The sequence below is a fragment of the Zingiber officinale genome, chromosome 8B, assembly GCF_018446385.1.
Source record: "Zingiber officinale cultivar Zhangliang chromosome 8B, Zo_v1.1, whole genome shotgun sequence".
NCBI classification, from domain to species: domain Eukaryota; kingdom Viridiplantae; phylum Streptophyta; class Magnoliopsida; order Zingiberales; family Zingiberaceae; genus Zingiber; species Zingiber officinale.
Window position 1 is genome coordinate 112,835,641 of NC_056001.1, and position 269,843 is coordinate 113,105,483.

General features: G+C 37.5%; 7 protein-coding genes, 1 long non-coding RNA gene and 1 pseudogene across 20 annotated transcripts; 3 read left to right on the forward strand and 6 right to left on the reverse strand.

Annotated features, from left to right (window-relative positions):
- The first annotated feature begins 4,369 nt into the window (after positions 1 to 4,369).
- On the forward strand, positions 4,370 to 16,891 carry LOC122016975 (histone deacetylase 14-like). The gene is made up of 6 exons (XM_042574418.1): positions 4,370 to 4,507; positions 6,835 to 6,906; positions 10,004 to 10,060; positions 10,313 to 10,564; positions 14,191 to 14,372; positions 16,408 to 16,891. Exons 1-6 carry the CDS (start codon positions 4,385 to 4,387, stop codon positions 16,706 to 16,708), a joined length of 987 nt encoding a protein of 328 aa, XP_042430352.1. The 5' UTR covers positions 4,370 to 4,384; the 3' UTR covers positions 16,709 to 16,891.
- Positions 16,892 to 46,596: 29,705 nt separating this feature from the next.
- On the reverse strand, positions 46,597 to 55,010 carry LOC122016976 (NADPH-dependent pterin aldehyde reductase-like). Of its 2 annotated transcripts, XM_042574420.1 has the most exons (6): positions 54,635 to 55,010; positions 54,454 to 54,523; positions 51,085 to 51,278; positions 50,821 to 50,993; positions 47,123 to 47,220; positions 46,597 to 46,806 (listed from the first exon to the last, which is right to left on the reverse strand). In XM_042574420.1, the coding sequence occupies exons 1-5, from the start codon at positions 54,896 to 54,898 to the stop codon at positions 47,151 to 47,153; spliced, it is 771 nt and encodes a 256-aa protein (XP_042430354.1). In that variant the 5' UTR covers positions 54,899 to 55,010; the 3' UTR covers positions 46,597 to 46,806; positions 47,123 to 47,150. The 2 variants fall into 2 exon arrangements, with proteins under 2 accessions (XP_042430354.1, XP_042430353.1); XM_042574419.1 differs by lacking the exon at positions 46,597 to 46,806 and having other exon boundaries at positions 47,023 to 47,220.
- A 12,660-nt stretch (positions 55,011 to 67,670) lies between these two features.
- LOC122017931 lies at positions 67,671 to 70,711 on the forward strand. Of its 3 annotated transcripts, XR_006121495.1 has the most exons (6): positions 67,671 to 67,968; positions 68,045 to 68,389; positions 69,120 to 69,209; positions 69,294 to 69,336; positions 70,188 to 70,233; positions 70,397 to 70,711. It is a non-coding gene; the product is annotated as an uncharacterized LOC122017931 (long non-coding RNA). The 3 variants fall into 3 exon arrangements; XR_006121494.1 differs by having other exon boundaries at positions 67,671 to 68,389; positions 70,188 to 70,237; XR_006121493.1 differs by having other exon boundaries at positions 67,671 to 68,389.
- An 8,551-nt stretch (positions 70,712 to 79,262) lies between these two features.
- On the reverse strand, positions 79,263 to 82,963 carry LOC122016977 (nitrate reductase [NADH]-like). Its single transcript, XM_042574421.1, has 5 exons — positions 82,809 to 82,963; positions 81,338 to 82,673; positions 81,116 to 81,256; positions 80,787 to 81,019; positions 79,263 to 80,692 (listed from the first exon to the last, which is right to left on the reverse strand). The coding sequence occupies exons 2-5, from the start codon at positions 82,344 to 82,346 to the stop codon at positions 79,367 to 79,369; spliced, it is 2,709 nt and encodes a 902-aa protein (XP_042430355.1). The 5' UTR covers positions 82,347 to 82,673; positions 82,809 to 82,963; the 3' UTR covers positions 79,263 to 79,366.
- Positions 82,964 to 85,873: 2,910 nt separating this feature from the next.
- Positions 85,874 to 98,571, reverse strand: LOC122016978 (organelle RRM domain-containing protein 6, chloroplastic-like). Its single transcript, XM_042574422.1, has 4 exons — positions 98,248 to 98,571; positions 92,077 to 92,145; positions 91,880 to 91,986; positions 85,874 to 86,276 (listed from the first exon to the last, which is right to left on the reverse strand). Exons 1-4 carry the CDS (start codon positions 98,516 to 98,518, stop codon positions 86,187 to 86,189), a joined length of 537 nt encoding a protein of 178 aa, XP_042430356.1. The 5' UTR covers positions 98,519 to 98,571; the 3' UTR covers positions 85,874 to 86,186.
- A 19,587-nt stretch (positions 98,572 to 118,158) lies between these two features.
- On the reverse strand, positions 118,159 to 184,619 carry LOC122016979 (D-lactate dehydrogenase [cytochrome], mitochondrial-like). Of its 4 annotated transcripts, none has more exons than XM_042574423.1 (18): positions 184,279 to 184,617; positions 184,109 to 184,199; positions 183,927 to 184,027; positions 168,921 to 168,969; positions 168,722 to 168,814; positions 150,419 to 150,533; positions 144,396 to 144,456; positions 144,244 to 144,280; positions 144,122 to 144,183; positions 142,422 to 142,518; positions 141,614 to 141,688; positions 131,438 to 131,546; positions 131,034 to 131,143; positions 124,932 to 124,997; positions 123,594 to 123,673; positions 123,333 to 123,463; positions 118,621 to 118,664; positions 118,159 to 118,439 (listed from the first exon to the last, which is right to left on the reverse strand). In XM_042574423.1, the coding sequence occupies exons 1-18, from the start codon at positions 184,521 to 184,523 to the stop codon at positions 118,320 to 118,322; spliced, it is 1,686 nt and encodes a 561-aa protein (XP_042430357.1). In that variant the 5' UTR covers positions 184,524 to 184,617; the 3' UTR covers positions 118,159 to 118,319. The 4 variants fall into 4 exon arrangements, 3 of the variants coding, with proteins under 3 accessions (XP_042430357.1, XP_042430358.1, XP_042430359.1); XR_006121240.1 differs by having other exon boundaries at positions 118,366 to 118,439; positions 123,333 to 123,422; positions 184,279 to 184,619; XM_042574424.1 differs by lacking the exon at positions 124,932 to 124,997 and having other exon boundaries at positions 184,279 to 184,618.
- Positions 184,620 to 186,082: 1,463 nt separating this feature from the next.
- Positions 186,083 to 223,939, reverse strand: LOC122016980 (histone deacetylase 15-like). 7 transcript variants are annotated; one of them, XM_042574427.1, is made up of 19 exons: positions 223,796 to 223,924; positions 221,826 to 222,202; positions 212,708 to 213,026; positions 212,453 to 212,620; positions 212,184 to 212,295; positions 210,030 to 210,091; positions 208,960 to 209,035; positions 208,741 to 208,805; positions 208,343 to 208,398; positions 207,801 to 207,924; positions 200,067 to 200,192; positions 199,875 to 199,925; positions 195,264 to 195,332; positions 194,506 to 194,614; positions 190,623 to 190,702; positions 189,865 to 189,947; positions 189,749 to 189,794; positions 187,924 to 188,092; positions 186,085 to 186,561 (listed from the first exon to the last, which is right to left on the reverse strand). In XM_042574427.1, the coding sequence occupies exons 3-19, from the start codon at positions 212,966 to 212,968 to the stop codon at positions 186,431 to 186,433; spliced, it is 1,788 nt and encodes a 595-aa protein (XP_042430361.1). In that variant the 5' UTR covers positions 212,969 to 213,026; positions 221,826 to 222,202; positions 223,796 to 223,924; the 3' UTR covers positions 186,085 to 186,430. The 7 variants fall into 7 exon arrangements, with proteins under 7 accessions (XP_042430366.1, XP_042430361.1, XP_042430363.1 ...); XM_042574429.1 differs by lacking the exon at positions 221,826 to 222,202 and having other exon boundaries at positions 212,453 to 212,617; positions 223,796 to 223,939; XM_042574428.1 differs by lacking the exon at positions 221,826 to 222,202 and having other exon boundaries at positions 223,801 to 223,917.
- Positions 223,940 to 250,859: 26,920 nt separating this feature from the next.
- LOC122016982 (probable glutathione S-transferase GSTU6) lies at positions 250,860 to 251,838 on the reverse strand. The gene is made up of 2 exons (XM_042574434.1): positions 251,444 to 251,838; positions 250,860 to 251,369 (listed from the first exon to the last, which is right to left on the reverse strand). The coding sequence occupies exons 1-2, from the start codon at positions 251,780 to 251,782 to the stop codon at positions 250,995 to 250,997; spliced, it is 714 nt and encodes a 237-aa protein (XP_042430368.1). The 5' UTR covers positions 251,783 to 251,838; the 3' UTR covers positions 250,860 to 250,994.
- A 900-nt stretch (positions 251,839 to 252,738) lies between these two features.
- LOC122014205 lies at positions 252,739 to 255,274 on the forward strand (annotated as a pseudogene).
- The last annotated feature ends 14,569 nt before the right edge of the window (positions 255,275 to 269,843 follow it).

Genomic DNA, 269,843 nt, shown 5'->3' on the forward strand with positions numbered 1-269,843 from the left:
TGTGCTCACATTCAATATACTTGTGGGTCTCCAAGTGTTATTGAGATGAATTTAAATAAGCATTTCCTTTAATACGCTTTCAAGAATTTAGATAGGATTTATTCCTTCTATACTTTTCCCCTTAATTTACTTTAAAGACTATAACAATTATATATTCAATTCAATTATATTTCATTATATTATGTTACACTAATAACACATTTTGACATTCTCGAAGATTGTGAAATAAACTTAGATAGACTTTTCTTTCACTTAGATTTTCTACCTTTAATATGGTACTAATACTCAATATGTGTTAAAGTATCTCAAGATGAACTTAGAAGTATTTTATTCATTTAATTATATTTCACTCAAATTTTTGACTTTTAATTAGATAAATCATATCAATTAATAATTGAATGATATATATATATATATATTTTTTTTCAATTTTTCACTTCAATGCTTGTTGAGATGAATTCATTAATGTTTACTCCTTATTTCATTTAATTTATTTATGTATAAAAATAAAACTATAAAAATTAATTAATTGATTAAGACAAATTTAGAGAAATAAATTTTAAAAATTATAAACATTACTTGAATTCATTTTGATGATTTTGTAGTGTGCCATGGTGGGTTAAGCGTTTGCATGACACAATACTAATTAACACAATCAAGACATGGCATAATAGAGATCACCTATGCCATCTAGTATCAACCTTAGTAATTTAAGGGAATGATACTTTTTGTGCTGCTTGGCAAGATACAAGATTTTATATCATCCGGTTCATGGTGAACTTGACCTAGATATATAATGGTTGTTTATATTGTTAATGATTGTCTACTTGCTTTTTATTTTAATTTCAAAATGAAAAAAATATAAAGGGTATGATCACTATGGTAAAAAGCTCTGATTGACTAATTCAATATGAATTTAATAATTAAGTTTGTAACCTTTGATATTGCACTTTATTATTCATGATAATACAAAACTGCCGATGTCGGTCCTAAGCCTAGATGAAAAAGTTGAGAGTTGCTAGCCAACGTTAAATATAGGTGAATGTTTATAAATGAATCCATCAAATTGTTGTGCTAAGGCTAGGTCTTTCCTCGGAAGGAATATATTGCATGGTCCGACTGCAACATCTCGGCAAGGATCGCTATATTTTCTGTGAAAACTTGGATGTAGTGGTAAATATACAAGAGGTCTAAGTTGGATAAGAACAAACATTATAGGAATATCGATTATCTTAGATTTGGAACATAGAGCATAGGAATTGAATTCTCATTGGTAAAATAATGGAGGTAGTAGATATGATGATTAGGAGAAGAATTAATATTTTGTGTTTATAAGAGACAAAATGTGTAGGAGAGAAGACAAAGATGATAGAGAATTCGAGTTTTAAGTTACGGTACACATGCATGAGTAGAATAAGAAATAAAGTAGGTATTGCTGTAAATAATTCATTAAAGGATAAAATAGTAGGAGTAGTTAGAAAGAGATATAATTATAACTCTCATGATAATGGTAGTGAAAGAAACTATTAATGTAATTAGGATATATGCATCTCAAGTAGGATTTGATAAAGACACCAAATATAGATTTTTGGATGACCTAGATGAAGTAGTATAAAAAATTCTAGCAAACGAAATAATTTTAATAGAAGGTCTAAATGAGCATATAGAAGTAAGAAATGAGGAATATGATAGGGTGCATGAGACTTATGGTTTTGGAATAAGAAATAAAAAAGGAGGAACTATAGTAGATTTTGCGATAACTTATGAAGTTATAATAGCTAATATATTTTTCAAGAAAAGAAAAGAACACTTGATTATGTTCCAAAATGGGAAAATAAGTCGCAAAAAATTGATTTTTTTTTATAGTTAGAAAGAAGGATAGAAAGATTTGTAAAGCTTGAAAGGTTTTCTTTGGAGAAAACTTAACTACCTAATATAGATTAGTAGTGTTGGATATATGCCTCAAGTATAGTATCAATAGAAGAAAAATGAGCACGACTCATAAAATCAAGTGGTGGAAGTTAAACGATGGAAAATAAAGTATATTTAAGGAGAGAGTAGGAGTGTAAGTATTAAGAGAATTACATGGCGACTTGAATACAATATGAGATAAGAAATGAGAATATTAGAGAGAAAGTCGAGGCATTTAAGATGGTGCAAACATGTAGATGACTAATAAATGCTTGAGTTAGTTGATGTGAAATTATAATAAATATATATTAAACGAGGAAGAAGAAGACAAAAAAGGATTTGATTAACAACTATAAAAGATTATAAAATTTATTTAGATATAAAGTATGATATAATAGGGAATTCCAGTGGCATAGAAGGATCCATATAACTAATCCACCTAATCGAATAAGTCTTGGTTGTTATTGTTATTGTATTAATGATAATATGTTTCAATTATGATAGTTCTCCTTGTGGATATTATGATAGTATATTTGTTATACATGTTTTGGTCCTGTGTACTTCTATCAATAAATTATTTTTTTTATAAATACATTAACTTTTTAGTACTTTCTTACTATGGCTCCATATGAAAACACATGCTCCTTCTACCTTCTGAATGTAGATGTTGTAGGATCGAAGAAGTCAGGGGGGAGGGCGTGAATCTTGATCGTTTAAAATCTTTTTGTCTTCATAAAACCAAATAAGAGTATAGTATAGTAGCAGCGGAATGAAAGTAACGACAAAGACACAATTTGATTTTACTTGGTTCATAGTCGTGACTACTACTCTAAGGTCCGTGATCTTCGATCGCTTCTGATGGGCAATCCACTATAGTTATCTCCGAAAACTTTCGGAGAAGAAGCAAACTCATACAAGTATGAGGAAGATAGTAACAACACTTCTATCTCCCTATAAGAATGCAAGTAAAAATGAAATATACTGACAACTAGAATGGAAGATTGGTGTAGTTGTCGGAGAGCCTTTTGGCATCATAGAATCAACACTCACATGAATAGCAGCAGTAGTAGTGAGATGAAGTAATGAAAGAATTGATTCTGAGCCTCGGATCTCGAGACTTCTTTTATAGGCTTCATTCAGTCGACTTAAAACTTGTTTTACGATCCTTTAACTGACCTTTTATCCGTCGACTGATCTTCGTGCCCTTCCTTATTTGCTTCAATTCGATCAGCTTAATCTCGTAAATCATGTTGTTCAGTCGACTGATCAGTTTTATCCGTTGATAAAACCTTAGACTTCCCTTTCCTGCGTGATCCAATCTAATCATTTGTCATTACTATATTGGATGGGTCGACTGATACATTTTATCTATTGACGGATCCCTTTTTCCATATTTGCTCGACCTTGATCTTATCCCTGCCACGCTATCCGAATCGATCGACTGAACCTCCATGTTCAGTCAATTGAACCCTCGGTCAACTCGAATTTTTGTTTTTCTGCAAACTTTAAGTTAGCATAAGCAGAATAATCATAGTAGTTCTGCAAAACAAAGTTCGAGAATAGTATGCATGAGTGATAAAGACAGTTAGGATTATCTTGATCTTGACTTAGAAACTTATGTCGGATCATCGCTTAAGGTGTGTCCCAGTTAGAACACGACCTCACCACTCCACTCCACTCCAGGAGCTTACCTCAACTTATTTACCAAACATATGGTCCTCTAGACCTTTTTGTATTTTCTTTGTTCAGTGTCTGCTGATCCATTAAGATTTTTCCTGCAATACTAAATTAACAAAATAGCAATAATAGTAATGCAACATAGTGGTGGTAAAACTATACTTAGGTTTACTAAAATCCGTTGGTCCAATCGACCGTGCATGATCAACTGGAAACCTTTCGGTCACACCTGCTTGGAGTTTTCTCCTGCAAGACTCCTCATTTTGCTTAGGGTTTACTCCCCTAGGGTTTTCCTTTTGCTTTGAGTTCACTCCTCCAGACCTTTCATCTGCCTAATCTCTAGGGACTTCTCTTACCTAATCTCTAGTTAGGACTAGTTACTCAGTAGACTTCTCACCCTTGCCTAACCTCTAGTTAAGACTTCCTTGTCTAACCTCCAGTTAGGATTAGTCATTCGGTAGACATCTCACCCTTTCCTAACCTTGAGTTAGAACTTCCCTTGCTTAACCTCCCAATATGACTAGTTATCCCCCTTGCCAAGCCTCCAGTCACCTTGATCACTTAGACTTTTTTCCTTTGCTAGTCATCCGGTCAACTTTGACCTGACTAGACTCTATTAAACATATTGTCAAACAAACATCAAAATCTGAAGGTTGATTTCACCAATAGATGTAACCACTTTCTACCTCATATGAAACCACTTTCTTTCTATGCTGTATGATCTAGATGTAACTTCATACTTTCTGTGTATGCTTTTTAAATTTTCCATACAACTATGTTATCCTTTCTGTTATGCATGATGCATTTTGAATCACAGTATCGGAGCAGAGAGGTGTATGAACTACAAAATATCAAACCAGCATTGTTAGATGATATTGCCGTTGTTCATTCTAGATCTTATATCCATGGCCTTGAGAAGGTATTTTCCTCTCTAAAGCTATGCATTTTTCAACTATTACATGGTTGGGTTCATCAACTTTATTCCATCAGGGGGCTCCGTACAGGTGACTGTGGGTGGACTTATTGTCATAATCAATTCATATATTTTTATCTGTTGAAGTGTCATTTTACTACAAAGAACTGATGCAGGAAAAGTGTCACCTACTTCAACCTCTTTCTCTCTGATTATGATAGAATGGACAACAATGAGCTAAACATGCTAGCATAAGAGGCTAGTTAAGAACTCATAAACACCCATTTCTTGAAGAAGATCTGTCCTTTTGTATGTTGTAATTGCTTTCCTTTCTTTGGTTGGCTTTGTGGAACGTGAATGAAAAATTTCGTTCATCCTTTTTGTTTCAGATAAGATCTTCCTTTCCATATAATTTCTGAGTATATACATGGCTTTTAGACTAATTCTTGGCTGTTTGGAATGTGAATGTAAATTCAGCTTCTTCTCTATGATTTATTTGGTTGCTGATTAGTGAATCATAAGCACCTAATCCTGCAATCATTGTTCAAAATTTATAGTTTGGTACTTTTGCATTCTATTATTGACAATTGGCAGTGCTAACTAGATATATTCTGATTTGCAGTTATGAATAATCCTCAGTAACTAACATGTGTTTTCAGCTTGAACTCCAAAATTGAAGTTCAAGAAACTCTACTTTTCTCTAGCAGTTAGTAACCGGTTGTATTATGTAAAAATGGTTGTATACTGCTTTTTGAAAGAACAAAATATAAAGATGATTCATATAAACATTTTTCTCATTTTATTCACAAGATTATACAAACGCTATACATCTTCTCAACAACTTATTGAAAAATATCAAGAAAAGAAGCGAACATAATATTCATTAATCTTGAAAAAACTTATGAAAGAGTCCTGAGGAAAATTATGAGAAAAGAAAAATAAAAGTGTTAATGTAGTATCTAATGATCAAGGTGAAGACTTTAGTTTAAGTTGATTAACTAAAGTTTTTCTATAAAGATAGGGATACGCCAAGTATCAACTTTAAATTCATATCTTTTTACACTGGTCATGAATGAACTTACTGAACACACATTACCATGATGCATGTTGCTTGCAAATAATATTATTATTGTCGATAAGACACGTGAAGGTATAAATACTAAGCTCGAATTCTAACATAAAACACTAGAAGTAAAATGTTTTAGACTTAGTAGAGTAAAGACTTAATATATGAAATTTAATTTAGTAGTATTATTAGACGTAGTAGGGAAATTGTTGTGATAGGAGATGATGAGTTATATGTAATCAAAATATTTAAGTATCTAGGATCATTTTTTTTCAAAAGGATAGAGGGTTGATAGAAATGTTTTACATAAAATACAAATATGATGGTATAAATAGAGAATGTGTTAGGTGTTCTTTATGATCGTAAGGTACCTTTAAATTATGAAGGGAAGTTTTACAAAATCGTGGTTAGACTTGCTATGTTATATGGAATTGAATGTGGGCTATGATTTGATGGTAAAATGAGAGAACATAGGATAAGATGAGTTAAACTGTTTTAAAGACTAGTAATATAAATTTTATAGTTAGACAATTTGAATTGAGTTGAAGGTTGAATATAGGAAGACCAAAGAAAACTTATGTTGATATAGTTTAAACTGATTTTGGAGATATGAATATTACTGGGAATCTAGCTTTCCATGGAGATCAATTGTGGGGATAATATTCAGTGATGAACCCTAAATGGTTTGGACTAATAAGGCTTGATGGTGATGATGACTATAAAATAGTCTTGCTTTGATATTGGGACATCAACTGGAAAATCCAAGGAATGTGGGTATATTAACTATAATCTATTGAATTGATTTCAGAATAAATCATATAGAGGGATTGAACCATCATCATATATTATTTTTTTTAAAATTATTTTTATTATTTATCATTTATCAGACCATATGCTGGCTTGTCCAGGATTTTCAAGATGCATTAGTGTTAACGGTCTGAGTGCGGAATAAGTGCAGTATAAGCTGGGACTATTCTAGTTTCTCCAAAAATAGTCTTTCCTGCCAGGGAATACAGTAGTATATTTGCTAAACCTGTAGGTCCTTGACCACAGGTCAGCCAGGTCTTGCATTTTATTTATTATGTTGCCATGACGTGACTCAACTTGGTACATATCTTTTTTTTTTTTCAATTTAAGCACTCGTTTCCTTTTTTGTTGTTATTTCATCATCACTGACATAGATTCACATTTATAGTGTCAAACAGATTTCATGTGCACACTAATGTTTTCCTTAGCTCTGAGATTTCCTTTGTGACATCTCTTGTAGGCCATGTCTAAGGCAATGGATGAAGGCATCATCTTCATTGATGGATCTGGTCCTACCTATGCTACTGAAACTGTAAAGCCTTGCTACTGTGCCTCTATTTAAAAAAAAAAAACATATATTTTTAAATTTATTTTTATATATTTTGTAGTAAATTGTGTTCAAACTTGTATAGCATGTGGCTTCAGGTTGAAGGCAGCATGCACACTTAGCCTGAAGCTCAATTTCCTAGAATGCCTGATTACCAATTTACTAAATTTCCTCGCTGAATATAATGGAACATAGAACATTTACTTCTCATGTTTTTTTATATGTCTACATCTGTATATTTTGATCAAGTATGTTTATTCCTTTTCTTTCAATTATTTATCACCGTTTAAAGTTACCATTGCTACTCTAAATTATTATATTTTGTATCACCAATTAATATAATTTAATTAACATAATTTAGTCACCAATAATATATTATCATCAATATTAAATCTTGAGTAAATTCATACAAATAAATTCACTAAGAAGCGAATGATTGAAGACAATATCCTCAAAGTGTAATAATGTCTCATGTATAGGCTAAGCCCCTCACCAATGATATATAACAATAGTGTCATCTCACAAATAAATACTCAGGTGATCGTTGTTACCACATTACCATATCCTCCTGTGGATGATCAAGTACTCTGCTATAAGGTTAAGCTCGTAATTTTCACTTTTAGTTTTTTCTCGATTTAATTTATTATAATTTCACTTTAAAATTTTAAACTTCACACCTTATGGGTTAGTCTAAACAATTAACCTAAATAAACTTTTATTATGCATATTGACATGTGGCCTTTAGATATAAGTATACAACATAAAGGTACGAGTATTGACATCTAAATTATAAGAATCATGAAAGGTTAAACAATCTAATGACATATATCAACTAAAGAAGAATCTAATGATAGATATCAACTGAAGAAGAAGTTAGAGCATTCATTTTAATTTTTTAAAAAACATTCCTTCCTATTTTAGTCACCATATAAATTCATGAAAAAAATATTAATTTATTTAATCTCTAATTAGCTTATTTTGTCTTAAAACCCATTTTGCTATTTTAATCTCCTTTTTTAAAAAGAATTGTAAAAGCATATATCTAATTCATTTTATTTATTTATTCATACACAAGAAATATATCTGAAGGGGAGCCCTGGTGCAACGATAAAGTTGCTGCCGTGTGACTTGAAGGTCACGAGTTTGAGTCTAGGAAATAACCTCTTACAAAGAAGGGTAAGATTGCATACGATAGACCCTTCCCTGAGACCCACACTGGTAGAAGTTTCATGCATTGGGTTGTCCTTTATACACAAGAAATATACATTGAGAAGTTAGGATATATTTTACTCACCACTACATACAACCAACTACTTTGAGTGGCTGCAATCAGTGTGCTCCCCTTGAACTCATATCTACAAATATAATATAAAAATAATTCATAAAAATCAAAATAAATGTCTAATAGTAATAATGACATAAAATCTAAAAATTTACTAAATTCCAAAATTGATGAATCAAATATTGATCTTACTATCTCGGTAAAATCTTTGATTCTTAAATGAGACGTCTATTATTGCTATATAATAATTTTTTTCATTCTAAACTAGACACACCATGACACCAACATAAAATTACCTTTTTCCTCAATTGACGAAATAAGGTAGATGGCTCATGCCAATCCAACCTATACAACAAATCATAATTAGTGTAAATTAACCAATTATTTATCAATATCAACCATAAAATCATTCACCAATTTTTACCCTTAATTGGCTTCGTACCCAGAGGCCTGGGGAACAAGGAAGATGAAGGGTTCTCCTTGATTCGGGTAAAAGTAGTCAGAGTAATTGAATGAGAGTTGTGAGCGCCAAGAAAAGAGGAGAATAATTGATGGTTGTGGACACAAGAAAAAATGGGAGAGAATGATAGAGGAATGAAGAGAGGTTCCTCTCGACTTGTCACCAATGGTGCCCAATGCCGCGATGAACAACAACACTTGCTATTGGGCACACATCAGAGAGGGGAAAAAAAGGTGGGAGAAAAGAAATGAAAAGGGGAAAGAGAAAGTTTGTCGGGTGACAGTTAATGCTAGTGTGCGAGTGTGGTGGAGGCGTGAGGTTGAGTCATTGCTAGTGCGATGGTGTCTCATGGGAAGGAGCAATAAGTGAGGGAGGAAGAAGAGGAGGCTCGAAGAGCAATGCTCGTGGCAAAGATGTTGGGATGCTAGGCTATTGCTGGAAGAACAAGAAGAATGAAGGAGGAGGAATGAAGAAGAAGAGGGAGGAGCAAGCGACTACAAGACAGCGCTGGTGCTGGAAGAAGAAGAACAAAAGGTGAAGATGAGGCATGTGGAAGAGGAGAGGAGCATGGCGTGAGGAGGAGTAACCACGTGGTGAGGAGAGCAAAATTGTAAGAGAGAGAGAGAGAGAGGAGAGAGAGAAAACTTAACTCTTTAAGAATTCTCTATTTTTTGTTTTAAATTGATTGAATTAGTTTAGCGCTACTTAATATTTGGTTTGGCCATAAATTGGTCAAAACAAATCAAATCAATCTTTGTTTAAACCTATGTAACTCTCATTACCACTGTTATCCGATGGATTCAATCCAAACCCAATTCAACTTCAACTTTATTCTTGAATTCTCTTATAACGGTTTGGTTTGATTTATTTTCAGTTAAAATTTTTAGAAAAAAAAAATTTAATACCTGAAAATGTCAGAATTTAACAAGCAAGGCCACATGGTACTAAACCTATTTGATCCTTATGTTATCAATCCATCATTTTTATCCTGATTTAATCATGATACTAATTTTTTGATAATTGTATAAACGAATAAATCATGACTTGTTGAACAAACATGTTTGGAATGTACAGAACTAACCTTTGTTGATGGATAATATTTTACTTTAAGGCCTTTTGTGCCACTCGTTTCTAAAATGAAATCTTAGCTGCAAGCACTACTGCTCATTGCTGAATTTGTCAGCAGAAATTCTTTTTTTTAGTGTTTATTTTAGAATCATCACTAAGTTTATTTTGACAATAAATAAGATGGCCTATTTAACAACTAAAAGCTGGTGGTTATATCAATTTCATTGCTTAATTGTCCATATTTGTATTAATATTCTAGTAATATTTTGCAGACTTTTGAAGAATCACTCATTGCAGCTGGTGCAGGGATTTCCTTGGTTGATGCTGTGGTATGTAATAGTTAAGGCATAGTTTTTTCTGCATTTTCTTTTTCATGCCCCATTATTCACTATATCTTGCATGAAATGTTTTGCATCACCACATTTCTGTTGATTCTAACTATGAAGCAGTCTTGCAATTGCATCCTTGTTTACTTACTACATTCTGCTATCTGACTTTGAGGTTTAAATGTTTGTTGTTGTGATTTACTAAACCTTTTCTTGCAGTGATTTTTTCCAAGAAATATGTATGTTTGTCTATAGGTTGAAGCTTCAATGGTCAACTACAATCCACCTATAGGATTTGCCTTAATAAGGCCTCCTGGTCATCATGCAGTTCCAAAAGGACCCATGGGATTTTGTGTCTTTGGAAATATTGCAGTGGCTGCACGTCATGCTCAACGGGTGCATGGATTACAGCGGGTTCTTATAATTGATTTTGATGTTCACCATGGTAATGGTACTTGTGATGCATTTTATGACGATCCAGATATATTCTTCATTTCCACTCATCAGGTTAGTTTATTGTTGATCTTCATGTCTACCCATGTCTAAAGTGAATACCGATTGTCTTAAATTTGGAAAATGGAATGCTCAATTGTCTTAAATTTGGAAAATGGAATGTAGGAATGCTCATTGACAAAGTTATGTAGGTAAGAGATACGATAATTAAGAGAAGAATTAATATTTTGTATGTACAAGAGACAAAATAGGCAATCTTGGCTAAAAAAAGAGAAAAATACCTAATCACGATCAAAAGTGGAAGAATTAAGTTGCAAATTGACTTTCTTATGGTCAAGAAGAGGGATACAAAAATTTATAAAGATTGCAAGGTTATCTTGGCTAAAACTTAACCACTTGACATATACTGGTGGTGTTATATATGCACTTCAATCATAATATTAGTAGAAGAAAAATGCGCATGACTCCTTGGATTAAGCGGTGAAAGTTAATGGATGGGAAGCATAGTAACTTTAAGGAGAGGATAGGAGCACAAATATTAGAAGAACTATATGACGACTTAAATAAGACATGAATATATTAAATTTAAAAACAATGGTCAAGAATGGACTTGGTGAGCGAAGATGATGGACACTACCAAATAAAAAATCTTGGTGGTGGAATGAGGAAGTACACGCGAAAGTGATAAAAAATGAACAACCTATAAGTTAGTGTGCACTTAAAAGAATGAAAAAAAATTTAAAAAGTATGTCGTAACCAAGAAAGAGGCCAAGAAAGCGAGGAGTGAAGTCAAGAATAAATCGTTAAAATGCATGTATCAACAACTTGATACAAAAGAAGTGGAAAATGACATCTCTAGAATAGATAAAGCGAGAGAAAAGAAAATAAGAGATTTTATCCAAATAAGATACACTAAAGATGAATTCAACACAATACTTGAAGGATGAAGAAATAAATGAGCGATAGTAGAAATATTTCCATCAACTTTTTTTGCGGCGACCAACTTAGCTTAAGTAATTTAAGTAGCTCAGAGGAGTATAAACAATTTAAATGAGCGATAGAAGATGTATTTTCATCAACTTTTTTTTCGACCAACTTAGCTTAAATAATTTTAGCTCAGAGGAATATAAAATTTTAAATTTTTATCGGAGAATTTAAACTTCAAAAGTAGAACAAACGTTAAATAGGATGTAAAATGGAAATGTGGGGGTTGAATGATATTTCGATAGAGGTATATAAGTGCTTAAGGAAGTAGGGTATCGAATGACTTACAAAGTTATTCAACTTGATATTGAAAACGAAGAAAATGCTTATCAATGGAGGGTAAGTACTTAGTCTCTTGTATAAAACAAGGAGACATACAAAAATGTGTGAATTATAGAGATATTAAGTTAGTGAGTCATATCATGAAACTTTTCGAAAGTGTGATAGACAAAAGATTAAGGAGACCAATGTGATTGAAAATCAATTTAGATCATGCTTGAAACATCGACAATAGAAATTATATATTTTCTTAGACAATTGAATGAAAGTATTGGGAAAAGAAATAAGACTTGCGTATGATATTCATTGACCTATAAAATGCATATGAAAGAGTCTCAAGGTTAATTCTATGAAAAATTCTAGAAAATAAAGGTGTTAGCGTTGCACTTATTGAAACAATTAATGATATATAGATTAACCAAAGGATGTGACAAAAGTGAAGACTCTAAGCATATTTATCAAAGCATTTCCTATAAAAATATGGTTATACCAAGTATCAAATCTAAGTCCATATCTCTTTACATTAGTCATGGATGAACTCATTGGACTTATCTAAGACATACTACCATAACACATCTTACTTGTGGATGACATTATTTTGGTTGATGAGCCACGTGAATGAGTAAATGCTAAACTTCAACTTTGCAGGAAACACTGGAAATATATATAGAATTTAAATTTAGTAATATTAAACGTATCAAGGAAATTGTTAGAATAAGAGATGACGAATTACCTGAATTGAAAGCTTTAAGTATCTAGGATTCTTTTTGCAAAAGGATGGAGGAGTGGATAGAGATATTTTACATAGAACAGATAGTTGAAATGGAGGAGGACGTCAGATGTTCTTTTTGATCGTAAGGTATCTCTAAATCTTAAAAGGGAATTTTACAAAAAGGTACTTAGACCTACTATATCATATGAAATTGAATGTTGGACTATAAATAAAGCACACAAGTAGAAGATAAGAGTCGTAGAGACGATAATGTTAAGGTGTATTTGCGGATATAAGAGGATGGATAAATATAAAAAATGAGAATATTAGAGAAAAAGTCGGGATTGCGCCTATTAAAGGAAAACTCAAAGAGACGTGTTTAAGATAGTATAGACACTTAGGCAATCAATAGATGCCCTAGTTAGACGATATGAGACTATCGCAAATATGCACATTAATCGAAGAAGGGGGAAACTAAATACGACTTGGTTAGCCATGATAAAACAGATAAAATTTATTTAAATATAGATGAGAATATAGTAGGGGATAAAGTCCAATGACGTATGAGGATCCATATAGTCTACCCCACTTAGCGGGGTAAAGGCTTGATTGCTATTTTTGTATCAATCTAGAAAATATATGTTTATGTGGTGATGACTCTACAATGATAATGAGTTTGAAAGCCTACCTTCATAATCACTTTCAGATAAAAATCTAGTTGACCTGAGATAGTTTCTTAGTATAGAGTCACTCCGCTGTTGAGAAAGTATGTGCTTGATATTAGTAGAGAATACTGGTATCCTAGAACTAACCCAGATAGTATCCCATGGATCTGAATATCAAATTGATGGAGAGTCATTGTCTGATCAAGAAGGTGTAGAAGGTTAGTTGGGAAACTGAACTGCCTCACCATTACAAAGCTAGACATATATTTTCAGAGAGAGTGACACGATCAATTTGTTGTGGTTCCATGTTATGATCATTTAGAGGAAGTTTTGAGGATTCTACAGTACTGGAGAATGATCCAAGGAAGGTCTTCAAATTTGTAGTGTATTATTATTTACTGGGCACTCTTACAGATAGTAAACATGTTTGTTTATTGCTTCTTGTGGGAGGTAATTTGATTTCTAGAAGAGAAAAATAAGATATCGTCTCAATCAGATCAGGTGCAAGGCTTAGTATTGGGCAATAACTTAACTACAGAACTTAGCTAGTTTTAAAACTAATGACTAAATTTGGATATGCTCCTACAGAATTGAAGTTGTAATGTGACAATCATGCTGTCCTGGACAATCTCTAATCCAGTGTTTCACAAAAGAACGAACATAGAGATTGTTTGCTACATCGTAAGAGAAGGTGAAATTCAATGTGATCATAACATAATTTGTCAGCTCCAATGATTAGTTAATGGATTTACTAATTAAGTTCTTGGTGTTCAAAGAATTGAGTACATCTATACCATGCTGAATTTTTATAATATCTCTGAGTCAATTGAAAGTGAGTGGTAGGGATCTAATTGTAAATACTAGGACCTAATTATAAATAACAATGTAAACAAGGTTCAACTTAAAATTTATATTAATAAATAATAACTTTGTTAGAAAGAACTACCATGGGTAAGAAGAAACGCGCATCAACTGCTTCTTAAATAAAATGTATAGCTGCTACATTCTTGATGGGATTTTTTTCCCCCATTTTTATGTAGGATGGTAGCTATCCTGGTACTGGAAAGATGGAACAGGTTGGTCAAGGAAGTGGTGAAGGAGCAACTCTCAACTTGCCTCTACCTGGAGGGTCAGGAGATAGTTCTATGAGATCAGTATTTGATGAAGTCATTGTTCCTTGTGCCCAAAGATTTAAGCCTGATATAATTCTTGTTTCAGCTGGGTTAGTTTCTTATATCATTTACTTCAAGGTTTTTAAATGACACTCATGTTTTCTTATTTCAATTTTAAAAAACTAGCACCTATTTTCCTTTGAACACAGAAAATATTGAACCTCCTATCAATAACTTCCTTCATAACATAAGGTTCTCCACTAGTTGAATTTCCTATCAATATCTTCCTTCATAAAATGATGTTCTCCACTAGTTGATTTTGAGTAAATACTGTTGTCCCTTCACTCCTATAAGAGCATGTTGGATAAAACAATCTGCTGCCAGAGATTTAAGGGATATTAGCTGAATTTAAATACACCGAATTAAATTGACTTATCTGTTGAAATAACCTGAGTTGATAATCTCAGGCTGCCAGCAGGGGCTGGTTTCTGCTAATTGTTGAGTGCAGACCGACCTTCGAGTCCGAGCAGCAAAGTCCGAGCGGACTTAATGGCCGGGCAGGCAAGCAGTAGATTGACCGACCGGGCAGTAAGGCCGAGCAAGTTTGGCCAGACAGAGAGCTGACCAGGTGAGAGGCTGGCAGGGCGAGCAGATAGGCCGAGCGAGAGGCCAGTCGGGCTAACAAACAGGCTGAGTGAGAGACCGATCGGGCTAATAGACTGACCGAGTAAGAGGCCGGTCGGGAGAACAGGCAAGCCGAGTGGAGAGGTTGACCAGACAGACCGAGCGGACGAAGAGGCTGACCGGGCGAGCTGATTGAGGCTTGTGATTGACGCAGTTTCTTGAAACAAATTCGCCCCACCTTCGGCAATGCTTTGAGGTTAACTCAGTTCGTCTGTTTTCCAAGATATAACAGTTAACCGTGATTCCACCAAGCACCAGTGGTCACGGCGAACTGAGTGGTACCCGACTGCTATCACAGGTACTCCGCCGAGCAGGTGTTGCACGCACGACAGAAGAAGAGGGAACACAGGTGGAGAGCTTCTGCTACTTTTCTGTGTGTATAAACCTATGATCACAGCCTCCTTATATAGGAGTTTAGATCAACGACAGTGTTAATGGTCAATTAATGACCATTACTCGCGTTTCGCTTCTGCATTAATCTTACTTTAATGTATCCGTTACATAAGCAGCAAAAGGTTGGTTGTTTCACTTGGGCAAATTTGGCCCCGACCAATCCGACATTCGGCGCGCGCAAGTCGTGCCCGTACACGAGTTAACATGGTTCAGTACAATCCGAGCCCTGGATTTGCACCCCCCTATGCACTCACACGTGAGAGAGAGCCTCTCCCCATGCATTTGTTCACATCCTTAATGCATGTGAATCAATATAAACCAACCAACATGCCATGAAACTCCCAATGTGGGACTAAAGTCCCATTCACAATGGAGCCTCTTTCCTCTTCCATCTCTTCTCCATTCACATCACTTATATCCAACAGAGCATCCCTCTCACCTTTTTAACATTGACTTGGTGCAAATGTATGGTGGCTGAGCTGTGGCTTTGGAGTATTCAAGATGATATAAGATGCCAATGTGACAAAATATGAATAAAGTATGCTCAACTTTGAAAAACTAGGATTAATGTGATAAGTTTTTAGGGTTTTCTGTAGATAAGTTGTGAACAAGTATAACATTCTAACCTTTACTATCATAAGCGATTTAAGCAATAATACAACTTTCATTAATTTTTTTTTTCTGTTCTCTTCCATGAGATTACCAACCGAAGCATGCAACTTCTCGTGAGATTGTGAATCAAGTGCAATGATATACATACCATGCGCTGCATCATCACTAGTTGCTCCATCTAATTATTTATTAGTAATAATGAAGTCTATCAATGGGTTAGTACTAGAAAGGGGCGTAACTAAGTGGGTGATCATTTTGAGTCTGTGAATTGAAATGAGTTGGCTAACTACAAAATATACTTTTTGTGGGCTAACATAATTGTTACTTTCTTCAGCGACTGGTTTCTTGTTTGGTGCTTTAAAAACTTGAGTTTATTGAAGCTGCAAAGCTCTTAGCAAATGGGACATGTCACTAGCAAAAAAGAGAAAGAAATACTATGTTTTTTCTTCTGTACAGCTATGATGCACATGCTTTGGACCCATTGGCTGGATTGCAATTTACAACCGGAACCTACTACATGCTAGCATCAAATATAAAGCAACTTGCAAAGGAGCTGTGTCATGGACGCTGTGTATTCTTCCTAGAAGGTGGATACAATCTCGGATCTCTGTCTAATTCCGTCGCGGACACTTTCCGAGCGTTCCTGGGCGAACCAAGTTTGGCTTCCCAATTTGATGATCCAACAATGCTTTACGAAGAACCATTGTTGAGAGTGCAAAAGGCAATTCAGAAGGTCAAACACATACATTGTCTTTAAACATATTGGAATTGCTCGTGTAGCTATTCAAACTTTGTAAGTTCATTGCAAAGTAGCTTTCAGTTGTAAAATTGAGAAATGCATCATTTAAAACAACAAAAGCATTTCTGAAGTTGAACAAGATACAATTTCACACATGATGATACCAAGTCAATTCCTTAACAAAAATCTAACTTATGTTCAGTCTGTTCATGTTCAGCCACTTACAAGGACAAAATTTTAGAAAAAAAGTGACGACAATATGAGAGTTTTTTCTTCAGAAACAGAGCTTCAAGGAAGGCTTCAACTTTATGATTATATTCTTCCTCTATCTGCCATTATTATAAGCTCAGTGTTGAGATTATCCACGTTGGAATCTATCTATATTGCAGTAGATCTCTCCTTAGTAAGTAAGCTTCGTTGAGTCAAATTTCCTGTTAACAATTTATTCTACAGCTACTAGATATTTATTTTTTTGTCATTCATCTTGTGTAAAGATAGATTTAATTGCTGTCTATTTTCGAATGTCTGCATTTATTAACATCTCTTTCTGCTGGAATACAATGATTGACATATAGTCTCCTCAATATCTCTGCTCACGTTGAAAATACTCAATTTCTCAATTATAATCTTGAAAAATTAGTCTTTTCACTCATTGAAAGTAGCTGTTAAAACTTTTAAACAGATCTCTTCCTTTTTGCAAGACATATTGTCATTTTATCTTAATAATTTTTAGAATCGACTAATGTTTTTAATTTGAAGAAGGGTCAAGAAAGCTGAGTATATCAAATCTTTTGAATTGATTGTCATCTTTTGTAGTAGCTTTTGATGAAGCTCTTCACTTGATAAGCGATCCCCCCAATCGAAAAGGCTAAGCCCCAGCTCCAGGTGCAGGTGGAACTAGAAATTCCTTATTCAAAACTACTATTTACTCTTCAGGTGACCTTTCCTCAGGTGCAATTTACTCTTACGGTGACCTTTCCTATGGTTCCCTTGCTGCCATTCATTCCTCATCTGCCCCAGACTTATATGCCCTTTTTCTTCCTGCTCCAGGGGGAACCCTAAAAGCATACCTCCTAGTAGCTGTCCAAACTCTTCTTTCGTTGCATCTCTTTATTCACCTCCTCAACATAGCTCGAAAAGAATGCTGGCCTCATCTCTTCCATCCTCAGGATTAGACCTACAAACACAAAATGAATAAAGAAGCACAGAGGGAGAGAGAGATTCATGAAAAGAGGGAAGCCGTGCCGTAAGGGACTGACTTTCTTGACTTTATATGAATAGATCTGACTGACGGGTAGTATAGGATGGTAAACATAGAAAGGAAGATCTCAGAGTCCCGACTACCGAGCGGCACATTGACCACTATGAGACATTAACTACTCGGTACCCACACGGGCAAGACGAACGAGAAGACCACGTCAGGAAGGGCCGAGTGAGAACGACGGGGCTACATCGAGCTCGCCCGCTTTAAAGGCATTCCAGATCTCTTGCAATTTAATCATGCTCTAGTTCCACCTTCCTTACTTTAATGGTTTGTTAATGTAATTACACTCAAGTATATCATGAGGGGGAAAAAAATTACACCTCCCTTATAACATATCATTGGTTGCATTCGAAAGACTTTAATTTCTACATTATGAGCTATATTTATATACTGCTAATGCACCTAAACTTTTGTGTTGTTTCACAAAATATGTATAAATTGATTTTCAATTGAATATTCAAGAGTATGTGTTCAATTAGTAATTACATTTGTCTTGCATATCTCCGTGCATGTTTAAATAGCTTATATTTTCACCAAACCATTGAGCAACAATTTAACATGTTAACTATCAAACTTAATATCCTTCGCCTCTCATTTGATTTATAGGGATAGCGATATTTATTTTGTAGCGGATGCTATTGCCTATAGCTGTAGTACATGTTATTATTCTATGTTGTTTGGATACTATGCACAGGCTAACTGAGTTGATGCTAAAATTGATGTTGTATGAAACAAATACAATGGCTAAGAAGAGGAGGATTTACTTATGCTTGAAGGGAGGAGTTGAATTTAAGGTGTCGGAGGCTGCAATTCGAGCGCAATGGCCACTGCTAATCCAAAGGATGAGAGGCAGTTTATAGCATATGTGATAAAATAGGTGATAGTGATACCAATGATAAATTAAAAATATTATATATGATTATCAAAGTGATTATATATATACTATTTTAAGTTATTAAAATAAATATATATGTACTATTTCAAATTGTTAAATGCCACATATTTTTAGATTTCAAAAACGATACATTTGCAATTTTTGATAATTTCATTATAAAAATGATTTAATTTTTAATTTTACAAAATTTTAAAATAAAATATAATTATATATATTTTATTCGAGATCAATGAGGGCATATACACTCATAGTGGTAAAAAATCATACGTTGATCTTGGACACTTCATATTATCGGTTTCACTGTCATTTATAGATAGATAAATCATATATATATATATTTTTAAACTTTTTAAACAGTATCATTGTATGAGAAAGGACAACAACCTGAACTGACCAGCACATAGAGACACATTGAGATATAATAGGACAAGTAACATTGCACATGGTATGCTTTATGACTTGGTTGTAGTGGCTAGATAGTACATGTGGTCACACCAATAATTTAGTCCCGATAGACAAACAATGTGCATATGCCGAGTCACAAGATAATCGTGCACAATGGACATGTTTACCGTTTGTGTGTTTCTAAGCATGATTTAGTTATTACAATACCAATCCAATATAGATTAGTCGGGAGAAATTTGAACACCTAAATTATAAAAAAAACTAATAATAATATGTGCATGCATTTCACGTTTTCTACCTGATTTGATTGTTCCATCACTAAACTATATTGTGTGTATTTACCTTGAGGGTGTCAAGGATTGATGATGATTGAAAATCTAAGATGCGAGTGAATAACGTTTGAACTAAGAAAAAAAAAATTAATGAGTTCTTTGCGAGGCCAAATAAAAGACATAAGTTCAATGAAAATATGAATATGAAAATAAATGTTAACATGATAGAATTTATTGAATTTATGTGGTTTGAAATCTTATTTCTTATTTCACAATCTATGGACTCGTAGGTGCAATTGTGTTCTAAATAGTCAGGTTTGATTTTAAAATTTAATATTTGTACAAAAGATTTAAATTTAGATCTTACATGTTATATTTTGATAAGTTGGTGCAATTATACCTAATTTGGTCTTGATAGACTAAACTTTGTGCTTTGATATTTGAGTAATATATTTATTGTTAAAATATATTAAGTAGTTTAAGGTTGACAAGATATTTAACTGAATGAAATTCAAATGAATCGAGGTTGACCAAATATTTGATAATAAAAAAGTCCAACTAAGTATTGACAATGAAAAACCCAGTATGTGTTGGCATTGGTAAAGTCCAACAAGGAATTAATAGATAGAAAGTTTAATAGGTGTTAGAATTTGGAAAGACCAATAAGGAGTTAACAAGTGATGGAAAGTTCAGCATATATGTGTCGACAACGAAGAAGTCTAATAGGGAGTTGACAATAAAAATTTAGATAAGTCATGGAGGACTGAATGTTTATGGAAGTTCAAGCATATCAAGGAGGACTAAATGCATGATAATGATGGAAGTTTAGGTAGATCATGAAAGATTAAATGTTCGACAAGTGATGGAGTTCTAAGTTCAATGGATGCTAAATAATAATGAAGTCATAGAAGAGTGAACTCATAAATCTAAAATTGGATATTCCTAATAGGTAAGAATTGGGAGAAACAATTGTGAGATTGTTGGTGAAAAAAAAGAGGCAACCTTCATTTAACTAAGAGGGAGAACCTTAGTTTTGAAGGAGAAGTATCTTTTGAAGGGAGAGATTCACCTAAAAGGTGCATGGATAATCTAAAGTTGGGGGAAGATGTCTTATGAAGGGGGAGAAGATTGGTACATATCTTAATGTAATAAAAGACTCATGGGATGAGTATTGAGATGAGTGCTCAAAAGGAAGAAATGGAGTCTTTCTATGTCAAAAGGGGGAGAAATTAAATCTGGAATGATGGCGATCTGTACCAAAGGGAATGCAAATCAAAGAGAGGAGAAGTGAGGGATTCAGGTGATTGATTTATATTTAGTCTTTAACAATGGTATAGGTTTTTTGATGACCTTTTTGATATTTGACAATATATTTAAATTAGGATTATCCATCAACTCAACTTCAACTTTTATAACTTAAACTTTCACTTTCACTTTCACTTTCACTTAGTTTAGGCATAAGAGATGAAATTGGATTGATGATAATTCGAAGTTAAACATATTGGTAAAGATAAAAAAAAAAGGATCATTGGTGCAATTAGACCTAGCTTGGTCTTGATATACTAATGTTTGAGTTTTGGTATTTGAATAATATATTTGTTGTTTGAATACGTCAAGTAGATTAAGATTAATTGAATATTTGACAGTGGAAAAAGTCAAAATGGGTCAAAATTGATCACATATTTGGCATTGGAAAAGTTGTCAACATTGAACAAGTCTAACAGAGAGTCGTCAAATGAAAAATTCAACAGTGTTGAAATTGAGAAAAATCTAATAGAGTTGACAAGTGATGGAAAGTCTAACTTGTGCTGGCAATGACGAAGTTCAATAGGAGTTGACAATGAAAGTTCAAACATACCATGGAGGATTGGACGTCTGACAGTGATAGAAGTCTAGGTAAGTTATAGAGGATTGAATGATTTGTAGAGATGGAAGTCCACCGATCATGGAGGATTAGATATTTGGCAAATGATGAAGTTCGAGCAAGTCAAGATTGACTAGACGTCATATAATAATGATGTCCTAGAGGATGATTCTATGCAAATGATGAATTCATAACATATCAAAATTGATTGAATGTTAGACAATGGTTGAAGTGAACTTAGGCATTGCAAGTCCTAGCAGGTCAAGGATGACTTAAAGCTGGGCAAGTGGAAGTGGTCGAGGTTGACTAGATACTAGGTGATCCTGTCCGAATCACTGAACCAGCGGACGCTGGGCACGCGGTGCTCTCCTAGTTGATGACGTGGCTCCCCTGCTGACCGTGTGGAGCTCCGGCGAACCTGCAAAGAAGTCGGGCCGGGAAGGGGTTCCCGGCAACGACCCTCCGACGCTCAAGTCAGGCAAGCAAGCAGCAAAAAAGTGGTTTCGAATCTGAGAGTCACCTTCCCTCCGGCGAAGTCTGTGAGCTCTTATATAGAGCTGGAGGAAACTCATGCACACCAATCGAGGAGTACACGTGTACTGTGGCCATACCCGGGTATGGTTTGTCAGGTGACCTTGCTTGACGTCATACTGCTACAGTTCGACCACCTTTCTGATGGGACATGAGGACATTCTGTCCTAGGCCTTCGTACATAACATGTCTTTCGACCATACTTCCTGTCAGAGGATGTTCCCTTGCTTCACGTTTATGGTGAACGTTCCGCCGATCGGCAATCCCATTTTGCCCAGCCAGACTTAAATGCTAGTCTGCTCGGGAGAATCTGGGTCGTGCGCTCGGCTACGCCTATTCAGTCTGATTGATTTATGCATTGGCCGAGCGGACCTCCATGTCGGCTCGGCGTCCTTGTTTATCATGAGCGTCGAAAACCCGACCCCTCGTCATGTCTATGCTTCTGCTTATGCCCTTGGGCCGTTCCGCCCCTACTGCCCGGTCGGTCGCCATTCCCCAATCGGCCTCTGGCCTTGGTCTTCACATGGTGTTGACTTCTCTATGAAAAGAAAAAAGGGGGGGCCCACCTTATCACCGGATCACTTGCCTCCCCGTCAAGTCTAGTCGAAGGAGGCGCTTAAGTCCGACTGACTGGACTGTCGGTCTAACCGAATAATGATCGCTGAGCCGGCCCATGGAATGCTCTTCTGCTCGGCAATTCCTTTTTGTGCCGGTCGTTCGGCAATACCCCATGGGCAGGCGGTTAATGCTGCCTCTTTCGATATCCTGCAAATTTTTTTTTTTTTGCTAAGCACGCTTTCCTTAAATGCGCCCTGTGTCCGCCTGACACGTGGCGGATTAGCAGTCGTCAGTGTACGGCGGTGGCGTTATCGTCGATGGGACAGCCGCCGCTTGAAATGGACGGCCCGATGGCCACCTTGTTCTTTGCGACCTAGATCCAACGGTGGAGGCCGTTCGGCCCCAACCCTATAAAGCCGGACCTTCTCCTCTTTGCCACCTTCTTCTTCCTTCGTTCTTCGGCTTTCCACTATTCTCTTTGCTCCGGCGATCCTTATTCTCCGCCTGTTTGGTGCGCTCGCCATCTTCTTCCTTTCCTCAATCTTTCTTGTACCCGTAAGCCTTCCTTTTCAACTCCCCGCCTCCTGTATTGCTTTCTTTTTCATTCTGTCGGCATTTTCTTTTAGTTTTTCTGTCAATATCTCTTCTGTCTCGACCATGGCGAGTACTTCTACGCCTACAGTCGGCGCTCCTAGTCTCTAGTATACGACTATTGAGAGCCGATTAAATGAAGAAGACACATTGCGTCTAATTCGGGCGTATGAAATTCCGGCCGACCATGAGATAGTTGTAGCTACTCCTTCCGATCGGCCTAATGATCCGCCGCCCGGCACCATTTGCTTCTTCCGTGATCAATTTTTGGCCGGGCTGCGCTTTCCTCCACATTCGTTCATCCTCAAAATATGCAACCACTTTCGCCTCCCGCTCGGCCAATTAGTCCCGAACTCAATTAGGTTGCTGAGCGGGGTGATAGTCCTTTTCAAACTGAACAATATCCCCTTGGACCCCCAAATCTTCCACTATTTCTTCTACCCAAAACAATCCGAGTGGGGGACCTTCATATTTCAATCTAGGTCGGGTTTCGTCCTATTTACCAACATGTCGAGTTCCAATAAGCATTGGAGGGAGCATTTCTTTTTTATGCGTCTCCCCGAGCGGCCGGCCTTCCGAACGAAGTGGCAGACGGCGGTGCCGAATCAACCGGGTCTTGGCAAATTCAAGAGGCATCCGACGTATCTTCATGCGGCCAACCAGCTGGTCGGCCAACGTTACGATATCGACAAGTTGCTCCTTCCTGGAGTAATGTATATATTCGGCTTGTCTCCCATCCAAGCCGATCTGCCTTGCAGCATGAGTAAGCGATTCTTATCCCCCTTTTTCTTTTGTTCTAACTGATTTATTCTTTGTTTCTGCAGCTGAAGTTATGTGGTGTGCTAAGGCAACCGAAAAGCTCAAGCTGAAAGCCGCCAATATTGAGGCGGTGAAGGACAAGGAAGCGGCCGAACGAGGGCTGGTCCTGACCGGCCCTACAATTGAAGGGAGCGAGGGAACTCCAGTTGCTCCCAAGGCTTCGGCCGCCCGCGTCTTCACTGACGAGGCCGCGGCCAATATCACAACATCTGCCCAGGCTGAGGAGGAAGGCCGATCGGCTGACGAGGCACCTTTGGTGACTCGAAAGCGCCGGCGTCTGGAGCAAACTCCTCAACCGATCTCATCAGATGGACAGCCTTCCGAGCGGAGTGATGCAGCTCACGCGGTCTCTGAGGCAGTCTCTTCAGAGCACACTCCAACGCAGGTTGGATTACCCTCGACCGTTTCCGAGACGCAGCCTTCCACCTCCCGGCCTCTGCGTCGCCTCAAGCGACTAGGCGAGCGTCCTGCCCTGACCGGCGAGCCTTCTGGCCAGGCCGCCGCGTCTCAGGAGGATCCGAGCGGCCCGAGGGTGATCAAAACAGTTCTCCGATTTCCTTCGGAGGAGTATCTATCGGCCGCTGATCGACCCGCAGTCCCTGAACAACAAATAACCCTCACCGGCCCGCTCGCCAAAGTTTGGGAGGACGCGCGCATACGCGTCGCGCTCATGTCCCCCAGTCAGCTAGGGGACAGTAACCTGCAGCAGGCGACCGGGTATGCCTTTTTGCTTTACTTATACTTTTTATTTTAGCTTTTAACTTAACTGCCTTTGTTCACAGAGTTGGGTAGAGCAGATCGCAGTCAGCAATCGACTGGCTGAGCTGGAGGACGAAATGAAAAAACTCAAACTTTCGGAGGCAAACCAAGGGCAATCCACGGCTGCTCTGGAGAAAAGCAAAAAGCTTTTGGAAGCCGAACGGAAACGAGCTTCCGATCTGGCGAGCGAGGTCGCTCGGCTTGAAGCTGTGGTCAAACAACGGGATAAAGAGATCAAGACGGCGACCTCTAGGAAGCGCAAGGCCATCGACGACATGGACCTAATGAAGGTGGAGATCAGAGGGCTAGAACAACACGTCAAGGATCTGGATGCCCTTCTGGCCACCGAGAGGGAGAGCCGCTCGGCCGATCTGCTCAAATTTGAAGGAGACTTGAAGGATCTCCATGCCGCCAACGATGCTTCCCGAGCCGCGCTCAAAGGGTATCAGGATGGGGAGTCGGCCCGCTCTGACGAAGTGAGGAAGGCATTTGTCCGCTCGGACGACTTCGGAGAGAAATTCACCGACAAGATTTCCCTCACTTTCGAAGAGGCGATCAAGGCGGCGGTGGATTACTTAAAGGCTAAAGGCCACCTTCCCGCCGAGCTGACCATCCCCCCAGAGGATCTGGCTACCGTGATGGGTGCCACTCCTGATGCTCTTTTTGATTTTGACGCGTGAGGAGTGTTTTTTATCAGCTTTTTCGTATCCTCGCCGTTCGGCAAAAATATTTTTTGTCCTCAACTTTTGTCTGTTCGTCGCTGGGTATAAATGAAATTTATTTTTGCCAAGTATTCCCTGCGAGTTATCCGTTCGGTTCGATATGCTAACTCGGATTAGAGCCGACTATTTGCAAGTATTTTTCGCCAAGAGCCTGTGCGCTTACCGTTCGGCGTGCGAACCTCGTTCATTCCCTCGCTCTCTATTCATTAATCATATTTTACTTTACCTCCTTACTTGGAAGGCCTTGCTGATGAGCGTGCCGCTCAGCCGTATATTGACCTCACAAAGCAAGCTGTTGTCGATCTGCTCTTACCATTGGCCAATGCCACGCTGCATGCTATCCGACCGGGAGGTTTATAGACGCCGGCTCGTCTCTCGATATTTAACGTCGGAGCTCGACGGTCTTCCGCTCGGAGGGTTTATAGACGCCAGCTCGTCTCTCGATATTTAACGTCGGAGCTCGACGGCCTTCCGCTCGGAGGGTTTATAGACGCCGGCTCGTCTCTCGATATTTAACGTCGGAGCTCGACGGTCTTCCGCTCGGAGGGTTTATAGACGCCAGCTCGTCTCTCGATATTTAACGTCGGAGCTCGACGGTCTTCCGCTCGGAGGGTTTATAGACGCCGGCTCGTCTCTCGATATTTAACGTCGGAGCTCGACGGTCTTCCGCTCGGAGGATTTATAGACGCCGGCTCGTCTCTCGATATTTAACGTCGGAGCTCGACGACATTCCGCTCGGAGGGTTTATAGACGCCGGCTCGTCTCTCGATATTTAACGTCCGAGCTCGGCGGTCTTCCGTCCGGAGGGTTTATAGCCGCTCGTCTCTCGATATTTAACGTCGGAGCTCGGCGGTCTTCCGCTCGGAGGGTTTATAGGCGTCGGCTCGTCTCGATATTTAACGTCGGAGCTTGGCGGTCTTCCGCTCGGAGGGTTTATATCGGCCGTCTCTCGATATTTAACGTCGAGCTCGGCGGCCTTCCGCTCGGAGGTTCTATAGGCAGCTCGTCTCTCGATATTTAACGTCGGAGCTCGGCGACATTCCGCTCGGAGGGTTTATAGACGCCGGCTCGTCTCGATATTTAACGTGGGAGCTCGGCGGTCTTCCGCTCGGAGGGTTTATAGACGGCTCGTCTCTCGATATTTAACGTCGGAGCTCGAAGGCATTCCGCTCGGAGGGTTTATAGGCGGCTCGTCTCTCGATATTTAACGTCGGAGCTCGGCGGTCTTCCGCTCGGAGGGTTTATAGGCCGGCTCGTCTCTCGATATTTAACGTCGAGCTCGGCTCTTCTCTCTTAAGGTCAGAGCGGCTCGTCTCTCGATATTTAACGTCGGAGCTCGACGTTCTTCCGCTCGGAGGGTTTATAGACGCCGGCTCGTCTCTCGATATTTAACGTCGGAGCTCGATGGTCTTCCGCTCGGAGGGTTTATAGACGTTGGCTCGTCTCTCGATATTTAACGTCGGAGCTCGACGGTCTTCCGCTCGGAGGGTTTATAGACGCCGGCTCGTCTCTTGATATTTAACGTCGGAGCTCGACGGTCTTCCGCTCGGAGGGTTTATAGACGCCGGCTCGTCTCTCGATATTTAACGTCGGAGCTCGACGGTCTTTTAAGCCTAATTTTGACACTGTCGTTCGGCGAAGCTATTTGCCATCCTTTAATTATTTCTGCTTCCTGCATTACAAGGACATAGGCGACCAAAACATATATAAAATTACATCAGCGCACCTCTCACCCAGCTCGGTACGGCTGGAGATGATTTGCGCTTCATGGTTGATCCAAGTCCCAATCCATCTTCATCCGCTTGGCGGTGCTCCCCCTTGAATGCCGGTTGGATCATTGTCTTGAGGGAGGCGTCCGCTCGGGGATCATTGGCTCCGCTCGGGGATAATTGCCTCCGCTCGGCCACCTGATGCTGACGTTGTTTGTTGCTTCAGCCGCTCGGCTTGCGCATTCTCTCTCTGTTGCTCCACGAGCTTAGCTGCTCTTGCCTTGATTAGAGCGTTGAGTTCCTTCGTGGAGAGCATCACCGTGGGCGGTCGTCCAGCCTCGTCCATTGCTTCCGATCGGATGCAGGAGCGTTCCCACAGACGACGCCAATTTGATCCTGTCCGAATCGCTGAACCAGCGGACGCTGGGCACGCGGTGCTCTCCTAGTTGATGACATGGCTCCCCTGCTGACCGTGTGGAGCTCCGGCGAACCTGCAAAGAAGTCGGGCCGGGAAGGGGTTCCCGGCGACGACCCTCCGACGCTCAAGTCAGGCAAGCAAGCAGCAAAAAAGTGGTTTCGAATCTTAGAGTCACCTTCCCTCCGGCGAAGTCTGTGAGCTCTTATATAGAGCTGGAGGAAACTCATGCACACCAATCGAGGAGTACACGTGTACTGTGGCCATACCCGGGTATGGTTTGTCAGGTGACCTTGTTTGACGCCATACTGCTACAGTTCAACCACCTTTCTGATGGGACATGAGGACATTCTGTCCTAGGCCTTCGTACATAACATGTCTTTCGACCATACTTCCTGTCAGAGGATGTTCCATTGCTTCACGTTTATGGTGAATGTCCCGCCGATCGGTAATCCCATTCTGCCCAGCCAGACTTAAATGCTAGTCTGCTTGGGAGAATCTGGGTCGTGCGCTCGGCTACGCCTATTCAGTCTGATTGATTTATGCATTGGCCGAGCGGACCTCCATGTCGGCTCGGCGTCCTTGTTTATCATGAGCGTCGAAAACCCGACCCCTCGTCGGGTCTATGCTTCTGTTTATGCCCTTGGGTCGTTCCGCCCCTACTGCCAGGTCGATCGCCATTCCCCAATCGGCCTCTGGCCTTGGTCTTCACATGGTGTTGACTTCTCTATGAAAAGGAAAAAGGGGGGGGCACCTTATCACCGGATCACTAGGCAATGAATAAAGTTCGAGAGAAATTGTCTCTAGGCATTAGAAGTCCCAAAAGTGAGGGCTTTCTAAGCATGAGAAGTCCTGATAGATTAAGGTCAACTAGATACTAAGTAATAATGAAGTTAAGGTAAGTTAAGATCAACTTGTACTAGGTAGAGGATCTCTTGACACAATATAGATTTCAACTTAGAGTTGTTGGAATTAGAGTGTAAGTCGATTGATGAAAATGGTTCAATCAACTAATAATCTAAAATCATAAAGTCATGGTTTAGTTGAATTTGGGATTTGAGCGATCGACTGATATGGAGAGTAGTCAATTGAACCATTGAGTCAGGTCAAGAAGACAAGGAACAAAAAAGTTTATTTGGGAGAACAATTGACTAATGGTAGAGTAATTGTTGAATTTTGAATTAAATTCAAATCATTTTTTGGTAGTGTTTTTAGTCCCACATTGCTAAGTGGAGAAGCTTGGAAGGGCTTATATAGGAAGTTCTTCCATGCTTGCTTAGCAATGATAAGGGGACCTACACGCATGCGCGGGCCAAGCCCAAATCGAGTGGATTTGGGGGGTTCGAGTCGGAAATCCATAAACCGGGTGTCACGTACGCGATTAATGCGCGCAGGGGAGGTGCAAATCCCCAGCCCGTGGGCCTTGCGCTCACGGGCGGCCCGGTCTGTTTTTGCTAGTTTGGTTCAGTCTGAACCAAACCAGTTTGGTTCAGTCTGAACCAAACCAGTTTGGTTTCCGGTTCGGTTGGTTCGAACCAAACTAGTGTTTGGTTTTTGTTCCGCGTCGCAACACCGCGCGAGAGGAGACGCGGACGCGACACCGCGCGTGAGGAGACGCGGACGCGTTTCCTCGCTAGCGAAGCAGTGCTTCGTACCTCCTCAGAGTGAATAAAAGGGGATAAGCAGTGCCTCTATTCTTCACTCAATCTTCCTTCTTCTCCCTTCTCTGTGCGATACATTCTGCACAGCACCTCCTCTGTTTTTCTTTTCGAGTTCGAGTCTTTCTGCGCCTTTGTTGTGTCCTGAGGCTTGGTCTTTCGGCGATATGAGGTTGGGTCCGAGTGTCGCGTCCATTTTGGAGTGCACCTACGGACAAGACGAGCGGTTGTCGGATCTTGGGGGAATTTTGCCGGGGAGCCTTTGCACCATGAGGCGGCAATAAATTCTCTAAGGACAGTCGGCGTGCCGACGCTTCAACCGGATAACTATATTCTAAACCCGACTACTTTATTTATCTGTCTATTGCATGCTATTTTTGTGTCAATATAATACTGTTGTTTATATTGCTTTAAATATATTACCAACATTCTTAGAGAATTTATTGCTTCTATCAATAGACATGATGAATGATAGGGTAATAGGATCTGATGAGGCTAGTGCTAGACCCGAGAAATTTTACGGGCAAAACTTCAGACGTTGGCAACAACGGATGAAATTTTAGCTTACTACTCTAGGGCTATTCTCCGTTATAGAAACAGACCCTCCTTCACCTACTGAAGAGGAACCTGCCCGTAGTGCTGCCTTAGAGAGGTTTAAGCAAAGGGATTATCTCTGCCATGGGAGAATCCTGTCTGCCCTCTCAGACGCACTATTTGATGTATACTGCTCAACCTCTTCAGCTAAAGAGCTGTGGAAATCTTTGGATAAAAAATATAACTCCGAAGATTCTGGTTTAGAAAAGTATACTGTGGCAAAATTCCTGAACTTCAAAATGGTTGAAGGCAAATCTGTGGTTGAGCAGACACATGAATTCCAAGTTCAAATTCATGGTCTTGCTGAAGGAGATATGTCATTACCTGAAAAATTTCAGGTCTTGTCTATCATCGAAAAATTGCCTCCGAGTTGGGAAGATTTTGGCATGACTCTTAAACATCGGAGAGGTAAAATCTCTCTAGAAGATTTGATGATTGCCTTAAATATCGAAGAAGAACATCGGAAGCAACATAAAAATGATGATACAAGAATGCCTATGGATTTTATTCCAAAGGCAAATGTAGTAGTCTCATCTGACAAGAAGAAATTCAAAAATCAGAAAATGAAGAACAAGATGAAACCCAACCCAAAGGTTTAAAAGAAAACTGGAACTAAACCTAAGCCTTGCTGGGCATGTGGACAGGTTGGACATTATGCCAAATTCTGCCCTAAGCGAAAGGACAAGAACCAAAGCAATACGTCCAACACCAAGGCACAAGTAAATGTCGTGACTGCTAGTGACGACACCAGCGATAGGTTTGTTACCTTCAAACCCGAACTAAACTTGATCTATCAACCCAATGAATGGTTAGTTGATACAGGTGCTAATGTACACTGTTGTGCTGATCGATCTGCCTTCCTTACTTATCAGGTAATTGAAGGCACTTCCGTGACCATGGGGAATCATTCTGCAGCCAGGGTGTTTGGGATATGACAAGTTGACCTGAGGTTCACCTCTGGAAAAGTCCTGTCACTGCATGAGGTGCATCATGTTCCAGCGGTCCGTCGGAATTTGATTAGCGGATCAAAGTTAGTCCGTGCTGGTTATGAGTTGAACTTTAAATGTAATAAAGTTGTAATATTACATTTAGGAACCTTTATTGGAAAAGGTTACCTTAATGAAGGTTTATTTAAACTCAATGTAGAAAATGCTACTTTAAATAAAACTTCTGATATTGGTTGTTCATATAACATTGAGTCTTATGATCTGTGGCATGACAGATTAGGACATGTCAATTTTAATACCGTAAAAAGGATGATGAATCTTGACATGATCCCTAAGCATGCCATAAATGATAAGAAAAAATGTGAAATTTGTGTGCAATATAAACAACCCCGTAAACCCTTCAAATCAGTTGATAGAAATTCTGATATTTTAGAATTGATTCATACTGACTGTTGTGAGTTTAACGGTGTAATAACGAGAGACCATAAAAGGTATTTCATTACCTTCATTGATGATCACTCTCGTTATTGTTATGTTTATTTGCTAAAAACCAAGGATGAAGCTTTAGATAAATTTATGATTTTTAAATCTGAAGCTGAGAATCAAACCGATAAAACTATTAAGAGGTTAAGGTCTGATAGGGGTGGAGAATTTACCTCGAACCTGTTTCAAAAATTTTGTCAAGATACAGGTATAATCCATGAGGTAACTGCTCCATATAGTCCTCAATCTAACAGTATAGCAGAATGAAAAAATCGAACCCTTGAAGATATGATTAATTCCATGTTAGGCAGTTCTGGGTTACCCAACTTTATGTGGGGGGAGGCTCTATACACTGCATGCCATGTGCTAAATAGAGTCCCAATGAAGTCAAGGGATAAAACCCCATATGAGCTTTGGAAAGGCCGAAGGACAAGTTTGAAATACCTTAAAGTGTGGGGGTGCCTTGCAAAGGTACTAGTACCTGAACACAGAAGGAAAAAACTTGGTCCAAAGACCGTAGATGGTATCTTCTTGGGTTATGCTCAAAATAGTATTGCATATAGGTTCCTGATTATTAAATCAGAAATTCCTGGAATTGATGCAAATACTATTGTAGAACTTCGCGATGCTACATTTTTTGAGGATATATTTCCTATGAAGACGAGAACACCTCAATCTAGTATTCCTACTAGAAAAGAGCCTTCTTCTGTAGAGGTCCCATTATCCGTAGTGGGTATACCTTCCTCAAGTCACTCTAGACTAGATGAATCTAGTGAGTGTACAGAACCGAGAAGGAGAAAGAGGCAACGTGTGTCTACGGATTTAGGCCAGGACTTTATCACCTATAATATAGAAGGTGACCCTGTGACATATAGAGATGCTATGGCTTCTCCTGAAGCTAAGTACTGGAAAGAGGCCATTAAAAGTGAAATGGACTCTATTATCTCTAATGCTACTTGGGAGTTAGTAGATTTACCTCCTGGGTGTAACACTATAGGATGTAAATGGGTGTTTAAAAGAAAACTAAAACCTGATGGGTCAGTAGATAAATTCAAAGCCCGCCTAGTTGCTAAGGGATTCAAACAGAAAGAAGGGATTGACTATTTTGACACTTATTCTCCTGTTACAAGAATTACTACAATCTGAGTATTAATAGCATTGACGTCCATATATCATCTTGAGATCCATCAAATGGATGTTAATGTTAGTTAGAGCCCTAGAGCCAATCATTTGATGATTGTATGGACTCATGTATATCATATTCTTGTATATTAATAAAGGCTTTTGTTTGGTTATTATACTTATTTATATTAGTGCCAAATAGACTAAGTATAATAGTGTCCTTGAGTAGAAGGTTCATACCTATATCAATCGATTAGTTGAATCGATAGTGAGATGATATAGGGAACACTACTCTAAATCATTCCTGGTCGAGTATTAGCATTCAGGGACAATGTTAATACAATAAGACTAGCATGTAGGTCAGCTCGATGACTTAATCTCACAAGTCATGGATATAGAGATATCAAGCTGACACATGGGTATGCATTAGAGAATGTATACTGAATGACCCGCCATGAGAAAGTATCATGGATCGTTATATGAGTGTCATATACTTTCTCATGTGACTATTAGTATGACTATTAGTCCTTAGACCTGAAGTCACCATGGATCCCTACATAAGGAGTTATGTACTTTAGTTTCGTCAAACGTCACCCGTAACTGGGTGGACTATAAAGGCGATTACTGGGTATATAACGAATTATGTAGAGGATAGTGATGTAGATGGGATCTATCCCTCCCATATGACGGGAGCGACATCGGTATTCTTGATAGAGTGAGACCACTAAGTGCACGGCCATGCCCAAATGAGTCAACATTAGATGTTGAGCTCATTTGATCGAGTGAGTCTAACTTGGAGTTCAAGATTTAGATTGATTAGAGGATGACACGGTCTATGCCTCATATTAATCAATCTAGATGTCTAGGATAGAAGGACACTTGTCATTATTTTGTGAGTAGTCACAATTGGTAGTCACAAGGTGATGTTGGATCTCGACATTCTTGTAACTTGGGTAGTAATGATGTGTTGCTAGATACCGCTCATTACTTATGCTCCTAAATGGGTTTAGGGCATTGCCGACGTTACAAGAACCTATAGGGTCACACACTTAGGGCAATTAGGTGGAGATTAGGTTCATATGATGAACCAAGAGGATTAGATTCATTTGATGAATCAAATTGGATTAAGAGTAATCCTAATTGGGCTAACTTGAGTTCGACTCAATTTGATTCATGTGTTAAATGAGTCTAATTTAGATTTTGACTCATTGAATCAATTTAATTTAATGAATTAGATTCATTATATTAAGTTGGCTCGAATCAAATGGTTGGATTAGATCCACCATGGTAGAGATTGAGTCAAGTTTGACTTGACTTGAGAAGGAAGACCAAAGGTCAATTTTGACTTGACCTTTTGCCACCTCATTGGTGAGTTGGCATTAGGTGGACCAATAATGATGTTCCACATCATCATGGGTGCCACCTCATGGAAGTGACAAAGCCACTCTCTTAATGGTTTCATATTAATTGCAATTAATGCAATTAATGTGATTTTATGATTTCACATTAATTGCAATTAATGTGAATTTTGAAAAGTGGTCGGCCACTTGGTTTTTGGGTGGAGAAATTCATTTTTCATTCACTTGTGTGCATCTTCCTCCTTCTCCCTCTCAAGCTCTCCCTCTCCCTCTTCTCCCTTGGCCGAACCACATAGGTGCTAGCACACCTTGGTTTTTTGGTCATCTCCATCTAGTGTGTCCGTGTGGATACTTCTAGAGGACCGGCGCTTGACGGTCTTGAGATCCGGCATCATTTGGACGAGCGGGAACGCGAAGGGCATCGCATCAAAGGTATAAATGGTTTATCCTTTAGTAGATCTACTGTAGATTAAAGTTTTCAAACTCGTACTCGTATTTTCGTTCGGTTTTACCTTGCACGAGATCCGTGGCTTGGGCGATTCGGGGTTTCCGCGATGCGAAAAGCGGTTTTCGCGGCCCGAAGAACCCAACAGTGGTATCAGAGCCACGTGCAAGGCTTGTACGAGTTTGTTTTTATTTTTATGAAAAATAAAACCTTCTGTGATTTTCTGTAAAAATTAGTTTTTTATGATTTTATGGGTAATTTTTCCGTAGAAGCGAAGCACAAGTGTCTCGGCACTTGTAGGCTTCGGCTACCGGAAAGATCTTTCAAAACCGGCTTCGTTTTGCCCCAAATCCGTTTGGGACAGCGGGCTTGGGTGCCATTAGATCGCAAAGGAGCAACTCACGATGGTTAGATCGTGGGTAGGGGTACTGCCCCTAACCCCGCAAGGGGATTTGCTCCGCGATTGCACCCGAAATCGCTAAAAACGAACCCGCCGGGAAGATTTTTCCGAAACGGCAATATCTCGGCCCAAATCATTTTGGGACAGCGGGTTTAGGCGCTGTTGGATCGCAAAGGAACCCTCGCGATGGTTAGATCGCGGGTAGGGGCGCTGCCCTTGGGCCCCGCAAGGGGATCCGTTCCGCGATTGCGCCCGAAACCGCTAACCGGGACCGCCGGGAAATTTTACTTGTAAAATTGTAAAAAAATTATTTTTTAAAATTACAGAAAATAAGAAAATATATAATTTTGAATTATATATTAATTTTGTGATAGTCATGGCCCAAAACCCAATATGATTGGTTGTGTTGTAATTCATAATACGGCCTGCGTGCCGTGATGTGTTTTCGCGTGTTGTATTTATTTTATTATTCGCGACCTGCGCGTCGTGCCTCGTCTTTTATTCTTGTTGTAAATTAGATTTAGACTCGAATGTAACTCGAGTTTCAAATTGTAATGTACAAATTGGAGCGGTGGAGGGTCCACACGAGACGGAGTTCCGAGGCGGGCACGAGCAACACAAGGTGGTCAAAGGGAGGAGCTTGGAGAAGCTGTTGACCCTAGGTTGACCATTCGATCTTCTCATTGGCTTGAGAAGATCGTAGTAGGGCCATGACTAAATCACAAATAGATTAATTAATTAATTATTATGTATCTGATGCATGTTTAATAGTTAATTAATTAATTAGTGCCTTAACGATTAGATTAGATCTAAGTCGTGCACATGATGCACCCTTGCGATTAGATTAGATCTAAGTCGTGCACAAGATGCATCCTTCTCGATTAGATTAGATCTAGATCGAACCAACTCTAAATGCCTAACCGTGTCGTGATACCTATCACTACCTCGATCACATGTATTGTTGAATCTGCCAAAGCAGAGCAATACATATTATCTTGGTAGGGTACGGAGGGACAATCTTGGTCCCGCCTATCAACGCATAGGTGAATACAAACTCAATTAGATTGAGTATTCCTAGTTACTCGGTTGGATCGAGTCAACTATAGGCATTATTCCAACGGTTGGAAAAGATAGGTCAAAATCACATCTATATTAACTCTCGGGCGTATTAGCCAAAGCTAACTCGAGTTTTAATATAAATGCGGATATTGATTCTATAAACAAGAGTTGCATAGAGATGTAATTGGTAATCGTTACCTACCGATCATACTAAGCCTTGGGCGTATTAGCCAAAGCTAACTCAAGGGTTAGTATGATGTGGATCTTGTCCCACAAGAATTATAGAATTCAGTGGGAGCATCGTTTAATTAAAGGCCTAATTAAATGATTTTTAAAAGAATATGATATTTATTTCTGTAAATTTTTCTGTTGTAGATAACCATGACGTCAAATACGAACATTTTCTCTCTGCGATCTGTCCTTAAGAAGGACAAGCTCAACGGAGCAAATTTCCTGGACTGGTACAGGAATCTGAGAATAGTTCTCACCCAAGAACGTAAACTGTACGTTCTGGAGCAGCCCATTCCGGAGGCCCCTCCTTCCACTGCCACGCGAGCAGACCGAGATGCTTACAAGAAGCATCGAGATGACGCATTAGATGTGTCTTGTCTTATGCTCGCAACCATGAACTTTGAGCTTCAGAAGCAACATGAGTTTATGAGCGCTTACGATATGGTTGAACATCTTTGTCACCTATATCAAGGACAAGCAAGGCACTGGAAGAGGAACTCCAAAGAATACCTGGAAGATCTTAAGAAGTGAAATAAGATTTCTACTTCAGGTATAAATGTTATAGAAGTCAACCTCTCTATTTCTTCATCGTGGGTATTAGATACCGGATGTGCTTCGCACATTTGTACTAATGTACAAGCGCTGAGGAATAGCAGAGCATTGACGAAGGGTGAGATAGACCTACGAGTAGGCAATGGAGCACGAGTTGCTGCTATTGCTGTAGGAACTTATCATCTATCTCTGCCCTCTGGGCTAGTACTAGAATTAGACGATTGTTGTTATGTGCCTGCCTTGACAAAGAACATAATATCAGTTTCTTGTTTGGACAAGAGAGGATACTCGTTTATTATAAAGAACAAATGTTGTTCCGTCTTTTTAAACGATATGTTCTATTGTAGTGCACCTCTGATAAACAGACTCTACATTCTAGACCTAGAGAGCCATGTCTATAACATAAATACCAAGAGGATCAAGTCGAATGACTTGAACCAAACTTACCTCTGGCACTGTCGCTTAGGTCATATAAATGACAAGCGCTTATCCCAGCTCCATAAGGATGGTTTGCTGGACTCATTTGATTTTGAATCATATGAGATATGCGAGTCATGCCTACGAGGCAAGATGACCAAGACTCCCTTTAGTGGGCACGGCGAGAGAGCGACTGATTTGTTAGGACTCATACATAGTGATGTATGTGGCCCTTTCAATGTTGCTGCTAGAGGTGGTTATAGATACTTCATCACATTTACTGATGACTTCAGTAGATATGGTTATGTGTATTTGATGACACATAAATCTGAATCCTTTGAAAAGTTCAAAGAATTCAAGAATGAAGTACAGAACCAGCTTGGCAAGAGTATTAAGGTACTTCGATCAGATCGAGGTGGTGAATACTTAAGCCATGAGTTTCGTGACTACTTAGCTGAGTGTGGGATTTTATCTCAACTCACTCCTCCTGGAACACCACAGTGGAATGGTGTATCCGAAAGGAGGAATCGTACCTTATTAGATATGGTACGATCTATGATGAGTCACACAGATCTTCCGACATATCTATGGGGATATGCTCTAGACACGGCAGCTTTCATACTCAACCGAGTTCCATCAAAGGCCGTGATAAAGACACCATATAGGATATGGACTGGGAGAGATGCCCAGGTGTCTTTTATGAGGATTTGGGGTTGTGAGGCTTACGTACGACATCAAGTCTCAGACAAATTAGGACCTAAATCCAACAAGTGCTATTTCATCGGATATCCCAAGGAAACTAAGGGATATTACTTCTACATTCCACAAGGTAGTTGTGGCAAGATCGGGGTCTTTCTAGAAAGGGACTTTGTTTCTAGAAAGACTAGTGGGAGCGCGTTCGATCTTGAAAAAATTCAAGATGCGAACAATAGCACTGATGCCTCGATGGAAGTTGAACTGGAACCACAAAGTGTTGTGGATGATGTTGTTCCACAAAGAGTTGAGGAACAACAACCAGTTCAAGTAGACATACCTCTTCGCAGGTCTGATAGGGTACGTCGTCAGCCTGAGAGATACTCATTTCTCTTGTCTGACCATGATGACAATGTGCTCATAGAGGATGAGCCTACCACCTATCAAGAAGCTGTGATGAGACCAGATTCTGAGAAATGGCTAGAAGCCATGAGATCCGAGATAGAATCCATGTACACCAACCAAGTATGGACTTTGGTTGATCCACCTGAAGGGGTAAAACCCATTGGGTGCAAATGGGTCTTTAAGAGAAAGACTGACATGGATGGACTTATCTATAAGGGTCGCTTGGTAGCTAAAGGTTTCAAGCAGATTCATGGTATTGACTATGATGAAACCTTTTCTCCGATGGCGATGTTTAAGTCCATTCGGATCATGCTTGTTATTGCGACCTACCATGACTATGAGATATGGCGGATGGATGTCAAAACCGCTTTCTGAATGAAACCTACTCGAGGATGTGTACATGACACAACCTGAGGGTTTTGTAGATCCACATACTACTGTATGCAAGTGCATAGGTCCATTTATGGACTAAAGCAAGCTTCTCGAGCTGGAATCTTCGATTCGATGATGCGATCAAACAGTTTGGTTTCATCAAAGCGAAGATGAGCCTTGTGTCTACAAGAAGGTTGTAGGGACATAGTTGTCTTCCTCATTATATGTGGATGACATACTACTCATTGGGAAGGACATCCCTATGCTTGATCAGTCAAGACTGACTAGGAGTTGCTTCTCAATGAAGGACTTAGTGAGGCATCCGCATTCTAGGGATACAGATCTATAGAGATAGATCTAAGAGATTGCTTGGCCTAAGTCGGAGTACATACATTGACAAGGTACTCCTTCGGTTGCCATGCAGAACTCCAAGAAGGGATTTACCGATGTCACATGGCGTGAGTCTTTCGAAGACTCAAGGTCCCTCTTCTAGAGAGGAGAGACCGCATGGATCGGATCCCTTATGCCTCAGCCATAGGATCGATCATGTACGCCATGCTATGTACCTGATGTCTCGTATGTTTTGAGCATGACGAGCAGATACCAGTCGGATCCGGTGAAAGTCACTGGATAGCGGTCAAGAATATTCTTAAGTACTTAAGAAGGACTAAAGAATATTTCTTGATATATGGAGGCAATGATGAGCTAGCGTAAAGGGTTACGGTGATGCTAGCTTCCAGACCGACCGGGATGACTATAGATCAAGATCGGGGTTCGTATTTTGCATTAATGGTGGCGTCATCGGAAGAGTTCAAAGCGGATACGATGGCGATTCTACAATGAGTACATTCTTTGCATCGAGGCGTGAAAGGAGGCGATTGATCCGAGTTCATCATGAACTTGGGGTGGTTCCTAGCATCACGACCAGTTGAGCTCTATTGTGACAACAATGGAGCTATAGCATAAGCGAAGGAACCTCGCTCACCGGACCAAGCACATACTACGGCGCTTCCATCTCATTCGAGATTATCGATAGAGGAGATGTGAAGATTTGATGATACCGAGGCTAACATCGCAGATCCCTTGACCAAGGCTTTGGCACAGAGGAAGCATGATGGTCACACTAGGTCTTTAGGCCTTAGAGCCTATACTGATTGGCACTAGTGCTAGTGGAAGATTGTTAGTTAGAGCCCTAGAGCCAATCATTTGATGATTGTATGGACTCATGTATATCATATTCTTGTATATTAATAAATGCTTTTGTTTGGTTATTATACTTATTTATATTAGTGCCAAATAGACTAAGTATAATAGCGTCTTTGAGTAGAAGGTTCATACCTATATCAATCGATTAGTTGAATCGATAGTGAGATGATATAGGGAACACTACTCTAAATCATTCCTGGTCGAGTATTAGCATTCAGGGACAATGTTAAGACAATAAGACTAGCATGTAGGTCAGCTCGATGACTTGATCTCACAAGTCATGGATATAGAGATATCAAGCTGACACATGGGTATGCATTAGAGAATGTATACTGAATGACCCGCCATGAGAAAGTATCATGGATCGTTATATGAGTGTCATATACTTTCTCATGTGGCTATTAGTATGACTATTAGTCCTTAGACATGAAGTCACATGAATCCCTTCATAAGGAGTTATGTACTTTAGTTTAGTCAAACGTCACCCGTAACCGGGTGGACTATAAAGGCGATTATTGGGTATATAACGAATTATGTAGAGGATGTGATGTAGATGGGATCTATCCCTCCCATATGACGGGAGCGACATCGGTATTCTTGATAGAGTGAGACCACTAAGTGCATGGCCATACCCAAATGAGTCAACATTAGATGTTGAGCTCATTTGATCGAGTGAGTCTAACTTGGAGTTCAAGATTTAGATTGATTAGAGGATGACACGATCTATGCCTCATATTGATCAATCTAGATGTCTAGGATAGAAGGACACTTGTCATTATTTTGTGAGTAGTCACAATTGGTAGTCACAAGGTGATGTCGGATCTCGACATTCTTGTAACTTGGGTAGTAATGATGTGTTGCTAGATACCGCTCATTACTTATGCTCCTAAATGGGTTTAGGGCATTGCCGACGTTACAAGAACCTATAGGGTCACACACTTAGGGCAATTAGGTGGAGATTAGGTTCATATGATGAACCAAGAGGATTAGATTCATTTGATGAATCAAATTGGATTAAGAGTAATCCTAATTGGGCTAACTTGAGTTCGACTCAAGTTGATTCATGTGTTAAATGAGTCTAATTTAGATTTTGACTCATTGAATCAATTTAATTTAATGAATTAGATTCATTATATTAAGTTGGCTCGAATCAAATGGTTGGATTAGATCCACCATGGTAGAGATTGAGTCAAGTTTGACTTGACTTGAGAAGGAAGACCAAAGGTCAATTTTGACTTGACCTTTTGCCACCTCATTGGTGAGTTGGCATTAGGTGGACCAATAATGATGTTCCACATCATCATGGGTGCCACCTCATGGAAGTGACAAAGCCACTCTCTTAATGGTTACATATTAATTGCAATTAATGCAATTAATGTGATTTTATGGTTTCATATTAATTGTAATTAATGTGAATTTTGAAAAGTGGCCGGCCACTTGGTTTTTGGGTGGAGAAATTCATTTTTCATTCACTTGTGTGCATCTTCCTCCTTCTCCCTCTCAAGCTCTCCCTCTCCCTCTCCTCCCTTGGCCGAACCACATAGGTGCTAGCACACCTTGGTTTTTTGGTCATCTCCATCTAGTGTGTCCGTGTGGATACTTCTAGAGGACCGGCGCTTGACGGTCTTGAGATCCGGCATCATTTGGACGAGCGGGAAGACGAAGGGCATCGCATCAAAGGTATAAATGGTTTATCCTTATGTAGATCTACTGTAGATTAAAGTTTTCAAACTAGTACTCGTATTTTCGTTCGGTTTTACCTTGCACGAGATCCGTGGCTTGGGCGATTCGGGGTTTCCGCGACGCGAAAAGCGGTTTTCGCGGCCCGAAGAACCCAACAGTTAAAACGGCATTCCTTAATGGAGATCTTGAAGAAGAGATATATATGGATCAACCTGAGGGATATGTAGTTTCTGGAAATGAGAACAAAGTTTGTAGGTTAGTCAAATCTCTTTATGGTTTGAAGCAAGCTCCAAAGCAGTGACACGAAAAATTTGATAGAGCTATGCTATCATTTGGCTTTGAAGTGAATGACTCTGATAAATGTGTATATGCTAAAATGAAAGGTGATAATTGTATTATCCTATGCTTATATGTGGATGATATTCTACTGTTTGGAACTAACCTTTCTATTATAAATGAGACTAAGACCCTCTTAAGTGGTAAGTTTGATATGAAGGATATGGGTTGTGCTGATATGATTTTTGGGCTGAAGTTGACTCGATCAACTGATGGAATAGCAATTTCTCAGTCACTCTATATTGAGAGAGTATTAGAGAAATATGGCTATAGCCAAGTTAAATCTGTAGTCACACCCTATGATCCTTCAAAAACTCTTCACAAGAATAAGAGTAGTGTGACAGTGTCTCAATTAAGATAATCACAAATAATAGGTAGTCTAATGTATTTAGCAAATTGTTCTAGACCTGATATTTCTTTTGCTATATCGAAATTGAGCAGGTTTACCAGCTGTCCGGACAGAACGCATTGGGATGCATTAGACAGAATACTCAGATATCTGAAAGGCACTATATCCTTGGGCTTGTGGTACGGGAGATTCCCTGCAGTCCTGGAGGGATATAGTGATGCTAGTTGGATAGCTGACACTGCTGAGTGTAAAGGCGTTACTGGTTATGCCTTTACACTTGAAGGCGGTGCAGTTGCTTGGAGGTCTGTTAAACAGACGATTATAACCTGGTCTACATCTGAGGTAGAATTGTGTGCTTTGGATACCACAGTAACTGAAGCTGATTGACTTAAGGGTCTTCTTTATGAAATTCCCTTGATGATGAAGCCAATACCTTCTATTTCAGTACACTATGATAATCAAACAACAATAGCTCAGATTAGAAGCTCCAAGTATAACCAGAAATAGAAGAGACATGTACGAATAAGATTAAAGTTTATTCGTGAGCTAGTGTCTCTTGGAGTGGTGTTATTGGACTTTGTAAGTTCAAAAGACAATATTGCTGACCCACTCACTAAAGGACTTGATTCTGAGAAAATCAAGAGATCTAGTAAGGGAATGAGACTGAGGCCTGTCCTGGTTTCATCTATAGCGGCAACCCAACCAATCTGATTGGAGATCCCAAAAAGTAGGTTCAATGTGGTACAAACAAGCTATAAGGGTGAAACGTAAGCATCAAATTGATTGAGATGTAATCTCATAGTCTCTTCCCTGGATAGATGCTTGACTGCTAGTAAGGATGAGCTTAGGAGCTCTTAATGAGTTCAAGGTCTTAATGACAGGATGCTTGCAGTACATCCTTGGAGAACTCACCTATGTAAGTGTAACTGTGTGGCCGCAGTGTGGGGGGTCTAGTCAACTCCCCTTAGCACTTATGAAACAAGATTCGGTGGCATGGCCGTAATGCACCAACCCAGAAGGATTCAACCGTCGCCTGTGATGAGTTGTTACCAATTGACTTCACATATAAAAAAAAAAAAGGTTTAAGTTCAAGACCTAGTTCACTTCAAACCTATGTGAATAAGGTTGGTGTACTCAGGTGAAAATTCAAACCGGAAGGTATTTTCACTAAAAGCTCATTGCAACCTAGCCTCAGGACATATTTTATCTTTTAAACCGAAATGATTTGAATTTGTGGGGGATTGTTGAATTTTGAATTAAATTCAAATCATTTTTTGGTAGTGGTTTTAGTCCCACATTGCTAAGTGGAGAAGCTTGGAAGGGCTTATATAGGAAGCTCCTCCATGCTTGCTTAGCAATGATAAGGGGGCCTACACGCATGCGCGGGCCAAGCCTAAATCGAGTGGATTTGGGGGGTTCGAGCCGGAAATCCATAAACCGGGCGTCACGTACGCGATTAACGCGCGCAGGGGGGGTGCAAATCCCCAGCCCGTGGGCCTTGCGCTCACGGGCGGCCAGGTCTGTTTTTGCTAGTTTGGTTCAGTCTGAACCAAACCAGTTTGGTTTCCGGTTCGGTTGGTTCGAACCAAACTAGTGTTTGGTTTTTGTTCCGCGTCGTAACACCGCGCGAGAGGAGACGCGGACGCGACACCGCGCGTGAGGAGACGCGGACGCGTTTCCTCGCTAGCGAAGCAGTGCTTCGTACCTCCTCAGAGTGAATAAAAGGGGACAAGCAGTGCCTCTATTCTTCACTCAATCTTCCTTCTTCTCCCTTCTCTGTGCGATACATTCTGCACAGCACCTCCTCTGTTTTTATTTTCGAGTTCGAGTCTTTCTGCGCCTTTGTTGTGTCCTGAGGCTTGGTCTTTCGGCGATCTGAGGTTGGGTCCGAGTGTCGCGTCCGTTTTGGAGTGCACCTACGGACAAGACGAGCGGTTGTCGGATCTTGGGGGAATTTTGCCGGGGAGCCTTTGCACCGTGAGGCGGCAATAAATTCTCTAAGGACAGTCGGCATGCCAACGCTTCAACCGGATAACTATATTCTAAACCCGACTACTTTATTTATCTGTCTATTGCATGCTATTTTTGTGTCAATATAATACTGCTGTTTATATTGCTTTAAATATATTACCAACATAATCGACTATTGCCAAAACATGACACCAAAAAAGAGTTATTGTTATTAATATGGTTGGATTCCTAGTTGTTATAGTGGTCTAACCAATTGATGGTGCAACACAGTCAATTGCTTGGCGGATTTTAAACACACGTAGGATTCTTATAAAAGGAGGAAGGCTTGGTGATTTTTTACTAACATTTTTGGATGGTTATCGAGCTAGTGTTGTTGCATTTCTAAGCCATTTTGGAGCGTAAACAAAGGCAAAGAAAACAAGCAAAAGAGAGAGTTTCATTTGTAATTCATTTCTTTATATGGTTTTAATTTTGCTGTTTTTCTTTTTTGTTCTTGTTGTAAGAACAAGTGTTGTAAGAGATTTCTCTACATTTACAAGGTACTCGAGAACGAAAAAAGATAGAGGCGATTGTGAGAGTGATCCACTAATGGATCATAGCTGTAGAGTAGAAGTCCGAGGGCAAACTGTCAAACTGTGTTATATCGGTTTGTGTTGTGTTTGTGCTTTTGATTTTGTTATTTATATATTTCATTGTGTACTAACCATTGCAGAAGCATGAACAAAAAACATACGTATATTCTATTGTTAGTGTTTTGATTATTTTTTGGCCTTGCAACAGTTCGTAAGAGAAAGATCTTTATATTTTTCGGGTCAAGCCTCTAACCTATCGTCCATCAACCCTAACACCACGGACCAAGTAAATTTGACACGACACAACCTAGACTAGCTTAAGTCAGACGAGGTTGCAAGTGGTCTGCCCCAATTCCTACCTCTACTTTGACTTATTCTTTTTATGTTTGCGTGTCTCGCTGGGTGTCTAACCTCCTCATACAAAGAAGGATTGCTAAGCTAGGACAAATGCACCCCTCGTCCGTGATTTATCTCCTTCCAGAGAATATATGGAGAGGGACCGTTCCTTTGATCCATACTATCTAGTTTTCATGCTTTCTCAATTCAGCTCAGCTCTCTCCATGAATGCTAACAGATGTGATTATTTGCTCACAATGAACAACAATTACCATACGATAAATACATAGAATTGGGGAAAATATAGATCAATAAGAAGATAAATGTGGATTGATTGATGATGGTGCTACTACATGCATGCTTCGTTTAAACTGAAATATACCGAAGCATTCAGCAGCGGTGGGAGTAAGTAGGACAGACGGCGACCACCGCACACCTCCGTGGCTTGGGGATCAACAGCATCAGTCCCAAATAGACGAAGACGAAGAGGACGAGGACGTGCGTCAACTCCAACCCACCATCGTCACCATTTCCGTTCGCCATACCACAGCACAACTTTCCCATGTTGTGGTCGGAATGAAGAATGAAGAATGAAGAATGAAGAAGTGCAAGGTTGGTTGGGGTCAAGTCGTTCGCTTTTTATATAAATAAACAAATCAATATTATCTGAAGGTGTGCAAGTTGCTGGCTAGTTATTCTATTTTGAAATTTCCATTTGCTCAATTATTGGGTTGGAGCAGTTTAACATCACTATCGGGCTGCTTGACTAAATTAAATAATGCCGTCAATTTAGATTGGACATATTAGACCGGTCTATTTCATCAAAATTACAGAGTCAGTCAATTTAAATTGGATATATTAGATTGGTCCGTTCTATTAAAAAATTTAAATAGATTCGATTAAAATTTCATCAATTTATTTAAAGGTGGATTCAGATGACCTGATCTACCTAGGCTTGTGACACGAGTGTGTCAAGCCATGATAGACTTAGATTTACATGTGGATTGAAGAAAAAAATTAATGACGAATTACTTAAAATTGTGATTTATGAGGCATTATAAACAAATTAAATAATACATGAATTAAAAAAAATCTTGGGGTCGAAACTCGATGTATCTGAGCATGATCTTCCTCATATTTTGATCATCTGCACTAATAACTAATAACCACTCGTGATTTATCTTCTCTATATTAGTTTAGAGATGAATTGACGGGATACTAGGACAAGTGAATCACATCTAAGAGCAAGTTGGATAAGAGAAGAATTACATAAACAATAAGAGCATGGAGATATGTAACCCGCTGACACATTGCTTCCATGTTAAAGGCCACCCATAAGAGACTCAGGAGAACGCTTACTATCTTAGGCCTATCTGAGGCTAACAAAGACGAAGCCAAGTGCAACCAGACCGGGCCAAATTTAATGATGGAAAGGTTAGATTTAATAATAACAACAATAGTTAAATCTAACCTGTCATATCATTATTTATATTTAAATAAATATTATCTTATTTTATTATTACCAATTAAATATTTTTTTATCTAAACTTTTCTCGTTTAATATGAACATTTATTATAATTTTTCATTGTCTAACTAAAATATTTATTAATTATCTAAATACATATTTACATCATTTTAAATATGCCTCCCGAAATTTTTACTCAATAAATAAAACTCTAACTTTATCTCTAATATTTTTATTTCTTATCTCATTCTTCTTCCGCACATCCACCATTACACTATACTATAAATATACTATAGGCAGCCTGTAAACCCTCACCCCCACTATTTCTTCTTATTTAAATTAAAAAACAGAAGAAGAAGAACGCTAGACAAAATTTTCTGACAAAGGACGATAAGCAGCTGGTCATGAGACTTCAAAACTGCACCACTGATGACAGAGTACGGATTGTTAAACCTCTTGAAACTCACTAACCATCGACATCTCCACCTTTATCTTCTAAAGGCTGCAGTAGCATTAACAGAAAGGGAAGCACCTCCGCAGACTTCTGTTTCTCCAATCCTGACTTAGTTCTAACTTCTTTTGGTTTCAATCTCCTCTTGGAAGCATCCACCTACTTGTGGTTGTAATTCGAATATCCAATGCCCATGTGTTAAGTTTCTGTACAATATCATGTGTTTGATCAACAACAAATTTGACAAGCAATTTCTTTTATCTGCACAGTAAGAAAATTCCCAACTATCTTGGGATTTGCTCCTGTATAACCGGGAGCTTCAACAGGACCTTAATTCCTAGATCAATAACAGCCCAAGATTTCTTCCTTTGCAAATGTAGGAATGGCGTTGTGCAGTCAGAACGATTGTGTACGAGTCCTCATATTTGAGAAAAATGCAGTCTATTTGTCCATAAATTTGATGCAAGAATTTCTACTGAAATTACAATGGGAGAATTAATCTGACAACGAATAGCATCATACTTAATTAGATCAGATTTGCTCAGGTAATTCACACGGTCAGTGATGCGCCATTATCTTCCACTGTGAAGTTAAGTATCATTTGAGCAGCATTAGGTGCCCTGGACCAAAATCATCAAATAGTTACAACATTTGAGAAAAATTTCTATTAGAAAGAAAAATACTCATGTGGATTATAAATTGGATAATTTTGAACTATAAACCTTTTGCTAGATTAAACCTAACAAGATTTTCCAATGCATCCATCCAATGTGTACCAAATGCACTAACCTCAATAGGTGGAAGTTATAAATTTTGTTTTTGTTTCCATCAAGGTTCAAAATCTCGAGTCATACCGAAATTGAATACCACTCAACATGGAAAATGTCTTCTTCCTTTGATTCATCTTCTTCCTCCTTCAACCTTCAATCTATCACCGTGTATTGAAGTGTTGGTATGATACTAAATGGTATCTTTCTTGTCAAAGACCGAAACTACGGTATGATTCAAGATTTTGAATCTTGATGCCGAGTGGTCTCGAGTTTTGATAATTTACCATAATGATGCGTTTCAACTATTTCACTCGATTGTATGAGATTTCAAACCATGATTTACTTGAAACCTCATGAATATCCAGTTCATCAAACATTTTAATGTGGATTAGAAAGCCTACAAGGCCTAGAAGATAGTTTAACTATTACAATTTCCATACTTTATCGAAACAATCTAAAAATTGGAAATTTTCCTCCGTGATAATAACAATAATAAACTGTCATCCTAGCATTGTTGTCAATGCACCTTGTCATTTGGTAAGGCAAGGAAGATAAAAGTTCTTCTTGCTAAATTAGCACAATGGGTTTAGGCATTTAAACAAAATACTAATTTAGCACAATGAGTTTTAAACTAAATCATTGGGTTATATTGTAGGTAAAATAAATTTCTCAAGTTATTTTCCTTCATGTGAAATATGTTATTATATCTGGACCATCTTTATATGAATCGACCAAAGGGAGTTGTCAAAATGATAACATATGATCCTCTAGTTACTATCTTGTTGTTACTGATCTTATAGTTATTTTACCTGTCATAAACGTTTGTATGTTTCCTTTATGTTATAAATTCCCTATACTATCTAATTAACAAGGTTCAAAATCTTAAGCCACGTTGGACTTTTGGTCTTTTACTTAACGCTATTGTTCGATATCATGTCAACATTCCAATGTAGGGTGCCAATGACAAATTAGAGGTACAAGAACGTGAGTTTGTGCTCAATTTAGAATGCTACAGTTTTGGCATTAGCTTATATGGACACAAACCAAAAAAGTAAATAAATAAATAATGTTATCTCCATTCATTTTGACATGTGTTATAATAGTATGTCAAAAGGTGTTAAGTGTTGGCATGACTGGATACTCATCGACATGATATGGTTAACAAAATGACAACGCAAGACATTGCATGTGCCAAGTAGTATCGAGTTTCAACAATTTATCAAAACGATATGTTCAGCCATACCACCTAACACAATATAAGATTTCAAACTATGTCTAATACCGTATTGATTAACTAGTGAAATGATTAATAAATGATGGCATAGATTAATCTCTCAGGCTAGCCATTCCTTAAAAGATGGAATTGTTACAAAACTCTAAAGTGGAATAAATGTTGTAAAATGCTAAAGTGAATGAAAAGGCTATTGTAAAGGTGAAATAATTGCTAAAAGGTTAATACTTCAAGCTTAGCTATATGATCAAGGCTCCTAGACACCCGTAGGCTCCATGGGAGTATGCATTGTGTGGTCAGCATTGCATGCATTATTATATTGCTATCTATTGCTGGCCCATGTGTCAAATGACCAAATACATACCTATAGATTTAATTTTCGTGTTTAATTTGTTAGTGGACTAATTCGTGAAAAATAAATATGCAAATGTGACAATGTGGGTATATATAAAGGCGTGGTAACTTTTAAATGCTATAAAGATTGATAGCTAGCTTATTTGCCTAAGTGAAACCTAAAAGTTGATTCTTAAATTAGTTATATTTATGCACATCCCTTTTGTTTACACACTCATCATGCTCAGAAAAACCCCAAACATGCTGAAACCAACTTTTGTTTTACATATGCATTGCTTATTTTACCTTCTATTCTCCTATTCAATATTTTGTTACTGCACATTGTGATATACTTAGTACTTTTTATATAGCATATTTCCTTTTAACAAGATGTTCTTATTTATAATATTTTAAGAATAAATAAAATGCAAAACATGCTATATGATATTCTTGAGATGTAGAAATAGAAGTCGTTCACAAAAGGGTGCCCCTTGTGGATGGCAACTTACCTAGGGCATGACAGATGCCAATGAAAAGAGCCTACAGTGACCAATTGAACAACACAATTATTATAATGAGATTGAGGTCAAAGATAAATGAGATCAAATGGCTGCAATATCCAAGGCTAGCTAGTTTGTCACTTCATTGCTTCCCCATTACATGTCACTGCTTCCTCATTACATGAATGAATAACTGTAGCTACACAAAACTTAAAATGAAACAGATGTGGCTCTGTTCTCATCAAACTTCATTCCTAAAGATATTAAGTTGGAAAACCAATAAACTAGCCTAGTATAGATAAGTCAACTAAAGTTAAGACAATATGCATAAGCAGGCAAACAGGAGGTGATGAAACACTGCATATGCACACTGCATAACATAGGCACATGCAGCAGCATAAAACAGTAAAATTATCTCTACAGGAGCTTCTAAACTCAAACTGCACCAAGGAATTAATACTGAAACACCAGCAAGGGTTGAAGTGCTGTACTGTGCCGCCCAAAACCACCGGAATTTACCGTTCCGGTGAGGAAGCGAAATCGGCATAGTAGGCGGACAAATTTCGCCTTCGTCATCTGCCAACGATCGACGCCTCCATGCCGCCGGAAGCGTTGCCAGACACTTCCGGTGGCGGCGGAGGCGTCCCGCGACGCTTCTGCGCCGGAAGAAGTGTCGCGCAAGCGCTACTTGTGGGACTTGCGCGACAGGATTGGGACGAAATCACTGTTGCACAAAAGTAAAAAGATTTAATTAATTAAATAATTCCCAACTAAACTGTAATATTTTGAATAGGCTTTTATAAATCCTAATTAAATTATCCCTATAAAATATATAAAAATATATTTAAAATTAAAAAAAATAAAAAAATATTAATTGATATTATAAAAAATTCTTTTTTACTGTTTTAAATTTATTTTAAAATTTTAAAAAATCTAATAAATCATATTTATATTATGACAATTTATTATTATTATTTTAATTTTTTTACTGTTTAATTGATATTTTAAATTTTTTTACTATTTAAAATATATAAGATTTAAACTAATAATTAATTAATTAAATAAACAATTAATTTATATAATTATGATGTATCAATTTTAATTTGAATAATTAATACATTATTAAAGAAAATTATATTTAATTATTTTTTCTAATCATGTTTAAACAATTTATATAAAATCAATATACAATTTATTTTTAAATTATACATAATAAATATATTTATCTAATAATTACTATATATAAATAAAAAAATACTGAAATTATATCGGCACAATACGATACCGAAACCGGATCATTCCGGTCTAGGATCGAAACCTCGGCACGTGTCAAAATTTTAAACCTTGAACAACAGTACACTATGTTAGATGTGAATACAAGATTACCAATTTTCTGGAGTTTGATATAAAGCAGCAGAACTTCCGAAGCATGAGGTAAGCATGTCAGTGTTTATCACCCCAGGACTGAGAGCAACGACTGCAAGGCCTGGAGGCAACTCCTTTGCAACAGATTTCGTCAAACCTTCTACTGCCCATTTTGAAGCACAGTATGGGGCAACCTGTAGGCAAAGGATAACTTTTGTCAGAGTATCGCTTAAACAAGAAATTCAAAATTAACCAGGGAAACAACAGCACTGAAAGACCTGTTACCTCTGCAGCTGCAGATCTCCCCCAACCAGAAGAAATATTCACAATGATACCATGCTTCTTTTCTATCATAAGGGGTAAAAAGTGGCGCATTATATTTGCAATTCCTTTCACATTGGTATCTATGACCATGTCAAATTCTTCTGCTGGAACTTGCCAAAATTTATTGTTTTTATTTATAGTGCCTGCATTATTCACTGCAATTGGAAAATCTATTTCAGTGACCAAGAATAAGGCCATAGGAATAGAGAATTTGGGTATTGCTTGAAATATGAAAGAATTATGTAAAGGACCATTGAGCACCTCCAAAGAGCTCGGGTCCACTTATGTACTTATGGTGGTCTACCAGTAGGATCTACCTATAAGAACCACTACAATCATTGCAGCAAACAAAAGGGAATTACAGTCAACGATGGTAAAACAAATAAGTATCATACAAAAGTCAAAATGTCATTCTCAATTTTGGCAAGGATGAAAAATAAAGGAGAGCTAACAAGGAGAAACATAACTAATTCAGCATCAACATTTTAATCAAACAGAGACATGGCTAAAATGGGCATCAATCACTACTCGATACATTTTCTCACCTTATCTCACTGATTAAAAAATTGGAAAAACAAAGTTGTTATATTGTCCAACTGTTCCTAGTCGGTTCTGTTAGAATTGTTAATCCATATCAATGATACATCCGTTCATGTACCTTCTCCATCAGCACAAAGTATTCAGCTAAATATCCTAGTAGGAATAATCTGTTGCACACCTGACATGGAAGTACTTGATCATGATAAAACATAGATGATCTTTATAGTTCGACTATTTTTCTAAATGTTACTTACACAAGATAACACCCTAAAATTTTCTATCTTCTTTGTAAATTTGATGTAAAACCACAGAACATGATACGTTGAACAAGACTAAGTTGGAAATATTAGATTAAGATTGAATAATATTCACCGAATCAAGGTTTTCAACAAACAATTCTCCGTGTTGGTTTCAACTACAGAAAAATCACAATGGGAAGGGAAGAGCAACAATTCTCCTGACACACTAAACTCAATCAGGGATTAGGGGCATAGAGCAACAAAAGTGTGACAAATGATTTTTCTATAATTTTTTACAAAAAGAGTAAATTCTAAGTTGCTACCTTTCTATTCTATGTAGATGAATTCACTAATCATATTTAGAATGAATATTATTTGTGTATGTTATTTGCATACTATATTGCAATAATTGACGAAAGTGCCTATCGCCACTCCTAATAAGATAGTGCTTCTAAAATAATCTAAGAAATGGAATGTGAAGCCAATGTGTAAATAATGGAGAATTGCCAAGTGGCAAAAGCAAGAGATGTGACAAGAAAAGAGTGTAAAATGATACATTAGCACATTATTTTAGAGAGCACTAGGAAGGATAAGATTAGAGACCAAATCTGAGATAGGAGATGGTACTGGGAGGGAGTTGAGTTTAGATGAGTAGCTATAACAGGCTTAGCTTCCAGCCTTCGAGTGTAAGTTTGAAATTGTTGATGCTCTGGTGCATATCTCTACATGACAAGAAACTATAAGAAACAATGGTTTAAATAAAAATTTGTGCTAATCAACAAGGTTAGAAATTATCATTGTGTCAGTTCATGGAATAAATAAAGATAAGGAATCCAAGGTCACCAATGCCATTAAAACTACATTCGAGCCTTCCTTTACGATGTGAAGCACAAAAGAGAAATTTGCATGGATCCATGAGAGCTCCTTTGAGATGCACACGAGGTAGTGTAGGCAAGACAAGATGTAGATAAGGGTTCAAACAAGGTGTAACAAATGAACTAACATGCGCAACAAATCAAATAGAAAAAGATTGATTGGAAAGAGGATATGGTGTGAAAGTATCCTCATTCTAATACTATGTTGCAAGGGAAAATTTATTAGGGTTTTCCTCTAGTTAGTCACCTCTGCCATTATGCATATTGCAACCCTGTGTTTTGTATAAGCACCAAACTCCCTAGTTACTTACAACTTGGTCCTTAACAAAGATGATGATATATGCTGACATAGTGGCTAGTGTAGGAAGAGAAATAAGATGGGAAAAAAAGGGAAAAAGATTCTACTATTGAACGAGAAGATGATAGGATAACAAGTTAATCAATTCAGGTTTATTGAGTTAATGGTTTTTTAACAAATTTAATGAGTTTGGATACTTTGTTCCTGATTACTGTTGATAGAGGGGAAAGTTGTGGCATTCTGTTCTCAAGCTTGTAGCATGTAAACATGGTGGTATGTTGGGGCAAAATCAAGTAGAGGTGATGGTATGACTTGAGGGATTTTGGTATCAATGGGAGAAGTAGCAACATGGCCAACCTCTTCTTGATCCCCTTCTTCCTATAGTGACCTGTGATTGGTTCATGTCACTCACCTTTATTTTCTTTAAACTTCCAAATCAACTCTAAAATTTTTCTTAACCATTCTCAAAATGAGAATGCAAAGATTTCTACTTCCATACAATATCTTAATTGAATTCTTTGTAATTATCAATATTTTTTTTTTAAATTTTATGTCTAATCTATGTCTTAAATCCTAGCAACAGACAATATTCTAAGCGCTGTAGACTTTCAACCAGAGATGTATCACTCAATAGGAAATTATATTAGATGATATAAGGTGCTTGCAGAAATTAAATAGGATGATCCATTTAATGGTCTCTCGTTACACCTATAAGTTGCAATTGTATTCAGAAAAATTATTTCTTCTTCAAATCCTGGTTTTAGTTATGAGTTTCAAGCTAGTAGAGAATCCCTAGCCCATCCATTCGGCTCAAACTAAAATAATAGTAAACGGTCTAAATTGCATCTTAAATTGATGACCAAGATTAATCTCTCAAAATTTGATGATCATAAATCCCCACCATAATTCTAATCCAATTGGCAAGAAATAGGATCAGACCCTAAAACAAAATCACTTTGTCATACATCTGATAAATCTGAGATTCACCTTAGATGAGAAGTATGTGGAGAATATGGATTACCGGAGTCTGAACTACTAGTGAAGACCATGTATAATTATGGCTTCTTATAACCTTCACCTATTGTATTTTCTTGTGAAAATGCCAAATCAGTCTTACTGGTCTGTGTTACGGCTAGAAAATGTTCACACCCAATCCTTGTACCAAAAATGTTATCATAAATCTTCAAAACAATGTACACGGCCACAATACATATTTCTGTCATTTTTCAGTTGGCACATAAATGTGATCGGTACACTAGGGGATGTAGAAAACAAGAACAGAGATGAAATGCTCATCTATAGTCACCAGTATTTCTCAGAAGAGAACCCTCAAACTCTATTGATGTACTATAAAGATAAGTAGGGGGAATTTACAAACCGATGATATCAGGCACTCGTCCCGACTCCACAACAAGCTTAGCCAACTCCTTAACACTGCTATCCGATCTCTAAAGGTATAGCATTGTAGGAAAAAACAGAGCAGAAAGACAATGATTCAATGTCAGCTACACAAGAAAACGACGAGGAAAGGAGCAAAAAGGGGAATGAAGAGTCCGCACCACGTCTAGGTCGGCAACGAAATGCTTGAAGGGAGGAGCAGCGGAGGAGGAGGAAGCGTTCGGAGTAAAAGCCATCAACTCGGATTCGAGAGATTTAACTTTCTCAGCGGAGCGCAGGCAGACGATGACGACGTGCCCGCGCTTGGCCAGCTCGAGTACGAGCGCACGGCCGAGACCACGGCTTGCCCCAGTCACAAGCACCGTCTTCGGTGACGCCGCTCCCCCCTTCAATCCCGCCGCTATTACTGCTGGGGCGGTCGGCATCCTCTTCGCCGTCGTCCTTTTCGCTCGAACTCTGCGGAAGAAGATCGGATCAGCGAGGCCTTGCAGTTAGGGGTTTAAGCTCATGTTCAAACCAATCGAGCCTAGAATGACCCAAACTAGTAAGGGGCGTCTGGTTCTTTCCTAGGAATAGAAATCGGAATGGGAATCATTGTATTGTAGAATGGGAATAGGTATGAGCATGAATATCACTCTTAAAAGCAATGTTTGGTTAGTTGCATATCTTCTATCAGAATAAATCAAAATTTCCTTTTTTACCCTTAAAGGAAAATAAGAGAAAAAATTAGATGTGAGAGAAAGATGAATGTGAGAGAAAAATATGATGAAAGAGAATGATGAGAGAGAAAATATGATGAGAGAGAAAGTGTGATGAGAAATAATGAAGAGAGAGAAAGTGTAATGAGAGAAAATAAGAAAAGAAAGTGTGATTGTAGAGAGCATGATGAGAGAGAAAATATGATGTGAGAGAAAGTATAATGGGAGAGGATGAAGAGAGAGAAAATATAATGGGAAAAAATGAGGAGAGAGAGTGTGATGAGAGAGATTGAAGAGAGAGAAAGTATGGTAAGAGAGAAAGTATAGTGAGAGAGAAAGTGTGATGAGAAAAAAAGGGAACAGTGAGTATGATGGGAGAGATTGAGGAGAGAGAAAGTGTGATGAGAGAGAAAGTGTGTTAAGGAAAAAAGGAGGGAGTATGACAAGAGATATTAAGGAGAGAGAAAGTATGATGAGAGAGAAAGTGTAATGAGAAAAAAAAAGAAGGAAGACAGTGCGATGGAAGAGATTGAGTAGAGAGAAAGTATGATGAGAGAGAAAGTGTAATGAGAAAAAAAAGAAGGAAGAGAGTGCGATGGAAGAAATTGAGGAGAGAGAAAGTATGATGAGAGAGAAAGTGCAATGAGAAAAAAAAAGGAGAAAGAGAGTGTGATAGGAGAGAGAAAGTGTGTGATAAAATGATGAGAGAGAAGTGATATGAAAGAAAAAATAAATAAATATATTTTTATATTTGATATTAATGGAGAAAATTTTAATTTTAAGTCAAGGGTATTTTTGGAATAAGGGAATATTTTGATTGATGAAAATAGGGTAATGACTCATTGAAGGGGAGGTACATGGGAATGAGTTATTACCCAATTTCAAGGATTCATTCCCTTATTTGTATTTCTATTCCTATAATCCAAACATTAACAATGGTAATCAATGATTCTCATTCCCATTCCCCTCTCCTATTACCCTAAACCAAACGCCCCCTAAAATGATTATGCGATTGATCTTTTTTAATTTGATTTATTTTATTGTTATCAATCTTTTAATTTAATTTTTTATATTTTGAATTTATTTGATGGGTTAATAAGTCTAATATTATAAAAACAGATTATTTACTTTAAGAATTTATTTATTTACTTATTTGATAAAAAAAATTATTGATGAATATAATTTATAATTTTATCTATGAATAATTTTACTATTTTATAAAATCTTTCCCTTTTACTAACTAACTTTGGTGAAGCCTAAAATATATTTACGTTAATGTCCTTTTTTCTATTCATGTTAAAAATAATTCCAAGGTGTATTAGTAATTCTACAAGCGAAACAATCAGTGATCTAGAGTTTGAGACTCAGCTATAGCGTATTATTATGAATTTTCTCATCATTAATTTTATGTTGTTTTATATAAAAAAATATAGTTCTCTTTAGTCCCATATCTTAAAATTGATAACACTATGATCAAAGAAGTTTCTATAAATGTTTTAGGCCAACGATGTTAAAAAATATATTTTTCTTAATTTTTTTTACTAAGACAAGTATATTATTAAATTAAAATAATTTTTTTCATAAGGAAGCCCGATATAGTAATTTGTTGCTAGGATTCTTTAGCGTCAATATGATCATACTAGTATTTATAAATGTTTACAAGTTAATGAGTTAAATATATATTTTTAAGCTTGTTGGTTTAATTTAATAAATTATTTAAACTTATTCCTTAATTATATATATATTAAATTTACATAAATAAATTTTACTAAAGCAAACATCAAATTTCTTTATAAATATTTAATGCATTTATAGCATAAGGGGTTTAAATCCATAGGATGGCAATCAAGTTTTTACAACACGATTACCGTGATAATTCCAAATCAACCACGTTCACACCCAAACTAAACCATGTCGGATTTGAATAATAAATTACAATTCAAATCTACCAAAATTAGAGTTGATTAATTGGAATATGATGATAAACTTCAATGATTACTTCAAAAACTCATATAAATATTAGAAAATAAAAATATATATAAAATTTGATAAGGATACATATTTTAAAATGAATTTAACTTAGTTAAAATAAATTCACTCATATATATTGCATAATATATAAATAAAATAATCATAATATTTGTAGTAAAATACATTATCTTATATTTTCTATATGATTAGATAAATCTATCAAAATTATTAACTGAGTTTTGAATACCCAAAAAGCATTTGGTCTAGAGCGGTGAAGTCAAAAGATGCTTGGAAATCTAAACATTTATAATTTAGTTTTATGAACGTCCCCATCTATAGTTTAATACATAAGAGATAAATTTTGATAAACCAAAGGGACATAAGAATCTTTGTTTTATTTAGGTTTATACTGTTAAATCTACTTTGTTATACACTATATCTTAGTTGCTAAGCATCACGTTAAGACACTTATTATCCTCTCCCTGTGATTGGTTTTTTAAGTTGCGGGATCAAAATGACCTTCTTTATTATTCTCTCTCCGACTCTCTCCAACCACGCGATCTCGTCGTGAGGTTATGAGTGAGGTCTGGCCTCGCGAACAGTGGCGGATCCAGAAATTCAAGCATGTAGGGATGATTTTTACGTGGAACAAGGGGCAGTATCTTCTATCTCCACCGGTGGAACCCCATACTACTAGGAGTTCCATTACCGGCAGGGGGGCGACCGCCGATACCGCCCCCCTCTCGATCCGCCCCTGCTCGCGACCTCGCTGCGAGGTCACCACCAAGGCGCCCGTGTGTTGTGACCTCGTCACAACAATGAAGACACCGCTACTTTGCTTTCCTTTCCCTTCTTCTCTTTGAAATCCTATTATCCTTCAACTTTCCATTCCCTTTTCCAAAAAAAATATTGAACCAGGTAACACTGAATATGAGGTGACAGGCCAGGTCTCATGAAAGTTTTCCACCGGTCGTTAGGAAAAATCAAGAAGCATTTGCAACGGACGACCCAGAGACCCAACATCCTGTGGTTACACATTCCATTTGGAGAAAAAAATCCTTACAAATGTTGCATATCTGAGGATCGAATCGTAAGTGTCTAAGTAACAACTGTTGAGTTTTGTGTTTTCTTTTTTAATTTAATTCAAAGTATTTTTTTTTTGTTTTTAGTTGTTATGGTAAATGCATATGTGAATGCATTTAGTCTCACATTGCTAAGCTAAAAATGTTGGAAGACCTTATATATGAATCTCTTCCATCCTTGCTTAGCAAAGTTAAGGGGACCTACACGCATGCACGGGCCGAGCCAAAATCCGGTGGTTTCGGGGGGTTCGAGCCGGAAATCCATAAATCGGACGCAACGCACACGATCATCGCGCGCAGGGGGGTGCAAATCCCCAGCTCGTGGGCCTCACGCTTGCAGACGGCTTGGTTTGGTTTGGTTCTGTCCCGCGTGTGAGGAAGCGACGCACTTCGAACCAACGCTTTGGTTCGCTAGCGAAGCAGTATCTCGCGTGTGACGGAATCAACGCTTTTATTCGCTGGCGAAGCAATGCTTACTGCTTCGAAGTGAATAAATGTTGCGCCTCTGTTCCTCGTTCGGAATCTCTCGAACAGTCTGCTCTTCTCCTTCTTCCCTCTCTGTGTGCGTACGTTTTTGTCATGAGGCTTGGTTTTGCGATCTGAGGTTGAATCCGAGTGCGACGTTCGTCTTGGAGTGCACCTACGGATGACGCGAGTGGTTGTCGGATCTTGGGAGAATTTTGTCGGAGAGCCTTTGCACCGTGGGCAGTAATAAATTCTCTAAAGATAGTCGGCACGCCGACGCTTCAACCGGAGATAACAATTTCTCGACCTTCTCTTTTATTTACAAGTTTATTGCATGCTTGCTATTTTGGTGCAAACATGTTAGTGCTCTCTTTACAGCAACAACAACTAACACCCTTCCGCTACACTGTAGCTCCAGGGGCTTCATTCCCCTTTCCAGAGATATATCTATGGTGGACCTCTTTCCCTTTTTCATCCGCACCTCCGAGTAAATAAAGCGGCCTCACTGGATCTAAAATCCTAGATCCATCCTCGGCAATGGTCATCTATATTATCCTCTCTCAGCTTCGTTGGTCTTCTAAGTTGAGGGATCGAGTTTGGTCTTCATATATTATCTCCACAACCTTATTGTTTTAGCTGAATCGAGGGTTTAAATTATATGGACATATCTTATTATTTACTCATCAATTGTTGGATCATCTGAATCAAAGAATCAAGCAATAAAGATATTTCCTTCCTATATTTCTCCCTTAGTCTCACCGCTATAGGGTGGCCTTTAGATTTCTCCTAGACTTCTACTTGATTAAACTTTCCTCTCCTCTAGCCTTATCAGGCTTTAGTGATGGTTTCGTCATACTGAATTTATTTGTATTAAATTAATTATAAGTGTAATCATTGCCTTCATCCAAACAGGTTTCTCACATTCAGTTGGTCCTCTAACACTCTTCTTGTGCCCTCAACAAAATTGAGCACCTCTTCTACCCTGCGTGGACACAAGACAAACAATATAGGGCTCTCCTAGCCTCTTGGCCGCTAGATTGCGTCAACCGCTGGATTAACTCAAATCGGCTCTTCCATCCTCTTGACCATTAGATCAACTCAAATGGGCTCTCCCAATCTCATGATAACAGGGACGACTCAAATGGGCTCTCTCAGCATTTTTGTTGTTGGATCGATTTAGATGGGGTCTCCGAACCTCTTAATCGTTGGATCAACTCAAATAATCTCTCTCGGCCTCTTGGCTGTTTAATTAACTCAGATGGGCTCTCCTAGTCTCTTGGTCACTAGTTTGACCTAGATGGGTTCTCTTGGCCTCTTGGCTGTTGGATCGACTTGATTACACTCTCCCTACATTTTGGCTACTAGATTAACTCAGTTATAGAACCATGTACCCTTATTGTACCCTTACTATTATGGAGCAATTTTCTTTCTTTGTCAAAGCTAAAATTACTATACTTTGTTATTCTGTCTCGGTCATGAGTGGCACGTCAAATTATTCTCTCTTGATCCTAGATTATAGATCGAGTTATTCTCTCCCGACCCTTAGTTGAGGATCGATCTATATTCTCTCCCAACCCTCGGTCCCATATTGAGCTAGTCTCTCTCATTCTCTAGTTATGGATCGAGCTATTCTCTCCTAATCTCTTGCTAAGAATCGAGCTATTCTCTCTAAGTCCTTGGTTGCAGATCAAGTCATTCTCTCTTGACCCTGATTGTGAATCAAGTTGTTCTCTCCTACTCTAGATTGTGATTTGAGTTATTCTCCCATGGTTCCTAGCCACGGATTGAGTTATTCTCCCCCACTGCATGACGCCATGATTTACTCATGAGTACCCCACTTATTTTAGCAACCCAACTCCCTACTTAGACTCTTGAGTCACTCTTATAATTCAGCATCCCAAACACTCCATCCTCTATACATAGGATAACAGCTTGAGATCTTTGAATCAGACTTCATTTGACTTCGCTTCTCAATCTGATTCAAAGGGGGACATATGATACCCCTAGATAATAATCATCTGCAACTCAACAAAATCAATTTATGTGGTCTGGCTCTATGTCAAGTCCAACACATGTGAATGACCCATTGTCAGTACATGCCCTACTTAGATGTGACTTTCTATTTATCGTCATCACAAGCCTTACGTGGGTATGGTCTCTCATCTACCTCCACCTGTAAGTATAAGATATATCGGTAGAGGATTCTCATTTTTTTTCCATTTCCTCGAGTTCTTTCTCTTTATTTCATTTTTTCCCTCAAGTTCTTACTTAAACATTAGAAGGGATGCACTAGGATGACTCCTGTATTGATCCATGTAGGCTCGACTATACCACGAGAGGAAGTTTTGTTAGTGAAGCGATAGATTTTTCCAACATCAGGGAGGTTAAATTTTAAGATTAGATTTTAGATCTCATTAACTCAAAATTGAATATTCCTGCAAGTGCAATATTCAATGACTAAGGGGAAGAATTTTGTTTTAGGTGGAGAAGTAACTTTTAAGGGGGAGGTACACCTTTGAAGGTATGTGAATTACCTAAGGATGGGGAAGACATGTTTCATTAAGGAGGACAGGGGCTTCCCTAGATTAAGGAAAGTTGAGAAGTATATACTAAAGGGAGTGTCAAAAGTGGAGAAGTGAGAGATTCAAGTGTGAGATCTCTACTTAGTCTTTGACAATGATATAAATTTTTTAATGACTTTTTGATGTATGCTAGATGGGGAAGAAGCGAAACGTTTAAGTTAGAAAACTTTCTCTTATGTTTGACAAAAAGGATGATGTTAGGTTGATGGTAACTTAAACATATTGTAAATACTAAAACAAAGAAGAATGTAGGTGCATTCAGTCTTAACATAGCCTTGATAGACCAAGAATATGTTGTAATGTTGAGCAATATATTTTAATGAGTCAAGTAAGTTAAGGTTAACTGATACTTAATAGTGAATGAAGTCAAAATGGGCAAAATTAACTAAATATTTTACATTTATTGAAGTTTAATAGATGTTGATAAATTTAAAAATTGTAATAGGGAGTTGACTAGGAAAAAAACTAAATAGATCTAGATAGACTATATGCTTACAATGAAGAAGCCTAACAAGTGTTGGTAGTAAAAGTTCTAATAGGTTAAAAAGAATTAGATGTTAGGAAGCAAATGAAAGTCCAAGTAAGTAATGGAGGATTAGATGCTTGTAATAATAGAAGTCCAGATAGGTCATGGAAGATTGAATGTTTGCCAATGGTTGAAGTCCCAAAGAATTAGTCTCTAGGCATTAGAAGTTCTAAAGGATTGAACTCTAGACATTGAAAGTCTTAGCAAATCAAGACTATCTAAGATTGGGCAAATAAAAGTCTTAAGAAGTCAAGGTCGACTAGATAATGGGTAATGAATAAAATCATGGAGAAATAGTCTTCAGGCATTGGAAGATCTATGGGTATAGGTATGAGAAGTCTTAGTACGTTTAGGTCAACCTGATAATAGGAAAGCATGAAGTTCTGGTAAGTCAAGGTCAACATATATTAGACATACAATGAAGTCTTAGAGACATAAGTGTTGGAGGATCTTGCGGTCGGCTAGAAGGGGGGTTGGATAGACGGCACCCCCAAAAAATCGCTTCCTACACTATTGTTAGCTTGCGCAGCGGAATACAAATAAAAACAAACAAGCTAAACTAAATACAAGACAAAGAAAGGAAATGCAAACCAAACCGCTAACACGTTCGATGTAACGTGGTTCGGAGATGATGCTCCTACTCCACGACGTGTCCGTAAGGTGGACGATCCCTCAATCCGTCGGTGGATTAGTCCTCGGAAACTCCGGCTAGCTCAAACCTCCTTGTGGGTGGAGAAACCTCACCACAAACTCACCAAGACCTCTTGGACACAATGGAAACCTTGAGCACTTTTGTGACTACTAATTAGACTTTAACCAAGTCTAATTTTGTCACCTTGGGCGGTCATACCAAGCTCCTTCTTATAGAGCTTGGAACAAATCAGAACCTGATTTTCCCGTTACCAGTCGACTAGTCCATGCACCAGTCGACTGGTGCCAGCCCAACGGCTCTCTGCTACAGTGCATCAGTCGACTGCTACAGTACGCTACAGTAACTGTTACATTGCCGCTACAGTAAACCCCTAAAACTAGGATTTTACTCCGAGTACAATCTCTCATGCACTCGTACCCTCACGACTCATTTGACTCTTCTTTGCAGCCTTGACCTCTTGCCTTCAAGCCTACTTCCTTTGGCTCTCGTCCCTCAGATGCATCCAAGCCCGCGGCTCGTCCCCAATGTCATCCTTCGCGTATGCCTCGAAGTCGCTTCCCTCGGCCCTTGTCCTCGCTGCCTTGTCCACGGTCCCTCGGATGCTCCATCCTTCACCGGACCCGAAGCCGTCAACCTGAGTCACATGTGTCACCTGCAGTCCTGCACAACTCAAGTACACATATCAAATAACGAGGGTAATCCTAACTTAAACCCTTTGCCCAAACACCAAAACACATGGTCCCGCGGACCATTGGGATTGCTCCAACAATAAGGACTCTTGACACATTGTGAATTTAACTTTAGAGTGATTGGAATTAGAACACTAAACGACTAGTAAAAGTGGAGCAGTCAATTGATAAACTAAAACTATGAAGTTATGATTTAGTCAGATTCTGGGTTTAGAGAAATAGACTAGTTAGGATAGCAGTTAATTGGGCATTCAACTTAGGTAGAAATGCTAACAAAAAATATTACTGTTTAGGGATCAGCTGACTAAGTAATCAACTAGTATATAAACAATTGATTGATATTTCATATAAAAGCCAAAAGAGAGTTGTTGAGTGGATAAGCTATACTAACGATTGAATTCTTCTTCATTACAGTGGAGCAGTTGAATGGAGGATAACAAACAGTCAATTGATCAATAAATTCTAAACTTAAGAGGAATCTTAAAAGAAAATAACTTTTGGGTAGGTTTGTTGGCAAATCATTCTGAGGGTTTCTTGGACAAGTGCTATTGCATTTCTACGTCTTTTTATAAGTAATTTTTTCCCCCAAAACCAGAGAAAACAAGCAAAGTAAAATTTTTTACTTGTATAAAATTTTTACTTGTATTATTTTCATTCTTGCTTGTACTTTTGTATTTTATGTGTTGTAAGAACAAATTTCTCTGCCTCCAGAAAGTATCCAAAAAGGAGAAAATATAGTAATGATTTTCATTCTCTCGATTATTCTAAGATCATGAGTCTTGGAGTAGAAACGATGTTCTAAACTATGTAAATATTTGTGTGATTTATATTACTTTTATTTTTGTTTATATTTTGATTTATTATTTTTAATATTCTATTGTACTAACTTGAAATGTAGATGAACATGGGAGAAGAATAATAAACATCTATTCACCCTTTTAGTGACTTCACTAGTACAACATAAGGGGCGAGAAGCTTCACAGGAGAAGAGCTTGTTGTGGAAGATAACTGCATGGTGAGTATAGTGTTGAGAGAAAATGTACTATGCGGAAGGTAGATATCAACTTAGGCATGCTCAATCAATAAATATATTGTAGTGAGCAAACCAGTCAACTAATGGAGTCTTCTAGTCAATTAGTTATTGAGTTGGCCAGGTAATCAACTCATATTTGATTAACTTGGTAGTTTAATAAAATCTAATTAACTGATGATTATGACAATTGACTATTTTGAATCATAGATGAAGCAATTATCAAAGGAAATGAAAAAATAATTGTGATCCACTTGGTTTAGTCAAGACTAATCTATTGGTGGCTATGACTAGTAGACTGGTGATCCTTGGATGAAGTAGTCATTAAAAGAAATGAAGGAATAGTTGCAACCTACTAGAATCAATCAATTGTAGCAAAAAGTGGAATTTGTCACCCCAGCGACTTCACACAGTCGACCCCATAACTATCAGTGAGAAGGTAAATCGAGAAGTTATAGTAGACCCTTGAATTAAAAATTTATTTCATGGAGGAAACTATTTTAAAGGTTCAAGAAGCTACAAATTAGAAGACAAATTGATTTAACACAATATTTCAATACATTTTTTCTGAAGTCGTATTACAAAATCCTAAGTCCTTTGTTATTAACCTCTTTCTACCTTTGATCAACTTGTAAAATATTTCTCCATCTCTAGGACTTAATTATAAAGAAGAAAGTTAAACGATTTAGGGAGTCATCCACCAAAAGGAACATAAGTCATGGAGTAGGATCTTGGAGGTTGTTGAACCACATAAATGCTTATGTCACATTGTGATATATTTTTATTTGTATTGTTATTTATTTCCCACTACAAATTTGTATATGACACTGTCGAAATTATAGTAAGAGTATTAGTTTTTCTTTCATAAGCAAGAACAACATTCACCCCTCCCTTCTATTAATAGTCTCTTCAAACCAATCACACCAATAAGAACTGCACAATACTGATCAAGATTGTGTTGTTTTATACTTGTTGCGTGTGACCAAGGTTTTCTAATGGTGAAGTAGCATAACTCTTTGGGTGTTAACCATGTTGGTGCAATAAGCAAATGGTCAGATTAACCAAGAGTTATATTTTAATGTTTGAGTAATATATCTGTTGATTAAATCAAATAGGTCAAGATTGATTAGATATTTGATTGTGGAATATGACCAAATGAGTTGGGGCCAACCAAAAACTTGGCAATTGGATGCAGTCTAATCTATGTTGATAGATGTAAAAGTTCAATAAATATTGATAATGGAAAGTACAATGAAGGAGTTGGAAGATGTAAAAGTTCAATAGATGTTGACAGTAGATGTCTAGACAGATCAACGTTAATCAGATGTATAGCAGATGATAGAAGTCCAAGCATGTCAACAAAATTGCATATCTAATGAGTGATTGAAAAGTAAAATAAATTAGTGAGGCAGATCAATGAGGACCAAATACTTAGCGAAGAAAGTTTTAACAAATCATAGAGGACCTAATGTTTTCTAGTGAAAGTTTAGATAGGTTAATGAGGACTAGATTTTTTCCAATTGAAGTCTTAGAGGCGAGGAGTCTCTTGGTAATGGAAGTCTCAAAACACATACGTTTATTGGCATGGTGAAGTCTTGGAATCATATAAGCGTCTAGGCATTGTGAAGTTCTAGAAGTAGAGAGGCTTCTTCTCATGTTGAACTCCTAGAAGAATCTAGGCTTCTTGACATGATGAAGTTTTGACCAAGAATCTTTTGGCAAGATGAAGTTCAAGAGATGTGGAGTCTCTTAGTATAGGAAGCCTAAGTGTTGGTGCTGTGAACACAACATTGAACTCAAAGTTTTGATGTGCGACTAAGGTTAAAGTTAGGCTTATTGTAATTTTATAAGTTGTGTCAAGTGTACATGAGCATGTTACTTGATAAGTGACAAAGTCCTAGTGAAGCTAGACATAGTGAAGTCCTAACCAAACAGTAACTAAGTCCTAGTGGAGCTAGGCAACTGAAGACCTAATTGGAACTCAGGTAGGAGCTAAGTCTTGATTGAAAATCAAGCAACAAAGTTCTAGTTGAAAACTAGGTGAATCAAGTTAAAGTGGAGCCAATTGGGAGCTAAAAGCTTGGCAAGATAAGTTCAAGTGGAGTAAGTTGGAAGTTGAAGCTTAGCGAATAGTCCAAATAGTGTAAGCTAGGAGATGAAACTTAGCAGATAAGTCTAAGTGGAGTAAGCTGGGAACTAAAACTTAGTGGACAAATCCAAGTGGAATAAGTTGGGAGCTGAAGCTTGGCGAACAAGTCCAAGTGAAATCAGTTAGGAGCTATAGCTTGACAACTTAGTTTAGATGTGTTAGATGCGAGTTCAGCATCTAGACCCAAAGTAAGTGTGAGTAACTTTAAATATTAAATCATACTCGTTATATGTAACAATTGCAGGGAAGCAATGTTCGATGGTTCCTAAAGACAGGAGGGAGTCTAGGGCGACTGGTGGTGATAACTCTCAACAAGTGAAGTCGGAGGAGGGTCTAGGCGACTGTATTTGGGTCGGGGCAACCGGAGAATACCTGCGACTTAGCAATCGAGAGATGAGGTTATCAGCAATCTAAGTGAGTTGGGTCAAGATCAAATTGTACCCCTCTCCAAGCAACCGGAAGGCTTCCGGAGAACGCAGTTAACATTATCTACTGGATAGAAGTTGCAGCCACGCCAACACATATCCTGGCGATCGGGGAGGCTCTAAGTGACCGGAGAAGAGCTATATAAACAACATCGAGGCAGAGCTTTAAAATCAACAAATTAACTCAAATACTCGTTCTCTCAATCTCTTGTGCTCGTGCTCTAGTGCCCTCTCACTTTCTGTGTTGCGACACGCTGTAATTTGTACTTCATTTTTGATCGGTAACATCTAAAGTAACATTTTATTTTTTTTATGTTATCATATTTATTTTATTATACTTAACTTTTTAGATTCTTTTTTTTTTTTGTAGGATTTTCCCACACCCAAAGGTTTTCTGGAGAGGGGAAATTAGAAATAAGAATTATATTTTTATAATTGTTGCACATATCTATATTTCTAATTTGGTTAATTAACTACTTGCATGCTCAATTTATAGTTAAGTTCTTTGCATGCTTACATTGTTCTACTACCACTATAACAAATATGACTTTCCGCAGCGCATCATCAACGACACGTGGTTAGAGTGCACTGTTAATAATAGTTTTTACAACGAGCCCAATTATGTGCACTGTAGATAGTATAATATTTATACAAACGACGACGTGCAAAAAAAGTATACTGTCAATAAACTTTTCTACAGCATCCAGAGTACACTGTTAAAATTTAATATTAATGGCATACAAAGTATGCTATTAATATTATTATACTAATATTAATGACGGCGTGAAAAAAATATACGCTGTCAATATATATATTATTTACTACGTTGTTAACATGAAATATTAATCATCTTTAGTTTTTTTTTTTTAATTTTAAATCTTAAATTCTTAGTCAAATTCTTCGGCCAAATCCCTAAAGCCGCCCACGACTCCCTTTTCGTCAAAATTTTTCTGCCGCGAGCCTTACTCCCTCTCCGCCAAAATCCTTCCTCTCTGCCGAAACCTTCCGCGCTCCGCCTCCCTCTCTGCCTCCGTGCTCTTCCTCCCTCTCTACCTCAGTGCTTCGCCTTCATCTATGCCATACTCCGCCTTCCTTGCTCCGCTTATCATTGCCCAAAGTCGCTGCAGGATAGCTACACCCTTGCACTCCACAAGGCCCTTATGTTCTTCAATGCCTAGTGATGCGAGTCCTCATAGATGGCCTCTTCGGAAAAAAAGGTTTTGACGGTATAAAAAATGTTCCTTTGCCCCTGATTTCTTTTGTAGCAAGGTTGATTCCGAAACACAACAATGTATTGTGGAGGGGGAACTCCGGCTTGAGGGATGGCTTCTCCAATCATTCGTATGGGAAGAGTCTCATCCGTGGATTCTACGATGCCGGTGACGCCATCCAAGGTCGGACCTTTTATGAGGCAGAGGACATGGAGGATGTGGCTAAGGCAGCGGTGGAGTTCTCAACCAGAGGTGGTGGGCGAGCATGCTAAGCGAATAGAGAACCCAGGGGAAAGTGTCGGAGATGGAGGAGAAGAAAGACATATTAGAGTTTAACAAGAGGCATGCGGAGGGAAGGAACAAGATCGATAAACAGAAGAACTTTCAACTAAAGATCTAGAAATTGAATCCTGTTAACACAATTTGCTACGTTCAGGTAAAAAATCTAATTTTTTCGTATCTTTTTTCTATCCAAGAACACCTAGGTTGTCTCAAACTATTGCTTCAAATAGGTTAAATCCCTCTTTTGAACCATTTATGCAGTTGTGTAACTGAATTTTGAAGAGGAATGCATTATGCATAGTGGCTGTAATTGGAGTGTACCTCTATTGTTAAAAGTTTTTATTTGGTCCATTTAAATCAATTTACATTAAATCATCTTAACTTTAAACCCTATGATACCGTATTTGATGGCTTGTAACTTGTGTGGGTTTGCTTAAACGATTGTTTTGTAAGTGACAAACATTTTAAGTGTTGATTATATTCAAATTACATATATATGATATCATTATAGATTAATATTGATTGGTATATTTTGTATGTTTTGTGTCATGTGATTAAAATATTATTTTCCATCTGGTAGTGTGAATTAGATGTGTTAAAGAAATATACTTCATTGTATATCTGATTCTCATTTTCATCAATATAATTTTTTAAAAAATATTATATATGCCTCCACATATTGCATCTGCACTATGTAGTGGGTCTACTGCATATTGCTTGTATATGCCTTTGACTCGAGAGAAAAAATGTATACTTTGTCATGTATAGAACTATGTCTCCTCCTTACTGAGATATATTATTTTACAAATATAATGTATATCCATTTTACTTTTAAGTCTCAACTCTTTTGAAATTAGTTGCATATGTGGTGCTTTTTATTGTAGATCTTTGGAATTGACATGGACACACAAGATACTTTGCCATCAGTCTTGTTATTTTTTGACAGACAAAGGTTCATTTTCAAAGCTGCGGAGGTATGATAATCCTAAATGTAATAGTTAAACTTATTTGTGCTTCTAGTCCTTACGTTAATAATAATTTGAGTGATCTTACAACAGGTGATAATGATAACAATTAAAAAAGGATATTTCTACTTAAAAGGTAAAAGGAATTTTATAACTGAAAACTTGCTCATATAATCACTATGTTGTTGTATTTCTAATTAGTCTACTTCTACTTAGTAGGTAAAAGGAATTTTATACTTCTACTTAGTCTTGTTATATTTCTAATTTCTGTGATTCTATACTTGTGTATTATGGAATAGCAACGCTATGTTTCTTTATTTCCATTTCCTACCATGACTACAAATAGAGATAAGTAAATTTAGGAGAGGGCAAATTAAAAGAATAAATGCATACAGTTTTATCTTTTTAACATATTTGAACTTTGGAAGCATTCAAGAAAGTGATTAAGAAAAAATGGTTGATGATTAAATGAGATTAAGAAAGTTGTTTGTGCTTAGGAGTTAGAAAGAGTATGGAACTTGAGAGGTGAGAAGAGGTCAAGGGTGTGCCTACTTAGGTGGGAAGGAGTTAAAGTATTGGAGAGCGAGGGAAAGCAATTAAATTTCCTTATCTATTGGGTTGAAGAAGAAAAAGTAAGAAGGAATGGAGCAACTTGGATCTCCTTTCCCTATTTCTGTTTCCATCCAAAAGTAGATAGAAGGGAAAATTTACTAAGAAAGGTAGGCAACTCTTTTTCATGCTTCCTGCATGTATTCTAGTTTTAGTTTCAGCTCACAGCAATACTATCTGAGAGTTCTTATAGAGAAGGTGGATTGATAAATTTTGTGCAGAAATTTGCTAATCCTCATTCTCTTTCCATTGCATTTTGTTCTTTTTTCTTGCATTATACTTTTGTTCTCTATATATTTATAATGCTTGGTAATTGTTTCTTGTTTATGTTTGTGTTTTTCTTGCTCATGTTAATAACTTACCTGCCTTTCTTTGCAGTTGGGGGCATCAAGCTGATCAGACTTTAATTGTAAAAGAACGGAAGGTCAGTAAGTGCCCCTCTATGTCAAAATCTTTTTTTGTTATGTTATCAATGTATTTCCAACTCCCTTTGTTCCAGATTAAGAAAACTATCGTTTGATTCTTTTCATACACATGAATCAATGGTTGGTTATTTAATGCTAACTTATGTCATTTGATTCATGTAGGACTAGTCTCAAGAATGTTAGCTTGTGAGAATCAAGTGGTCTATTAATGTTGGGACTATTTTATGTATTCCAATGCAAGAGAGTTAGAAGAACCAACACAACAATCAGAAATCAATGTGGACTTTGAACTACTTACACTACTTCAAAGAGGCATAAAAGGAGAGGAAAGGTTTGCTGCTCATAATTTGTTTATCTTATCAACCTGTAACACAATTATTCTTATTGGAAAGAAAAAGTATATGACATGTATTTATTTTATTTTTATATGCCCGTAACACAATTATTCCTTTAGTGATAAGTGTACGATATTGATAATTATATGTGTGATATATATTTTTTTATTTTATATGCAATTAATCGTAGTGCGCGGTTGTGCGCTATGAATGATATTAACTACAGCGCACATCTGCAGATTCTAGTGATGTGTCTCTTGTTATTATGTTTTGAGTTTGTTTTTATCTATTTTGTTGCATTAACTCGATTTGAAGATGAAACGATCAAAAGAAAAATCTACAAGAGTCTATTAACCCTAAGTAGGAGCTCAAGGCCGAAGAAGGTTCTTGAACCTCCCCTAGTGTTTATTTGTTAATTAGTCACAACAACTCACAGAAATTCGACATTAGTCTCAATGACATGCACAACAAAGCCATGATGTGCATGCCTAAAAGTGTTGTGCAAGGAACACACCTTCAGCTCCTATGTAGAACAACAGGATATTGGTGCAATCCTACCTCATAGCATGCAATTTGAAATATATATGTTGTTTTGATATTTAGGTAATGTTTAAGTTAGACAATACTTATGCCCTTACATATATATGTCAAATGTGCAAGTGGAAGGATACTTGACATAGATTGTAAGAGCAATAGTAGAAGTCCAAGCAGACAAATGAAAGGTCGGATACTTGGCAAGTGATAGTTTAAGATGATCAATGAATACCAAATACTTGGCAAGTAAAGTCTAAGTAAGCCGATGAAGATCACATATTAGGTGGATGAAATTCCAAGAGGTCAGGACAGTATAATGTTAGGGCATAAAGTTCCGAAGGCAAGGAGATTATAATTAGCATGGAAGACGGGAAGTCAAAAATCTCTTTGGCACAAGTCTAGGAGGCAGGAAGGGTGTCTTGGCATGAAGGTGAGTTCAAGTAAGGAGAGCCAAGTGCACATGTACTCGAGGTGCATGTGGGACCAGCCTTAGGAGCAAAGTTGACCTTAGAAATTGTCATAGTCGACATAGGAGTGTAATCGAGTCGAGCCGAGTCGAACTCTTGGATGTTTGAGCTTGACTTGTTTATAATCGAGTCGAGCTCGAGTTTTATTTAACGAATATATTCATGGTTCACGAGCTTATTTGAACTTTTATCGAGCTTAAACGAGTTTAATAAATATAAATTATACATTTAAATATTCATTAAAAAAAACTAAATTATATATTTTTTAAAAATTATAATATTTTTGTTAAAATTTATAATTTTATTCTAATAAATAAATTTAATATATTTATCTATATTTTTCATTAGTAGAGTGTAAAATCTATAAATTCAATATCAAAACTACTAATTTTTTTTTATTTAAAAGTTGATTCATGAGCTTAACGAACATGTTTACGAGCTAATGAGCCGAATATTGTGAAACTTGAGCTTGGTTTGTTTATCTTAATGAGCCTCATTAAACGAGCTCAAACGAACTTTTATCGAATCGAGCTTCGAATAGCTCACGAACGGCTTAACTCATTTACATCCCTAAGTCGACATAACAATCGAAATTGTCATAGGTAAATGCATTTAGTCGATCTAAAATTCCTAAGGTGTTATAGATTTGTGGTTGGGATTCAACTGATATATATATTATTTTTAGTTCCAGTCGTGCTAACAAAATTGTAAAATAAAAGTGAGCGTATAGTCACCCTCTTCTAGCCGCATCACCTGTCCTAACACATGGAACATGAGGTCCTCCACCTCAATGCAATAGTGAATGCAAGAAGGCGCATCTAATTTAAAAATGTAGAATCGTCACATTAGCGATCTCCTAGAATCGGCTCTACGAATATAGAGAGGTAAATAAAGACACATCTAATTCAGCATAATGTAAGGTGTGTCCCTTCAACTTTGTTAGTGTTACCTGTATGGTGCAATAGAATAGACAACCAAATGGTTTGGCTAATCATTTGTCCATGCACCTACTAAACACTTGATTTAATTGAGATCAAATAGACCCCAAGATTATGGTGTAGTGGTAGAAGATTCAAGTTATTATCCAGACACTTGTAATTCGATCTCCATTTATAATGAATTTATAAGAATTTTTCTTTCTCAATTAAGCTAACTGAGTTTATTATAATCGAGATCAAACATGATGTTTTTCTAATTAAATACAAGACTATCTTGTCTCCCTTGGTAGTCTATTTTTAGAATTCGACCATCCTAATTTTTAGATATTTTTGCATCCTTTATTGGCCCATGTAAATAACACATATTCACTTTAATTAGCATTTATACTTTGGCCTACATAACTACACTTGTATAGAAGAAGCTCATGCCTCATGATCAAAACTAGATCACCCTTATTCACTCAAAAGTTTTAGATATTAATTTTTTTATTTACATTAAAAAAATTATTTAAGATGATCTACGTACAAAATGATTTATCCTTATTTTATCCATTTAAGTGATTATGAAAATCAACTTTCAAAGATCTTTTAATAAATTAGATGGGCTTCCAATGGGCCACCACTCTTTGGATCAAATCTTGAGATTGAGAATGTTGGAAAATCTAACAAATAAGAATATATATATATATATATATATATATATATATATATATATATATATATATATACACACATTTCATTTCCTATTCCTTTCATAAAATTACTTTATTTCTTTTACATTTCATGTCTTCCAAATATAAAATAATTTAATGTCAAAATTATCCTTTTCTTTTCACAATACCAATGAATTTGGGTTAGTACCAAATTAAATAGTATAATGAAAAGTAATTTTAATCAAGTTGAAATAATTTTGATTAATTTAAAATAATTAAAATCAAAATAAGTTTTAATTAATATTAAAACAATTTTGTTATGATAATTTAATCAAAATTGGTACAGTAGTTAACTAATTTTGTCATCTGATATCATTTTACTTTGATAAAAGTGTCTTAGAAATGAATAAGAAAATAATTTCAATAGGAATAAATATTTTAGAGGTCGATCTTTATAAGTGTATAAATTGTATTTCAAATTTATCCTATAGACAAACAATTACTCGATAGACAAATCAAAAGAAGATAAATCATATTATTCAAACTAAATTTGGACATCTGAATTACTATGAAAAATCAAGTGGGTGCAATTTATTTTCACACGTACCAGAATAATGAAGCCTCTTTTTTTCCACTTTAATTAATGACTATAAAATAATTTCTGGCATTCGTTTTTCTTTGAAATTATTTTGCTTTGGAACGCAGCAATTAAACAAAATTACAAGTTGTTAGACATACTGCTCCTCCCTAAACTAATAATTAAAATGATGAGATGTTAAACTTATTGCTTCCCCACAAATAATCACAAAATAAAAATTAAAAAAGAAGAAAAAAACAAACATTGAAATGAATCCCCCATACCGATTCATAAATTTAAACTATTGCTTCCCACAAATAATCGCATACAACGAACAAAATAAAAATTAAAAAAAAAGAAGAAAAACATGTGGCAGAATGAAAAAGGACAAAAAAAAATAATCAGAAGAGTATCTTGATTGAAATTATCGAAAGGATATTCTAAAAAATATAAAAAGTCCTCTCTATCATATTTCACATTAAAATATATTGATTAAACTTTATTGAAAATATTATATATAGAACCCTTTTATACATAATTTTTTAAATTAACTTAATTAAAATATTTAAATTTAATTGTTATCTTTAAATTATTGTAATAACTGTTTAGTAGTTGATAAAAAAATTTAATAATTATTTAGCAATAGCTGTCATTAATCACTATTATAACGATTTAAAAATAATTTTAATTAAATTAAAAGAATTATAATTAAATTTAAATAATTTTACTATAAAATTAATATAAAACTCTTTTATATAAAAATAAAAAAAAACATCTCAAATTTTATAAATTATCAACAATGTACTCCTTATTCCCAATAAATAAAATAAAATAAAATAAATAATAAGACATCTTAAATTTTATCTATAAATATCTCTTACTCCAATATCTATGTAGTAACTACCGAATAGTTGTTATAACATATAGAAAATATTTGGTAGTTATTATAATATTTTTAGGGAGAGTTTAGGGTTCAATTTTATTAAGTAAGATGATATGGTATGTTGTGAGTGATCCCAAAGATAAGGCGGGATCGATATTCAAGATGGATGATAGTCAAAGTTAAGATGATATGAAAGTTGATATCAGGATGTATGTATTCTAATGGACTACTTTCAATTCAAAACTCTAATTAGATATTAAAATAATCTTTACTAACTTATTAAAATTATTTAAATATTATTAAAATTATTTTAAAATAATCAAAATCGCTAGTATTAAATAGTTGGTGCAACACTATAGTAGTTAATTAAAAAATATAATGATTTTTGCACGTTATAATAATTATCTATAATTATTACAACATTAATATTTTAAAGAAAAATAGTCTAACGGGATGTTTTTTTTTAAAAAAAAATCTAAGTTAAAAAGAGAAATGAATTATGTTAAGATATTGTAATAATGTGAGAGTGACTATAATAGTTTTGAAATAAAAACATTTTAAATATAAAAATGTAATAATGTTTTTGAAAAAAATCTTTTGACGATCCTGAAAATCAGAGTTTTTTTTCCTGTCCAATGAAAAACAGCAGCAGCCTGCAGGCAGTAATTCACCCATGCACACAGGCGTACGAGCCGCTTGGAAGGGCCAAAGGGCCAGCCAACCGCATGCACAGGCGTCGTCGTTGTCGCCGTCGCCATCGAGGTCGTACCAACGTGAAGATCCAGCCACTCAGTCAGTCGCCTCACGGATCCGGATCTCGCTGCGGCGTCCTTTGGACGCAACCAAGAGCCACCGTCCGTCTACGCGCGCGGCTCGTGGTTTTCTAGCGGCGTTGCGGCAGGGGCAACGACATCACTGGACAGAAATTGACTGCACGTGGTGAGGCGAATTCCAGTGCATTTTCTATTGGAGATTCTCTGCCAATCGGGTGACTGGATTCCATTGAGATTCCATTTAGATTAATCAACCGTCTTATCTGATTGACAGTGATTAGAGATTTATTAGAGTAGGTGGGTGGGAGGATTAATAGTCAAACTTTTAGAAGTTATCGGGTTAAAAAAAATTCGAAGCGATCACCATCATATTACCTTGGGCCCCGAACTGTGCCGGTAGGATGATAAATTTTGTTGACCAATCAATCTGTCCCGATAAATAGAGTTGAATATTCAGAAAAAAAAATTCAAACTAGTTGAACCAATCAAAATTTTTAATAAAAATTGAATAAATAGAATTAATAAAATATCGATTAATTTAATCAGAAATTAATAACGGATTTAGGATGTTTTAACTCTATTTTAACTTTCTAAAATCAATTTTGTTTTTATGTCTTATGATAAAAAAAATAAGAATTTTTAAATTTGAATTGCAAATAAACACGTTCAAGAGTATTGATTTTTGTATTTATTTTAACATTTTATAATATTTTTTTAATCCACAGAAGAATTTTAGAATATTCACACAAGCTTCCTTAACTTAAAATATAATTTAGGATAAAAATTACTTTATTAAATTTAGATATCTATTTTTTACTACATAATATATAAATTGTTCTATTTTTTTTCTCCCCTCTAATATTTTAGGAAATAGAATTTATTTCTTAAATTAAAAAAGTACTATTTATAAATGCTAAATTTAAGATATGCATAAAATAATTATACTAACTGATATAATTTTTTTTAACTATTCTATTTAAAATTTAGAATAAAATCTTTAATTCATCTAAATTTACGATATGGACGGACTAATCTGTTTTTGAGAAATTAATCTGTCCCAATAAATAGAATTGAATATTCAGAAAAATGTTAAGCTAATTGAACCAGCTAAATTTTTTATTAAAAATCGAATAAATAGAATTAATAAAATATCAATTAATTTAGTTGAAAATTAAATTTATGAATTTATGATGTTTTAACTCCATTTTAACTTTCTAAAATTAATTTTATTTTTATGTCTTTCGATAAAAAAATAAAGAAAATAAGAATTTTTAAATTTGAATGGTAGATAAACAAGTTCAAGAGTATTGAATTTTTTTATTTTTTAACATTTTTAAATCCGCGGAAGAATTTTAGAATATCCACACCGCTTTCTTAAACAAAATATGATTTAGGATAAAAAAAATTATTTTATTAAATTTAGATATCTATTTTTTACTACACAATATATTAGCTTTTGTATTTTTTTCTCTTCTTTATAATATTTTAAGGAATAAAATTTATTTATTAAATTAAAAAAAATATTATTTATAAATACTAAATTTAAGATATGGATAGAATAATTATACAAATTAATATAATTTTTTTTAATTATTCTATCTTAGATAAAATAATTAATATGAATACCTAGATCGGTTATAAATTAATACGTCTAGATTTACGATGTGCACAGACTAATTAATCCGTTTTTAAATAAATAAATAAAAAATCCGAGGGCCCAATGAAATTGACGACTTAATCCTTTGGAGTCGACCAAGAGCCACCGTCCATTTCGGCGCGCGGTCCGTGGTTTCAGCTGCGCTACAACCATCGTTGGATTTGGACAGAACTGACTGCACGTGGTTTATCCGAATTCCGTGGAACTCGCATGGAATTTTCGACCATAGATTCTCTGCCAATCGTGTGATTGGATTCAATTGCGATTCCGTTCGGAAAAATCAACCGTCATTATCTGAGTGACTGAGTGATTAGATTATTAACTAGGTCTAGGTGGGAGGATTATATTAATTAATTATTGTCAAACTTTTTTAGGTTATCGAGTTAACAAAGTCCGAATCACTATATTCTATTAGGGACCTGGATAATGACTGTTGCGACTTTTTTTTCTTAATTACTTTAATATATCGCTGTCAATATATTGTCCTCTCCAAGAAATTAAATGATATAAAAAATAATCAACATTTTATTGAATCGCAATAACTTAGATTTCTATATTAATTATTTCACTTACCAAAGTTTTAGAATTTCGAAAACTCATCGTATATTCTCATCATGCCTTTTTTTAATCAATAATCACGGCTCTCAATAGATTTGTGATTAGTAATTTACTGTCCATATATAATTCATCAGTCACCTATTAAATTATCTATGTTATAGTAGGATCAAATTATGAAATTCATGTATGATTGCACTTAGAATAATATATGAAGTGTAATAAATTTGATTTGAAGTATTTATGATCCTATCCAAAAGTCAGAGAGACAGATGTTGGGGACGTGGTATTTTTGCTGATCTTCGGTGGGCTTCGCTCCCACCTGCAACAGAAGCAGTGACAGTGCCGAACCAGGGAAGGAGTCCTCGACGATGACCCTCTGACGCTCAAGTCAGTCTCCAGCGAAGCAAGAAGAAGCAAAGAGAACTGTAGCGCAACAGTAGAAATCGCGAGAAAAGCATACCTCCGCCGATCCCTGGACCCCCTTTATATAGGGCTCATGTAGCGTGTGTGCACGTTTCTTAAAGCGGGCACACTATCCCAAACTTTTTCTGAAGAGATATGTCAGTAAAGTATCTCTGACACAGTACCTTAACGGGGCGAACATATCTCTGAAGTGACAGTGGAAGCTTCTGTCATACGATCCTCTGTCTGACCATGTCGCCTGTCAGCGGCACTAGTTCTCAAAAGGATGTCGAAGGATATCTAGCTGTGTCTGTTGCTTGGCCGAGTGGAATGACGACTCAGCCAGAATCCTGATATCCCTACGTTACCTGCTGCCACACCGGACGGGACAATCGCTCTGCTGAAAGTCCACTATCGCACCGAGCGGAAGAGGCGCTCGGCTAAAAGTCATCTATCCATGTCGTCCGTCGTTGGACCGAGCGGGATAGCCACTCGGCTCGACTTTACACGTCCCTTAAGCGCTGGTTTGATTACTCCCTGTGCCTAAAATGATGGGTCGGAGCTCAACCCCCAATCGACGTGTAACTCGCCCGATCGGCCAACCCGGTCACCATCTATTAATCATCTTGATTTTGACTTCCACACGATGATAAAGTGGCCCGCCTAATCACCATATCATATGAGTTATCCAAGATCATCAGTAAATTTTAACTAAAATTCATGATGATCTTTGGAATTTTAGAATCACTTTCAATCATCACTACCACACTCTTGAAAACCTCCTAAGTGTAATCATATCTTGTACCGTCTAAATTAAATTTAAAAATATACTGGTATAGCAATTGACATCTAATAAAAGAGGCAGCATAATAGAAATATATTATATATTTTTAAAATTTTAAAACTTTAATATGCAAAATGAATAATATGAAAATTTACTATGCGGTTGAGTAAGTTGCTGAAAATTAATTAAGATATGACAGTTGTAAGAGATACTACTATATCAATTTAATTATAGTTGTTATAACTTATTTTAATTGCTGCAATTTACCACAAGTAATCTTATTCTTATGTAATACCCTAATGCACATTCCACTTTCGTATTTATGAAATTATTTAATTATTTTCAATTATATTTATATTTATATTTTATGAGTAGTGTTTAGTATATAATAATTTTAATAAGTTAATGAAAATTATTTTTTATTATAAAAGTTATGACCGCATGCAATAATATTAAAATAAAATAAATAAGTGAAACCCCTTTTAATATTATTAAAAGATTCAAGTAGAATCTCTTTGAATTTCTATATTTTGAAAAATTAAGAGAACATATGTAACAGGTTGTTCATCCCTCAAAAGAGTAGGAGGGAATTGGTCGTGTCATACTTCATCTTCTCCAAGTTGGGCATAATCGCGAATTGAATCATGGGCGGCGGGCCGCAAGCGAGGACTAGCGTGTCGTCGCGGCCGCCCACCGGAATATGCTCCCGCAGGATGCTTTCGGTAATAAATCCGGTGCTGTACCGCCACCCCTCTCGCTTGGACTGGTCGATCACGTACCAGACCTTGAACTGCTCCGGCCGCCGGCTCGCCCACCCGTCCAGCTCCTCCTGCAGCAATATGTCGTCCTCCGACCGATTGGCGTACACCAGGTGCATCTCCGTCTGATCCTCCGGGTCCTGCAGAACCGCCTGGATCACTTGGTACATCGGCGTGATCCCCGTTCCACCGGCGATCATCGCCAGCCGCCGCGCAAACCTCTTCTTGCTTCCTTCTATAAGGAAGTTACCGCAGCCGGTATAATTGATGTGGCCGACTGGGCCTTTGATGTCCAAGACGGAGCCGATGGACAAGGAATCCAAGTGCTGCGACATGAGGCCGCCGTTGGGGAATTTGGGGTGCTCGCCCTTGAAGTAGACCTTGATGAGTAGCTCGAAGTGGCCGACCACGTCCACTGGACTCGTCGGTGTATAGGCGCGCATGCAGAACTTGCCGTCGATGGTGGAACAGAGGAAGATGTGCTTCCCGACGGGAAGGCCCAGCAAATGGTCGGCCGAGGGGAGCGCGAAGCGGAATAGTCGGACGTCGTGGGAGATGGACTTCTTGGAGACGAGCGTGCACTGTACCTTCTCACGGGGGTTAACCAGCGTGACCGGCACCGGCGCGGGAACGGCCTCGCGGATGGTGGCGAGGTGAGAGAGGTCGGACGCGCCGTGGACGGAGGCGTCGGAGACGTAGCCAGAGGAGATGAGCTCGCCGATGCGGTAGGTGTCGAGGAGCGCCTTGGCATGGTCGGAGTGGATGGCATCGAACTCCTCGGTGCAGTCGGTGCCGGCGTTGACAAGGATGCTATCGGGGCCGCCGGGATGGTCCTTGATGAAGGCCGTGCAGTCGTAGACTTGGCCGTGGACGATGATCCAAGCGGAATCGCGCGATGCGTGCTTGCGGACCTGCGACATGGTGTAGTGCTCGGCGGCGGTGTTCATGAAGGGGGTCGAGGTGCTCTTCTTTAGCTTCTGCGCCGGCGCCTCCGCCGTCGCCATGTGCTTCTGCCGCACCATCCACCCACCGGATTGGTTCCCGGGCTGCGTCGGGTGCTCGAACATCAACCCGATCTCGCCCTTGTGAGGCCGACACACCTTCACCTTCACCCTGAACCAGCAGTTGTTCATCATCCCCTGCATCATCGATCGCCGTCACGATATTGGCCGATTAGCCATCGAAATTAGATTGCCGTGATCTAGAATTGAGGCGATCGATGGGTATATATACCATGAGATTCCAATTTAGCTTCTCCGGCTGGGTATTGTGGGACTCGTCCCATGCTCGGACGGCGACCTCCTTGGCGCTGAGCAGCGGCAGGACCTCGACCTCCAGTGACCAGAAGCACCAGCACCAATATTTGCCGTACTTGTTGGGTTTCTCGGGGTGGTCGAGAGAGCCGACGAGCCAAGTGTCGCCGCCGTCCAGCGTCACCTCCACTCGCGTGACCTTTCTTCCGCCGCCTGTTCGATCGACAGAGCGCAGTTAATTAGCCCCCTTTTTGTTAACTGTAGCAGAGGATAGGATCGTCGGAAAGATAACAGTCGGGGGGAGCTCACCGGAGTAGGCGTAACCTCTCATGGTGTATTCCCTCTGCGTCGTGAAGGCGTTGATGGGGAATATCTCGTCGTGGCCTGGAGTCGTGATCACCGAGTTGACGTTCAGTTCGTTAATGATGTATTCCGGCTTGTACCACCAAGCTGCACAGGCCGATCGACTCAGTCATTTCGTCGAACAATAAATGTGCGAGATGGAGGGAGAGAGACAGAGAGAGAGCGCACCTTCAGCGTTGGCTAGCTCGGCGTCGACGTGGGGAGGGAGGACGCGGTTGTCCTTGAAATGGTAATAGCTGTCGGATTCTTGCGGGGCGACGATGATGCGCTTGAGCCATTTGACCATGCGGCCGCCGATGAAGCCAGGGATGATGACGCGGACGGGGAAACCATGGTCCGGCGTCAGCGGCTCGCCGTTCTGCATGTAGGCGAGCATGACATCGCGCGAGGGGTCCATCGCCACCTCCCGCCGGAGGCACGTGCCGTACTTGGAGTCGCCGCCGCCCCCGCCGGGAAGGTCTTCGGCGCCCTCGAAGCAGACGAAGAGCGCACCGTCCTTGCGGCCCATGACGCCGGCACGGCGGAGCACGTCGCGGAGGCTCGCGCCGCGCCAAACGGTGGTGGACACGGCGGCAGGGCCCCAGTTGAAGCCGATGGTCTGTTGGACCATGTTCTGCTCCTTGCGCCGGTTGCCGGCGCACACGAGCGTGACGGGGATCTCGACGGGCGCGAAGGCGCGGACGAGGTCATCCACGGTGAGCGACAGGGGGCGTCTGACCAGGCCGGTGACCTCGACGGTCCAGGTGGCCAAGTCGGCGCGAGGCACCGCGCCGTGGTTGCGGACGTAGTGGAGCGGGACGGGGGTGATGAAGCCGTGGTGCATGAGGCGCGCCAGCGGCGGCTCGCAGTTGAAGGGGTGCCTGCCGGTGAGGCGGATCAGGGAGGGGTTGCGCTGGATCCAACCGTCGGCGGTGCCTTCGTCGCGGGAGTCGCGCGCGGAGGGCTCCAGCTCGAAGTGGGAAGCCGTGTCGTAGAGCTTCTTCCAGTCGACGACCTCCTCCTCGTCGTCATCGTCGCCAGTGCCCTCTTCCTCGCCGGCGGAGGGCCGGCGATCAAGGGTAAGAGGAGGGATAAAGGGAGGCCGTGAGATTAAGGTGGGCAAATCAGGGTAGTGCTTGGCGTGGCCGTTGGGCTGGTCGAGTCGGCTAAACTGCCGGTTGTCGACGAAGGCGGCCATGAGAGCTAGCTAGGCTAGTAGTTACGCCGGTGCGGCAGCCGAGGCAGATCGAATTAACGGCCGGGGAAGGGAGTACTCGGTGAAGGTTGGATGGAAGCCACGTTGAGTTTATTTATATACACTGCGAAGGCAGGCGCCAGGAAGACGAAGAAGAAGAAGAAGAAGAAGAGGTAGCAGTCTTGACAAAAGAGAAGGGAGGGAATGGTGCAGAGCATGGCGGGAGAAGACGACAAAACTAATGTGAAGCGGGTATTGAGAGAGGGAGAGGGCGGGAGACGAAGGGGCGGCCTTGTCTCATGGCCGACTCTTCTTGTGCCTCGGGAGTCGCTGAACAAAAAAAAAATATATATACTGCTATTAAATAATCATTTTAAATTCTATTCAAATAATAATAATATTTTTTTAAAAAAAATAAAACAAACTGCGTATTATTAATCAAATGGAAAAAGTCATAAAAGGCACCTCACGATGTTAAGAGTCCTCTCTGCCTTTTAGATTTCGAGACACGAGTTTGTGAAAGCCATTCGCCTTTTATAGATGTCTAGACATTTTCTTTTTCGCTGAGATTTCAGACATTTTCAAATCACTTGCCAATGGAGCTGTCGGCGGGTCGACCGTGACGGATGGACTGACTCATCTGGCGCAGACCAGCTCGTAAAAAAATTTAATTGAGCCCAATCTAAATTTGATGGTCAATCCATTAGCCTAATAAAAAGATAAAATGTAATAAAAAATATTGAAAATTTTAAATTTAAATTGTGGACGAGATGGACCATCCAATATGTATCAAGTAAATCTAAGGAAAGACAAACCAGTCGAATTTTGATCTCAAGAGACTTTCATATTTACTTTTGTGGCAAACCAGTCGAATTTTGATCTCAAGAGACTTTCATATTTACTTTTGTGGCAAACCAGTCGAATTTTGATCTCAAGAGACTTTCATATTTAGTCTGAATATGTCTTTTTTCGTATTTTGTCACTTGTATTAATGAATAGTAATTATTCATAATTAATTTTTTCTGTATTGATCTATGAATGAATTGAAGAAGATATTGGAGATAAACAAATCACTTTTTACCATACAAATAAATCTAAAAGTCATCTCATTAGAAAAAAAAAAAAATTCTATAACTGAAAATAGAATCATAACCATCCTGCCATTGTACCATCTTCCACCTTTAGAATTGCTTAGAATTGATTTCATCAAGCAACTCCAATATTGAGCTAGGTTAGTCAAAACAAGTCCTCTTGGGGCGGTGTGATGATTAAGACATGAGGTGTTGTCACATGAGGTCTTTGGGTCGAAACTCGACGTGACCGAACATAACCTCCCCCATGTCTTGGCCATTTGCACTAATGGCTAGTAGTCACCCGTGATTTATCTCCTCTGTGTTAGCCTAGGGACGGATTGGCGGGGGCGCTAGGGGCGAGCGAATCCCCTTTTGCCACATGGGTTACTCAAAACAATGGTCCCCTCAAGGCGGTGTGATGGTTAAGACATGGGGTGTTGTCACATGAGGTCTTGGGGTCGAAACTTGGCGTGACCGAGCATAACCTCCCCCATGTCTTGGTTATTTGCACTAATGACTAGTAGTCATCCGTGATTTACCTCCTCCGTGTTGGCCTAGGGACGGGTTGACGAGGGCGCTGAGGGCGAACGAATCACCTTTTTACCACATGGGTTAATCAAAACAATGCCCCCAAAACTAATGCATAAGTAATAGCACTCAATTATCTTCTAGATACTCAATGTTAGATTCCCACTTTACTAACAATGTCATATTTATTGAGATTTTCCTTTCAAATAAGACTTACAATTAAAGGATGTTGAATTTCTAGATCGCCCGTCGCATTTGCTTTCTGATTTACTCGGATGACATGTGAAAATTTTTCATAAAATCAGATCGATCATTCCAAACTCAGCATTACCTAGTCTAATTAATCATTTTTTTATTAATCAAAATAACTTACCAAAACATTTCCAAGATGATTTTTTAATTTCTAGTTTTTTTAACCTTTATTTCATTAACTGGAATTAATATAACCGAACCGGTCACTCTAGAGATAATCAACCAAATTAATTGGAATTATTATTATTTTTTATTTCTTTCCAACAAAGCACTAAAGAGGAGAGGTGTAATGCTTGTTTGATATGCATGGTGTTGTGCTTATTCGTTATATGATCATAATTGCATGTATTACTGTCCTCTCGGATGAGTCTAGTGGTTAGCATATGAGGTGTTGCCATAATGAGGTCTGGGGTTCGAATCTTGACAAAATCGAAATAAATACTTCCCTTATGTGCTAGTCACTATTCCAAAGGCTAGTAGCCACCCGTGATTTACTTTCTCCGTGTTGACCTTGGGACGGATTGACGAGGGCGCTGAGGGAACGTATTCACTTTTTTGCCACAATAATTACATGTATTACTATTTTCACATATTGATGCTTATTTAGTTGGTGGCAAAGGGAAGCGTAAATGTTTTAGTTAGTAAACCTCCCCCACCAATCATAAAGTAATAATAGTAGAAAATCCAACACCAAGGGGATCTTTGAGTTTCTAATTAATTTGTTTATTATTCATTTTCGCACCTTAACGGATTGTCAAATATTAAAAAAAAAAGATTAATATTACTAAGTGATCGGGTTTGACTAAGTTACTTTTATGTATTTAATAAAAATTTAAGTTATGTTTGACCTATGTATCTAATGTATATATTTTGTGTAAGGATTTAGCCAGATGCACACTGAGCTCAAAGAGATGGTGATTCAATTGAATCGAGTTGTTTGGTTAATTTGTGCTTGATAGCTTAGAGCTTCATAACAAAATGAACTTGGATGAGAATTAAAGGATCACATAGAACAAGTTTGAAGAACTTTGGGCATTTGAGGGATCAAAGGCCTATCAAGATGGACTATAAGAAGAGGAGCATGGAGTAGTTGATCTGATGACTAAACCTACAGTGAGGTAAACTTAATAAACAAGCAGAGAAGTATGACATGTTAGAGCAAGCTTAGAGAGCTTAGTGTATCTAAAGGTTATATCTAAAAAAGGACCTCCAAGAAGCAAGCTTAGAGAGCTTAGTGCATCTAAGGTTATATCTAAAAAATTGTTACAGATTAGGGATGATCTAGTGCAGCGAGCAGGCAGTCAAGGTTAACACTATTATTAATATTTTTAAAAAATCTTATTATTATCTAGCAAGCTTAACCCATATTTAGACTGACCGTTGATCCCTAAAATAAAAATTAAAAGTAAATAGTAGTAGTAAAATCAAGTGCAAAGGTAGAGTATTAAGCTGACATATAAAGTTCTAAATCCAATAGACAAAGCAATTGTCAATTCATCAAGAAAAAGACGGTAATGAGATTGTTATTTCCTTTGTCAATTCTTACGACTTGTAATCGATATAGGATACACCCCTACAGAGCATATTAAATTTTACTATGACAATCAAGTAACAATGCATATGACCTCAAATCTAGTAGTTCACAAAAGGGCAAAGCAATTGCAATTTCAACAAGGAGAAGATTTAAAGTAATGTGATTGCCATTTCTTTGTCAGTTCTAAGGAGTAGTCAACAAATTATTACTAAATCATTAAGAGGACCTAACATATTGGTAATATGTAGCTTGAGGGAACTATGTAACTGCTAGAGGTGTTAGATAATTTTTCTATATCAATAATATATAGAAAACAAGAAAGTGGTAATATGGTGTAAACAATATCACAAAGTATTTGCGATTTACAAATCATGCTGTCAGAGTTCATACTTACCGAAGACGAAAGTTTCGAGGAAACAGATACAAAATGGCTGTCAAGTTATGCAGCAGCTCGACTCAATATCGCCTTGGAGATTGTCTCGGACTCGGGCGTACTTCTGACCTTGGCTTTGCAACTTCCACAAAAATGACCCTCCCATCAAGGAACTAACAAAAATCCCAGAGAAGACAATCAATTCGCTGGTGTGGAGATTAAGTGGTATGCTCACCATGATACAAAAAATAGCCGAGTTGAGGACACAAGGGGATATAAAAATAAGCTTTTCACACACCTTACATATCCTATTTATATCACATTAAAAAACCCCACTAACTCCACTAACACCAAAACATTAACCACTAATACCACATTACAACCATTATCCTCCACCACTAACTCAACTTGTCAACTCATTAACTCACTAACACCACATTACAACCATTACGCTATTATTTCTCTCCACTAACTTAATTAAAACATACCCACTAACATACTAATTTTATCAACAATTCCTCCCTTAAACTGATATTTCAAATGTAATAATCAGTTTAAAAAAAATCAAACTTTTAAACTCCATGTACAAACACCAAGTAGCTTTTTGAGCTTTTGAAATGTAGTAAATTTGAGAGGCTTAGTTAGTATATCAGCAATTTGATCCTCACTTCTGCAGTAAACAAGATTAATGACTTTATCATTTGTGAGATTTCTCAGGAAATGATACCTCACATCTATGTGTTTACTTCGACCATGTAGCACTGGATTTTTAGAAAGTTTTATTGTTGAATTGTTGTTACAATAAATCTGAATAGGTTCATCCTTTTTGAAATATAATTCTGTAAGAATCTTCTTTAGCCAAATAGCTTGACAAGCACAAGATGTTGTCGCAACAAACTCAGCTTCCGTGGATGATAATATAACAATTGATTGTTTTTTCGAAGACCATGAAATAGCTTATGTACCCAATATGAAAATGTACCCAAATGTACTTTTTGATCATCTAGATCTCCTGCATAATCACTGTCTGTAAAACCAAATAGATCTGACTTTTCTCCATTTTTATAAAACAACCCAAACTCTTTAGTACCTTGCAAGTACCGAAAAATTCTTTTTGCAGTTAAGAGATGCATTTCTGTAGCACAATCAATGTATCTACTAATCATACTTACAGCATGCATAATATATAATATCAGGTCTCATCACAGTCAAATACATTAAACTCCCCACTATCTGTTTATAAAGTGTGGCATCAACCTTCTTTCCTCCAATATCTTTATGTAACTTTACTCCAAACTCAGAAGGAGTATTTACAGGATTGCAATCTTTCAGTTGAAACCTGTCCAGAATTTCTTGCACATATCTTCTTTGAGAGATAAAAATTCCAACAGAAGCTTGCACCACTTCAATACCAATGAAAAAATGCATCATACCAAGATCAGACATTTCAATTTATTTCATCATAGATTTTTAAAATTTTCCAAATATAGATGTACTATTTCCAGTGTAAATTAAGTCATCTACATATAAACAAACTATCAATATTTTTCCTCCATCATCAATCTAAATAAAAAAAATATGTTCATAAGAGCATTTTTGAAAATCTTCCTTCAAAAAATAAGTTTCTATACGATTATACCAAGTCCGTGGAGCTTGTTTTAATTCATATAGAGCTTTCCTTAATCTATAAACTTTCTGCTCATTACCAAATTTCACATAACCTGGAGGTTGATCGATAAATACCTCTTCTTTCAAATCTCCATGGAGGAATGCTGATTTTATATCCAATTGAAAGATAGGCCATGAAATTTGTGTCACCATCGCTATCACCACTCTGATTGTATCATGTCTTTCTACAGGAGCAAAAAATTCTTTATAATCAACACCAAACTCTTGCTTATAGCCCTTCACCATCAAGCGTGCTTTGTACTTGTCAATCTCACCATGTTCATTTAGCTTTGTCTTGTAAACCCACTTTACACCAATTGTCTTTTTCCCTTTAGGAAGATCACATAACTCCCACGTATTATTTTTTTCAATTGCTATAATTTCATCATCCATAGTCTTTATCAATTTTAATTCTTTAACAACCGCTTTAAAAATAGTGAGGTCACAATTTTAAAACAAAGCAAAATGTGTAAGAGGATCATCACCTTGATCAATTTCAATCACCTCATAATTAGACATCCATGTTAGTCTTCTTCGAACACGTTGTGACTTTTGTAATTCTGCTTCAACTGAACTTTGATATGCTATAGGAATATTTTGAGAGACTTCCTCATGTTGCTTATCCTCTATAGGCTGTTGTACTTTCTCATCATTATCAAAATCTACAGGGATCATTTTTTTAACGCCATTTTAATTCCATGGTCATGTGTCTTTTTCATCAAAATTAACTTATAATGATTTTCTTAGTGCAGGGATTACATAATCTATAAACTTTTGATGTATTACTCATACCAAGAAAAATGCATTTTTCACCTTTGCTGTCTAGCTTCTTTCTCCTTTCATCTGGAATATGGGCATAAGCGATACACCCCAAAATTTGAAAATGATCAACAGTCAGTTTTTTTCCACTCCAAGCTTCCTCCGATGTCATGTTTTGAACAGATAATGTAGGACTTCTATTTAATATATGAATGCTCCAATTAACTGCTTCTGGCCAAAAACTTTTAGGAATACCACTTGTCGTCAAAAGGCTTCGCACCATATTTATAATAGTGCAGTTCTTCCTCTTGCATATACCATTTTGTTGAGGTGTGTAAGCTGTTGTAAGTTGCCTCTTGATTCCATGATTCTCACAAAAATTTGTAAATTCATGTGAGTTATATTCTCCACCACGATTTGTACGCAGAACTTTAATAGAGTTGCCAATTTCTTTCTCGACAAGTACTTTATAATTTTTGAAAGCTATAAAAGCTTCGGATTTTTCTTGCAACAAATAAATCCATATTTTGCAGCTATAATCATCAATAAAGGTAATTATGTATCTTTTACTTCCATTAGAATGCGGTGTTATTGGTTCGCAAATATCCGAATGAATAAGCTCCAATACCGCCTTTGCTCTCCAAGATTTTCCTTGTGAGAATTGATTACGGTGTTATTTGCTAACAACACATTCTTCACAAACTTGAGAAGGAGTTGTAATTTGAGGAAGACAGATCACCATATTCTTTTATTTTAGTGTTTTCAATCCACCAAAATTTAGATGCCCGTAGCGAAAGTGCCATAACCATGCCTCATCGTCAAATTTTGCTGAAAAACATGAATGTGATGTAGTATGAAGATAAAGCAGAAACATACAATTTGCTGTCATATTAACTTGCGCAATTAATCCCAACTTTGCATCTTGAATCCGACAAACTCTTTCTTTAATAACATTTTCATATCATTTTTCTTGTAATTGACCCACACTAAGCAAATTAGTTTTTAAATCTGGTCAAAAAGAACATTAGAGATAATATGGGTAGAATATCTTTTTGCTTGTATGGTTACCTTTCCTTTTCCCATAACAAAAATTGTAGAGTTGTGGCCAAATTTGACAGAACTACGAAAGGATTCATCCAAGTATGAAAATGTATCCTTTTCTCCACACATGTGATTGCTGCAGCCTGTATCTAAATACCATATATTCCGTTGAGTTTTCTCTTTCTCATGGTATACCATAAAAAGGGACACTTCTTCTTCTGCAAAGTTAGTCTGATCTCCATTTTGTTTCTTCAAATTAGTATAACATTCTGATCTATAATGGCCATACCTATGACATCGGTAACATTCAACATTAGACTTGTCTGCTAACTTTGTTCTATTAGTTGTAGAATAATGGCCTCCACGTCCTCTATCTCTTCTTTGAAAATAGCTTTCCTGATGTTGATTTTGTTGTTGGTTCACATGATCATTGTTGTTTCTACCTCCTCTTCCTCTTTCTTGACCTCTGCCTCTTCCTCATCCTCTATCACTTCTACCATTTGTAGAGTGATTTTCTGATAAAACCTTCAATGCTTGCTCCTATTTTTCATATTGATTGATTTCTACTCATGAACTAATAATGAACTTTGTAATTCATCAATTGAAAGTAGACTTACATTATTTGCTTCTTCAATGGCACAGACAACAAAATTAAATTTTGGTATCATAGATCGAAGAATGTTTTTTATGATGAGAACATCCTCTTTCTTGTCACCAAGAATCCACATTTTGTTGATGATTGCCATTGTTCTTGAAAAATAATCTGAAACTGATTCTCTTGATTTCATTCAGAGCATTTCGAACTCCGAACGAAGTACTTGAAACTGCTGCCTCTTAGCTCTTGTCGTACCTTAGTACTTCTTTTTCATAGAATCCCAGATATCTTTGGCAGTATCCTTGCAGAGAATGGTTTCCAAGATTGAGCAATCAATAGCTTGGAAGAGATAATTCTTTTCTCTAAGATCTTTCAATTGCGCATCTGTTAGTGCAATACCTTCTATCAGTTCTGCTACTCCAGTAATCACGACCGCCCAATATTCTTTGGATCTTAAAAAATTCTCCATAAACATGCTCCAATGGTCATAATGACCATTAAATTGAGGAATGACAAGTTGTACAAAACTTTCGGAAGGCATAACTCTGTTCGAAACCTTGCTCTGATACCACTGATAAGAAAAATAGACGAGTCGAGGACACAAAGAGGATATAAAAATAAGTTTTTCACACACCTTCATTGATCATTACATATCCTATTTATAAGCTAATACATCACACATATTAAAAAAAACCCACTAACTCCACTAACACCATAACATTAACCACTAACACCACATTACAACCATTATCCTCCACCACTAACTCAACTTGCCAACTCATTAACCCACTAACACCACATTACAACCATTACCCTATTATTTCTCTCCACTTATTCAATTAAAACATGCCCACTAACACACTAATTTTATCAACACACCAAACACATGAATGACCTTTAATAAATTTTAGAAAAAAAAGTCAAAAAGATGCTCCATCATATTTTTCATATCGAAAGCATCCTTATTCCAAGTTGATGAAAAATAAATTGATTCGACTTAGTAAAAGAAAATTTATACATAAGAGCACTTTTATACGAACTACACTTTACCAACTTGGTCAAAATTACTCATAGATGATCAAAATCACATCAATATGGTCAAAATCAACATAAAACTACTATAATAGTCGTTAATTGGATGCTACAATATTTAGCTGACCTTACAACGTTGTAGCAGTCATTTAATAGATTATACTATTGTAACAGCCAACTAATGACTACAGCAGTATTGTGATTATTTTGACTATGTTAAAACGATTTTGATGCAGTTTAAATAATTTTAATCAGGCTGATGAAATATTTTTATATAAGTGGTCAATGAATAGATTTTTTTACTGAGTTGAATCAATATACTTTTATATGTTGTAGCACTGAGAAATACAATAGGGCACTACTTTAATTATTATTTTTTTTTAAAAAAAAAGAGCTACCCTTTTGATGAAAATGATAATTAGGGGGGTTTTGCCCGTAATTTTTTTGCCACATATTTAATCCTAAGCCCTACAGATAACATTAAATTATTTTAGACAAAGATCTGATAATCTCTCGAGAACATTGAACTATTATTTGAGTAGACAGAGATCTGATAATCCCCCACATTTTTCCTCCATATCATATTCATATGTAACTACAAATAGAAACCTTAAACAACTATATGTTTGATTAGGAAGACAGGCGCAACAAACAATTATGTATTATATGTTTAGTTGTTACCGTTCCATGCATCCCCTCGATGGCATTTCTGGATTCCTCTTCCGAGGCATAACGAAGAAAAGCAAAGCCTCTTGGTCTATTTGCTATTCTGTCCATGACTAGGTTAACTGCAGAAACACCACAAAAAGTGAGATCAATGACAATCACAGGTGTGCGCGTGCGTGTACATAAATAAACAAAAGGGAAAACATGATTACCTTCTACAAGCTGACCAAAATTTTGGAAAGCCTTCCTAAGACTTTCCTCGGTTGTGCGAAACGAAAGACCTGGAAGAAGAAGCTTAAAAAGTATTAATCTTAACAGTGTAGAATCTGTGCTAACACTTTGTTAAGCAATTAGCCAAAAGGGGAAACTGATGTAGAAAAGGTCTAATAAATTAGAAAACAGAAAAATGATCAGTGAACATAAAAAACTGCAAGACTGAATATCAACATATAGTCCGGGAAACTATTAGTCAAAGTGACCAATTATAGAAATCATTCTAATGGACTGTCAGATTGTCATCATGTGTCTTCAGGAAAATTTTTATGACACTGTGGTAGTTACCGTAGAGCTTCTCTCCTTTCTTCTGTTCCATCTCTTATCAATTCTCAGTTTTATTGAAAATAGATACCACGGTTGGTGTCTATTCTCTCTATTGCATACCTGGTTTACAGATTGGTGACCGGAAATGACCACAGATATTCAAATAACATCGTCAATGGAATTGGTTCAAAACTCATGCCATGGAATGCTCTCATTCTGGTTAAAGGTTGCTGAACACTAACTAACAACATTCTACAGCACACAGTCCACGACCAAATCCATGTACCAGGCTAGGTTAGCTGTTTAGATACACAGGATCTGAAGACAGTTTGCTCTCAAAACAAAGGATCTCAGATAAAAAATCTGGTAGCATAGAACCATATCTATGGTCAATCTAAGAGAAAAGAATAGTCTTGCATATCTTATTAGAGAAATATATTACATGTACATAGACTCAAAACATAACCTACATCCGAGCAAATCCACTACACTAATAACCTAATCAAAGCATATTAACAAACATTCTCGAGTTGGATGATAGATATCATATATGTGACCATAATTAAAGCAAATGCATAACACTCACATGTAGGAGAAACCAAGCTTTGATATAGAGCACACAATTTCCTCGGCATTAGACCAGCTAGCACATTGACAAAGAGAGGATAAATGGAGAGACCTAATGAATAACTCACAAGTGATTTTCTCCTTATGATGGCACATATAAGAGCACACGGTAGACAAAAGAAAAAGAAGGAAAGCACTCAAGTGGTGCTTCTCCCAACGATGATACATATAGGCTGCGTTTGGTTAGGCATAATGTAATTAAACTTATAATGTAATCAAATTTATAATGTAATGTAATGTAATTAATATTATATTACTATTTTTGGTAAAAAAGTTGTATACTGTACATGTAATATTTGATTAAGGGTAATTACATTCTTTTATTTGGTGTCCATTATTTTTTATAAGGAATGTATTTCATATTATTATAAAATGACAACAATATCCTGTGACCTTTGCCGGCGGCGGACGGCAGTGGGTGGCAGCGGGCGGCCTACGGCCGGTGACAATCAGCGGAGGCCAACGAAGGCGGCAACCGATGGCGGCGACTGACGGTGGCAACTAGCGGCGGTGGCTAGCGACGGCGACGACCGACGATGGCTGGTGACCGACTGTGGCCGGCAATGGTGGTGACTGCGACTGACGGCGGCAACCGGCGGCAACAGCAATCGGTTGGTACAAGAAATGAACTAGGGATATATTTGACATATTAAATCTTAGGGTTAGAATGTAATCCAGATTACATACTATTAGCTTTGTAATTTGGATTACAAAAGTTTATTGTCTTTTGTAATCCAGATTACATTACAAGTTTAAAATTATACCAACAAAATAATCAATCTTGTAATGTAATTCTGATTACATTACAAGGCTGATTACCCCTCACCAAACGCAGCCATAGTGCACAGTGCTGAAGAGAAGGGAACCACTCTACAAGGGTATAGGGTCAATGCACTCATATAGGCAACATACAAAAGAACACGAGTGTTGAAGAAAAGAAATAGAAAGAAGAGCTCAGCATCAGAGGAAGGAGTTCAAAACAATTGCTCGAAAGAAAAAGAAAGAAAAGCAAGTACAGTGACTAACAACATAGAAGAAGGAATCTCATAAAAGATGAAAATTTGCAAAACATAAAAGAAAAGAACAGCAAAACTTGAAAGGCCTATGATAGAGAATCAACAGGGATAACAGGAAAAAATATCTGAAAGAAGTGAAGATATGACAGAGAATAAACCAGATGTAGGTTTGACAAGATAAGCAAAAGGCGATGGAAATGGCCTTCTACATTGAATGGAGAAGATCCCAAAGACAAAAGAGGGAGAAGAAGAGATCAACAAATATCTTAAAGAACATGCTAGAGGGGATTGTCAAACAATGGAAAGCAATGAGATAAAGTTCGCCAACATAGTACTTCACACATAAGAACCACAAACATGAGAGCCAAAACCATAATTAATCTAGTGTAGATAGTTATGGTATCTTGATGGCTACTCACATCATGTTGAGAAGACAAGAAGTTAGGAAGAGCATGAGAAGAGGAGTTTGTCATACCCTTCTTGGATCTAAATACAGGATCGAGAGAGGTGCCCCTACGAGACCTATTGAGGCAAAAAGGAGGATGTGCCGAGGATAGAGGAACCTTACCATATGCAAGCTCCCATGGTGGCACGAAGACGAGTATGCAAGGAAGAAGCAAGAATTGTTCTTGGATGAGGAGAGGATGCACACAGAAGACGACAAAAAACCCCATAGATGCCATCCTTGCAAAAGAGGTGGCATTGCTAGGATGCTAGATTTAGAGGAAAATATCACTTGCATAATCGACATTGATCTAGAGGAAGACAAGACAATGCTCCTTTTAGAGGAGTTGGATCATATGTGGATGTTATAGGTGGCACATTAAAAAAGATAAGAACCTAGGGAAGAACCAAGACTTAGGGAGGTTGTTGGCCTCCCCCTTATGCGATTGCTATAGAAAAACTTAGCCAACAAGAACAATGTTCTCATACCATTCCTATACTATGAAAAGGAATATTGTATTCCATATTCTACAAGAAACGTGTATTGCGTGTACATAAACTCATAGCTTATACCTAAATCTAAAATACTAATACAAGAATAAATACATCACTAAACATCACTAATACCCTAACATTTACCACCAAACAACTATACCGACAAGGGGAGGCTGAGGGTGTTTAATCATTGAATATACAATTTGACAATGCTTTCCAACTTCCAATTTGGTACAAAGAAATATAACCACAAAAATTAGAATGACATCATCAACATAATGGGATCCGAATTCACATCATGAAAAATTGGCATTGACCAACAACATTCTGAATGCATGGTCAACTACCCAACAAGAATTTACTACATACCAAGACAATTATTTTGGCTTAAAAACAAAGGCTATCCAATCAAAGCCTAGCGGACTGGACCCACATTTGCCAGGTAGGAAGGGAGGTCTTGAGGTGATTAATCTCCAAACAGATAATTTGCTAGAGCTTTGTAAATGTTGGCTATTACTCACCTCAAAAAAAAATTAGTGATTTTGGAAATTGATTGTTGAAATACGCTGGTCAGTAAGGATGGGAAAAAGTGTGACTAAATCAAGATGATATCCTTTATTTGGCGTGACATACAGCTTGTCAAAGGCTTCTATTTTCATGGAATGATCTTCTGGAGTTATATGAGTATGTGTCAATAAATATCTACCATAATCAGCTTGTTCATATGGAGGGGACATACTAGCAATTTTGTCGAGCTGTGGAACAAATACCCTGGGAATAGGAAGCTGAAATGTGCACCGCTGATGAAAAACACAGGGATTGTTCACCATTCAAAGTGCTAACAACATGATATTGAAAGATATAATAAACCAAGCCATTTCCCACATTTGTAGGACTTAGGACATGTTCAAAACTAAAATACTTGGTTAATTACAAAATAACCTCAAAGTTAGCTATGTATGTCAGGGTGTTCTAATTCCCAACACCTTATGCTCATTCTGCAAGAGGAAAATTCAAACTGCAATACATTTATTTGAAGCATGTGAGGAATTGCAAAAACTTGGGCGTTGTTGGCCACCACCTTCAACTTTCCGATCCAACAATGTAGCCAGACTGTTTTTCAGTGAGTTGGGAGCTATGATCCATTGCTTTTCCAACACAAACTAGTAATTGGTAAAAAAAATTTCTTTTGCCATGCTTAGTTCTAGACATCCAGATAGAAGGAATAGTCATGTTTATAATAGTCAATCCACTACAACCTAATGCAAACAGAAAAGGAAACAAAAGTGAGAACCAATTGGATAATAATTCGAGATTGACATATCTTAAATGAAACAAAACACTTGGAAGAAAATTTTAAGATTGATGCATCTTCAATTTAATTTAAAATGAAAATTTTATCATTTAGTAAACTATCAAATTGTTCATTGAGAAGGGTTCAAAACTTTAGCTTAGTTGAATTAATTACAATTAGTCAAGCGATAATTAAGTTTGTGAGCGCCAGCTTGTTCAAGGTGGATGCACTTTGACAAAGTTGAACCAAGAATGCAACAACAAATGCAAAATATCTAAAGGGGAGACAAATAATACCCAAAAATCCCCCTTGAATCCTTTTCTTGGTTATTAGTATTCCCCACTACTTCCCTCGGCTCTCTTATCTAGGGCTTTAATATTATCTTGGAATCCTTCTTTGCAATTGACTTTTGAGTCAACTCAACAGTTCAAATGATTGAATCTACTAGAAGATCTCTATTTAAGTCAAGAACAAGCTAAAATAACAACTATAATCCCCCAAAAATTATTGTTTCTTAGTCATAAAAATCACTAGGTAAACCTTACCTAAAAAATAAGCTAAGATTATATTTGCTTGAAATCACTCAACTTACATGTCTTCGAGTCTTTAATGTCATCAATATTTTTCACCCTTGAGTTCATCTAATCAGCTCTTTGGTCCCTCGTATGCACTAAGCCCTTCAAACTTTCTACATCTATCTTTCACCTTGCCTAAAAACCAAACTCCTACTCAACCTTAACCTCTTAGTCTTCCATCTAGATCCTATTGAGTTATGAGCAATCTGTCAAGCTCCAAGTCAACTGCAACTTTACATGCAACATGTCAACCTCCTAGACAATTGACACACATATTGGAACACAAGATAAACCTAATTTAAATCCTTTATGAGCAACATCAAAACATATTGGTCAACCTAAAGTACACCTAGCATTCAACCTCCGGGACTACAAATGCCCTAAACTTATGTCATCCTTCACCTCTTGCCTTTCAAGTACACCTCCCATGGGACCTCAAATACTTGGATACACCAACCTTTATGAACTTGCTCCACATATCATACCTCTATATCAGCCCATTGAATCAACGAACCAGTCATGATCTCTGCGAACTTACATCCATATCATCCTTCTCCTCTCACCTTCTGAGTCCAACTCTATGTGAGGCCATTGAGTCAACGAAAAAGTCATACACCAAGTTTTGCGAACTTGCTCCACATATCGTCCTTCTCCTCTCACCTTTTGAGTTCACCTCTATCTTAGGCTATTGAGTCAACGAACCCACAACCACTCAACTTGATTATGTCGAGTCATCTAGTAGACCAACTCAAATGTATTGAGTCACCAAGCTCCGTGAGCAAGCCAAACTTACCTTAAACATTTTGTTAAAGATATCAAAACACCATTCAAACTCAACAACATGGGAGTATTGCTTTCTCAACAGATAGTCCACGTGTAAACCATCCTATAGTTACCCCATCAATGGATAATTATCACCCTTCAAAAGTTGTATAAGCTCCAATCTTTAATTTTTAGCGGTGATCATGGGTGTTTACTCGTTGATTATAATCATAAGCTGAAATGTTTCATCCAATTAAAAAAGTGTAAACTATTCTGTACCTGGATTCCTATCTCTGATAAATTCTCTTTGGTAGGTATCCACGTCACTTATCCCTCTACTCTATTTAAAGAACAGAATAAGTCTGAGTATCATGAGCTAAATCCATGATAACTAACTTGCAGCTAGTAATTTCGTATACAAACAAATGGATTCCTGAGTCCTTCCATAACACAGAAAAGCCCACATTTGATAGCCTCTTACAGGAAATATCATCCCTTTGAAGCAATGCTAATACTCATCATTTCACAGACAAATAGGGGGGAAAAGTTAACGGCAAGGAGTGAAATTTGTAATCGGTGAAAAAAATATCAACAACAAAAGGTGGGTAAAAGGGGGAAAAAAGATGGTACCGCTGACATAAAGCTTTGTCGAAATCGGAGCTGTTTTCTTGGAGTCGAGCGGGAGGCAGCAGGAGGCCGAAAACCCCCAGGCGCTCCGCCTCACAACCGCGGGAGACGGGAACGAGACGGCGGAAGGTTGAAGCGATGGGCATCTGCGAAGTAACGAAGGGGAAGAACAACAGGAGGAGGTGGAACTGAACTGGTGGACGCTTCTTCTGCTATTGACTGCAGCTGATGGGATGGAGACAAGAGCGGCAGCGGAGGGAAGGCCGGCTTCCATTTTCCCAGCACAACCGCAACAGGCGAGCGAGCGGATAATTTAATACCAACTGAATCCCTATTTTTTTACTTGACCTTGTATATCCAATTTAAGCCTATTAATTCTGAGATGATTGATTAAAATTTTTTTATTAAATGTCTGATAAAAACTCTACAAAATTCCCCTCCCTAACTATTGCCGATAAAAAAAAAATAAATCATGGACGATTACATAATAAAGATATTTATCGATTTCATCGAGATTTAAATCTTAGATCTTATGATGATAATATGAACTCATTGTTAGCAACTAGATTATCTCAATAGAATTTCGTCCCAAGTCTCTAATTTATATGAAAGGAGGTAAATACATGATAAAAATAATAATTATATATATTAATAATTTAATAAAATAGATATAATTACGAAGTTGTTAAAAATTAAAATCATTTATGATCTTATTCCTACTTTTTATTGCTTAGTCATTTTCTCCTCTATTAGTTGTTTCTATTCCTAATTGTATATCTATTTACTTGCACCCTTTTAAAAAAATAATAAATAAATTACATTATAGAACTTCACCTCCGTTCTTTGAAAATGTTACGTGATTATTCAAACTAAATTAACAAGATCATAAATGCATCCTCTACACTAGAGAATTTCGACTTCTCGCTTTGAATGAGACTATATTATCACTGATATTAAATTGCTATGATAATAAATGCAATATGTACAGAATGAGTTATGTGATTTTTATGTCGAGTCAAATCGAACTTAAAATGAACTAAATTTTTGAAATAATTATTCAAGTTTAGTTTGGTTTATTTTTTATGAACTTGAGCTTGTTTGAAACTTATCTTGAGCTTGATTTGTTTAGATATTATTGAACTCTCAATTCAAGTTTGGTTTGAGCTTGACTTGAGCTTAATTCGAGTTTGGTTCATTTAGATGTTATCGAGCTCTCAATTGAAGCTTGTTTGATTGTTTGAAATTTTTAGTTGTTTAATTGGTTATTGAGCTTGATAATTTAAACTTATTTGTTTATTTTTTATATTATTTATTTAGTATATTGAAAAAAGTTTTATTAATGAATATGATTCGTGAACGTTGTTTACGAACATTATTCACGAATATTAAATAACTGAGCACATATGTGCTTAAACTTGTTTGTTTAGTTTAACGAGCTGTTCAAATTTATTTATTTAATTAATCTTGTGTTTATTGAACGAACATAAATAAGCACTTATCAAGCTGAACACCAAGTTTGTTCATGAACACTTGGTTAATTTACAATCCTAGAGCTCAGTATAACGACATAGACTTTGTCTCATTTATACCCTCGACACATCCTTTCGATTATTGAAACACCTTTTCGAGTAATAGATGTGCCCTTCTTGGCATCATCATTACTGACTTAATCTTGTCGGTCGTTGATTTATCTCTTCGGATATCGACACATCCCTTTTGGTAAGTTTATCACTATAGATAGATATTGCCCCACCCAGGTGCTTATGGTTTATCAGCAATCGTTTTCCAAGATACAACGACTTATGTCTCGAAATAGGAGCACTCCAAATTTTGAGCCCTGTCGAACTTTCAAAGCCGTAAAACTCTTAAGAGATGAGAAAGAGAAGAGAACTCAAGAGGGGAATTAACAATTTGAAAATTGAGTGCTTTGAATCAAAGGAATGAAGAGTTTCTCTAAAGAAGTGAAAGATTTCTTCCAAATGGTGAAATGACATGGGTGTGTCTTTTCACTTAAATCTTATCAAGTATTATTAATTAATTAAAATAATTAATCTAATTAATTATTTACTTAATTTATTGTTAATATCACAATCACAATTAAACTTTTAATCAACCAATCAATCAATTAATGAAATTAATTATAATTTCACACCCCTTAATTGTTCCTCATATTTGAGTAAACGTTCATGTAATCTTATCCATGAATCCAACTCGTGTGTAAGTCAACTTCCATTCGATCATATTGGACCAACCCTTCATTAGATATTAATTTTTCATTCACTCGAGAAATTAGTTTACTACGGTCTACTCGTGAAATAGATGTCTTATCCCTATCTAATTTATTGGTCATCAAAACTAATTTTCCAACAATCTCTCATATGAATGGAAATTATGGATAAGTTTCACATCTCACACAAGAGTTTCATCAGAAGACTATCGCATCAGGAGAAGTAGCTTGTGACTTTGAACCTTCCATAGTAGAATATGATTGGATTTACTTGGATATCCAATAAACTATATTTTGAATTGTTCAACCGTTTATGTAAACCAAGACAATCATATCAACACAATATCCCCTAGACTTTTGTCAGTTCTCTATCGTGTTCGTTTTGGCCATGGACAAAGTTTGAAATTCATAAGTGTTTCATGAAAATGACCCGTCTTCACGCTTATATAGGTGATCTCCTATTAAGAGTATCATGCAATATCCTATTATACCCTTTGTAGTATAATATAGAAATCATTAAGAACTTTTGTTCATCTTTTACTCATTTTATAGGTTGCACATTTTGTCTCCAGGAATGAGTTGGAGTAATTACTCTAGGTGCCTCGAATCTTATAGCTTAGTTATTCCTTTTGAATTATAATATTGGGATCTCCAGTCAATATGATTGAGTTAGTACTACTCGATTGAAATGTTGAGTTTCAAACTTATTCTCCTAGACATACAGTATAGTTGATCTCTTAATAGACCTTTATTACTAACTAATGGATCCAAAAATTTCATCACTAGAGATCTACTACTATAATGGTGTTAAGTCTTTTCAAAACTTACCATTTTTACATTAGTGTCCTTCTCATAACTTCTTAGACCTTTCAATGCCCTATAGAGATTTTCATTTCTATCTCATTGGGGGTTGTGGTTTCCCAAGACGACAACCCCCCAAATTTTAGGATAAATCCAAAACTTATCAACATAGCCTCTATCATCTTCTCAATGTTTAGCCACAACATTGTTGAATTGAGGTGAATGTAATATAGTCAATTATTTAATGTTGCTCTTCCTTGAGCAATATCCTTCATTCTCTCTCTTAATCACTATAGATGATCTTGTTTAGTTGTTTTTTTCAACCATATTTTTAGTATTTTTGAAACATTTCAAGGGCTTCAATCTTGCTTAAAAGTAAATTTCCATAAAATAAGCTTCCTACAATTGTTAGTCGTAGCAGAAACAAAAATACTAACAAACAAAATGAAAGCTAACTCTAGAAAATAATAAACAAGAAAGCAAACCAATATAGGTTAGTTTAACGTGGTTCGGAGATTAGGGCTTCTACTTCACGATGTGTCCGAAGGTGGACGAAACCTCAATCCGTCGGTGGATCAATGCCCAGCAAACTCCGACTAGACACGTAGCTTCTTTTGGGTAGAGAAATCTCACCACAACTCACACAAGACCACACTAGATCACTTGAGCACTTGAAGACTCTAATTAGAGTTAATCACCACTAATTTCATCAACCTTAGCCAAGCACCCTGAGCTCTCTTAAATAGAGCTGGGAGGAAACACCTAGTTGTGTTTCCCACCATTAGTCGACTGGTAAAATCACTAGTCGACTGATAAAATCACCAATCAACTGGTAAAATTATCAATCAACTAGTCCTCTGTGAAATTTGACTGTTACATGCCAATGACTCAATATCAGTCAACTGATGAAAACATCAGCCGACTGTTATAGCACTGCTATAGTGGTGCTACAGAAATTGCTACAGTGCTTATTTACTGTTTTCACAGTCATCGGGCACATAAATATTTTATGCCCTAGCCCAATCGACTGGTAAAACCCTAACCATGGGGTTTTAATCCCCGATTATATTCACTCAGTACTTGTCCTTGCCCAACCAACCTAGACCTGACCTTTTATCCTCCTCCATCAGCCTCGTGTCCCTCGAATACCTCCCCATCCTTCACGTTTTACCTTCTAGAGCTTCCTTCAGCCTTATCCTAGTTGTCGGGTCTTCCTTTGCCAAGAGGCTTCTCACCTCCGAGACTTCAGTCATTGTCAAGTCACACTTGGACTTACATTGTCAAGACTACATACTTGGACTTACACCGCCAAGACTCCTCTTGGACTTTTCTCCTTTGCCAAAATCATACTTAGACTTTCTTTATTGTACTTGTATCCTGCATACTCACAATATATATCAAATATAACAATAGACCTAACTTAAACCTTTGTCCAAACATCAAAACCTAGGGCACATAGATTGCTCCAACGTATAATTCTAATCTTTTGATTTTATCAAATTAAAACTATGGTTGTCTTATCAAGATGATGACCAAAATTACACTTATTCTAAAAAATACTCAATCTAGAAAATATGCAGCACTTGGTCTTCCAATTTTACCAAGCTAGAGCTACAATCAACTTACTAGAATGTTGACTAGGATTGCATTTACTATTCAAGAAACACTCGACTCAAGAAGTATGTCTTCCAATCTTATCAAGCCAAAACTATGATCATTTGATTAGAGTGTTAGACAAAATTGTATTTACTCTTCGAAAGACATTTGACTCAAGCAACATACATCCCTTGATCTTCTAATCTCATCAAACCAAAGCTGCGGTCATCTAATTGGAGTGCTGACCAGGATTATATTACTCTTCGAGAGACACTTGACTCAATTTCTTAGTCAATTACAATACATGTGATGCAATCCTTCTAAATCATCTATTTTGACCTCCATTTAAGTCTCATTGAGTTAGCTTCAAATATAGCTTTTTGCCAAGTGGGCTTAATCTTCTGTCTGAATATTTTCATTATCCTTCTTTTTGGATAGTTTAAATCCACTATCCTCAATTTTATTATTTTAGTCAAATGACCCCTACAAAGTTTTGACCATTATTGTTATATTATACTCATGGTATAATTTTATTGTTCATTCTTTTAAGGCATTGTTCTTATGTAGGAAAATTCTATTCATCATTGTGAATAAGTCTCCCATCACTTAAGGCTTACCTTTAGATGCTTTAGGACATCTTTTGACAGTGACCTTAAAAGATACATTTTCTTCAAGCAATACAATGTCTTTTACTATAATCATTTGAAGACGATTACGGAAAATATGTACTATCTCTCTCCAGTAGGAGTGGGACCCATGGTTGCCATAACAGCGAATATCGCCTTAAGATTGTTGGAACTTTTTTAACTATTGATGGATATGCTTGGTGTCGATCCAATAGTTGACCCAGTTAGTCATCTCAACGATGAGTCGATGACTCAAACCAGTGGAGCTCGATATGACGACATAGACCTTGTCCCATTTATACTCTTAGCACAGCCTTTTAGTTATCGAGACACCCTTTCGAGTAATAGACGTATCATTCTTGGTATGGTCATTACCGATTTAATCTCGTTGGTCTCAAGTTATCCCTTCGGATATCGACACACCCTTAGGGTAAACTTATTCCTACGGATAAGAGTATTTGTTAGGACACTATGGGAGCTAGAAGGGGAGAGGGAGTGAATAGTTTCGATTGCTTTATTGATGATTTGTTGTAGTGGAAACTTGAAGTAATCGCCTATACCTTCGTTTTACTTGGTATCCACTTTCTTGAGGTAACTAATCCAAGGATAATACCTCATTATAAGAGCTGGAGAAGTCTCATACAAGTAAATATGAGAAATACAACAAGAAATGAACAAACAAATACAAATAAAATAAAAAACGATTTACAATAATGAAATCTTACTTAGCATGCTCTCTTGTTGCTTTGGTTGACCACTTGATACTTAGAAAGTATAGCAACACTTCTCCAAATCTCAAGAATTGGCATGAACTGATGAATGCAGGAGATGCTTCGAAATGTCACGAAAATCTTTTTCTAGGGTTCTTCGATGCCTCCCAATCAATTAGGCTCACCCCTAATAGATTGCTACATATGATCTGCCTGTTCAACCTACAGAATGACTCTTTTTTTGAACTCTTAATCAATTGGTGAGTCATACTAATTGATTCAAAAGGCCTTAATCGATTATCCAATCAATTCCCAACCTTTTTGTTCTCTTATGAAATAGCTCTTAATTGATTACCTCAATCGATTAGGGATGTCGAAATTGATTGACCTAATCGATTTCGACTCTTTTGCGATAAACTACTGCTAACTCACGATTTTCCTTTGTGAAGCTCCCAATCGATTAGAAATCCATTCTAATCGATTTGAGCCAACCCTAATTGATTAGCTTAGGGTCAATCGAATACTCTAATTGATTGTCTAACCCTAACTTGTTTGATCCAAGACTAGGGTTCTCTTGCCCAACATCTGATCAACTATGACTTGTTGGGACTTTCCATTATCTAATATTCGGTCAACCTTGATCCGCCAGGACTTCTTTACCAAGTATCTGGTCCTCTGTGACCCACTTAGACTTTCCTTTTATCAACTTTCTATTGGACTTTCAATCACCAAGTGCAGTCTTTCTTGACTCACTTAGATTTTCCTCTTGTCTAACCTCAGTTAGGATATTCCTTTACCAACGTGTGATATTCCTTGACTCACTTGAACTTTTCTTTGCCTAACTCTCGAGTTAGGACTAGTCACTCGGTAGATTTCCATCATAACTAACCTTAGTTAAGGCTTTCCTTTACCAACGTGTGGTACTCCTTGACCCACTTGGGATTTCCTTTGTCTAACTGCAATTAGGACTAGTCACTTGGTAGACTTCCGTCCTGCCTAACCTCAATTAGCACTTTCCGTTGCTAATGTGCGATCCTCCTTGACCCACTTGGATTTTTCTCTCACATATTATCAAGTATTCGGTCAACCTTGACCTACTTAACTCTTCTCACATATTATTTAAACATTGAAATTCAAGTTCGAATCTACTTGAGCTTAGTTAAACTAGTATACCTTGACCCGAGGATGATTGCACAAATAATCTCCCAACAATATTAGGTCAAGATAAATGCTAGACTTTCTTTCCTTATACGATATTGTCCCGCCCAAGTGCTTACAGTTTATTGGCAATTGTCTCCCAAGAGACAATGACTTATGTCTCGAATAGGAGTACTCTAAATTTTGAGCCTTGTCGAACTTTCGAAGTCTTGAAACACTTAAGAGAGGAGAGAGAGATCTTAAGAGAGGAGAGAGAAAAGAGAACTCAATAGGAGAATTTATAACTTGAGAATTGAGTGTTTTGAATCAAAGAAATGAGATTCTTGTTATAGGGATGAAGTGTTACTCCAAAGACGTGAAAGGTTTCTTCCAAGAGATAAAAATACATGGGTGTGTCTTTTTACTTAAATCATATCAATTATCTGTTGATGCAATCGACCTCTAGGATTTTGATATTTAACAAATATGTTTAATGAAATTTGGTCAAGGTTGACTTAGTTAAGTAAGAAGTCTAGTCAGGTTAAGTTGACCAGATGACTTGCAAGCAGTGAGTAGTCTACCAAGTGACTGCAAGTGGTGAGTAATTTACCGAGTAACTAGCAAGTCTAAGCAAGTCAAGGTGACCTGATGCTTGTCAAGGGGAAAAAAAATCTTAGGGGGAGCTAACCCTAAGTAAAGAGGAAAATCCTAAGAGAGGTAACCCTAGGTACCTAGTGTTGGGGTTATGAGTCCAACGCAGATGCGTGCTTTAGACGTTTTCACAAAACGTTCGTAGCAAAAAAATAAAAAAATAATAAATTCTTAATTTATTGCAATGCACACCCACACATGCAAGATACAACACGTGCAGACATAAGAAAATAAAATAAAATTTATGAAATAAAAGAATAATAATTATTTTAGGCATACCTTACGGATGATGCAAAGGAAAAGTGCATCAACTTTAGTGACGTTCACGAACCTCGTCTCTATTCATATTCAAACCGAGATCTTCAAGACAACTCCGATGAGCAACAAAATTCACCTCAGATTGGTACTAGCCAAGGATGGAGGTGATGCCATGCAAGAGGAGAAGAAGAAGCGGAGAAACTTTGGAAGAAAAATCTCCCTTGGCTTCTTGGTGGCCAATGGCAAGGAGAGGGAGAGGAGAGAGAGGGTGGCTAGGATTTTCTAAAAACCTAAACCAATGAACCTCTGTTTTTTTATATTTTTCCTCATAGAGGAGTATTTATAAACTTCTACATGACTTGGGGAACAAGTTATCTCCTCAATCCAATAAACAAAACTAAACCGATCCATTACCGTTAAGAATAAGTTTGGTTCAAAATCAAATCATTTTGGTTATAATTAAACCAAACCTATTTGGTTTATTATTAAACCAAGTTGTTTCATAACTAAACCAAATCCCTTTTGATTTATTATCAAACTATTATAAAACTATATCTTCTACAATAGTCATGGTCCATCCACACTTCCATTTTGATAAATATCTTTTCATATTTATCTTTTGTTTGGTCTAACCAAACATCTTATTTCTTGATCAAAGAATTAAATTCTCAAACTTGTTTTACATCTTTTAGATACTCATAGTGCGTGTGATCCAATATGTTCTCGATTTATCTTAGTTATCCATAATTAACTATTTAATTATGGGTCTATCATGAGTGACACCTAGTAGTACATCATGATTCCCAATTAATCAAAAAATCACAGTTGATTCCAGAACAAGTTCTGAACCCTTCAGCAGCTATAATGAGTCGTGCCTCGTTTCTTTCACTTATCTTATACCCACTTGGTTTAGGACATAGTTTATGTATCTATTCCCACTAGGTTGACTATGTCATACCTATCCCAAGTAATATTTACTCGTCATGTGGATTCAAGTTACTTCAATCATGTGTTTAAGAGTCTCATACTTTTAACATGTGATGTTTTGCAAAGGGTTTGAGTAACAATCCTAACAAGTGTCCAAAGGGTATAGTCTCCCCGTAAGGAGTGGTGAATCCTCTTTGAACTATCTAAACACCTTCAAGTACTTCGACTTATGCCTAATCATCTCGGGTCCACATCTCTAAGGAGATGCTTTCTTTAAGATGTCAAAATATAAGTCTCCACAACCAAGGTGACTTGAATATCTCAAGTCGAAGGAAAGTTGTACTCGAGCTATAGTAAGAACTTCATAGCATATTCATACATATAGAGAATTATATAAAGTCTTACAGTAGATCACTCTAATGAACTAGTTACCATAACTATCATCCATGTTTAACTCTTGATATTTCAATGTCTCTAATTAGTAAGTAACAGCTGCTTAGTTAGACCAAGGAGTATAATCCATGCTAGTCTCATAGAATTAATGATGTCTAAATACATTAATTCATTGACTAGGAATGTTTCAATACATTCATAATTACACATGTAGAGACTCTCGCAAGTTGTGATCTAATTACAAGTTCTCTCATGGTATGAATCGTATTGTAGACATTCAGTAGATGAGTTTAAGACCATTCAAACGCATAAATAAAGTACACTCAAATAGTGAATCTATATTTATCGAAATAAATAGTATAAATTATAAGGTGATTATCTTAGGACACCTCTTAAACATAACACCTAAGGGGAGGTAACCCTAGGTCTTGGGGGAGTAAACTCTAAGTAAAAGTCTTAGTGAGTGAAGCTAGGTGGTGAAAGACATGATAAGTGAAGCCAGACAATGAAACCCTAGGGGGAGGTAACCTTAGGAAGTGAGAGTCATGGAGGAGTAAATTCTAAGCATGTGTGACCGAATGGTTTTCAATCGATCGCGCGTGGTCGACCGAACTAGCGGATCTTGGTAAACCTAGGTTTAGTTTTACTATAGTATTTTACATTACTATTATTGCTATTGGATAATTTAGTATTACAGGAAAAGTCTTAGTAGATCAAGGGATCAGACACTAAGCAGAGAAAATCTAAATAAGTCAGAAGGACCAAATATTTGATAGGTAAGTTGAGGTAAGCAACTAGAATGAAGTGATGGGAAAGTCGTGTCCCGAGAAGGGACAAATCCTAAGTTGCTAATCCAACTGAAGAAACTGGGAGGTTTCTAAGTTGAAATCAAGACAAGTCTTCTCTTACTCATGTATTATTTCATATCGTGCTAACTTTGTTTTACAGGAATATTATTGTTATCTCAAACTAACTCTATTTGTAGAAACAGAAGAGATCGATCAACCAAATAGTAGGTTCAGTCGATTGAACAAAGTTGACATGTCACAGAGTTCAGATTATGCAGAACACATTTGGTATTCAGGAGATTGGTCGATCGATCAAGGTGATCACTCGACTAAACATTAAATGATATTGATGATGTAGAAGATTGGATATCAGCGAAGAAGGTGTTGGAGCAATCCCAATGGTCCGTGGGACCATGTGTTTTGGTGTTTGGGCAAAGGGTTTAAGTTAGGTTTACCCTCGTTATTTGATATGTGTACTTGAGTTGTGCAGGACTGCAGGTGACACATGTGACTCAGGTTGACGGCTTCGGGTCCGGTGAAGGATGGAGCATCCGAGGGACCATGGACAAGGCAGCAAGGACAATGGCCGAGGGAAGCGACTTCGAGGCATACGCGAAGGATGACATTGGAGACAAGCCGCGGGCTTGGATGCATCCGAGGGACGAGAGCCAAAGGAAGTAGGCTTGAAGGCAAGAGGTCAAGGTTGCAAAGAAGAGTCAAATGAGTCGTGAGGGTACGAGTGCATGAGAGATTGTACTCGGAGTAAAATCCTAGTTTTAGGGTTTTACTGTAGCGTACTGTAGCAGTCGACTGGTGTATGAACCAGTCGACTGATGCACTGTAGCAGATAGCCGTTGAGAGAGCCGTTGGGCTGGCATCAGTCGACTGGTGCAAGGACCAGTCGACTGGTAACGGGCAAATCAGGTTCTGATTTGTTCCAAGCTCTATAAGAAGGAGCTTGGTATGGCCGGCCAAAGCGACGAAATTAGACTTGGTTAAGGTCTAATTAGTAGTCTACAAGTGCTTGTGTAATCCAAGAGGTCTTGGTGAGTTTGTGGTGAGGTTTCTCCACCCACAAGGAGCGACTTGAGATAGCCGGAGTTTACCGGGGGCTAATCCACCGACGGATAGGGATCGTCCACTTCAAGGACAAGCCGTGGAGTAGGAGCCCTAATCTCCGAACCACGTTAAACGAACGTGTTAGCGGTTTGCTTGCTCTTTCTTGTAGTGTTTAGCTTTCTACTTGTTTGTATTAGTTTGTATTTCCGTTGCGCACTAACAAGTGTAGGGTGAAAGCGAGTATTTGGGGGCGCCGTCTATCCAACCCCCCTTCAAGCCGGCCGCAAGATCCTCCAACAGAAGGAATTTCTAGTGATCGGTCAATCGATTAGATCTTTCAGTTGACTAAACAATAAATGCATTAATGATACGAAGATCGGATATTGGCAAAAAAGGAAGGCTGCGTGATTAGTCTACCGATAGGGAGATCTGTAAACCAACAGGATCAGTCTACTGATTTATTGGAACCCCAAGGTTGTTTTGGTATGATCAACAAGTTAAGTTAGGTCTTGTGTGTTTCTAACCTTGTGTCTAAGTGTGCAGGAGCTTAGGAGCACAGGTAGTCGAGCGGAAGACGTAGCTAGCGAGAAGGACGGCAGTCCGAGGGACGAGGTGCTGCGGAAGAGTACACTGGCGGACGAGAAGGAAGCGTGCGGTGGTTCCAAGGGACGAAAGCCGGAGCGGAAGATTGTTCGAGGAGCAAGAGACGCAGCTAGTGAGAAGGACGACATGCGGTGCGTCCGAGGGACGAAGACTGCGGATGAGCATGCGGGCGGACGAGAAGGAAACACGCGACGATTCCAAGGGACGAGAAGCCGGAGGGAAGCCCGCTCGAGAAGACCGAAAGTTGGGTTCAGGTGAGCCCTTTTCCGGATGGCAGAGATCACCCAAGCGAACAGATCCGGAGTAGAAGACCCGGACCGAGCCGAATCGAACCGGAGCAGAGGTCCCGGATGAAAAAGTCAACCACTATTGACTTTTAGCTCCAGGGCACCCGGAGCAGCCCGGGGCGTCCGGAACCCTTCCAGGCGCCCGGACCTGTTTGGTTGACCAGATCGCGTCAAACGTGATCTGAACGTTGGGGATAAAGTTTTATCCACCCAGGGCGCCCGGAACCCCTTCCAGGCGCCCCGACCAAGGCTATAAATATAGCCTTGGTCCAGAAGCTTTTCATCAATTCAGAAATTGTAAACAACACTTGTGCGCTTCCACTGTTTAGATAAGCTTCTGTCTCTCTGTGCCTACACTGCTGTAAACGAGGCTTCTCCGCCTGAAGGAGTTCTTAGTGCGACCATTTTCCTTGGATTAACAACCTCCCCGGTTGTAACCAAGTCAAATCCGGTGCCTCGTCTTTATGCTTTATTTTCTGCTTAATCTATTTTTCAAGTGTTAGCTTAATTGTTCGAGAAAGGGTTGTGTTTTATTCAGGGCTATTCAACCCCCTTTCTAGCCGGCCCAACGGTCCTACAAGTGGTATCAGAGCCAAGACGCCTCAGAAGGACTAACCGCCGTCTGAAGCAATAAAGAGATGGCCGGACCAAGCATCCACCCCCCGAAATTCGAAGGGGATTTCGCCACTTGGAAAAAGCATATGCAGGTATTCTTTACCATCGATATTGAATTAACTTTAATAATTAAACTTGGCTTTGAAGCTCCAGAGAACAAGGAAATATATCAATGGACAAAAAAGGAGCAGGCCGACTTCGTGGCGAACGGTAAGGCAGAATACCATCTGTTAAGCGTTCTTCCGCCTCAAGAAGTCAACCGGATCGGGAACTATAACTCCGCAAAGGAACTCTGGGAGAAGTTCCTCGAGCTGCATGAAAGAACGTCCGAAGCCAAGCTCGCTAGACGAAATCTGCTTCGCAATCAGCTCACCAGCCTGCGACTTGGGGAAGACGAGACAGTCGCACATCTGCACTCCAGAATAAAAGAAATCATCACCGGACTCACAAATCTCGGAGAAAAGGTAAGTAACCGAGATTCGCTCAAGTACGCGTTAAATTCACTTCCGAGAAATTCAAATTGGGCATCACTAGTAGATGCTTTTTACATTTCGAAGGACTTAGAAAAAATTTCATTAGAAGAATTTTTTTCAACATTTGAAGTGCATGAGTCAAGATGTGCAGGAATGAATGAGCCCAAGAACAACGTCGCCCTCAAGGCTTCGAGAGACGAACCTGAGTCGGAATCTTCTCTCGACGACGAGGAAATGGTAATGATGGTAAGAAGATTCAAGAAACTTGATAAATTTAGATCTACTAACCATCTGCAGGGGAAAAAGAAAAGGACAATCAGCTGCTACCACTGCGACGAAGAAGGGCATGTCAAGGACAACTGCCCCAAGCTAAAGAACAAAGACAAGGAGAAGGGTAAGAAGCCTATGCAAAAATGAAAGGCCCTGAAGGCGACGTGGGACGACACGTCGTTCGAATCGGAAGTCGAAGCATTCTCCGGACTCGCACTGATGGCGAGTCATCAAGACGACGACTACGATTCAAGCTCTTCCGAAATGAGTATCGAGAGCATCGATGAAGGGGGAGACACGTCGGAAGAAAGCAGCAGCTCAGGGGGAGAAACGAACAACGAGATCGACAAGGTAAGTCAGGTACGATCTCTTCCTCCCGATAAAATGTTTAAGTTCGTTAAACTTTTAATAAAAGATTGCTGTAGATTAGAAAGTGAAAATAAAAATTTAAAAGTAATTCTAGCTAAGTCTTGTCCCTTAGAAGAATTAGATAAATTAAAACTAGCAAATGAAAAATTGAAACTTGAAAATGATGATTTAAAAATTCAAATAGATAACTTGAAAAACTATGCATGTTCATCTAAAACTAATTTTAGAAGATTTAATAATTTAAATTGATATTTTAAATATCACCCGGGACAAATTAAGAACATTTCAAGAAAATATTTCCCTAAAATTTTTTTGGTTAATCCAGTAGGCTGGAACCTATATTGGGTTCTGTAGTCATGCTTAAATTAATTTTAAAATTAAAATTAAAATTAGTGCTTTAAGTGAGAAAATTAAACAAAGAATTTCTTTATGAGGCTTTGTCAAGGAAGTGGTTGTTGCTCCAATAACCAATAAGGCCTAGTGCCTCGCCACGACCTGGAAGCCAAAATATTGAAATAAATGTTTAATTAACTTACTAATAAAGCATTAATGCAAGAATTAATTAATGCTTTAAAAAGGTTATTCAAAACATTTTTTCAATTTAGAAATTTACTTACTTAATTTTTTTTTAAATTGACTAAGTTATTTTTTTTACTTAGAAAAATTTTCTTAAAAATTCTCAAATGATTAAGTTAGAAAAATTTCTTAAAATAATCTTTACTTAGAAATTTTTTAAATATTTTTCTTAAGTTAAAAGATTTTCTGAAATTAGAAATTTATGCACAAATTACTTAGAATTTTTTTAAAAAAATTGCCTAAGTCAGATTTTTAAAACTTAGAAACTTTACTTAAAATTTTTTTAAATATATTTTTCAAATTTACTAAATTTTTAACCCTTAGATTGTTTTTCTTGGAACCCCATTTTTTTGTGATCAAAGGGGGAGAAGGGAAAGTATAAGTCTAGGGGGAGGTAGATAAATTTAATTTTTTCTTGTCTATCTTTTTGCCCTTAAATTACAAATTAAGTTAATTTACTTAATTGTTATTTAATGTCTATTTTAACTCTAGCTTAACTTGGGTTGATCACACCAAAAAGGGGGAGATTGTTGGAACCCCAAGGTTGTTTTGGTGTGATCAACAAGTTAAGTTAGGTCATGTGTGTTTCTAACCTTGTGTCTAAGTGTGCAGGAGCTTAGGAGCACAGGTAGTCGAGCGGAAGACACAGCTAGCGAGAAGGACGACAGTCCGAGGGACGAGGTGCTGCGGAAGAGTACACCGACGGACGAGAAGGAAGCGTGCGGTGGTTCCTAGAGAAGAAAGCCGGAGCGGAAGATTGCTCGAGGAGCAAGAGACGCAGCTAGCGAGAAGGATGACATATGGTGCGTCCGAGGGACGAAGACTGCGGATGAGTACGCCGGCGAACGAGAAGGAAACACGCGGCGATTCCGAGGGACGAGAAGCCAGAGGGAAGCACGCTCGAGATGACCGAAAGTTGAGTTCAGGTGAACCCTTTTCCGGATGGCAGAGATCACCAAAGCGAACGGATCTGGAGTAGAACACCCGGACCGAGCCGAATCGAACCGGAGCAGAGGTCCCGGACAAAAAAGTCAACCACTGTTGACTTTCGGCCCGGGGCAACCCGGGGCGCCCGGAAGGGTGCCCGGGGAGCCCGGAACCCTTTCGGGCGCCCGGACCTGTTTTGTTGACCAGATCGCGTCAAACGTGATCTGAACATTGGGGATAAAGTTTTACCACCCCAGGGCGCCCGGAACCCCTTCCAGGCGCCCCGACCAAGACTATAAATATAACCTTGGTCTAGAAGCTTTTCATCAATTCAGAAATTGTAAACAACACTTGTGCGCTTCCACTATTTAGATAAGCTTCTGTCTCTCTGTGCCTACACTGCTGTAAACGAGGCTTCTCCGCCTGAAGGAGTTCTTAGTGCGACCATCTTCCTTGGATTAACAACCTCCCCGGTTGTAACCAAGTCAAATCCGGTGCCTCGTCTTTATGCTTTATTTTCTGCTTAATCTATTTTTCAAGTGTTAGCTTAATCGTTCGAGAAAGGGTTGTGTTTTATTCAGGGCTATTCAACCCCCCTTCTAGCCGGCCCAACGGTCCTACATGAATGACTTTTTCGGTCGACCGAACGCTGCTTATAAAAGTACATCTCGAGCTTTGAGCTAGAAAAACTTTTGTGCATCCTTCTGATTTTCTATCTATTCATCATCTGTGTTGTTGTTGTTACATGTGCAAGCTTTGCTCTTACTGCCTCGAAAGACTCTCTGACATTAACACTTGATCTCCTATCCTCATTGTCGGTATAATCTTTTATATTGCTTGCATTTTATAAAGGGATAGTAGAATTATTACTATCTCTATTCATTGTATGAATTACTTCTTTCCAGAGGTTACAGAAAGAAAAGTTTTAGTGAATTATCCAACGGTGCCATCAAGGATTGTGGGTCTTAAAGTAGAAGTCGACTCAGGCTCCGAACCAAGTAACCAATTCTGTCTCTTTTGTATTGCTTTTGTTATCTTATTCTGTTGTTTACTCTGATCTCTGTTTACGATACGAAAAAGAAACAATTTTTCATGAACGAGATTCACTCCTCTTCTCTTGTCTTTCATGATCCAACATTATCATTAATTAATTAATTAAATTAATTAATCTGATTGATTATTTACTTAATTTATTGTCAATATCATAATCATAATTAATCTTGTAATCAATCAATGAAATTAATTATAATTTCACACCCCTCAATGGTTCCGCATATTCGAGTTAGCGTTCATGTAATCTTATCCATGAATCTAACTTGTGTATGAGTCAAACTCCATTCGATCATATCGGACCAACCCTTCATTAGACATTAATTTTTCATTGACTTGACAAATTGATTCACGACAATCTACTCAGGAAATAACCATCTTATCGCTATTTAATTTATTAGTTACCAAAACTAATTTCGAACACTTTTTGTTTTAGATGAATTGTGAGTTATTCATCTTACCCTTGATGCATCTTTTAATAGGCACATTATAAATTCTATTGGGAGATTATTGGTGCAATCGTCCTTGGGTCAAGGTTGACCAGTTTGATTAAGCTCGAGTGGATTCGAGCTTGAGTTTTAATGTTTGGACAATATATTTAAAAAATATCTGAAAGAGGTCAAGTAGGTTAAGGTTGACCAAATACTTAACGATATATGAGAGAAAAGTCAAGTAATTCGCGGAGGACCAGATACTCGACTAGAAAAGTCCTAACTAGAGGGTTAGATAAGGATAAAGTCCTAACTCGAAGATTAGGCAAGGCAAAGTCCTAACTTGAGGGTTATGCAAAGAAAATTCTAAGCGGATCAAGTAGGATCTCACGTTGGCGAAGGGAAGTCCTAATTATGGTTAAGCAAAGGAAAATCTAAGTGGGTCAAGGAAGACTACATGTTGGCAAAGGGAAGTCCTAACTGTGGTTAGACAAAGGAAAGTCCAAGTGGGTCAAGGAGTATCGCACATTGGTGAAGAGAAGCCCTAGTTGTGGTTAGGCAAGAGGAAAATCCAAGTGGTTTCAAGGAGGATCACACTTGGTGATCGGAAGTCTAATGGAAAGTTGACACGAGATGGAGAGTCCCAATAGGTCACGATTGACCAGATGTTGGGTGAGGGAACCCTAGACTCATATTATGTGAGTTAGGGTAGGGGCAACCGAATGGGTAATCTATTAACCCAAGTTCAATCAATCAATGGATCGATTGGAAATGCTTTCACACAAAGGCATGGATAATTGATTAGCCCAAAGTTCAATCAATTAGGTAATCGATTGAGAGTCTAAATCGCGAGCATAGAGAGGTGTTCAATTTATTGGACAATTAATTCAGCACTCTCTAATCGATTAGCCAATCGATTGAGAGGAGTTTTTTTGTGAAGAATAGTAAGCCGCTGGATCGATTAGGCAATTGATCCAAAGAATCCTCAATTGATTGACCAATTGATTGAGGGGAGTTCTTAGCAACGCACATTGGGCTTCGTAATCGATCAGGTGATCGATTAAAACCTTTTAATCAGTTAGGTAATTAATTCGGAGAAAAAGAAAAGAGTTGTTGCGAGGTTTGGATGACTGGATGTGTTTATATCTGAAATGACAATCGATTGGGGGTAAGGTCAATCAATTGAGAATTCTAATCCGAGAGATATAGAGGCGTTCAAAGATTCAAATCACAACATCTTCTTCTCCACTCTTCACTATTAGTTCTTAGAAGACTTCGAGAGAAGTGTTGTTACATTTTTGAGTCTACAAGAGGCATTTTTAAGCAAGAAGAAAGTAAGGTTCTCATTGTATTGTGTATTCATTTCCTTATTTTTGTTGTATTTCTCTTGCTGTGAGATTGTACGAGATTTTCCCACCTCTAGATTATTTTTGAGTATTTTTCATAATGGAGTGCGTGCACTATGTGGATCCTTGGATTAGTCATCTCAAGAAGATGGTACCAAACAAATCTAGATGTTAGCATTGCTTTGAGTTTTTCTACTGCAACAAGTCAATAAGATGAAATGATTGGAACTAATCATCCTCTATCTCCCGAAATCCTAACAGTGTCTACCCCTATACAATAGGTATATTGGTGAATTTTTTTTGATAAATTAAATCAACAATCCCTCGAAGAGAATAAAACAGAAAATATAAGAATTAATTAAATCATTTTAAAGCACATTAGATTAATGTTTATTACCTGGTTAAAAATGATGAACATCAATATTTATTACTTATTGAATTCTATAATTATATATACTATTTTTCATGGTACATTTTTCTTTTATATGCACTTGGTATTTTTATGCTCGCATTATTAAGTTTTTAATCTCAAATTATTAACTGAATTTTGTGAATTCTACTTGTTGGAATTTCTTATTTAGTTAGTTTGATTAACTTTTTTTATATTTTTTTTTAGTGAAGTTAGATTCAAGACAAGTCTAGCCTATGCGGAGGATGACATCATTAAGGGAGTAAATTAGGAAATTGAAGATAGATATTACATAGAAGGATAATTTCTTGATCTTTACCGGGATTCAATTTTTAGTTAATTCTATAAAATTGTCAGCTATATCCTCGGACATGGAGGATGACATTATTCCTTTAGTTTGAGTTTCTTAATAAAAAAGTACAAAGCAAACTAGAAAGAAATTATCTTTCTTCTCTTCTATCTTTTGCAAAGTGTCTTCCCTTTCACTCCGTGATCTATGTTTAACGTTTTAGTTTTAGTTTGATTAACTCATATTTCTCTTAACGTTTTAAAATTTATTTAAGACAATATCATTAATAATATTATAATTAATTATAATTTTTTATTAAAATGGTTAATATTTTCTATATTTTTTTTCATCTTTTACCCCTTGTAATTTTAAATCTCCTTTAGACATTTTTTTAACCAAAAATCTCCTTTAGACTTATTATCTCGATGGTCCTATTTTAATTTTTACTTTTATAATGTTCAATTCTTATGATTCAATTAATTACTGATTCGATCTCATAAAAATTTTCCGCTCATAGATCCCAACCTAAGCTTTTCCACTAGATTAGACGCCACCATAGATCCCAACCTAAGCTTTTCCACTAGATTAGACGCCACCACATGTCTAGCATAGGATCAAATAGTGATACTTTAGCTCCGCTACCGTCTTCACCACTACATCATGCCCAACTTAATAAAAATTGGTACAGAAATAAAATAAAAGTAAAAATTCCTGATGTTAATAATAATGTTTAATGAGTTTGGGTTGTTTAAGGAAAATATAAAATTACAATTATACATTGGTTTTATAGGAAGACTTTTTATATTCACTATGTCAATTTTGATTGATTACATACTTTATTCATTGAATTTTCAAAAGACATTAATTATTTTTTAAAAAATAATATATTGTGAATTAGCAAAATGGTTTAGTTATTTTAAACAAGGCAATTGTGCTCTCTCAAAAGGGATCAAGTGAATGAATTTAGCTGCGATATGTTGCTTTTGTATTAATTAATTTCTTCCACGATGAATAAATTCCAACAGGATCAATTCTAAACTCCGATAAAGTCGGATAAGGAGAAGGATTGTGTTAAATTACTAGCCAATGTAAAACATAGATAAATGTTCTTTATGAATCAATCCAACTATTACAATAACATTATGTCATTTGGATTAATAAAAACTACAAAGAGTCGACAATACTGGTGTCTTTTCTAAAGAGTAAACTTTCGGAAGGGGAAATGAAAGTTTTCCTCTTCCACATACAACAAAGTTCTTAAATACAGACATGAGGAGGAATCAGCTTCCCTGGATTCATGATGTTGTTGGGGTCCAACACAGACTTTATTCGTTTCATTGTTCTTAACGCCCCAATTCCAAGCTCCTTTTCTAGATACTGCAACAATTGAAGAAACTGATGCGTCAAAATAAATTGAAAACTTATTATGGAAGAACAGATGAAACAATAGGTGAAGCAACACAAACATTTGCATTTATTTTTCTGATTGTTTTTTGAGAATGATTGGACAAATGGATGATATTTCAACAGTAAAATATAGATTTGAGACAGAAACTACCTTCATCTTCCCTGTGCCGATACCATGCTCTCCAGAACAAGTTCCTGCCATGTAAAGTCAAACCAAATAAAGAATTATCCTAAATAGGGATGAGGAAAATCTCTAAGGTTTCAATTCACAAAAGGCGATACTTTGTTATGCATTCTAATAAAAACAGGAGACAAGTATTATAATATTCTAGTGAAAACCCACTTGTACATTGTTTCTTCAGTTCTTTCTAGCTTGCTATGGAAGCTCATAGGGGATATGTAGAAATCCTTGCACTTTCTGTTTTATTATATTCTGGATGTATGCCATGTAAAGTCAAACCAAAGGAAGAATTAATCCTAAATAGAGATGAGGAAAATCTCCAAGGTTCTGATTCACAAAACGCGATACTTTGTTATGGATTCTAACAAAACTCATTTAATAGAGTTTCCACAAAAAAGAGACAAGTATCATAATATTCTAGGGAAAACCCACTTGTACGTTGTTGCTTCAGGCCTTTCTAGCTTGCTATGGAAGCCCGTAGGAGATATGTCGAAATCCTTGCATTTTGCACTTTCTGTTTTATTATATACTGGATGTATGCGTGCATCATTTGGCTAAGTCGTGAGCTGGTGGCGGAAACTAATAATGGTTAAGGGTAACTGATGAATGGATAGCTAATTTTAATGTTGTTTAAACAAATGACCGTGGCAGCCTAAAATAGACAGGACAAATACAAGTTGATGATCATGATGATGAAAGACTATGGATTCACATGGTTTCCACACATCTGGGAAAAAGCTAAGTATGTCTATATTGAGGAATAGTGAAGTGGATGAAACAGTATTTAATGTCAATTCCAAACATACTATTCAACAGGAAGAACTTTAAAAATTGCTAAACAGAAATGTTAAATTTAGCATTGGTGATAACAAATTAGAATGAAGCTTATTCAATCCCAAAATAACAAGTCATTTGGAAAGGGGAAACTGTTGTTACATCATTGTGTTAATGATATTCTCCGATATAACAAGATGTTTCATGACCAAATTACGAGAATCTCGCATTATTTCACTACCAGTATTATATATTTCCAAAGACTCATTTCCATATCAAATCAGGTAAAAACTTGTATATATGTGGCTCATTGCCCAGCAATGAATATGTTATAGGGAGATCATCTTTCCACATTACTTGTGTTACTTTTAAGGTATAAGAACTTCTCATCGTCCTTGATCTACAACCGTCATATATCTCCCTCTATTTTCACCATAATCACCTCATACCACCAACACTTCTAGGTTTGAAACATGTACAAGCAAGTCATCTTTCCTTATGTTATAGGATGATCACAGTCTCTCCTTGCTTTTCCACGTTGCTCTCCTCTCCCATTTCCTCAATCTCATTGATTTGTTGATCAATAGTGCTTCTTTCATTTAGCAGTCCACTGGCCATAACTCACCAATACCAACTACCTCAGTTACTTTTCAATAACAACCTCCTTTGGTCGAGATGTTGCCTATTGTTGTTGCTCCAACCACTATGCACCTCCTTACCTCATCCTCACCTCCAAATAGACTACAAGCAACTTTTGGAGATTCCTCTAGAAGTTACCTTGACGTCTCATAAGAAGCGATGATCATTCATTGACCAATTTCTAATCTGATATCAAGAGTAATATATAATCTCTAGACATATCTCAGACATGTTATCATTCCAGATGGGCATGTCTTAGGCATGATGTCATCCTTGGCTAAGTGTCATTCTATCTGGATTAGATAATCCAAAAAATCTCATTCATGCTTTAAAATTGAAATTTTGGAAGTGTCTGATGCAAATTAAAGATCCTTCCAACATCTTTAATTTGAGAAAGGTGTTCACAATTGTCATATACTAGATGATATTCTCTGATTTTTTTATGATATTATAAGATATTTCATTACCATTGGTCCTGTCTGAAAGCTGGAGATGACGCGCTAGGTAGGTGGCTACGGTGTTGATCGGATGAGGACCTTTGGATGGGATCGAGAATACTTGACTAATGCGCTAGGATCCCTACACAATTAAATGAGACAAAAACACGTCAATGCCTAAAAACCAGGGAAGGGGTCCTTGGCCTCCAACGCTCAAGTAAGATCTCGCCCGAACGGGAAGTAGCACAGTAGAATGAATAACAGGATGCACGCAATACAATATCTCAAGTGTGTGTACCTTACCATCGGAGAGGACCCTGTTTATATATCACCTCTATAACCTCCACAATCATTAGATGACAGAGATTGTCAAGTGTCAAAGTTGTTGAACAACGAAGTATACATATCCTGGGAGGCGTATAGCTAGTCTGAGGAATCTTCCGCTATCCGTATGCACCCTTTTTGTAACTGACGCTATTAAGGAGGCGGTTGAAGGAATATGCTGTCATAGTGTATCGACTGAGAGGAAACAAAATCACCTCCGAGGAAGGTTCCTGGACCTGCATCATCTTAGAAGAATATTCTCTGACAGACGATTGTTATTCTCTGACAATATTGTTTCCTGAGTATACCTAGGCCAAGCGTTGACTCGCCCGAGCGAATAACAAATGGAACCTTGAGTTTTATAAGTTTGGCCTGCATTATGTACTGCTCTGATATACATGCGTGGTCATGTCGGAGATCTGAGTGAGATATTGTTCGGTTCTTAGAGTCGCTCAAATATATGCTAGGAGTCTGGAGCTTTGAGTGAAATACTGCCTTGTCATTATGGTCGCTCAAGCATATGCTGGGATTATGGGGATCTGAGTGAAATACTGCCCATTCTGTATGGTCGCTCGAGTATATGCTAGGATTCTGGAGATCTGAGTGAAATCCCGCCCTGTTCTTAGGGTCGATCGAGTATATGTTGTGACTCTGGATAAAGCCATAGAAGCGGGCCCCTTGAGCACGAACGATCATTATGGTCGTCTTGCCGTATACTGGGCCCCGTCTTCTGGAGAAGGGAAAGCTAAGTCCCAAGGGACCCAACTAACCTTTCGGGCTCAACTAGGGATTGATTCCTCTTTACTAAAGTGACATCTCGAGCTATTCAGATAGGATTATGGAGACTTACCCGACTACACCCGGGACTAGGATGCTCGTTCGTTCTTCAGGCAAGACTGGTCATTAGGCCGACTGTCCTTCAATCAGGGGCCAGTACTGGATGGATGGCTAAGCTTTGTCTAGTGGTGACCCTTTGACCGCCACCTTTCCTTGACTTGGACCTCCACTTCACCTTAACTTCACCTTCCACGCCAGCCTAGGATCCACTTTTAACACCCCAAATCAACCATATTATAATATTTTCTCATTAGTTAGTTACCAATATTGTATATGTTCAAATACTCATTTCTATATTAAATCAAATACAAATTTATATAAATCTAGGGCTCATTGCCTATCAATGACTAAAATAAAAAATCAACTGCCATGTGAATTGGTGGTCACATGTTCGAGTCGTGGAAATAACCTCTTGCAATTCAAAGTAAAGTTGCATATAATAGACCCTTCCTCGGGATCCCACATTGGAGGGAGCTTTGTGCAGTGGACTGTCTTCTTTTTTTTCCACGAGACTAATGGGCATAGAGCATGCTAGTTACAACACACCTTCTCATCCATTATAACTTAATGGTTTGGTAGCCATGAGATATTAGGATGATAGCCATTCCATACCAAAATGACTAGTCCTTTAAAGGGTAACACAATTTAATATGTATCATAATAGGTCACCACATTTGTCTCTATTAGATTAATGAGTTTAGAGCACCTTAGCTTTAACACACCACCTTATATCCATCACTCTAATACCATCCATGTGGATTATTGGATGAGAAGCAATCTAGGTTCAGCACACTATCAAACATTCTTTATACAACAATCTAGAGACCATAATTTGAAACCGCATACTGTGTTAAGCGAAATAGCAAAAACATATGATTTTAATAAATTACTGAAACTCAATATTACTAGGCACAGATAATGTCTACTATGTCCTTGTATCAATCATGTCGATGAGAATTGTTTTATACCAATACTCAAACACTCCTTGACATACTAAAGCATAGGTCAAGATGAATTGAGATAATTTTATTATTATTATTTTTAGTTTTTCTCCATATGAGATACAATCAAAATCATATCATTCCAAATGGAAAACAAAGTTTGCATTTAAATAGATAACTGTTTTATCTTCTTTTACTACTTCATGTCCTTCCTCCTTACACGTACATTCTCCACCAGTACCATACATCAAAATGTTGGTATGATACAGGAACACTATTATTCCAATTAAAGACCAAAACATTCACACGACATGACTTGATATTTTAAAGATTACTAGAGACTATTGCTTCCATAATGTATCAAATAGAAGCCTTCATTGCATCAATCTACCATTTCCACCAAATAGCATTGAATAATATATACTAATAAATAAGCCATAAATTATACTACATGAGCAATTGAAAGGGACAAAATTATAACTAGAAAATAAGTAAAAATCTTTAGTTTCTAGTTTATTGTTTTTGTAGAAGTATTTTTAAGAATCATCTTAGACCAGAGAAATAGAAAAGCCAAAAAAAGATCAAATAGCAGCTGATGACTGCCATAAGTTCATGACTATCGGTCAGAAATAAGCCTTCTTTCTAGATAGAAAATTTTAACAAAATCTTAGATCTTGTTATGGTTGTGTGCAAACAAATGGGAGGAGTATAACTCAAATTAAATAAGAACCTTCCATGGATAAGGCTGTGTGAATCATAAAATTGTTCAGTCTTTCTGCTTCTTGGCATTGTTCTTTCTGATCTGGATCAAACATAACAACTGCATGGAAGTTACCATCACCAGCATGAGCTATGACAAAACTGAGGCAAAACAAAGCACATTAGGCACCCAAATCACTTAAGAAAAATTCTATCTACTAGAAAAAAAAAACAGAAACTCCATTCGACATCATAATTCTGTGAAGTGCTTGATATTCTCAACAGAACTTACCACATCAATGGTGATGCATCAAGCTCCTGCTTAGATTTCGATATGCATTCTGCCAGCATTGACAGAGGAACACATACATCCTGAAAAAGAAAATATGTTTTGAGCGTACCAAAAAGCCACATGCCTCAAACAAAAGTAAAAGATGGCGTTGTAACTATCAACTCATTGCTAAATTTAAGTAAAATCATTAAATATAGAAAAATATGTTCAAACTTCAAAGCAAAAGGAATACATATCTTTCTTAATGAACCACACGTTAAAGGATAAGAAAAGTGGGAGGATCACTAAACCAGAAACTCGGTATCAAACTTTTAGCCACACATATATTAAGCCTTGGTTCAGAAGTCCTAAACAGCTAAGTTCTAGCCATTTTTGAAAAACTAATTTTCAGAGACAACCTAGATGAGGTATATTTCCATAATGATGTGAAGTAATCATCCACAGAAACTTGAAAGTATATCACAAGGGAACTAAACACTATGCTTTGAAATAAATCCAAATTAAAGTGTGAAAATCAAAACCAGTAACTGATGAAGCACATGAATAGGCCCTCCAGCATCCCCAACTAATCATAAAGATCTCTAGCCAAGCATTTTTAGTGACAGATAGAATGTGGATGCTAGAAATTTGACGAGCAGTAGAAAAATTCCACCATTGAGTGACTAATGAAGAGAAAAACTTCACCTCAAAGCATGTTAGATGGTAGAACTTACAAATTCAGGAGTGAAATTGCATGCTGTCTAGTGAAATAACAAGCTTGATTTTGTAGAATTCGGGGAAAGGAGAATGTAGTATTGCTTGTGAAATTCAAGAGGCACATAACACGCATATATATAATACCTCATATAAAACCATAAACCAAAGTGGGAATAAATCCACTACACTAATAGCAGAACAACTCTAACACCCTTAATAGATATACAATCAACTATTTCATAGTAGATGAAGGTACAACATGAAACAATTTGGGATATCCAATACCAATCAATTGACCATATGTTATATGGTAATATTGCAAATACTGATTTGAGCATTTAAAGTTACTCGTGACCTGTCAAAAAAATTTTAAGTATGAAAATACTTGATAATGGAAATGGAAAATTTCTATAATGCGCTATATACTAGACAGCTTATTTAGCCCCTTACTCAAGAAACATCTACCAAAGGGAGATAAAGCTAACTAGATATTTTTAGCAAAGATGCAATAACCAACAATTATGCTAAAGCACCAGCTACAGGTTGATAGTCAAGAATTATCCTGCCATTGATGAATGACCAAAATCCAGTCTAACAAAAAAGTGAACTATGCAAAAACGAGTCATGCTTAAAATGGCAAACTGTAAGTATTGCTTCATAATTATCTGGTGCCATTGCATATGCAGCCCAAAGTGCCTCCTTTCTTATCTGCATGCAACGAAGATTTCAGTTATATTATGAACCTTTTGGGACTGAAATAAGCAACACAATATACTCAAACACCAATCATGGAGTGAATCATTGGATGATTACATGCTACTTATGATTCAAATTAAGATATTTTTCTCTTCCATACTAGTTGACATAAGAGGAAAAAGGTAATGCCACTGAAGGAATGTTTACCTGATAGGATGAAAAAAATGGAGGGATAGAATAGCAAGGTGGATTGATATTATTTAATTTAGAGAAAAAAAATGAATGTCTTGACTACAGTTCAAAACTTACGTTCCGTGCCGGGTGGAAGGGGCGAAACTTACCGTTCCGCACGTGCACCGAAACCGGCACCAGGCCAGCGACGATTTCGTCGCATCATCGAGTGCACCAGGAAGAACCCCACGCGCGCAACAGCATGGGTAGCGTCACGGGTCGCCTGAAGCATCGCAGGCACTGGAGGCGTCGTAATGCGACGTTTCTGGCAGTGCCGAAAGCGTTGTCGGACGCCTCCGGTGCTGCTGGAGGTGTCGTCGAATGCCTCTGGCGCAGCCGGAGGCAACCACGGGTTGCGAGTGCATTGTGGTTGCAGCCGCGGGAACTGGCGCGTTGCGGTCGTGGGCGGGCGTGTCACGGGGCGTTGCATTTTTGTGCAATTCCCACTTAACTGTGATATTTTAACGAGGCTTCCATAAACCCTAATTAAATTATCCTAATAAAATATAAAAAATATATTCAAAATTTTAAAAAAATTAATAATTTTATTAAATAATATTCTGAAATTATTTTTACTGTTTTAAATTTTATTTAAAAATTCTAAAAATATATAAACATTCTAATAAATCAAATTTATATTCTTATATATTTTTAATTATTTTGTATTTTTTTACTATTTTAATGTTTAATTGATATTCTATTTTTTTTTACTATTTTAAATATATATTATTTAAATAAATAAATAAATAAATAGTTAATTTATATGATTATTATATATAAAATAGTATTTTGTATAATTTATATAATTATAATTATTTAATCTGGACGTTGGAAAACTATAAAGGTTATCAAAGTAAAATATTACAATAACCCTTTAATTTGATTCCCGCCACTCCTTTTTAGTATTAGTAATGTAACATATTATGATGTATCAATTTTAATTTGAGTTATTGATAGATCAAATTCTTTTAAAGAAAACTATATTTAATTATTTTTTTCTAACAATATTAAGTTGTTTAATAATGGAGAACTTATATAAAATCAATATATAACTTATTTTTAAATTATACACAATAAATTTATTTATCTAATAATTACTATATATAAATAAAAAATACTGAAACCGTATTGGCACGGCACAATATGATACTGAAACCGTATTATTCCGGTCTGGACCGAAACCTCAACACGGGTCGAGATTTTAAACCTAGGTCTTGACCAACCAAAGACCTATAAAAGTTATTGAGGTATACAGAAACATTGAAAAGGCTGCTCTAGTTATGTGGATACCAGCAATTAGGGATGTAAACGAGCCAAGTAAATTATGTAAAAGAAGAAAAGGGTTGCTCTAGTTATGTGTAATGGTTGCAAAATATTTGGGCATATAAAGACAAATTGAATAAATGACTCACAAGTAAATTATGTAAAAGAAGAAAATGAGAAAGGTAAGTTATTTATGGTTTATTCACATTCTAACGAAGTTCAAAATGATATTTGATTTTTGGATAGTGGATGTTTAAACCACGACCGGCAATAAGTCATTAGTCACAAAAGATGCCAATAAGACTAGGAGATAATAAGCAAATACAAGTCAATGACAAAGGCACTATTGCCATGGAGACTAGCAATGGAAAAGTGAAATTATTTTACAATGATTATTTTGTTCCTAATTTGGCTCATGACTTGTTAAGTGTTGGACAATTGATGATGGGTAGCTATGTAATTTTGTTTGATAACAAAGCTTGTGTTATTACTAAAAAAGATTCTGGCAGTCTATTGTTAGTATGCAAATGATAGAAAATAAGATGTTTCCACTTAAGATCTCTAATGTGGGAAACCAAGCTCTTATTGCTAGTGAAGATAATGAATCTAAGATGTGACATTTGATATATGGGCATCACAACATCAAAGGCATGCAACTTTTAAGTTAGAAAGTTATGGTCTTTGGATTACCTCAAATAAGTTCTCTTGGTTTATGTCTAAGGACGTGTTTATGGAAAACAAAGCAAGTAAATCTTTTCCAAGTGGATAATCATGGAGAGCTTCAAAATGTCTTGAGCTAATTCACACTGATTTATGTGGGAACTACATCACTTAGCGGGAGTAAATATTTTTACTGATGTTTTAGTCGAATAAGTTGGGTTTATTTTCTATTAGAGACTTTTGAAATTCAAAAAATTTAAGGCACTTATGGAAAATCAGAAAGGCTTAATAAAAACTCTTAGCACACATCGAGGAGGTAAGTTTTTATCTAAAGAATTTAATCATTTTTTGAAGAGCATGGCATCCACAAGGAGTTGACATCACCTTATACACCACAGCAAAATGGTGTAGTCGAACAAAAAAATCGAATGATTGTAGAAATGGCTAGAAGTTTGTTGGATATTAGAGGACTTCCAAATCTTTTTTGGACTGAAGTAATGGCCACATCAACCCATTTACTGAATATTTCTTCAACAAGGGTTGTCTTGAATCAAACACAATATGAATCATGACGAGGTAGAAAACCATCGATAAACCAGTTGAGAATTTTTGGTTGTATTGCATATGCTTTAATAAATTCTCAATTTCATCATAGATTTAAGAAGAAATCTGAAAAATGAATTTTGTTGGATATTGCAATCAAGCCAAAGTATATCGGTTGTATAATCCTGTTATTAAAAAATTAATTATAAGGAGAGATGCAAACTTTGATGAAGATTTGAAATGGAATTGGAATACACAAGATGAAGAGACTCAAGTTCATATCCCAATAAAGAATAGAACTCCAACAACTGAAAGTATTGAATCATCTCCTTTGGGGTGGTCACCAACTTCCTCATAATCAAATCCAAGTAGTAGTTCATCCTCTGTAGAGGAATCTTTTGATGAAACACCTCCAGCAAAGGTTAGATTTTTGAGAAAAATCTATGAGTTAAGTCAATTTGCTATTTTTGTTACAGATCCTACAATCTTTGAAGAAGCAGTAACAAAGGAGGAATGAAGGAATGCAATGAAAGAAGAATTAATGACAATCCATAAAAATGAAACATAGGATAGGTGGATCTACCTTAAGGCAAAAATGTCTCAAGTGGATGTTTAAAATAAAATATCATGCTAATGGAACCATTTAGAAACACAAGATTCGACTTGTGGCAAAAGAGTATTCACAACCGTAAGATATTGATTTCAAAGAAACTTTTTCTCGGGTTGCTAGATTTAAAACTGTGAAAATTATATTATAGCATTAACTGCACAATTGCATTGACTTGTTTATCAATTTGATGTCAAAGCTGAATTTCTGAATGGAGACTTGCAAGAAGTCTATATAGTTCAACGATTTTATAGTTGACTGCAAAGAGATGAAGGTAGAGATGAAGGCAAAGAGTTAAGAAAGACATTCTATTGGTTAAAACAAGTCCCACGAGTATAGTATAGCAAGATTGATAGTTACTTTCGACAAAATGGTTTGTCAAAATGAACCCACTATTGATGTGAACCAGCAAGGTAGAGATGTTTATATTATTGTATATCTTTATGCTGATGACATGGTATATATCTCTTATGATTGATTTTAAGTCTAATATAATGATGCTTGAGATGTCAGATATGGGATTATTATATTATTTTCTTAGTCTTGAAGTGAAGCAAGGAGTTGATAGAATATTTATCTCACAAAGAAAATATGCAACATATCTTAAAAGTTTTAACTTACTCAATTGCAATCTAGCTACTACACTCATGTATATAAATGAGAAGTTGCAATTGGAAGATGGTTCAAAGAAAGTTAATGCAAAAAATTTTAAAAACTTGGTTGGAGGTTTAATTTATTTAACTCTTTTTTTATAAGAAAAAATATCATATCACAGATCATGAGTAGAGAAAATGTTCTATAGCAAATACTTATGTCTGACATAACATTAGATAAGAGCACACTCCTAAAGACTTGTATACATGAATAGTCACACTCCTTAAAATCCTCTCAACATTCAATTGCTCATCCTCAAAAATATATTTATTTCTAACTCTCCATATATAGTGTATTAACGAATACAAAGCCAAGTGTCGAGCCTTCGTTAATACCCTATTTTAGGGTAACATCTCCCAAACACCATTAGAGTCCATCTGAAAGTGGACATCTCCTGCCACATATGAAGCAAAGAGTCTTTGACCCTCCTCCATAACTCAACACTATACTAGATATTGAGTTAATTTATTTAATTCATACTATACTAGATATTGCTTTCTCTATTGGTGTAATTTCCAAGTTTATGCAAAATCCCATAAAGCATCATCTTAGAGTAGCTAAAGGATTTTACGCTATGTTGTTAGAATCGTGGATTATGAGATTTAGTATACTAAAGTTTCAAAATTTGATCTTTGCAGATTCACTCATAGTGATTGGGCAAGTTCAGTGGAAGATCAAAAGAGCACCATAGCTAGTGTTTTTAATCTTGGGTTAGGAGCAATTTCATGGAGTTCAAAGAAGCAACCTATTGCAACACTATCCTCTACAGAAGCAAAATATATAGCAACAACTTTAATAACATGTCAAGTAGTTTGGGTTAGAAGAATTCTTGCAAATTTTCACCACTAAAAAGATGCAACTAATATTTTTTGTGATAATAAGGCAACAATTGCAATGACAAAAAATTCAGTTTTTCATAGGAGGACTAAGTATATCGACATTCACCTACACTTCATTCGAGACTTTGTTACAAATAAAGAAATTGAGTTGAAGTACACATGAACAAGTGACGACATTTTGACAAAGTCACTTCCAAGAGATAAATTTATTTATTTCATATTATGCCTTGGTGTTTGTAATTTTGAATCAAGGGAGAGTGCTGATAAATGATTCAAAAGTAAAATGATGGAGTTAGTGAGTTAGTAGGTTGATGAGTTGACAATTAGTGGTAATACTGGTGGTTAGTGGTTAAAAGAAAAAGTGTCTATGTTCAATGTATTTGGTATTAGTTGTGTTAGTGGGGATATAATTATGGTGTTAGTGGTTTGTTTGGGTAATGTAATTAGCCTATAAATAGGTAACTTATTTATGAATGAAATCATTGAAAATTATTGTGATCCCCTTGTCTATTCTTGACCTCCTTTATCTAACAGAAAGAACCAGATTATAGTTGCTCCTTCAAACCCTAAAGCTGAGTATTAGGTAGAAAAGTTGAGACATCCGGGGGTAACTCTGTGAGACATTGTGGCTTAAACACTCATTGAGGCTAGAGATACTCAATCAAGAACTCTACATGCACATTGAATATGGTAGAAAAGTTGAGAATAAATGCAAACTTTCTCAACTTGTGTGATCCATTCAGCTGGAAGATATATTTACCAAGTCATATACATCCATAAGTGGAGCGCGTCGTAATTACAAGCTGAACACATAACAGATATACTCTAGCAAGCTCCAGTCTGATGAAATTAAGGGTAGCATTAAGAAGAGTAAAATTCGCATATACAAATAAAAATCATGATCTAAATAACATATAGGGATTTATCTAGCTTATTCAGTCACCTTTATAAAGCCAAAATGAGATCTAATGTCAATAATTAAAGTACCTTAAAGGAGTCATATATATATTATGACCGTATACTCTGTGGCAGAGTCTGCTTTATTCTAATATGTAGTGGTTTGTCAAACAAATTGAGATTTGTGCAAGTTCCTCCAAGCTGGACAAAAAGAAAACAAGCATCCCTCTTTTCTAGGTAAATCATTATTTTGTATTGATGCCTAGGAATGCTAAAATTTTTAAGATGTCAAACTTGGTAAAACAAGCATCAGATGAAGTACTCGGTAGAAAACAGCAGTGCTTGGAAACTAACCCTCCAGAGTTCTGTTTTAGCATTGGCATCTTCAACATACACAAAATCAGAGCCATTATGGTCTGAGACAATCTTCTGAACATTCAGTGTCTGCTCTCGTGTATATGCCTCTGATATATGCAAATTGAGAAAAAAAAGATCAGCAAGGAAGGAACCTAAAATCTTGCGAAACTGATAGAGATGAAAATTTTGAAGCATTTGATAGAGAGCCTTTCAAGTTCCTGGTTGCACTGAATGAAAAAGTTAGAAAAACAGCACAAGACAACGGATGTACAACAATTAGATGAACACGGATTCTTACTTGCATAGTTCATACTTCTGTAGTGACAATATAAACAAATACTTGTGGTCAACATAAAAAATTGATAATCTGCATAAAAGAAAACAACAAACATTGTGCTCACCTGTGCCTATAAATTCAAACATCAAGGTGGGAAGTTCAGGTAAACTTTTCCCATTTGCTAAGTTAGTTGCCTTCACTTGAACTTCATCCAAGAGCTCTACCCTTGAGACCTACTTACAAAGGACAATAATTTGGTCTTCTTTTTTGCCCACTAAAATATATAATTCATGTACCATTAACATCAACTTGCAAGAAGAGGGTGAAGCATCATCACAGAAATTTATCGAAAATATATATTTATATTACCAGTCCTAACATTAAAAACCTTGTCTGTGCCTCATTAATGTGTGATGCGCATCAGCATATCTTTTTTTTTATGTTTAATAAAGCATTACTTAGTTCCTAACCTCTACAAATAATTCCCGGTTATGTGCATCCTTTTTGAAGGATCAAAATGCAAAGGCTAAAACTTATGAAATATATCTAATGATTGCTAATTAGCATAGGTATTTCTTACAGATTTGATTGGATAATGACTTATTATAAAAGTATAAACTACAAGTAAAAAAAAAAATTAGATCTATGATTTGACATTCCATATTGTATAAAAAAGACTAACTAAATCACAGGCAGTGCAAGTCAAATGAAAATTAAGCTTCACATAGCTCAACCATGATAGGTAACTGAGGACACAACAAAAGAATAACAATAGAGGGATGAGCCATAATTAAAATCATGAGACCAATACCATGTCGAAGGTTATTTCTTAAGATCCAAAGAGAGATTCTTCCACTGTCAATCCATTAGAAATAGGCAAGAATGCTCATTGAATTAACAGGAGGACTGAAGGTATGCTGAAGAAACACATCAAGACAGAACACTTAGTTGATAATGTTTTGTTCTTCCTCACAAAAAGACGTCAAACAATACAAACATGCTTTACTGGGATGCATCAAGTCACAATCAAGGCAATGGAATATGCCTTGGTTGATCACTCAAGTCCCAAGTGGGTGAACAAATAATGAACAACTTGTGTTAATTTGGAATGCCTTGATCTGTCAAGCAATGATTCATTTGGCACATTGGGAATTAAAAATGTAGTGCCTAAAACCGGTTCATGTAAATTTGATTAAATCGAGTTTTATGTTATTTAATTTATTTTAATGTTATCATAAATATATTTATACTAAAGGGCCTGAATAATTAATATGCTAAGTAATGGATTAATGGACCCGGCCCAATTTGCTAGCAAACCAACCTTCTCTATCCTTTAAATATATTTCTTTAAGAGAGAATTTTAGGTTTGCCCTCACATTGGTGCCCCCCAACCCTTAGCAATCCTTGCAGAAATTGAGGAAGAACGTTGTCGGATCGCCTCAACACATTCCCCTTCATCTCACTAGATATATTTTTGCACGCAAAACACTAAGGCAAGACTTATAACATTTGTTTCTGCACTATAATGATCCTATTATTGTATGTTTTGATGTCGATGCATGATTGATGGTTAATGAGTATGTTTTCTTTTTCAACTTTTGTGACAATTTGACAAAGTTCTAACGACTTTTTGATTGGAAAATGTTGCTGCTGGAATTTTCGAGATTTGCTGCGACCATGGGGATGTTAGAAGGGGGTTTGAGGGGCTGAGGGGTATGGTTTGTTGGGATATGCCTGATGCGGGTGCGTGCTAGAACACATTTCGTAAACATGCGCAACGGAAAATAAACAATAATAATTCCTAATTATTACATCACACACACCACACGCATACAAGGATACAACCTGCAAAATATGATCGTATAATTAAAATTTTACGGAAAGTAAATTTACACTAGATATACCTTACGGATGACCTGTAACGAGAAGGGCATCAACCGTAGCGACGTTGTCGAACCTCGCTCTATTCGTATCCACGCCGAGCTCCTCAAAATAACTCCTTGAGTACAAGCCTCTCCTTCGGAAGGTACTAGCCACGAGCGAAAAAGAGGGATCAAAAGTAAGAAGAGGAGAAGCACACAAGGGAGAATTTTTCTCCCTTGTGGTGGTCATGGCAACAAGAGGGAGCACCCTCTTGTTGGCGGCGGGAGAGAAAGGAGAGGAAGAGGAGAATTCGGTTTCCAAAAGTCAATCAATCAAATAATGAAACTTGTATCTAATTCTCTCCCAATTACATCTATATATAATCCTCTTTAATGAGTTAGATTAGAAAGTCTAAATCCAACCCATTATCCCTTATAACTAAAACTTAGCTCATTAAACTCTTGGTTTAGTTCACAACTAAACCAAGTTCGTTCATGACTAATTCATGATTAAACCAAATATGGTTCAACTCTACCATAAGAGATGTAGCTCATCCACGCTTCCATTATGGCAAATATTTCCATATTTGTTTTATGTATTGTCCAACCAAACATTTATTTCTTGATCTAAGAATCTTATTCTTAACTTGTTTTATGTCTTTTAGAGACTCGTTAATGCGTGTGACCCAATAGGTTCCCGATTTATCTTGGTCGTCCATAATTAACTACTTAATTATAGAACGATCATGAGTGACACCTAGTAGTACATGATGATCCCCAATTAGTTGAAAAATTATAGTTGATCTTAGAACTAATTCTAAACCCTTCAGCAGCTACAGTGAGTCGTGTCTTGTTCCTTTCACTCGTCTTATACCCATTTGGTTCAAGACATAGTATATGTGTCTATCCCCCACTAGATTGATTACGTCACACCTAGCCCAAGTAATACTTCCTCGTTCTACGGATTCAAATTACTCATACATGTGTACAAGAGTTTCATACTTTTAACATGCGATATTTTGATCAAAGACTTTGAGTAATAATCCTAACGAGTGGCTATAGGGCATTCGTCTCCTTGTAAGGAGCGGTGAATCCTCTATGGGCTATCCAAAAATTTTCGGACATTTCGACTTATACCCAATCATCCCGGGTCCACACCTCAATGATGTGCTTGCTTAAGATGTCAAAGTATAAGTCTCCATGACCAAGATGACTTGTATATCTCAGAAGGAAGCTTGCACTCGAGCTGCAATAAGAACTTCACAGACACATCCATATATATAGATAACTATATGAAATCTTACAGCGAGTCACTCCAATGAACTAGTTACCATAATTAGTATCCACGTTTAACTCTCGACATCCCAGTGTCTCCAGCCAGTGAGAAAATAACTGCTTGGTGAACCAAGGAGTATAACCCGTGCTAGTCTTATAGAATTGATGATGTCTAAATGCATCAATTCGACGACTAGAGAAATTTCAATACGTTTATAATTGCACATGTAGAGATAATCACTAGTTGTGATTCAATCACAATTTCTCTCATGCTATAAATTATATTGCGGGCATTCACTAAACGAGTTTAAGACAATCAAACATATAATATGCATTCAAATAGTGAATCTATATTTAGTAAAAAAAGTAAGGCGATTGCCTTAGGACATACCTCAAAATCTAACATGGTTATATAGAGAGAAAGGACTGGAGTCGAGAGGGATGAAGGTTGCATCGGATAGAGGGTGAGGCGAGAGGAGGTGGACGTGGCTTGGGGCTGTGCGAGGGGGTTTCGGTCTGGTGGTTTGGTCATGAGTCGAGGAGGTCGAGAAGGGGCGAGTTAGGTAGTGGATTGGGTTGTGAAGGGTGTTGGTCGATGGTTGAGTTGGGAGGATGCAAGTCGAGGGTAGGAGGAGGATCCGGACATCGATTGGATATTGTTCAAGTCTAGAGGCTGTTGTTTGAGTTGAGAGGGGTTGGATTTGGTTTGGGACAACATCTTGAGGTGTCAAGACTCGAGTTGAGGTTTAAGGTCTTGGATTAAGAAATTTCACAGACTTATACGGGTATGGTGAATGGAAGTGAGTTTGGTGTTTTTGGTCTTAATGAGGGAGGCATGCAACATCTCGAACGTTTCAGGCATCACATTATGATGTCCGTGAGATTTCATTAAGTATGCTAAAATATTTTCCGAGTTTGAATTGTCATGAAATGATTTTTGAGGCATGAAAAGTAAAACTTTTGGAGCGATGTGAATTGTTTGTGGCTATTTAATGGGTAAAGAGTCTTGCTTAGAGGACACAGGAATTCTTACCAAATAATACGAAAAAGGGGTTATAGAATCCGACTTAGAGGATACCAGTGAACACTATCAAACCTAGTACTACGATAAAAGTTTGGCTAAACAAATAGAAGTTGAGGTAAAGAAGCCACTTTCAATGAAGTAAACTTATTTACCTATTTGATGTATAAGGTTAATGTGAAATTAAATGTTTGATGATATTTCATTAAAGTTTGAGGGTTCATGTCTTATGTAGTTAGAAGGTCTAAATTTTCTTTTTATTTTAAAATGTTCAAGGTATTTCCCTAATGATATTTATATATATGGAAAAGCATGTGCATGTGTAATTATTTCTTATTATAAATGTTGAACTTGCTGAGTATTTAGACTCACTAAGTATATGTGGTGTTGGTAACGAGGGGACAGAGGATCTTAATGGATAAGCAAGCTCGTACCTGGCAGCGCACATCCAATGGTCTTTCCATTCAGTCAATGTCATTCTTCGCTAGGAGGTTGAGTTTTCTTTTCTGTATTAAAGTTGTAGTTGAATAGTAGATGTTTTAAAACCCTTTTATTTAGACGGTTGCACTTCTTAATCTTTTGGATTCGTATTTAAATTCTATGATTGTTAGTCTGGATTTGTACTGGATTTCTAGTTGAACCTATTTGATAAGCATGACTTTAGAGTTTTGTTGTTAAATTACGGGGTTTTGGATGTTTGTTACCAAAAGAAAATCATACTTTACAAAGTATAAAGAGTTAGGATGCTTCAAAAGATGGGAAAGTCTGCCCGAGCAAGACATGTTTGAGTAATGATGATGGAAGCATGCTCAAGCTGGACACTAGTGGGGTGATGAAAAAAAAAAGAAAAACAAGGATACACAAAGTTCTGAAATGTTATTAGATAGACCAAAAAAAGCCAAAACCACATTCATATTAGTTTTAGCATCAGCACCACGGTAATTCCAATTCTAAAGGTGATTGATGGTTCATTCTTGAGGAAAATTGTGTTTGCAGTCATAACAGAATGGGGGTAGATTTGATTTCAATCTAAACCATGGTTTGAAATCTGATACCATGCCGGGAAAAACGGTTGAAACATATTGTTCCAGTAAATTACTGAAATTCAATACCACTTGGCACTAAGGTTCAAAATCTCAAATCGTGTTGTAGTTTCGGTCTTTGACTGGAAAGATATTGTCCACTATTGTGTCGACGCTCCAATACATGGTATCGGTGAAAAATTAGAGGATGAAGAAGGAAGGAGATGAAGCAATGGAAGGGGAGACATTATTAGTGTGAGTGGTATTGAGTTCAATAATTGATTGAAATGATATATTTTGACCATTTCTTTCGGATGGTACAAAATTTAAAACCATGCTTCGCATAGACATCTCCTTCCTATATTTCATCTCCTTCCTTCTTCAACTCCAATCTATTACCAACATCATGCATCGAAACATTGACACAATATTGACGTTCTAATCAAAGATCGAAACTTCGACATGACTTGAGATTTTGAACCTTGTTCTAGATTGGAAATTTTAAAATTATCTAATTGTTTGTCTACTAAATCCTCAAATGTTAAGGGAATTCCTCTCAGTTGGTCTTCGTCTCACAAGTCCAAGTGCACCCTAACGCCTTTAGGTGTACACTCAATTAGGGATGCAAATGAACCAAATCGAGTCAATAGTATAAAAATATTGATATTCAATTTCGAGTTCAAAAAATATGTGAGATATTCAAATTCGATTTGAAGTTCAAAAATATGAACACTTTTGGCTTGAGCTCAGTTCGAAATGAAATTCGAGCTTGAGTTTAGTTTGAGTTGTTCGAACTTTGATTCAAGTAGAATCGAACTATAGCTTAAAATGGCTTAAATTTGTCTTAGAGTTATTCAAACCTTAGTTTGAGCATTCAAAGGGCCTTGTTATAAATTCCAAAACATTTTGAACCTGTTTGCAAAAGTGCAAAAAAAACCATTTCTTTTCCTCCCGTCCTCTCTTTTTAAATTCCCTAACCCTAATTTTGTTCTCCCAATCCTACGAACGCCATTGTCATCTTCCGCCTCCTCTCAATTTCTTGTGAAACCTTAACTTCCCTCAAGCCGTACGTCGCCGCATGCCATACATCATCACCGTCATTGTTGATGTTGCCATCATCACCGTCAACGCTTTTAGAGAAGCGAGTATGATTTGACCCTTAATTGATTTAGGTGGGTTTTCCTGCTTAATTCTATTTGACATTGTCCTTGTGCATGATTAAAATTGACAAAATGTCCCCTCGGATGGGTCTAGTGGCTAGCGCATGAGGTGTTGTCACAATGAGGTCTGGGTTCGAATCTCGACAAAGCCGAGGTAAATACTTCCCTTATCTGCTAGTCACTATTCCAAAGGCTAGTAGCCGCCCGTGATTTACCTCCTCCGTGTTGGCCTTGGGACGGGTTGGCGGGGGCGCTGGGGGCGAGCGTATTCGCCTTTTTTGCCACAATGATTAAAATTGACAAATCATAATTATGAGGCCAATTGAATATGCTATTTCAAAGGAAAATTTTTCAAAGAAAAATATTGCATAATAAATCTCTTGGGATGATTTAATTTATTTTAAAAACCACTCTACACTGTTTCTTTTATTACCAATCTTTTAATTTTTTTTATTACCAATCTTTTAAATTGCTTACCCTTTTATGATCATTCGAAGGACAATATTGCATAATAAATCTCTTGGTTTGATTTAATTTATTTTAAAAACCACTCTACACTCTTTCTTTTATTATCAATTTTTTGTCAATGAGGCTAACTGAGATTATCATTTTTTTATTACCAATCTTTTGAATTGCTTGCCCTTTTATGATCGTCTTGCTTCTTTACATTTATGTACCACTGTTACTAAAAAAAAGAAAGATGCTAAGCTTGACAGAAAATGGAAATCTTAGGAAAGTGCTTTAAAGGAATATGACTCACTTTATCAACACTGAAAAATTGAGATATAAACAAATTATAATTTAATAAGTATAACATTGCATGAACTACTTGTAGTATAGAGCTTCGGTCTGCCCTCTGAAAGAGTTGCATGACTACTTGTAGTGTAAAACTTTAGTTCTGCATTCTCAAGGAGTTGTGGCGGATTGTATTTAATTAACAAAACAAAATTTATTACTTATAATGAGACATTCACTCCATGCTAAAAAAAAGACCCTTGAGTTTTTCGTGCATGTGTAGGCTTCGACTATTATATGAGATTTTTCTCACCGAGTGGATTGTGGGTCATTCACCTTATATATGTATGCATATGTGCATACGCATAGTGTATTTCATATTGGGTGGATCGCACGTCGTTCATTCCATGAATATGATACATCATTATTGGGTGGATTGAGGGTCGTTCTTCTTTTATATATATTTACGATATATTTTGTATTGAGTGAATTGCGGGTCGTTCACCCTATATTCATATATGATTATGATGCATTTCTGGATGGATTGTCACGTGTGTGTGTGTTTGATTCTCTAAAAAATTTAAAAGAAAATATTTGTAGGAGTTTAAAAGAGGAAATTTGAAGAATGATTAAGTCGTATTAATAAGATTAAATTGGTGGAACAAGATAACATTGATTATTTGTTATTCGTTGAATTTTGTTATGAGATAATTTACATTATGCACTTCTTTCTTATACCTACTTTGCATTTTTATGCTCACTTCTAAAGTTTTTGATCTTGAGGTTATCGGCTAAGTTTTATACATAGTATTGGTGGAATTTATTCAGAGGTATGCATTAGTTAGTTTAGTTGGCTTTGTATATATATTGCTCTGGCATTACTACAATTAATGTGTGGCAAGTGAAGGTAGTTTCACAATAAGCTTAACTCGTGCGGGGTGTGACAATTCAAAACAAAAAAAGAATGAAAAGACAGCTCAGTTTGAGTTTGGCCCGTAAACAATCAAATAAAATATTATGAGTTCGAATTCAACTTGAAAAATTATCAAACATGTACAAGTTTGGGTCAAATTGATAATTACAAATCAAATATTTTTTGATTCTTCTCAAAAAGCACGTGAGCTGATTTGATTCGTAGAGTGGCTTGGTAAAGCCTATAAAATTCATCTAGATATTCAAAAAGATAGATTATAAATGTTACAGCTATTTCAAAACACCCACACAAATACTTGTTATCTAGGGATAGAGTATTGCATTCTATTCCTCCATTTAAAGTTTGGATTTTCAAGAGAGCATAACCATTGCGTATGGATTCAAATGGTGTCCAATTGTCCATTATCCATTTCGCATCTTCATTTATAAAAAAGACACGTTCTTTTATCTTATTGTAGCACCTGATTGTGATGATGAATATGCTATTTGCCAATATATTTTTCTACATATTCTTGTGTGATAGTTTCTTCCACTGTTCCCCCTCCAGTTGAGTCCTTGCTACAAACTAACTCAATTATCATTTCCTAAGTTATATACTTCAGCTAACAGAGTAACGCCCAGATCAACCACAAAAGAATTGTAAACTAATATTTTCATCTAATATACTTTTGAGCGTATTGTAGAGTAGCAATTTATGGCAGTTTCCATGCACTTAATTTTTTTTCTTGTTTCTACACCACATATTAATGATTCTCCTAGTGCACAAAATGAGTCAGTAGATCCATGAGAGACTCTAGTTCTCTAATAGCATCAAAGAAATATGACATATAATGAAAGTATATTGAAGTTCCTCAAACATCAGAGTAGATAAAAAGGGTAGCCCGGTGCAGTGTATGAAATGTCGTTCCGTGCCGTCCGGCACGGACGGTTTTTACCGTTCCGCCGGGCGGCCGAAACTGGCACGGGAGGCGTCCCCGTCTCGGCAACGGCGGAGGATCCGTCGGCACCGGAGGAGACGCGGGATGCCTCCGGTGGCGTCCCGCGACGCCTTTGGCGGCGCCGAAGGCATAGCCGAAAGCTTCCGGCGACCCTACCGAAGACGCCGGACTCTTCCGGCGACCCTTCCGGCGCCGCCGGACACCGCTCGCGGGATCGCCCGCGATGATCGGCGATTTTTTTTTCTTTTTTTTAATATTTATTTATTTCATTTAATTAATTAAATTAAACAATTCCTAAGAAGGACGTGGGCTATTTCGAAGAGGCTTTTATAAACCCTAATTAAATTATCCTAATAAAATATATAAAAAATATTTAAAATTAAAATAAATTTAATAAATTTTATTAATTAATATTCTGAAAAAAAATAATATTGTAAATTTAATTTATAAATTTTAAAAAATATAATAATTCTTATTTATATTCTAATATTTTCTTTATTATTTTAAATTTTTAAAAAAATTTAAAAATTCTAAATTTTTTTTAAAAATTCTAATTTTTTTTAAAAGAATTCTAATAAATTATATTTATATTCTGATATTTTTTTAAATTTTTTTACTTGATATTTTTTTGCTATTTAAAATATATATTATTTAATTAATAATTAATTAAATGAATAAATAATTAATTTATATAATTATTATTAATATAAAATAATATCTTGTATTAATTTATATACTTATTATTATTATTATAGATAGTTCCATTTTAATTTAAATTATTGATATATCAATTCTATTTAAATAAAACTATTTTTAATTATTTTTTCTAACAATATTAAATTATTCAATAATTGAGAACTTATAATAAATCAATTTACAATTTATTTTTATATACACCATAAACATATTTATCTTATAATTACTATAGATAAATAAAAAAATACCAAAACTGTATCGGCACAATACGATACAATACCAAAACCGTATCGTTCCGGTCTGAGACCGAAACCTCGGTACGGGTCGAAATTTTAAACCTTGGCCCGGTGCACGAAGCTCTCGCCATACATGTCCTGGGAAAGGATTCATTGTACACAACCTTACCCTGCTTTTTGCAAGAAGCTGTTTCTAGGATTCGAACCCGTGACTTTTAGATCACAAAGTAACAACTTTACCATTGCGCTAAGGCTCCCCTTCAAACATCAAAGTAGATCACAAGAAAAAAAAAAACATAAAAGAATAATCTATTAAGATAATATATGATGCACAAGTCATTCACTATCAGTTGTTGATTCTGATATATGGAGATACATAGTTTTTTCATAAAGGAAAGATGATTTAGAACAAATAGCATTACCTGAATACCAGAATGCATTGTAGCTATGGCAACATCAGCAGCTTCTCTGATTGTTTTGAAATTACACATTGCAACCTACAGTAGAAAATATATTTTATTGGAAAAGATGGAAAGAAAAATGCCAAACTAGATCAAGAAATGAGTACCCAGATAGAGTATAGGAAAAATGGAGAAATGTTATCAGAAAAAGAATGGATGAATTCATGAAATTAGCATATTAAATTTAATAATGGAACTGGAAGATAATAACAAAGGGACATACTCAACAAATTGTGCCATGGTCACCGAGTAAGATAGACATTGTAAGTAATTGATGTCTTCCATAGTTGTGTGTATATCTAGAGAAGATAGTAACATGTGAAACCTCCTTTAGGTCCACATGGTTAACTGGGATCGTCTCAGGCGTGCTTAAGAATCCAAGGGGACCCTAACTAAGTTCTTTAACATTTTCAGATTGGATTAGCCTTCCTCTTGGCTTCTGTGGTATTAACGTAGGTTCATCACCTCTAGAAAGGTTATGACCAACAGGAATGAGTAATACCAGATACATCCTCTCTTTAATCTCACATGATTAAGTGCTCTTAGACATACTCAAGTATCAAGGCTGACTAATACACACCTTAGCATACATACAGATACATGGTAAACACGCCTTATTCTCAATCTATTAGTACAGATTTAATATCATTAATAATGCCAACAAGACAATTCTCAAAAGAAAAGAAAAACCAATGGAAGCATGATAGACTGCTGTTGGCAGATGGCAATTAAAAGGACAAAATTCATCAAATCGATAAAGGAAAAATACCACTGAATGCTGAGGAAGTTTTTGAAGCCGCAGAGTAATTTCTGTTATTACACCTAAAGTACCCTCACTTCCGATCAACAAACGAGTCAGATCATACCTGACATAAAAATTAGGTTAATAGCATAAGCTTGTTGGAAAGCACACATATTTGGTTTAATTTGCATTAGTTACATGTCAAGCATGCACAAAAATCATATAAACTACAGAAAAAAGTATCTACCTTAAAGGAGGCAAAAGCATAGTGACTGAAAGGGAACATGATAGATTCTCCCGTCTCTAGGTGAGATTTCAAGATTTTCTTGATAACAGTACACATGAATCAAAACCAATAAATTCCGTAAGCAAGCATCTTAGACAAGAATACAGTAAGTTTGTTACTGCAGCATAGACGCCAATAGTTGAACAGCTTCCCACCCCCTCAACTCCTCTTGGAGGAAGGCACATCAGAGGGATGGATATATCATATCCAAGATACTAACAATTCACTGCATAACTTCTACATAAATCTAACTACCTGAATTCTCATTCATGAATGATTCATGCCAATAGAATAGCTTGAATTAAAAAATGCAAATGAAGTAAAAAAACTGAAAGAAAATTTAAAGAGGTTTGTTAATTAAGTGAAGTTGCTAGATTTTGAGTGGGTAACAAATGAACTCCAGATATAGTTCCTCTAATATTAGAATCAATCAAAGTGTTTAGACAACTTGGAGGAGGTTGTATGATTTTTTTTTCTATAAATAACTTGGACTATGAAGCGAGTAGAAGATGAGAGTCGCAGAGATGACGATATTAAGGTAGATATGCGGGCGTACAAGGATGGTCAAGATAAGATATGAAAACATTAGAGAGAAAGTTGGAGTTGCGCCTATTAAAGGGAAACTCCGAGAAACACATTTAAAATAGTATAAACATATACTTATGCGACTAATAAATATCCCAGTTAGGCAATGTGAGACAATGACAAATCCGGATATTAATTGAGGAAGTGGGAAATCAAAGAAAACTTGGTCAGTAACGATAAAATAGAATAAAATTTATTTAAATACGTTAGAGGATATAATAGGGGCAGAGCTCAACGACATAGGAGGATCTATATAGATGGCCTGCTTAATAAGATAAAGACTTGATTATTATCATTGTATGAACAACTTGGACTATTCCTTACATTTTGATCAAATTGCATAAATAAACAAGCAAGGCGATAATGCAGAAGCTATGACACAAAGAAAAAAAAAAGCAAGAAAATAAATAGGTGAGGCTTCAAGGATTTATAGAGGTTGGGCACACCTAGCTAACATTTTGTCTTCCTTTCAGAATTCAGTGTTTCTATTCATTACTGTAAAACTTTTTCACAATGAAGAATGTACAAAGTTACACCTAACATCTACATCCTTGGTTGGAAGTTCCTACTTGTACAACACTTCAACAATCAAGGTTGTACAATTACCAAGGTTGAACTTTCACATCAATTATCAAGGGAGTTCGTAGAGTTAGATGTCTCAGTTTAAGTGTTATAATGTTGTCTTCTGGAAAATGTCTTGGATTCAGTCCTGCAATGGACTAGTATAAGTGTATAACAAAATATTGCATAAATAATAAATAAAATACTGTTATCAAGTCCATTGTCAGAGATAAACAATAAAAACAATGAACACTTTTAGTTATGTATCTTTCTTTTTTTGCGAAAGATAGCTTACCCAGCAGCACTTTTACGAGCTCGTGAACCAGTCTTAATAATCTCACCATTTCCTAGAACCACCTGCAACATAAAAGCTTCAGTGAATAGTTGATTAACAAATTACAAAACAAACAACTATACCTGAAGATTGATGACATTGTCACGCATTGTTCCGTACCTGAACAAAAATTGGTGAACACAATTAATAACAATTATCTTTGCAAAAAACAAGTTATCCATCATAGTGAACTTTTCTATCACATACCCATTAATCAAAAGTTTAAGAGAGATACCTTACGGCTAAAGAACCAGAACAACGTGTGGCACACATGCCTCCTATAGTAGCCCCAGGTCCTACATGTCAAATGGTGTTCAAGCCTAACTGTGAAAAGCATGTATAATGTGGCACACAGTAAATCTAGGTTGCAACACCATAATAGGGAGTTCATTCCTCATATAGGGTAGTCTGATAAGGGAAAAGAAAAAAAGATAACCTTAATTGCTAAGGAACATGAGTATTAGAGACAACATGCTAGCACTAAATCAGTTGCCAAAAAATAGAAAACCACCTATCACAAAGTAACAAAATGGATTCAGTAAGAAAAAGGGGTTCCTTCATTTGAGATTTTCTTTCCATTATCTAAGGACCTCATGAAATTGCAGCAGTTTTTCATAACTAATTCATCCAATTGGGTAACAAGCACCTCTCAGCTGACTGAGGTCTTCATGGGGCTTCTTTCAACTTTTCTTCAATTGTTTAACACTTCCTCCGTGGTTAAAATAAATTGCGCTATGTGGTTTATTAGTTACAATGTTGGGAACTTATATAAAAGGCGCAGCCACACATTTTTCAAATCAATTCAATTGCTTTTGTGGTCACTCTTCTCCACTAATATCAAACACACACCAGTTACCTCAAATCTCAAAACAACCACATCATTCAAACTTCTTAATTAAGAAAGTTAACCTAAATCATCGATCTATTTCCAATTGTATAATATACTCTCAAGTAACATAATGTCAACATATTAATCAACTCAGGCATCATCATTATTAACTGTACATTGCAATGTCATTTAAATGTCCTCAAAACTCAACTTCATGATAATCAACCATTTAAAAGAACAAGACAACCAGCCTCAAAGAAATCATCCCACAATCAACAATCAACAATCCATCTCGATTAGATACATCATCCCAACATTACCTCTAATGTCCACCACAAACTCAATGAATTCTTTCAATGGAATTATCAACTGTATGGTCCTTATAATATCATTGAATTCAATTGGTTGTCGCCAAACAAATTGTCCATGACTACATCATTAACCTCATCTTTGAACTTGCACAACCCAATTCAATCTATGGTTTAAAGTTTTGAGTTGTATCGGAGTTTCGGTCTAGGACCGGAATGATACAGTTTCGGTATCGTGCCGATACAATTTCCGTTGTTTTTTTATTTTTAAATATAAATGTTAGGCAAAAATTAAAAAAATATATTTTTCTTTAAAGAAAATTAATGGGCAGCCTGGTGCACGAAACTCCCGCTATGCGGGGTCCCGAGGAAGGATCCATCGTATGCAGCCTTGGCCTGCTTTTTGCAAGAGGCTGCTTCCAGGATTCAAACCCGTGCCCTTTTGGTCACAAAGCAACAACTTTACCGTTACGTCAAGGCTCCCCTTCTCTTTAAAGAAAATTAATATATCAATAATTTAAATTAAAATTGATACATCATAATATGTTATCTTACTAATACCAAAAGGAATAATGTCAATCAGGTGGAAGTATTGGTTTTTACAATATTCTGGTTAGATCAACTCCATAGTTTTTCCACGCCTAGATTAAATAATCATCCTGTAATATGCAATATTGATATTAATTTCACATGTCAATCAACATATCTCAATTGGCAATTGAAAGTTGGATTTAAACGAGCACCAATAGAATTAGAATTGGTATAGTCACAAGATAAGGGTAAACATACGTCTCTGATCTTTGATATGATGGATCACCATATGATGCATCAAAATTATAATAAGAAGGTTGAGAGTATGATGAATTTCAATCAGAATCAATCTCAGCTAAACTCTCCCGCATATCTTGATAATTATGAGCTTCCTTTTGTTTTTTACCCTTAGATCGACGTTGACACTGAGTCTTAATGATTTTAGCTCCATGATCATCAACTTGGGTTGTATGTGTATTCTTTCTCACGTGTCCAAAGCTCCGATGCTAGAATAGGGGAACATAAGTGCTACAACCACCAAATACATCACCACTTCTATGAGTACTTGCACTACTATCAATATCACTATCATCATTTCGAACTTCTCGTCGAACTACATTGGGTGACAATGTTTCATCACTATCTTCATGTTCTTGCCCATCAATTGATCCCTTTCCTTAAAAGCATAAGGTTTCGATTTTTCTTTTCTCTTTAGTAAAAATTGCAGGAGTTTTACTTTGCCTTTATCTAGACTTTGGTTGAGTTTGGGATTGGGATGTTTGAGAACGTCCGATCCGGAAAATCAAAATTCTTGGTCCAAAGCTTCATTATTATGTTCTTCACATCTCCTCTAGCTTGTATGTTTTCAATCTATTGAGTAAGAAATTGAGATGGTCATGGTGGATCTCTAGTTTGATCAAGGGATTCTCAGCCTCAACGACGCTCAACAAATTCATCATTGGATCATCATCAGTTTGGACAAACCAAATATCAAATGGATCTCTATCTTCATGTTCTTGCTCATCAATTGTATCAAATAAATTTTCACTAATTCTCAATTGATCCCTTTCCTTAAAAGCATAAGGTTTTGACTTTTCTTTTCTCTATGGTAAAAATCGCAAGAGTTTTACTTTGCCTTTATCTAGACTTGGTTGAGTTTGGGATTGGGATGTTTAAGAATGTCCGATTCGGAAAATCAAAGTTCTTGGTCCAAAGCTTCATTATTATGTTCTTCACTGGCATCTCCTCTAGCTTGTATTTTTTCAATCTATTGAGGAAGAAATTGAGATGGTCGTGGTGGATCTCTAGTTTGATCAAGGGATTCTCAGCCTCAACGACGCTCAACAAATTCATCATTGGATCATCATCAGTTTGGACAAACCAAATATCAAATGGGTCTACATCACTAGACTCTTGTTTTTCATGTTTTTGTTCTTCTAATATGGCTCTTAGTTAAAGACGCATATTATAATGAACGTAGACCATCTTATCCAAATGACAATAAGAAAGACGATGTCGTATTTTTGTATGAAAAAGGAAAAAAGTTGGTCAGTTTCTTTAGCAACCACTTGAAGATGTTGTCTATGAGAGAATTTGTACTATAATCTTTTTCAAATTTGGCGTTGATGATCATATTGTAACCACCACTTAAGATAAATAAGAATAAAATTTAAATAGCATTTATATTTATTGATAATAATTAGAAACAATTTTTTATATATTTACTTGCATCTATTTTTTGTCTGCATGACATGCAAAAGAATCGCTAAAAGAACCATATGCATCTCAAAATAATCGACTTTCATTATTGCCTCGGTAGCTAATTCTCTATTTTTTTTATAATCTTAATATTATATTTCTAAGGGCTACTAATAGATCTTCATTTGTGGCAAGATTATAATGGTATTGATATGTCGAATTAAGATAATAATCTAAAATAAATAAACATATATAATTATTAATAACAATATTTAAAAAATTTATCAATGAATATGTTTTCCATTTGGTTGTCCCATCTTGTAGCAATTATATCAATATAATGTTGATAGTTGCTTTATGAATTAGATGGTAAACATTCCCTATTTGTGGCTCCTTGTCCATATCGATTTTACGTAGAACGACATAAGGGTTCTACTATTATACAAATATTTGCAATATAGTTCCAAAATCTAGCAAATATAATAATTTTCTTTTGTACCTCCCTACCTTCAATAATATTAGAGTATTGAGAGGCTTCTCAAACTTTAGAAGTAAACATGTTCAATCTGGTTTTTTTCTGAAGCAACAATTTTAATAGGAGAAAGTGAGTTGCAAACTTAGTTGCTCCTAGTCGTAGAATCTCCTTATTAATAAATTTTCTCATTAAATCGTTAATCCAATGATGATTATAAAGGAATTTTGTTAAGACTTTTTATACACTACCTAAGACATTTTAGGATTTAAGATTTTAGAAACAAGTGAACTAAATGAACATATAGATTTTTAATTTAATGTGGTAAGACTAATTGCACCAGTCAAATACAACTTTGAGAACATAAAATAAATAAATAATAAAGGGAGATCATCTTAATGCATAGTGAGTGGAAAAAACGGATAATGCTAATCTAAAAATAAAAAAAAATGATATATAATGATTCATAGAAGAAAACATACATGTTGTTGGATTGCTTGGAGCAAAAAGCTTTGGCCCGGGTAGAATTGTTTTCTTGAAGCCATCTTCCTCCTCCATTCTATCCTCCATCCATGAAGCCCTCAGCCCGATTAGGAGAGACGCTACCAACTCCACCACCTACACTCCATCTCCTTCATCAACATCACTGGCAAGTCATCTCATCCGAGCTATCTCACCCCGATGGGGAAGGTTCTCACCGAGGGCACACACCACTTGTAGGGGAAAAGAAAGTGTGGAGATCTCCCACCTCCTTCACTTCCACAGCCCATCTGTGGCCGAAGGGATTCCTCTGACCATCACAACCACGGTCAGCGAGCCATCTTCTTTGGAGCTTTGGGATTCCTAACTCCGTGCACAACTCCATCGCGAGCTCTTGAGATTTCTGAGTTTGATAGTATTAGCCATCTCCGACAACCCGAAGACACCCCTTGTAGAGGAGAAGACAACATGGGGATTCCTGGTCTCTTCTCATCCACAAGCATTGGCCTACATCATCCATCCCGATCAGAGGAGGCTCCACTTTTAGGGCTTAGTTTTCATTTAGTTCTTTTACTCGCAACGTGTTTGATTTAAATCCTCTTACATTGTTTTCTTTGATTTTTGCAATGCTTGTTTCGTTTGAATGTTAGTGATGTTTGTTACTTGTTTAGATTGCAAGATGCAAGTAGATTAGATTAGATTAGATTAGGATGCATTACTTATTGAATTTTCATTTCTATTACTTGCATTTTTTTTTCCGTTTGTTGTCTTTAGCGTTAGAATCTTGAAACCAAAACCCTCATTTACATTAGAACTTAATCTAGAGATTATCATTCACCGTTACATTGTCAAAATGATCCGAGTTGCCCTATACTACACTAGAATAGGGGGTTCAGTATTTAAGTTTGAAATCATAGTACGACATGCATGTTTATCACCTCACGCGAGGCCTCCGCAAGGCCACGAGACTACGGGACCTCCGCAAAGCAGTAGGGTTTTGTGCGAAGCCTCACAGGGTCGTGCTAGTGTCGGTGTCATGCCGATCGGCGGGCAAAACAATGAAATCCGCTCGTGTTGCTTGGTATGGTACGAGTTTTTAAACCATGAATTAAAAACTACTGGTAAAGTTTATCACTTTCTATAATCTTGCTGAACTCTTTCTCAATCTACTGATGAATTACTCCTGTACTATTCCTTCATTTTTCTACAACTTATGAAAGTAAGTACATACAACTCCATCAACAAAGATAGATGTGCATCCCCTACTAGTCCTCTACATCAAAAGAAAATCTGCTTTTCAGTGGTAGAATTAAGTTAAACATGATATGATTGCACTCAACGTAGTAAAGTATGTTGTGACAAACAAGTCAATGTGAAACTTTTTAATGATCCAATTTTTAACTCATTGACAGAATGCCTAAAAGCATTAATGAGGTTAAAACATGAACATATCATATGGCAAAGAAGTTTGAAAGTGCATCCTGAATCTAGCTTGTCAGAATTGAACTCAGTTCACTTCTCAGCTCATCTGAAGCATTCTTCCTTTCAGATTCCCTTGGGGCCAAACTCAGTTTCTGAACTGAAATGTCTTCTGGGAATCCTTGCTAGCTTAAAGTGCCCAAAAAAGAGGGAAGGGCAAGGTGAGGTGTCTACACAACTGCTTGACATTGATCTACCATCTATCTCACGAAATAAGGTTTCTGAGTCACATGTGTAATTCTATTCATATTAGACATAAAGCAGAAAGCAGAATCAAAATAAAAATTCAAAGGAGACAGACAAGAAGAGAGGAGATGTAACCCTAAGTTCTTTCACCTATAATCAGGTGAATTTCATACTGTTAGAATCATACTAATCAAACATTTCACAGGAGAAAAAGGTAGGGTATAACATAAATGCTCTCGGTTAAGAAATGAGTAGGAAAACAACAATCAAATAACCTGGATCAAGTGGGAAGAAAAGGCCAAATGGTTTTAAATATTCATTCAGTTCAATCCATCCAACCCCTGGCTCAACGACTACATCCATGTCCTCAACATTCGGCGATTTAATTTTCTGTGGTATACATTGTCAAATGGTCACACAGAGTAAGAGTAAAGAACAGTTCAAAATTTCAATTTATTTCAACAAATTAAAAGGAAGTGAAACGGATGGAGGTTATCTTTAAGTTGATATCTGGTTGCTATATAACAAGTAAAGGACTTTGAAAACTTAACTGGACATCCCTATCCAATCAATGCAAGAGGAAGCCTGAGCAAACACATACCCACAACAAGAAGCAAGAAGAGAAAAAACCAGCCAAATTGAGTAAAAAGCATACACAACGAGAAGCCACAAGGGGAAAATCCAACAAAATTAAATAAAAATTGTAAAGCACTAACATAGAGATCGCAAACTCAATCTAGATTGGTAAAGAAGAAAGTGAACAAACAGAAATTTGAGTAAAAACACAATCACACATTCTGTAAGAGAAAGGCAATACCTTTCCTGGTGTTCCTTTTTAAATAGAATACTCCCTTTCGTGGTGCTCCTTTGGGATATTGTAATACTCAGTAAGTTGCTTGAATATGAACTTCTCTTATACTATGTTTGGTTGTGTATGAGATAGATAAATAGTTTTTCCTACCAACCATTGATACATTTCTTAACCTACTATAGTGTCCTTATCTGCCATTCTGTTTATTTAGGTTTACTTGCTAGCTTGCATGTTGTCTTGCCTCATTAAGGAAATTTGTAACATAATTTTCTTGGCAGATAAAAATGTCTAGCTTAAAGTGAGCCACATCATTTATCCTCAACACATACTGAGAGTATTGTGGCTCCTCCTCTTGAAGAAGACTATAATAAGCACGGGATCCCCTTGGCCTTATTTATATACCATGGTAATCATAACTCTATCAAATCACGTTCGTGATAATTTCTTTTGTTCATATCAAACTTTCATACTATATATGAACTTCCAAATTATTTCTATATCTTGGTGGGACCTACATGTAGATTTTTTTCTCGACAAATTACCAAATCGCGTAGGTAAACTTGTCTATTACCCAAATCACGTACGTGACTTTGAAAATTACCTATTTATGTATCTAATGCCCATTTTATCCTCGTCCATGTCACGTGCTCATCCGAAGCAAGGGAAAAAAACAACTACACCCTGAGCCATCCCGAACTGAACTACTTTTTCATTTTCCTATAAAAAAAACTCCTGACAACACTAAAGTCCTGCTTCATCGACAAAATCACAAAACCCTAACTCTCTCTGGTCTCGACGTTTCCGTCACGCTCTCTTCAGCGCTTCACCGTTCGAAGCTCCTACATCACCGACCCTCCGCAATTTGGCTTCTTCACCTCCACCGACATTTTGTTCTCCAGTAGTTTCAAAGTCTGGTTCGTATCCTTCACGCTTCTTTGTTCCCAGAAGCTTCAAGGTCCAACTCTGGCTTCACCACCTTCACCGCATTAGCTCCTTCTCGTCTCACCACATTAGCTCATCTTTGTCCCATTGCATGACCTCTGGTACAAAGCTTCCATCCAGCTACAAATTCTGCTTTTCGATTCGTAATTCAGCAACAAAATTACTCATCTATGACAATGTCGAAGCATCCATCATCATCTCCAAAGGTAATAATTTTTATATTATAGGTTTTTTTCCAGCAATTTATGTGTTAGGAAAGATATATGTTAGGAAACTTTATAGTAATAATTTATCATTTATTTTAATATCCTCATTAACTTAGTTTTACAAAAATTATACGATTGAATTTCTTAAGGACAGTCATTTAGCTATTTCATCAAACTTTATTTGTAAAAACACATTAATATAGTACAATCATCAACTAGGACTATTTTTTATTAGTTAGTTAATTTATTTCATAAATACGTAATAATATCTAATTATTGAATTATGACACAAGCTTTGGTTTCTTGAGCATGTCCATATTCAATTGGCAAAAAACATTATAACACCGAGAGGTCTACTTATTCTAAAGTAAAGGTTAAGTTAGCAGGAGTCTCACCTACTCGAGTAATTATTATGTGTATTTCAACTAATATTAAATATATGCTATATAGTTAAAGATTTTTGATTAATTATGTATTGTTATTGATTTTGTAGATTATTTTTGATATTCTCCCTATCCCGAGGAAGTTCATTTGCTTGAGACCCCCTCCTTATTCAATTTGAGTCTACACCACAACGGGGTGAGATATCGGCTACACGATTTCATATAGACTAAGAGGAAGAAACTAGATGTTCACAAAAACAAATCCAAAAGGTTACTTTCGAGAATGAAACTTTAGTTAAAGTTAATCAAGAATTAGTTGTCATATTAAAAAGGAAGATTTTTCTAATCCAACCAGTCACCCTGCATAAGATACTCATCCTGACTATGTTTCAACGATGAGGAAAAGACGTAACAAAAGTCGCTATAACGGTCACTCTTAAAGATACACCTAATTGGTTAGCATTGGTCTCAGGTAGGAAGTGGACTAGGAGAGAAATAAAGGAGAATAAAGGAGTAACTTGGAGATAAAGTCTAGGGAGGATGATTTTGATATGCAAGAAGAGAATAAAACTATAGACTGATGATGAAAAAGAAACCCATAAAATAAATGGGAGAGAGAAGGAAATTAAAACTATGAGATTGAAGGTTGTTAAAGTTTACATTTATGCCATAATATTTATGTTTGTTATTAATTGCATTGTCTTTAATTTGACCTTTTCTTTTGTTAAATACATTGCTTTGGGTTAATTTAAAAAAAGAAGGATTCAAAGAAAAAAAACAAGAAGAAAATGTGTCCTACTAGATAGAAATCTTTAAAAAATTGAGATGGAAGACTACTATGCATTGACAATAAATGTCTTCTTCAAGTGTCTTTGGCAATATATTTATAGATGGGGAAGTAATTGACATATATTTCATTAGGAAGCGTCCTCGTCCAGTAGGTTGTATAATAAATTCATATATTGCTCAACCAGATTCATGGTAAAAATTTGACTTCCTATAATAATTTCTTATTATGTTTGTGATATTATTACATAAATTTATAGTTATATATTAAATCTTGTAGTTATCATAAGAACATTTATGGGAAACAACTTTATATCAAATTATCAAAACAAATCAATCGCGAAGTTAAGTATATTTTTATACCTATAGATATTGATCGTGCACATTATCATTTAATAATCATGGATACTGACGCAAAAACATTCTACCATTATAATTCGTTATTCTACAACTCTAAATATGATGAACATTTTATAGAACCGATTAGTATTAATTCTTTAAAATTTATATTCTAGCATGATACTTATTATATCTTTTAATGATTTTTTTTGTTGTCTATACAATGCTCACAAGTCTCTAGATTGGGAAATGCATGATGGATTACACTTTACAGTATTATCAACCTTTAGAAGAATCGTAGAGTAGGTTGTCTGCAACAAATCTTATCATAAGCAAATTATTACATTATTAGTGAATTTCATTGACATTGTCATTATATTTTTGTTACTATTTTACTTCTTCGATATGCAATATTAGACATCTTTTGTACAATATTAATATGAAATACACGCAAAAAGACATTCAATTTTGAGTGGAGGTTACAATATCAATCATTAGGGACAAATTTATAAATTCATAGTAAAATGAATCATCAATCTTGTTGTTGATGTGTTGTAGTATGTTTGTATATCTTGTATATCAAATGTAGTATGTTTGTTTGTTGTAAAGTGATACTTCATCTACTTATTTGGTATAAAAATTTGCTAGTCTAGATTCTTATTATTATTGATTGTTATTATTCTAAATTGTTGTGTTGTGTTGTTCTTATATTGGATTGTATTGGATTATTTAAAATTGTTGTGTTCTTGTATTAGATTGTTATTGAATTATTTAAAATTGTTGTGTTGTATTGTTTTAAATTGTTCTTGACTTGGATTGTTATTGGATTGTATTAAATTATTGTGTTATGTTGTTCTAAATTTTTCTTGACTTGAAATGTTACTAGATTGTGTTAAATTGGTGTGTTGTTCTAAATTGTTCTTGAATTGGATTGTTATTGGAGTGTGTTAAATTGTTGTGCTGTTCTAATTGTTGTGTTGTTCTAAAATGTTCTCGACTTGGATTGTTATTTGATTGAGTTAAATTGTTGTGTTGTGTTATATTGGTCTTATATTGGATCGTTATTAATTGTGTTTAATTATGTATGGTATTGTTCTAAATTCTTGTGTTATGTTGTTTGTGTTCTGTTGTGGTATATCACAATAATGTTTGAGGGTATGGATATATTTAGAAGACATGCCCGAGCACAATGCATCGAGTTCCATATTCAACATTCAAAAATTTTATATCTTCAGAAAGATGGAAGAAGCTCAAGGATCTCAAATATGATGTTTTTAGTGATTATCATCGTCGTATTATTTATATTGAGCTTAAAACATCATTTCTCGTGTCAAAATTGTGTTCAAAAATCATTTCTCTCAATACGGTGTATCGCAATGATTTTGAGGGCATGAATACATACAGGAGACCTACTCGAGCAAAATGGATCCGGTTCTATGTCAATCAAAGGTTATTTAGTCCATCAACCGATTTTAGTCAAAATCGGCTCATGGACCTAAGTAATTCAAAAAATCAAAAATTTTATATCTTCAGAAAGATGGAAACTTAAGGATCTCAAATATGGTGTTTTGAGATTCAAACATCATTTCTCATGCCCGAATCATGATAAAAAAATTGTTGTTCTTAATACGATGTATCGCAATGATGTTTAAGAGCATGGATACATTCAGGAGACCTACCCGAGCACAATGGATCTGATTCATTGTCAATTCGAGATCATTTGGTCAATGATTTTGGTCAAAACATGGACTTTAGCAATTCAAAAAATCAAAAATTATATATCTTCAAAAAGATAGAAGCTCAAGGATCTCAAATATTCTGTTTTTAATGATTATCATCGTAATATAGATTCAAACATCATTTCTCACGCTCGAATCGTATTAAAAAAATCACTGCTATCAATACGGTATATCACAATCATGTTTGAATGTATGAATACATTCAGGAGACCTGGCCAAGCACAAAGAATCTAGTTTCATGTCAATCTGAGGAAGTTTGGTCCAGCAACCAATTTTGGCCAAAATTTACTAATAGACCTTATCAATTCAAAAATCAAAACAAAAGAGGGAAGCTCAAGGATCTCACAGATGGTGTTTTTCAGTAATTATCACCGTCGTATCATTTATATTGAGCTTCAAACATCATTTCTCGTGCCCTAATCGTATTCAAAAAAATTGCTACTCTCATTACATTATATCGCAATAATGTTTGAGGACGTGAATAAATTCAAGAGACCTTCCCGAACATATAAGACCTGATTCCATGTCAATTCGAGATTGTTTCAGCTAATTTTGTCCACGACCGACTTAATTTGACAGATGTTGAAAGAATGTGTCAATCGATTGTTATTGTGTATCGATCGATTGGAGAAACTATACATGCTCACAAAAGAGTCCCGAATCGATTGCTACAGTAGGTTAGTCAATTGGGGAAGTTGTTCATGATCACAAAAGACGTGCCCTAGCCGTCGTCGCATCTGCACGCCACGGCTCCGACCCTCGGATCCCTCCACTCGAGCCGACCAATGTCGATGACTGTGGTCTCACTCCAGATTTCCTTCCTTGTTGAGAAGTTGACTCTGCTAGGATTTGGCCATTGGTGGCTAGCTACAGCCACTAGATGTTAGTACCCCAAGATAGTTTTGATGTGATCAATTAAGTCAGGTTAGGTCCTGTTGGTTTTTAACCCCTGTGCCTAAGTGTGCAGGAATTTAGGAGCACAGGAAGTCAAGCAAAAGACGCAGCGAGCGAGAAGGACAACACAGGAGAGAGTCGACCGGTTCGGTGCGTCCGAGGGACGAGATGCTGTGGAAGAGTACGTGGATGGATGAAAAGGGAGCCTTGGTGTTTCTGAGGGACGAGAAGCCGAAATGGAAGATTGCTCGAGGAAACGAGCAAAAGACGCAGCTAGCGAGGACGGCACGGGAGAGAGCTGACGGGCTTGGTACATCCGAGGGACGAGGCGCTAAGGAAGAGTATGCTAGCAGACGAGAAGGAAGCACGTGGCGATTCCGAGGGACGAGAAGGCCGGAAGTTGGGTTCGGGGGAGCCCTATTCCGAATGGCCGAGATCATTCAAGTGAGCTAAGCCGGATAGGAAGACCTGGACTCAAGCGAGCAAAGACCCGGACCAAGGCGAGTGGAAACGGAGCGGAAGACCGCGACCGAAAAAATCAACAAAAGCTAATTTTTTCGATCCGGGGCGCCCGGAGCTCCCGGAGCTGGTCCGGGGCGCCCGGAGCTAGTCCGGGGCGCCCCGATTTGGTTCGCGACGCCTGGACCTATCCGGGGGAGCTGGTTCGAGCGCCGGGACTCCAGGCGCCTGGAGCAGAAAATTATCCGAAACGCGATGTGGAGAGTTCCATTGCGACAGGGATAAAAATTTATCCCCTCCCAAGCGCCTAGAACCCTTCAGACGTCCCGACCAGGCATATAAATACAACCCTGGTCCAAATGGTTGAAGAGAACACTTGTAATTGATTCTACTTGATTCCAGCTTTGTTATTGTGAGCTATCAACATTGTAAGAGGCTTCTCTGCCTAAAGGAGAATTTGACAGCTTCAACTTCCTTGGATTAATAATCTCCCTAGTTGTAACCAAGTAAATCTATTGTGCCCCTTCCTTTTCTTTAATTAATATTTTATTATTTATGCAAGTATTGATTCTTATTAAGCCGTAAAAGTTCGAGAGAGGTTTGCTTATTTTTATGCAGACTATTCCCCCCCCCCCCCCCCCCCCCCTCTAACCGGCCGCCAAGGGTCTTACACCAGATTCTCCCCTCCGGCCACCCTTCTACCTCTAGGACCAATGTTGGACCTCATCTCTTAGTCTGACGAGAAGCTTCCGGCCAGAGCCTCCTCCGGCCAGATACTTGCAAGCGAGGATTGATTAAGGGTAAGTTGTCTAGTTTAAAGGCTGTGAATTAAGAATTGGATCTATTGCTCAGATGTGAATGTGTTGATTGTGATTTAGGGTGTTTAATTTGGAGATCAACAGATCTACCTAGCTTCGACCACGATTTTTAGCAGCAAGTTCTTCGACCGTGGGTCAACTGAGGAGCATCCAAATTTGGATGAGTTTTAGAGTTAGATTTTATTTCTGCATTGGATTTGATTAACTGTTGATGGTGTTTAGTTGTTCAATTAATGGGGAATAGTGGATGAGTTAATCAATTGGTAATGAATTAATTGATTCATGATGATTAAGAAGTTGATTTAGTTCATGGATTAAATGATTGGTTAATTGATGATTCCTATATAAACCTAATCTAATTAGGTTATGGTATGATTAAGGTTAATTGAGGGTTAAACCTAATCTAATAGAGAGGATGGATTAACTGGGGTTAATGAAGGGTTAACTCTAATTTAATCAATGTATTGGTTGAATTGAAAGTAATCATTAATGAGGATTGAAGTGTTATATGAATCTATGATTAAGGATTAATTAAGAAGTCAATTAATTAATTAATAAATTGATTAATTAATTAACAGGTTGATACATTGATTATATATCCTTAGTTTTGCCTTGTATCCTGTATTGGTAGGATTCGAACTAGATTCAATCTCTTGGACTTAAAGATGATTGGAACGATCTACAAATAAAGGCGGGGTACTTCTTCCTTGGCCTCTATAGTTCATTGAATTTAGTGCATGATTTTTAATTGATGGATTAGGTTATTTCCCTTAAATCTACTCGTATTTATTCATGCTTGATACTTGCATGCTTAATCTTAGAGATGATCTAGTTATTTCTTCTACAGTCTTAGCATTAGATATCTATACTATGTAGAGTATACACATGTAGAGTATGTACGCTAAGATATTGATACCATGTTGACTAAGTTAGCATGCTGATTATGCATATGATGGTGAGTGTACACATGTTTGGTATGTACTATAGGAGTTACCATGTTGATTGTCCATTTGCATGTTATGTCTAGTGTGTACTATCGGAGGAATCATGTGGATTATACCTATGTTGGATGAGCACACGTGTTTGGTGTGATTATTGGGCATATCATGATGATTATAACTATGTTGTAGTATATATACGTATCTGGTGTGTACTATAGGTGTTGCTACTTACTGTATTTGTTGTTTAGAAGACACCTATTAGATTTACGTATAACTATAGATTTAGGTGTTAGTTAGATCATGTACCGGAGGTACTTATGTTGGATTTACTCATACCTATAGATGTAGGTGTTAGATGGATCATGTACCAGAGGTAATTATATTGATTGTGTTGCTGCATTGATGATAATTGTATCTGTATCATGATTATTTACATCATGTCCATCATTACACTGCATGCTGACAACCAAAGTCTCCCTTGTAGTTGAGAGAGTTGTTAGTCATATTTGCTGCTCATCAGCCACTTAGGGTGAGTGGTAGCTGGAGTTGGGTTCAACTTGTCCTGTGGTACCCGCTTGGTCATTTTTAGTAATGGTAGTTGGAGTCGTGCATGCAATGACCCCTCGTTTTTATGTAGCTAGATAGCTACTATACATCTTGCCCATCTCGACCACATTGATGTAGCGGTAGCTGGAGGTGCAAGCGGTCGTCACAGTCCTGCCCGTTCGGTCACTCTGATGTAGTGGCGGCCGTGGGTAAAGTGTAGGAGTGGCACATACATGTTCATATGCATATGATGGGTGATGCATCTTTCAGAAATACTATCTGCATTTGCTTGTGGTTGTTGCATTTGCTTGAGATATGATTATTGCATATAGATGTCATGCTTCATATATGTTTCTTTATCATACATATATATACTGTCGTTTATATTGCTCAAGTGTTACAAGAAAATTTGTTATTGATCCCTAGTGAGTTTATTGATCACTATACTGTATGTGTTAGATCCAAATTGGGTATACCCATTCATTATGTCATATATGATCATGTTTTTATTTGTTTATTGAGACGGTATGCTTTGATCTCTATGTTTTATATTAACCATGCACTATCTTGTTTATTACCCATTGAGTCACCCAGACTCACCACCCCTATTTGTACATTTATGTTCCTCAAGTACATGTAGATGATGGTGAGTCGCTTAGTGTGCCGTGACTGTTAGTCCCCCACGTCACATCCGGGGACAGTTTCTAGTTTTGGGTTCTCCTTTACTTGCATTTTGGATTTATGAACTTGGCATTGTAATAATTCGACTTGGATTTGTTGTTTAGTCTTATGGCTCCTTTTGTAATTATTTTGGTGGTCATTGTGTAAACTGAGTCTGCTCGCACCCAGTCATTTTGCGTTTTACGTTGTTTATCTTATTGTCTTCCGCTGTATTTCTGTTCCAGCCGTGTGGACTGCATATACAACTGCGTGGTTGTGATTATTTCCAGCCGTGTGGGTTACATATACATAAGCGTGATTGTGTTTTGTTCTAGCCGTGTGGGCCGTAGGATATTATACTTGTAGAGTCGTGTGGTTATGTATCCAGGTTTCGTATATCGTCATAAAGGGGGAGATGTTGTCCGTTTGTCGGGCAAGAACTCTCCCGGGATAAAATGTCGTAACTTGCTCATCCAATATAACTTTTCTTCTATAAGGGATAGGTTAGAGATAATATAGCATATTTAGATTAAGAGATCATTATCACATTGTAGGTAAAAAGTATGACATAATAAAAAATAAAATACGCTATTTAGATTAAGTATGCTTTAGGCAATTCATCTAGATAGTATATTAACAAAGTTAAATATAAATCATATATGACAACTGAATATGCATATGTTAGATGATTATGCAAATCCAACCAATGGTAAACAATACTCCTAGTTAATGATTGTACTGAATTAATGTGTTTTTATAAAAAAATAAATAGTTAAATGACAGTGCTTAAGAAATTCAATAACATAACTTTCCTAAAAACTAGCAAAATTAAGTTAAACTAAGTTAAATTCAATTATAATTAGGGATATTAAAATAAATGAAAAATTATTACTATAAATTTCCTAACACATAAATTGTTGAAAAAAATCCTATAATCTAAAAATTATTACCTAGAGATGATGATGATACTTCGACATTGTCCTAGATGAGTGATTTTGTAGCTGGTTTACTAATCGAAAAGCAAAACTTGTAGCTAGATCCAGAGGTCACGCTACGGAACAAGGACGAGCTATTGTGAATGACGAGGCACTAATGTAGTGAAGTTGGTGAAGCAGGAGTCAGACGTTGAAGCTTCCAGGAACAGAGAAGTTGATTAAGGATACGAACCGGACTTCGAAACTGCTAGACAACAAAGATGTCGTGGAGGTGAAGAAGCAAAATTGCAAAAGGGCCAATGATGTAGGAGCTTCGGATGGTGAAAAGAGGACATGACATAAATGTCAGGATAGGAGAGAGAGTTAGGGGTTATGTAATTTTGCCGATAAAGCATGACTTCGGTGTCATCGAGAGTTTTTTGACTAGAAAATGAAAAAGTAGCTCGATTCAGGATGGCTCATGATGAAGTTTTTTTCCCTTGCTTCGGACGAGCACGTGATGTGGAGGGTAAAACGGGTATTAGATACAAGAATAGGTAATTTCCAAAGTCATGTGCGTGATTTGGATAATAGACAAGTTTACCTATGCGGTTCGATAATTTGCCGATTTTTCTCTCTATTCTTAATGTTAAAATGTATTTTTGACATCAAACTCATTCTTACGATTTTAGTTACATTCTTGGGCTTACATTAGTTCAGTGAATCATCATCTTCCTTGAGTATGCTTGTCAAGTCTCACAGTTTTAATGATAGAGTTGACATTTTTACGCATAGGTTTAAACATAAAATTTTACATCAACTTAGATACTAACCTAAATATTGAAAGTATTAACAGGTCGATCAAGAAATCCTTATCCTATGTCCTAATATGGAATACTCCCATGAAGAGAAGGTGCTTCATCACTGAAAGTAATGTCTGTTGATATAGAATTTTCTTGATGGAGAATAACAACACTTGTATCTTTTCTATGTTGAGGAATCACCCAAATATATGTATGGAGGATGACATACCCCACTGAATATGAGGCCTTCATATCAGCAACAGAAGGTAGAAGGGGCACTCAAAATATTATTTCCCAAATGCGACGTATCTTTTCTTCTAAAACCCCCCACTCAAGGATCTACAATTATACAAGATGAAGCTTATTATAGCCTGGAAAAGCGATGATGTGATAACGTTAAAAATATCGTACAATACATGAATTATTATATAAGACTTGCATCCAAGACAGGCAGACTATATACCAGACCTGAATTATCTGAGAAATTCTCGTTCAAATGCCTGGGGATTTAGGCAACATAATTAAGGCCGCTTTTGATGAAAAATATTCAGGATGAATTGTCAGCGTTATCCCAAGAATTCTATTTGTCTACAAATTCCTTGAACAAGAATGCAAGGATGCTGCTTTCAAAAGGACTCTTAAAGATTTATCTTTTTGCAGCCAGATTCCTATACCCGGATATCGCAAAGGGCAAGGACAAAAGAAGTACGGTATTCGAAAGCGCAAGACATACAAGGGTAAACCTCATGATACCCACGCCAGAATAGAGAAAAGAAAGCACTTAATCAAAAACAAGAAGTGCAAATGTTATCTCTGTGGCCAGGAAGGACATTTTGCCAGAGAATGCCCTAACGACAAGCAAAGTTCCAAAAGAGTAGCGATGTTTGAACAGCTTGACATCCCAGAGGACTGTGACATACTATCAGTCCAGGAAGGCGAGGCTCAGAGTGATGTAATCTTCAGCATCTTAGAGGGAGAAGAAGATACTAAAGATCTTCAAAGGTTCATACAAACCCTCACCTTAACTGATAGTATTTTTATGTTAGGACAAGTCGATAGAGGGTACCGCCCCCAAGTGAAGGTAACAGACGAGCAATATCAATGCCAGCATGAATGGCAGTCCAATGGTGATACCTTTCCTCCCCAACCAACAAAATGCACTGGATGCAAGCAGGAAACAATAAAAAGGGTCTGGATACATTGCCCTAAGTGTCTTATCACCTCTTGTAATCTATGAGGACCCTATTACTTCAGTAAAGAGGTACCAGTTTCACCTACAACTCCTGCACCTTTTTTTCCTAATAAACTTTTGCAGGACAGCAAAAATATATCTCTTAGTGTGATACAGAAATAGAAAGACTTCAAAAGGAAGTCTCTTATTATAAAAATCTTTATGAGCAACTCTTACTAGAAAAAGAGTTGGAAAGAGATTTTGCCGCACTTAATAAAGAAATAAATTCAGAAGAAGAAGAAACGGTTGGAATCCGCTCATATGCTATATTCTGAAAGAACAGAAAGGGTAACTACGGCACAAGAAGAACAAGACCCTTGCCTTGTCAAGAACATGTTATACAACTTGCAAGTAGAGATTAATATTCCCGGTACTCCAAAATTCCCGCTAACGGCAATACTAGATATTGGTGCAACCACTGGCTGTGTTAACCAGAGATCAATTCCTACAGAGACCCTGGAAGAAAATACATTTGTTGTTCATTTCAGCGGAATAAACTTCCAACAAATAGCCAGATTAAAGATGAGGCCAGGAAGGATGACTATTGGCAACAACAATTTTCATATTCCCTATACGTATAGCTTCCCAATGGTGCTAGGGGATAAGATACAAATGATCATCGGTTGTAACTTTATAAGAGCCATGCATGGAGGGGTAAGAATAGAAGGTAATGTTGTTACTTTCTATAAAAATCTAACTGTGATCAATACTCTCCCCTCAGCAAACAAGTAGCAGCCATCGAGGAGCTTGATCTGGAGGAAGACGAATATATACAGATCAAAGAAATAGTATCATATTCAATTGGAAAGTCTTCCCAGTAATTTTCAGAACAATTTGGCCCCTTATTAAAGGAACTAAGGGAGCAAGGTTTTATTGGCGAAAATCCTCTTCAGCATTGGTCAAAAAATAAAATTCTTTGTCACCTGGATATTAAAAACCCAGACTTCATTATTGAAGATAGACCCCTGAAGCATTTAACACCAAAACAAAAAGAGACGTTCACCAGACACGTCCAGGATCTGTTAAAACTAGGAGTTATCAAACCAAGTAAGAGCAAGCACGGAACGACTGCTATTATTGTTAACTCTGGCACAACTATAGACCCTGCAATTGGCAAAGAAATGAAAGGGTAAGAAAGGATGGTATTCAACTATAAGCGTCTCAATGATTTAACCAACAAGGACCAATACAGTCTACCTAACATTAATACAATTCTGCAAAAGGTCAGTAAAGCTCCATTTATTCAAAATTTGACCTCAAAAGTGATTTTCACTGTGTAGCAATGCATCCTGAGTCCATCGAATGGACTGCATTTTGGGTACCTGACGGGCTATACGAATGGCTAGTCATGTCATTCGGTCTCAAAAATGCACCCGCCATTTTTCAAAAATACAAGAGATTTCATCGCAGTCTATAGTGATGACATCCTCGTGTTCTCTCAAAATGAGGAGCATGGGAAGCACCTGAAGATTATGCTCAACATCTGTGAACAAAACGGACTGGTACTCAGTCCCACGAAGATGAAGATAGCAGTTCCGGAGATAGAATTTCTTGGTGTCGTACTGGGCAATCGAAAAATCAAGCTTCAACCACACATCATCACCAAGATAACTGAGTTTAAGAAGATCTCTTGACAAAACAAGGCATGAGATCCTGGTTAGGAATACTAAACTATGCTCGAAATTACATTCCTAATCTAGGGTGACTGTTGAGCCCTTTATATGCCAAGACTAGTCCAACAGAAGATCGAAGGATGAATTTCCAAGACTGGTCATTAGTAAAGAAAATTAAAGAAACAGTCAGAAGACTTCCTGACCTGGAAGTACCACCGGAAGATTGCTTCATTGTTCTTGAAGTTGATTGATGTCTCGAAGGATAGGGTGGTATTTGCAAATGGTGGAGATACAAGGGAATGCCAAAGTTTAAGCACTAAGGACAACTGGTGGTCCGATTGATACCCTGCTACAGCGCAAGCATACCAGCAATTAGAGCTAGCAGCCAACTTGCTTAATGATACTGTCAGAAGAATGAATAATTTTAAAGTATAGCGGACGAGGTGGACCCACCCACCACATCATGTCTAAACTACCACCACCGTTCATTTAAAGTAGCTATGCTGTAAAGTTAACTTTATATGCTGTAAAGATAAAGGTGTAAGCACCTTATCTGGTTTGTGTGCTGCAAAGATAAAAGTGCGTACGAAAAAGAGCACCTTATCTCTAGTCATCAAAGATTCGCTCATATCGGATGAGTAAGAGAAACTTGACGATCGGGTCCCTTGTGCACCCGGAGTTCTCTTTCCTCCTCTATATAAGGAGCGTCTGCATTTCTTTGCAGAGCATTCAAGAGTCCCTTGAGCTCTACTTAGGAAAAGAGTTGTAATTTAAAGTTTTCAAAAAGAAGAGCCTGCGACTTAGTAAGTCCTTAAGTCCTTATCTCTTTTATTTCAAACTTGCTGTTTCAATCTGCAGCTTTCTTTCTTCCTCTAAGCGCACAATCTCCCTCCAATTCCCATCAGTGCGTGCATCACCGCGTTTTGGTATGCTGAGAGTACAGAAGTTGCTCCTTGGTAATCACTTGGCTTGACAAAGCCAACCGCAGGTGTTTCAATTTGATCAATTGCTTGGATAGCCTCTCTATAGGATTGAGTATTTCTAGTGATGACGAAACTATTCATGAAGTCTGCAACAACTCTTATATGTCAGTATTATACTTAAAAAGGGCAGTTCCTTACCAGGTCTTACTCACACAAGTGTTTGCTTGGGCTTACAACGACCTCTTACCTTTTCAGCCAAGGTAAGACTTGTTCTTTTGTTAGAACCCGGCTTGCGTAATACCAACAGCTTAAGCAGTAATAGCAACAGAATAGAGTTAATGATACCAGCTCTATACCAAAACACGGTGATACCCGCACTGATGGGAACTAGTGGGAGATTGTGCGCTTAGAGGAAGAAAGAAAGTTGCGGATCGAAACAACAAGTTTGAAATAAAAGAGATAAGGACTTAAGGACTTATTGAGTCGCAGATTCTTCTTATTGCAAACTTTAAATTACAACTCTCTTCCTAAGTAGAGCTCAAGGGACTCTTGAATGCTCTGCAAAAAAAATCAAGACGCTCCTTATATAGAGGAAAGAGAACTCCAGGTGCACAATGGGCCCCATCATCAAGTTTCTCTTACTCATCCGATATGAGTGAATCTTTGATGACTAGAGATAAGGTGCTCTTTTTCGTACGCACCTTTATCTTTACAACACACAAACCAGATAAGGTGCTTACACATTTATCTTTACAGCACATAAAGTTAACTTTACAGTATAGCTACTTTAAATGAACGGTGGTGGTAGTTTAGACATGATGTGGTGGGTGGGTCCACCTCGTCCGCTATACTTCATTCATTCTTCTGACAGCATCATTAAGCAAGTTGGCTGCTAGCTCTAATTGTTGTCAGTTAATGTGAGAGTTTGTATGGACCTTTGAAGATCCTTAGTATCTTCTTCTCCCTCTGAGATGCTGAGGGATGTCACTCTGAGCCTCGCCCTCTTGGACTGATAGTATGTCACAGTCCTCTGGGATGTTAAGCTGTTCAAACATCGCTACTCTTTTGGAACTTCACTTGTCATTAAGGCATTCTCTGGCAAAATGTCTTTCCTGGCCACAGAGATAGCATTTGCACTTCTTGTTTTTGATTAAGTGCTTTCTTTTCTCTATTCTGACGTGGGTATCATGAGGTTTACCCTTGTAAGTCTTGCTCTTTCGAATACCGTACTTCTTTTGTCCTTGCCCTTTGTAATATCCGGGTATAAGAATCTGGCTGCAAAAAGATAAATCTTTAAAAGACCTTTTGAAAGCAACATCCTTGCATTCTTGTTCAAGGAATTTGTAGGCAAATAGAACTCTTGGGATAACGCTGACAGTTAATCCTGAAGATTTTTCATCAAAAGCGGCCTTAATTCTGTTGCCTAAATCCCCAAGCATTTTGAACCAGAATTTCTTAGATAGTTCGGGTCCGATATATAGTCTGTCTGTCTTGGATGCAAGTCTCATATAATCATTCATGTATTGTACAATATTTTTAACGTTATCACATGATAATTTTTCCATACTACGATAAGCTTCATCTTGTATAATTATAGATCCTTAAGTGGGGTCTTCAGAGGAAAAGACGACGCATTTGGGAAATAATATTTTGAGTGCCCCTTCTGCGTTCTGCTGCTGATACGAGGGCCTCATATTCAGTGGGGTATGTCATCCTCCACTGTATCCAGACTAGTTTTTCTATTTCCCTAAGAAGTTCTCCATGTATTCGATTTTATCGTTTGAATCTATGAAGCCTTGGGCCGCCACGTGGTTAAGGGTAATGGCTTCCCATATTGAGAAGACATCATGAAAAAGGCCCAATTGCTCAGGGATCACGAATATAGCCCCTCCTCCTTGCTGTTGGGTTGAGGGAAGAGTCCACATTTCATTATTAAAACCCCCTCGCAACTTGACATTGGGGTTTTTAAGTGGGCTAAATAGGTTGAGAAGTTCCTAGATCCCTTGTTGCTGGTGGGTATCCGGGGAGTCCCATAACAATGTCTGGTGGTGGCCTATAGGGTGATATCACTGTGCTTGTTGAATAAATTTCTTGTTGTTGATTTACTGGTTCTGGTATTTCCGTAGCAAGTAACTGTCGTAGTATTGGGGACAAGATTATTTGTGTAGTGTGTATAAATTGATAGAGTATTGAGCATGGTTTAAAATCTCCATCCGTGTGGAGGTTTCAGTCTCGGATCGAAACGATATAATTTTGATACCTTATGAAGGTTTCTAAAAGGGAAACAATCAACAATGAAGGGGGGATAAGAATCTAGCAACGAAGGCAAGTAAAAGGAAAAACAAATCGAAAGTAAGGGCCAAGTAAAAGGGAAAAATTCAATTGTAAAGACCAATAAAAGAAAAAATGGCAATATATAAAGGTTGGTAAATAAACAAAGTCAATAATGAAGGCCAAGCAAAAAATGAAGGAAAAAAAATAATCTAATTATAAAGGAGCCCAACTATAAACACGTTCACCTTAACATCCTCATCTCTGCAACTCTAATATTCTACTCATGTGCTATAGTCATAGCCCAACATTTAGCATCATATAACATAACATGTCTAACCGTCATTTTATAGAACTTCCCTTTGAGTTTTAGAGGTATTTTACCACCACATAAAACATCTGATGCTCTCCTCCATTTCAAACATCATGTTTGCATTCTATCTATATAAAACATCTCGCTCAATCTTTCTATCATTTTATAAAAATGATCCTAAATACTTAAAGCTTTCAGTTCTAGACAACCCGTCATCTCCTATCTTAACAATTGTCTCATTATGTATAATATTGCTAAACTTAAATTTCATATATTCTGTCTTTATTTTACTAAACTTAAAACCTTTCATCCATGATTCAAGTTTAGCATTTACTATCTCATCTACCAAAATAATATCTGCAAACAACATGCATAGTTCATCGTAAAAAAATGACTTAGAGTTGATCTGTGATGTAACCCTATTTTATTGAAAACACTTTAATTAATCCACCTAAAGTCTTCACTCTAGTCATTACATCCTCACTCATATTTTTAATTAGTTCAATATATGCTACGCTAACATTTTTTTTTTTTCTGAATTCTTCATATAATTTCTCTTGAGACATTATTATAAGCTTTTTTAAAATCAATGAATATCATGTGTAGATCTTTTACTTTTGCTTCCGATACTTTTCATTTAGTTGTCTGAGAAGATATATAGCTTCTATTGATAAGTGGTGAGGACTCATAATAATGATCATGAATTTATTTTTTTAAGGCAATACAGTCATCATATCTTTTGTTTATTCATTATTTCACATTATTTCACGAGATTGTTTTTCTTCTAAGACAAGCAACAAGAAAGAAGATTATATAGATTTGGATCTTAAAAATTTAATGTGGAACTTACTTTTTGGAGACGGGAACTAAGTTTAGTACTCAATTTCAAGTAGTTCCCCACCATACAAGGAAACTAGTCATAGGGGTATGTTGATTTTAAATGTCAGTCACATAAACTTACTTTCATAAGTGTCACATAAACTTACTTTCATAAGTGACATGTCAATGCATACACCTCCATGAGGGGATAAAGTCTGACCCTCAATTGAAGTAGCTCCACCATATGGTACAATAGGAACCTAATTCATTGAAAAACACTCATTGATCTCCTAACCTAAGATTTGATATCATCAAGTAAAGAGTCAATTAGTAGAAAATGAAATAAAAGCTAGAATTGTACCGTACCTTATACTTATTGCATACCACAACAATTTTATGTACATCATCCTGTGACCTGTATTATTAAACAAGAAATCGCCAGATGTCAAATTGCCATGACAGCCTTGAAAACCAAGAACAAATTCTGATTCATTCTTTAGGAAAGCTACCTCAACTATGTTCTTAGAATAAGAGTGTTCTTATTTGGGAGTAGGGTGTACGATTAGGTTGATTTGTGCCATATTGCTATGGAGTGTAGATTTGGCTACAAAAATCATATTGTTGATTTTTCAACTATTTTGTGTTTGTATATAAGTAAATATTTCTTTGAATTTCAAAATAATGTGTTGAATCCTTACTCCTATATTATCATATAGAGTACACGAATATTTTGATCAATCCATGACTTATAAATTTCTTTTCCTAAGTCTCAAGGTAGTTTACTAATAGTCTTTCACCCAAGGTTGGGTTACAGTAATTACCTAATACCTGCTAAGAAGTCATTGCAAAAGGACTTTATCCAATTCCAACTAAAGAGTTGAAGTTGTTCGAAGTCTCACATTACTCCTTTTTGCCTTATGTCTAATCCTTTATTTGCATCTCTAGCTGTTAACAGGCTATGGATGGCATAACAGAAGTTTAGTATGTTATTGCCTTATAAGGCAATTCTAGTTACTTCATCTGGGAATTCTAGTTTAAAAGTGTCCCAGGCTGCTCGGGCTACATCTCCTAAGTAGTTTTCACCTACTCGGATCACAACATCTCTAATTTCTATATCAAGTTCATGTTTTGCTTGGTAGTCTCATTATTTGAAACTATTCATTATTCTAACTACGTATGATATAACTAAGGGTCACATTTAGTTATATTTAGAAGTATTGTATCTTTTCCAAAGAATGTTACTTCTAGTGGCCTTCTTTTTCCAACAGTCCTCACTATTGTTAGTATATGAAGTGACTCCCCTCATAGGGGGATCTGCACCATAAACTTTCTAGCATATTTACTTCATATGGTGGCCTGAAAATTGAAGTAGCGATAGATTCTCCTATATTCATCTTCAAATTTTTTAGCTATTCTATGTTTGTCTTCATCGAAATATAATATCCAGTTTTGTTCTAGCTTTTTATGTTTCTTTTCAAATTGTTCAAGTTCAGCTAAGTCATCCACGTATTCATCTAAGTCTCCTTCTAACTTGTTCATTAAGTTGAAATAATTCGCCTATTTTTATTTTTGAATTAACTTTAGATATTTTGTTCCTAATTTTCTAAGTACACTGACAACATCATCATCTTGTCTAAGCATGAGGTTGAAATTATCATCTTCTATATCTTTTTCATTTTGAGTAGAAGATTGACAACTTGAGAATCTGACTATTAAACCTTCGTACATAATAGATTGAGTTGGTTGAAGTGTTGACTCCGTATTTTTTAAGTTTATTGTCCATTCTAACCCCGCTAATGGTTCTAAATCAATTTTTTTTAAGAAAATGTATTCCTTTAAGTAACTGCTTTAATCATCCCTGCAACTTTAATTTTAAAGTTATTGTGAATATGATTCATTAATTTTCCAAAAAAAAAATATATCTAGTTGGATATTATCATTTTATAATTGTCGATATCATTTTGCTTGCCTCATAATTTTAATGTGTTTAACAAGGTCTTTGATAGTCATATTAAAATTAGGACATAAGTAAGTAATTCCTAAGTTATTCATGTCAACTTCTGTAACTCCAATGACTCACATTTCTCTTTGTCAGAGAAACATTTTCCTCTTATTCTGTCTTGTTAAGCCTCTAAGTTCAAACACAATTAATCCTAGTTGTATATAATTGTCTTCTAGATTAGAGTGTTTTGGCCGACTCTTCAATCATTAAGCTAAATTTTTCTTCTATTTTTATCTAGAAGATGAAGAGGTTCTGTTCTATGATGTCAAAACACAGAAGTGGTAAAGTTAAATATCCCCTGACTATACAGTTCTATTCGTTTGAGAATATAGTTAAATTTCTATCAATGTCTTTGAGTTCTTCTAAAATCAATTATTAGAAAAATTATTTTTTCTTGGTTATCTATCTAAGAGGTAGTATTTGTTTCTATTTGTCGTCCTCTCAGTATTTGAGAAAAGCCAGTAAATGGTTGTAAGACTCATTTGACTAGCTTGAGTTATAAATTAAGAATTTATACGTGGTTGGAGGTTTTTTTGGTAACAACTTTTCCAAGAGATAACTTGCTTAAGTCTTTGTTGATGTTGTTCAAAACTTCCTTCCAATTAGTTATTTGCATATTTCCTTGAAATTATTTTTCTATTAAGAGTAAACTATTTTTCAATAGTGTTATTCTATGATGTAGTGATGTTAACAAGACTACTATTGAGCTAGGATTTGATCTCCTTTCCCAGTTAATTCAATACTACAATATTTGTCTTCAATCTTAGCATATTGGTGTGCATATTCTAAAGCTTTTTCGTAGTGAGTGTTTTCAAATCTTAGTTTGTTCATTTATACTTTATTTCCTAAATTATTTTCTAAAGAACTAACAACTTCATAAAGTTGAGTCTTATTACTAGCAATCAATTCCTCGAATTATATTAATAATGCTCTAGTTTAGCTTCCAAACTTTGTGATTTATTTGTATTGATTAGTTTGGATATGGCTTGTATGTCTTGTTTGATAGGCATATTATTTAATCATAAAATTCTTCTTAAGGATTCCTAAGCTTCTTTCAGATAGTCAAGATTTATTAATACTTCAGCTAACATTTAATTGTTCTATACCAAGTTCTTAGTTAAAGTATTTAAACTCTAGAAGATATTTCATTGTTGTGATTCAATGAGCTTCCTAGACTTGTCCAAATAATGAGTGTGAAATTTGATTCTAATGTAGCAACTATGTTTGTTTTGATCTAAAAGTGATAATTGTTCTGGGATGTAAAGTTAAGTCTAGATAATTAAGTTTTATAACTTCATGTGGAGCGTTAGAAATCATATACTAAGTGTCCCAAAGTACGTAATTCAGCTCTGATACCACTATTTTTGCGTGTTTTTACGATGTGCTCCATTTAGAGTTGTGGTTGATAGAGTGTAAGAATTATTTTCTAAGGTTTTTAACAAACCAGTGTCTATTTTGGAGTTTTGTTGGTTTTGGGATAAATCTAGGCACTTTGGAAGGATGTCTTTTTCCAATTTACTTTTCACCTGTGAACTTCTTCACCTATTAGGAAGCAACAAGAACCTTATGTCTTATTTTTCATACTCTACGCTGGCTTCTTTAGGACTTACAGCAAGCTTTCACTAGCTCTTATTGTCTTACTTAGCCAGCACAGGTATCCTCTCTCATAGATAGACCTTTTAACATAATGTAAAACTTGGACAAGAACTGAGGATTTTTGAAAATTCCTTAGGCCAAGCATAGTCTATTATGCTACCAAATAAAAATTTACAAAGACTACAAGAACTAATATACAACAACGATTGTTTTATCCCACTAGATGTGACCGGTTCTATGAATTCTTCTACTATATCCTCATTTATACTTAAAGAAATTTTATCTTGTTTTATTATTACTATCTAGGATAACTAGTATAAACTAGGAAATTACAATTTACAAACTAGGAAATTGCATAAACTAAAGGCTTACGAGTACAAGTTAGATGGTAGAAGTACAAGTTGTGTGTGTTTCTTCGATGATGAAGCACATAGGCTTCGAGTGGCTTTTATAGAAAGGAAGCACGCACACTTCAGAAAAGAAAAGCAATTCAACTAAGCCTCAGTCATCAAATAAGAAGGAATCTTTTTAGTGGAGTGTTAAGATAAGAGAGCACCTTCTGCAGAATGGGTATTAAATTAGAAGATTTAAACAAAGTAGTAGTTAGGGTGAAGGGTGAGAGTTAGTACTCTAAAAAGTTATTTCCATCACATTGATTAAATTTGCTTCTTCAATAGAGCCTATGGAGGTAGGTAAAGTTGATAGTCCTTATGATGGTGATGAGCTTTCTTTTTACAAATGTTGAGCATTATACTAAGGTGCTTTTCATGATCTTCAACTGTCTGGGAAAATACAAGAATATCATCAATATAAACGGCAATAAACTGTTCTGTACCTTTGAAACAGAAATCCATTTTGTGCTGAAATATGGTCGGAGCATTTTTAAGCCCAGAGGGCATGACTTTGTTTTTGTGCAACCATTCCTTATTTTTCTCGTGGTAGTATTGACAGATAGTGAAATGCTAGGTGGAAAATTTATAAGGGAAGAAAACAATTCGCATGTCTTTTGGCCAGAAAATCTTGTGTGTATGTTTCTCCTGCATGTATGAATTCAAATGGATCATTCCCATAACCAGGAATTGCCTTTGAATAGAAGATTTCCGATGTTTTTACCGGTCTCCTATAGGTTTAGTGGATAATTATTCTTTATCAGGATTTGAAAGGTAGCCTTCAAAAGTAAGATCTCGAATATTGACTACTTGTATATCTATCTTGATTATATTTATGGCAGTCCCCTCGAATGGGTCTAGTGGCTAGCGCATGAGGTGTTGCCACAATGAGGTCTGGGGTTCAAATCTCGGCAAAGCCGAGGCAAATACCTCCCTTATGTGCTAGACACTATTCCAAAGGCTAGTAGCCGCCCGTGATTTACCTCCTCCGTGTTGGCCCTGGGACGGGTTGGCGGGGGCGCTAGGGGCGAGCGTATTCGCCTTTTTGCCACAATTGATTACATTTATGGCTAGTTCAATTTTTAAATTAATTCATTCGAGAGGAGAACTGTCAAAGGAACAAAGTGCAAAAGTTTCTTGGTCTTCCGAGGCATGTTGTAGGACAACACCAAGTTTATAAGAGAATTCTAGTATAGAATCCAGGTCATTGACCCATAATTGATTTCGCAGTCCGAAGTTCATTAAAGTGAAAGGTATAATAAGTCTTCCTATGTAATTCTTTTATTCAAATTTTTCAAAAGAAATATTAGTTCTTCGAAAAGAATAAAGTAATTGGCATCTACATCCGGATGCTAATGTTTCTAGATCAAAATATTGAAGAAATAGCTTTTGACACTTAAGTTTATAGTTATATTTTTCTACGTATACGATAGTAATACATGTAGTGGGATTTTCATGAAACCATTTAAGGCCTTCACAAAGCTCCACAAATTGTTGGAAAGTAGAATCTTTCCCAAGAATTCGAATATAAGCTTCTATTAGATTCTTCTTCTCATAACAGATGCTTTCAGTTTTTTGGCCTTGCCTTTAATGATTTCAAGTGATTGATAATTCATTAGCCTTTGTGGTATCCTTCAAGCTAGTGTAAGGCTTAACTAACTAAAGTCTTCAATTAAAGGATTATAATTCCTTTTGGAGGAAGATTGTAAATATTTACCACTAACAGTGTTGTAAATGGCAATAGGCGGTGGTAGAGCGGTAAGTGAATACTTACCGCCTAGGCGGTGCCTAGGCGATTGAATTAAAAAAACCATTAAAAAATATTTAATAAATATATATTAAATTAATGGGATAATTTTATTAAGTTTTCATTAAGCCTATTTAAATTATATCAATTATACCTACGAGTTGACTAAAATTATTTAGGTAGTTATTTAATTAAATCCTAACCTAACTCCTCTTACAACTATTCTGATCCGTGTGATGAGACTAGACGCAACAACGGGACGTGCGACGCATTTGTGCTCGTCGTCGAGCCCGAGCGAAGCGTTTGGGTTCATCGCCTTGCTCGAGTGACGCGTCTGGAGTCATCGGCTAGCTCAGGTGACGCATCCAGGCCCATCGTCGGGCTCGGGCAACCCTGCCGAGGCCACATGACGGGTCCAGACTCGTCGCCAAGCCCGAACAACGCATCCAAACCCACTACCTCGGCCACCTCACGCACTGCCTAGCCAACCTCACCAACCTTGCCTCGACTATAACCACCCAAAGCACCGCCTAGGGCAAAGGCGGTGCAATTGATGTCCACCTCGCACCTAGGCACCTAGGCGGCCGCCTCAGCTATCATTTAGAACACTGTCCATTAGAATCAGAATCAATGGCTGCTATTAAGTAGGATTTTTCTAGTTGGGTTTTCCCGTCAGTTTTAAGTAAAGTGCTGATGAAGAAGTTAGGGTCGAGTCACCTAGGAGAGTGCAGCCATACATGAATTTCATAACTCCTCCTTAATGTCAACTCCCCCTAAAACATATAAGATTTCTTGAAATTTTAAATTGGGAAGTTCCCATTAAAATTTAATTTTAAACTTGACTTAAACCTCACTCCCATTTTTCATACATGCAAAAAAATATTGATTAATTTGTAAGAAATTGCTGTAGCAAAAGGTGATTACTTGCAGACTTCCTCCAAAAGGAATTATAATCCCTTAATTGAAGACTTTAGTGAGTTAATCTTTACACCAGCTTCAAGGATACCACAAAGGCCAATGGATTATCAATCTCTTGAAATCCTTGAAGCCAAGGTTGAAAAAACTACTGAAAGCACCGTACCGATTGGCGCCTACAGAAATCCATGATACCTGGAACTACTCCTTTGTCCAAAGAACCGTACCGATTGACACCTACGGAAATGCAAGAACTGAAGGAGCAGCTGCAAGAGCTACTGGATAAGGGTTTCATCCGACTTTATCCAAAGCACCGTACCGATTGGCACCTACGGAAATGAAAGAGCTGAAGGAGCAGTTGCAAGAGCTACTGAATAAGGGTTTCCTCTGACTGAGTGTGTCACCGTGGGGAGCGCCGATGTTGTTTGTTCACTAGAAGGATGGGACAATGCGACTATGCATCAACTATCGGGAGCTAAACCAAGTTACAGTTAAAAATAAATACCCATTGCCTTAGATTGATGACTTGTTTGACCAACTACAAGGTGCAGTGGTATTCTCGAAAATTGATTTGAGGTCCGGTTACCATCAACTAAAGGTGAAAGAAGAGGATGTCCATAAGACCGCATTCAGAACTCAATACGGCCACTATGAGTTTCTAGTTATGTCGTTTGGGCTTACCAACGCCCCAGCGGCCTTTACAAACTTGATGAACCGAATTTTCCGGCAGTACCTAGACCAATTTGTTATTGTCTTCATTGATAATATATTAATCTACTCCCGTAGCAGCGAAGAGCATCGTCATCATTTAACTGCGGTGCTACGGACGCTGAAGGATAGACGTTTATACGCAAAGTTCAGTAAATGAGACTTCTGGTTAGAACAGATTACATTCTTGGGGCATATCATCTCGGAAAGAGGTATAGAAGTGGATCCAGCTAAGGTAGAAGCAATCCGGAATTGGGCAACTCCAAGGAATGCCACTGAAATCCGAAGCTTTCTAGCGCTAGCAGGTTACTATCGAAGGTTGATACAAAACTTTGCACGGATTGCCTTACCACTGACTTCGCTGACCAAGAAAAGGGTAAAATATGAATGGACGAACCAGTGGGATACGAGTTTTGAGGAGCTGAAAGAAAGATTGATGACAGCGCCGGTGCTTGCAATTCCAAGTGGCACTTGGCGGTTGACAGTGTACACAGATGCCTCCAAGAATGGTTTAGGGGTTGTGTTGATGCAGAATGAGAGGTTCATCGTCTATGCTTCTCGTCAGTTAAAGGTGCATGAGCAAAATTATCCCACGCATGATCTAGAATTAACGGCAATCGTTTTTGCTTTAAAGACATGGAGACATTATCTTTATGTCAAACGTTGTGAGATCTTCGGTGACCACAAAAGCCTAAAATATTTATTCACCCATAAGGAATTAAATATGAGGCAGAGACATTGGCTATAGTTGGTGAAAGACTATGACTGCGACATTAATTACCATCCGGGTAGGCTAATATGGCGGTGGACGCCCTAAGTCGCAAACCCGCAATGTTATCAAAGTTGACAATCGAGTAACAGCTGATATCAGAATTTCAACGGATGGGTTGGAAGTGTTCATACCAAATGAGCACATTGGTTTGTCCACACTGACAGTTACATCAAACCTACTAGACCATATTCGGATAGGGCAAGCCTCAGATCCACAGCTAATGGAATGGACACGCAAAGATGAAGCTAAGGGTAGCGCTACTTACTCAACGGTTGATGGGGTTGTGAAATACAAGGGTCGTACCTGGGTGCCAAAGGTTGGTACACTTAGAGAAGACCATATAATTGAGGCACATACTACTCCATACTCCGTTCACCCCGGAAGTACGAAGATGTACAAAGATATGCAACCACTGTATTGGTGTCCGAGCATGAAGAAAGATATAGTCAGAGTAGTTCACGAGTACCTTACTTGCGGTGAAGGTCGAACATCAGAGGCCAGCGAGACTACTAGAACCACTTCCGATTCCCACATGGAAGTGGAAAGATATAACCATGGACTTTGTGGTAGGATTACCAATCTCACCAAGGGGATCCAATGTCATATGGGTGATTGTGTATCGACAGACCAAATCGGCTCACTTTCTGCCAATAAAGACAACGTTCACCATGACGCAGTATGCAGAATTATATATCTGAGAGATTGTCCGTCTACATGGAATTCTGGCCCGAATAGTGTCAAACAGGGACCCAAGATTCACTTCTGAGTTTTGGGAAAATTTGCACCGAGGATTAGGTACGAAGTTCGCCTTTAGCATGGCATTCCACCCTCAAACAGATGGTCAATCGGAACTGGTTATTTAGATTCTGGAGGATATGCTTCGAGCCTACATGATTGACTTCAAGGGAAGTTGGAGTCAAGATTGCCCCTAGTGGAGTTCAATTACAACAACAGCTACCAAGCTATTATAGGTATGGCTCGATATGAAGCATTGTATAGAAGGAGATGCAAAACTCCACTACCAAGCGACATCATAAATTTTTATATGTAGGTAGGTTGATGGGGAGTTGAATGCATATAGATTCCGAAGGGTGTCCCTCTCAATTCGTGATGGGTTTTTGATGTGGCTTTACTTCGTTGTAGCGGTTTGATTTCATGGGACAAATTTGAGAAGTTTTGAAACCCGAATTGTCTTCCTTGCATTGCTCCTACGAGATGTTTTGGTTTGGAATAGTTTGGATTTGTTTCTTTACTGCGATCTTGCTCTTGGTGATGATGCTGAGATTCTGGGACGGACTTAGTAGATTGTAACCTTTTCGCTTGTGGTTCTCGTTTCTTCAAGGTTGCTATAAAATTCCGGGCAGATTTGTAGCATTTAGGATGGTTATTCATTGTACTTTGATATCTTGTGTTAGCTGTGGTATTCTCGAACAGATTTGAAACGGTTAAAATGGTTTTTCATGATGCTTTTATTTCTTGTGTTGGCAATGGAAAATACTGGACAGATCCGAAGTGTTTAAAGGGGGTTTGTCATTGTGCTTTTACCTCTTGTGTTGACTGTGAAAATGCTGGACAGTGGACAGATCCGAAGGAATAAATATGGCTGTGGTTTAGGTAGAGGATTTCATTGTTCCTTTATGATACTTAGAAGTTCTCACTGTTCCCTTATGATACTTGGATGTTTCATTGATTTCTTATGATATTTAGATGGTAAATGCACTGCTTGAAGTTTTGATTTGGGTTCTTTATGAAAAACAATATAAGACTATACATGTTTACTTGTAATCTATGAAATGTGTTGAGTCATGTTTGTTTTGTTTATATTTATGATAATTGGACGCTTAGGGGTATGTGTGGTAACAGTACGGGATGGGTGTTCCGGGATGAGCTCCGGGGAGGGCTCCTCCATACAAAAATGATAATATGAAATATGCTGGCTTAAACCATATGAATACAAGACTCCTAAGAGGTACCTCTAGAATTTAATCATGGACTGAATAAACGGACTCGAATGACGGTTACCACTAATTTCCCTTAAATACATGTTTATTAGGTTATACCTGTGATTTTTGCTTTTACATGTTATTACAATCATGCCCCATGTTCACTAGCTTTTCCTCTCTTAAGCTAACCTTATGTTTTCATTCATGTATAGTAAATTTCTATTCTATGCTTCTTACTTTTCGCTCCAATCCGTTATCTATATCCTACTCCTACTAGTGGATTATGCTTGTTGGGTCGGTAGACTCATCCTATCATGATTGCAGATGAGGAAGATGTCATCTCGAATGTGATAAGAGGGCACGGAGGCGGAGTAGCTGAGGAGATGAGGTTGAACGCATCACACACTATCCAGGGGCTCTAAGTGTCGGTTGTTCGTCCTTTTCCTTTGATTGTTATGTTAGTATGAGATGGAGACTACTTGTTGGCTTGCACTGGTAGGAGATCACAAATGTTTCTTGAGAGATATGTTTTTTCTTAATTTTCTTTTAAAACTTTTGACAAATATATGATGCAAAGTTGTTTTCCCTTCAACGTGGGGTTATGGTTTAGTTTCGAGTAAATCACCTGTCAGTGTATTGTTGATATTGTATGGTTCAGTTGTGGGTAAGTGGTTAGGGTTGTTTCAAAAAGACATGGGAACTGTTTTCTTCCCTTATAAACTTTCCACCTAGCATTCCACTCTCTGTCAATACTACCACAAGGAAAATGAGTAATGGTTGCACAAAAACAAAGTCAATTCATCACTATCATAGGACCGTCAACTTCAACTTTACCTACCTCATGGGCTCCACCAAAGAAGCAAATTTAATGTGATGGAAATCTAATTAGGACTACTTTTGAAAGCATTAACTCTCACTCTTCACCCTTGACTACTACTTTATTCTTATCTTCTGAATTAATACTCACTCAGCAAAAGATTCCTTCTTATCTGAAGATTCAACTTAGTTGGATTGTTTTCTTTTTTAAAGCCTGGATGCTTCCCTTCTATTAAAATCACTCGAAACCTGTGATTTATCATCGAAGAAACACCTACAACTTGCACTTCTACTCTCTAACTTGTATCTGTAAGCCGTTAGTTTCTATAATTTCCTAGTTTATATTTGTTCTCCTAGTTAGTAACAATGAAACAAGATAAAATTTCTTTAAGAATAAATGATGATACAATAGCAGATAGAACCCAATGGCATAGAAGAATCCATATAGCCGACCACACCTTGTGGGATAAAGCTTGATTGTTGTTGTATACTAGTTCTCCTAGTCTTTGTAAATTTTTATATGACAGCATAATAAAGTTTTCTAGGCTTAAGGCTTTGTTCTTCTCTATTTGTCTTCAAAAATCCTTAGTCTTTGTCCAACTCTAAATTATGTAGAAAGGTCTATCTATGGGAGAGGATGAACCATCAAGTTTTTCTAAGCTTGTAAAACTAAGGTAATAAGAGCTAGTAAAAGCTTGTTGCAAGTCCTAAAGAAGAAATAAGACATATGGTTCTTGTTGCTTCTCTTAATGGGTGAGGTTCACTAGTGAAAAACAAATCGGAAAAGGACATCCTTCCAAAGTGCCTAGATTCACCCCCAAAACATACATTGGTTTTGTTAAAAACCTTAGAAAATAATACTTACACTGCACAACTACAGATGAAGCACATGGCAAAAACACGCAAAAATATTGGTATTAGAGCTTAATTACGAACTTTGGGACACTTATTATATGATTTCTAGCGCTCCACGGGAAGTTAGAAAACCTGATTATCTAGACTTAGCTTTACAACCAATAACAATAATCACTTTAGATCAAAACAAACATAGCTGCTACATTAAAATCAAATCTCATACTCAGTATCAGCACATAGACAATTCTCACTTAAATTTCATTACTGACTAAGTCTAGGAAGCTTATTGGAATCATAACTATGAAATATCTTCCAGAATTTAAATACTTTAACTAAGAACTTGGTATAGAACAACCAGATCTTAGTTGAAGTATTAAGGAATCTTGACTATCTAAAAGAAACTCAAGAATCCTTAAGAACTTTACGATTAGATAGTATTCCTATCAAACATAACATACTAGCCATATCCAAATTAATCAACACAAATAAATCATAAAATTTAGAAGTTGAATCTAGAGCACTATTACTACAACTCAAGGAATTGGTTGCTAGTGATAAGACTCAACTTCATGAAGTTGCTAGCTCTTCACAAATACTTAGGAAATCAAGTATAAATGAACAAACTAAGATTTAAAAACACTTAGTATAAAGAAGCTTTAGAATACGTGCCAATATTCTAAGACTAAAGAAGACGAATATTGTAGTATTAAATTAACTAGGAAAGAAGATCAAATCCTAGCTCAGCAAAACAATACTATACTAGGCCTATTAACATCACTACATCATAGAATAACATTACCGGAAAATAGGTTACTCTTGATAGAAAAACAACTTCAAGGAAATACGCAAATAACTAATTGGAAGGAAGTTTTGGACAACATCAACAAAGACTTGAGCAAGTTATCTCTCGGAAAATTTGTTACCAGAAAACCTTCAATGGCGTATAAATTCTTAACTTATAACTCAAGCTAGTTAAATGAGCCTCACAAGAACTCAGACTAAACCATTTACCCGCCCTTCTCAAACAATGTGAATATGACAAATAGAAACAAATACTACCTCTTGAATAGATAATATTCTAGCTTGAAAAAATAATTTTTCTAATCATAGATTAGAAGAACTTATAGACATTGAACAATATTCTCAAACGAACAGTTAAATACACTCAATTTCAGACAATTGTATAGTTAGGGGATACTTAACTTTACCACTTTTGTGTTTAAACAAGACAGAATAGAACCTCTTTATCTTCTAGATGAAGGAGAAGAAAGATTTAGCCTCATGAATGAAGAGTCAGCCATAGCACTCTTAACCAGAAGACACAATTATATACACCTAGGATTAATTGTGTTTGGACTTTAGAGGCTTAACAAGACAAGAATAGGAGGAAAAGTCTTGTTAGTCTTATATGTCTCATATTTCTCTAATAAAGAAAAAGCAGTCATTAGACTTATAGAAGTTGACATGAACAACAACTTAGGAATTACTTACTTTTAACATGACCATCAAAGACTTTGTTAAACACATTAAAATTCTGGTGCAAGCAAAAGGATATGGACAATTCCAAAATGATAATATCAACTGGATATAATTTTTGGGGGGAAACAATGAATCATATTCACAAACTTTAAAATTAAAGTCGCAATATGATTGAAGCACTTACTTCTAAAGGAATACATTTCCTTAAACCAAGAAACTTTGATTTAGAAATATTAGTAGGATTAGAATGGACTATAAACTTAAAAAATACTAAATCAACACTTCAACCAACTGAATCTATCATATACAAAGATAGATGAGGAAAGTTAACAGATTCTCAGGTTATTAGTCTTATACTTCTCAAAATGAAAAAGATATAGAAGATGATAATTTCAACCTCATGTTTAGACAAGATGATGATCCTATTAGTGTACTTAGAAAACTAGGAACAAAACATCTAATGTTGATACAAAGACAAAAACTTAAACATACTCAACTTAATGAAGAAGTCAAAAGGAGTACAAACTTGTTTTTGGAGACTTAGATGAATGTGTTTATCTACCATCAGAAGATGCTATTCATCTTACACTAGATGACTTAGCCAAACTTGAACGATTTGAAAAGAAACATAAAAAGTTAGAACAAAACTGGATATTATATTTCGATGAAGAGAAATATAATAGCTCAAAAACTTGAAGATGAAGACGATACTGTCAGTATATAGCTACTTCAACTTTTAGGCCACCAGGGGGGAGGGGGCATCATGTTTATGATTTATGACCAATGAAATCCTTTTTCTCAATGATTTTAAGCTCCATTCTAAGATCACTATCTAGAGGATCATAACCAAAAGAAGGTCAACGTTAGAGTTATTTTCAGTAATCTATGGATGCATTTGCCCAACTTGATATTGTCTAAACTTTTAGCTTAATGCTTTCATAATGCTTTACAATCTCTAAAGCCGATATCGTCGCTCAGGACTCCCAACTTGAACATAGTAGAAGAATCAATATATTAGCAAAGAGGTAGTTTTTACGACTAACACTAATATCCAAGGTGTTACATAGTTTCTGAGATGGCATATTATTTATTGATTTCTTTCAATTACGAATGTTTGATTGTTTTAGATATAGAAAGTGGAGACAACGACCATAAGAATCCTGTTTACACATCTAAGCCATTGAAAAAACATATTATACCTCATATGAAGATTCCAAATAAGGATGTAAGCTTATATTTTAAAGATTTATTTAATATATAGGTTCATATGTGTGCATTATAGATTCTTTCCGATTGTTGACAATATCATGAACTTTCCGATAGATATGTTCATCCCTTACATACGAGGGAAATGCATGTACCCATAATTCCTTGGATTGTTCTACTTTTTTATGGATTAAGGGCATGGATTATCATCATTCAATTAATACTGGCATGGTATATTTATCAGTAGAAAAACTAGATCAGAATGAGAAAATTGTTTCATAAAATGACATTTCTCTCAAATACATTTATCCATAGAGTAGCCTAGCACTAGAAAATGTAATTCTCGTTGATTTATCAAATCATATCAATCGAAGCCTTCTTAGAGGTAGACAGGGTCATGATTTTAAAACTTCTATTAACTTCCATCCAAGGCTAAAAAAACTATCAGAAATAGGCATGAAATAATCTTGAGGGTCCTGTTTACAAATATTCTTATGTACCAAAGGGGGTGGGGCCCATTCATTAGTTTTACCAGTTGGATGGACCAAAAATCGATTGCAAGTGGCTCAGCTCAACCCAACTAGATTGGCTTCCTTGTTTAACTTCATGATACAGATTACTATTTCAGCATCGTCTAGTTTTAACCCACTACCAAAAATACTAATGCTACAAATTACTTATCCATAACTATGTGACTACTTAAGCTCAGTCATTTGAAGTTTCCTTAACAATTTGTCATGATCCCAGAAAGCATGTAAAAGATTACTTAGAAGTTGCATTTCAGCCTGTGTAATAACTGATATAGAAGTCAAAAAATAAAAATAAAAATAAAAATAAAAATAAAAATAAAAATAAAAATAAAAATAAAAATTTGATGACTGCTGCGGAAGTAATATGGATGTTATGCTGATACACTTTTCAACAAAAGATATCCAGATCCCAACCTTGGAAAGACGATCACATCAGGTACATTCACAGCTCTGTGGAAGCTATTCTGAGGTGTGCCGTGAAAAAAACGCTCTTCATAGTCGACAGTCATGTTGTCCTATGAGATGTTCAACCAAAGGAAACTTTATAAACCATTCAAACAACAAAAAAAGAGAAAGAAGAATCACAGGAACCCGACCTGAAGAACATCTTTCAGCTCTCTGATGAACTCATCAATAACCTCAGTACGAGATCCTTTGACCACTCGGTCCGTATCACCTCTCCTGACGCTGGATCGGGATCAAACCCACAGATCAGATCACTCCAAACAGATGAAAAAGTAAGCAAATCAATAAACGCAGGGTAAACCAAGATTCGAGGCCGGGGTCACATAGGCAAGGAGAAGAAACGCGGCTGAGGTCGAAGGCGAGGGCGGATCCCGCAGAAGCAGCGACGGCGAGGGGGAGAAGGACGCGAGACCAGGCGACGCTGCGGTTGCTTGCAGCGTCTGATCGGTGAGAACGGCCGCCGAAAGAAGGGCGAGCGCGGCGGAAGAAACGGAAGAGGAAGGTTCTGGAAGAGGCGACAAAGAGAGCTGAGGAGAGGAGCCCCATGAAGACCAAGTGTGCGATGGAGAGAGCAGATCCCAGAAGCCGACCGTTAGCCTACCTACATAGTTCGCCGTGGACACAGGAACAAGAATAGTCTTCTCGAACTGGCACGGCCCACTTCATAATATCGGCTTTTGAACGTTTCGCCACTTTATGTTTATTTGAATAGAAAGAAATTAAAGAAAAAAAAAACAATTTAAGTGGAAGAAATTAAATAAAGAACGTAAATAATATTAAATTAAAAATATAATATTAAATAAAAAAATATAATAATAATCCCAGAAAATCAAAGGCACTCCTACTAACGTACATTATCTCTTCCGTATTAATCTACGGACGAATTGACGAGATATTGAGACGAGTGAATCATCTTTTACCATATTATTTTTTTATATATTTTTTTTATTATTTTAAAAATAGATAGTTTACTTAACCCGTTTCAATATTATCCAAATCATGTGCTTCCAAGGTGTAACCGACACGATAACCATAAGATAGATTTGTAGTATGAGATAAGGGTCGAATCAAGAGAAAATCTTTAAAAAATATCATCCCATATAGGGTCTGGTTGGTACCTAATTTATCTACTTGTATCTAACCGTCGGACTGATTATACTAGGTCATTTGAGGATGAACCATATTTAATATTATCCAAATCACATACCTAATTTTTATAATATCCAAATCATATATCATATTCATGAAATATCTCTCCTCTAACATTTGAAAATCTCCTTAATATATTCATAATACTCACTTACCAATAATATTAATGGGTTCCTCAAATTCTCCTGAGTTGAAAAAATATCGAACTTTTACATTTTTTTTAATGATGTAGTCATATGGGTCAATCAATCAATTTGGAAATTAACTAATAAGCTAGAAGACTTTGAACCACTTCGAATTAAAAATAATATACTCCTGAAAAACTGTGGCCTCGAATCCGAATTTGATAGTGTAATTTGAGAGCATTAAAATTTTTAAATGGATGGAGTACAAAAATTAAAGATACCTCTCAATTTAATTAACTGCTGTCAATTTACTCTATTAAATTTATTTAATTAACTGCTGTCAATTTACTCTATTAAATTTAGATTTAAAGCATCAATATATTTAAAACATCCAAAACGGATTAAAAGAGCATAACTATATTAAAAACGTCCAAAACTAACTAATTTAGTAAAAAAATGATTTACTGCCCCAACGTCAATCTGTCTCTAAGTCAATATAATATCCCAAAACTTACATAAAAATTATCAAAATAATACCACACCATGACTAATAATTTGACAAATACTACAAACAAACTGAAACATAAAAAGGATATTTTAAAAATATTAAATTATAAGAAATATTATTTTTATAATTAAAAATACCGCACCGTTTTTACTCCCTTTATGTTTATTAATGAGATGGGAATTTATTTATAGGAATAAGATGTAAAAAAACATAAACAGAGGCATTGTTACTCTGTTTATGTACAAAATATCATCCTTTGATTTATTTCCATTTTCTTTCTTCTTATTGCTTATTTTTCTGTCCCAGTAAAATAAATTCAAGTCATTTGTTACTCTGTTTTGTAAACATATCAACTGTTTAAACATCACTACTAAAGTTAAGCTACTTCTTCACATCACAGAGGCATTTGAAAAGGCAATAAGCTGGGCGTAGATCTCTAAACTAGAGAAGATAAAATTACTGCAACTAAACACAGTAGTATCCAATAACACCGAGTATATTCGTGTCATATGGAACATCACTAAACAACGAACGAAATCCATGGCAAAACTGTGCAGACAAATCTGCAGCTTGCTGGCTAGTCAATTGATTAACATCTCGGCTATTGTTGATTCTCTGGGCTTTGAATCAAAGTGATACACAGCATTTGGAAACTGGCTTGGCTTGTAGCATCAACCAACTCTGAATCGTAGACGCCTTCTCCAATACGGCTTGCCATAGACGCGTTTGTATATGAACTGCTTGGTTCCCCATTTCCACCATACCGGACCAATTGGACGTGCCAGCCTTTTAATCTGATCTCCTAACAACAGCAGAGGAAAGATTCATCCAAAATAAGGCACCACTCGGTGTGGACTTGTAATTGCTATAGATCTTCTGGTGTCAAACATGAATAGTTGTTATCAGTACCAATATAAGCTAGATTAGCATTTTTAAGATGCCCAAATTACTAAAACATGAAAGATTAAACCATGAGTTAGGACTAACTACCAATGAGCTCAGGATAACTCATCAGGCAATTAAAAATTGCGGTTTGTTAAAAAAACATAAGATATGCCAATAAAAGCTACAAACTGTCTAAAGGTTCATACAGTTAAATTTATTGTTACCATTTTTTGGATATCAGATGCCAGAAGTAGGCTTAACTGTCCATACATCTTGCTTCTGTCTAGAATTTTGGACATGTGACTCATTGAACTAGCACCTTTTTATAAGCTCTTTTATTATTTAACATTTCGCTCAGTTGGTACCATCCCTTACTTTGTTCATTTGATCATGTTTTCTTCACCCCTCAACCCTCATGCTCGGGGCAAAGTTAAACCATCCATTCTTTTGATAGTTTGCTAGGTTAAAATGATTTATTCCAACGTAATCACTAAACTATCACCAAAGTGATCAAGTCATTTTACCAACCGTCATTATTCCATTGTGTTAACCCCAATAATTTGGGGTAGCTAACATGGATTGTGTCCTATTGAATTCTATAATAACTAGCAATATTCATATTTTTTTCAGTAATACTTCTGATGTTAATTGAAGTGTTGTTTGGTCTCCCTCCTACCACTAATACCATCATCTTTAATTAATTCAATTTATCAAATTACTATCTTCCATCTATTTCAATCATTTTATCACCTATTAGTAAGGGTGACAATTCATATAATCATGTCATAGATGGATCATGGTATTCAGATCAATTGAAGAAACCTAAAACTAATTATATACATTTAAAAATAAACTTTTATAAGGTGTAAGATTGATTAATTAGTTTTATCAGATGAAAAGTTATTAGTATTTTGAAATAAATTTCTATTGCAAATTATTTGGGTCATGTCATGTCACTTTCGGGTTGTTTCTCTCAATCGTGGTTCGGATTGACCAGTACCATGTTATTATTTCAAATATTGCCACACCATACCAATTAGTTTCTTTTCCCTAATAAAACCACATCCTAGCATATAACTATTTTGTATGTGTCGTTTATTCACTTTTTCTCCTAATAATGACATTTTTCATCCTTGTCGGACATTAATTTAAGAGACCTGGATTATTCATCATGAATTCCTCTTAAAATCTATAGTCTATTCAAACCATAACCAAAGTATGACATAGAAATACTAAACTGTAATTTAATCAAGAATAAAAGTTCAACATAATTACTCACTGCTAGCAGCAGCAACCATATTCCATTGTGATTGAAGCATCATAAAGTCAGGTTTCAAGATTGGCCAATACTTCATCTGAACTTCCATCACTTGCAGAATAGTTTGTAGACCTGCTTTTGAAGGCACGTTGTCATTCAACCGAGGACTAGGATTTTCGCCAAGTAACACCTGTGAAATAAGTGTAAAACATTTTTCTTATTCTTGGCAATCGCGATTAAATAAAACATTGAGCCTCCAATGTGAAAGGTGTTGCCATGCATTTTTTTTGTGAATGAAAATTAAAAAAAAAAAAAAAAAAGAAAGAACTTCACCATGATGACACAGTTTCTCCAAATGAAGGTAAAGACTTTTTTTCATGTTTGCATAAAGAATTCTGTTCATCAATAAATAGATCTGCAAAGCTATTTACAAAAAAATAACAATTTAGAAACCTTTGATACAACAACAACCAACCCTATCCCACTAGGCCGGATCAACTATATAATATCACCTATTATATCATCATCTACTTTAATAAATTTTAGCATATTTTATTGTTGCTACCAAGTCTTCTTTGTTATTCTTTTTCCTCGTTTAACGTGCATATTTATCATAATTTCACATTGACTAACTAGAACATTATTAGTCATCTAAGTATATATTTGTATCATCTTAATCATGACTCTCGAAGTTTTCCGTAACTCCGACTTTCTCTCTAATGTTCACATTTTTTATTTTATTCATCATCATATGTATGCATATCTACCTTAACATCCTCATCTATGCGACCCATCGTTTGCCGTGTGCTCAAGGCATAGTCCAACAAAACCTTTGATCCTTGGAAATAATGATTTTTGGTATAAAACTTACAATTCAAGTTCTTAATAACAGCTAACAAACAATTTCTTCATTATTAATGAATCAATTGCACTGAGCTTTTTGAGAAGATTCAGTTGGACAGTTGATGATCCTCTTCTTTGTGGGTGGATAGAGAACTAAATAGCATCAAAACTTGTTTATTTAATAAGTTTACAAACAAAAGTAAATAATAGCATCAAAGGCTTGGAACTGCAGTTGGTTGTTTTTTTCCTTTTGATTTTAGTATACCACATCATTAAATTGGTATGATATCCAATTGCACCAACCATACAAACAAAACCAAGAGAATACAGATGATACTGGTACGCATTAGATAAATCTTAAAAAAAGGATGCAGTTTATTATAAACAATAACACAAGGCAAAATTCCTATTTCAAGCACATATCTATAGTTTATTCCCGTGAATTCACGTATCCACTAACTAGATTTACAAAAGGCATCCTACCAATCTGAAGCCCCTGATTAACCTTGTCAAGTTTTGCAACGAAGACCTGATATGGACTCCTTTGAGTACCAGGAATGCAGATCCACTTCAATTTAGTTGTTTGAACAATTTAAGGCCGCTACTTGTCAAATTTTACAATCAAGTAAATTTGCCATGAATGTTTGCTTTTAATTTAATGTTTTGTACAGAATTAGGTCATCAAGTAGTCTTGCCTCAAAATTATTTGATAGCCTTCAACTGTTTGGAACCAAGACCTGATGCAGGCTCCTAAGTGTGCCATGATTCCATATAAGGCGGTTGTAAATTTGACAGTAAGTGGTCATCAGGTAGTTTTGAGCTGCAAATCTTGGAACCAAGACCTGTCATGGACTCCTAGGAGTGCCAGGAGTCCATATTGAGTCTTCCTTTCAAAATTTGGGAAGTACATGGCAACAAAATAGTTTTGAGCCAAAACTACTGGATGATTTTATATTGTTCAAAATATATAGGTAAAACAGTGACATAAAAGTGACAAAGATACCTTGACCACTGCAGTAGCTGACGAAGATATGGAACGAAGATTGTAGCTGCAAAAAGGAAAAGAAATAAATTTATAGTTAACATGTAAAACTGTAATATGTGGAGGTACTGACTGACCCTCCTTCAAGGATGACCAGCAACTTCCCCTGAGAGACGCTACTAAGCATGTGTGTCATCTGAGCATATCCAGCAGGCGTGACCTATTACAAGTGTGTCAGCTGTTAACTATATAGCACAAGTTCATTCTATTTTTAATAAGGACATACAAAATAACTAATCAGTGAACCATAATCCTTGACCGTTTGAAAAACATTAGAAATTTAACAAGAACAATTACACAATCAAGTGAAATTCTGCACAATGTAGTGATATTCAATACACTGTTTGGTAATAATAACAAATTAACAATTTAAGGCTGACACTAAGAAGTTTTGTTTACATACAAACAGATTAAAGAAAAAAAAATACTTGCAACGCAAATATTATGCCAAAAATCTAATTTCATTTTGCGTCTGTAAAAGACTGGCCTTATATGACTTAACTTCAGCTCAAAAGTGTTTCTACTTTCCCAACCTCGAAAGTGAAAATATAAATTCCAATACAGCAAAAAAAAAAAAAAATCCAATTGAATGTAAGATTGTAAGTAAACAGGTATTTAAATAGAGTAAAGACAAAGATCAAAACCTACTGTAAGTTTCCAACTGGTGCCCAATAATTAGCAATCATAATCTCAAAATACCAAAGTGATTCACTAATTATCGACATAAAACATGAAATCATCGTGTTAAACAAAATTATAGACAATTTGCATTCACTAATTATCAACATGTAACATGAAATCATGTAAAGCAAAATTATAGACAATTTGTCATTACATCGCAACAACCAAGAGGATCACCACGTGCTGCATCAAAGCCTGCTGAAACAATTGTGATGTCGGGGTCAAATTGAAGAGCTGAAAATAAGCATGAACAATGAGTCATATAGGAGGCCAAAGAAAAAAGTGTTCAAGTAAACAATTAATACAGAAAAATAAAACAATAAGCACATGATCTGCAAATGAAACAAGTTGCAGCGTAGCTTTAGGGGTTCAAAAACGAGAATGCAAATGCATGTGACCTTAATTGTGCCAAAATGTAGAACTTTGTGGGCATATTGTTTCCTTTTCGATTCCCAATTTAAGTAGGTAAAAGGAAGAAATATTACTTTTATGTAACTCCATATGCTAAACTAAGATTGTTTGATTGAGAACTAGGAGGCTAGTGTTTGAAACTGAGTTACTAAAGATTAAAGGCATGCTTTCTACCTGCACCGGTAATAACATTAAGAAGTATTTTGTAATAAATCCCTATACATCATAAAGAAGACCCCAACTACTTGGGAGTAGTAATTACTTTTTTTTATTCCTGTACATTGTAAATGAAAAAGTCAAAACCCACCTGGGTTCTCTTGTGGATCTAGGAAGATCCTATAGGGTCAATTGCACCCACTAGGCTCAAAGATATTATTTAAGATAGTATGTATTTTATCACCCCACTGATCCACACAATACAGTCAGAGTAGCCTTTAATTGATCATTGCACCTGTCCAAATTGGATATTAAGGCATCTTATTTATTTAGGAGTGGATATTACTATCCACCTGGACCACCTCATATCACTTGACAAATAAATTCTTTATTTACGTTTTTCATAATTATTTTTTATTCATTTTTCTGATCAAATTATTTTCTATTCATTGAGCAATACAATGTATTTCAAAGTATGAAATTAATTGCATCATCTTTCAAAGTATCCGATTAATGGCATCATCTTTAGACTTATTAAAAAGTTTTGTATTGCGTGAACAATCAGTAAAAAGATTTGTATTGCATGAACAATTAGTAAAAAGTCTCGTATTGCCTGAACAATTAATGGCATCATCTTTAGAATTATTAAAAAGTTTTGTATTGCGTGAACGATTAAGTGAGTCGACTTAGCCCCCACTGCTCTTCAGATCTTGGATCCGTCCCTAGATCTAAGGACCTTAAAATGTAACTAGACAGCATCATAATGCAGTTGATCAAAGTAATGAAACAAAAAAATTCTACAACAAAAATGAAAGTTTATATACGAAATCAGCATCTGAGCAAACATTGCATCATGAAAGGCACATTCATTCCAAGAAATTTATAAGCCGTGCAGTTGCTTTCTTAGAAACAGAATCTTAAAGCCTTGAAAAGTAATAAAAAGAAACATGGATTTTCCCATGGATGAAGAAAGAATGGCAATCGAATCAATGAAGTAGGAATCCTTTAGATATGCCCAAGACAAAGTGTTTTTGGCTTCAGTTAGCTCTATGAAACAAAGTTTGATGAAGAGTATTCAAAACATCTTAAACAATTCCAAATGGGCAAATACAAACAAATAGCTACAACAAAGCCTAAATGAAAAATCTTGGACTGTTTATTGGGAGTTATTGGGCCAGACCTTTAAATGATCGAAAGAGTGCATCTGGAAAATCCAATATTGGTATAAATATAATGAAACCAAGAGATAATTTTACCTTGAATACATTGCACCTACTTATTAAGTCTTGTGAAATAGTTTGGTTAAGAAAAATTCTTTTTGATTTGGGTCAAGAATAACAATAATCAAAGAAATGTATTATGGCAATATAGCAACTATTGGAATACAAAAATCCAGTGCTTCAAAAGATTATTGAGCTATGATAGATTCCTATGAGATTAGGAGAAATAAGAATAAATTCATATGGTCTTTATAGTTTATACATAAAGGAACAACTGATAGATACTCTCACAAAAGGTTGTAACAATTAGAAAGTTTGAGAAGTTCAACAAACAAATGAAGATTGTAAATCAAGGGTAAGATGTGTGCCATCAATCCCTCATGCTCATTGGGGATAAACTCAGTTAAATTAAAATAACAAATTAGGAGTTGTCTTTACTTATCATACAGATTGCAAACTTGAAAGTAAGACTAATGATCTTTCTCTGGAACACTAGGATAGTGTACTACTCTATATTCATCAATCACCAACAAGCAAATTAATAGAATCAATCAAAACAATGGAGCAAAGTATCATTACCAACACTATATTTCTTTTAGCTTTCTGAATTCAAACATTTTTTCTCCAGTAGTTAAAAACCTCAGGAACTGCAGATTGAATTCCCAAGACAATAAAGCAAGAAAATTCCTTTAGTTTTAATATAGAACAAATTCACCTCAAGCTCAAAAAAAAGCAAAAATTGAAATTGCTATTCATTACTGGATGGCTCAATCTTATAATTGTATGCTACAAATTAACGATGGTAACTCCACATCAAGAGTCTGTAATTACACCAAGACTAAGACCTTGAATTGAAACTGATCCGGAGATAGTGGGGGCAAGGGAGGGATTAAGGAGAGGGATAAGGGCATTTCTGTCTTTTGGGCGCATTTAGGGGTTTGAGTGCTTTTAAGTACGGTTCAGAGTGCAAAGGAGGGGGGCTGGACCCGCCGCCAGCCAAGGGGAAGCTTGGGTTTGCCCCTCTCACGCCCTCCGTCGGCGACCGACGAAGTCGCCGGAGTTATCCTCCTCCTCTCCTTTATCACCTCTTCACTCCTGCTCCGTCATCAGGAGGGAGGGGACGGGTTCGTGCAGGGAGCCGTCGCCAGGATAGGGGCTGCTTCCTCTTACATGCTCTGCCGGCGCCGACGCCGGTGGCCGGCCGCTCTTCTCCTCCACCCCTTTCCTCCGGTCTCACGCCATCGACGCCGCCTAGGAGAGGGCGTTTTCACCGCTGCCAGGGAGAAACCGAGCACCGCCGTCGCGTACGGCGTCCAGCGCCGCCTCCCCCTCCGGTGTCGCCTCCTCCAGCAGCAGCCGGCGTCTCCAGTCGCCACGCCCGCCTCCGGCGACTGCCACAGCAGTCACCGGCGTATCCAGCAACCGCCGACACCTCCGCCACTGCCGCCTGCACTTCCCGTGGCTGGTGCCGGCGATCACGGCGAATACCACCTCCAGACCACCGCCATAGCTGCCTTTGGCAGCCCGCGTCTTTGGCGGCTAGCACCTCCGGCGTCCCGCGCCGTCATCTCTGGTATCCACTGCCGCAGCCACCGACACCTCCGGGCAGCCGTCATCACCCTCCAAGCAGCCGTCATCTAACGGGCTCAGGTTTGCTTATTCAGGCCTTCGCGCCAAGATTATGTTCGGCTTGTGAGCCGATGTGGATCCGGCCATCGTGCCGTTGTATTTCATTCTTCGTATCATTATGATGCTTGTGAGTCATTCGTATTATCCGGCCTACGTGCCGTGTGCCGGCCTGTGAGCCGCTGTATTGTTCCGGGCCGCTACGACTCGATTAGCGACACGACCAGCTCATACATCCTTCCGAGGGCGCCCCCCTGGGCCAGGGTAAGTTCTCGTACTCGGTATCTGTTTATTTTATTGCTATACTATTATGCGGTTACTTATATGTGTGTGGGATTCGCCTCGAGCACCGAGGTACCAGAGACCGGGGGAACCCGGTCGCTGGATACAGGTACAGTTGACCGGAGGAGGACTTCTAACGATCTGGTCAACGTAGAGGACAGCTCACCACCGGGTCAAGAGGATGCGGTCAACCCTCCAGACACGTCATACCGGCAGGTTCGTCTTCTCAGCTTCCAGACAGGAACAGAAACCATGTATCCAAAAGAAAGCTAAAAACTTGGAAGTTCTCATCCATATGCTCATACAAGCTATCATCAAATAATAGGAAAGTAAGAAAACAACCTATTGGAATGACAACATGCTGAAAAGAAAAAATGTAATCCTTATCTCCCACGCCTCCACAGTTCCAAGGAATGTTTACAGAAAATCCCTCACCATCCATACTGCCAACCTGCAGGTATGAGCAAATGGTAATTCAAACACAAGCTATCCAATTGAATTACTTATCATGCCAATTTAGAAGCAAAATTAAACACAACAATGCTGGCAGAAGGGAGGCATTGGCAGCAGCATCAGGGATAAGGGAGGGGATGCAATTTGTGCTTGCTTTAGTATGATCGAAGACAGTAGTGGTGGGAGCGGAATTGGAGTACATCAACAACGGCTTGCAAATTGCATGGGACAGAGAAATTTGCTTTCTTTGTGCTAGAACTGATTGCAAAGAAGCACTGGAGAAGATCAATGGTACTACCAGACCCCACGCCATTTCAAAATCACGCATTGAAACTGTTAAGCAATGGCTGGTCCAGGATTGGGAGATGGTCTGTAACTATATCCCTTAAGAAGGCAATGAGAAGCAGACTGACTTGCTAGGGAGGCAGTAAGTGTGGGATGTGGTCTCACTGTTCAAGGTATCAGGAGTTTAATCAAGGCCGTCCTATTTGTGAGTTCCTTGATCAGTTATGTCCATGTATTTGATGTTATATTAACAAATTTTGAGCCAACTCTTTGATCAAACAAAAAAAAAATTATGAATCTCCACATAATTGCAATTTGCAAATGTAAGGACCTTTTCTAATTGAATTTGATGAGTGAAGTACCTCATCAACAGCTCCAGTTCCAGGATAGAACCTTCCATTTTCATGCCTATGTAATGATATATACAGAACCTGAATATCATACAGAAGTTACTAGCTGTCAACCAAACCGCCAGATAGCCAATTGAGTAAATAACAGAAAAGGCAAAAAAAAATGACATCACAACTGGTTATGCACTGTAGCAAAAATTTAATCATGATTTGAAATCTCGTACCATGCCAAACGGCATGATTGAAATAAAATCATTTCCAAAACATGAAACTACTTGGTACAGGGAATGTCTACTATGTCGCTACATCAATCATATGAATATTAATGAGTCACATCATGCCAACACTTGACACCTCTTGGCATGCTACAATATGGTTCAAGATAAATTGAGATAATATTGCTTTTATCTTATGTCCATACAAGAGAATGCCAAAACTGTTCCATTTCAAATGGAACATAAAGTCCAAACTTAAATATCTGTTGTCTTCTCTTCTTTTTCTTCTTCATCTATTTCCTCCTCCACTGACACCATATACATCAAAACATCAGCACAATACTAAAATGGTATCATTCAGTCAAAGGCCAAAACGAAACTTCGGCATGGCTTGACATTTTAAACCTTGAATTTAATACATGTATGATACGTTATAAGTAAACAAGTTACTACATTCATTTTGTTCCATCTATCTCCTTGCATGAGCATGCCTCCACAACTCAGCAACCAACTTCAATTCAAATTCTTTGTAACGTAGCCATTAATAGAAAGAGATAGTCTATATCATATTATCTGCCTACCAAGTGATGGAACCATGATTTAAAATCTCAATCCGTGTTGAGATTTCGATCCTAGACCGAAACAATATAATTTTGGTACCATATCGTATCGTGACGATATTGTTTCAATATTTTTTAAATATAAGATACATTAATTAAAAATACAACAACCAAGCCTTATCTCACTAGGTGGAGTTGACTATATGGATCTTTTTACATCATTGAACTCTATCTCCTACTATATCATCATCTATATTTAAATAAATTTTATCTTGTTTTATTGTTACTAACTAAAGTCTTTTTTGATATTCCTCTTCCTCGTTTGATATAAGTGTTTGTCATAGTTTCACATCGCCTAACTGGGGCATTATTAGTCGTCTAAGTACATGTCCGTACCATCTTAAACGTCTCTCAGAGTTTTTCCTCAATAGATGCACTCCGACTTTTTCTCTAATGCTCTCATTTCTTATTCTGTTCATTCTCGTATGTCCACATATCCACCTTAACATCCTCATCTCTGCAACTCGCATCTTCTGCTCATGTACTTGAATCATAGCTTAACATTCAACTTCATAACATAGCAGGTCTAATTGCGATTTTGTAGAATTTTCCTTTAAGCTTTAGAGGTACTTTACGGTCATATAAAACACCCAACGCTCTCGTTCATTTCAACCATTCTTCTTGTATTCTATGTAAGACATCTCTCTCAATCCCTCCATCATTTTACAAAAATGATCCTAAATATCTAAAGCTCTCGGTTTTGGGCAGCTCGTCATCTCCTATCTTAACAATTGTCTCATTATGTCTAATATTGCTAAACTTAAATTCCATATATTCTGTCTTTATTTTACTAAGAACGGAGCGTCGGAAGCTGAAGAAACCAGGCTGAAAAGTGTGCTGCCAGCTTGGAGGCGCCTCCATCATGAAGGTGCCTTCAACCCTGTTGAAGGCGCCTTCAACATGTCAAATTTGACCGTTTATGCTACAGATAAAGTTTTATCCGCTGACCGAGCTGGAGGCGCCTTGAACCTTGTTGGAGGCGCCTTGGACCCTCGGGATAGACTTTCCAGGAGCTATATAAAGGCCCCTGGAGCTAGGAATTCAAAAACAACTCAAGCAATCAATCTGTAAGCAATTCCTAAGCAACTAGTGAGCTACAGAAGTGTAAAAGGCTTCTCCGCCTTCAGAGAAGGAGAATTTTCTTAGTGCGCTCTTTTCTACTGTCCTGGATTAACAACCTCCTTGGTTGTAACCAGGTTAAATCCCTGAGTCTATTTTCTGTTCCTGTTTCTTTTTCTGTTTCGTTAATTTAGTTGCTATTATTATTGCTGATTTAAATTCTGAGTTAAAATCCGAGGAGGGTAGTTTTTACTTTTGATTTCAGCAATTCACCCCCCTCTTGCCGGCCTCCGCTGCGCCAACATAGTTGATCTTTGATGTAACCCTATCTTTATTGGAAATGCTTCAGTTGTTCCGCCTGAAGTCTTTACTCTAGTCATTACATCCTGATCCTTAATTAGTTCAATATATGTTACGCTAACACCTCTTTTTTCTATAATTCTCCGTATAATTTCTCTTGGACTCTATCATAAGTTTTTCCTAAGTAAATGAATACCATGTGTAGATCTTGTATTTGTTCCCAATATTTTTCAATTAATTGTCCAAGAAGATGTATAGCTTCTATTGTCGACCTTCCATACATGAACCCAAATTAATTTTCAATCACCGTGATCTCCTTCCTTAATTTTTTTCTATTACTTTTTCCCAAAGTTTCATGGTATAACTCATTAATTTAATACTCCTATAGTCTGCACAATTTTGTATGTCTCCCTTGTTCTTATATAAAGGAACTAGACTACTTATCCTCCATTGATCAGGTATTTTTTCCATTTTTAATATCAGGTTAAATAATTTTGTAAGTCATTTAATACTGTCCTTCCCTAGGCGCTTCCATACCTCTATCGGAATATCATCTAGTCCAATGATTTTTCCATTGTGCATCCTATTTAAAACTTGTTCTACTTCTAAAGTTTGAAATCTACAATAAAAATTTAAATTTCTATGCTCATTTGACCTACTTAAATTACCTAAATTAAGTTGGTCGCATGAACCTTCATTAAAAAGTTAATAAAAATACCTCTTCCACCACTCTTTTATTTCTCCATCATTTACTAATACCCTATTACATTCATCTTTAATACATTTTATTTAGATAAGATTTTTTGTCTTTCTTTCTCGTATTTTAGGTATTCTATAAATGTCTTTTTCGCCTTCTTTTGTATCCAATTTTTGATATAATTGTTCAAAAATTTCATTCTTTGCTTCATTCACTACTCTCTTAGCTTCTTTCTTAGCTATTGTATATTTTTAAAGTTTTCCTCGTTCTTACAAATATATAATTCCTTATAAGCTATTTATTTTTCCTTCACTTTCTCTTATACCTTCTCATTCCACCATCAAGATTCTTTACTTAGTGGTGCATGCCCCTTTAACTGACTGAGTACATTGTTAGCTACTATTTTCAACTTTGATATCATCCTATCCCATGTCGTATTAGTATATTTCACCTAATGTTTGTACTTCTATCTTCTCCTTAAATATATTTTGCTTCCCATCATTTAACTTCCACCACTTAATTTTAGGAGTTGTATATATTTTCTTTTATTAATATTAGGTTTGAGGCGTATATCCAACACTACAACCTATGCTGGATAGTTAAACTTTCTTCAGGAATGACCTTGCAATCTTTACAAATCTTTCTATCCTTCTTCCTAATCATAAGAAAGTCAATTTGTGATTTATTATTCCCACGACTAAGTATACTTCTCTTTTCTTAAAAAACGTATTAGTTAATATAAGGTCATATGCTATCACGAAATCTAATATAATTTTTCCTTCCTCATTTCTCACAAAATACATTAATTAAAAATAAAAAAATTAATTCAAATATTTAAAAATAATTAATAAAATATTTTTTAATATATATATATATATATATATATATATTAAATTAATGGGATAATTTTATTAGGCTTAAATTAAGCATATCTAAATTATTTCAATCATAGATAGGAGTTGATTAAAATTATTAGCCTAAGTTATTTAATTAAACCTAACTAAACCTTGGCACCCTCCTATTCTGTCGTGTTCTGCAACGTATTCAGAGGCGTTGTCGGGCTCGCACGGCGCACCCCAACGCGTCGTCGAGCTCGTGTGACCTGTCTGGATACGTTGCGCTCTGGTTCCAACTTGTTCTGTAATGCTCCCGAGCTCGTGCGATGCGTTCACGGGCTTGGGGCACGCTGGCATGCATGTGCTAGTGTCGGTGTCGATCCGTAGGTGGAACGAAATGTTTAGCCATTATAGGGCAAAACGGCTCGAGATTTTAATCCATGGATGAAACAGAGAAGCATAGTATGAAGGTAAGCCAGTTTATAGTTTTAAGTTTTTTTTTATGTGAATGAACTTGCTTGGAAAGGTGAGTTTTGAGTAAAGAAATAAGGCCGCTCTCTGGCCTTTGATATAGAACTTTCTCTTCTCCCTCCCACCCAAGTTAAACTAGAAATTACATCAAGGAAGCTAACAGATATGAAACCATTTACAAATCTTGTTTTACATTAACATGTTAAAACTGGAGGAAGTTGATTCAAAACATACGGAGGGTAAAAAGTCTAGTTAAAGTAAAATTACAAGATTTACTATATTGGGATATACAAAGGAGGGACCCATCCCTGTAGCCAACTTAAAATAATTGGACCAAATATGGCTTGTTGATGTTACATAAGTTAAAATTGGATGTATTTTTCAAGCATAAAGGTGGAGTTAAAATTACTCATAATACAGCTCACCGATTTGTTGCCCTCGAATATCTCTTGTGTGCCATTTCCATGATGCACATCCTGCAACCACAATATGAAGAGAACTCTTAAACTGAAGGAAGAAGTATACGCTCTTGCAACCCAAATGTCATGAAAAAAAATGAATTATCCAAATAGGAAATTGACAAGCAAAGACTCCATATAAAAGAAAAAGATGGATACCCAATCAACAATCAAGATTTTCTTAGCACCAGCACTTTGAGCAGCTAATGATGCAACTGCAGCATTATTATGGAGGCAAAAGCCCATTGCTTGTGCAACACCTGCATGATGCCCAGGTGGTCTAACCTGTAGAAGCACAGTTTCATAGAAATTGTTAGAATAAGTAAAAGGGTATTTGAGTCTTTTGGTATATATTCTCTTTTCTATATAAAGGCCTAACTCGTGGGGTTCCTGTAACGCCCGAAAATTCTCAAAACTATTTTAGGAATATTCTATGATTTTTCTGGAATTATTAGATATTTTTCCGGAATTTTCCGAGTAGCGGAAGTAGCAAAAACAATTAGACGCGTAAATAGCGTACGCGGGGATCGAACCCGTGACCTTGGACCGAACCGGGACTTAAGTGAATCCGGCTAGCCAGGAGGCCCCAGCAGGGGTGTGTTGAAAGGGAAGAGAAACAATTATATTTATAATTGTTTTAGCTAAATTAATTCTCTACTAGAAATAGGAATTAATTAGGTGGATATTAAGTTTAGGTTTTATTTTTTTTGTTTCGGCAAAATCTTTTCCACCGAGACCCAACACCACCGCCGCCTCTCCCTTCTTCTCCTCTTCCTCACGCACGGCACACCAAGCCCCAAGGGCCAAGGGAACTTCTTCCGACGAGATCTTCGATACGAGGACGTTCCCCTTCGCGAGAAGAACACGTAGACGTGAGCGGATCGCCGAGAAGATCATCTCCACCGGAAACCTAGCGATCAGATTTGTAAGGAACTACGCGCAGGATGTAAGAAACCCCTCACCTGCAGTATAAGTAGCTCCGTTTGGTTTTATACGCACTAGTTTAACTATATGCAGTTTTTATCGACGCATAGGGTGAATTTGACCCTCCTCGCAGATTTAGGGATTTAGTGAGTACTTCTAGATGGGCCGGACACGTATTCCCTCTTCAGTGGGGGTTCCTAGACGTTGTCGGGTGCCTAGAAGTGGTCTCCCTAATAGAGGGGAGAGTTGGGGCACACTAGGTGTTCGATAAAATAGCTAGTTAAGTTAAAATGCAAATTAGGCATTTTAATAGCTCAGTTAAATGCATTAGAAGCATTTAAATCAGTAAATTAGTTTATTTTAGCTTATATGGGACCACGGTCCAATGGGTGGGCTCCCACAGTCGCCTCTAGGTTCAGACAACCTAGCTCTAGGTTCAGATAACCTAGAAACAGCAAGTTAAAACAGTTAGCTATATTCAGTATTTTATTTTCAGTGGCACTGTACTGGATCAGATATCCATTGGGTTGGACTCCCACAGTCGTCCCTAGGTTTAGATAACCTAGTTAACCCTACTAAATTCGGGACTTGCAAACCCGGGTCTAGTTAGGGATGCGCGCACAGCAAGTACAGTTGCCGGGCCCAAACAGCATGATTATGTATTTTCACTTATTATGAATTAGTTTTCAAAGCTCAAAATTAGTTATGTTAGTTGAGTTTGAATTCAGTATCAGTTTAGCTACAATTTAGCTTATTATATGTTCAGTTCAATTATCTTTATTGATTCGTATGATTAGTTGCCATGCCATGTTCAGTATGCATGATAGTAATTCAGTTCATGCTTGTAACCATTGTATGTCATGCTAGTACATGTTTTAAATAGCATTATTTAAAAAGCATGTTGCATCGTTGCATGTTTTAGTGAGGTAGTTGGTTTCTTACTAAGCTTTAAGCTTACAGATTCTACTTTTTCTTATACTGCAGATACAGTAAAAGAAAAATGGACTAGCAGTGGAGGTGGAGGTCGATGCAGATCAAGATGTGTGTGGAAGGAACTGGAATAAAGATCCTAGGGATCTAGTTTTATTTTATTATACATTAGAATGTGTTCAGTATGCATTAGTACTTATAGCGTTATCTTATGTTTACATTAGTTAGCGAGAGAACAGTTTAAAAACCTTGTTAGTTTGGTTTCCATATGTTTACATGCCGTGAATTAGTATTACATACCTTAATCGTATTTTAGTATATTAGCCATTACCTAGTAGAATGTTCCTCTTAGCTTTTATAGTGTTGTGTAATGACTTTGGCGCGTCGGTCGCGATATCGAGGATCGTCTGAAATCGAAACCCACGATCGATCGGCGACCGATCGAGTCTCGATCGGTCGGTTGGCCGATCGGGGACTGATTATCTGACGAAGCTTTACATTGGTTCCACGATCGATCAGTGGATCAATCGGGGGTCGCGAAAAATGGTTGTTGATCGGTCGGTGACCGATCGATGCCAATGATCGGTCTTATTGACCGATCGGGGACCAGCTGGATCGGTCGATAGACCGGTCCAGCGTCAGTATCGCGATGTGGTTTATGGATCGGTCGGTTGAGCGATCGGAGTTCCTCCGTGCGGCGTCGATGGGTCGATGCGTGGATCGATCAAGTTTATTATCGATTGTGAACACCTCCCTAACGTATGTACAACTCCAGGTACACCCAGAACACTAAGTTAAACTTTACAGCATTTAGTTCAGTAAAATTTTAAATTAGCCAGTTTTCATTCCGCATTAATAGTCCAGCACAGCATAACTGTAGCGACCGGCCTCGCAGCCTAGTCAGTAGGAGGCGGGTCGTTACAGTTCCGTTAACACGAGATTTTAGGTTTTGCCTTGAACATGGTATCAGAGCAAAAACCCTAATTTCTTTTTCTCTTCCCCGCGCCAAATTCTCTTTTTTTTTTTTTTTTTGCCGCGCGACGGGCCTCTCTCCCGCAGCGAGCGCCGCTTCCTTCCTCGCGTCGCCTCCTTCCGCGCGAGTTCTCACCAGCGCCAACTGGCATCGATCTCTTCCTCGATCGTGCGGCTCACCACTGGCCAGCAGCTTTCTTCGCTGCCTCGATCGGTGTCGGCGCACGCTTTCTCAGAGCTTCGAGCCTCTCTTCCCAAGCCTGCCCTCGTCGGTGGAGTTAGCCGCGTTGAGGAGGACGAGGAGTACATCGACCCGGCCCTCAGGCGCGCCTGCACTGCTGACCACGCCCTCTTCTCAGGTACGACTGTTCTGAATACCTCTGGTGGCCAAGTCGCTGAGGATCCCTTAGCCAGCGACGTGTTCTTCCTCCACGTCACTGTCGCCGTCGCTGCGATCTTGATCTCCTTCCGCCTCTTTGCGATCGTGGTCTTGAGTTTCCTCTGCGCGCTCGTTATTATGCTCACGACTCAGCTATTAGGTGACATTCTGTGTGTGGTTCCTCGGCCTGGCGTCCTGCAGCCTCCTGCTTCTCAAGTGCCTGCAGCCTCCTGCTTCCCAAGTGCCGGCACACCGGCTGGAATCCAACTCCAGCTGATTTCCTCTGCGTCAGCAAACCTAAAGGCACTCTTTATATCCGCATAGCCGCTCCAAATTAGCTACTAATATCAGTTCCTGTTCCTCCTCACTTCGTATATTCCAACAGCCGGGTTCACAGTTCTATTCATGGCTACATCTAGTGTCCCAAAACCAAATACCTCAATCTTTACCAACCATATCACTGCACCTCTCTCTTCCGAGCAGTTGGATGGTAAAAATTATATCTCTTGGGCATCTCACATTGAGCTTTGGCTTGTTGGACAGGGTTATGAGATACATCTCACTCAAACTGAAGAAGATGTTCAAGACGTCGATCGTCCTCTGTGGAAGAAGGTCGACGCTCAGTTATGTTGTATTATCCGAGCCACCATCCATCCATCTCTTAGGAATGTCTTCCGTACTCACAAAACCTGCAAAGCTGTTTGGACACAAGCTCAACAACTCTTTACAAACACCTCTCGGCAACTCTATCAAGTCTGTGAAGATCTCATGACCATCCTCAACGCCAATCAGATTAAGGATTCAATGTCAACTTATCTGGGTTCAGTTTCTAGCCTCCTTTGTGACTTCAATGAACTGCTCCCACCTGCGGCCGATCCTGTTGAAGAGCTTGAAAATCGGAAGAAATTTTTTATGTCTTTGGCTTTATATGGTCTACCCACGGATTATTCTCATGTCCGTGACCACATCCTGGGCAGCCCCACAGAAGCTACCATGGAAAATACCTGGGCGACTCTTCTCCGTGTCCCGGCCAAAGTCTTGACGATGCCTTCCTCTTGCCCGTCGACTCGTCGACTTTGGTCTCTCGACACAAAGGACCTCCACCTCAAGGGTGGCAAAGGACGACCTTGGTGTGATCATTGCCACCGGGGACACACGATTGATAAATCTTTGGAGTTGCATGGTGCGTCCTCCTCGTCTTTCAGTTGTTCGAGTTACATTGCTCCTTGACTTCCACTCCAGATTAACACGATTCGACTTGACACCTTCTATCGACTTTACGAAATGGTTTGAGGATCGGCGGGCTTGAGTTCCTGCTACCATTGCGAGGTGGTACTTTCTTCTTTGGCGTATCTCGTTCTTGGGTCCTTGGGTTCTTGATTAGGGTCACGATCGTATCACGGTAATAAATCCTTTTTCCTCTCTCACTACTTGGTAGTTTACCATGGTCACCGTGGCGATGGTTCCCAAACTCAATCGGTATTGATATTGTTCATCCTTCATCTCTTTCGATTCATAATGTTCTTTATGTTCTCGGAGCTCCCTTTAATTTATTGTCGATAAGTCAACTTACTCGAGCTCTTGATTATGTCATTTCTTTTACTAACACGTCTGTTTCCTTACGGGACCAGATGCAGGGGAGGATGATTGGCCGGATGTGAATCTCATGGCTATATCGGCAACTGACCCTCTTTGTTGGTTCGTGTGGCGTCTCCACTACTTATTCATGCTCAGTTGGGACATCCAGGTCTTAATAAGTTAAAGCAGTTACATCCTAGTCTTTCTCACTTAGAGTCTTTATCTTGTGAGTCGTGTCGATTAGGTAAGCATATTCGAAGTTCTTTTTCTCCTCGTATTGAGAGTCGGGCTATGTCTCCTTTTGCTTTGGTTCATTCTGATGTTTGGGGTCCGAGTCATGTTTCTTCTACAATGGGATCAAGGTATTTTGTTATTTTTATAGACGATTTTTCCCGTTGTACATGGTTATATCTGACGAAGGATCGTTCAGAATTGTATTCTATTTTTGAATCTTTTTTTCTTGAACTAAAAACTCAATTTGGTACTTCCCTTCGAACTTTACAAAGTGATAATGCACGCGAGTATTTATCTACTCAATTTCGTACCTTCTTGACATCTCATGGTGTGTTGCATTGCAAGTCTTGCCCTCATACCTCTCAACAGAATGGGGTTGCAGAACGCAAGAATCGTCATCTCCTTGAGACCACTCAGACTCTTCTTCTCCATTCTCATGCCCCTCATCAGTTTTGGGGTGATGCCGTACTTACTGCGTGTTATCTTATCAATCGCATGCCTTCATCCACTCCCCAGGTAAAATACCTCATCAGGTACTTTATCCGCATCAGCCTCTTCATCCTCTACCGCCTAGGGTCTTTGGTTCTATATATTTTGCTCATGCTCTTGATCCCGGCATTGACAAACTCTCTCCTCGGTCTCATAAGTGTGTCTTCCTTGGGTACCCACGATCTAAGAAAGGGTACAAGTGTTATTCCCCTACTCTTCGTCGGTACTTCATCTCTGCTGATGTCACATTCTTTGACTCGGTTTCTTTTTTTGATCATTCCGCTTCACAGGCCGAGGTTTCTCCCTCTCCACCTGCACTAGTAACTATCTTTTGTCCTCCGGAGGCGCCTCTATCATCTTCAGCCTCGTCTCCTCCTTTGCAGGTTTATCAACATCGTCCTTGTTACGCTTTGCATGACCGACGCTGCTGTGGGCACGTCTTTGGAGCCAAGTCCCGTCGTTTCCTCCGGTCCCATCTCCCGACTCTGATGTTCCTATTGCACTTCGAAGGGTATTCGTTCCACTCGTAATCCTTCTCCTCTATGTTTCTTTAAGCTATCATCGTCTTTCCCATCTATTATTATTATACATCTTCCTTGTAAATGCATTTACATTAGAAACTGCGGTGATGTCTTTGCCCATCAGGGATGAAGCAGGCTATCTTGATGAAATGAGTGCCCTACAAAGCAGTGGGACTTGGGACCTCGTTCCTCTACCTCCTGGAAAGTCAGTGGTTGGTTGTCGATGGGTGTTTACGGTGAAAGTTGGTGTAGATGGCACGGTTGATCGGCTTAAGGCTCGTCTTGTCGCTAAAGGCTATACTCAGGTATTTGGATTGGATTATGACGACACCTTTTCTCCTGTTACCAAGATATCTTCTGTGCGTCTTTTTCTGTCTATTGCTGCAATTCGCCATTGGCCCCTTCATCAGTTGGACATCAAAAATGCATTCTTACATGGTGACCTGCTCGAGGAAGTCTACATGGAGTAACCTCCGTGTTTTGTTGCTCAGGGGGAGTCTTCTGGTCTTGTATGTCGCTTGCGGAAATCTTTATATGGTCTCAAGCAGTCACCCAGAGCATGGTTCAGTAGATTTAGTACCATAATTCAACAGTTTGGCATGACTCGAAGCGAGGCTGATCATTCTGTTTTTTATCGCCACTCATCTACTGGTTGCATCTATGTAGTGGTTTATGTTGATGATATGGTCATCACAGGTAATGATCATCTTGGAATTTCATAAGTAAAACATCTTTTCAAACATTTCCAGACAAAAGATCTTGGCAAACTCAAATACTTTCTAGGGATAGAAGTGGCACAGTCTAAAGATGGGATCATTATATCCCAAAGGAAGTATCTGATGGATACGGAAGAAGCGAGAATGTTAAACTCGAAGGCGTTCGACAATCCATGGATCCTAATGTCGAGCTCTAAGTCCTGCAAATCGAGGGGCCTTTCGGATCTGAGCGGTATAGGCGATTGGTAGAAACTAAGATACCTTCTTGTCACTCGTCGGATATCTCATTTGCGGTGAGTGTAGTAAGTCGGTTCTTAGCTCTCCGTGCAAAGAACATTGGGATCAGTAACTCGCGTTGTTCGATATATCAGGGCACCAGAAGGGTCTTTTATATGAAGAAAAGGACGTACTCAGTCGTAGGGTATTACGATGCAGTTAGGCGGGATCTCCCTCTGATAGAAGGTCCACTTCTGGATTTTGTATATTTGTCGGAGGTAACCTTATTTCTTGGAAAAGCAAAAAACAGAATGTTGTGGCAAGATCCAGTGCAGAGGCAGAATATCGAGCTATGACTATTGCTAGTCAAGAACTTATATGGTTAAAGCAGTTGCTTCAGGAACTAAGGTTTGGAGAGGTTACACAAATGTCACTCATATGTGACAACCAAGCCGTTATGCATATTGCCTCAAATCCAGTCTTCCATGAGAGAACAAAGCATATTGAAGTTGACTGTCACTTTATTAGAGAGAAAGTCATATCTGGAGAAATATCTACTAGCTTTGTCAACTCAAATGATCAGCTAGCAGATATATTCATTAAATCACTTAGAGGTCCCCGGATTGACTACATATGTAACAAGCTTGGTGTATATAATCTATATTCTCAAGCTTGAGGGGGAGTGTTAGAATAAGTAAAAGGGTATTTGAGTCTTTTGGTGTATATTCTTTTTTCTATATAAAGGCCTAACTCGTGGGGTTCCGTTAACACGAGATTTTAGGTTTTGCCTTGAACAAAAATAAATGACAAAAATGGATAACAGACCTGCTCATAAAATTAAACACCGTCAATATTTTTCTTGAAAGTATCCAGGTCATTACAGAAAAATCATCAAATAGTGCAAATTACAAAGCAGAGAGACTTGACCAAGTACCAGAGCAAAACCATTCTTTGCACTACCAGACAATATTGTGCAAGCAAGATCTGCACATAATCCTGCTGCAAGCCTAGAAGCGGATGCTGAATGCTCGTTGGCATAAGTGTCAGCAGTAAAGTAACTGTCAGTTCAAACCAAGGGGAAATTGTCATATTTTTCAAACGTAAAATAGGAGTTACGTTAATAATAGTTCATCACTGTAACATTCCACATTTAACATTTCCTTGATCATCACTAGAATGATTTCAAGAAACTAACTGAAAAGTTTATTCCAGTAAGTTGAGTTTAAGTGATATAACAAGGTTAAATTGTTTCATTAGAGACTAAATCTGTTCTAAAGAATGAAAGATCAACTACATCTGATTGCAATTGATTTAGCTGATAAAGAAATATAGCAAATGGAAATGTTCAAATACAAAATTTCAAAAAAGTGTTGCTACAAGAGGAGAAATTTGACCATAAGTAGCAAATTTAGAGCTATAAGTGTGCTACAAATAAAATAATGTTATCCTGCAAGTGAATGCAAATAGAGCAAGCACCTGGCAAGCATATGGCTTGTGTGTTGAACTGCTTCAATGTGATCCAAAGTGTGAACCTACAAGTTATCAGCAAACGTATGAATATGAATAAGAATTGTTATGAACAAATTAAAAAAAGAAGAAAATATCATTTTTAAGGATTGAATTAAAGTAGTGCATACTTAACCTAGAAAATGCAGTGTAAAACTTGAACATGGTCTGAGTACATGGTCTGAGTACAATGCCCTCCGATTAACCAAGAATAAGTTTTTGTATGTCTTAAGCCACAACAAGAACTTGGGATAAATGAGAGACACTACGCCATATTATCACAAAAATAATTTCCAATGAAACCGTGATTACTAGCAGGTAAATGCCCATAAAAGTTATAGCTCATCGTCACCAAATTAATTAATTACCCGTAAAAGTTCTTCTTTTGTTATTTCTCTAGCTGGTATTGCGTAGCATTTGCCTGGGAAAATTCCTGGATTTACATAGAAGTTACAGTTCAGGCCAAGAAGCAACAAGAAAGGCATAATGCATTAAGATTAACCTAAACAAAAATCTATTCAGCAGGGAAAAGAGAAGCAAGAAGCAATGGCAGCTATAAAGAATTCCTCTATGAATATGAAAATCACCTGCTACAGCCAAGCTAGATGCAATTGCTTTAAGACGATCAGGTCTTTCCGGGTGAGGATGTGACTTCATCTCGACCTAGTATAGCAGCACAAATAACAAAAGGGCGGAAGAAAGGTAACATAGACAAAAATAAATAAATAAATAAAATAACTTCAAAAACTGAAGGTGTCACCAAAGACTAACAATAAAGAAAAATCTAAGACTGTTAAATATCAAAGAAGCATCTACAAAAAATTTGTGTGCTTGCAAGTAACTAGGTAAAGCTCTGCTAACATGAATATTAGTTAAAATGATATGGCCAACTTCAAAGGCAATCAACAAATTACAGAACCAGACAAGTTAATTAATTAGAGAAGGTATTAGTGAGAAAGGGAAAAAACTTCTGTTAATGTAATTAAAAGAGATGTAAATGACACAGGTATTACTAGAGATAGCTTTACAGAGTTGAATGACATGAAAAAGTATGTGAAACCAATTGCTGCTATTTAGGATACATGGCTTAGTTGGACGAGAAGGATTATGTAGAAAAACAAATGAATGAGTTGCTTTTATTTCCAATAAGAAAAAATATAATACTTCATTTATATGCTTGAGGACAGGCACATTTTTGAAAGGGGAAGTAATGTTATGCACTTCAGATGAGAGCCTGAATTGGTTGGGTTCGACATCATCAAAGTGGAGGCGTAACATAATATGACATATTTCAATCTCACAATAAATATCCCCGCTCAACAAATTCCATGGAGTAGCAGACCATAAGTCACAACCAAAGAAAATAAATAAATAAGTCTGGATAACAAGCCTTTAGTTTGTATTTAAACAAATATTGCAAAGAAAATTAAGTATAAAAATTGATTTAGATGAAATATGTCCACATTTGACAACCCAATTATTGGCTGTGTACATCTGGGCATTTGCCCCAGAATTGATATGGCTATCCAGAAAAAAAATATGGTGTTTGACCACACAAATGTGAGTTAATAGATGCCCCAGCAAAAATTCAAAGATAAAGTTAAAAAAAAAAAGCATAAAAAGAAAAAAACCAAGTACAGATAGCATAAGTACAAACCTCTGTATGAAGCAACATTCTCTCATCAAACCCAATAACAGTTCTTGATTTTGAGCACAAATCTGCATGAATATTGCCGCCATATAAGAAATATTCTATAAAATATTGTAGCAAGAAAGTTTACTGTAAGTTACTTGGAACAGGAACTTGGTTGTCTCGACATATCTATTATAACGCAACAACAGTTGCACTTGCACACGGGAAGAAGAAAGCATTAAATATACTAGCAAATAGAAAATTCTTGAATTTAGAGCATTCCTTGCATGAAAAATGCACTACTAACCAGTTTTGTGCAAAAGAAAGCAATGTCATTAAAATCATCATCATCATCAAGTTGTGTTTATCTCATAAATTTGGAGTTTGGAGTTTATGATTCATAGACATAGACTGCTAAACGATAAGCTACTAAAATGTTGTAGCATAAGATTATAAGATTGATCAATCCATAATCAACCATGGAAGCTTAACAGGTTTACTTTTGTCAGCAAACTAGCACCCACTTATCCTACACCTCTCAAGCTAGCACCCATTTATCCAAACTCATTCCCATGGTTGTCGTTTCATGAGATAGTTGAAAGTGACAGTGGAAATATCCCATGCATACGCATCAATAATTTGATGAATTTCTTCACCCACTTATCCAAACTCATTCCCTTGGTTGTAGTTTCACAAGATAGTTGAGTGACAGTGGGAATATCCCATGCTTTTGCATCAGTAATTTGATGAATTTCTTCATTTTGATATTTAAAGCACAGGGCAAAAATCAAATCATGTAAGCATATGTGAAGATCATATCAATGCTTTGTTTATTAAACAACCCATACCAGCTGGTTGTTCAACGCCCGAGGACTATTTTATCATTCAGGTTAATATATATAGCATCGCTGATGGTTTCAAGAACATTTATAAAAAAAAAAATCCAAGTGATAGAGATATACACAATGCAAATGAAAACTGCAAAAGCATAAACTAGTTTAAAACTCAGATGGAAAAAGCTGACAGTTGCATTAAGCCTAGATGACCAGAATTGAATTTGCCTAAAACGTCTGGACATGAATCTTCATCCTATTTTTCGTGAGTTGTCTTGCATAGAGCTCAGTAGAAGGATACCATTCATATAGTCAACTCCAAATAGTTAGAACAATCACGACTAAACTGAATGATGATGATAACAACGGCAACAAATCATATAACAGAAAGCAATAATATAATAGCATATATAAAGATCTGTAAAGAAAGCTGCCATGATAATTCCTGTCTTAATCAATTATGAAGACACTGCTTATTGATGCATTTCTAACTATGTAGAATCAAATTAAAAGGTCCAGAGGCAATGATTCACTATAATTCTTCAGCCTATTTACTAGGAGTCTATATTCCCATTTTATTTTCTTCTTTAATCATAAAATGCAGTTACATGTAAGAGCAAAAGTAGTTACTTAATCTACACTTTTTCCTGTCAACTGGCACAATTTGCAAGGATCAAATATTTAAAGCTTTCATTTTAAGTTTTAGATAAAAGCTTTTTGGTTACATTAGAGGACAAATCCACTCGTGTTCTCATTTTTGAATCTGAGAAGGGACTATAGAACAGTAATTAGAAAACAACATAGATTGTTAAAATCAACAGGAGGCATACAGAAACAAATAATTAAAAAACCAAATGGGCTGCAATAACGTGTGACATCAATTAGATCTTTGTTTTTATAAATTGTCTCACAGCATCTCCTCAATTGTTACTTAATGAAGCAACCAATGAAATAATCTTGGTGCCTTTATTTTAGGATATTTACACCAAACCAAAACAAACTGGATTTATTTTGAATTACAAAGCACTGTCATGCGCCATGAAAGAGGACTAAAAACTAATAAAGTAATGTATTCTTCATTGCAAGACATGCAATTCCAAATATTCATATATCAAAAAAAACAACAACACGTTAGTTCGTTGGCAGGCTCCTGGAATGAAGTCATTAGTAAAGTGCAACTAACAAAAAATTGACCATCCAATAGCATTAGATGGTTCCGAATGTGTGTCCAAATCAAGAAGGATGACAATAAACAATGCAAAGCATGACTTTTGAATGACTCATGAACATTTTAGATTCGATACTAAATTATATAGGAGTCTATGATAAGTAGTCTAGACGATACCTTGGTGGCTGTGACTTCCATCAGAGTTAATGGCCAGCTTAACTTCCTGCTGTATGGGAGATTCAGAAGGACCAAGCCTAAAGAACTCACATTCTCTATCCTCACCGCACACCTTGAAAGAAGTAGCATATGACACAAAAAGTAGATCAAAACTAATTTGGAAAAAATATAAAAGAACAAGAATCATTTTATGGGGGTTCAGAATATTAAATGATCAAGCCAAAATTTTGAACACCAGTGAACAAGAAACAAAGTAAGAGTAAGCACACCTCACAATGGCAAACATCATCAAAGTTTGGCATTGTGCAATTAGTACAAAACCATTTTTTGATGATAAAAGGACTGACAGGCTCCCAATCGCTATCATCCTCATCATCGTACTCATCTTGCAAGTACAATTCTTGCAGAGTGCTGTCCCTTTCATGTTTCATACGCTGCTGCAGGTGTTCAGAAAAATATGCATTGCAATCTGCATGTTGCTCATTCACACAAGCTTTTTGATAAGTATTGGTGACAGTTCTCACCTTAGATATTGGTCTATCCACTGGGATTTCTGAGGGAAGATCTAATTGATTGGGCATAGCACTTAATGGACCAAGATTTTGAGCACTCCCTTTATGCAAGCATCCGCTCAAATTTGTAGAGCCATTACCACACATAGAGTGGAATTTGTCATGGGACTCATATGAGCAACTTTGACATTCTCTTAAATGAATTTCATTAACTTTATTTTCACCACAAATCTTTTTCCCTTTTAGACTTGTACAAAGTGTCTCAGAGGCCATCCAAATGCGAAAAAAACTCTCCCTCGATTGCCAGTTTAATTGCAGTTACAAAAGCATTCTGGAAGGCAAGAATATAGAAAAATATGTTAAATAATGGAAAAAGGAGGAAAGAAACAAAAGCAACAACATTCATGTTAGTCCCAACTAATTGAGGATAACTAGATCAATCTCGTTTCTCCATTGATCTTGATGCAAGCCTATATCACTAAACTATCTAGATCCTTCAAATCACTTTTGAAATGGAAAAGGTTAGCTAGAATATAGAAGACTAAATTTTGATGCACTGTAAAAATCAGACAGCAATATGAATGTTAGAAATATTTTATTTGGTAATAGATAATTAGATATTCATCATTTTCCTATTCAATTATTTCGTATGAAATGCCAAGCATATGGAAATCATCAGAGCGGATACTGTCATTAATGCAATGGAAAATTATTTTAACGTCATGCAACTCATATTACAATATGTTGTCCATACAGGATAACTATGAATGAAAAACCCATTGGAATAAGCCCAAACATTTATTCCAACTCGTGAATACACAAAAAAAAACAAAAAAGGAAATAACACTGAATGACGGTTCAATAGGCCCTCACCCTTAAATAGTAGTTGCAATGGTGTGGGCAACACAAAGCATGACAATGACATGGTTGTTAGGATGTATACTAAAAGCCTAGTTTTTTGTAAACATTTATTTTGAAATAAGAATAACATTGGTCAAATGTCTACATTTATGTTAGATGTAGTTGTCCATTTAATTTATATTGTAGATAACATGGTATTTGGTGTGACACAGAAGATCATGTTATCAGTTCCTTATAAATTATAAATAGTTGCTCACAACCAAGATAGGATTACATCAAGGATCATCTCTAAGTCTCTATCTTTTTCCACTAATTATGGACGAACTCACTAAACACATTCAAGACATAGTATGTTGTTTGCAAATAATATTGTTTTGTTAGATAAGACACGTGAAAAAGTAAAACAAGGTTTAAAATCTTAACCCGTATCGAGGTTTCAGTTCCAGATCGAAACGATACAGTTTCGGTATCATATCAAGCTTTGCCGATACGACTTTGGTATTTTAATTTATATATATAGTAATTATTAAATAAATATGTCTATTGTGTATAATTTAAAAATAAGTTGTATATTGATTTTATATAAATTTTCAATTATTGGACAACTTAATATGGTTAAAAAATTAATTAAATATAATTTTATTTAAAGAAAATTAATTATTTATTCATTTAATTAATTATTAATTTAAATAATATATATTTTAAATAGTAAAAAAATATCAATTAAAGAGTAAAATAGTAAAAATATATAAAAAAATTATCATAATATAAATCTTATTTATTAAAAAAATAGAATTTTTAAATGAAATATAAAATAATAATAAAAATATTAGAATATAAATTTAAATTATTATAGTTTTAAACATTAAAAAATAAATTTTCAAAATATTGATTAATAAAATTTATTTTTTAAAAAAAATTAAATATATTTTTTATATATTTTATTAGGATCAATTAATTAGGATTTATAAAAATTTATTCGAAATATCACAGGAAATTGTTTAAATTAATTAAATCAAAATTTTAATTTACTAGGTGAAAACACATTGTCGCAGAGGCGGGGGAGTCCTGCAGCTTTCCGCGACGCTTTCGACACCGCTGGAAGTGTTGAGCCTTCGGCGTCATTTGCGAAGAGGGGAAATCATACCTCCGGAGTGATCGCTGCTGCTCCTAGTCGTCTTGCCGCTACTAATCGCTCGCAATGCATCCTTTATATAGGGTTATTTTTCTTTTGCGAAAGTAATCGATCGCGACAGCGCTCAGGCGCGCTAACGCATGTAACGTGCGCCGCATGAAACTTCAGCACGCGGGGTGCCAGTTTTGCCAGCATGACAAAACGGTAAATATTGTTCGTGCCGCCCGGCATGAAACGACATTTCACTCCATGAAATAAATACTAAACTAGAATCTTGGCGGGAAACACTATAAGTGAAAGGTTTTAGGCTTAGTAGAGTAAAAACAAAAAATATATAATTTAAGTTTAGCAATATTGGACGTAATGAGACAATTATTAAGATAAAAGATGGCAAGTTGTTTGGAACTGAGAGCTTTAAGTATTTAGGATCATTTTTTAAAAATACTAAAATGACAAAAAGATTGAGAGAGATATCTTACATAGAATACAAACAAGATGGTTGAAATGAAGGAGTGCGTCGAGTGTTTTATATGATCGTAAAATACCTCTAAAATTTAAAGAAAAGTTCTACAAAATGGTGATTAGATCTACTATGTTATATAGTGTTGAATGTTAGGCTATGACTCGAGCACATTAGTAGAAGATGAGAGTTGCAAAGATAAGGATGTTAAGGTGGATGTGTGGACATACGAAGATGGACAGAATAAGAAATGAAAACATTAGAAAGAAAGTTGAAATTGCATCTATTGAGGGAAAACTTCGAGAGATACGTTTAAGATGGTACGGATATGTAAGGACCAATAAATATTCTAGTTAGACAATGTGAAACTATAACAAATACGCACATCCAGTGTTGTTAGAGGCGCGAGGTGCAAAAGGGCTCCTAAAGCCCGAGGCGAGGCGCGACCGAGGCACGCGCCTCTTGAACATGAGATTTATTACTAAACTGCCATATCAAATATGATAATTATTAATATTCCATACACACAAATATCAAATATGACAAGCAAAACAACACCATGATAAAATTAATAAAAGTTTAAAACTTTCAAGTTTCAACTTTCTAATCTAAACTAACAAAGGTCATCAAAACAAGTGTAATGAGTCAAATTAATCATCAAGCTCAAGATCATCCTCATTGTATTCTTCTTCTTCTTTATCTTCATCTTCTTCAAATTCAATTTCTTCTTCTTCTTCTTCATCTCTAAGTCTTAGAGATGAGTCTCTCATAGAGGAAGATGTATTTCTCTTCTCGACTTGTTTAAGCCTAGCATGTGAACTAGAGGTCATGAATGCAATGTTTTTTCCTCTAGTACAATATTCAGGCTCTTCAGCTCCACTAGCCCTAGCAACGACATCCCATGTCAAGTCATCACCTTCAAAAACTAACTGATCTTCTTCATTATCACTTTCTCCATTCATTCTACCCATCAACCATTTATTACTGTCATCAATATCTGTCAAAAAGATGAGGTTAATCTTATCACGTGCATCATACCGAAGTTTTAAGGCACGATTGTATTTCACAAATATCAAATCATTTAAGCGCTGTTGAGTTAACCTATTCCTTTTTTTTTTGCTGTGAATCTATTAAATGTCAAAAATCACAATAAGTATAATAAAATAGCAAAGAATATTTTTACTTATAAAAGTAACATACTAATAGTATTAAACATTTATATTTATTACATACCTGCTCAAATACACTCCAATTTTTCAACACATCTAAGAGGCTAAGCATTATTAATAGTAAACTTTTTGATTAAGGACTATTATCCATTTCTGGAGATACGCATTCTACTCCTAATGTCATTGTCGCATTTTAATAGCCCTTCTGCCTTTCGATATATAGAGAGTTGGGTAGTGATTTTATCTTGCTTAACAACGCTGAAACCAATCTCTCCATAGTTTCAAACAAATCATTCACCACTTCTCACGGATATTTGAATACGTGTATGAATAAAAATTACGGATTGAATAATGTCTGCGGCGTACGGAGGTCGATGAAGTTGGCATTCCATCTTGTATCAATAATCTCAAACATTTTTGTATTTCTCTTCTTTCTCCTTAAAGCCTTCATAATTGTTTCTTTTGCTATCCAGCCTCATAAATATAGCTCGTTCAGGGTTTTCTTCAGTCAACTAGTCTCAAACACGAACTAAGGGTCGTATATCTTTAATATATGCAAATCCTACTCAATCTAAGTGTCGTGATGATTTTAGCTACCTTCTTCCTCGCTTCTTTTGCCCGTTTACTCTCTCGATCCTTTGAAATGAACATTTTCCTTAAGTTTTGCTTGTAGGTGCATCCTTTTAAGAGTGAGAAAAGCGGTAGCAAATCTTGTGACACCGCCTGATAAAGCTCTTTTTGTCTTGTGAATTGCCTCAGCGTATTTACGATCTTGGGGCGAACATAAATGTAAACATTCACTCATTGCCTTCTTGATGTTGCTTTAAAATCGAATGATTTCCCGATATCTTCTAAGATCAGTCGTATGATGGCGTGAGGTCAATCTGGTCGGCGTTTTGCTTCAATAATTTTCCTAAAAAAGAAGTTAGAAAACTAGATAAGTTTAACATATCTAAGAAAAATCATATTGATAAGAAATAATTAAATAGATTCTAACCAGCAGGCACATTGTTACTTGCACTATCCGTAACAACTTGAACAACATTTGCTTCTTCTACACGCTCCACAAATCGATCAAGCAACTGAAATCTCTTCAGTCTTTGCATAATCAGAAGCATCAACCGATTCAATAAAAACTGAACCTTTAGGAGAATTCACTAAAAAATTAATCAATATCCTATGGCTTTTGTCTGTCCACCCATCTGCCATCAAACTACATCCATACTTAGCCCATTCTGTTTCACACGACTTAATGTAATCATTTGTCACACTATCAATAGCTTTTTTTAGAAAAGGAACCCGCACCTCATGATAACTAGGTCCTTTAGGCCTACACCATATTGGCCAACCAAGTCCAACATCCTTTTGAAACTTGAATAGTTAACGGCATTAAAAGGAATTGTCGCATTATACATCCACTCAGTTATGGTCATACAAGCTTTTTCCCTCAATTCTTTCTTGTATGCCTCATTTATCGTAGTTTGCATCTCTTTACCCTTTTTTACTTTCAACATTTTTTTGCACATTAGGAGCAAAATATGTATCCATTGGACCTATTTGTCTTGGCCTTTTTTGCATATTCACCGATCTAGAACTTGTACTTATAAGCGGCACTGCTTTAGCTCCAATATCATCCATATCAATATCATCACCTAGAGGTCTACATCCTCAAAGTCCAATGTCGCAAGTTTAGAAAGATTACTTTTCTCCGCTTTTTTCTCCATGAAATTTTTAATTTCTTCACGTACATGAGGCGGACATCTTTTGCAAGTCGTAGTATTTCGAAACCCCCCAACAAGATGTTGTTTTGCACGATAGATACCCCTTTTGTAACTTTTTGATAAAAATTACAAATCAAATCATTTTTATTATCCGGATTAACTCTTTGAAAATAATTCCATGCCGGATCTTTTGATATATATGTTGGAGTATCACTACTACCTTCCATAATAATTGAACAAGAAAATAATCTGAAAAATCAAAAACAAAAAAAAAAAGTAGTTTAATGGAAAAGTACTGTACCAACGTCCAGCAAAAGAAAAGCAACTGTACCAGCATGCAGCAATAGAAACAACAACAACAACAACAACCAAGCCTTTTCTCACTAAGTGGGGTCGGCTGTATGAATCCTTTTACGCCATTGAGCTCTATCTCCTATTATATCATCATCTATATTTAAATAAATTTTATCTTGTTTTATTGTTGCTAACCAAGTCTTTTTTGGTCTTCCTCTTCCTCGTTTTATATGCATGTTTATCATAGTTTCACATCGCTAGCTGGGCATTTATTGGTGCGATAAAATACGTCCGCAGTACCGTCTTAAGCGTGTCTCTCGAGTTTTCCTCGATAGATCAACTCTACTTTCTCTAATGCTCATTTCTTATTTTGTCCGTCCTCGTATGTCGCATCATTAACATCTCTCGTCTCTGACTCTCATCTTTCGCTTTCAGTCGTGACATTCGACTCCGTATAACATAGCAGTCTAGCTTTTTTATAGAACTTACCTTTAAGTTTAAGAGGTACTACGGTCGCATAAAACACTCGGCTCCTCCATTTCACCCGTCCTTGTATACATGTAAGGCGTCTCTCGATCCCTCCCGTTTTGTAAAATGATCCTAAATATTAAATTTCTCGGTTCGGCGACTCGTCCTCTCCTATCTTATAATTGTTTCATTACTTACAATATTGCTAAACTTAAATTCCATATATTAGTCTTTAATCTACTAGCTTAAAACCTTTCCCTTAGTGTTTCCTCGATTCAGCTTAGCGTTTACTCCTTCGTGTCTCATCTACGAAATAATATCATAGAACAACGCACTACCGATGCGTGTCTTGAATGTGTCTGATGAGTTCGTCCGTAATTAATGTAAAAGATAGGGACTTAGAGTGATCCTTGATGTAACCCTATCTTTATTGGAAATGTGAGATTCCTTGAAGTCTTTACTCTGGTCGTTACGTCCTCATACATATCCTTAATTAGTTGATATATATTATGCTAACACCTCTCTTTTAAAATTCTCCATATAATTTCTCTTGGGACTCTGTCATATACTTTTCTAAGTCGATGAATACCATGTGTAGATCTTGTCTTTGCTCTCGATATTTTTGATTAATTGTACAGAAGATGTATAAGCTTATTATCGGACCTTAGGCGTGAACCCAATTGATTTTACATCACTATGGTCTCCTTCCTTAATCTTTTTTCTATTACTTTTCCCAAAGTTTCATAGTATGATTCGTTAGTTTAATACCCTATAGTTTGCATGATTTTGTCGTCTCCTTATTCTTATATAAGGAAATCTTATCCTCCGTTGATCAGGCGTTTTTTCGTTTCGATATCGTATTAAATAATTTTGTAAGCCATTCGATACCTTGTTTCCTAAGCACTTCCATACCTCTATCGGAATATAAACAGTAGCTGTTTATGCATGATCTCATTTAAAACTTGTTTTACTTCAAGTTTGAATTCTACGATAAAATTAAAATTTCGATGCTCATTTGACTAATTAAATTACCTAAGTTAAGTTGGTCTCCTAAACCTTCATTAAAAAGTTGATGAAAATACCTCTTCCAGCGCTCTTTTCATCGTTTACTAATACCTATTACATTCATCTTTAATACATTTTATTTGGCTAAGATCTCTTGTTTTCTTTCTCTCGCTTTATATTCTATAAATATCTTTTCCCTTCTTTTGTATCGATTTTTGATATAATCAAGTTTCAGTTTTCTTCTCTTTCTTAGCTTCTTTCTATTGTATATTTTTAAATTTTCCTCGTTCTTACAAATATATAATTCCTTATAAAGTATTCGTTTTTCCTCACTTTCTCTTGTACTTTCGTTCCACCACAAGATTCTTTACTTAGCGATTGTGCCTTTGACTCATGAGGACACTCTTAGCTCTTATTTTCAACTTTGATACCATCTTATCCCGTGTTGTATTAGAGTCATCGTATATTTCACTTGTTTGAACCTTCTCTTTAAATATATATTGCTTCCCATCCTTTAACTTTAATTCTAGGAATTGTATATATTTTCTTTATTGATACTATGTTTGAGGCGTATATCCAACACTACTACCCTATGTTGGGTGGTTAAGCTTTCTCCAGGGATGACTTTGCAATCTTTACAATCTTTACATCCTTCTTCCAACCATAAGAAAGTCGATTTCGATTTATTATTCCCACTTTTGAATGTGACTAAGTGTTCTTCTCTTTTCTTAAAAATGTATTAGCTAATATAAGGTCATATCTATCGCAAAATCTAATATAGTTTTCCTTCCTCGTTCCAAACCCATAACCCATGTACTCTCTCATATTCCTCGTTTTTCACTCCATGGCCATTTAGATCACCTCTATTAAAATCCTTTCGTTTGGTGGAATATTTTGTAATATTTCATCTAAGTCCTCCAAAACCTTAATTTGGTAATCATTAATCCTACTTAGTGCATATCTGTTAATTATGTTCATAGTTTCTTTCACTATTATCTTAAGAGTTATAATTATCCCCTTTACAACTACTCCTACAACGTCCTTTACAAACTATCTGATAATACCCTCCGTTTCTTGTTTTACTTTTCCGAATGTACCATAACTTAAAACAGTTCTCTATCATCTTTGCCTTCTCACCGTCCGTTTGTCTCTTGTACATAAAATATTAATTTTCTCCTAATCATCATTATCTTCTAATTTGATTTACTTGAGAGTTCCTATATTCCATGTTCCAAATCTTAGATTATTAGTTTTCCTATCATATTTGTTCTTATCTAACCTATGGTGTGAGAACTCTTGCCTATTTAACACTACACCCAAGTTCTCATGGAGATGTAGCGGTCCTTGCTGAGACGTTACAGTCGGACCCTGTAACGCGAACTCTTGCATATTTATCACTACACCCGAGTTCTGGAGATGTAGCGGTCCTTGCCGAGACGTTACAGTCGGACCCTGCAACGCGTTCCTTCCGGAGAACAACCTAGCATTAGCACAATAGTTTAATGGATTCATTCATGAAATTTTGCCATAGTTTGACGCTGGCTGGCAACCTAACGCAACCCTCCTCCTTTATCCGGGCTTGGGACCGGCCATGACTGGTCATCATGGGCGGAGTTAGCATGCAGCAATAGAAAAAAAAAGGAAAAAAAAAAAAGACAGAAAAATAGAAAAACAAAATGAAAAAAACAGGACAAAGAAAAAAAGCACATCAGCTAGCAAAACCGTACAGCTACAGTAGCCAGCAAAACCGGCAGCAACAACACAGTCTGCAAAAATTAAAAAAAAAAAAGCAAACAAACAAAATCGAACAGCAAGAATGCGAACCAACAACTCAACAAGAAAAAACACAGAAGAGGAAGAAGAAGATACGATAATAAAGAGAAGAAAAGAAAATGAAGAAACGAAGAAAATTTGAACAGGGAGAACGAAGCAATAACAGAAGAAGATAAGAAGCAGATAACAGACAAAGAAGTGAAGAACAGAAAAACAAAAAAAAACATAAAGAAAAAACTCATACCTAGGCGACGCGCGACTCAGCGACGGGGGCGGCGGCGGCGGCGGAAGGAAACACCTTGGCAACGGCGACGGCGCGACTCTTCTTCAAATTCAGGTTTCGGTTCTTTTCTTCTTCCCTTTTTTTCTTTTCTTCTTCCCTTTTTTTCTTTTCTTCTCCTTCTCCATGCCCTAATTTCAAACCAAATTGGTTTGAAATAGTTTATTTTTGGTTAAAAATCCAGAAATGGATTGCGCTCATGATCGCGCCTCGATCGCGCCTCAGTTGAGGTGCGAAGGCGCCCTAGGCACGCCCAAGCGCGCCCCTGACGAATGGCGCCCGCCTCGCATGGGAGAAGGCGATTTCCCCAGCGCCTCGTGCACCTGGCGCCTCGGGCGCGCCTTTAAAAACCCAGCGCACATCAAACGAGGATAATCAAAAAAGACTTGGTTAGCAATAATAAAACAAGATAAAATTTATTTAAGTATAGATGATGATATAGTAGGAGATAGAGCCCAATAGCGTAAAAAGGTCCAACTGACCCCACCTAGTGGGATAAGGCTTGGTTATTGTTGTTATTCAATTCGTATCAAATATTTGAGATAATATCAAAACTTGAAGTCAACATTCAACATCTCAAATATAACTAAGCAACTATAACAATCAAATATTAATAAAAATATTTTTTAATTAATATATTTTATATTTTAAAAAACACCAAAAATACGTCAACATGCCACGATACGATACGATACAAAAGTCATATTGTGCGGTCATAAACCAAAACTTTGACATGCTTAGAAATGTCAAACCTTGGCCAAGAGGTTCATTGACATATTTGGCAATTTAGATATAAAAGGGGATACTAATGTCTAGAATTATTTTTAGGCATAATTTGGGCACTATTTCCACATCATTATGGCATAGAGTGTAACAAAGGGTGGTGTAGCATTGCAGTAAAGTAGTAAAACTAAGTTCAGCCCAAACTTTCATTTCCTTTTCATATCTCCACCTTAGGTTTGAAACATGAAAAAGGTGGCATTGCCAAGAACAAGCAGCAGAAGCTATCTTTCCAGCAAATTTGGGATTTCTGAAAAGCAAGATCATAGGCAACAAGGAACACCAAGTCTTGTGAGATTTGAAAGTCAATATAAGTATTGATTCGGAAACAGAAAAACACAATTAATAATAAAATTATCACACCTTTTGTACAAAATTTCAGATCTATCATCATGTTTAAAAAATTTCAAATCTATCATAACATAGAGAGTTTAATGTCAAACCTATCATTCATCTACACTCTACCTCTCCATTTATTAAGTTGGTGACACGGCAATGATAGGGGGAATGTCAAATCAATCAATGTGTCTACATCATCTGTTGACTGAATACCAACAATGACACTTCATCAACTTAATGGAAGAAAATACTTAAGTTTAGAGTTATGGCAAGAGTTAGAGAAAGAACCTTACACCTTTTTTCCCACTTCAATTGGTGACAGAATATGCTTGGTACCCGTAGGGCAATGATAGATTTAAAACTAAGGGTATGTTTCCTTAAAGGGATAATTTGAAGGATGGAGCAGCTATTTTTATTTATTTTGACGAATAAAAAAAGGATATTTGAATATATAAATTTAAGAATTCATCCTTTTAACTCACATGCCCAAAGCTGGACGGATAGCTAACTAATACTATTATAAATAGCTGATTCATCATTTTCGTTTATACCCATACAAGAAGACAACTGCAAGGATGATTTTTTTTGTCATCCGTCTCCTCCATCTTTCTAGCTTTTCTATATATATACAAAAAAAAATTTGAAGAACCAAATCATGTAGCGATGCGATCGGACCCTTCTGTGTCGAGTATATATAGGCTAATAAAACACCAGATCTAGTCATATCTAGAGATATAAAGCCTACACATGCTTCCCTCGATCCGGACAAAAAATAAACATAGAAAATAAAAATTATTCGAGGAAAAAAAAAGGACCTCACTACTTTCTTTTTACGAGATCGACGTCAGCAAGACGTGTTCGGATGATCGGCGTCGATTTCATCGACCGGGAAGGCGGCGAGGCGGCGACGCAGGACGATGAGGAATCACGGATTAGGATGAGACAGGGTGAATGGAAAGTCAAACGGTTATAACTCTTCTGGACCGTTAGATCTAATCCAACGGCCTGATTGTGCTAAATCATTGAATTAGGGCCGGTTCATTATTCAGTATTTATGCGACTCATGCCTGGTTCGATTGTGGTGAACCATTGCGTTATCATCTTTTACTACGTATTGCCAGGGTTGGAGCTGATAATTCGGATAAAGCTATTGCCACGTATAACCACGAGCGGACTCTCAGCTGGAAGAGGATGCATTGTCTCACCCGTTGCGTACTTGCATAGACTATTACTGCTCTTCTTGTCTATATCTAACCATGAGACTGACCGAATAAGTCATATCATCTTTCACCACATATTCCAGTAAACTATTGCTCCCACGAACACCCATATGGTTCATATAGTGATGTTATTACATATAAGTCTAAGTTCGATTCTCAATGAGGGTGGAAGTCATGCAGATTATCTCACTCTTTGTATATGTTATTATTGTTAGATAAAGTATTTCTGATTTACTTACCTACATCTAGCTAGTTAGAGTTAGTGATATTGGACCGTCTGAAATGAATGTTATCATATTTTTTTCATAAATTGTGATGAAACATTAGAACAAAAAGATCATTGAGCTCACTTCAAGCGTCTCTCCACTGTCACCCCACGGTATATAGAAGGGAGATAAATTACAAAAGATTTTTTATATAGTCTATTGAGCGGCCTTGGTGAGAGGGTCACCTACACTAGACAACTCCATTGCTACTGTTGTGATTCAAACTCAAGACTCATTAGAGTAACTCCTCACCAGAGTCAGCTACCCATGGGAGCACGATTGTGATGAATCATTGAAGTGAAAGGTGATTATGCTTACCTCAAGCGTCTTTCATAGTCCATCCTCAGGTTATGTAAAAAGAGATAAATCAGGATGTCAGCTTATAACTGACCACCAAGTGATTAGGGGCGGAAGGAGTTTTGTTCGAGGGCCTATGCTTGATGAGAATTGATCTCTGCCCCAACGATTATGGTGAACCATGTGGCAAAAGGCGTAGAACTCACCCCCAGTGCTCAAATCACAGTGACTGATGAGGTAAGTGGATGGGGGGCCCATCCCATAACCAACACCAAGGAGGTAAAATCACGGTGACTAAAGAGGTAAGTGTATAGGGGTGAGTTACATTAGGTGCAAGGATTTACGTTCCGCTAACCCTGAGATTCGATCTCAAAACCTCATATGGCAAAAAACTATTTACTTATCACCCTCCACTATATTCATGGGGGCAATTATTGTGATGAACCATGATAACAAAGGTGGAATTCACCACCCTAGCAGCCTCACATGGTCGTTCCCACGACCATCTGTGAGAAAAGTAAATCGGGAAGCTGTAGTTGATGTTGGCCCAAGTAGGCCGGAGGGAGGGGAGGTGAGGTGAACTGGCTGTTAAGAAAAACCTTCCTCGACTTTTAAATCAGATTAGTAGTGCAAAAAAATAGAATAAATGAACAACAAAAAAAACGAGGCCAAAAGAGTTATTTAGTTATAACCGGGGAAGTTGTTAATCCAAAGCAAGTAAATGCACTAAAGATCTCCTTCTTTGAAGGCGAAGAAACCTCTTACACTCGTTGAAAGTTCAGAAGTAGCTAGGAAATGAATACAGAAGTTGTTGCTTTATTTTTAGGTCCAGGGGTCTTTTTATAGTCCCAGGGAAAAGTTATCCGTGATTGGAAGGCGCCTCCAACAGGCTGGAAGGCGCCTCCAACGAGGCGCCAAAGGATAAAGTTGTATGCTTTGGCAACGGCTAAACTCAACATAGTCGAAGGCGCCTTCTATAGGGTTGGAAGGCGTCTTCGTATTATTTATCGAAGGCGCGTTCCATAGTGAAGGTGCGGAGGCGCCTTTAACTCCCTTTAAAGGCGCCTCCAGCAATATTTCCAGCCTTCTTTTAGCTCTTCTACTGCTTCGATCACCTGAGTGATTGCGGCTATCAGGAATAGGGCTCACTTGAACTCATTTCCTGGTCTTCTCCTCGAGCAGGCTTCCGCTCCGGCTTCTCGTCTCTTGGAACGTCGCGCACGTCCTTCTCATCCATCAGCGTACTCTTCCGTAGCACCTCGTCCCTCGAATGTACCAAGTCCGTCAGCTCCCTTACTGTGTCATCCTTCTCGCTAGCTGCGTCTACCGCTCGACTTTTTGTGTTCCTAAGCTCCTACACATTTAGACACAAGGTTCAAATACAACATGACCTAACCTGACTTGGCTGATCACATCAAAACTATCATGAGGTACCAACAATCTCACCCTTTTTGATGTGATCAAATCCAAGTTAAGTTAGGGTAAATCACAAATAAAAAACAATTATAAAAATATTTTGCAAGTTAAAAATTTTACAAGTATAAAAATTAAAATTTGTTGTACTATTCTCCCCCTAGACTTAATCTCTTACTACTCTCCCTTTATATTACATTAAAATGGGGTACTTTTAAAAGTCTAAGAGTAAAAATGATAAAAAAAAATTTGTTTTAAAAAGATAAGAATTAATTAAAAATATATATTTAATTAATTTTTTAATAGAAACTTAAGGTATTTTTATAACTTCTAAATGCTTAACAGTTAGTCAATTAAATATTTATTTTAATAATTGACTTTCAAGCTGTGGTGAAGCACTAGGCCTTCTTGGATATTGAAACAACAATCACTTTCTAGACAATGTCTCTTAAAGAAATTTAATATTTAATTTACTCTGAAAGCCATTATTAAAAACATTCAATCAAAATATGATTTTAGAACCCAATATAGGTTTCTTCCTACTAGGTTAATTAAAAGTTTCTTAGGTATGTATTTCTGTAGAATTTTCCTAATCTGGCTCTTATGGTATTTAAGGTACCAATTCAATCCACTATATTTTCTAATATATTGAATATTTGAGCATGCATGATTTTTAAAAAATTTTATTTTATCAAATTCTTCTAATCGACAAGATCGCGATAGAGTTGATTTCAATTCTTTAATTTCTTTTTCTAATTTATAGTAATTTTTTGTTAATAGTTTTATAAACTGAAATAACTTGTCGAGAGGAAGAGACCGTACTTGACTTATTTTGTCGATCCCGTGATCCGAAGCTCCCCCCGAATTACTACTTTCTTCGGATGTCGCTCCCCCTTCATCGATGCTTTCGATGCTCATTTTCGGACGAGCTTACTTCGTCTCCTTCTTCTTGGTGACTGCCACTAGCACAATTCTGGTGATGGCTTCAATTTCCAATTCGGACGATGTTTCATCCCACATCGCCTTCATATTCTTGTACTTGTTCGCTTGGGTCGACTTTTTGTTCTTGTTATTGTCCTTGTCTTTCAATTTAGGACAGTTATCTTTCACATGTCCTTCTTCATTGTAGTGGTAGCATCTTATCCTTCTTTTTCTACTCTACACTTGATTAAATCTTTTAGTTTTAAATAACTTTTTAAATTTACATACCATCAGTGTTGTTTCATTATCATCGAGAGAAGATTCTGGATCTTGTTCGTCCGCCTTTGCCTTTAAGGCAATGTTATGCTCCTTCTTCGGATCTGCACATCTCGTTTCATGAACTTCAAAAGTTGAAAATAATTCTTCTAAAGTAGTTGAATCTAGATCCTTAGATATATAATAAGCATCTACTAATGATGTCTATTCAATATTTCTAGGGAATGCGTTAAGAGCGTGCCTTAACGAATCTCAGTTACTTATATTTTCTCTTATATTCATGAGTCCAGTGATGAGCTCCTTGATCCTTGAGTAAAGGTGTGCAACGATTTCACCTTCTCCGGTTTGATGTTGATGATCTAATTCCTGAGCAGATCCCATCTCACGAGTTTCGCCTCCGAGGTTCCTTCGTGTAGTTCCAGGAATTTCTCCCAGAGATCTTTTGCAGACTCGTAGGCTCCGATCTGGTGTCTTCTTATGGTGGTAAGACGCTTAGCAGATGGAACTCTGCTTTGCCATTTGCCATAAAATTTACCTGCTCCTTTTTAGTCCAGTGGTATTTTTCTTTGCTTTCAGGTGATACAAAACCAAATTCCATTATTAAAAGTAAATCGAAATCAGTTTTGAAAAATACTTCCATCTTCTTCTTCCGGTTGGCGAAATCCCCCTCTAACTTCAGTGGGTAGATGCAGGGGCGGATCCAGCAGGGGGCTGCATCGGCGGTTGCCTCCCCTTACCGGCGGTGGAACCCCTAGTACTATGAGGTTCCACTGGTGGAGATAGAGGGTATCGCCTCTTATTCCGTGTAAAAATCGCCCCTCCATGTGTGAATTTCTAGATCCGCCATTGGGTAGATATTTGATCTGGCCATCTCGTATGCTTCGTTTGGCAGTTAGTCCTCCTAAAGTGAACCTTACTCTGATACCAACTGTTGACCCAAGTAGGCCGGAGGGAGGAGAGGTGAACTAGCTATTAAGAAAAACCTTCCTCGACTTTTAACTTAGATTAGTAGTGCAAAAAAACAAAATAAATGAACAACAACAAAAAATGAGGCCAAAAGAGTTACTTGATTATAACCGGGGAGGTTGTTAATCCAAGGCAAGTAAACACAATAAAGATCTCCTTATTTAAATGCGGAGAAGCCTCTTACATTCGTTAAAAGCTCAGAAAGTAGCTAAGAAATGAATACAGAAGTTGTTGCTTTATTTCGTAGGTCTAGAGGTCTTTTTATAACCTCTGGAAAAAGTTATCCATGGCTGGAAGACGCCTCCAATAGGTTGGAAGGCGCCTCCAACAGGCTGGAAGGCGCCTCCAGCGAGGTGCTAAAGGATAAAGATTTATCCTTTGGCAACGACTAAACTGAGCCTGGTCGAAGGCGCATTCCATAGGGCTGGAAGACGCCTTCCAGCCATGGAAGGTGTCATCCATAGTGAAGGTGTAGAGGCGCCTCAGAGGCGCTTTCAAAGGGAGTTGAAGGCTCCTCTAACAGTACTTCCAACCTTCTTTTAGCTCTTCTGCTGCTCCGATTGCCTGGGTGATTACGACCATCCAGGATAGGGCTCACCCGAATCCATTTCCCTGTCTTTTCCTCGAGTAGACTTTCGCTCTAGCTTCTCGTCCCTCGGAACGTCGCCCATGTCCTTCTTGTCCATCGGTGTACTCTTCCGCAGCATCTCATTCCTCGGATGCACCGAGCCCGTCGACTCCCTTCCCGTGTCATCCTTCTCGCTAGCTGCGTCTTCCGCTCGACTTCTTGTGTTCCTAAGCTTCTGCACACTTAAACACAAGGTTCAAACACAACATGACCTAACATGACTTGGTTGATTATATCAAAACTACCACGGGGTACCAACAGTTGACCAGTACGAGGAGGACTTTTTTTCCTCGACTTTGTCAAAATTCAAACCTCTGCTCTATGGTAGCAACTTTGCCCCACACTAACCAACTCAATCCGGTCCCGAGGCAACTATTGTGGTGAACCATGTGGTAAAAGGTGATTCATTCACCCTAGTGCCCCCACCAACCCATCCCTAGGTCAACAAGACACGGGAGAAGGCATGTTTAGATGTGCTGAGTTTCGACCCCAAGATCTCATGTGGTAACACTTTATATCTCAACCACCGTACAGCCTCGAGGGGGATAGTAGTTGTGGTGAACCATGTGACAAAAGGTGATTCACTCGCCCCAGCACCCTTGCCAGCCCGTTCTTAGGCCAATACGGAGAAGGTAAATCACGGGTGGCTACCAACCGCGTAGAAAATATCCTACGCAGTTGGATATTTGGATTTTCTCCTTCCCGTATGTGTAAACTTGCATCTCAGAAGTTTCGCTTGCATGTTGTTTTTCTAGACTTCTAGTCTGTCAACCCCATGGAAATTGTAGAAAGGTAGGTCAGTTATGTTTTATGATATGTGATCAATTGGTAATCATATCTGATGTGGTAATGATGAGGGGCTCTACTCTGCTGCCACGGTGGAGGTCAGGGGAGGTCAAAGTCAAGGCGGTCAACGCTTATAGGGTATCGACCGGTCGAGCGAAGCATGCCCCAACCGGGGAAAAGCATTCAAACACCCGACGCTCAAGAGACAACGATGTGCAGAAGTCGAGCTGAGCGGCTATCCCGCTCAGCCAGATAGCAAGGCCTGGCACCGACAGAGTCCAACTTCGGCCGAGCGGCTCTTCCGCTCTGCCTAGCAGCAGACTTGACATCAGCCAAGCACGTGGACAGTGGACTTCCTGTCGAGCGGCTATCCCGCTCGGCCCGACAACAGACAACACTTGGACAGTGGACTTTTGGCCGAGCGGCTATCCCACTAGGCTCGACGGCAAACAACACGTGGACAGCAGAATTTTGGCCGAGAGGCTATTTCGCTCGGCCAAGCAACAGACACAGCAGGCTATCTTTTGATATCCTTTTGGGAGCTAGTGCCACTGACATGTGGCATGGTCAGACAGAGGATCGTATGGCTGAAGCTTCCACTGTCACTTCAGAGATATGCTCGGCCCGTTAAGGTACTGTGTCAGGGACACTTTACTGACACGTCTTTTCAGGGAAAGCTTTGAGATGCGTGTCTACCTTGGAAAGCGTGCACGTGCGCTACCGAAGCTCTATATAAAGGGGAGTCTAAGCATCGACGGAGGTATGTGATTTTGTTCTTGTTGCTTCGCCTATTGCTTTTTCTTCTTCTTCGGCGAAAACTGACTTGAGCGTCGGAGGATCATTGTCGGGGACCCCTTCCTTGGCTCGGTACTGACGCTGCTTGTGTTGCAGGCCAGAGCGAAGTCCATCGAAGGTTAATAGGAGCGCTACATCTCTAATATCCATCTCATCGACTTTCGGACAGGATCAATATCCAAAGACTCGACCTTTTGAAGATCTAATTGGATTTTAGCTACCTTCCAATATTAATTTGAAAGGTGTCTTTAGAGAAGAGGAGGGAGGGATGGGAATTAGAGGAAGTGAGGAAAACGAGTATTTGGATGATTCCATTACGTGCATTCTAAGTTCTAAAGTGGGATCATTGCAGTGGACATGGCTAATAAAAGATGTTCATATTCATCCTAATTTTGCTCATCCATAAGTCTTACTCCTTTGAATGAAGATCCATGAAACTAAATAAACTTCTCTTTTTTTGCTAGCCATGTCAATGGCAGTGATTCTTGTTAGGTCAAAAAGATGGCTTGGAATGTAAAAGTACAAGAAGATAGATTTTAAAAAATAGGAAATTTGAGAAGATATTCCTTCTTTGCTATCAAGCTGGGAAGCAAAACAATGTTGATTTTGATTTTTCTTAGTTGACTTACTACCAGTACACATTGTTTTTGAGTCTCTAGGAACCATCTTTCTAGATATTCACAAGGTTAGGCAACATACAAAAGCTCTTCCGTTGATTTTTTACATAAGTGAGTTTAGGATATTTTCTATGGATTTCACGCTGAGGTGTCAAACATATCACAAAGTTCATTTAACATCTAAACTCAAGAGTTTGGTCCGGGTTTGTAATCAGTGTGGATTCCTAGGGATCATGGAAGCACAAAGCTTATCGTCCAAGTTTTCATCTTCAAAGGCTTTATAAGTACTTATAAGTCTTTTATGGCTTTTTTTTTGTGTTGGTGCTTGTGCCGAAGGTGAAATTTGATAAGAGGGAGCCCCAAAAGAACATTAGTAATAAAACATGATTTAATTGATTCAATATTACATGCAAGCGATATAACTTTGCATAGAGCCCAGTGATGGGATAATATTCATATAGCAGACCCAAAAACTCAGACAAACATTGCTTGATGGTGATAATGACGGGGGTTGTGGCATAGTCTTAAGAGGTATAGGTACATTAAGGGCATATGAAGGTGATAATAGATTGAAAAACAATGCGCAAGTGATTAGATGGTCAGTAGAAGGGCCAGGTGATTGCTAGCAGAAGTCTTAGCTGGGGAAATTTCCATCTGTAGCCGTTTGAAAAAATTGATAACTGAAGTTACTCAATCTCCAAAATTTTCCAAGAAAACTTCTGAATAGTGTATGTAGAAAATAAGAGAAAATGTCTTGGTTTCATGTTTTAACTCATTAATCGTACACTCGATATTTGCTGAAGTATGAGTTTGCTAAATTTATCCAAATTAACTGCCACACTGAAAGCTAGTTGCCGCGATTTAATAAATGTTTAATTAACTGAACTTTGGTAACAGGCGAGATTGCTCTTTCAAGTTTTCTGTCTGATGCCTTCCCATTGATTATTACTCCACACGGTGATCATCAAAAATCTTGCTCATTATAATGTTTACTAGTCATCCCATGCCAGTCAATATAATTGAACATATTGCTGCAAATCTTGTTCATTATAAGTCATCCATACCCAGCCAATGCAATTATTATCCATACTATCTAACACTCTAACCACAACAAATAATTAGGTATAGCATATCAATTTTAACCGAATTATTCATTTTTAATTACACTTTTGCTCCTTCCAGGAATTAGAGTGATGTGTAGGTAGAGGCAATTTAGAACTGCAAAATTTGAAATAGCATTCATCTTCTAAACAAGCCATCAAATTCTACATTCATAGGTCACCTCTCATGGTAAGTGATTGTTAGAAGCTGGGTAATTTGGTTAGAAAGTTGGTTATGATTTGTCAGTTTGGCTTTTAACTTGTTTATCCTGCTTTGATATGTTTGGGATTGATAAAATTTCATGAGTTATAGATCCACTCCGGGGACGGATGCAAGAATTAGAGTGGGTTGGAATGACGAATGTTGCACGAGTAGTTATACATCATTTAACTTGGGACGCCCTTCTGCTAGATTTTCTAAAGGGTCTCAATGTTTCCTTTTGTTGTATATTTGATAGCATGAAACAAACACAGAATAAAATCGGCAACAACTTACAGTGATCTCCCGAGAAGAACTTGGTCACTGGTCTTTAAGCGTTTGCCGTCGGAAGAGTGATCACGAAATTGATTCGAAAAACTCTTCTCAAGATCCACAAACCAAAACCTCTACTGTTGCCGAATGCTCTTCTCTTTGCTCGCTCACGATCACCTCACTACCTCCTTGAGATTTCTTGGACGCCTATTTATCAGATGAAAGCATCGGTTTGTAACTGATGCTTTGATGGCTCATTTTATTGCAGCATACGTTGAGGAAGATGAATCAATCATCTCCTCAACGTAAACGTTGCAAATCATTTGCAACGTAGCCGATCTCCAATATCTTCCACTCGTCCAAGTCAATCCATGAAGGTTATCTGGTCACATAGACTATGTCAGTCACATAGACTACAAGGTGATCAAGTCACGAAGACCAGAGCAAAATTAATTAATCACAAAGACCAAATAAGAATATCTATTCTATACATTAGGGTAAATGGTTCATGCGACAGCAAGCACCCTGAGCATTCAATTGCTAAGAAGATTGTCACACCTTACTTAGCTGCTCTATAGAACGAATCAGAAACATCATAACTTGTCTTTACCCCGGATTCAATTATTTACATTAATATGAACATCTTTAATCCCTCATATTAACTATTATGTCAAGAGCATGTTCACCATCTCCAATCAAGCATATTATTCACAATTACATTTTATGTACTGAACTAAAATGTAATTGATACCAGTGAATAAATATCACAGATGTAAATCAATCTTAATCTTCCTTTTTAGCTAGAATCTATTCATTCTAATTAGTTACTTTTTCTAGTTATGCTCCATAGACCGAATCATCTATAGCCAATAGGAAAAGTGTTAAAGTAGCAGACACTGATCAGAACTTCAAGTAGACAGCTAAATAGTCACTTAGGGTAAGAATGAGATTAACTTATAATCTCAAGGGTCTCACATAGTAGAGAAGCAGGGATCCATTCTCCTACTGCATTCTTGTCGCCATAGCACATGTGGTATGAATCACATGTTACGATGTTATTCTCTTTACTAAAAAGAGCGCATATTTTTCTCAAAATTTAACATCATATAGATTTTGATCTAGACATATCTAATGTCTAATCGTGAATTCAACATATGAGAAAGAGCTCTCAGTCGTGAAAGAGCTCTCAGTCATGGGTGTCCATTTTCTGGAGAGAGAAGCTCCAACTTCTCTCTAAGATTTTCGGCCATCTTCCACACGGTGAGGTGAGTGACTCCTAGGCCTTTTCTCCAGTGACTTTGAAAGGCTCTTCCCCAATTTTGTTTCCTCTTGGTGGTGGGCATCCACTCGTGGTGGTCGTCTTCTCTCCGGAGGTTCTTGGGTGATTCACAAGGTGCCGAGGGATATTCCACTGGCAATATCGGAGTATTCTTCTCCGGCATAGGGCTATCCTCTCACTGGCATCACCGTTCCTCCCCTTCCCTCTCCATGTTTCTTTGGTTTTCTTGGCTTTCTTGGTTTTCTTCGGTTCCTCTTCCCTCCTCTTACCTGGCTCTCGAAGGAAGACCTTTGCTTAGTCAAATCGTGATGCACTGCATGTCATTGAAGCTTTTCTAACGAAGTTTTTCCGACAAATTGCATCTCCGATTGCCACACTGCAGAAAAGGAAAGATCTTGCCGAATCAATCTGCATTAAATTTCATTAATTGGAATAACTATTGTCATTAATTGGTGCAACGCATTTTTGGAAGGCTTAGTGTTAAATTTGAATTGGTGGTTGGTGAAGCACGTTGCCTCATTTCAAGCATCGTGGTGGCTGAATTTTGACTTTGGTTTTCAAGCACGTTGACTTTGGTGACTTTCATTTCTCATTGATTCAAATATGTGGAAATCATACATAATGGGGAAAAATAAAAAAGACTTCAAATACTCCCCTTTGAGTCAAGCCAAGATCTCCTTTGAAGAGAGCAGATTTAGTGCATTGCATGCTACAGGCAATAATACAGCAAATGCCTTAGCTGATGGCGCTCCACACGTTGGTGTGATGGCGGATGAGGTGGCTGGTGATGTGGTTGTTGGTTAGTCCAGGAAAATGTATCGGTTTCACTGTACAAAAATTTTTGTACAAGTGTCGAACCTTTCCTTAAATAACCTATTGTGTTCTTTAGAAGTTAAATTAGGAATCGTAGACGGAACTTAACATCATTGATTCCAAATTTAACTTATCTGTTCTTAATGGTTTAGATTTGAATCGCAAGCGGAACTTAACACTATTGATTCAAATCCACCTATATTATTAATTTCATTAAATATTAATTTCCAAAATTGGCCTCCAGGACTGCATGGCGAGGCACATGACCTTCTTGGATATGGGAGCAACCACCACCGCCTAGACAAAGTCTTTTAAGGAAAGCTAATATTTAATTTCCTTAAATAACTCTAGGTTAACCAAAAAGAACAATCGAATCACAAATTCGAAAAAGAAGAAAACACAAACTCGAAAAACTAGATCTAATGCCTCTTGTGTTTGGAATTCATACAAAAGAAATATAACTAATATGATGCGAAAATTAATTACTAATTATACATTCTTTTGTAAACTTTAATGACCTCTTGATCTTCTACCGTATTCCTCTTCTTATCTCGGACGTTGTGTGGGCAACAATCTTCCAAGACGAGAACCACCAAGCTCCTTCTACTCCAAGCTAGATTCGGCCACCATTAATTCTCCATGAGAAGTAAAGGTCCAGCCACCACCACCAAGCTCCAAGGGATGCTAGAAATGAAGCCTTCTTTCTCTCCTTCTTCTCCAAGCAAGATCCGGCCACCACAAGGACTCCAAGGATGAGATGAGGTTCGGCCACAAGATGGAGAAGAGAGAAAGAGGAGGGGTCGGCCACACCCAAGGAGAAAAGGAGAGGAGAAAAATAATAGAGTCGTTAAGCCATGAAGGCACCTCTACCCCTTCTTTTATAATCCTTAGTATTGGCAAATAAGGAAATTTAAATAAAAAACTTCCTTAATTCTTTTGCCATGAAAAGGAAAATTTATTTAATTAAAAATAATTTTCTCTTTTCAATATACATGGTTGGCCACCATAAAGCTATAAACAAGGAGAATTTTAATTAATTAAAATTTCCTAATTTATCTCCGAAAATTTATAAAAAATTTCTCCAATAATTTTCCCTTCATGGTGGTTTGTAAAAAGAAAATTTTATAAATTAAAATATTTCTTTTAAACATGTAGATAAAAAGAAAGTTATCTCTAAAAAATTAAAATATCTTTTAATCTACAAATAAGGAAAGATATCAAATCTTTTCTTAATCTCTTGTAGAAATTTATAAAAGAGAATATTTAATTTTTAAACTCTCTTTTAAATCATGAACATAGTTATAAAAGGAAAGTTTCCTTAAAATTAAAATCCACCTTTTAATCTACAAATAAGGAAAGATTTCAAATATTTTCTTAATCTTTTGTAGAAAGCTATAAAAGGAAAGATTTAAATTTTAAACTCTCTTTTAAAACCATGGAATCCACATAAGAAAAAATTTATAAATAAAATCCTTTTTAATATGATGTGGCCGGCCACCTAAGCTTGGGCTCCAAGCAATTGGTCGACCACCTTAAGGCTCAACCTTTAGGCTTGGCCAGCCCTAAGCTTGAGCTTCAAGCTTGGCTTGGTCGACCCCTATAGGTTGGGTAAGAAGGTGGGTATGTGGTGGGTATAAATCTCTATATACAAGAGGCTATGATAGGGACCGAGAGGAGGAATTGGTTTTGGTCTCCCGATGAAATTAAGCATCTTGTGTTCGCCCCGAACACATAACTTAATTTCATCAATAATAATTCATTCTACTAAAGAACTATTATTGAACTACCGCACCAATCCCAAATTACATTTTGGGCTCCTTCTTATTATGAGTGTGTTAGTCTCCCTGTGTTTAAGATGTCGAATGCCCACTAATTAAATGAGTTACTGACAACTCACTTAATTAATATCTTAGTCCAAGAGTAGTACCACTCCACCTTATCGTCATGTCAGACTAAGTCCACCTGCAGGGTTTAACATGACAATCCTTATGAGCTCCTCTTGGGGACATTATCAACCTAGATCACTAGGACACAATTTCCTTCTATAATCAACAACACACACTATGAGTGATATCATTTCCCAATTTATCGGGCTTATTGATTTATCGAACTAAATCTCACCCATTGATAAATTAAAGAAATAAATATCAATTATATGTGCTTGTTATTATATTAGGATTAAGAGCACACATTTTCATAATAACTAAGGTCTAGTTCTTTTATCAAGTCAGTATAAAAAGAACTTACCTAAAATGGTCCTACTCAATACACTTAGAGTGTACTAGTGTAATTTATTAGTCAAAATAAACTAATACCTAATTACACTACGACTATTCCAATGATTTGTTCCTTTCCATCTTAGTCGTAAGTAACTGTTTATAATTTATAAAGAACCGATAACATGATCTTCTGTGTATGACACCACACACCATGTTATCTACAATATAAATTAATTGAACAACTACATTTATCATAAATATAGACATTTGACCAATGTGATTCTTATTTCTAGATAAATATTTAGCTAGGCTTTTAGTATACATCCTAACAGTGCCCGATGTTGGGATTGAAAATGTAGCTTCTGGTGACATTCTCCGTGGACCTATTGAGCAACAAGCTGCAGCATCACCACCGGTGGAAGGAGATATTATGTCGGCGGTTGTGCAACAAGGGGAGAAAGATAACCTATTGGAAGCCAATGACGTTGCAGGAGCTGACACTCAACCTACCCAGCCAACACAAAAGAAGACTTGGGCAAGCTTATTCAAGAACAACTGGAAACCAACATCTGGCGTGTCATTGGACCAATATGAAGCAAAAGGCGAGAGACTATCTTTTGATTTTGATGATATTGATGACATCGAAGACACCCTGGGTTTTTGTCTCGTTGGTTATTTCATGGGGCAACATCCAGGAAGAAATGGAGTCTATGAGATAGCCAACCAGTGGAAAGTTCACTACAAATTCTTTATGCATAAAAGTGGGTGGGTGGTCTATCATTTTGATATAAAAGAGGATCACGATAGGGTCTTACAAGGAGGGTCTTACTTTGCTTTTGGAGTTCCCATTTTTCTGAAGATTATGCCAAAGTGTTTTCTCTTCCATGAGGATGGCTGGCTGGTTCCAACTTGGATACAAATCCATGGTTTACCTCCGGATTGTTGGTCACAGAAGGTCTTGAGTATGATTGGTTCAGAGGTAGGCAAGCCTTTATACACGGATAGCTTGACATGATCAAGGAAGCGGCTAAAGTATGCTCGTCTTTTGGTGGAGGTTCCGGTCATTGGGGATAGAATTTATGAGGTTCCAATCACACTACCTACCGGAGTGCAGCTTGATCTCCGAATCGTTTATGAAATGGTGCCCGAATATTGTGAGACTTGTAAGAAGATTGGTCAATGAAAAGAAGACTATAGTAGTTCGCCTCGCACAGGGAGAGTAAGATCTAAATCAACAGGTTACTGGGGGAGAAGGAGATCAAAACCGAGATCCAGAAGTCGGGCATAGCGACCAAGACAACAACCGCAAACACATGGAGGATCCATTGGCACAGAATGATTTAGCAATTGTGGTGGTGCATACTCCTAAGCCTGTGGCAGTTATACATCCTTTAGATCATGATGAGGTGGATGCACAGAATGTACATCATGAAGAGGCGGCGAATGCAGAGGAGTTGTCTATTATACCGGAGGTTTCAAGTAACAAGAAGGCCTCTTCCTCTTCTGCGGATCATTGGTCCCAAGCAGATAGTAGTGGTGCAACTCGATCCTCGGTGCCATCATCTTCTGCACTATATCTTCGGCACCATCATCCTCGACTGCATCCGTGACACTGGGATCGACTTCTTCAGCATCCTCTCAGGTTGATTCTGTGAGACATAAAGGGAAGAGCAAGGAAGTGACTGGAAGTACAGTGCCCCTACAAAGTGGACGACAACTACGGGTCCGAGTAGCCCGAGCGAAAGGTGTCAAATGAAGATAGCTGCTTGGAATATTAGGGGTTTCCACAAGTCCCTAAAACATGGAGGGGTGTACCACCTCCTCAAGCAGAAAGATATTCAAGTAATGGCATTATTGGAGACGAAGCTGGATGGGGCCTCTCTTGATCCTATCATGCATCGACGATTTTCAGGTATGGGGCATGTACATAATTTTGATATGTCTAATCATGGTCGTATGCTGCTTCTTTGGGACTTACACAGAGTTGATATGGATATTCTCTCAATAACCGAATAATTCATTCATTGCCGGGTTTGGTGTTGGGTTTTCGGGAGGAATTTCTTAGTGACATTTGTTTATGACTTCATTCTATTGTTGCTCAGAGGCCGTTATGGGAGGCTCTTACGGACCTTGGGGGATCTATATTTGAGCCATGGTTGATTCTTGGTGATTTTAATTCTATTATATCGATATTGGATAAACAAGGGGGCTCTCCAGTCACTAATTATGAAATGCAAGATTTCCAAATTTTTACTCAAGTATGCGGTTTGATGGATCTTCGCTCCATTGGTTGTCGGCTCACTTGCACCAATGGTATGGTTTCTTATAAATTGGATAGAGCTTTGGTGAATTCTTTTTGGCTATTGGTAGATTTTGATGCTTATGCAAAGTTTACGTCACCCGGGTGTCTCTCGGACCACGTGTTGGACTCTTGGTCAGCGCCGATTTTTCGGAATGCTCAATATATTCTTAAAGCAAAGTTGACCTGTTTGAAGAGCAGGTTGCGGGAGTTGAATAAAAATCATTTTGGGTACATTTCAGAGAAGGCGAGAAGAGCAAATGCAGATTTAGAAGAGATACAGAAAGGGGTCCTAGTAGGAGGAACAATTCCCATTGACTATGATCATATATGGAGGAAGGCCACTCTACTTGCGAAAGTGGAGAAATAGTTTTATCAGCAACGTGCAAAGAATGTTTACTTAAAAAGTTCTGATAAGTGTACTAAATTCTTCCATGATGTGGTGAAGCGCAATAATAAGACAAATGCAATTATTACACTCACAAAGCAGAATGAGGTGCAAACATCAAGCTTGGGTGAAGTGGCAGATGAATTTGTGGGCTTCTTTCATGATCTACTTGGGCAAAAGGTAGCATGTAACCCTATGGACATCGGTGGACTTTCTGGAAGAAAACTCACTCATGGTCAATCTGCGGACTTAATCAGGTTATGGAGGTAGAGGAAATTAAAACCGCCTTATATGACATCGGGAGCAGCAAGGCATTGAGCTCGGATAGATATGGAGCGAAGTTTTTCGCTTGATCTTGGGATATTGTTGGGGCAGATTTTATCGCAGTTGTTCAAGAATTTTTCTGAGTGGTGAGCTCCTCAAACAGTGGAATCACTCATTGATATCCTTGGTGCCAAAGGCGGACCATGCCCCGAGAGTTACGGATTACCGACCTATCTCCTATTGCAATGTGTTCTACAAGGTCATTGTAAAGGTATTGGCTGGCCGGTTAGCAGGAGTTTAGGGGGACTTGTTGGATCTGGCGCAAGCTGCTTTTGTCAAAGGGCGTTCGATTGGTGATAACATTAATCTCACTCAGGAGTTGCTACAGAAGTATGCACGCAAAAGAATATCCCCAAGATGTATGATTAATGTTGATTTATAGAAGGTTTTTCATACTGTAGATTGAGATTTTCTTATGGAGGCTCTCGTTGGTTTTGATTTTCCCCAACGATATTGTGGATGGATTTGGGAGTGTGTAATTACAGCCTCTTACTCTATTTCCCTAAATGGTGGTATCTATGGATTTTTTAGTGGGTGTCGAGGTCTAAAGCAAGGTGACCCCCTATCTCCTCTACTTTTCTATTTGTGCATAGAGGTATTATCTCGCAGGTTGTAGGTTGCTTCCTTGATGCCTTCTTTTCACTTTCATCCTATGTGTAAAGAGGTCGACATCACACATCTTGCTTATGCCGATGATTTGATGTTGTCTGCATGGGCGGATGAGTCCTCAATAAAAGTATTGGCATATTGTTTGGAGGTTTTTGGCAATGAAGCAGGACTTTGGGCTAATTCATTAAAGTCTCATATGTATATGACGGGGATTGATGATAGAATGAAGGATCGATTGCTCCAACTTATTGGGTTTCAAGATGGTACATTTCCATTCTGGTACTTGGGGATTCCACTAGCTGCGGAGAAGTTGTGGATTGCAAACTATGGGTCATTACTTGATAATATTACAAAAAAGATTAATTATTGGCCAAAGCATACCTTATCTTATGCGGGGTGCTTGGAGTTGGTGAAGACGGTACTTCAAGAAGTGGAGTGTTATTGGCTTTCTTTGCTCCCCATTCCTGGTAGTGTCATTGATAAGATCAAAACTATATGTCATGCATTTGTGTGGTCCTCAAAGCATCCTCCTATTTCTTGGGCTACTTTATGTCTTTCGAAACAAGATGGTGGTTATGGACTTCGCGACCTTCATGCATGGAATGAGGCTCTTCTTAGCAAAATACTATGGGAGATCCAAACTAATGTGGATTCACTATGGGTAAGATGGGTGCACCATCATTATCTCAAAGGGGTTAATTTTTGGCAATGAGAGATCAAAGCCTCAGACTCTCCGCTTATCAAAAGACTCGTGGGCATTCGGAACAAAATCCAAGGGGCTACAAGTGGAAGTGGAGAGGTAAACAGATTGATGGTTGAGTGGTTTGTGACGGGGAAAAATGGGACAGCAAATGCATATGGCTTCTTTATGCCGCGAGGACCTGAAGTGTCGTGGGCATCATTGGTTTGGAGGCCGGAGATTATGTTGAAGCATTGATTCATTCTTTGGTTACTTGCCCATGGGAGGCTACAAACAACTGATAGATTGTTATATGAGGAAAAATAGACATGTGTGCTTTGCCACGGCCAAGATGAGTCGAATGGCCACTTGTTCTTTGAGTGCCCTGTCACATGTGCTCTTTAGTGCAGGGTAAGAAGTTGGCTAGAGATTAATCATGATGTTAATTCAGTGGTGGAGCTATTTCACATTCTCGATCAGAACTACAAAGGTGCAAGTCGGAAAATGAAAGCTCGGTATCTTGGAGTTTCTAGTATGATATATATTTTGTGAGAAACTCGTAACAGATGTCGCTATGAGGGAATGACTCCTGATATTGATAGGATGTCGCAGAAGATTCAAATTCATGTTTATCGTTTTGTAGACTTATGTAGAAGTTGAAGTGGTTGCTGCCCGTGAGGAGTTTGTTGTTCGTTTTTGGATGTTCGTGTTCTGCATGTCCGTGGTTTTGGAAGCTACAACTGCTGTTTGTGAGACTTGAGCTGATGTGGCATTGGGGCTCAAGCATGATTGGAAAATATTAACGTTGGAGGCATATGATATTGGTAGGTGGCATATAATCATTGGTGTGATAGACTTTTGTTACATGTTTTTGTATTGTTTTAATTGTGTATGTGAGACATGGGGGAGGATGGTGAATAGATTCACCGTAACTGATCTATCTAGTCTGCAGCAAACGACTCGCGGTAAAGACAGTATCAAATTCGTTGATGGCTGGGACTTTGCCAAAAAACCCAAGAGGGTGAATAGATCCACCATAATGATCTATCTAGTCCACAGCAAATGGCTCGCGATAAAGATAACACCAAATCCGTTGATGGCTGGGGCTTTGCCAAAAAGTCCAAGAGGGTTCATAGATCCACCATAAGGATCTATCTAGTCCGCAGCAAACGACTCACGGTAAAGACATGATAAATCTGTTGATAGCTAACCACTTGCTAAAAAGTGGGATGCCGTTCTATGAAGTGATGCTTTCTATTTGATGTCCGTGTTTTGAAGCCACTGTTCGTGCAAATACTCTTGTCTATGATTTCCCATGGCCAAACATCACTTGCTCCTCACTTTGGTTATGCTTGCTCTCGTTGTTTGATTGCCACTTGAATTGCATGTCATGGTGTTGTGTGAGTAAGTGATTGGTGGCTAGTTTGACTTTATTTTATGGTCATGGTGTTATGTGATATGCTGTGAGTGAGTGATTGGTTGTTGGTTTGACTTTGTGATGGTGTGAGTTGTTTTGAGTGCATTACCATGTAAGTGTATTGAGTGATGATCAAGGGGTTTACTTCGATTGTAGTGGATAAATCCCTAGCTATGATGTATGTGTTTGATATTTGGTTTGAGAGTCTTTTCCTCTCAAACCTGTTTTTATACATATGTACCTATTTTTGTGAATTCAACATATGAATTCTAATATGACTTTAAGCAGATTTAGTAAATAGTGGGTGTATTTACTCCAATCATTATATAAATGATCTAATCTTGACACAATTATCAAGACGACCTTAACTTATGTGTATGTCTCTATTCACAGCTACATAAGTTGCCCCATAAGCAACGGTCTTACCTCTATTTATACTTAACAAATAGAGATGATTGTCCATGTGAGTGGACCAATCTCAATCTGCCAACATACTTATTGAGATTTTTTATTCAAATGTAATAAAGACATATACACTAAATAGATCATGGTATTTTCCATTTATTAAAATGCCTTTGCAATAAATTACATTGTTCAAAGTCCCAAAGATTTCACATGTCCATGAAATGACTCTTTAGTCAATGGCTTAGTAAAAGGATCAGCAAGCATATTTCATGTAGGGATGTACTCAAGAATTATCTTTTTCTTATCAACAATGTTCCTTACAAAATTATACTTAATTTCTATATGCTTGCCTTTGCTGTGATATTTGGGATCCTTGGAAAAAGCTATTGCAGCTTGACTATCATAGTACACTGTAACAGGACTCCCACTGTCCTCGACAATCTTCAGATGCTTCAGGAACCTTCTTAGTCAGACAGCCTCTTGTACAGCCACTGCACAAGCCACATACTCATCTTCCATTGTCGACAAGGCTAAACAAGCCTTCTTTTTGTTATTCTATGATATGGCACCACCATTCAACAAGAAGGTATAGCTAGAAGTGGATTTTCTGTCATCAAGGTCCCCTGCTTAATATGCATTTGTATAGCCACTTAAGCTCATATCTGATCCTTAGAAACAGAGGTAATAATCTGTTGTTCCTTTGAGATATCTGAATATCCTCTTCACCACTTTTCAATGTCTCGATCCTGGGTTTGACTGGAAATGACTAACTAAACTAATAGCATAGCTTATGTCAGGACGAGTACACAACATATAGTATACATTAAACTACAATAGCACCGACATATATTTTTTTCTTCATTTCAACTATTTCCTTAGGAGTCTTAAGATACATACTTTTACTCAAAACAGTATCTTTCGCTACAGGTGTTTGTTCAATATTGCAATCTGACATATTGAAGTGTTGTAGCATCTTAGTGATATAAGCTTCTTGAGATAAATCCAAAAGTCTTTTAGAACGATTTCTAATGATCTTCACTTCTAAGATGTACTCTGCTTCTCCCATGTCTATTATGTCAAATTGTGATGAAAGTCAGGATTTGACTTCTATCACACACTCTATGTCACTTCCAGATATTAACATATCATCAATATATAATGATAAAATGATAAACTTTTCTTTTTTCCTTTCTTAGGTAAACACAATGATCCTCATTGATCATTTTGAAACCATAAGATAAAATAACATCATTAAATCTTATGTTCCATTATCTTGACATTTACTTTAGCCCATATATAGACTTCTTAAGTCTACATACTCTTTTCTCTTAGCCTTCAGCAACATAACCTTCTGGTTGTACCATATAGATTTCTTCGTCAAGATTACCATTGAGGAAAGCCGTTTTACATCCATCTGATGTAATTTCATGTCAAATTGTGCTACTATAGCTATGATGACACGTATTGACATAAACTTCACAACTGGGGAGAATGTCTATTCAAAATCAATACCCTCCATTTAGGTAATTTTTTTGTAACTAATCGAGCTTTGTATCGATTAATAGATCCATTTGCTTTCCTCTTTATTTTTAGAATCCACTTTTCCCAATAGCCATTCGGCTCGGAGGAAGATCGACTAAATCCCAAACTTGATTCTTTCTCATTGACTCCATTTCTTCATCCATTGCAACTTTCTATTATTTTCTAACTGAGCATCCCAAAATTTCCTCAACTGTTCGAAGTTCCTCATCATCAACTGGAAGAACCATCATTACCTCATTCTCAATATCAAACCTTCTATGAGGAATAATCTGACGACTACTTCTTCGTAGGTTAGACTGTTGAGAAACTGACTCATTCAGTGGCAAATTACTCCCACTAGGTTGACTAGATTCAGGCATCTCCTGATTTATTGATAAAGGAACATTATCCTTCTCCTCTATCTCATATAGAGGAATTGTCTTATCAACTTCACCTTATGTTGGGAACTCAGTTTCAAGAAAAGTAGCATCTCTTGACTCTATTTCAGATATGGTTCCATCTTATCACTCACCAATAAAAACATAACCCTTAGAAGTCTCAGAATACCTTATAAAGATACATTTCTTACCTCTGGGTCCTAATTTGTCATGTTCGTGAGTCTTATCATGAACATAGGTAGCTGACCCCCAAGGTTTCAGATTACTCAAATCTGGCTTTCTGCTTGTCCAATGTTCATGTGGGATAGTTGAAACTGACTTTGAAGGTATTTTGTTAAGTATATAGGCCGCAACTAATAATGCATCTCCCCAATAGGAGATTAGCAAATTAGCTTGCACCATCATAGATCTAACCATTTCAAGAAGAGTCTTATTTCTTCTTCCAGCAACCTCATTTTACTGTGGAGTTCCAAGGATAGTTAGTTGTCTAATAATTCCTTTCTCATTACACATTGTCTTGAACTGATCAGACAAATATTCACCTCCATGGTCAGTGTGCAGGGTTTTAACTTTACGTTCCAATTGATTCTCAACTTCGTTCAAGTAACGAATAAAGTAATCTAATGCTTCAGATTTGTGAGAAATCAAATACACATGATCAAAACGTGTGAAGTCATCAATAAATGTAATGAAATAAGAACTCTCATTTCTAGTCTTCACATTTATTGGACCACAAATATCCGAATGAATCAATTACAATGGTGATTCAGCCCTAATAGCCTTGCCAAATTATTTTCGAGTTGTCTTTTCAACAAGATAATGCTCACATATAGAGAAGTTAATCTTAGCATAAGTGCCTAAAAGGCTCTCCTTAGCTAATATATATTCATTCATTCTTGTCCTATATATCCTAGCCTAACATGCCAAATTTCATCATTAACATCAGCATTAATAGTAAGAGTAATGTTTGAAAAACAACCATCATTATTATTTGGTTCTACATTAAGAATCATAAAATTATTTGTTAAATAACTATGTCCAATTAACACAGAGTTAATTCGAAGTTCCACACAACGGCTATAAAAATTTACACAATATCTAAAGCAAGAAGACAAGTGACGAAAATCAGATTTCATCGAATCTCAAGAGCATACATGACATCATGTAGAAATAAGGTTCGTCCACCACGTAGGTTGAGCTTGCAAGTGTCAATTCCTTTGACTTCAATTCTTGCATTGTTTCCCACATATATCCATTTGTTGTCAGCTGGTACCTGACGGTACTCCACATATGTAGCTCGATCACGTGCTACGTGGTTCGTTGCTCCCAAATCTATAATCCACAAAGGATAAGAATCATCTAACAATACTGTACTAGCAACATAATGCTCGTGGAAAGAAGATAAAAATGGATCTACCTTTTCAGGCTCGGTACAATCTCGAGCAAATGACCCTTCTTGCCACAGTTATAGCAAGTCAATTTGTTTTTAGGTCTTTGTCTATATTTCTTTCCTTTCTTATTGATTTGGTTTTTTGCAGCAACAGTACTAGCCTTCTTTCCTTTTCCCTTACCTTTCTTAAACCATTTTTTTTATTCTTGGAACTAGAACCTTCAGCTACAAAAGTTTGACCAGAAATCCTTGCAGATTCAATCCTCTCCATCTCAAGTTCTACATGACGTGAGACATCAGTGAAAGTCTTGATACTCTCACTGTGAGTCAGATTCTGTTTCATTGTTTCCCAATAATCAGGAAAGGAATGGATAAATGCCTGAACCTGTTGTTCATCGGTCAACGCATGACCAGCAATATTAAGCTCTCGAATCATGTTACTCATTTCCCCGAGATGTTGGGCCATGGTAACATTCAAGCATTTTTTTTTACAACTATTAAACTTGATAGTTAGCTGACGAAGCTTACTCAGACTTACTCCACTGTGCTTCTCTCTAAGGGATGCCTAGACAGTATGAGTCGATGTTAATGGCTTGTACCCAAATATCAGGTCATCCACAATTGAACTAATCAATATTCCCTTAGCAATGGAACCCTTCCTTTTCCATGCCTTATAGGCATCAAGGTCACGTCTGTGCTATGTTGTTGAACCATTAGCTAGTTCATCCATGAATTGATTTACTGTCTCTAGAACTTTTTGTTCCTCAAGAACATATTGTATCTTGAGGTACCAGATTTTGTAGTTATCCCCATATAATTTCTCTCCCTTATTGAGTTCAGCAATCATGTTTTTAGTTGCCATGATCTATATAAATAAATGTATTATTTATTATTTCAATGTAATTCATATGTATGCAATTAATTATTGACTAAGTATAAATTAGAATTAGTTTACAAAATCAAATGATAACTTTGTTTCTACTCATCATTTATATGTTCTAATCTAATCAACATTGATCAATTATATTACACACATCCTATCAATTGAACGAATTAATATATATATATATATATATATATATATATATATATATATATAAACTAATCATATTATTGAACATGAATGTATCATGAAATGAACTAATCATTTTCATATGAACTAATCATATATTTAACATGAACGAATCATAAAATGATCTAATCATTTTCAAGTTTGTTAACATATAACATAACTTTATATGTATGTTCGTACACGATAAAAATTATTATATTATTCTAAATGGGCTAACATTGCTCGTACATAATGACAGTAAAAAGAACACTAGTAACATAAATAAGCAAGCACTACTCTCACTAGGATAAATGCTAGAGCAGTGGGCAATTGTATCCCGTTTATCCCGAACTCTATGATGGGTGGATCAGCCTTAGATGTATCCATCAGATCCATTTATGGATCTTCTACACACTATTCAGGATCCTCCTCTGATACTTCGGGATCTATCTCCAGATCCATCTCGGAATCCTCCTCAAAATCTTCTGGATCCTCTTCAAATTCTACGAGGTACATTTCCGGATCATCCTTTGATTCTGTTGGATTTGGATCCTCCTCAAAATCTTTAGGATTCATTTCTGATTGAAGTAATTACCTACACATCTCTGAATATGAGATTTGCCCATCAGAATCATCCCACAATTGGAATGTTATCTGCCTAAGATGTTCCGACAGTGAATAAACCAGAGCCCATGTTATTTCTTTGTCCTAGACTGGATACTCTTCTTGTTCGAGTTTCCAGAACAACCAATCGAGCTGACCAATAAGCCAACTGACTCCGTGATACAGGTCATATTCCTGTTTTTTGATCTTCTCCCAAAGCTCATGTTGTCGTTCATAGTGACCAACCATCGTGTATATTGTTCGTGATATCTAGAATTGAAAATAATGATATCAGTACAAAACCAACAAACCAGTAACAAAAACCAGTCAATTCAATTCCCATATATACATGGAACAAATATATACCAAATACATAAGCAAATATGAAAAATAAATTTTCTTTATTTGGGGAGTCTCAGTTGACTAACACATTTGATCTATTGACTAACTTCTGTGTTCAGACTATTTTACAATCAGAACTAGTCTAATTAGATAGAGGATGTCTTATCTATGTTTGTTTTGACCCATTTAAGTTAATCTCAAACTTATTGACTAAACTTAGGTCTGTTTGATCAATCTAATACTCATTGAATTAAGTCTGACCTATTAGAACAAATCTAATTCTTTTTTTTTAATCAAATCTGACACAATAGAACTAATCTGTTCATATTCGATCACCCCAACTTATGTAATCAAAATCATCCCAATTAATTCAATAATAAACCGAACTGGTTAAACCAATAAATGATTTGATCCAGATCTATGTATCATTAAATCAAACTGGTCTACTTAAATCAACTAATGATTTAAACTAGACCAGAGTTTGATTGAACAAGTTGGTCTAGTTCAATTTTCAATTAATTGAACCATAAATTAATTAAATATATATTTATTAATTAATAATATATTTTTATATGTATTTAATTAATTAATAAATATATTTAATTAAATTTTAAACAAGCACAGCAGGTAAAACCTTTGTTTTTTTTACTGTGCTTCGCCAACAGCACTTCACTGTTCATCTCATTTTTTTCTTTTTAATCGATTAAGATTAATTGAATCGATTGATTAATCGATTAAAATGAATTCAATCGATTGATGAATCAATTAAGTACATGAATTACTGTTCCGTGAATTTAATCGATTCAATTTTTTGATTAATCGATTTAACTAAATGAATCGATTGAGTAATCGATTAAAACAGAAAAAAATAATGTGTCGTCAAATTGCATTGTTCATCTTCTATCGTGCGACAAACACGAGGCTTCCCTCGGCCAACTTTCACTGGTATTTAAACACGGTCGCTGGTGCTCCTCTATTGCGACTCTATGCCGCCGAGGACTACACGATTTCCATGTAGCCGGGTAGAAATCGTGATTCGGGATGCGATTCTGGCAGAGATCGCTGAAATCGTAATGTCGCGAATTCTCCATGCTTTCAAAAATGGCTTTGATACCATTGTTGTATATTTGATAGTATGAAACAAACACAGAATAAAACCAGTACGGTGATCTCCTGAGAAGAACTTGGTCACTGGTCTTTAAGCGTTTGCTGTTGAAAGAATGATCACGAAACTGATTCGAAAAACTCTTCTCAAGATCCACAAATCAAAACCTCTGCTGCTCCCAAATGCTCGTCTCTTTGCTCACTCACGATCACCTCACTACCTCCTCGAGATTTCTTAGACGCCTATTTATCAGATGAAAGTATCAATTTGCAACTGATGCTTTGATGACTCATTTTATTGCAGCATACGTACGTTGAGAAAGATGAATCAATCATCTCCTCAATGTAAATGTTGCAAATCATTTGCAACGTAGCCGATCTTCAACACCTTTCACTACGTGCAATGAATAAAAATAAAATATATAGTTTATTTGTATACCACTTCTAATTATTCAGGGGAAATTGGATAAAAGTAGTCGGTTCAAATGCTTTTAACTCTCAAGAATTCTATGAACGATCGAAGCACCATCGAAGTCGTCAAGCGCGATCGGGGTAGTGCTGGATCAACAGTGGGGCGGTGTCGACGAGGTAGCAGCAGGTGGCGGTAGCAGGCACTGCATTCCTTCACGCGTGCAGATCATTGCCCAAGCTTCGTGCGTGCATGTTAACTGCTCAAAAGACGAGGCCAGGCCAGGCGGCCGGAGGTGGCAACAGACAGTGGGCGGCCATAGTAAGTGGTAGAACCGAGGAGGAAGATGACAAATGATTTTTTTTGTTTTTAACTTTGATATTTGATTAAAACTTTATTAAATTAAATTAATTAACTCTAGTTATATTTAAGATAAATTAAATATACTTAATCTAAATCTAATAAAATTATCTAAAAAAATCTAAAACAAAAAAAAAAAAATATATCGTCCCATTTTATTTATTTATATATATCTCTAATAATAATAATAATAATATCATTATTAAATTAAGAATGATATGGTAAAATATTGCACTAGATTATATATTAAAATCTTCAAATAAAGAAAATTTTATTGTATTATCTAAATTCACATACAAGGTTAGGCATGATTATCTAAATTCACATAACCAATGTTTAGAGTAAAGGTTGATGAACTGATTTTCAATTAAAGTCAATATTGATAAATAATATTTATGACAGCATTAATAAAAAAAAATAATAGCAGTATATGAAGACCCATTCTAATAGCAGTATTCTCAGATTTACTTACTATCTATTATTTTAAAAAAAATCTAATAATACATCGTACCTAAATATCAAACTCTAAATCCATTATTTATCACTGAAATTTATAAACTGTATTTAAATCCCATTTATTTATTGTTTTCAAGAGAATTCTCAACTCACAAATCCTAATTTCACATCATTTATGATCTCACAAGATCTTATGCAGCAGGAGTAGCGCTCGTCCTCGCCGTCGCGACTTCGTAAACCTTCAGATGCTCGTCGGCGTCCGGCACCAACCCCTTCACTGATTCCTCCGCTAGGAACCGCTCCGCCCATCCCGCCAGCGGAGGAAGCTCCTCCGCATCCAAAAGTTTGACGCTTTTACCCTTCTCCAGCGCCATGATCCACCCCAGGCAGCTCCCCAGCGCGATGTCCAGGTAGCCGACGGCGTCCCCGCCGAAGAAGCCCTTCCCTTTGCCGCACTCCGTGAAGGCCTGTTCCAGCCGACCCAGCACCTGCCGAAATTGACCGACCAACTCCGTCACCTTGGCCGCCTCCTTCTCCCACCTCAAAGCCCTAATTAAATAAGGCAACTGGTACAAATCAAAGAAATCGGAGTCAGATGTTTTGTTTTTATTCGATGGATTTCGAAAACAGGGGTCTTTACCTTGTCGTCGATGTAGACGGCCCAGAACCGAGCGATGGCGCGATCGAAGGGGTCGGCGGGGAGGATGGAGGAGGATCCGCCGTCGTCAGACCACTCCTCGTCGATGTACTGGACGATGACGGAGGACTCGCAGATAGGTTTTCCGCGGTGGAGCAGCACGGGGATCATCTTGTACACCGGGTTGGACTTCACCAGGATCTCGCTCTTCGGCTCCGCTAACCGCACATCCACAAGCTCGTACTCGACTCTCTTGAGGCGGAAGGCGATGAGAACCCTGATGACGAAGGGGCTCAGCAGGTGACCCAAAACCTTCACGTCCTCTGCCGCAGCTCTGGCCATTGGAGTGCAAATTGATGTCGATGCAGGTGAATGATGGCTGAGTACATCCCCGGCGGTGGTTCGGCTATTTATAGGCGCAGTAGACGAGAAGGTTGGATCAAAATCACTGTTTATTTACTATTTTGAATAATTTTATGGTAAGTGTGATGACGTGACTGCTTACGCCACGCTAATAGTTCAGTTTAGACTAATCAAACTAAAGATATTAATCCTGACCGTTTCTACCCATGAAAATAAAAGAAAGTGTTCGTAGTGGTCAATCCATCTGGACCCACCAGTGTTCTTAAATTTGTCTTCATTAGAGAAAAACATCTCCAATATTGACTTTTGTTTTTTTTTTAATTCAAGTATCATCGGTTTGGTTACCTGCGGGGAAAAATCTTCTGATTTGAATTTTTGATCTTGATTATTTAGACAAGCTAATCATTGCATCATTGTCCCGTTATAAAATGACATATGCTAGGATACATTTAAAAAAAATTCTCAATGAAATATTTAAAAACAGACACATAAATTTATAATCATCATGTAATATTTTATGGACCTTATTATTTTATGTGTCTATTCTTAAATATTTTATTAAAAAAATTTTCTTGAACATATCAATTTTTTTTAAAAATTAATTTACATCTAATTCAATTTGGACGAGCCTATTTAATACGAACTCAAGTTAGTTGGGTTAGAATTACACCCAAACTAGAGAGGTAAAATGGGCTGAGCTGCCTGTGACTCGGCTCGCCCAACACGACTTAGATCGTGTCCGGCCCGTATAGCCTAACGTTGGTCCGATCCGATGTATTGCCCCATCTCACACAAATGCCACCGCCTCCACGAGCGGAAGCGGCGGCGCCGCCAGAGAAGTAGAGTTCATCGCCGCCTACGCCGAGATGGGCCGCGTCCGTACCAAAACGGTGATGAAGTTCTCCCGGCGTTACTGCTCGAGGATTGCCTCATAATCTCCAAACGTCTTCCTCTACTCCGCCCTCATCTCCGCCTACGCCTCCCGCCCTGATCCCGACTCCCCCGCCGCCCTCCGCCTCTTCGCCGCCATGCTCCGTGGTGCCCCCGCCCCAACGAGTTCATCTATCCCTCCCTCAAATCCTGCTCCGACCCCCGCCTCGCCCGCTTTCTCCACTCCCTCTCCAAGTCCCGATTCCACGACTTCGCCGTCGTGCGCAGTGCGCCCCTTGATTCCTACTCCAGGTTCTCTGACACCAACGCTGCCCGGTGTCTATTTGAAGAAATGCCTCAGAGAAATGTGGTGTCTTGGACGGCACTTCTCACCGGGTATATGCGAACAGGGCAGATGGGAAAAGCCCTCTTCATGTTTGAAGAAATGCCCGAGAGGGATGTCCCTGCCTGGAATGCAGTGATTTCTGGGTGCACCCAGACTGGTCTTTTCTTGGAGGCGCTCTCATTCTTCTCCAGGATGGTTGTCGATCGCACACTGCCAAATAAGACGACTGCATCATGCCTGTTCTCCGCTTGTGCACACCTTGGTATGCTCCGGCTTGGGAAATCCCTCCATGGGTATGTCTTCAAAAACAGCATGGGAGATAGTCCCGTTGTTTGCAATGCACTCATTGATATGCATGGCAAATGTAGCAATGTGAAGAAAGCGAGGTGGATTTTTTCTACAATGTCTGAGAAGAACATTACATCTTGGAATTCCATGATCAATTGCTTGGCTCTCCAGGGACATAGCAGTTTGGCGATAGAAACCTTTATTGAGATGGAACAAGAGGGTCCTCAACCTGATCAAGTCACTTTTATGGGGCTTCTGAATGATTGTACTCATGCAGGATTGGTGGATGAAGGGCTTGATTACTTCAACTCTATGACTTGAGACTATATAATTGATCCCGAGATTGAGCATTATGGTTGTGTCATAGACCTTCTTAGCTGGGCTAGTAGGTTTGATGTTGCAATGGTTATCGTAAGGGATATAAGAATTGAGCCTGATGAGGTTGTGTGGGGTTCTTTGCTCAATGGTGCCAGGGTTCATGGTGCCAAGGACTAGGCTGAATTGGCACTGAGGAAGCTACTTGAGCTCAAACCTAAGAGTGTGGATTATGGCTTCATGCTCGCAAATTTATACAGCGAGTATGGCAAATGGGAAGATGTTGGGAAGGTTAGAAAGAGACTGAATCAACTGGGTGGAAATAAGTTGCCAGGATGTAGTTGGATTGAGGTGGAAAAAAGGGTTCACCAGTTTTATTCCGGTGATACAATTCATCCTGAAGTGGGGCAGATTTATGAGATATTGGATGAATTAGTTGAATTGATGGAAGCATGATTTTTTCTCTCCACGGCATAATTTCTGCAAATATATAGCCTAAGATACCATTTTGCCAGATATTGGAGCGTTCAATTGAATCGCCATTGCTATGAAAGGGAAGATTTTGGCAGCCATGGCCAACATTTTTAGTTATGCCAACAACTTCAAGTTCCTGGTAAATTCTTTGTAACAACCTTACAAGATAATTAAGAGTGTAGATATTCTATGATTGTTTTTAGGCGAAAAGCAAATTCATTCCTTTACAACACATTGAATTTGTTAATATCTTGCCTGAAGTTGTAATCTAGGTATTTTATCTAATTATCATTTCTTAGTCGTTTAGAACCACAGACAATGTATTTCAATTTCTAATCTTGTTCGTAATCTCAGTCCTTGCTCAAAGATAGACTTAAGAGATGCTTTACTTTATTTTCTATCATTTAAGTATCATATTTCTGTCTGGTTAAAAACTGTTATATCATGTAGGTGGATCGCTGAATAATAGTTGTCCTTTATTCACAGCCACGAGTTCAGGAATAGCCATGAACACTGGATCAGCTCTACTAAGTCTGTCCTAGATCCATTTATCCCAGCGCAAATAAATAGATCGCTGGCCAATATACTTGCACTTGATTGTTGTCATTCTGCAAGAGAAGAGACATGCTCAACCCCATATTCTCTTCTAAAGGTAGATTACAAGAGATCGAACTGTACTCTATTCGATATCATATATTTAATGGGTTTCCTTAATATTGTTAGTTCCTCTACTGTTCCAACTATTTTTTTTCTTCATTATGATTCCTAACAATTTACTTTTTTATTAACAAAATAATCATCTTGATTTTTTTATTATATATAATCTCATGTGTACTCTTAGGCTGAGAGCTGTCCTTGTTCTTTATCTGCTAAAGTGCAAGCGTTAAGGTCTGAAAAAAATCAAGAATTGAGAGTCTAGGTGCCGACAATAGAACAGTCGACGAAAGATCGGGCCTAGGCGGCAGTGGAAGAACGAGTTCAAGCAACAGTAGAGCACTGGGCTAAGGCGGCAGTGGACTAGTCGATACAAGAATTCATGTCTCGTTTTATGTTGTCTTTTGCTGTTCCATACTATTCAAGTTCCCATGATTTTATAAGTATATAAGTAGGGTGTATATATTGTGGATTTATGTCATAAATATTTTTGAATAAATATTTGTATTTTTGAAATTAATAAATTGGTGTTAATATTATAATTATGTAGATTTGTATATAATTATTAATATTTTTCACTGTAAATATTAATAAATTATTAATAAATTGGAGTTAAATACATTTTTATTTGATGGATTTTGAAACAGGGCCTTTACCTTGTCGACTTGTCGTCGATGTAGGCGGCCTAGAACCGAGCGATGGCGTGGTCGAAGGGGTTGGCGGGGAGGAAGGAGGAGGATCTGCCGTTGTCGAACTACTCCTTGTCGATGTACTCGACAATGACGGCGGACTCGTAGATAGATTTTTTGCGGTGGAGCAGCAGGGGACCATCTTGTACACCGGGTTGGACTTCACCAGGATCTCGCTCTTCGGCTCTGCTAACTGCACCTCCATGAACTCGTACTCGACTCTCTTGAGGCGGAGCGCGATGAGAACCCTAATGACGAAGGGGTTCAGCGGGTCACTCAAAACCTTAACGTCCTCCGCTGCAACTCCGGCCATGGGACTGCAAATTGATCCCGGTGTTGGCGAATGATGGCTGACTACATCGTCGGTAGTGGTTCAGCTATTTATAGGCGCAGGAGGTGAGAAGTTTTGACTAATTGCGCTGTTTATTGACAATGGACTATGGATTTTGTACGTAGCTAAGTATACTAAAAATAAAGAAAGAGTTAGAAAATTATAAGGGAAATAAAATATAATTTAAAGATTGTTTAAATTTTCATAAAAATTTGTTGGGAGATTTTAGTGTATAACTTAGTACATTAAATAATAATAATATTATTATTATTAATGGAGATGTATATAAATAAATAGATTTATATAGTTTTAATTAAAAACCTAAGTTTAAAAAATATTTAATTTAAAAAAGGTAGTGCGATCTTCTCTCGCGCACGTTGTCGATCAAATTGTCGCCCGTCGAAACTCTACCACCTCTGACTCGATGAGCCACCTATCACCTCCGGCTCGACGAACCTCCACTGAGTTGCTGCCACCTCCGGCCTCTGGTGATTACGTTCGACGAGCAAGGTGTGTGAGCTTCTCGCTGGAATGACGACAACGAGCATAGCTTGTCGGACAAACTGTTCATGGGACCGATGAGCCGCCTGCTGCCACCTCCATTCTTGCTGTGTCATCTACACCCGACGAGTCTTTCATGTGGCCCCCATGAGTCCTCCAGCCTCGTCGAGTCTTCGGTAAGAATGAACAGTTGCGCTAGATTCTCAATAAGCTCGAAATAGATAAAAACCTCAAAAATTGGATGTAATCTCATTCTGGATTGAATTCCCGAATTCACGATGTTTGCTGATGATGGCGGAAATATATGATTACTCTGGAATAGTTGATTACCTAAACTAAGCACGGTTATCATTGATAACTTTGAATGAATAATCAAGATTGATACGGTGCGTGAGTGAGGGGTCGGATAGCCGATGTGGTCAGGAGTTAAGCCCAGGTGGAGGTCAAAAGTCAAACTTACACGGAGGTCAGAAGTCAAACTTACGTGGCGTCAGTCAAAGGTCTGGTCTACGTGGTAGTCAAAAGTCAAGATGACGTGGCAGACGGGGGTTAAGCCTGCACGACAAGTAGGGACTCTGGAGTCAGACTAAGGTGAACAGGTCAGGGTAATCGGAGGAAGACTTAGGCATACAGGTCAAGACAGGCGGAATCAGACTAAGACGTACATGTAACACCCCTAGAAAGCCTAGATAAGAAAGTAAGAATAATGAGAGTTTGAAGGTAGTGAAAAGAAGGTGTAAATATTCTAAGTTGAATATTAAGATGGGAAGGATTTAGATGATTAAAACTTTATGAAAGAAAATAAAGTTGAGAATATAAATCATCTATATTTATAATACATGGAATTAATGTAAACAAAAGGAATGAATATGAGATAATATATATGTGTATGAAATATTTATGCATAATGCATAATATGGTGATATATGAATTATTATGTACAAAAGAATATCAATAATATGTTAGAAGAGAAATAGGATTGAACCTTGGACCTCTTGGAAGGAACATGTATAGGATATCAAAGGGGATAGGAGAATTATTGATAAGGAGAGAAAGGACTAAGTAGTTAAGAATAAGAAAGGATTCTTTTTACTTAAAAGGAAAAGGAAGTAAAAAAAGAAGTAAAAATATACATAACCAAGTTTTGATCCTTGGTTCTCTTGTGGATGCATGCATATGTTAACCAAGTGTGATAGGAGAGGATATTGTAAGAGGAGAGATAGGAATTTTAATTAAAGGAAAGAAAAGAGAGAACTCAAGAAGCATTTCTCTAGAATATTCTTATCATTAAAGAGGAGAAATAAATAAGGAGGATGAATCAAGTCAAGTTTTCCTCCCCTCATTTTAGTATAAATAGGCATGGAGGGGTGGCTTCATCCTCAACTCACTCTCCTCCTCTTCTCCTAGAGGTGCTGAGACACTCCCTCTTTTCTTTCTTTCTTTTTGTTGCCGAGCAACACAAGAGGAAGAAGCCTCCTCTTCTTCCTCCTCCTCTCCACCAAAAGACCTAGCCACTTCTTCCTCCATTGGTGCCGAGCAAAGCAAGCAAGGAAGAAAGGTCCACAAGTAAGTTCTCAACTCTAGGAAACTTAAGCAAAGAAGGTAAGCTTCCCCTCACCTGTGGTACAAGGCTTCTTATGTATTTTCAGATTTTTTTTATGAGGATTTTTAAAGCTAGAAACAAATTTAAGAAAATTCGGATTCAAAAGGGTTTTTTCAATCTAGGAATACTTGTATAAGTCCTCTCTTCATGATGATTTTTCTATGTCTTGTAAGAAAGTTTTTCCCTATGTTTTTATACACATATGATGCATGATCAGAGGAGTATTTAGCCCTAGAAATTCAACCAAAAATATTGTAAAGAGGTTAGGAAAAAATTATTGTCTAACCAAACTAGTGCAAGGTTCCCTCTATGAAATGCTAAGGACCTTTCTATGGTTTTCTTGCTTGGAAATTAATTGGAACCAAAAGAAAACTCACTTGTATGCTTCGGACCAGAAAGGTTAAGGGTTAGAAAGACCTTCAAAAAATTTAAATAATCATGCTCCTATGATAGGATATAAAGTTTCTTAAAGGGTGTTCACCTTGCTAGAAACTCATGAACTTTTTAGGTTTTTTCGGCCATGATAAAAGGGATAGCTTAGATTAGCCTAAACAAAAATATTAATATGCTCAAGACCTCTGTGATATTATGATATGAAAGTTGATTAATGCTCTCAGGTTTAATTGGAATGTAGAAAATTAGTTACATGATATAAGACATGTAAGATCACAAGAGTCCTAGCTTGTTTATGATCCAATTTTGTGTATGATGTTCTTAGTAACTTTTGCCATGATATTTACTTAGGCTTTCCATGCTTTAGGCCACTTAAGAAACCTAGCTTAAGGACTGGTAGGTTTCGGCCATGAAGGAAAATAAAAGAAAAAGGGAAAGAAACCTAGGAAATGCTATACATAATGAGAAGAAATGAAATTATGTTATGTAATATGCTATGATAGGTTATAGCATAGGAAATGCTATACATAATGAGAAGAAATGAAATTATGTTATGTAATATGCTATGATAGGTTATAGCATAGGAAATGCTATACATAATGAGAAGAAATGAAATTATCTTATGTAACATGCCATGATATGTTATAGCATAGGAAATGCTATACATAATGAGAAGAAATGAAATTATGTTACGTAACATGCCATGATATGTTATAGCATAGGAAATGCTATACATAATGAGAAGAAATGAAATTGTATTATGTAATATGCCATGATATGTTATAGCATAGGAAATGCTATACATAATGAAAAGAAATGAAAAAGGGAATGCATGAAAGATTGTTAGGGACATGATATGATAGTTATGCATGATAAGTTATTTTTGTATGGTTTGTACCAAGGGTGGGCTCCGTAAACGCCCCGGGGTCGATGGAGTAAGACTCGGGCCTCGTTAGTAATGGGCCTCTGAGTGCCCTAGGTCGATGGAGTAAGACTCGGGCCTCGTCAGTAATGGGCCTCTGAATGCCCTAGGTCGATGGAGTAAGACTCGGGCCTAGTATGTATGCATGGTAGGGTTCAAGACTTGCTACCTTGGACCTACCTATGAAGCGCGCGCATTATGTATGTGGTACAAACCGGGATCCCCTCTAATGATGATATTAATTTCAAGTACTTATAAGTATAAGTTTTCAAATTCATGATGCATTGCCTACATATGTGCTTGAATTATCTGATGATTAGATATAATGTCATGTGATATTATGATATGAATATGAATATGATACCCTTGTATGTCGTATGCTTATGATACCTCGCATGATATTGATATGCAATGATATGAATTCGGTTTTAGTGAGTAGGAAAGGAACTTACTGAGCCATGAGTGCTCATAGCTTACTTTCCTTGTACCGCAGATATGGGGGCTGGATATACAACGGAGCAGCAGGAGGAGCAGATAGTGATGTGTGTGGTGGTGGCTCGGCAAGAACGATTCGGACAAATTAATATTTTTAATTATATGATCAATATATGCACATTCGAACTAATCAGAATATGTGATATCATGCTTATTTAAGAAAAAGGAATGATTTAAAATTTTCCGCTGTTATAGTATAACTAAAGCATGTACGTAAGTAGTATAAGATCGTAGCGCCGCCCTTGGGTAAGAAGGGTGGGCGTTACAGTACAGGTCAGGATAAGCGAGCACGGACTAAGAGAAGACATGGATTAAGACGTACAGGTCGGGAGATACGGATCAGGATGCACAGATGGAGGTATGTGGATTAGGACGTACAGGTCGAGATATACGGAACAGGACGTGCAGGTTAAGATAGGCAGCTTCAGGCTCGCTGGTTAGGACCCACAGGATAAGACAGGCATAACAAGGTATACAGATCGGTATACAAATGAGGGCTTACAGGGTAGGTGGAGGCCAACCAAGACAGGTCAGGATATGCGGACACAAACTAAGGCGTACAGGTAAGGACAGTCGGACTAAGGTGTATGGGTCAGGATATGCGAACCAGGACGCACAGTTCAGGATAGACAGACTAAGATTTACAGATCAGTATACAGATCAGGCCTTATAGGGTAGGCGGAGGTCAACCAAGACAGGTCAGGATATGCAGACATGAACTAAGGCGTATAGGTAAGGACAGACGGAGTCGGACTAAGGCATACAGGTCAGGATATACGGACCAGGACGCACAGTTTAGGATAGGCGAACTAAGGTATACAGATCGGTATACAGATCAGGACTTACAGGGTAGGCGGAGGCCAACCCAGATAGGTCAGGATATGCGGACACGAACTAAGGCGTACAGGCAAGGACCGACATAGTTGGACTAAGGCGTACAGGTCAGGATATGCAGACCAGGATGCATAGTTCAGGATAGGCGGACTAAGGTATACAGATCGGTATACAGATCAGGACTTGCAGGGTAGGCGGAGGCCAAATAAGACAGGTCAGGAGCTCGCCAAACATGATATGCAGGACAGGGTCGAAACGCACAGGACATGGATAATAGCGGACAGAAGCAGGTCAGGATACAGATCGAGCGTGCACGTCAGAACGCACAGGCCAGTGGATAATAGCAGACAGATGTAGGTCGGGATACAGTTCCAGAATACAGATCGTAACGTACAGGCCATGGATAATAGCAGGGGCAGGTCGGAACGTACATGCCATGGATAATAGCAGGAAGAAGCAGGTCAGGATACAGATCGGGCGTGCAGGTCGGAACGCACAGGCCAGTGGATAATAGCAGACAGATGCAGGTCGGGATACAGATCCGGCGTACAAATCGGGACGTACATGCCAGGAATAACAGCAGACAGATACGGGTCGGTAGCAGATGCGGGTCGGTAGACAGACCTGGCGTACAGGTCGGGACGTACATGTCATGGATGACAGCAGACAGATGTAGATCGGGAATCAGATCGAGGAGTACAGATTTAGGTCCAAGCACTACATGACAAACAAGCGAGCCAGGGAAGGGTAACCGCCTTGCAGGGAACAATCATCATATGTCAGGGAATATTCTAATCGTTTGGGACTCATTTGCCCCTTGATTCCTCCGCCAGCCTATAGGAGGAGGTCACGTGTCGACCACCGTCAAACAAAGCCTGACACCCTGTTGGAGGATCGGTGGCCGGCTTGAAGGGGGGTTGGATAGCTAGGTCACCCCCAAATCGATTTCTTCTCTACAAAAGGTTAGTTTGCACAAGCGAAAATATAGAAATTAACACAATGAAACATAAACAAGAACACAAACGCTAACACGCTCGATGTAACGTGGTTCGGAGATGATGCTTCTACTCCACGACGTGTCCTTTGTTAGAACCGATGGTCGCGGCTAGAGAGGGGGGGTGTGAATAGCCGACCCCAAATCGTTCGTTTCTTCCTACGAATTAGGTTAGCGCAGCGGAAATAAACAATAGAAACGAAAATGAGAAAGACAACCTCAAACAAACCGATGTAACGAGGTTCGGAGATGATGCTCCTACTCCTCGGCGTGTCCGTAAGGTGGACGAAGTCTATCAATCCGTCGGTGGATGAAACCCCGGAAAACCGGCTAATGAAAACTCCTTCTGGGTGGAGAAACCTCACCACAAATCCTTTGCAACAGCAATAAGGAGTACAACAAAATAGAACAAGAAGAACAAGACTAACAGAAATGAGAACAACACTTACTTGCCTTCTCGTCGGAGTTTGTTGATGAAGCAGCAGCTTCACGACTCCTAGAATCGCTAGAAAACCAGCACGAAAGCTCACCCCGAAGATTCAGCACAATGAGAGCTCAGCAAAGCTCTAGAGAAACAGTAGCAGCAACCAGGAGCAAAGAGGAAGAAGGAGGCTCTGTAGAAACCCTTGAACTCCTTTTATAACCTGCGAAGAAGACACAGCAGAAACTAGCCGTTGCTACGCAACGGCTAGGACCTGGACTGATCAGGCTTCAGCCTGATCGGTCTGGGGCTTGCCTGATCGGTCCTGGGGACCGATCCCCTTCTTTTTCTCCCGAGCTTTTTGCCTTCTGATCGTTGTTTCCTGATCGGTCTGCAGACCGATCAGATAACACTCAGTAGGCTACTGTTTGGTTACTGATCGGTCACCAGACCGATCCAGATACCCAGCGTATCACTGGATCGATCCACTGATCGATCCAGAGCTTGGTTTTTGCCCAAATCAAGTCCCAAGCCTTCCATACCAATATCCGGTCAACCTTGACCTATTGGTATCTCATGCTTAGCATCTGGTCACTCCCTTGACCTGCTAAGATTCCCTACCAAGTGTCCGGTCAATCCCTTTGACCCACTTGGACTTTTCTCTTCGTGTCAAGTATCCGATCACTCCCTTGACCTACTTGACCTTCCATCTGGATTTTCCCTTGCCCGGCTTCACTCACCAGGACTTTCACCTAGCTTTACTCACTAGGGTTTTCACCTGGCTTCACTCACCAGGATTTCCAATCTGCCCAGCTTCACTCACCAGGACTTTCCCACTGCCTGGCTTCACTCACCAGGACTTTCCCGTCTGCTTGGCTTCACTCACCAGGACTTTCCACATCCGGTCCAGAGAACGAGCTACCGAGCCCTCTTTGACCTCAGTTCGGAGAACGAGCTACCGAGCCCTCTCTGACCTCAGTTCGGAGAACGAGCTACCGAGCCCTCTCCGACTTCCATCCGGTCCAGAGAACGAGCTCCCGAGCCCTCTCTGACCACAGTCCGGAGAACGAGCTACCGAGCCCTCTCCGACTTCCCATGTGTCAAGCTTCCATACTTGGACTTCTCCGTGCCAAGTCTCCATACTTGGACTTTTCCCATGCCAAGCTCCCTGCTTGGACTTTTCCGAGTCAGGTCAACTCACCTCGGGTCAACCAGGTCAACCTTGACCACGGCTTGCACCCACAATCTCCCAAGCTTGTATCCTTGTCAAACATCAAGATACAACCATTGTCAAACACAACTCGTCAAACATCAAAACACAACTCGAGTCAAGTCAACTCGAGTCTGGTCAACCGGGTCAACCTTGACCTAAGGTTGCACCAACAATCTCCCCCTTTTTGATGTTTGATAAAACCCATAATCAAACCCATAATCAAGTTAGGTTAACCCGATAACCTAACTTAGGTTTTCCAATGTTCTTCCCTGAACATTCTCTAGACATTCTCCATTCTCCTTTCTACTCTCCCCCTTTTTGACACACATCAAAAAGAGTGAATCAAGGTCAAGAGTTTCTTCCTAATGAAAGCCCCATACCTTTCATTGAAACTCTTAATCTCCCCCTTGACACTAGAGTTAATAATTAACTTAGTGATAATCCCATATCACTCAAGTCTTTTAGGAGTAAAAACTCCCCCTAAAAGTCAACTCCCCCTTGACTAATAGGTAAAACTCCCCCTAAAGGTTAACTCCCCCTTGACCATTGCACCAACAATGTCTTGGTGAGTTTCAACCCTTTAGAAATCCAAAACACCAACTCCCAGCTGAAATTTCAGACAAAACAGTCGAAAAATCAGCATTTGGCACGCCCTGATCGGTCACCAGACCGATCAGGGATTCCCTGGATCGGTCACAGTGACCGATCCAGCATCATCGGGCAACCTCCTGATCGGTCCACAAGTCTGATATCAGATTTCTGATTTCTTCTCCCGAAATTCAGAAACCTCTAGAAAATCACAGAAAATTTCAAAAATTGTAAAATTTTGAGGATACATTCCTCATAACATACACTATCATGGAAAAATAATTTTCGATGAAAATAACTTCCATTTTCAAATCTTGATACAAAGTTCAAAAACTTTGAAATAGTTCAAAGTTAAGTCAACTTTGTATTACAATGTTGAATGATGAATGCTATCACTAAAATGACTTCATCAAGGTTTTTCAAATCAATTTCAAAATGATTTTAAACCTTTTAATTTAGGACCATAATCTTAGGGCTAAATGTACATGACTTGTACAAATGCTTTCCCTATGATCCTCAATTTAGAATTAGGCTCATCTAGGTACAAGAGCTATGCACCTTGATCCTAACTCATCATCCTAATATCTCACACACATCTAAAGTGTATCAAACACATCCAAGTCAATTTTGATGTGAGATATGAGTTTAGGTCAACTTAGGCTAAGTTCTCATGCATTTTCTAAACACCAATTTGATCTTAATATCAAATTGTGTTTTTATCCTTAAATCAATTTCATTGATTATTAATGCAAGAGATGATGACATGGCATAAAATGATGTCATAAATAGAAGCATGTTCCAATTTCATGATGTTATGGCATAAAGTATAACACTTAAAATAAGCATGACATATCATTAGCCTAAGCATGATCATGACATTTCAAATGATAATAAGTTAAACATGATGTCATGGCATGGCATATGGCAAACAACCATGGTAAGTTAGCACAAATAAAATACCTAGATTACCTATCTAAGTATCCTTAACACCTTAGCTAACTTAAAATCTAAACCTAGATTGCTCAAAGTGCTTCAATAAAATGCCCAAACCTAAGTTGGCATTCCTATTTTTCTTGATTAATTTATGCCACTTAACATTAAGTATATCCTCAAATATTGGCATATTTCATATTTCCTCAAGAATAGCACATTTTTAATTAAGGCCTAGATTGTCTTAAATTCCTAAGAGAGTACCAAGACCCCAACTTGGTATTTCTCTAGGTTTTCCTAACTTGTGCCAATAAAGATTAAAGTCGATATATTTTTTTTTTCAAATATGGCACAATTTACTCTTTAAGGAGTAAATGATAAATCTATTTCATTTTCAAAGATTCACAAAACCTTGAAAATGTTCCTTGAGTGTCAATTTCCTCAAAGTTTGGTTAACTACCCTTCTAATCGGAGTTGACACTCTCTAACCCATCTATGGGGTAGAGAAGATGCTCCTAGGAACCCAATACCTATTAGAGCTCATTGGGTTCACTAAATATTCACTAGGAATAACTTCCCTAGCAACCCTCCTAATGACCCTCTTAGGCTTTAAAGTCTTGGTCATTTGGGACTCATCAAGATCAACTCTAGGGGTGACTCCCCTTGTGACCTTGGTGTTGGTCTTCCTAGCCCTAGGTTTTGTTCCATAATCGAATGGAACATTGTGATAAGTGGGCTTGACCGTTTGGGACTTAGGTTTGTGACCCAAACCTTTCTTGTCCTTGGACTTGGATTTTTGACCCGTAAACCCTAGAGATGACTTCTCCAAGTTCTTAAGAGCCTTTTCCAAAGTATCAAGTCTTGACCTCAAGACTTGATTCTCCTTTTCCAATACCTCAAGTTTTAATTTGTCATTGTTCCTTGAGGTACTCCTAGGCATATGTCGAGTAGTTTTGGGATTTCTACCTAGATTTTCCTTAGCCTTAGATGAGTTGATCCTAGGGTTGGCTTTCCTAGTGTTATCCTTATCTAGGCTAACATGTTTAGCACCTAAGCACATATATTGGTTCCTAAAGTTAACATGCTTATCATTATTAGCAATTGCAATAAAACTACTAGCATGTGTCTTATTAGAATTGCAATAATGAGCTTTAAATGTTACCTTAGGGTTTGCCTTCGCTCCCCCTATTGACGTGCTCGGTCTCTTGTCCTTGTGAGGTTGCCTCCCCCTCGGACATTGACTCCTATAGTGTCCCCTTCGCTTGCATTGGAAGCACACCACGTGCTCCTTGCCTTTGCGTATCGGGACTCCGGCTTCCTTGACCTTTGGCGCCGGTGGAGACTTTCTAATCCTCTTTGGACACTTACTCTTGTAGTGCCCAAACTCCCTACACTCAAAACACATTATGTGTAATTTGCTTGAAATTAAAGTGCTTGAGTTACCTAGGGTTGAGGATGAATGTAGACTCTCTCCTTCATCCCTTCCGGAGGTAGATGCTTCTTCTTGCTCCAATCTTGAAGAAGTGCTCTCCTCCTCTTCTTCCTTAGATGTTGAGTAACCCTCAACTTCTAATTCCTCTCTTCCATGGTGTGAGCTACTTAGCTCACTTGACTCCTCTTCATGGCTTGAAGTGGAGCTCTCCTCATGGAACTTGGCCAAGTTGTTCCACAACTCCTTGGCATTGTTATAACCACCTACCTTACACAAAATGTCATTAGGTAATGAAAATTCAAGAATTTTCGTTACCTCATCGTTGATTGTGGATTGGTGGATTTGCTCCTTTGTCCACTTTTTCTTCTCTAGGGTTTCTCCGTCTTTATCCACAGGATGAGTAAACCCTACCTGCACATAACTCCAATTTTCAAGGTTAGTCATAAGAAAATACCTCATTCTTACCTTCCAATACGCGAAGTCGCAGCACTCGTAGAATGGTGGAAACGTGATGTCTTCTCCGAGTCGATCCATTCTCTAGCTTGTGCTCCCACGGGTGTTAATCCGACGAAGAGCAACCTTGCTCTGATACCACTTGTTAGAACCGATGGTCGCGGCTAGAGAGGGGGGGTGTGAATAGCCGACCCCAAATCGTTCGTTTCTTCCTACGAATTAGGTTAGCGCAGCGGAAATAAACAATAGAAACGAAAATGAGAAAGACAAACCTCAAACAAACCGATGTAACGAGGTTCGGAGATAATGCTCCTACTCCTCGGCGTGTCCGTAAGGTGGACGAAGCCTATCAATCCGTCGGTGGATGAAACCCCGGAAAACCGGCTAATGAAAACTCCTTCTGGGTGGAGAAACCTCACCACAAATCCTTTGCAACAGCAATAAGGAGTACAACAAAATAGAACAAGAAGAACAAGACTAACAGAAATGTGAACAACACTTGCTTGCCTTCTCGTCGGAGTTTGTTGATGAAGCAGCAGCTTCACGACTCCTAGAATCGCTAGAAAACCAGCACGAAAGCTCACCCGAAGCTTCAGCACAATGAGAGCTCAGCAAAGCTCTAGAGAAATAGTAGCAGCAACCAGGAACAAAGAGGAAGAAGGAGGCTCTGTAGAAACCCTTGAACTCCTTTTATAACCTGCGAAGAAGACACAGCAGAAACTAGCCGTTGCTACGCAACGGCTCTGATCGGTGACCTTGCGGTCCTGAAGCTCTAGACCGATCAGGCATGCTCCTGATCGGTCCAGCTTCATCCTGATCGGTCCTGGGGACCGATCCCCTTCCTTTTCTCCCGAGCTTTTTGCCTTCTGATCGTTGTTTCCTGATCAGTCTGCAGACCGATCAGATAACACTCAGTAGGCTACTGTTTGGTTACTGATCGGTCACCAGACCGATCCAGATACCCAGCGTATCACTGGATCGATCCACTGATCGATCCAGAGCTTGGGTTTTGCCCAAATCAAGTCCCAAGCCTTCCATACCAATATCCAGTCAACCTTGACCTATTGGTATCTCATGCTTAGCATCTGGTCACTCCCTTGACCTGCTAAGATTCCCTACCAAGTGTCCGGTCAATCCCTTTGACCCACTTGGACTTTTCTCTTCGTGTCAAGTATCCGGTCACTCCCTTGACCTACTTGACCTTCTCAACACCAGATGTCCGATCACCCTTGATCCATCTGGATTTTCCCTTGCCCGGCTTCACTCACCAGGACTTTCACCTAGCTTCACTCACTAGGGTTTCACAGCTTCACCAGGATTTCCAATCTGCGGCTTCACTCACCGGGACTTTCCACTGCCCGCTTCACTCACCGGACTTTCCCCTGCCTGGCTTCACTCACCAGGACTTTCCACATCCGGCCCACAGACCGAGCTACCGAGCCCTCTCTGACCTCTGTCCGGAGAACGAGCTACCGAGCCCTCTCCGACTTCCATCCGGTCCAGAGAACGAGCTCCCGAGCCCTCTCTGACCACAGTCCGGAGAACGAGCTACCGAGCCCTCTCCGACTTCCCATGTGTCAAGCTTCCATACTTGGACTTCTCCGTGCCAAGTCTCCATACTTGGACTTTTCCCATGCCAAGCTCCCTGCTTGGACTTTTCCGAGTCAGGTCAACTCACCTCGGGTCAACCAGGTCAACCTTGACCACGGGTTGCACCCACAATCTCCCAAGCTTGTATCCTTGTCAAACATCAAGATACAACCATTGTCAAACACAACTCGTCAAACATCAAAACACAACTCGAGTCAAGTCAACTCGAGTCTGGTCAACCGGGTCAACCTTGACCTAAGGTTGCACCAACATCCTTGAGGTGGACGAGCTCTTGATCCTTCGGTGGATAAATCCCCGGCAATCTCCGGATAGAGCTTTCTCTTTCTCGGTGGAGCAAACCTCTCACAAGATGATCTCTTCCTCTTTACAAGATGGAGTTTAGGGTTGGAGAGGAAGAGAGTTGGCTTGGAAGCTTTGGGCAAGATTCAGAAGGTTTACAATGAGTATCAGTAACCCCTTCAATGCCCCAAAGCTCCCCTTAAATAAGAGGAAAGAGTTGATCACCAATCAACTCAAACCCCGACACCAGTCGACTGGTGCTAGCCGTTAGGCAACGCCAACGGCTCTATTTAGAGCCCGTTTTCTGCCAACAGTCATGTACCAGTCGACTGGTATTAGGACCAGTCAACTGGTCCCCTTAGTCGACAAGCACAGAATGCTTCTGTGCATTCTGTGAAGCTGGATCAGTCGACTGGTCCCATGACCAGTCGACTGGTCCCAGTACATTCACTCCTCTCATCCTTTCCGGAGTCGCCTTTGAAGTCCTCTTCCTCGGCCTTCGTCCCTCAGATGCACCCGAGCCCGCGGCTCCTCTCCGTGCCATCCTTCACGCTGCCTTGAAGTCCACTTCCCTCGGCTCCACTCCATTACTCCTCGTCTTGCGGTCCTTCAGATGTCTTCCACACCACCCTTCACCGACTCAACGATCCGAGCCTTTGGATGAGCTTCCCACACTTGGCCGCACCAAGTTCTCATGTGTTCCACAAAGTCCTGCAAGACTCAAACACATATCAAATACATATGAAAGCCTAACTTAAACTCTTTGACACACACATCAAAACCTAGGTCGATTGCACCAACACACCCGACATTCCCTGACACCCATTAGGCCCCAGAAACATCCTTTGCAGTATAAAAAGGGATGCTTTGTCCCTTATGCAGGTATGCTCACTCGTCATTTCTCACTAGTCTTTACTTTTCGTACTTTGTCTGTGTTTTCTGGGGAAAAAGTACTTGATTTGAGCGTCGGAGGGCCTGACCCGGAGATTTTTTCTCTGGTTTCTGGTCTTTAATGACTCGTGGGCTCGTCTGAGTGTGCGCAGAGCCACAGGGTCATCGTCCTGATTGTCCTCCTTCATTAGCCGCCCGTGGGAACTTTTCCGAGGGGTACCAGGTAGATCAGACGCCTCAGCGACTTTTCGTCAACTTCCAGTACACCAAGGCCCGCCTTCATCCGACTCAGCTTCCGGACGGGATCATCCGTCAACGGTTATCCATGACAACCATGTTTAGCTCGAGGTTTTTTGAATTTTGAAGTTTTTCTCGATTCTGAAATGTTAGCAAACATCATCAATCTCGATATCCAATCCGGAATCAGAAAATCTTAGGTTGTAAAGGTTTTTCTTGATTCCGAATATTAAGCAATTTTTTTTTTCAAAATTATCCTCCGAACGATCGAAGCAC

Bases quoted from the DNA above. Each gene is read 5' to 3' on its own strand.
- LOC122016975 (XM_042574418.1), top strand. From the start codon at position 4,385: ATGATGCATTTTGAATCACAGTATCGGAGCAGAGAGGTGTATGAACTA. The intron at 10,061-10,312 runs GTATGTAATAGT...GTTTGTCTATAG, and splicing joins TTTCCTTGGTTGATGCTGTG to GTTGAAGCTTCAATGGTCAA. The intron at 10,565-14,190 runs GTTAGTTTATTG...ATTTTTATGTAG, and splicing joins TCTTCATTTCCACTCATCAG to GATGGTAGCTATCCTGGTAC.
- LOC122016980 (XM_042574427.1), bottom strand. From the start codon at position 212,968: ATGGCCTCTGAGACACTTTGTACAAGTCTAAAAGGGAAAAAGATTTGT. The intron at 209,036-210,029 runs GTTTGTACTTAT...CTGCTATACTAG, and splicing joins GAATGTTGCTTCATACAGAG to GTCGAGATGAAGTCACATCC. The intron at 207,925-208,342 runs GTGCTTGCTCTA...TTGAACTGACAG, and splicing joins ACAAGCCATATGCTTGCCAG to TTACTTTACTGCTGACACTT.
- LOC122016978 (XM_042574422.1), bottom strand. From the start codon at position 98,518: ATGGAAGCCGGCCTTCCCTCCGCTGCCGCTCTTGTCTCCATCCCATCA. The intron at 91,987-92,076 runs GTAATCATGTTT...GTGTTTCTGCAG, and splicing joins TTTTGGTCAGCTTGTAGAAG to TTAACCTAGTCATGGACAGA. The intron at 86,277-91,879 runs GTAACAACTAAA...GATTTTTGTTAG, and splicing joins TCGAGGGGATGCATGGAACG to TTCCTTGATGGGAGGGTCAT.
- LOC122016982 (XM_042574434.1), bottom strand. From the start codon at position 251,782: ATGGCCAGAGCTGCGGCAGAGGACGTGAAGGTTTTGGGTCACCTGCTG. The intron at 251,370-251,443 runs GTAAAGACCCCT...GATTTGTACCAG, and splicing joins CCGTCTACATCGACGACAAG to TTGCCTTATTTAATTAGGGC.
- LOC122016976 (XM_042574420.1), bottom strand. From the start codon at position 54,898: ATGCCGACCGCCCCAGCAGTAATAGCGGCGGGATTGAAGGGGGGAGCG. The intron at 54,524-54,634 runs GTGCGGACTCTT...CTATACCTTTAG, and splicing joins TCGTTGCCGACCTAGACGTG to AGATCGGATAGCAGTGTTAA. The intron at 50,994-51,084 runs GTAACAGGTCTT...CTTTGCCTACAG, and splicing joins GGAGATCTGCAGCTGCAGAG to GTTGCCCCATACTGTGCTTC.
- LOC122016979 (XM_042574423.1), bottom strand. From the start codon at position 184,523: ATGGGGCTCCTCTCCTCAGCTCTCTTTGTCGCCTCTTCCAGAACCTTC. The intron at 142,519-144,121 runs GTAAGCTATCTT...TTTTTATGTCAG, and splicing joins GCTCGTAAAAGTGCTGCTGG to GTATGATCTGACTCGTTTGT. The intron at 123,464-123,593 runs GTAAGTTCTGTT...GTTTTGCCTCAG, and splicing joins GATGCATCACCATTGATGTG to TTTTGTCATAGCTCATGCTG.
- LOC122016977 (XM_042574421.1), bottom strand. From the start codon at position 82,346: ATGGCCGCCTTCGTCGACAACCGGCAGTTTAGCCGACTCGACCAGCCC. The intron at 81,257-81,337 runs GTGCGCTCTCTC...CGGCCTGTGCAG, and splicing joins CGAGCTAGCCAACGCTGAAG to CTTGGTGGTACAAGCCGGAA. The intron at 80,693-80,786 runs GTATATATACCC...TCGATGATGCAG, and splicing joins AGCTAAATTGGAATCTCATG to GGGATGATGAACAACTGCTG.